Here is a 288,358-nt window from a genome sequence, read left to right as displayed (position 1 = left end):
TCTTGGCTCATGCCCAGCTTTCATCCCTGAGAACATCCAAGCCCTTTGCTGCTGGACTGATCTCGATGACTTCTACCAATCTTGCTTATATCTGGGATTTCTCTGAACCAGGTACAGCACTTTGCAATTGGAGTTGTTCAATTTCAGGAAGCTCTCATTGGCCACTTCTTGAGTTTTTCCAGGTCCCCATGGAAGTGATCCTGTCCATCTTTTGTGACAGTTGTACTGCTCAGCTTCAGGCCATCTGCAAACATGATGAAGGTGAACTTGATCTCGCTGTCTGTGTCACTGATGAAGATGTTGAAGAGCACTGGTCCCAAGACAGGGCCCTGAGGGACACAACTCATTGCTGGCCTCCACCTAGACATAAAGCCATTGATCACAACTCTCTCAAATGAATGAGCTGGCATTCATTCAACCAATTCCTTATCCACTGAATGGTCTACCCATGGAGTCCATGTGTCTTCATTTGGAGATAAGGAAATCATGTTGGACCACACCAAAGGCCTAACAGAAGACTAGATAACTGATGTCTTTTGGTCTTCTCTTACCAGCTCTTGCCATCATTCCAACACAGGCCACCAGATTGGTCAGGCATGATTTGCTCTCAGTAGAGGTGTGCTGGCTGACACATCCTTGTCTTTTATGTGCTTTAGCAGATCTTCTAGGAGGTTCTGCACCATGGTGTTCCCAGGCTTAACTGGTCTGTAGTACCCTGGATCTTCCCTTTTCCCATTTTTAAAAATGAGACTGATGTCTCCAGTTTTCCAGTCACTAAGGACTTCACCTGACCACCATGACTTTTCAAATATGATGGAGAGTGGCTAAGGAACAACACTGACCAGTTCCCTCAGGACCCTGGGATGCATCTCCTCAGGTCCCATTGACTTTTGGCTATTCAGCTTCATCAAGTGATCCTGACTGCTCTTCACTTATAGAGGGAGAGGCTTCACTCCCCCACACCTACCCAGAGGATCAGGGACTTGAGAAAAGTGGGAAGCCTGACAGTCAGTGCAGATTGAGACAAAGAACTAATTGACTACCTCAGCCTTCCTCCATATCAGTGTCACCCCCTCTTGCTTATCACAGGGGCTACACTCTCCTTTTCTTTCTGACCTATGTCCTTGTGGAATCCCTTCTGGTAATTCCTTCATCTCTTGCCAAGTCCTGTTCCAGCTTTGCCTTGGCTTTCCTGACCCCATTCCTAGACATATGAACTGTGTGTCTCTGGAGTCTCCCCAGGTCACCTGTCTCTGCTTCCCAGTGGCAGTGCATTTCTTTCTTACTCCTCAGTCTGAGGAGCAAATCCATGTCAGTTTTCTGGCCTGCCTTGCTTGATTTCTTACAACACTGGAAGAGCACTTTGGCACTCTAAGAAAAGGGGCCTTAAAGAGCTGCCAGGGTTGGTCATCACCTCTGTCCTTAGGGACAGTTTCCCAGTGCATCTTATTCACCAACTCCTTAAAGAGTTGGAAGTTTGCTCTTGCAAAATTCAGGGGTTTGACTTTGCTCCTTTCCAGGCTCACTCTCCTTAAGATCACAGATCTCGGGATCTGGGCCTGAGAGGATCTGAGAGTGAAGAAAGGGAAAAAACAAAGAAGAAATGTTTGGTGACCTTATCTGAGCCTGAAAATGTGGAAATGTGCAGGACAGGGGTGTGATGCTCTGGGAGGGGCAGAGTCCAGGGAATGCAGGACAGATCTCTCTCTTATCAAAGAACCAGTGCAACAAATTGTTCACAGAGGTGGAGCCACCTTTGATGTTGTGAGCAGATTACAGAGCCAGTCACACCAGTTTCCCCTGCAAAGGAAATCTGGTCACACACCTGGAAGGCTCTCCACAGCATGCCAAGAGCACTCAGCTCTGTACACTAGAATCTCTCTTTGTCCTTTGTTAAGCCCTTTGCCTTTGCTCTGTTTGCACAGCATTAAAGCACAGCATTTCCCAGGAAGAAAAGCTTTTGTCTAATATTTGTAATTTTAAAGCTGAATTTTACTTTTTTTTTAATGTATCAGCATTATCCAACATGTAGTCCAATATATAAATTGATCATGACCTAGAAAAGAACCTAAGCTTTTGTGAAATGATGCTGCAGGCAGAGAGAGAGGCCCCACAGGCCAGCACTCAAGCACTCAAACTGATTATGCACAAGTTGCACAGTTTGATACACCCCTGAGTGTACTCAGGCACTTTGAAAACTGAGCAACAACAGAGAGCCTCCCCCTCCTCTCCACTCCCTGCCTCCAACACAGGACCCTGCAGGGAAACACACTGTGTACAACTGGTATTTCCCCCAAGCAGACTCGCATCCATGGCAGTGTGAAAAAATTAATAAAGGATACAAAGTGCATTAACAAAGGCTGACATATTTCCCACAGTTAATTGACATCCCCCTTTTATTTAAAATTAATAAAAGCTTGGCCAAGCATGCAGAACTTGCACATCACAGCAAAGGAGATGTCTCACACAGCTTATCAAGTCATGTCATTGTATCAGTGAGACTGCATACCATAAGTCATGACAAATATTCCTAGTATTATGTCAGACCTGTATCCAAGATGTTGCTCTCAGCATCAGTGTAGAGGACGGTCTGACACATGCCCTGGAAATTTCCAATCTGATGGATGAACAACACAGGCTGCTAATCCAGCCTTATAACTCTAAACCCTGGTCTCCAGCTGAAGCTAGCCCCCCTCTCTCTGGTGCGTGAGGGGACTGATCACCCTTAGCTCATGGAGCCTGGCTGGTGTCTCCACACAGCTTGTGATTGACTGGGAACAGCACTGCACTGCTGCCTGTCACTGTTTCCTGCAGCCATTAATAGATTTTTCTATGGTTCAGATGTCCCACCAATATCTTACCGACCCATACATAGAGGGTGCTTACACAACCTTCTAGAAACTAAAGAAGAAACCTTGGCAGTGCTTGTGACACTCAAGTGGGATGCCAGTCCTCTTTTTTGCAGTAGTGGTGTCAGGTGACAATCCAGTGATTTGCATACACTGTAAAGCTAAGACCTCTGTGGGGTTTTCAGGAGGTCTGATGTAGAGCAGACAACTCCTAAATGAAGTTTTACTGGAAAACTCTGGGGCTTGAGGTACCATCAGTGGCATAGCCCAAGATGGGACTGGTCCAGGTAAGCAGGAGTGATCCTGTTCTTGGTGGTCTGCCCAACCAAGGCCGGGGCTGCACCCAGTTACCCACATCTGGTTGTATTTGTTAAGTGCAAGCCTTGGCTCAGGGATAACAACAGCAAGGGCTGTGCCAAGCCAGTGAAATTAGGGACCCTCATAAGTGACACTAACAACACTCCAAACCCTGGGGATTTTCACATGCTGCCCTGACCACACCTTTCTGGATGGTGATAACTGTCCTTTTGAGTAGGCAGTATGATGCAATATCTCTCAGGTAACTGTGGGAAAGTGCCTTTTCACACCTTGAAGCACATTCTGTGGGCCAGTGGTCACCCTCAGCATACTCCTCTCTAACGTCCCAAGCTCATGACAAGGAGGGAAGACATATGAAATGCATTTCTACCAGAAGAGCATCATACTGAACTCCTGCTTCTCCTCTGCATCCTTTTACTTGTGGCACTGCTGCTGGGTGAGGAAGATGAAGCTCAGAAAACGGCAGCCAAAATTACATGGAAGAGTTCTGTCTGTCTGGAAAACTTGCGGCTGTCTGACACTGGCATGCAAAGTATCCCCACAGTGATGGCCACTTACACCCAGTTACTTTGGGGAGAGCTGGTCTCTTCATAGTGATTTGTTGGTAACAATGATACATCCAAAAGGTGAATCACAGAGATTTGATGGTGTGAACATCTGGGTGGAAATTTGTGACTTCTGGCTATCCTCTGTCACCTGCCCCACTGGGTGCCACTGGAGCTCTCCCACAGCCTAGCAACTCCACCAGGTACCCTGGTGTCCAGCTGAAGCATCCTTGCTCTTTTTCTCCAAGCAGAAAATGACTCGGGAAGAAGTCCTGTGTTCATTTGGAGACTGCTCCTGCACAGTAGTTTATATGAAGCAATTACATTGCAGCACCACACATTTCAAAGTAAACTCCTTTGTGTAACCAGCTCTGAAAAGAGAAAAGAGCTTCTCACATCTCAGCCGAGAATTGTACCTGCACTTCTGAGCTACTAACTCTTTTCATTTAGGCTGTGGTGAATTGGCTCCTTTACCAAGCCCCACTTTGATTTTCAGTTTCTAGTCTCTACACAGGGGCTGAATCAAAGTAACTTAAACTGTGGCTTTGATTCCTGTTCCCAGAACTGGCTTAAGATGTATTTTCACGGGCTTCCTGCTATTTGTTATCATCTGCTTGCTGGGGATTCATACCTGCCTGGTAGAGCTGGTGGACCTGGATGTGTGTGTATGTCTGGGCTTTGATGTTCACAGCTTCCCAAGACAGCATTGAAACACAAGGACTTCTGATCAAGAATAATGGTGAGAGCTGATGAATTAACATTATGCCTTGAAATGTTCCCATTCTGTTCTCCAGGATAACACGCTCAGTATTCTGGTTTAGCAGTATTTACCTGTACTCTGATCCAGTTGTTTGCCTCACACTTTGTAATTACCTTGATAGGGCTATTTGGTTGTTTCTGGCAATGATGTAATCTTTGCATGTACTGCTTGCTTACACAGTTTGCTGTACTGAAGGGTTTTGGAGTACTTCCTCTGGTGATTTTATTTCACTGGCTCTTTAGAAAAAGCTGTAGCTATTTTCTCATCTAGCCCAGAACTTTTTTCTCAGGGAAGAATATGAGCTCAGCTGACTTCCTCCCATTATAACAGGTTCTCATTGTACAACTGGAGTTGAGACAGATTTATTAAATCTACACTTGCTACAAAATAGGCTGGATCTTCAGCTGTGCTCATGCACTATTTAGTCTGAAAAAGTGACAGGACAAAGGTTTAAACAAACCTTTAGGATCCTCTTCAGCCATTTTATTTCCCAGAGGTCATGGTGTTTTTGTTGTAGCCCATGTGTAATGTTTCATCAGTTTAACCAAAGAGGCAAGGTTGGTCTGAGATGAATAAACGGTGTGTCTTGAAGCATAATAGGCCCATTCCCACTCCTCCAGGGTGTATGAGGGTGACTGCAGTCAGGTAAGGCCCTTTGTGCTGATCTGGTGGTGGAAGGGGGGCCTAGGCAGGGGTAGGACAGGTTTGGTTAAAATCTGATGCCATGGATAGGGGATAGGAGGAAGATGCAAGCATTTAACTATGGGCCTGTCTCTGCCAGAGGAGTTCATAGTTGGAGGCTCTGTGAAGTAAGTGGGTTACTGGAAAGCGTCTAAGGTAACATTTTCTCCCCATTCTGCCATTTGCTTGCTAGATGACCTTCCTCAGATCAACCACCTACTCAATGCTATTGGGTGCAGTGTCTGTGCAATGGATTTAAAACTATCTACCTCCAAAATGCCTTTGAGATCCACCAGTGGGAAGTGATACCTAAAGCATCACTTGCGCCTCTTGCCTGAATCTTGATTTCTTTCTTTTCAGCAGTTAAAAAAAATCATGGGATGAGACAGAGAGGGTTCCCTTCCTCTCCAGCTATCCCACAGTCATGTGGCTTGGGCTTAATGCTGGGGTGTGGGAGAGGAAGGGTTTGACTCCCTGGGGCTGTGGAGCAGCTGTGCTGACTGACCAAGTCTGAACAACCCTTGCTGCTACATTGGAGGAGTCCCCTCCTCCTGTGTTTACTCAGCGCTTGTGCTATCCTCATCATCCTCATTGTGAGCTGGCAGAAACAAGTCTCCCTGTGCCCCAATTCCTGCAGGGCAAAAGTTCAGTGTCCTCCCACAAGTGGCTGCTGAAGGCAGGTGTGTGGGAAGGTGTGTGGGGGTTTTTTGCACAAAGCCAGCTGTGATGAGCACCCAGGGCAAGGGCCACCAGCTCTGCTGGGAGAGACAGACCTCTAGCAAGGGGATGGGAACAGAGACCCAGGAACCTGTGAACCACACCTTGAACCTGGCTCTGGGACTGCAAATCAAAGCCATGATAAATTGGGTGCAGCTTCTGTGTTCAGCTGAGCCCTCTAATCTTTGAATTGCCAAAGGCTTTGAGGGATCATAATGTTAGTAAAGCTTACCAAAGGCAGGTTGCTCCAGCCTCTTCTTGTCGTCAGCAGGTGTGGAGACACTGTGTGTGGTGTAGGTAGCAGGGATGTCTCTGGTTCCCTTTTCAGAGGGGTGCTCTCTGATGAACTGTAGAGGCAGCTTTCTGATCCTGTCTTTCATCAAAATGGCTCCATGGGAACCAAAAGCTCACCTGGTGGCTTTTTTTTTTTTTAATTTTTTTTTTTTTTTTAGCTTTTAGAAAGATTAACACAGATTTATGTTTGAGAAAGCAGGCTAGTTCCAATCTAAAGTGCAGGACAATTCCCTCCAGTTCCCAGGAGGGTAACATCATAATCCATTATTAGCTGTGCCAGTTACAGTTATTTCCTTCCACATTCCTTTCAGGTGTCAGACTAGAATGCAATTGCTTTTCTTCCTAAGAGCACTATTTTTAAATCTGAAGAATTGAATGTTATTAATATAGTAGGTGTTGTACTGTGCAGCCCATTCTATAATGGGGTGTTTATAGCACCAATGCTCTTACCCAGTCCATTTGTAATCAGAAGTAATAGCACCACTTCACCACTTGCTCCGCTTGAAGATGCTGCAATAAATTCCAATGAGAGCCATAGCTTGGCTGCAGCTGGTGACTGATATAGAAGCTTTGTGCATTTTTACTTCTTTAATGTTTATAGCTCTTTTACATTATATGAATATTGCCAGTCCTGAGGATTCAGCTGTTATGAGTCAAGCCTCAAGAACTAATGAGATTTTACAAAACGTGTTCATTTGAAGTGTTTTATGGGCCTTCAAATGTTTCAGGCTTTGTGCCATGCTGTCAGGCTTCTCTCACTTTCCTACCGCAAGCTTGCTTTAAGAAAAGAAAAGGAAAGCTGGGATCATCATATGATCATCTGATTCCAACAGCTGGCCCCTACCAACATCACCTGGTATCACAAAACTGAAGATAATGCTGTAAGAGCAGTCAGCACAGTCAAACGCACCCTCATCTGTGTGATGGGCCAACACGACTCAGCTAAAACAATGTCACCTCAAGCGTATACACCCCTGGTTTTCTGTGGGAACAAAAACTTTCAACTCCAGGTGTTGTGAACTCCCCACGTGGAAGGAGGAAGGAAGGTTTGTTTTGGAGAAGTGCAGCAGAAGCCACCAGCCAGCATGGGCTGAGCAGGCCAGAGCACATCCATGTGCCATCCTTGCCTTTTGGCAAGAAACATTCAGCAGCACAGAACCCTCACCCACACGTTCACTGCCACTGCCTGCTCCACTGGTGCAAGTGTCTGTGAGGCTGCAACATGATGTGGGCAAGGGAATCAATTCAGGTTAAAAATGACCATGCTTCTCCCTGCCCCTCTCCCAGTCTCCCAGTTTTAGAGCATTACTTTACACCTGGATCAGTTTCCTATTCCTGCTTGATGGTTGGCACTACAGCAGTGGCAATGCCACCTCTGAAGAGGCAGTGGGGATGCAGAGTGATCCAAGTGGGAGGCATCACTGAGTACCAAAGAGCTTTCTTAGGATTGATCACAGACCAAAGGGTGCATGTGCATAGGAAACAGAAAGAAAGGAGAAAAATCAGAGAAGGGATGGTGTGTTGTTTCTAGCGGAAGTAAGGAAGAAACTAAGATTTGGGAGTGGTGTTTTATGGAAGGACAGGCTTGGCCTTCTCACACTGCCCAGGGAGAAATGACTTTTAGAGAGCTATTTAGTAAGTGAGGAAAACTGCACCTAAGAAATGCCTTTCCCAGGCATCAGTTCCTCTTAAAACTCAAACATAGACCCAGATTTGGTTTGGGACTTCACTGAAATGAAGGACAACTGCAAATGGAATTACTCTGTATTTTGCACATTTTTCAGCACGGGGGTGCAGGACTGCTTGGATCAAGACAGGTGGTCTTAGGAGCAACTACTCAGAGAATAGTTAACAAAAGGATGCTGCTCATGGGAAGGAGTGTGGGAGGGGGCAGCAGCATCCTCTTCTGCCCTTGCTCAGGTAGGCTCCCTGTCTTAGTGCCAGTGGTCATCAGTTTCTCTCTGATACCTCTAGAGTTCATGAAGCTGACATTTACATATGTTTAAAATTCTGGCTATTTTTCATTCTTTTTCTAAACTACCAATGGCGATTGTCTCTACTTTACACTGCACTTCTCCTAACTCTGTACTCTGTAATCTCCTCAGGCTAATGTTCTCAAATGATAAGCTTTTCTATTCCTCTTGCACTCATCTTCTTTCTTTCTGTTCCTCCCTTATTCCCATCTTCTTCTTTTCTTATGCCCTTACTGATTAGCCCTTCCCTTCCTTCTCATTTCTATTCTGATGAGCTTTTTCTGATTCAAAAACTGGATTTCTAAACAAAACACAACCAAGCAGAAAAGCCAAGATTAACAATTCTGCTACAAGTGTACTTTTCTGGGTGAGATCTATGAGCATGTGCAAGAACTCTCATCATTACCTTGGTACATATTTGTAAGACATAGTATTACCTTCCCCCAGACTCATCTCCTTTATCTTTTAAAAATGCTCCCTAGTGACAGAGACTATATTATCCTATCAGTTTGTGCAATTTCTAGCACATATGATCACTCCTACAATATAAATGCTGTATAATCATCAAAATAATAGATAAAGCACTCATTGCCTGCAGTCTTAGGATGTCTGGAGTTGTATACTTCCTAAGCATCTCTCTCTGTGATCATCCACCTACCTAGCTCTAAGGAGCTTGGAGGATCCTCCAGAGGTGACAAGGTGCTCTTCCCCTCACACCACACATGAGCAACAGCGATGTGACAAAAGACACAAAACACGTCCCTACAGTCCTCAGAACCAACATCTGCTGAACCCTGTACTATGCTTTGATGTTTGGTCCCCCTCCTTTCCTCACGGTGGTGGGAAGCAGGACATAACTCCAGTGGAAGCAAAGCCTCTGTGGGCCAGGTGGTTTCATGAGACCCCTTGAATACAGCTGTGGAACTTGGTGGACTGTAAAGGAGAAAATGAAATGGGAATCAATGCAAAGTCCACCTCTGTTTGCTGACATCCTTTATTTCTTTTTTAAATAATGCTCTGATACACTTTCCCTGGGGAGATCTGGAGGGAATCACCATCTCCACAGGAACTCATGGAAGAAATGAAGCAGCTGGCGGCTGATATTTATTGCTGTATATCAGCTTGGAAACCTTGACTAAAACACTGCATAAATCCCAATTTCTCTGAGTTATTTTCATCTTCCCTCTTTTTGTTCAATGAAATAATTAATACTTCAAGGAAAAAAATAACCCCAAACATCTGGGAGTTCATTTCACACAGGACAGAGAGCGCTGGAGCATAACTAGTGGTAAAATGGAAGTGCTGTTGGACACAAGTTTATTCCTGTTCTTATTTTAGCTGAACCAGTTCATCCTTCCCAACAAACAGGTGATAAGGCAGAGTGTTTATAGCGAGTATCCCGTGTGGCACAGCTGTACAATAGATTAGGTAATGCCACTGACTCACTGCAGAGTTATTGGGCCACCTCATTCCTTCCTCTCTCAGGGCTACAGACTTCACCATGTACACACTGATGGGCTTTGCACACACTAATCAAGCCTCAGAGCTTTTCTGTTAGGTTAGGTGTAATTGTAGGCATTTTTCAGATAAAGGGAACTACAGAACAAATCTTCCTGCCAGAGATATCGAGTTGTTTTCTGTTTTTTTTTCTCCTAGGGGTGCTTAAAACCCCCTTCCAAAGAACAAAGCCCTCACAGGTTTATGCAGAAATTATTTGGTATCTCCATGCCTAGGGCATTCCTGCCCAAAACTTTGATACTTGCACTGGATAGTGGGCACCTAGATTCAAAACAAGTCAAAATAAATGAGGTTTCAGTAATCCTGCTGTAGACAAGAGCTACACACCTAAAGGGCCATTGTATTAACACCCACGTGTTGGACTTCCTTTGATGGATTTGGAGAGTTGTTCTTCATTCTGGTTTAATGCAAGAGGCTTTTTATGGATGTTCTGACCTACCCAGATGGTCAAGTCCACGATGGCTTTTAGGGACCCAGCATGACACCTTCTCTGCACAATTGCTAAAACAACATGATCACAGAGTATGTGGCCTAGCATGAGGAAGAAGAAGACTGGATGCTCTCTTTCAGTGGATATATCCCAGGCATCAGGAGCTTTTTTTCCAAGCCTGTGTTCTCAGCTGGGCTGGATGCATAGGAGCCTCAGTCAGCCATGATTTTTTATTTCCCTGTGGTTCAGATTGAAGGAACTTGCTTTCATATTATTTTACGTCATCCCTAGTCACAACAGAGACCATGGTGAATGAGCCAGGAAGGGGATAAAAATCTATGAGTTGCTACCCAAATGGTCTTTTAGCACTCATTCCAAATGCCCTCAGATGAGACCTTCATAGATAACATCAAAACTTAGATAAGTTTTTTTACTCTAAATACGAATCAGTTGAAATCATGGGAAAAGAATTGTTCACTGATTTCAGTCTTACCAGGATTTGAAGTTGCAACAGGGGGACTAACTGTTGTTCACTAAAGCCAGTGGAAAGGACTGTAAATAACTTGAGCTTGTGGTTTGGCTTCTGGTCTCACTACTGCTTTGGAACTGGCTATAGCAGTTGCTGTTTACCCTGTCCCCATCAGCTGATCTGTTGTGCCTCCCTGCAGCCTCCTGAGTTGCACCAGCCCAACTGTTTGTGTAACCATGCAGTAAACTGCCTTAGGAAATAGCCCAGTGCAGGGATGTTCCCCGGCACAGCTCACTGCCTGGCTGCACAAACAGCTGTGCCAGCCCCACAGACAGGTGTCACAGGGTCCAGGGCAAGGAAGGAGAAAGAGCTGCTCAACACTACTACCAACAAAATGTCCCCCTTGGAAGATTGGTGGTGATACCAGGATGGTGATGCAAAGGAACTAAACTGCATCAGCAGGTTCTCTCAAGAGGGTCTTTGCTTGAGCCATTTCACTTGTGTTTGCTTTAGCATTTGGAGACTTCATCAGAGTAACCAAGCTCACTAACCTGGCAGATACTAGGCAGGCTAGGTAAAAAGGAGGCTAGTTTTCTACTGGGCTGTTAGATGGCTTAGTTGTCTTGTGTAATATCAACCTCAGTGATCAGATCCTTGATGCTTGTCACTTACACAAGGACATGCAGTTGTATCCATGGCTGTACTTATGCTTGATGAAAACAATCCATGTTTATAATGGAAATACCAGAGAGACAAGTCAAGAATGTGGTGACTAATCATATTCCTTCAGCATTACTATATTGGTATTTTGTTTATTGAGCTCTTCCACTCTAGTTCAAGATTCAACACACATGCTAATTCCCTGGCCTTTTCCAGGACATCTGCCTCATGGAGGACATCTGCAGAGATGGCTTTGTACATCCTCCACTTTTTAATCCAAAGCTTTTATTAAGATGGACATAACTATACCATGCAATACTCCCAGCAGTTTCACTTCTATATCATTAAAAAGCAGAGTAGTCAGGGGTGTGCTTTTTTCCTAGTTTCTCCCTTTAAATTCCAAGTTTGAGCCTGCAAAAATATTTACAGCTGTATTATATAAACTAACTAAAAACAATGTTTAAAATGAAACTGCTCCCACAACTTTATGGAGAACAGAAGTGGAAATGGCCATGTGGTAATAAACAGGCTACCTGACAAGGTTTATTCTTTAACTCCTTGCTTAAGCTTATGTTCTCAAATGCCTGAGTCCTTTGATATATGTACATGTGCTGGGTTAATCACCACACCCAAGTCCAGGTTCCCCTGTGAGTACATAGCCTAGGAGTAGATCAGTGAGTAAGGAGCCCTCTCAAGCAGGCACTGCCAGTATTTCCACGTGCTTCACAGCACAGAACACACCATAAACAAAGCCTCATTTTCTAGGGTAAACAAGACAAAATTCTGATTTTTAAAAAAGGGAAAGGAAATGTCTGGACATTAGCAAGTTTTCCTTCTTGCAACAATCCACCAGGAAAACAAAAGAGAGTGAGAGATTTTATGTTACTGCAGTGTTGCATTTCTTGTGCATAGCCGTGATGGTTTCCTAGCCTGTGATCGTAATGGCATGATGAGATATTTATAACATGCTAGGAAAACTGTTTCCTTTTTAAAGCCCATCACAGTGGCATAATAACAAGCCTTGAAATCTGTCTTTCCTATATCCCCAAATCACTTGATGGAAATGATTTTTATGTGCTGACTGTTGGTGTGCATATTAAAGCCATTTCTAAGGAAAAGCCGTAAAACATACACCCGTGTGCTGCTCTCTGCACACATGACTGCACAACCAGATTAGGCCACATGGCAGTAAAAGTGCTCCTGCCTGGTTGAACAAGAGCTCCTGCAATTGTTACCGCAAGTGAAGCCATGCTGGTACCAGAGCAAGGGCGGGAACAGCTCGAGTGCAGATAAGCCTTTACAGTAAATCAGCCATAACATGGTTTGGCTCCACGCCCAAGTAATAACTAACCAGTTTTATGTTAATTATTTGCTATCCTTCTACGTATAGTAACAGTTACAAGCTTTACTAAGCATAAATGACTGCAGTGGGTAGTTGGCTTCATAAAGTCTCTACTTCTTTGACATACTGCACCACTTTTTAACTGACATTTGTGAATAATTCTAGTTCTTTCCGTTTGCTCTGGCTTCTTTCTTGCAGCTTCTCATGAAGTAATAGAGGCAGTTATACATTTGGATATTTAATTTTGTAGTTTCTGTGCATTTTATACAGTAACTCACCCTCACACACTGACTGCAAAGAGTCATTCCTTCTTGAGCACTCCAGTAAATCTGCCTCACTCAGAATATATTCCGATATCTGGAACACAAACACCAAGCAGATGGGTTGCAAACCACAGAGCCCCTCTCTATCCTTCTCTATCCATTTCGATTAAAAGTATCCAGTCCCCAAATCACAATGCAACACTCCATTGGGAAAGCCAACCCAGTTCTTTGTGGGAGTGATTGAAAAACTGGTCCAGCTTTGAAAAGTCAGCAAATTATTTACCCCCAGGGTTACTTTTTTAAGCTGATAGATCGAAAGGACACCTGCAGCAGCACTGTCAGGGACAGAGACAAATGTCAGAGAAGCAAATACCTGCAGTTATCAGTGCCTTTAGTGGAGTCGTGGTCTGACACCATTTCCATCACAGAAAAATCACAGTAGGAACCCACTGGCTATGATGTATGATCACTCCCACACAATTCCACCAAGGGACTCTCTGTCCCCTTCAAAATCTCAACCACAAAAGTCCTTTATGGGGACCCAAGTGCATAAATTTCTCTGAAGTGCTCGCAGACGTGTTGCTTTAGGTCTTCCCTGCTCAGTCTCCACCAGTAAGAATTTTGATTCTCCATCATGACTTGGTGTACATCTGGAAGGGTTGTGTAATTCTACACTAGAGGTATGCCAGTAACCCCTGCAAGTGGGGCACACCAAAGGCTTCAGCCTGAAGTACAATATTGCTGGCATGGCTTTTGGGTCACTGCAGGTTTTTGTGGATGAAAGTAAAATGCTACTGAATCCCAAATACATACTCCTCCTAATAGTGGATATAAACCTTGCACAAGGTGGACAGCTAACAAGAAACCAAGACAGAAGAGCATTAGGCCAAGGGACATAAGTTTTATTAAATCTGCAGCCTCCCCTGGGAGGTAATTTGTGCAGCCATTAATTAAAGTAAACACTATTGGAATTTCACAAATAAATGATTCTCCCTTACCTGAGTGGAACACACACTCCTTCAATGATATAGCTACAGTGCAGGAAAATATAAAAATATCAAGTTTTAATTTAAAAAAAATGTTATTAATGGAAGGCAAAGATTCCAGATTACTCCAGAAAGTGCTGCTCTTGATAATGATGGGCAGAGCTCATTGTGGAAAAATGAAGTTGAGCAATTCAGAGGACATAAAAGTTGAATGGAAAAGGCTATGAGTCAGGCTGGCAGCTTGATTAATAAAGTGATGTGCTAACAAATATTAGCACATATGTGTGCCCACCGAGGTGCTGAAGAGTTTGAATTGCAGAGTGGTAGTTGACAACTTTGCTGCTGCTACCACAACGTACTTGTTTCCCTGTGAGCCTGGGCTCCCTATTAACGGCAGACACTGCTGTAGTATTAGAACACCAGCAGAACTGGAACAGAACAGGACTCTGGAGCAATTATTCTACAAAAACCTTTGGTTGTTTCTCTTTGGAGAAACATGGAGCAGTGGTGAATGCTCCAAGTTCTTAGAAGTTTCAATGACAGAGCAGCTCTCAGGTTATGAAAATGAATCTCCTGGTACACCAGTGGCAGATGAGCACTGAGGCACACCAAATACACTTGAAAAATTGCTGTGTCCTGACCCCACCAGCCACTTAGTCATGAACTTTAACAACTGCATACCAGAGCCTTTCAGCAAACTACATCACAAGAAGAAACAGGAGAGAGAATTGAGCACATGTTGTGCTCTGGAAAGGGCAACACCATGATCTAGAACTTGTATTACCCTACAAATGAAATGAAGACATTGTAAAAAGAAAAAAATAGGAAGAGTGTTTGGAAAGAGCCCAGTTCTTGCAGCCTTCACTTTTCTGAATGTTTTTATTTGCTTTATTCTATTTACAGCCTCTAGTTCTCCAATATGCGTGTCCAATAATGTTTCACCTTAGAGCTTCCCAGCTCTCAAATGCTGGAGGCAGGCACTGGCTGCTGCCCAGCTGGCCTCTGCCCTAGTTACACTCAGTAACGCAGTGAGGGCTGTAGTATCAGTCCTTTTCAGGGCTAAACCATGCCATGGACTTTTGATCATTAAAGGAAATGAACTTGGGATGACATAAAGAAAAGTAAATAAGACTTGTGTACAAGGACATTAAGATTACAAAGCAGCAGTCTCAAAGGTTGGAAGATGCAGAGTGCAGAGCCGCTGCTTCAGTGATGTTCTTTCGCAGGAGTTTAAATGACAGCAAGAGGTGTGAGGCAATAAAGAATAAAATCCCGAGTATTTGGCTTTCAAGGAAATTCACAAAAAACACTGTCTCAACAGCCAACACTTACACATGTCTTCTGAGAAAGAATTCTTTTTTATGAGAAAGTAATCATCCTCTGCACTGCTGAGCTAATGATGTTATAAAATAAGTCCAACAAGCCCAAGTCCCACAGTGACACTACACAACAGACAAGAAAAAAGGGAATCCAAACAAACTACTGGTGACCAAAAAACAACTCGAAGCAGATCACCAGCAATAAATTGTAACATGACATTGAAGCTGAGCTCATCTTACAAAGAGCAAAGAGTAGAGAGAGAATTGCTAAGGGCAGATGGCAGTGCCTTTCCTGGTGATATAAACACAGATGAATGCGTATCACTTCTGAGTACTGTATATGGCTCTGCCTGTCTCAACAGCATAAATAACTGGGAAGAACTTTTAACACATTTCTAGGCATTGAGTTCTAATTGTTCTGTGGTATACAACCATTGGTTGCATCTAATTATTTTTAACATGGCTATGGCTTCAAATATTCCACATTACAGAAATTATGAAGTTCAGCTGGAAGTGGTTTACCTGCCAAGATCTGAATTTCATGTTATCCTGCAGTAGCTGGTGGCAAAACAAACCTACTGCAGCATAACAAGAGGTTACGTCCTTTACACGGTTATATTTAATCTCTCCTGATGCTTATCTGAGTTGTAGCTAAGTACAAGGAAAAACAATTCTACATTAAAATTCTTGTAAGTACAAAGAGCAATGGCAACAGCCATAAGCATAATGCATAACTCTTGCATCTGCCTGTCCAAGGAACCAAGGATTTTTTTTATGTTTTACATGCATTTTATTCTTTGTTCAAATATTTTTCACAAAAGTTGTGTGGGAAAGTCCATAAAAATTAGGAAATCTGCGTCTTTATAAGAAGTGCTGGAAGAAATGTAAGCTTGATCATACTAAACATATGATCACATGCATAAAATTAACAAACTAAAAACTACAATGTATATTCCTTCTCTTATATAACTTCCTTAAAATTCCTCTTGGGATATCTGTAGCCGTAAGATCTAAAAAAAATTCAGACTGTAGAGTGACTTGTCAAAAAAGTATGTCCACACCATTACGCATTCATTTTTCTATACTATTTATGGGTACATTTGTTTGTAAACCTTTTAAAATGTTCTTTCCACTTCTTGTGATTTACTTACACCACTTCATGCTTCTGTTGCACAAAGCTGACATATCCAGATGGCAAATATAAACATCAAAAGATGGACTGCCACTCAAAGACATGTGGGAAACATTTGCCAAAGCTAAATATGATCTTAAAAGAATTTCAATATTAGTGTAAAAGTTCTTCTGAACATGCCATTAATAGTTGTGCAATAGATCTAGCTGACACATTGGAGGTGGTGAGCTGCACTCAAATACTTTGCTACTCACAAAATGGCACTTACTTCAGGATTGTTCCATACTCAGGAAATAATACAGTAAATCAAACTAACAAATTGCACAAACTGTGCTTTAAAAAGCAGTACATATTAAATAATACAAAAGAAACATGCACATGTGCATGGGCGAAGGAAGAGTCTACAGGACTCAGCTTTTTTGCTGAATAAATATTTGAGAGTTTTACAGTTCTTCAGAATTTCATTTTATGTAATCAGATAACTGCAACTACAAATTCAACTGGAGGACTGACATTTTTACATTACAGTGACATGTTTGTTGCTACAAACAGTAATATATACACAACAAATCAGTACAGAGGGAAAATGCTTTCCATCATACTTGGCTTTGTCTTGTGATCAGAATAAGAAACTATGTGTGTGATTTTTTTTTTTTTTACAAGTACTATTAGCCTCCTTTATATACTGGCAGGAGTAGGAGGGGTTCTGCTAAAATTCATTACACATTTTATCTTGGCTGTAATAAGAGAAGGCGTCCATTGGGCACTGGACAATTCAAAGAGCCAAGGACAAAAGAAAGAGTTCACTCATAGTGGACAATCAGTTCAAACTCTGACACACTTTCCAAGCAGAAAATGTATTATAAGTAGAATATTTTACAATGTTTTCTCAGACAGAGAAGTCCAAAAAGTTTATTAATCCCTTACACCAGCCACAAGAGACATAGATCTTTAGGGTGACTGGTCCTTGCCTCTGACAGCACTTCTGCAAGTCATATGGTTGCATGTGAATCACACTTTTTTTGGAGACTTGACTGCATGCAAACTCCCAGTGTAACACTGGGACTACTCATGAAGACCATGCCTTCCGGTGCTTTGGCCCAAGTCTAAATATAGGCACTCTTAAGGTGTTTTTTATCCCCAACATAACCTATGATTTGTTGCCAGCGTGCAAGAAATTCTATTTCTTTTTATTCCTAAATCATGGTAAAAGCAATGGATTTTGAAGGTCTGTAGTTGAGCTAATGAGTCTATCTTGAGCACATCTGCATGGCTCCATTCTGCAAAGGAGATCTGTGACATCAGTAAGCCCTAGTAACTGCACTGCTGTTGTAGTAGTGTCCTCTCTGCCATGCTTGTCTATGCTGCAAGACTGAATTATGGATAACCATCGTGTCCTATACAAGCCCACAATGCCATGCTACAATTTTTTTGTGTTAATTTGTGCCCTCAGCAGATAGTTTTCTGGAAAAAAACACTGAATCCACTAGTGTAGTTGCCACATACATCATCTTCTTTAATCAGAAAGCACAGAGGAATTGCAGGTGCTGATCAAGGAACATGAGCCATTGAGACCACTCCAAATGCAGTTTCATGAGAGACTGGCTCCAGCAACCACGTGGGTCAAGTTCCTGCCCTATGACCTCCAGTTACTCACTCCTGGTGTTACACCACAGCTCAGCACCTCTGCTCCTGCGTCAGAAGTTATGTACCTTGAGCCACAGCCCAGTTTACAGTCTAGTTCTGCAGAGATTGATTTCACAGACCCACCTGAGGAGATGATGAATTTCAGCACAAAGGAAAAGCAGTCAGCCAGGTCTGGAGCATGGTAGCCACTGTTTGAAAGAGCTTCACTACCAAAGTCAAAGTACTGGGGAGTCTTCTCCCCAATCAGGTTCATGATTCAATTAAACCAGACTTAACAGCTGAAAGAAGTCCCACTCCCTCTCCTGCCTGCCAGCCATGCTTTCTGCAAGCTCTTTGCTACAGATGTGCATCAAACCATAAATAATCCAGAGCAGAAAGCTAAACTTATCTATAACTCAATGGTTTTTTGCAGGCCTAGTTTTCTGCTGTCTGGACCCTCTGATCTGACTGCCTATGGCTCCAAAAAACACCAGAGACAGCACAAGGGATGTGTTAGAAACACAGAAAGGGGAGCAGGCGGGGAAGGGCTTTCAAAGACAGCTTGGCATTATGTTGGCTTAGTCAGGTTTGGTCATTATCAAATGCCATCTCCACAATGAGGTGCCATCCAGACTACCCACAAGTTACACAAGTCACCTTGCAACACCCCTGCAAAAGCTGGGATACCTCAGCACAAGAAATATTCATGTGGTCACTCCCTTGTTCTTGTTATTTTCAAGGGGTTTCTTATTGAGCAATGCAACCAACTTCCTCTTTTGGTATCTCAGAAGAGATTTTCTTTTGGGATTTTGGGACTGCACTGTTCCTTCAGAATTATTTTGTGAAGGGAGATGAATTTAGATTCACATTATTTTCAAGAAATTATTTCAGTTTCAGTATATCTTACCTACTTCAGTTGCAGAGCCTTCAATGAGCACAGCACAGAGAGTGAATGATGTCAGCAGTAATAATGAGCACATATGGGAATCCCATAAAAACTTCAATCATCATCATTAACATTTCATTTTCTGCGGTGCAACTCCTACTCCGATGTACCACAATTTGCTGTAGCAGACTGCAATGCCCAGTCCTGATAAATATGAAGAGCAGGAAATTCACGAGGAAGAAAGTAATCACTAAGCTGGAACTGCCACAGTTGTTTACTGTTTTGATTTTTTTTTATTGCTGTGTGAGTGTCTTTCAAGTCAGGGGTGACTCTGAAGTAGAAAAAAGGTAGACTCAAGCATGTAGACAGATGATACCTAGTTTCCCTGGTTTCTGGCTTCATTGCTCATTTATAAGTTTGTGTGCTCACAAACCATGTTGCAACTTCTGGTTTTAGTACTGTTTTGCCCAATTTACTATCTTATTCAAGTGAACGTTAAAGGAAAGTAATAAAACCCACCAGGCTGCAACACCAACGGATTCTGGTAAATGCGGTGGAGGGTTTTCTTATTGCAGCTTGACATTCAGTAAGAAACACAAACTTTAGGTAGGGACCATTTGGAAATGGATCATGAATGTAAATTTGTGAAAACAGTAAAAGAGGGAACTTCTAAAACATATGAACTCATGATGTCAATAATACATAATCTAAGTGATGACTTCCCAGATGGAGATTTTATAGGAAAATTATAGTGAAAGCTAACAATATTAAGTTCTTTATAAAGTGGTTCATTAACTGAAAAGAGGCTTCTTTCTTGGACCAATTGCCTTAGAAATGTTGGCCTTAGAGGTCCTGTTGTCCTTGCTAAAATAGCATAGTGCAAACCAAACTACTTTATACAGTTTTAAATCAATTTTGCAATCAAGAATTCTGTTTATAAGCTCTTTGAACTCAATTTCACTGCAAAGTTAACCTGAGTTGTAAGTTATTCCAGTTATAACTGGAATTCTTTCTACACAAAAAATATGAAACCCAAGCCTGTGGTTGCTTTTGATTTGAGCAGCTAGTTCAACAGGAGAATAAAGGCTGATACTGAAGTATCTGCCTTGTCAGCTACTCTGTACTATGAGGACATTTTTCCACCACTTGAATGGTATTACTCTGCCAATGCCTTCCCATTCCTCCTTCCTTATTGCCAGAGGCCTCCTGCTCATGCCTGCCACAGAAGGAATAGCACCGCCAGCCTGTGGTACCACTATGAACAGTGGCATTTAAGGCTGGCAGAAATCCTGGGGCATGGCTTTATGGTGTGAAGATTTTTAAGGGGTAGAACCTACTTTTAGTGCTCCTCTTTTAACATGCTTCCTCAGTCCTGCCTTCCTCTGCCCCTGCATTGCTCATTTCAGCTAATCCAATATTTTTAGAGTCCTGAAAGAGATATGTTTCCAAAGAACAGCTCGGTGCCTCCCAGTGTGGCACAGAACACCTCTCCAGCACAACGAGGGCTGCAACATGGGCATGGCAGTGGGCATGCAGGCTCAGAAAGCTCAAAACACTATTTTTACAAAACACATGGCATTGTGAAGCTCTGACAACTACAGGAGACACAAGGGAAGGTATAAAGATACACTCCAGGGGCAGAGGCTGCAAATGCCCCTTCATAAACTAGCAAGAGGCTTGAGACAGCTACTGCAAGAGCACATAGAACACTTCTAAATCTCCCCCAAAATGTGGCCAGTGCTCAGGGAGTTATTGGGAAGGGCTAGTTATAATTTTCCTGACAAAAAACCCTACTTGAATCCCCATGACACACTCCTTCGAAATACAGTCACTTTCATCTTTCATCAAAAAGGATGCAACACAGGAACCAAAATGTCCAGTGGCAATCATAGTTGTCCTGTAGCAGGTAGTTTGAGGAAGAACAGAGTGGGACAGGAAATAGTTATTACTAGTTGGCTCTAAAGTGTAGAAAACTTTCTTCATAATTCGCAGGAATTTTGGTTTACTGCTCTTAGTTTAAGAGATGCTATACAAAAGAAAGGGGGAATTATTCCAAAGGGTTGAATGCTTTCAAAGGTAGAAGAGCACATTTATCTAAAACAACAGTGGGAGTCCAAGAAGAATAATTCAGATCAAGCAAGAAAGCAGTGGCTCCCCTAAGGATTTATCTGTAAATCTTCATTCCAGAGTGGAAGAATCCACTCAATCTGAGCACACCCTCCAACCTCAAGCGGGAAGGCAAAGCTCCCACTGAGATGGTTGAAAGAGCTTCTCCCCACCACTTCCACACTGCTCAGTTTTCCTGCTTCAGGGGCAACTCAGTCTGCTCCTCTGCAGCTACAGAACTGCCACAAATCCAAGGCTTGCTATAAAGGAAAATCAAAATTCAGGTTAACTGTGTGCTTCTCTTTCTGCTCAAAACTAACAGAAACAGTTCTTCAGATACATAAACAACAAGAAGAAAGAGAAAGAAAATACTGTCTCACTGATAAGAGAAGTGAATTTGTCACTGACAATGCTGAAAAGATAGAGGTTCTCAACACTTTCTTCACTTCTGTCTGCACCAGCACTGCTGGGCCCCCAGCTATGGAGACAAAAAATCCAGGCTGATGCATCCATAAGGGCATCACCAGCAAAGATCCAGAAGTCATTATCCCACTCTGCTCAGTGCTTATCAGGCCACACTGGAATTCTGTGTTCAGTTTTGGTCCCTGATTTGCAGAAAAGATGTGGACAGGCTGGAGGAGGTCCAGAGAAGAGCTACAAAGATGATCAAATGACTGGGAAGCCTGTGACAGGGGGGAAGGCTGAAAGAACTGGGTTTGTTCAGCCTTGAGAAAAGAAGGCTTAGGGGAGACCTCCTCATCATGTCCCACTGTTTGATGGGTGGTTACAGAGAAGATGGAGACTCCCTTCTTACAAGGAGTCACATGAAAAAAACCAGGGGGCATTGGGTACAAGTTACTTCTGGGGAATTACAGCTACTCACACAAAAAAAACCTTTTCACAATGAGAACAATCATTGGAATAATCTCCCCAGGAAGTGGTGGATTCCTCAATACAGTACATTCCTGGGATTTGACTGCCAGTGTGCTGGGCCATCTTACCTAGACTGTGCTTTTACCAAGAAAGGTTGGATGTGTTCCTTGAGGTCAGTTCTTTCCAATCTGTATTCTATGATTGTATAATTTAAAATCATGGCCAGCATATGCATGTGGCCCAGCTGTGAACTGTAGTGGTTCAGCAGGACCCTGGAGAAAGGAAAACTGAATGAGGCAGGAACATTCTCCATGTCTCTTATTGCGAGCCAAAGACTTTTTTTATACAAAAGTCTTGAGAACCCTACACCAGAAGGAGGTAAGTGACATGACCTGTGATACTTACTCTAAATTATGCATGTATCATAGCACCCAAGGATATCATGAAATCTATTATGATGAACATTATATGCTGAAAGGTTTGCAACTTAAAAGGCTGTTTTTCATTATCCACTGAGGGTGAATTTAGCCCTAAACAAAATATACAGGAAAACACAGTTGTTAATGTGATAGGAATTATTACTGTGTAATAATTTATGGGTGTTGTTTGTTGACTTTGCTATTGGGAAATTCACTGTCTAAATATATAGGCTTGATTTTTAAAAGGGAAAATCAGGCTTTCCTAATAGATGGTTGGAAGATAAAATACACAGATGGAGGAAAAAAAAAATCCCAAACCCCTCAAAATGAGCCACTTCACACTCTAACCAACAAGTCAAGGAAGGTGATTCTGCCCCTCTACTCCACTCCTCTGAGATCCCACCTAGAGTACAGCATCCAGCTCTGGGTCCCCCCAGCACAAGAAAGATGTAGGCCTTTAGAAGCTAGTTCAGAGGTGGCTCATAAACATGACTGGTGGGCTGGAGCACCTCTGCTGTGAGGACAGGATGTAAGAGTTGCCTTCCAGCACCTCAAGGGGGCCTAAAAAGAGGCTGGAGAGGGACTCTTGCCCAGGGTATGTAGTGACAGGCCAAGGGGGAATGGCTTTAAACTGAAAGACCGTAGGTTTACATTGGATACTAAGAAGAAATTCTTTACTGTGAAGGTGATGAGACACTGGCACAGGCTGCCCAGAGAAGTTGTGGATGCCCCATCCCTGGAAGTGTTCAAGGCCAGGCTGCATGGAACTCTGAGCAACCAAGTCTGCTGTGTTCCTGCCCACAGTAGGGGGATTGGAACGAGATGATCTTTAAGGTCCATTCCAACCCAAACCATTACATGATTCTAAGAAATGTATTTCAATATTTTAGAAGTTACTGGAGGAAAAAAAAAGAATAAAAGGACTGTAAGCAGATCAAAAGGACTCTTATGTAAAACAGAAAGGAGCATGTGCAGTGGAATCAGGCTGTCATGGACACAATATTTTTAAAGAGAAGGAAAGGTGTTTCAAGAAGCTAGATCTATCTGTCTGGTTCTAAAGGGCTAATAAGTCTTGAGAAAAATGGATATGCAGCTTGTTGGTTTTAAAATCTTTTACTAATCTCTCTCACAGGCAAAAATGGCAGAGATTAAATATACTGAGTAACACAAGTGAACATCGTAGTGCTCTGCAGGATTAGATTAAGGAGGAAAACCGAGGAATTCACAGTGAGATGAATAATGCTGCCAAAAAAAAAGAAAATAAAAAAAGAAAAAAAAAGAATAATAAAAAGGAAAAAAAAAAAAAAGAGCTGTGGTCAGGGAGCAAAAGAAGGAAATGTGACCACACCTATAACCACCATAGCTGCCCTGAGAGGTTTCTTACCTGAAGGTTGATCATGCTTCTGTGAGGAGCAAATCCAGGGCCTAAGTTGTGATAACAGCACAGTTCAGACTCAAAACAAGAAGGAGCTGTCAGATCTCAGGTGGTGCCTGGTCTTCATTTTTAAGTAAGTCAACTTTTCCTAATGGCTTAACGTCAAAAGTATGTTTGAAGGAGGAATTTCAATGAGGAAAGCTGGCAGTCCTGCCCAGGTTCCATTGATTCAGTAGAATTGGCTGCACTCCTTGTGGGACAAGTGCTCCCTTAATTTTAGACAAGTCTACTTCAAATATAATTAGACAGGAGGCTTTTTTTCCCCCCTTTTTTGGCCTACATGCTGAGTGAGATGCATTACTTGTAATCATTATATACTAGTTTATTGATCGTGGCTTTTCAGTATTCACTGTAGATAGGCTTGTTTGAACAGAACTTTCAAGGGACATGTCTGGTTAACAAACAATTACCAACTGAAGGTAAAGAAACAAGCACAGGGATTTTGTCAGAAATGTGCAGGGTATTTTGCCAAAAGGTAAAAGGGCTTTTCTCTTGAATCTGGTGCTTTTTAAAAAGATTTTCCCGAAGTCCATTTAATGACATTTTAGGAGTGGTTTTTCATCTCTTCTTCCTATATTTCAGTATTTGAAAATATTGAACAATTGGAAATTATTCTCAGGAATTGCCTATATGGAAAACCTCTGAGAACCCACGCAATGGATTACACTGGCTCATTACTTATAATATAGGTTACCATTAAAATGTATTCCAGTTATTAGGAAAGCTGGAAGTGAGTCAATTATTTGAATAAACAAACAAAGGCTTGGTTGCCCCGTAGTTTAGTGCATCCCTGAGACGTCTGTAGGCTCCTTTCCCACGCCTCCTGTCTCATTCCTAAACTAGCAGAGGCTGTTGTGCAAGGCAACCTGGCAACTCCTAATTGAACAGGTAGCTCAGCACACTCCTCAGAAGCAATTTCTGCACACTGTCCATTTCTGCACATCTGCTGCAGGTACAGGGCATCAACTGCATCTTGTGTGTCACAGGAGGAAGAACAGGTCTAGCAGCTCAGGGAAAAAGAAGGAATGTTACTGTCGTCCCTCCAAAGGGGCCCTGTGCTCTGGTTGCTTGGACAAGCTGAAATGCAGCAGTTTGGTGTGTCAGACACTAGAAGAAGGTGAGAAGACGGGAGAAGGTGCCGGTTTTTTGCTTTACCCAAAGACTGGAGTAGTTTTTTTGTGTCTAAAAGACATACGAAACAGTGATAACTCAAGCAAAAGAAGTAACTCAGCCTCACAACTGACAGTGTAGTTCCCAGCCTTGTTAGGAAGCAGTATCCCTACATGCAAAATCTTAGGTAATTGAATGAGGATAAACAATACACAAAAGAAACAAATTCCAAACATCCATTGGGACAAAGTATGCGTATTTCAATTCCTTAAGAATGAAAGTCTGTATTTTCTTAAACAGATGTTTCCTGTTTCCATTAAGGTCTCAGACTGGGCATTCCAAACCATGCAAAGATGTTGGCCAACAGGTTTACATTTACCCTGGGAATCAAGGTAAGATTCATGGCACTGCTGCTTATTAAAGCTCTCATTTTATTGTGCTCGGCTTTTGCAAGTTATGACACAGTAAATACATTTGTGTCACTTAGCAACCTCAGTTGTTTCAAAAGGAATGTCTTTTGTTCTTGGAAATCTATTATAAATGCAGATTACAAACCAATTATTGAGGAATCTAAACTTGTCTTATTTGGATGGTATTCTGGCCTTTTCCCATTCTGCATTTGAAGTGTGCACAGGAAATTAATTCACTTTTCACAAGCATCCTTCATTGACACTATTGTTATGAAGAGAAGCTTTGCATATTTAACAAATATGGCAGAAGTTTCTGTGGAAAATAAAGGATGTGAGAAACGCCTGGAGAAGAAAGGACTGGATAGGGCCTCCTAGTCACTGGGTTCACTCAGTTCAAAGGTGTCTTACTGTTTTGTAAACAACACTATAAATACTTTAACACTGTGATGCAACGCCACAGAGTCTCTATCATGAATTTATCAACCTGATTCATTTCTACACACGCCAAAGTCTGAGATCACAGATCATGCAGCTCCAGCAAAAGGGTTTGGAATGTAAATACCTGCATAAATGAAGTATTATTTATAATTTTCACATTGACTGGGTTACAGGGCCTCCATAACAAATTAGAACACGTGCATGATCCTGAACACATACATGTAGTGAAAGGACTGAGATTACACTGAATTGAAGACTTCAAAGGATTTAAGATTTTTTTCTCTTTGCCTTTAATAGGTTAAAAGCTCAGAATTCACACCCAGTTGCCCTTTTGTCAGGATCAGTATAAAAGGCAAAATATATAAATTGACCTTTATATTCTGAAATTAAAATCCTCAGGAAACACAATAAAATTATAACAAAATTTTATAGATGGACACATAATTAATATAATTAACGCTTGTTTATGAAATTCAGAATTTGTCCTCTGCTAGGAATATCTGAAAGACAAGTATTACTAAAAGTATCTTAAAGACTGTTTTCTAAACATTTGAACAGATAAATTGAGAGTGCAAGTGAACAATAATCATAAAAAGGGACAGGTAATTTTTCTCAACTCTAATGTCTTGCTAACAGAATGACTTGGATGACAAGTTGCTGTGAGAATTTTGGCAAGCAGTAGAGAGGCAGACCATACACAGAAGTGCATCTGGGAAAAAAAACAAAACAAAACAAAACCAAACCAAACCAAAAAAAAAAACCAATAGCACCAATGGTCACGATCAAATTTCTGCTCAGAAAAGTACTGTCAGAGTTCAGAAAAAATTTTGTCAACAGTTTTGTAACTCTTTTATAACTTCTCTTTTAAGAAGAACCTCCTTCTATCCTTAGTGTCTTATGCTTTGGGTTTTGGGGATTTTTTTTAAAATTGCAATTACTGTGGTAAACTGCTGAAGTAAAAGCAGTGCTGCAGAGCTCATCTCCAGTGGTAGAAGACCAAGTATGATAATCAGGCTGATTCTCCTAATTTTAAAGAGAATACAGTGAGTAAGCTATAGCTTACTCAGGGCTTGGCCAAATAACCTGATAGTTACACATGACGAGGCCTCAGCTTCTTTGGGGCTGACCTGGCCACCAACCCTGCCACCACAACCCTCACAAACTCTGCATCAGGCCATCTATGACAGCCCCTTTATTGCAAAACCCACTGTTGAAGTTGTTCTCATTTCTATGGAGAGGCACTAGCAAACAGCTGCCTGTTCATGAACTGCTGTAGCATTTCTGCCAGGAACATCCCGTAATGGCTGCAGACAGTTTAGATCTCCCCTAGCACGGGCTGGGGTTTAATCCCAGAAAGGTCTCTGGGTACTGACAGACTGAGGTCCATTCCACAGATTTGATTATGATGTAAATTAATATTGAGCTCTCTTTGGTACAGTTTTCCCACATAAACAAATCTTTGAGGGAGAACTGCAGATACAGAATATACTTGTCTTCTCCAGCATTTTAGCTCTTCTTTCATCATCCAGTGAAAAGAGCAGACAGTACCAAAGTAATGGCTGAGGTTCCCAATTCCTCTAGGAGGACATAATCTCTAACACCCTTCTCCTGAAGGTCCACAAATCTCATTTTGTTCAGCTGGTATATCTATTAATCCTGATCAGTTAGCATTCAGTGTAAACATTTGCAGTATGTTTAGTCCTAAAACCCTCAGCAGATACTCAGTCCATTGTCAATCAGTCATCACTAAAATTTTGCATTTAAAGAGATCTGAGGACATCAGGATTCTGCTAATGACTGTGCTCTGAGCTCCCTATCTGTGGCACTGATCAGCACGATCCTGCAAGCTTTCCCCAGCACTGCCGTTGGTTAGGGATGCAATGAAGCACGATTTGCGATTATCATTCCCAGGCTCATGAAAGCCCCAGGTGTAGATGTAATCACAAGCAGCACTGAGCTTTTGCTGGCATAGCTTATTTTGCCTTTGTGGGAGAAGAAAAGGCTGGAATAAGCTGTACTGGTTTATTGCAGTTTTGCTTGTACAGAATACCAGATTACCTACTCAGAAGTGATCTGAATATAGATCTCCCATGGAGCTGAAGTAGATCCATCCACTGCATCTATGTAGGCCAGCTTCTATTGCTTTTGAATAGGTACTGCATAAATAAGGAATAAAGGTGAAAGCATTTTCTTAAAAATATTTGAGGGTGTGCGGGGGGCAACAAAATCTCACTTTTCATCATCTGTAGAAAAATGTGATCTGAGTTTCAATTGACAGTTACCAAAAAGGCACTGAAAATAAGAAAATATCGGTACTTTAAGTACGCACATGAATACATAATGTGCAATTAGGTAGCACAATTTATGGCCAGCTCATATAACTCCAATCTAGCAATGGGCTTGGACACCTAGGCTGGAGTGACCAGTAGCATGGGCAGATAGCAGGCGCGTTCACAAACACGGGCATTTTTGATGCACAGGGTCTCTCGCTCTGTACAGCAAGTGGAAGTAGCTCAGAAGAACATGAGGACAAACAGACCAAAGGACATGCCCTCTCCTTTGCCAACCGCTTACTGATTAATCAAGGGCACAATGGTAAGAGCAGCTACGTGTGTGAGCAACTTACACTTTACAAGCTGTTCCCAGCGGAGGCGACCGCATGGCCCGTCACGTGAATAAGCGTGTTCTGGACTATGTCCCCAGAGTTCCAACACCCAGAAAACCTTATTTAATGCCCATCACAGAAATTTTAGCACTTGCTTGAATGATGCAGTGACAGGAACAAGGGAAGGAATGGGACTGGGACATGAAGAGACAGGGCAGAGCGTTGGCGCAGGCGACGAAGTAAACCGCAGGCCGAGAGAAACCCCGACAAAACACCTGCACAGAGTTGCTTCACGCCTGCTAATTCTAGTGATGCACAATAAGGCTCCTAAGGCATTTCTATGTCAAGGAATTAAACCCCAAACCAACGCTCTGCCGGGTGTGGGCCCACAGCGGGCACGGCAGTCAGGGCGAACACGACCGCCGAGCGCGAACCAAGCGGTCAGAGCCGGGCGCTGCGGTACGAACGCGCCGCGACCCGCACACGGAACCTTGCGGGAGCCTGCGCTGGGCGACGGGGATCCAACGGCGCGGCCGCTCCCGCAGAGGCCGGCGCGGGCCGGTCGCGCTCCGCCGGGAAGCGCCAGCTCAGCTCCCGCTTCCAGGCGCGCGGCGCCGCGGGACAGCCGCACGCGCGCAACCGCCGGGCGCTCACGGGGGCACCGGCGCCCCGCGGGCCGTTAACGGCGGGGCGGGAGCGGCAGCGGCCGAGCCGGCACCGGGCGGCCCCGCGGCGGTCACCGGGCGCCGCTCGCCCCCCACGCCGCCCCCCGCGCCCCCTACAAGCGTTCGCCTCGAGCCGACGGAGCGCCGCGAGACCGTCGGCCGCGCCGCCCGCCCCGCCCCCTCCTGCCAATCACCGCGGCCCCGCCCCCGAGACCCGAGGTGCGGGGTTTGAAAGCGGGCCGGTCCACGCGGCGCGTAGACCGGGGGGGGAAGGAGACGGTAACGGGAAGCGTCGCGCTCGGTGGTCGCGGGGCGGGCTCGCCCGGCCGGCGGCGCCCGCCCGCGGAAGCCGTCCCCGCGCTGTTGGTCGAGCCCTGCCCGAGCCGGACGCCGGCCCGAGGAGCGGGCGGCGAGCGGTCGGTACGGAGGGCCGCCCCCCTCCCCCCCCGGCCGGCGCAGTGGGAGGCGCCCGGGCGCGCGCGTCACCCATTGTTTACAAACCAACGCCAGCGGGCCGAGCTCCAGCCGCGACCGCAGCGCCGGAGCCGCGTGTGCTCGCGCGCGCGCGGGGCGGCGGGCGGGCGGCGGCCCCGGTCCCGCTGCGGCGGCTGCGGCACGGCGGGGACCCGGCAGAGATGCCGTGCCGCCCGGGCGAGCGCTTCCTGCTGCTGGAGCGCCCGGTCGCCGTGGGACAGGCGGGCTCCAAGGAGGTGGACGCGCTGGTGGCCAAGCTGGGCGAGGTGCTGCAGCTGAGCGCCCAGCGGGCGCCGCCGCCGCCCCGCGCCCCCAAGCACCTGGGGCCGGGCAGCGCCCGCGACCGCGCCGCCCCCTACTCGCCGCGGTGCTGCAGCGGCGGCGGGGCCGGGGCCGGGCTGCTGGGACCGGCCCCGCCGCAAGCTCACTCGCAACACGTCGAGCCTCCGCGGCCGGACCGGAGCGGCCAGCAGCGGGTGACCAAGCAGCTGTGCGGACGGGGCTGGCTGCGGAGCGCCGCCCGCCGGAGGAAGCAGCCTCCGCCGGGGCCGGGCGACGGGCCGGCGGAGGAGGAGGACCCGCACCGGCTCCTGCAGCAGCTCATCCTTTCCGGCAACCTCATCAAAGAAGCCGTCCGGCGGCTGCAGCTGGCGGCGGCGGCGGCGGCGGCAGCGGCATCCGCGGCCTCCAGCGGCAGCGCCTCGGCGGGGAGCGGCGGCGCGGACGGCGAGGCGGCGGCGGCGCAGCCCCTGCAGTAGCCGGCGGGGAGGAGCGGCGGCCGTGACCGGGGCGAAGGAGCGCTCCCGGGCGGGCTGCGGGAGCGCGGTGCGGGCTCCGCCAGGATGTAAGTGTGTCCCGGCGGCGGGGCCCCCGGGCCGGTGCCGCTGGAGGCGGGGAGGGTGCCCGAAGCCCGCCGCCCCAAGGTCACCCGCGGCGCACACCCCGTGGAGCCCCGAGCCGGCGAGGCCGCGCACGCCGCCCGCCCCGAGCTGTTGTTGTGCCCCCGTCCCTCCTCTGCCTTCCCCGGGAGCTCCTCCTTCTCCTCCCCCCGCCGGGGCAGCCCGGCCGGGGCCGCGGACCCCCCCGCCGCCGGTCCCCCGCTGCCGCGGAGCTCCTCCGTCTCCCAGGAGCCATTTGCAATAATCCTCGCTGACCCCGGCGGGAGGTGTTTCCTTTCCCCTCCCGGGCTGGTTTGGTTTTTTTGTTGGGGGTTTATTTGTTGTTATTTTAACGTTTATTGTTATTATTTCTCGTTGTGACTGTATGAAGCAGTTTTAAAAAAATGTGAATATCAAAGCTGTAAGGCAGCTGGACTTACGACAAATGAGTGAATGGAGCCTGAGATGCATTGTTCACATAAGGTAGCCGACACAAGTTTTTTTTCTACCAAAAAGAAAAACCCTGAATCCACCCTTCCCCGACAAACTCAATGGCTCAAGTACAAGATGCAGCTGTTGATTTTAAATATATGCACTTCGTACCGGAGCGTTTGAAATGTGTTCCTGATTTACAGGACTTACTGTCTTAATTAACCTGTCTGTATTGAATAAACGTGGTCTTGTTTTTATTTTTGGGTCTGTGTCTCATTGTTAAGGGGAAATGAATTCTGGTTCGTGAGAACAAAACTGTGTAGGCACGTTCCCCCTTGATCTTCTTTCAGTTGTAAGATCTCCATTTTGCAAGCAAAAAAAAAAAAAAAAAAATCCCCACAACAATCCGCATAGTGTGATGCAGTGGGACACCGGTTATTAATGCACGGAGATGCAACTGAGCCCCTTTGTTTGCCAGCAGTGTTCATTCGTAAGCCGTGAGACGCCCCTTCGAGCAGCCGAGAATAACGTGGCCATTGGAATTTATAAGTCAAATCATACTGAAACAAAAATCAGGTATTTTGTACTGGGGAAGGAACGTGGCTTGTGTTGGTCACTTGTTCAGGTTGTTTTGGGTTGATTTTTTTTTTCTCTGAGGATAGGAGGGGGGGAAAAGACTCAAGAGGTCTAGGCAGCAATCAGAAAATTTTTAAAAATCTGTAAGCCAGAATTTTATAATTCGATGCTGGTCATTAAGTTCCAATACCTATTTTGGATAGCTTCATTTGTAAAATCCTATGTTGGGTTTTTAGGAGTCATTGAGCTTCAAGATCAGAACTGAACACATCAGACAGACTGGAGCTTAACAATCTCCCAACCCCCACTCAATTTGAGGTAAAAGCTGCTCCTTTGAAGAAGGTAGCAATCCCACATGAAAGAAAATGGAAGATGTTTGCCTTTGTCCAAGAGAGCAATTTGAGCAGCTACGTTTACTTGTGTGATTAGTTCTTTCATGAATACGTTAAATCCACAAAATATTTTCGATTTCTTTTTCTGTCACAGCTGCTAGTAGAAACTGATGCTGAAGGTTTTTAAGATGTCTCACTGATTTCCTCCTGCATTAGGACCAGTATGTGATGTTATTATTAGCTTTATCTTGACTAATTTATAAGTTGAATGCAGTTTTCCATATCAAAGCATGTAAAATGCAAAAAAAGGAAGTTCAGTGCATTTTAGAACCTCCTTAATTACTAACATCTGAAGTCCTTTTTCTCATAACTTGGGCTGCTTTTGTGGCATTTTGCACAACTTGGAAAAGATTCAGATCTGCCATTAGTTCTTACTGTCTAATACAATGATGTGCTGTGTAGGTTATCCTTCAAATGAATTTTTATTTGCAATTTTCTTCTTTCTTTCTTTCTCCAGGAAAAAAAAAAAAAGGTTCAATGGCAGATACAAAGAATATAACCACTAGCCACAACTGAAGAACTACTTATTCTTGTATTTATCCTTTAGATGCTCAGGGAGGTAGGAATTTGCTGTGCAGATGCTGAATTTGAACCTTGGGATGAGTAGTTTAATTACTGAAAAAGCTGGAGGAAACAAGCTAAAAGCTGGGCATAGCTGGTGGAGCTTGAATAGTTAACAATGGTTAAAAGTATATGGGTGGGGGTCAGCTGCAATTCTGAAGGCTGGCAGGTTTGACTTGAACTTTTTACCACTGATAATTATGCATCGATTTTGCATCTCCTTTCCCTCCCCCCCTTCCTCCTCCCCAAACCCTAGCCCCTGTATACTAATGAGAACAGCTAACTTTACAAGTGTCCTTTGTAGTCATTGAAAGCCTTGAGACATTCCTTTCAAGGATTTTACTAGAATAACACTTTTCAATAAAGTGGCAGTTGAAGTGAGGCGTAGAAAAGATGCTAATAAATTTCACTGTGACTGGCTGGTTTTTAAGCTTCCTAAATTACTTCTAAAATAGCTTTTACTTTCTCCTTTGTGCAAGGCTGGGAGATGTATATATGAACAGGGTTATAGTAAGTTAAAGTGTTTTGCAGCATGTATGATGATTCAGTAAAAGGAATTTTGACCCTTGTTTCAGATAACTTGCTACTTTACATCTTCCGTATAAATCTTTGTCATCAAAATATGTAACATGTCTCTCCTTCATAAGGGAACAGATCCTACATGGCTTATTTTGGTTTTGGAAGACACATTTTAAGAGATGTTGGACCAATTGAAGTATTGCCAGAAGGTTTCCATTGATCCATTGCAAATTCGCCTTTTCTTTGCCTTGTGCTACACTATGCAAGCATACAAACTGTGATATGAAAGGGAGAAGTTGTGCTTCTTCATCATCTGCTTTGTTTCCCAAACAAGATAAAAAGTGTTGACCTGGAAAATAATAATTTTTCTAAGTTTTATATATCTGTGTTTCAGAGGTGGGGTTTCTTTAGTATATGAAGTCTACGCCAGTCCTCAAATACCAGTTGTTGGTTTCTAGAGAAGCAAAATGGAAATACATTTGGCCTTCACAGTATGCTTATGACTTTCTTCATTCATAAGTGAAAATATAAATTCACTTACTGGTTTAAATTTGGAATAAAATTATGTTTCCTTGATAGGCATTTAAACCTTGATAGGTTTTAACTTTTGGGGTTTTTTTTCCCCCGTACTGTGAAGAAAAAAAATTGTTCAAACCAGATTTTTGCAGTGGGTAACACGAGCTGTAGAACCAAAGCTAAACCATTTAGATTTTTGTAACATTTCAATGCATTGGGGAAAAAATTAATTTCATTATATCTACAGGAGACTATACGTTTTGAGGGTAAACCTGATTTTAAATGATGTTTAAATGCACTGAAGGCTCACAACCTCATCTTTCAATGTGCCTCTCTGTGGTGTTGTGCTAGCATGGCACTGGGCTGCCACAGATTTTTTATCCATAGTCTACATTGCTGCTTAACTCCTCCTGAGTTTTCTCTATATGACTGGACAACTGTTTTCCTGACTGCCCAAAACTCAGCTTTGCATCCTAGTTATATCTTGTTCTTTGTACTCCCATGTTCCCTGAGCTCTTAGAAGTAACTCAATCGAGCCAGAATTCTGGCAGAATGATTTTTGTCTGCTATTTCCCTTGAGTGACCCATCTCTGTTGTAGCTCACTATTGTGTATTGTACTAGCACTTAGAATCTACTGTAAAAATTGTGTTGGCATGGTACTTGGCATGATAAACATGGTGGGAAAGTAGGGACTCCACCCGAAGTGCTGAAAATGAGGTTTAAAAAAAGCCTTTCAAGCAAATAGCAAGCACATCTCATGGAAAGCATAAGTGAGAAGAAGGATGTATGCTGGTTAATGCACAGTTTAAGTTCTGGTCAGCTGGGGTCAGTTCCAGTGTTGGTGACTTCTCCTCCATCTCCAAATAAAAAACATTTCTCATTCTCTCCTAGTCCCTGGCCCCATGATTTTTGTCTCTTCACCCGGCATTCCCTGCCATAGCCAGGCCATCTTTTCAGCTTGTCGTTGAAGTATTTCACTTGTCTTTTGTCCATGTCATATTACTCTTCCCAAATATTAAGTAGCTTTGTCCTCTTCAGTTGCCTTTTGGTGGGTGCTTTTGATGTGCTTGTTCACTTGACTTTCAAATATTTTTGCTCAGTCACTTCTTGGAGGGCACAATCTGGTTAACTCCTTACAAACCTTACAGTGTGAGTTGGAGGGCAGGTTACAAGTGTCCTTCATTTTCAGTTTGTGCAGCATAGGGCAGAAATCAGAGAAATCTTGGCTGCAATGAAATAAACAGATGAAGTTAACAGAAAAATTATTTTCAGCTTCTATGGGAATTTCCTCCTGATCTGGTTTTTTTGTTACTGTTGTTTGGTTTGGTTTCTTGTTTTCTATATTTTTTTTAGAAGTAGCTGGGAAATACCACATAAAGTGGCTCAATGACTACATAAATTCTTTGGGGGGGGACACAAAAATGACATCAGCAAACTCATTACCTGAGTCAATGAGTTTGGTTCGCTTTTTCTCTTCTAAAACTTACGTTTTAGCTGTGTGACTAACCTCAGTCACCTTTGTCAAAGCTGCAGAATTGTCATTAACAATTTCCTTGGCAAAAGGCAGCTGCTGGAAAAGAATTGGTGTCCATAGAGAGAGGAAGGCTGCAGTGTGCCCAAGTTGCATTAGTAAACACTGTAAACTCCACAGCAGAGGAAGCTACAGGAAATCAGGCACCATAAATTCAGAGGCGTGCAGCATTAGCTGTTCCTTATGCAATATCCTGTATTTAAATTGTATTATTTTTACCTCACATTACATAATATGGTGGTGTCTGGTGGAGTAATACAGCCAGCTAAGGGTGTTCTTCATCACTGCAGGCATTAGGTAGGATATAAGCAATCAAAAGAAATTGTAAAAAACACCTTGTCTCTGTGTCCTCCTTGTAATTACTGACTTGGCAGGATTTCATTCATGAGGAGGTGCTAAGGATAGGCTGTAAGCTCCTGAGTTATATGAGGAAGTTTAATTATGTTCAGTTCCAACCCCAAGTATGTATTTTATAGCAGCAACAATTTTAAAGCTGGGGGAAAAAAATCCTTCTGGAACTTTGAGCTTGGAAGCCAAGTGGTAAATTCGAGAATAAATGGACCTACTTTCATTTCCCTCCCATGTAGATACTTCAGTTCTTTTCCAAGAAACTTCACTGCTCCCTGGCACACTGTGGGGCTTGTATCATCAGCTGCTCCTCAGGAGATGATCTCTGATTGATTTTACAGTCCAGGGAAGTTGTAGTCTTCCAGCTCAACAGGATCACTTTCAGGAGCAGTGCTGACTTAGAAACATTTTTTGTTTGGTGGTAAGGGATGAAACAGCACCAGGATAAGAAGGTTTTAATTAGAGGAAATGGATCCTGGCTGGCTTAATAGTAAATATTTACTGCTCTAAGCATTTTACCATAAGAGATTTGGGCTTATTTTACTCGCATCACAACAATTGTCCTAGTTTTGAGGCTTAAATCTACAGAAGCATGCACTGGCAGTTAAAGTGCAAATTTGGGTTATTAGTTTTGTTAAATCCACATTGCAGTGCCTTTTCTTGTATACAAGACTAACTCAGTGTTCCAGAGGAAACCACACAGGGTTGAAGCAGGTCACTGGATGCATGTACATACATCCCCAGCTTCTCCTGCAAAATGGAAGATGAGGGGGATACCTAACCCTTTCCTGTTGTCAGCAGGCAGCACTGGCAGTTGCTCTTCTGGCAGTGCCTATCTGTCAGTGCATGGCTGTGTCCCACTGGTGTGATATCTCATCTCTACATTGTTTTGGAAGGTAAAAAACTAGACATTTATGTTTTCCATCTTGCTGTTCTGCTTTGTTGTTTGTTTTCACCAGGCTGCCTTGACAGCTGCTTTCCTCCAATGCCTCTGATGCAAACTTCCTCAGCTGCTGTCAGCTCTACCTGAACTGTGGCTGGATTCTGGATCACAGGACACAGAAAACTTATTCCCATAAAAAAGGAGTAAGTTGGTCTGGAGCATGCCAGACCGGTAGCAAGATGGAAATAAGAAGCATAAATTTCCACATCTGCATTTGTATAGATCTGTTCTCCTGTTCTTCTCCCACTTTTTTTTTTTTTTTTTTTTTTTTTTTTTTTTCCCTCCTCCTTTTAAGAGAGGCCACAGATGTCAAGAATCTCTAGAAATCAAGCTGCCTACCTCACTAGGGGTTAGAAGTGATCCATGGTCTCTATGTTCACTTTTCCCCTTGTTTTCCTGGAGAGCCTTTCACAACACATTTGGTTTGTGCTGATCCTGTTCTCCAATCTGCAGTGAAACAAAGATGCTTTGGGGCTAAAGAGCAAACCTGCTCAGCCTGGGTGCTTTGCATGTGCACACACAACATGGATCAGATGTGACTTGCTGAAACAGTACTTGTGTTCAGGGTCAAATGTGCAGATGTTTTATTGACACTAAGAATAAATATAGACTTATACAAAGGACATGTACTATTAATTAGATTTAAAACTAAATTTTTAGGAAAAAATATAGTAAAATCTATGGAAGAATATAGTTATGCTTTTTGTGGTGTTGTTAAAGTTAACGCAAATGTTTTAGTGTAATATTACTTATGTCGTGCATGTATCTTGCCTTTATAGCTGCTTCTGAACAGGCCTTTTCTTAGAGAAAGCAGATCAAACCCTGCCAGAACTACCAAATTATTGTAAGAAATAGAATTTCAAATGGATTTTGGTTTACCTGCTTCTTCCTAAACAAAACAAAAATCCTTATTGTAAGGTATATATCAATGCTGGATAACTCTTTGAAGAATGTCTTCATGCAGGAGTGGCTTAAGTTTGCAGCCAGCATAATACAGATCTGCCTCATTGCAATGGCTTTAGCTTATCTATTATTAAAAGTCTCAATTATTTTGGCTTCAGTAACTTTAAATGTGGTTGCAGAGACATAGAAGCTGAAATTGTCTGATCCAGGAGGCACTATTTTAAAGTTCATAAACTTTAGAAAGTTTTAAATTGGAGAGAGGAAGTTAACTTGAATGGTAAGACTAAATAGAGTACTGATTTTTCCTGGTTGATTTCAACTTTGCAATTCATTCAGTTTATTTGAGCTCTTATGAATTGGCAGAGGAGATTAATAAATTGACACCAAATGTGATCTGTTGTAAGTGATAGTAATAGAATTAAAAAATGGTTTGAGTTGGGCCTTTAAGATCAATCAGTTCCAACTCTCCTGCCATGGGCAGGGATGCTTTCCACTAGACCAGACGGTTCAAAGCCCCATCAAACCTGGACTTGAACGTTTTTGGGCATGGGGCATCCACAGCTTCCCTGGGTAACCTGCTCCAGTGCCTCAGCACCCTTACAGCAAAGAAAAAGCCATTCCCCCCTTGTGCTGTCATTACATACCCTACAAAAGTCCCCTCTAGTACTCCAGGTCTCAGGAGAACAGAGCAGAGGGGTAGAATCACCTCCTACATAAGTAAACCTTTAAAACTGTAGGGATTGTCATACTGGATAAGATCTGAGCTCTGGGTAGCTCAATATCTTGGATTGCCAGTCAGCTGCTTCATATCACCTGCTGTGTGGTGGAATAGCCCCCAGCAGCCCCTGTCCTGGTATCTGGCAGTTTGGCTCCTTCCTGCTTAGAGTCCCTTCTATGCTGTTGGATTTTGGAGCTTTAGCCATGGTTACAGTTGATTTTCCTGGTAGCTCTGCATGTTGTTACGCATGTTCCAGTGCTTTCCGAGCCAGGAGAGCTGCCCTGCTGTATGGCCTCTGTCTGCTCAGGTTCAAAGCTGCCTTCTGTGGATGGTGGTGGGAGGGTGATCAACATGGTCAGGGAGCAAGGTTCTCCCTGTGAGAAGCAGAGGGGCTGGCCAGCCCATCAGGCCTGACTGCTTTGACTTCTGTGTTTAATGCTGAGGGCTGATGATCAAAGAGCAGGAATGGATATTTCCTGTGGAAGCTGCCTCTGGAGAGGGATGTGGGATTGCAAGTCAGGCTCTACAAAAAAACTCCTCAGGACATGTTGGAGCTGACAAGGAAGATAAACAGAAGATGAGAAAACGCTGCATAGATGTGATATTTGAACCAACATGAAGATGGGAACAACTCTGGGAAAAAATGCTTTTAGATACTCTAGATCAAAGGATCTACACTGAAACTCAAAAGGGTACATAAGCTTCAATTTCCCTTACTAACTCCTAGAGAAAGAGATTACTGACACTTTGACAGCAGATTATGGAGCCCCATCATGAGAGGAAGGATTGTTAGAGACCCATGTGGAGAACTGTAGGTAGAAACAAACTTCCTGATGGGAAAAAGCAGTTGCATGGCAGAGAAAACTAAGACAGGCTTGAATAGCTATCCCTGACTACATACAAGAGGGTGAGGAAATGTGGACACTGTGGGCAGCACTGACTGTTCCTTCTGTTCTGGTGTGCTGTTGGCCTGGGTCTTGCTGGGGTTTTACCCTTTTCCTGTCACTGATTGACTCTGGGATTGTGGGTTTGCAGGACAGATGGCAGGACAAAGTTTGGGGGCTTGCCCTGCATCAGTACTCCTCAACACGCCAGCACCTGAGATCTGAATCTTTTGTCTAATGCTCCACTTAGAAGTCTCAGCCTCTGTGGGGAAGTGGGAGAAGTACAGCACTGCCCAGTCTGATTTCTATGGTTGTGGCTATAAAAAACCTGTGTGGTTATTGACTCCTTGGTTGCTGCAAAGTGATTTTGAAAGTACTGGAGTTGTATCAGCTACACCTTCCTCTTCAACTTGCCTTTTACTTTTTTTCTTTGTTTAAGTTAGTTAGTTGCTACTGCACTTCTACCCATATGACAGTGAATGAAATTAAGTATAAGTAATATCTATAGGCTTGCTGTTCTTTTGACTGTACATTCAGCAATGATGACAAAATTTTGTTGGTACCAAAGACTTCAGCACTTATGTTATCATTTATAGCTCACAGCTGAAATTCATGCCCCTGGATGTTCCTGACATCAACAGCTTCCCTTGAATAACTGCTGTTACTCAGTTGTTAACACTGTATTTGGTGATGTCTCTAGGGCACAGCAAAGCTGATTATATAATTTACCACATTCTTATGTCCTGGATATAAGGATAAACCTCTTTTCCATGAAGACAGCCACATATTGGAACAGGTTGCCCAGAGGTTGTAGTCTCTCTCCTTAGTAGGTTTGATTAGACTGGAGAAAACACAGAGTAACATGGTCTGAGTTCAGAGCTGTCCCTGCTTTGAACAGGTTTCTGGACTTGAGATCTCTTGAGAGATGCTTTTGACTTGAACTATCCTATGATCCCACAAAATTGGCAAATTTGCTTTCAGCAAAATATTTTTCTAGTGCAGTACGTGGAATTCACCCAGCATTTCCCTAAATCTCAACTAGGAATAAGGAACCCATGCTATGTGAGTGTAGTCCTTAGCAAGCATGTAATTTCAAGGCTTTTCCTCCTGTAGGTTCATGCATCCTGACTGGTACTCTCATTTAGGGTCCTGTGTTTGAAAAGACCATTCTCCTCAGTTTTTTCTATGTCTAGATTCTGGTATTTCTCACTGAAATCTGTGAGGCTTCAAAAGCAATAGCATCCTTTCCCCAGGCACTGATCGCTCATCTACGACAAGGAGGACATCACTGCTCAGCTGATACTGCTTAGGCAGACACATGCATTTTCTTCTCCAGCAGTAAAAAAGAGAGACAAAAAGGACAGAAAGGATGGCAGATGTCATCTTTGTGGTTTGGGCATTCTTACTTTCCTCCATGGCTCATACCTGGATCATTTGGATCATACCTTTGGACTCAAGAGGAAGCAAACCACTACAATGTTCATGTGTGCCCAAGGGCAAGGGTTGTTCCTAAGAGGTCAAGAAAAAAGCCTTTTCCTGGATTTGAAGGACCCCAGCCCCCAGTGTTTTTAGGACTGTGTTCATAGTGGCAGCTCTTGTCTCAGTAAACCCAGTGTTTTGGGACTTGACAAGAGCTGACACCACCCTCTTTATCAGGAAGCAGTTTCCTGTGTACCAGTGATTTCTCAGAAATTGTTCTAGGTTGGTGCCTGTGTGGGTGTTTCAGATCACTGTGCCTGGACAACAAAATACCTCCAATTTTGGTTGTTCAAGATGAAAATTGAATGTGAGGTCAAGTTTCTCTTTAATATATAATTAAATTCACATCCTTTGCTTCAGATAAGCCATGAGCCTGAGACCACCTTTCAGACCTTTCTGTCTGCCCTGTACATCTCTGCTCCCCAGTATATACTTCCTATTTTTCTTTTGGCATGGGCATTAGGACATTCAGAAGAAAGCCCACATGTATGATCTTACCAGGGCATGGCCAGCCCAGGCAGTTGGCATCTGTCCAGATCTCCTGGAGCTTTCACTTTAATCTCCAACAGGAAGGACAAGTTGTTCAGTTTTTCTGAATGACAGCATCTCTAAATCTTGCCCGGAATATTGGTTGGTTAACTTCCACAGGGATGGGTTCTTCAAAGTCAAACCAAACTCCCCCAAGGTTTCAGTTATATAAGGTCAAATGTTAAGAAAAAACAGTGAGGATATGTGTGACACTGTGGTATTTCTTAGCAGAGTCAGACATTTGTAACAGATGCATGCTCCCAGAGAGTGTATAATTCCAACGCATCTCCAAGAGCCAACTCTGAGGAACTAACCATTCTTTCCCAAATAAATATCAAAAATAGGGAATGATGGATGGTTTAATCAGGTCCATTGCATAATTTACTCTGGGGTAGATAGTTCACATTTTTTCCAAATGTGTCTCTATATAAGGGCTTTTCTTGATCCTTAATTCTTCTCCTCACTCTTAGCTGAAATGCCATTATTCTCTGTTGCTCTCTGTGGGCGGCGTGACCAGACCCTCACATGGGAGTGCAGGCAGAAGCACTGCTGCCTGCTCTGAACCACCACAGTCCTCTCTCTTGCCTCCATCCCTGCCTTTCAGAAACTAGAAGAGCTTGTTTAGATTTTTTTAAACAAAACCGCTGAACTGTCTCCTGTAATACCCTATTATCCTGTCCTGCTGCAATGTACTGCTTTTGATTTTTGCTTGGCTGGTTTGCTAGCAAACCCCTTTTACATGTATATGTACGGCACTGGTGTGCCAAGAGGCGAGCAGAGATATGTCTATCCTGCTACGTGTTTGGCAAAAACAAACCAATCCTTTTATCACCAAACGAGATGTCATAATAGCCCCCCTCTGGCCTCTCCTTCAGCAAAATAAGGCTCTTAAAAAAAAAAAAAAAAAAAAAAAAGGCATGTCTCCAGCCCGTCCTGTTAGAGTTAACGAGGAGCACTCGGTGGCAGTCAGCGGTGCAGGGCCCGTTCCGTTCCGTGGTGAGTCAGCACGGGGGACGCGCCGCTCCGGGCTGGGCGCGGCGGCCGCGCTGTGTCGCGCCTCGGCGGGGATTCACGCCTCGCCTGAGCTGGGCACCTCCTGCGCGGTTATCCTCGCACCTCCCTCAAGTGCAAAGTAGAGGGAGAGCGCTTACAAACTCCGTCTTTGAGCGTGGGGATTCAGGATCTGTGCCAGCAGCTCGTGTCAGCTTTGAGCCTCCGTTTTCCTGTGTCGTGGGGCTCTGACGGGGCAGATGAGTGCTTCCCATTAGATACTCACAGAGACCAAATATAGACGCTCCATTACTGCAGCATGCTTAGCTGACGGTAATGATAGGGCTCTGCTTACTAGTTCAGTTACATACTGGCATTCTGGCCTCTTTGCATGCTTTATTTATCAGGTATTAATTGCAACTTCCACTTATCACCCCCAGCCTAAATCACTGTCTGTTGCAGCGGTCAGATATTTACTTATTTTTGCTTTTATTATTAGCATGAGAAAACTCAATTACAGGCGAGCAGGCACGCATACACAAACACACAGTAGTAGGTCTGTGCTGATGTTCTTAAAGATACACATCTGCTGATACTAAAAATAGCTCCTTGTCAGCAGCTTGGTAATTTTAGGCTCAATGAGAATTCATCCCCATGGTAACTGTACAGTTGTTGAATCATTTATTATTTGAGCTTCAAAATCACAACAGTGCTGGCAATTTTCATCCTCCGAACATTTTTAAGGACCTTTTGCAGTGTTGCAATACTCCTTGCTCCACACTATCAATATTTATCAAGTAAACAGCTGTAGCCCTTGAACTGACTACCTGCTTCTCCTTGGACATAGTCGGGCTGGGATACTTGATAGCAGGATGACAGTTTAAATGGGTTTCACTTTTGTGATAACAGCAGCCCCGTGATGTGGCTGTTTGGCCAGGGATGATACACACGAAGCCCTGCAAATTCCCAACTGGCAAAATGAAACTTTAAAGTGTCAACCTAAGCCTTGGTCTTTGTCTCGAGAGCCAGAAAACAAGATATCTCAGGTCTCTGTGTTGCAAGAGGTTTTGTAGATAAGAGGCTGTTAGTTTTTAACCTCTCAGATAGACGCCATTGACCCCAAGCCGGTGGGGGGACACACTGCCTGGCTTTGTGGAGATAAAAGCTGTTTGCACTTTCCCTTGCTTGCAGATAATGCTCATTAGCCATCTTGTCCTAAACCCAAGAGAAGTCAGACCACTAGGCCAGCAAAGAGTAAGGTAAAACTCAGGTTCCCTGAGACCAGGGTGCTGCTCAGCCTCTGCTGTCACGGAGTCTCCAGAGAGTGGGACCAGGGTAAGCTCTGCAGGGTGGGGCAGGAGGTACAGAGTGAGCACTGTCAGGTTTGAAACGACAGAAATCACTCAGCAGCAGAAACACTTCCATAGCACACAAACTGCAGTGAAATGGGGTGCCAGAGACTGATTTGAGGATGGTCTAAATCACAGACACCAGCTCTCTTACCAGCTGCAGGCGTGACCCTGTTGCTGGCCATTAGATTTACTGGAGTGCACAGTACAGAGACAGCTGATACGTTTTAGGTAAAAGAGGTTCAGTCCCTTTTAGTTTGACAAACTGGGATCTGAAAGGCTGACCCAGAAACACAGACGCTATTCCCAGGTGCCAGCAACTGTAACGTGATACACTTAACAGAGCTGATTCTCCTGGGTTAAAACATTGTAGCTGTTACACATTGTCACGACTGATGCTGTATTTTTAGATCAAATGCACTTTGTGTGAGCTTTTAAGAAGCTCTTGGACAAGGTAATCTGCAAGGTGCTTTGAAATTGTCTTTTGTCTTATTAGTTCAGTTGAGTTGAGCACGACAAAATAAGAATGTGCAGGCACCTTTTACAGCTGCTGTGCAGCTGCCTTCTACTTTAAGCAGCTTTCTGTAAATCTGTCAGTACCCAAAGTGTGTTGTGCATCACCCTGGCAGGATTTGTCAGGTGATCCTGGTGTGCACTGCAGGGAGAGCCAGTGTCTGCCATCAAGGAAAGCTCAGTTTGCCCTCCAGTGCAAGTGTATGATCACCACTGATGTCAGTTCAAGTCACCTACATGCCAAGAGACAGTACGTGGTTTTCTCACAGACAGACAGGAGCAGGAAAAGCGGCCCATCCACAAACCAGCCCCCAGCTCTGAAGTTGTCTCCTGGAGAAGCGGTAGCTGTTCTTTATTCTTTATTCTTCACTTTCTTTATTCTTTACTTTCTTTATTTATTCTTGCATCTGGTTCCTCAGTCTGCTCATTTAGTTAAGCCAGAAATGTCCTTCCTTCCACTTGGTTCAGCTGCTGTACATTTATCCCAGAGCAGATACAGAGAGAGATTTGGAAGACACTGGCTTTTTGTATTTCCACCTACCAGGCTCCATCTTCTCAGGTTGGGAAGTGCTCTCTGTGGCCATAGCCTCAGTTGGTGGAGCCATGCCAGGTCTCACTGTGCCTCGGACAGACATGTCAATAGCAGAATTACTTGCTTGTAGCAACAAAAAAGCTGGTCACAGCTCATAGGTTTCATAATGAGTTGGGAGGTGAAGAAAATCACCTGCACAATAGGCCAGAAGTGGAATTTATTCTCAAACCCTTTGTGACCAAGACCTTGGTTTCAAGAAGTTTTTCCCACTTGCCACATTGCTAGGTGGGTGGTTTGATTCAGCCCAGCAGGGTGCTGCCCATGCTCCCAGCTTTTCCCAACATTGTTTTCCTCTTTTTTCCTGACAAAGGATGAAGATCTGAACAATGACTTCAAATATGCTGTTGCTGCCCTGAGGTGTACAGCTAAGCAAAGCCCAGCACCCAGTTTTACACTGTCACTATTTATTTATTATTTAGCTCATACCTTTTTGATCCTGCTTGGGGAACAGTAGGGGGAAGAGCAACAGTGATGCTGTGTGATGTTCCAGCGGCATTGCAAACCAAGGACGCCCACAGGCCGTGAGCTCCCCGGGTGGCTGTAACCTGCACAGCCACCACCCAGGTGCCTGCACTGTCAGAATCCTTCACCAGGCACCAGCGATGCTGCTACTGAACCTGCTGCTACTGAACCTGCAGAGCAGCTGCAGTTGGTGACCACACGTGGAAAGGAGACCCAGCCTGTCTGAGATTTCGAGTTCAGGTTGGGCTTGAAACTTTGGGTACAGTCTCCTTGAACATCGGCTGCTTTTTAACCTGAAGTCAGAAAGAAATAATGAACGTGTCATGCCATTCTATACTATTTTTGCAGTCACTGTCAGAGAAAGAATCATGTGTTAAAGCTCCTGTCTCAACTCTACTTTACTCGTTTTCCCATCTGGTTATAACTGTATTTCAGGGATGGCTCACAAGCTGTGGGGTGCTCTAGTAATGTCACTCTGTCACTTTGTACTTACTTTATGATAGCTTATAAGTGACATTTTTCCCCATGTAATATCCCTTCCCACTTCACCTGAAGGCAGACTTGCATAGGCTGAAACTTTTTAATATATGGGCTGCTTTGTTCTGTGTTTGGTCTGAATCTTGCACTCCAAGTTACACATCAGTCTCCTAAAACACGCAGGCGAAGCGCTGCTGTGCACTTTTTCATGTGGTGAGCACATGCCAGCCGCTGCTGCTGCCTGCAGAAAGCCGGGACTGCTGGGGCTCTTGCAGCACAGACACCTTCCTCTGTAACCTGATGCTGGCTTTCATGTAGGGGCTAAGACTGGAAGCTAAGCTAAGCCAAGCCACGGGTGATCCTTTGTTTTCTTGAAGCCAGAGGAGCAGATGGAGGAACACACGGACAGCACGGACAGAGCCAGCAGCCTCTGGATTGCAGCAGCCCATGCAACTGGCCTGGTGCATGGAAGAACACAAAATACGGGATTTGGTGGTAAAGATCTCAGAGCAAGCACTCACAAAATCCCATTCTGCTGCTGATGCTTCTTTATCCAATGATGGATAGATTCTGTCTGCAGGCACCAATGTGTAGCAGCTCTCTAAAAAGCAAACCAGGCTTGCTGATTAAGTAGGCCATCTTTAATTTTCTCTGCACTCATTTCTGTACATTCTCATTTCATTCCTGTGCTATTATGGTGGGCTCTTGCTGCTAAGTGCACTTAAATGTGACTGCAGCCGTGTGAGAGAGGACTCTCCTCTGTCCCTTTCTCCCTTTTGTCCCTCCTCATCAAGGATCTCACTGCAGCTGAGTTCATACAGCCTCAGCTCCTGCCCAAACCTCCCAAACACCAGTAGCAATCCACAGCAGGGCCTCAGCACTCCCCCTCCAGGCTCCTCGAGTGTGGTGAGCCCAGGTCCATTCTTTCATTACCAGTCAGGCTCACAAATCAGCATGAGGTTAGTCATTAATTGCTTGGTTAGACAAGGCTTGTAGCTTTTGAGGTCCAAACCACTCCTGCATTTAATTTCTCTTCTGTGGTGCAATAAGACTGGGTGGGATAAGCTTCTTCCCCCTACTTGCCCATCACAGGAAATCTTGACTGAGTGTAGGATGATTTGATGTGCTTGTGCTGTCATCAGGGTGAGAGCCTCCAGCTGGCCTGCCCTGAATTCCCCCTAGGTCTCCTCAGGCTGTTTCATTGCCTGTGATCCTATGAAGCTCTAGTGACAGACCTGTGCTGTTGATGGCGCTCCTTGGTTCTGCACTACTCATTCCTGACTCGGCCCTGGGGGCTCCCTTTTGTGTGCAGCCACCACTGTTGATTCCAGCTCCAAACCGTGTTCACTAATAGCCAACTATAGAGCAGTTAAAGATCTCCTTGCTTCTCTATGCCCAAGAATGCCATAGACCCTCAGGGCTATGCCCAGGACCCAAGGTGGCACAGGGCTGGGTGCAAGCATGGCAGGTGAGGAAGAAAGGGGTTGCTCTCATAATATGAAATCACGGCTCCAGGGTATGATTAGGGGCATAGCTTGTAGGCAGAAGTGATATCTTTCATTAACTGAAGAGATAAAGTTGAAAAAACACCAAAGTTTGGGTGTGAGATGGTATGATATTTCTGTGTTTCAGACAGTTTGTCATAGGCAATGAGAGCCAGTGAGGGTAGGGCTTCCTGGAGTGCATGTGAGCTCCTTGCTCAGCTGTGGCCACTCAATCTGTCATCTCCCTCGAGCCCAGCCAGGCTTCACAAACCAAGCAGGGCAAAGGTGGCAATGGTGGGTGAAAGCAAACCCATCTTGCTTACACTCTGACTGCCCAGACTTGTTTGCCAAGTAGGCCATCTGTGACCTAAGGTGTGTAAAAGGATCACTTGGCTCCTTTCTGGGTGAGGATACAAGAGAGCACAGCTGTTTACATGTCCATTCAAGTGATTGACGATTAAACAACAACAAAACAAAGAGTTTGTGTGGCTCCACGAGCTGACCGTGCCTGTCAGCACGTGCTGAAATAACCAGTTGTTTTGAGAGGGTGGCAAGGCCAGCAAACACAGGCTCCTTCCCTGAGTACAGCACCAGAAAGTGACACAGTCTGGATGGGAGATGCTGGGGAGTGGACCATTCGTGCCCTTTGTTGTCCTCTCTCCTGGGGCACCACTCTGACAATTTGCATAGGATGGTTGGTGCTTTGGGTCTCCTTTCATTCCTTCCCTCTCAGTGAGGGACACAGCCCAACTCTACCCTATTCTCTGCTCCAGAGAGGCCAAGGAGGTGACTCTGGGAAAAGCAGAACAGAGCAAAGGAGGGAGTATAGAAAAAGAGAATACAAACACATGAGCAATAGATTCACATCTCAAGTTCAATCAATACTCTTAACCTCAAGAAAGGAAGTTATATTGTGGAATTGGACTTTCAGCTTTACTGATGGAGTGTCAGGCTTTCTTGCTTAAATAAATAAAATTGCCTCTAGCTGAGAACCTGCCTAACTGAGATAATGGAGATATTAAGAGATAGTAAAGCCGTGAGACTTGCCAACTAATTTTGCAAAAAGAAAACAGATCATACACAGGTCCCTGTTTTGCAGGAAACTTCTCTAGTCTTTTTTCTTAACCATACACATATTATAACAGGGAAATAGTGTTCTATCCAGCTTCAGCTTAAATGATATTTAATGTTGCAATGAATTTAAAGAGACATATTGAGAAGGAATATAAAGGATTCAGTTCTGAAAATACAGAATCCAAAAATTCCCAGAGATGAGGAAGCTTGTGAAAAATAGCAAAATATATATGATCTGAGTTGGGGACTAAGATGTACAGCTAACTTTATAATATCTGAGGTCAGGGTCCTATGAAAAAAGCAGTATCATCACAAAGACAAACACCTGAAGAGGACAGCTTGTCCACATCTGTGCCTGACAGTGGGACCAGTTTTACCAGTGCCATTTCTGATAAGTGCTTGGCCAGCCAGTCCCAAAAGATTACCAGGGTGGAGATTGTACAGCCTTCCCAGGCAGTTCAGATCAGTATTTATCTACTACTGGGAAGAGAAGGTTTGTTCTGAACCCTTAATCCCTGTCTGTAACTCCATCCCTCGCTCCTGGGAAGAATTTATTCCTTCTTTCTTCATAGCCACATTTTTTAATATACTGTTTTCATACTTCTCCCCAGCCTCCTTTCATCAAACTAAGCAATGCTAATGCTTGCAGCAGGTCTGGGGGAGCTGTTTTCACATTGCCTCTCTTCACTCCACAGTTTTTGAGCAAATTGTTGGGTATAAGTTTTTGCTGAAGTTTTACAGTTGGACCGTAGAGAATACTTGGAAAAATACAAAGGCCTCCCAAACAAGAAGTCCACTTGTGCAATCCAACATGAAGTTTGCTTTTGCAAAAGTATTTAATTATTTTTGCATTCAGTTTGTGATCTACACTTCCAAACCTTTTCTGGCCTAGTGCCTCCCATTCCCTCATTGTCTCTATTTGCACACTTCCTGCACAGTTAATAGGCAAAAATTCTATTCCCTCATCACTGCCCTAGTGCCTTATATAGGCTAATTTTCCTTATGCATAACAACTAAATTGTACTTGTGCTACATAATTAAAGGCAGAACCATTTTCTCAGAAGGAAAAATTGGAAATACAATTTAAAAGTATTTTGCATCAATTAATCATGTTCAACGTACTCATATTTAAAGAACAGTGATGTAAGAAAAAAGGCCCTGTCAAATATGTTAGACTGTAACACTGTGATGCTTCCCAGAATAAAATATAAATCTAGATTACTATGGCTATAGTGAGTAGAGGAGGGTTGCACCAATGAAAGAGAAGGGCAAAGGGCAAAGAAGGATTAAAAAGGGTGGGGGAAGATTGAGGGTTTTTTAATTAGATACTAGAAATGAGATTATCACTTGCCTTGTCTGGATGACTTTTTCTACTTTGTCAACCCACCATTCTTGTTTTTTCATCCCTTTTACTTACTTTCAGGGATACCAAGGCACTGTTCTAGATTTGGGTTGATGGTAACTAAAAACTCCTGCAGCACCACCTACCTAAAGTGCTCGCATTCCTGAGCTCTGCAATATTTATTTTGAATGTGCCTAAGAACCTATCCAATCTGCCAACTTTTAGCCTCATACATCTCTTTAGTTCAGGGTTTCCTTCTCCCTTTACTTCAGCACAAATGAGGATTATAATTGCCATGGAAAGGTGTAGTGATCTACTCTTGTGCCTGAAGCCCAATCTCAGGGCAGGCAGTGAGAGCAGGGGCTGCTAAAAGACAGCCGTTATTTAAGAGCATGTACAGCATCTGATTTCTCTGGGAAGAGTGACAAGTGTGGTGCTGGGTTACTTGCTACAGTCCAGAGAGACCAAGCTCAAGCTATCAGCTCTGACCCTCTCTTAAAGCAGACAAGGCACTGGGTCTTAACTACAGGTCACATTACTTTTCTTGCATAGAAGACAGTCAAACAACAAGAAGGGTGCAGAGAGCATGAAGTGGAAATACAAAAATAGGAGCACAGGAGAGAGGTTAACTGCATTTCTCATTTTCTGAGTATGCACTGTGATCAAAGTTTGAAAATGACTACTCTTGTAATCTTTTTAAAATTTAAATACTTGAGTGCATAGGAAAAGCATACAAGAGAAGAATCAGAGACAAAGCATTTAACATCCCACACATATTTTTACAAAGTTACAGCATTTTTTTCTTAGATAATATCATTTTACATTCCTAATTATTTCTGCTCTGCATAAAATATGCCTGCATATAAGGTTTACAGTGGCTTATTTTGCAGAGATTAGACAAATACATACAAGACAAAAGATTTTTTTATTAAAATATCAAATGCAAAATTAGAGGTTGTAAAACACATTAAAAAAGGCAGTTTTAAACTGTATGCAAAATTATGTAAAAAAGTTTTTTTGCTATTTCAAAGAATGAGAGATCAGACTTTGTAGGTTCAGGCTGAACTATTTTTGTGTTAAGAGCAGCTTAATACTTTCTTTGTCAAGCGGAAACACCTTCAAGGACTTGCATGATTTTAGCACCTGTGCTCTCAGTGAAGGGCTTAGTGGTCTGTGTGCACTTGTCTGAAAATTGTGTATGAACTTTAAAACAGTAACAGATGCATCTGGTCACTTCCAGAGCTCTGGTAGTTTTTCTCTTGAGCACAATTGGCTTGAGAAGCAGTAAAGCTGGAAACATAAAATCTCCATCCAGGATCACTGTGTTTGTTCAAAACATCAGAAAGGGTAGAGGAATCTGCATGAAAGAGTTGGGCAGGTCACTGAACATCTTGATAAAAGCAAATATTAATTTCTTGATTTCCTAAATTAAAAACCTTTACAGAATAACCAAAAGCTTTAGTTTTCACCTTACACACACACACACACTGTTTAAATGACATTTCTACTAAAGTTAAGAGTGCTTCACTAAGAGAATACCAGATTTTATTCACTATTACATGACCTTTGGAGCTGAAGCTTTTCAATCAAGTCCAACACGGCAATGCCATTACTATCTCTCAGTGCCTGCTTTGGCCACTTCTGCCTTCCTGTCTCTGGGCCAACGCAGGTACTAGCACTGCTAAGCTGTAAATTGGCTGAAAACAGACAAAGACAAACCCCATGAGTTTTTCCAGCTGGATCAGCTTCCTGATCTAGTCACTGGATGGCAACACAATAAATGGATGGGAAATGATTTAGCATAGTTTAGACCAGAAGTCTAGTAACCAGCTAATTATGGCTCTGTCAGTGCAGGGGTGGGATTTAGCTTTATCAAACCAGCTATAGGCCAGCTTGTTAGACAACAAGCTGCGATGGTCACTTTTACACATGCAAAAGTAGCACACTTGGAGCAGATGACAAAGAAGTGATCCTGCAGGTAAAGATTTTGACCAGAAGTAGATTACACTCTGGGCTAAATTGTCTGTGACAAAAACAGAAGAATTAGAAAAACCAGAGTTTTGTTGCTATTTTTCAGAGGAGAAGGAATAGAGGAAAGGGGTATAAAAGAAATCTAATCACTTCTTTGACTATGTATTTTTTCAAAGACTAGAGATTACAGAAGCATTTTTTGCAAATACATTTCTACATCTTCCTGCAAGACTACAACATGGTAAGTCACATGGTCCATCAATGAATACATTGTTTTGCAGTTCAGCTTGCATTTTTCTGCACAAATGCTTTCTGGGTGACTTCACCCTTTGACTGTTCCTATATGCAAGATCAAGTAAACCAAATTTGAAAGGCTGAAGTGGCCTAATCAGAAAACTCACAAAAGCAAGAAAGTAGCTGCCATTGTACAAACTACTTCACTACTGCAATTTTACATCAGTGTGAAGCTTAGACATTGGATTAGGAAGTTACCTAAGAAAGTGGCTCATTCAACCCCTCATCTTACTGCATCATCTCCACACTTTGCTCCATAGAGAAAACTGGCTCTCAGTACTGATAATAAAGCTTGAAGAGCATGCGTTTGAAGCCCTGGGAAACATGCAAAGCAGCAGCCCTTAAGATGACTGGAGTAGTTAAAATCCTTTACATTATGGCTTTCATAAGGTTTTGCATATTGCGGTGTGACATTCTGGACACAGTGAAGTGTAGCCACCTTCTCAGGGCAGCAAATTTCAAATTATGTTGAGTATGGTGGTTATCTGAATAAAACACTATGATACCCCCAAACCCTATCTCTTGGGGTTTGTTATCCTTACCTTCACTAAGGAAGTCTAACTGCTGGGGCCTTTAAATGCAAATCCATTCTTTGGACACTGTCCTGGTCGCATCATTTGTGTGTACAAGTCCATCCTCTGCTGCGTACTACAAACACAAGTTAAGATAGAAGCAATGAGAAGCCAAACTAGTGCAGAAGAGAGCAGCAGCTGGCTACGTAGCCTTTCTTAATGTGCTGGGCAGATATCAAAGTTCAGGCTGCAGAATTAGGCATTCATAATGCTCCCACCACCATGGCATTATGTGCCAATTCAACAACAGAAAACAACACTGGGGTAAATCAGCTTTCCCTAACAGCACAACACATGGGTACACACAGGATCTTGTTGAAGACCACTGTCTCCAGACTGGCAACCTCAACTGACTGATCTCAAGCGAGTATCCCTGGAGACAAACGCCTTCTACACAGGCATACATGCCCAAAAGTTCGCTACCAAATAGATTTGCATGGACCACTTAGCCCTGAAGTTGTCCTAATACTAAAGGATGTCACTGGCTTCTCCTACTTACTTTATAATTTTATGAAAGTAAAAAAATATTAGAAAATCACTCCTCCAAGAGCTTGCTCAAAGCTACCTCGATAATTTTGCTTTATTTCCTGAGCATGACATCAAGCACCTAATCATTTCCATCACCATTTCAATTCTATTCCTTAGACTTGGGATAATCTCTCCAAACCACACTAGAGAGGTAGCTCCCCGACAACCTCCACTTCTGTTCTCCCAGCTCAAGACTATGAAAATATCATGAGAAAAATGTTATTGGGCTCTATCAGTCTTCTCTTGGTGTCCTTACATCGGCGTTTCAATCTTTAGCTAAGCTGGTATTCATGAAGACCAAGTTTAGCCCAAAGGCTACTGTCGCAAGATGCCTTGTGGAGGAGGCCTCCCTCCATCTGAGTCCTACAGTGCTGGCCTGTATTCTGTCTCTCTAAATTAAAGCTCATCATCTTGAGTGCCTCTGTAGTTTCCAAGTCCAGTTGGCACACTTGCCCCCAGGCATATGTTCTCACCACTTTTCAGTCTTGCCCTCACCGAGTTCCCATTATTTGCAAAGCCCTGAGCCATCTTTATGCAGCGGCATATGGAAGGGAATAGTTTCATCACAGCAGGTAACAAGTAAATCCAGCAGACCAGCCATTCCTGGACACAATGTATAGATATTTATAGCCTCCCTTCAGAGAAACCTCTCCAAGGTGTTTCAGGAAGTAAATGAAACTGGCTGAGGTTTAACACTGCTGCTTCTAGAAGGAACAGCTATCCATGTCTAGAAAGATAGTTGCTCTTCCTTTTCTATAGGAAGTGCTTTTAATGCTCATTTACCCCCACAACTGCGTTCCCAGGTACCTTTGTGACAACATCTTCACTGGTGGTTCCACTAGATAGCAGAGATAGTCTGGTGCTAAGGACAACACTTGTAATCATTTTTGTCAATTTTGAGCCTACTGTGTTGAAAAAACAGCGGTAGGTAAGACTATGCTGTAGAGTAGCATCTTCAAACAAACTTATAACAACACTTCTCACTAATCATTTCCTGCATGCCCTTTGTTACATTAGTAGTCATACTAATCCTTAAAAAACCTACTACCACAGTCAATACAACTTTGTACTACTCAGATTCTCCAACATAAGACCCAGGGGTCAGCTTATTTTCAGCTTCATTACTGTTGTAAGTCTTCCCCAACCAGTGCACCATTCAGCTTTGGAACTTATAGCCATCCCATTCTGTCTCCAACATTTTTTTTTAAATGTAGCTATAGAATAAGGATATGAATCCATGGCAGATATGCCCATCCACAGTTTGGATGCAAGCTCCAGGTCAGTATCTGCAAAATACATCTGGAGATAGAACTCCCTACAGCTGCCAGCAAGGCAGTATTTGCTTCCATTTACTTATGTTTCATGGACTGTTTTTACACAGCATCTTTTGTGGTCACTGGCAACTGCCAGATATTAAAAGTTAGTGCCACAAAGGGACAGGCTTGTCTTATTTTAAAGTAATATTAATGCCACAATAATATAATTTATTCAGGGGTAATAAAGAAAAATCTTTTATTACACTCAAAATATTAAATCTCTAGATGTTAGAAACTTTGAGATTATTTTTCAGGTCTTTCACAGTTTTCTCAAAGGTTAAGGATGCTACCTGCTCCTACTCCCTAAGAGAAGATAACATATGGACTGTTCCCAGCCAATTCTATGTTCACCCAATCTAAGGAGTGACAACCTCCCAGAGAACAGCAGCAAGTGACTTAGAGTGGTCATGTCTCCAGATGGAAAAGAAGTCAACAGAAGACACATGAAAACATAGTGAAAAGTGTCTAGGCAGGCATACAAGATGAGTATTCCAGCCTATATTCTCTAATCAAACAAACCTCAGGAATAAATACTCACATGTTTTACATCAGGCCAGACAGAATTTCTATGGTTGTTCTTAGTAGGTATATACCACTATATAATGATGCAGTGCAAGAGCCTGAACTCTTTTTATATCCATCTAGTTCTTGAAATCAAATATGATATGAAGCATTTCCCAATGCAACCTTTTTTCCTTATGAATTGATCCTTCTTGGATCTCACCAACAGGCAGATTGGATTTTTTCCAATCAATATTTCTGAGATTGTTGTATTCTCCAAAGAATCTCAAAACACAATTTAATTTCAGAAATCAGTTTTGGGTGCGAGAACAAGTTTTCACACATTCTAAAGATTGATGTTGGCATTCATGCAGCATTTACACACTCCAAGGGATCCCAAATAGTCATCACTAAAATATTATGTGGAAACACTGAGGTTCACTGTCTCTGATTTCCCAACAAATTTTTCCATTATACATTTGCTTAACAGATACCAATATCCAGAAGGAAGCTGTGGTTTACATTACAAGTGGGTGTGAGTTGAGAGCAGTCAGCATACATAACCAAAAAGGTTTTCAGATCTCTGCCAAGTATCCAGCAGGTCCATCAAGAGAACCACAAACATACCCAGCACTATTTGCACATAGGAACAAATATGTGCATAGACACCATCTAGAGGTTTCAGTTCTCTCCCTGCAGATTTTCTATTTCTATTTTTTCCTTTGACATTTTAAAATCTGTAATCCTGATAGTTTGTTTGTGAAGCATATTAATTATTTTCTTCTTTGTGACAGATACTGACAATATCCTTTCATCAAGCTACTGATTAGCAGCTTCTACTAATTTCAGGACTGTAAAACAGGCCCTGGTTGCAGGTTAGTCTTACTTCATATCCCTTACTCTAATACTCAGAGGAGCACTAGCAGTGAAAAAGAACTTGTCAGACTCATCCATTAGTGTTGCAAGATTAAGTTATTGCCCCTCTTTTGTAAGCCTAGGAAGCTCAGCAGACCCAGAGCATCTCTGCAGCACCCCAAAATGAGAACATCTGACTGAAGCCAGCAGGAAGAACAGAAAAAGTAAATGGTGCACATTACCAAGTAGCCTTCAGAAAAACCTCAAAAAAAATTGACAGATAATCCCAGACTTCAGTGAACAGGCAATTTTTCTTTTCAGAAACTGGTAGGGATTTTCAAATACTCCTTGTGCTGGTTACAGGACATGACTATAATGTCCATATATATACAAGCTTACAGCATAATGCCTATACTTTCACTACTGGAAAGCAGCCCATGAGGAAATGCAGCTTCAATATATACCTTTTTTAGAAGTGGTTCATACAAAAATTAATAGTAAATTTTGTGGCATAGGCACCAAAGTTGAAAGTTTTAACACAGTACTTTGTTCACAAAAACTAACAAGACTTTATTAGCAAAAGTATTTACATAGCCAGAATAATTTTTCTGTTCCAAGATTAGAAGGTTTAGCCACATTTAAAGAGAGGCTGCATAACTTGACAAATAGCAGAAGCAGGAGCACTAAACCATCAGACCACTTGTTAACTAAACAGAAACATTTAGATCTCTATGACTATATAATCATGGAGGAATATCACAGATGATATTCTCAACGAGGAAGACTTTTTTAATTAAAAAGAAAAAGAAAAGCTTTCAGCTCTAAGAAGTCTTATTCCAAGATCAATGCAGCTCTATCCCTGGAATCACCCAAAGCTCCTTCAACACAGATGCCTTCCTACAATTAACCAGGTAACCTGAGTGCTGCCCAGTCTGCCTACTGAAATCAACTTCCCAGCTGGATAAGGTCATGGTAGCACAATGACAATAAGCAGGGGGAATGGATCCAGAAGCTCTGCCACAGAAGACTGCAATAGTCTGCCCTGGGTAGTGCTGGGACTTTCAACACACCCCTGTAGAAGGCTGCTTCTGAGTAAAGTGAAGCATCCAGCAATGTACCTTGGTGCCATGAATAACCTGAGATCCCTGCAAATGTTTTAAAAAAGCCACCTGCACAGATGACACAGATGCCTTCAGGCACAACAGGCAGATCTTCCCTCCCACCACTGAGCCGTGTTGTAAATAGGCAAAAGGAAAACGATACTCAAACTGATCTCTGCAGCAAGCTTGCACAATGTTGCTGTAACAATTAATCCCTCATACAAATCCAAATGTTTTACTAATTAGCAGAGGAACAATCAGAAGATGACAGTAAGAGCTACTACCTGAAAATCAAGTCAGTGAGTATATTAAGGAAACAAAAGGAAGAAGACCCCATGGGTTTCCACGGCAGCATTTTGTATGGTGGGCTGAGTAAAAACTTGGACACTGCTACCAGCAACAACATTTTAGCAAGCTTACCAGCTTCAAAGAAAGGTGGGGTTTGTTTGGTTTGGTTTTTTTATTTAAATAATTTTACTATCCTGATATCCAAATAGCTGTTGAGCAGAGCATTACCATTCTGCTGCCTTCACATACCATGGCAGTTTTACTAATTAAGACCTACAAATGAAGGGATAATGACAGCCTATGGAGGCATGCAGCAATTAGTCTTACCTGCTAATGCACTCCTCCTCTAATGAAATATAGTAGTAGTTAAAGGCATCCCTGCTGTTCTAGTCCTTGGCAAGCTACATTTATTTTGAAAGTGAATCATGAAGTGTCCCCCCAAACAATCATTCTGGTGACAAACTGGTGACATTAAGTAAAGAGTTAAGGTTACTTTGACAAGTTCATGATGGAGAGCAGCTCAACAGAAAAAAGACACATAATGAAGAGTCCCAGGTTCAGATATTTGATTTAAAACATTTGAACTCCATTTGCTGGACAGCAACTAAAAGCCACCAAGTGGCTTTTATATCCAGTGAGCCCATCACTGCAGATGTGATTTCATGCAATCCAAGCTGACATACTTAGCATAAAAATAATAATAAAATCCCAAGATTTTAAGAGCTGTGGTCCAGAGTGTTGATGTGATGCTGTTAGTACAACTTAAAGATGTTTTGTTTCTGGCTGCTGCTGTTTCTCCATCTGTGACAGAGCTCCCAGGCTAAATACACATATGGTTGTTTCCTAACCCAGTTCTGTCAAGTGATGCTGGTTAGCCAGACACAGATATATAAACAAAGCAGCTGGCGGCATCTCTGAATGCTATCACCCACCTGTACCTAGGTTTGCCAGTTTTAAAATCCCTGTAACTTAATTGTGCTTCAATAAGAATCTGAGCAATAATCAAGGTGAGAAAAGACTTGTTTCTCGCGATGATCATTACTGAGAACTGTCCATCACAGAGAACAAGTGAGACTTTCTTCTAACCTTGATTATTGCTCATATTGGTCATTTTACTTTTATACATACATATTTCTGCATGTATGCATACATAAATATTAATGCTATATGTATGTTGCACATGTATATACTTCTACAAGGTTATTAGTGCATAATGAGAAAACCCATACCTTATCCAGAGCAAGAAGAGACATAAGCAGACAGATGAGAACATTAAGACATTGCTCTATATTTCCTTGTGCAGTAAGTGTCAGAATCATACCTTCATCACATAAAAAGACCTTTTAACTCAAACCACTCCAGTGGAGAGAACTGTAAACACGGCACAACAAGGAGATAAACCCCAACTTAGCCACTATTTGACAAACACATTGTGACAACCTACACTCTCAAGCAGTACCTGTATGTCTCAAGACAAGCCCCACAAAGGTGTGAATAAACAAGTTTACTTACCCACCTTGGTTCAATAGCACAAGAATTTACCATAGGACACAGAACACAAGAACACTCTGAGTTATTTCACGTTCAAGGACTTCCTGAGCCAGGTGTGGCTTCTGTGTATTCACTAACTCAGTGAATTTCCTGCCATGGAATTTATTTAGTTTGTTTGAACCTCACCAGGTTTCAGTTTCCATATCATATTTTGGCTATGAGTCCTATAATTAAGAAACTCCTCTTTCCACTATGCTATTTAAAATACATTTTAAAAAGTAAAAAGCATAAATGTATTACTACATATATGGATTTTGAAAGACACTTTTGAGATTTTAAATACCCTACTTAAAAGTGATAAAAATAGCATTAGAACTCAATAAATACAATAAGATTCAACTTTGTTTTAAAACTGTTTACCCTGTAGCAATAGCTTTCAAGTTTGTATATAGTAAAAGTTTCTATAGGATATGTTAGCAATTGCCAAGCAGTGCAGTTATTATTTCCAATGTACATGCAGCACCTAGTACACCTAGGATTAGATGAAGGAAAACTCCTCCCTTCCATGAATCCTACTGTTCTTTCCTAAAGGCTTGGGACTAGACAGAGAAGACCACTGATTTATTGTCAGAACATGCTGCCAGATATAATTACAAGCTGAACAGTGATATCAAAGACTGACAGATCCCGAATAACTTGCTCCCCCTCCTTTTCATTAGCAGTTCACTCAAGCTATTTTAATAGCTTAGAAGGCATCCATCTCTGATAGGTACTGAAGACCAAACAATTATCTCCCTCCTTTCCACCATTTAAGCCGATTTCTGTGTGGAAGATGGAGCTGGACTAATATAAAGCAACCTGACCTTGCAAAACATAAGTTATAGAAGCTTTTGGCAGCAGCTCAAAGATGGTGATTTCCACAAATATTCACCAGTTAGATTTATGAATCATTGTCTGATCATTACCAGCTCTATATTGCTTTTCCTGGATTTACTTTTAAATGGAACACTTAGAAAGGAGTATCCTCTGTACTTTCTTGCTGCACATAGTTTAATTTTTGAACAAAACTTCAGTACCAGAAAGTTCTGAAGTTCTGACTGCTACTTCCAACGGACCCAATCTTTTTGCATTCTGGACAAAGCACAGGAACTTGCCCGAAAAGCAGTAAGAATTCAAAACAAAACATGTCCAAAACATCAGCTACAAAGAATCACTATGTCTATTGGAGTATATCTGTATGTGTAGATCAAACATCTACTCTGGATGGAAAAGACCTCAACACCAAATCTCATAGCAAAGAAACAAGCCAATTTGACTCCAGAAAATTTTCCTTGTTTAAAAGGGTAGTAATTGTAATTGGCAGAGAAGCTACGTAATAATGCTTTCCGAAAAACAGTGAACAACTGCCAGTTGTACAAGAATATAAAAAGAGTATTCTGGGACTTGGGATTAATCAGTCTGTGACCAACATACATGCCCACAGCCCAGGCAGCCAGTGATGGAACACATGTGCAATCTCACTCAGTGAGCAATCACCAGGGCTTGACATTCAGCCTGCAGTGGCCAGTCTATTCTTATCTTAAGTAAAACATGTCAGTAACCACAGACTATCACGCCTGCTATGTTTTCATGAAATATAGAACTGTTATTGAGAACCTTGTTTTATATTGCCAGTGCAAGATTGGAATTTTATTTTTCTTAATCTTACATTAACAAGGCTGAATTTGATAATATTATCATAACCATAAATCAGATATTGAAGGTACTATAGAAAATCCATTAGTGAAGGAAACATTTTAATAAAAAAACCACAACAGTCAGTTCACAGACATATAGGTAAAGTAATAAGAAAACCTTTGTTATCTTACAGGTATTGAAGAGCTCATATTGCTTAACAACTTCCTAAGTAGCTATTTGGTCCCTGCTGCAAAGATAAACTTGAGTTATTTAGCAGATTTCCTAGCAGATGAGAAATGGTTTATGGCTTAAAGGAAAAATGGCTGCTTCCAAGGCCTCTTGACTGCAGAGGGTAACAGGTATCCAGAGATTTTGTTCTGTAGCAGATAGCTAATATATCCAGAAGAATCAAAAGCCCTTTGTGAGAGGTGCTTATGAGGACAAGAAGAATATATGCCTCTATATGCTTTACATATGCATTCAGTACAATACATATTCATAGAAGTAAACAGTTTTCATCATAAAGTCAAAAGTTACTTTGTTACAAAAACAAAGAGGCAGTATTTCAGAAGTTAAGGCAGTCCCCAGTCCACCCATTCTAAAGAGGGGCCAAGGGCTTCTTTATGGACATGGGAAGGAGTACTGCACACATCAATTCCCACTGAGGGCATAACAAAGCAAACTAGTAAGTTTAAGAGGAATGTTGGGTGAAACAAAAATAAAAATATCCCATTTAAATGAGTCCCAAGGCAAAAAAACAAAACCAAACACACTAACACAACCCCCCGCCCCCCAAACATTGCTACCTGCAATACTCTAAAACTTGGAAAATTCCTAGTTATCCTGAATTTTTCTCCCTGAACAAGATACTGAACAAGCTGTTCTTGGCACCACAAGTCCTTAGCAGAGCAGACAATATCACCACAAGTCCTTAGCAGTTCTTTTGTGAGCTTTGTGCATTTGCTGGAGAGAATAAGGAAAAAAAAGACTTCTTCGTTGCGGCTTGGGTTCTCGTCTGCTTTACCTGGGATAATATGCTGTGTAGTTCATGAAGAGCTGAGCCCCAGCAGGGTAGTAGGCTGTGGAGGGCTGGAGTGTTCGTGGGTTCAGAAGCATGGATGGCTGATACAGAGCAGCTTCTGTTGGCACAACTGCAGCAGGAGCAGGAAAGGAGTAGGCAGGGGGTGAAAGGCCTGCAGGGAGCAAATGGGAAATAGATTAGGACCTCTGAAATCACAGAGCTAATCAGGACCATATGTACACAACTCCACAATACATCAAGAACCTTCACAATCTTCTCATCCTTGCTCACCACAGAAAATAAACGCAAGCCACCAATGTGAGTGTGACTATAAAGTGTTGCGCCCAGCCTCCAGTCAACAGTAAGGCAAAAAATACACAAAAAGCCACCTCTTGCTTTTTTCATTGCAGGGAATAGGGTCTCTTTCTGATATACAGGTCAGTTTTTACTTGTCTAGGCTCAGATTTTAATGAAGTCTGCCTTCAAGAACTACGAGACTTCTCCACAGAAGAAAAACAGATCTTTATCATGGAAGTTAACATTCAACAAAAGAGAGAAGACTTTCATCCTGGTATTGCTTATACATTAATTAATCAACAGCAGAGTAAGAAAACTCATGGCTTTACAGCTTGAAGTGTTAACACTAAATTTAAAAAAAGAACAAGCCAAAAGTGCACTTAGTGCTGTTTTGAAAAGATGTTAGGCCCTAAATGAATTCTCACTGATGAGAGTTCACCCACTTCTTTGCCTTCCTCTTCTCCTCCCCACTGCCAAATAAGTGAATATAAAGCTCTAGATAAAGTCAGCCTTTAATTTTGCTTTTCAGAGTTACAGCCAGCATCTCACGGTATTGTAAAATGTGGAATGATAGGCCCAAAAGGCCTTATCTGAGGAATGCATCACAGGTATTTGTAATTGGAAATGGGAACACTGACACCTGTCTGTTTCCAAAGTTTGTGACTCCAGACCAAGAACCTGTCCTAGGAGCTCTCAGAAGGTTCCAACCCATCTGGAACTGCAGGGACTGTCACACATAGGATTATCTACTGCTGACACCTGCTCAAGATACTTTCATTGAAAAAAAAAACCAAAACACTGTCACAAGGATTAGCTGAAGGTCTACTTGCACTCAAAAGAAACTACTCCCAGGAAGTTATCTGCTGTACTGGCAGCTCTGACTAGCATGTAGAGGACATTTCTTAAAAAGTACCCCACCAAAAAAATACACTTGCATAGAGATACAGAGAAAGCTACTACTTTACTGCCTTGTCATTTATGATTTTGGAAGCAAAGTATTATTTTTCCCATAGGCTCAGATTTGTGTCACAGATGCTTAGTAAATCAGTAGTAAATTACGCCCTTAAAGCCTTTCCCACATAAGTTGTGTAAAAGTCACTGTTCATCCTAGTAGCTTTGAGAATCAAAATTTAAAAGGAAATACAGATTTCCTTTTAAATCTGCAATCCGTTGAGGCAGAACCCATATGTATTTCACTCCCACAAAGCCAACCTCCATTCATATGAACAACAAAAAGCAAAGGAAGAGCTCAGTCAGTTGCAGTTCAAAAGGCAGAACATGTGATTAAGTCTCAAAGGGGAGCATAACCTATGGTTTCTCAAATTAAGTTTTGGAAGTGAAAAGGGAAGGTCTTTTAATTGAAATGTTTACTGTGATGAAAAAATGTAAGTACAAATCAGTTTAAATGCAAAACAGTTCTTTAAGGTCTAGGCAGGGCTTAGAAATTACTTTTCAGAATCATCACTTACCCCAACCAATTAAAGTTTCAGGGAGGGGGAGGGAAAATTTGCCACTAGAAAAGCAAAAGTAGTTCTTCAGTCATAAGAATTCACCACCAAAGGGAAAAATAATAATTGCAAGCTAGTGATGATTTAAGACAAAAGACCTTATTTTAACACCCCTATTTGACAATGCTTTCCAAGAACCAGGATCAGAGTCAGCAAAGCAGCTCCAATACCTACCCGCACACAGTGTAGAGCGTAGTGGCAAGACCCAAGCAAAACTTACATGGTAACTTACATGGTGGTGGGGACAAGCCATTTCGATTTAAAGTGCCCCCCATTAATACAAAGTTCATCTCTTCAGCAGAGCATTGAAAGACTTCAACATATCTGTCCTTCATAGTCTTCTTATGACACTTCTGTGCAGCCAGGAAAGCTCGATCTGCAGATTTCATCTGAATGAAAGCATCTCCTGATGGACGCCCCTACAAACAAGGCAGACAAAAAATGTTTCTGTAGATTCCATGAAGGAGCAGCATAGCAATAATTTTTGATGTTATAAGTAGTCTCTTCAGTCATAAATACATTCATCTCCAAAGTCATGTACAATCAGTCTCCCTGAGCACTCATCAGCATGTTTAAGCTCTCCTCCCCAAAGTTCTTCCCACTTGTGATAACTTCATTGTACTTATTCATGCGTTTTGATTAAGCTGCATTGCAGCTTGTTACTTCTATATCCAAAAAGAAAAAAAAAATTTACACCTTTAAGAGAGACTAATTCAGTAGTACTTTGGTGCTTTGAGACCCGCCCTTACAAATTTACTACAAATGCAGAATTAGAAAATCTAGTTCCCATTTATCACCTGGGATTTTTAAAATTCAAGCATAAATGCAGTCAATGCTCATTGCTAAAAAAATTGTTTTAAATTTTGTTTTTCAAAGACCAACATAGGCTGAGATGTTTAGTAGAGTACTAACTAGCCTAACATTTGGTATGAGCTTGCAGAAAAAAAAAAAGAGAGACATATTCATATCTGCAAATGAGTGGGATACGCCACTGGAAGGAGTTCTTTTAGTCACATGCAGCTGCTGATTTGAAGTAGCCAAAACTAGAGAAAGAGCTGAAGCTGTCTCTAACTTAAGTTCTGGGACAGTTCTTCTTGTTTTGGAGGGACAATAACTTTATCAACATCCTTTACACAGTAATTCATGATTAGAGAGTTGAAACCTGGGAACAGGGAGAAAGATAAAAATCTAGTAGTCAGGCAAAAGCAGTATTTGGGGAGAAAAAAAGTCTGATAGCTTTGCGCAGGGCAAGGGTGGCAGACAGCCCTTAGGGTTATATGCACACCAATTTCTTCATCCAGTTTCTTTCATTAGTGCTGTCGAGGGCTACTGATTTACTACTGTAAATCATTACTTGTGCTTTAATAGCTGTACTTTTCTTAGTCTCTCCCAGCACTGCACATTCATTACAGCTTTTTAGCTTTGTCTAGGTCAAGTCCCCACAGACACAGGAATGTCTTTAGACAGACACGTACTGAATAACTACAGTCCCTTCTCCATCCCCATATTCCTGAAACACAGAAGTCCTACTTCAGGACCAGAAAGTATTTTTTAGTTTTGATTGACATTAAGTCTAAGCTGAAACGATTTTAGAACTATCATTTTTATAGAGCAATAATCAGTTTGTTCTATTGAACCACTCATAGCATCTCCATAGGGTTAAAGGACTCCTCCCTCTGAAGTCACAAGAATAGGAAGATCACAAGAAAGCACTATGCTTTGTCTTAAAGATTTTGATAGAAACTGCTTCCAGAAAACAATGGCAAAGATGTAACACTTTATACACATCAATGAGCTGTTAATCTTGGTGCTTAGCTATGACTGTTTAAAGAAAGCAACAACACAGGAAACCCAAAGTTCAGTTTCTGACTTTTGACTTAGGAATTCCTGTCTCTAGAAGGGTGCAGTTACATTTGTCCTCAAATATGCTTGCGGAACATTGCTCAGCAAGACAGGGACAAACCATTCCTCTGACAGCTAACATTGCCCACACTCGTGTTTAGATGGCACTCCTCACAAGGTACAAGAGGAATCATGTGTGCTGTTGAGCAAGACCCTTCAGTTCAAGCCTCCTACAGGTCAGGATCATGGCTGCTGTTCTGGGAGCATCAATCCCTCCAAGTCTATGGCTTAACTTTCAGCACATGGGTGGGTCTGAGTGAAATAAACCACTCTACAGTAAACGCAGCAACTGGCACAGCAGGATTCAAGCCATCTATTGCCAGTATACTTTTAGAAGAGAGCTAGAGGCCCATTAATACCATTAGTGCTAATCCCAAAGGTGCTTCCCTATCGATAACGTCATCAGGACTGTATTCATATACACAAGCCTTTGGCAGAGTGGCGAGAAACGCTTTGCCTACCAACCTGGTGATTTAGTACCATGTGAACTCCATGGGTCCGAATATCTGTAGAAAACTCCCCCAGGAATTCCAGAATGTCCTCTATAGTAGCAGCATAGGGAAGACCACGCAAACGTATGCAGTCTCTGATATTGGTGGGAGGCACAAATTGTTGAGGTAACACTGGAAGAATTGGAGGTGTAGGTGTTGGGAGAGGAATGAGAGGTGTGGAAGAGTACCTGTTCAGCACCTGTGCAAAACAAAAACAGATTACAGAAGCCTCCTGACTCATTCTTCAGCTTAGGAGTAAATGTAACCCCAATGCCACCTGTTTTCACTCTGGGTAGTATTTTAAGAAACAAATGAGCTAGATACAAATATTACCTGTAAAACATCTGAATTCAAAGCACTGTGCTGTGGTTTAAGCTCAGAATCTAATACACTTCTATAGTCATTCTACAATAAATGGTCATGCTAGTGCTTTAAAAAAAAATTGGTCATTTTCTCTTGAAAAACAATTTCATTTCAGGAAATTTACTTGAATAGTTCATGCAAGTCTCAACAGAGATCTTAGAACATGAAAACTTTAAATTTACTGTATTTTTATTGTGAAACTATCCTACAACATTCTACCACCATCTACAGAGTCACAATGACACTTCTACCCAAAAATCTACCCTCTGCAAAGCTTTAGTAGAGTTTAGGAACTAGAAGCACATTTCGCTACCACACATTCCTAACTGTGCCTGCCATACTCCATTCAAGAAACATGAGGAGCGTTACCAAGTCACAGTACCTGTGACACTTACACTTTGGGACTTCTTGTTAATAATTCTAACAGCAAAAATCCTGTCTGGTGAAAAGTTCCCTGAATATTCAATTACTACTTCTGAACTCTCTCTGAGCAAGGTTAAGATTTATTCGCATTTATACAGCTATCAGAAGGTTTTACTAAACAAAGAAACATATGAGAGTACTTGAGAAAAATGCAATGATGAGTGAGCACTGCAGCTCTGCCTTTTCATCACTAATGCCACCTTTTAAATGAGGAACTGAAATCTCTACATATTGGGGAAAACAGAGCTGCATAATTTCTTGGATATAATGACATGGCTGTGATTTGCATCATATATGATACCTTTTAGAATAATGTCTGGAAATTATTTACCTCAACCGAAGCTCTACAAATCTTTTTTTGATACTTCAACAGTCCACTCAGCTCTCCTTCCTTTCCCTGACAGCCTTCCTGGTCCACCAAGCCCTGTTAAGCCAGACTCTTCAGTTTCAAAGTCCTGCCACCCTCTGCTAAGTAGCCTGTGCTTGCAGAAGATGGCAGAGATCTGCCCTTAAAGACAATTTGTAGAATTCTTCAGATACACTGGAGAGGACAAAAGGCTTTGCTTTTTTGTGTCAATGACTAAAGATAAATCTTTTAGCTCAAGATTTGATGCTAATTACTCCTTCTGAATAGATCACCATTCGACTTAGTCAAATTCAGAATATGTAGTGTAAAGCACTAGACCCACATCCACATTTTACAAAGGTATTGGAAGACAAAACCCCAAAGGTTTCTATACAATTGAGAACACCCTATACCATAAGATCTTACATTTCAAGGGAGCAAAGTCTCACAAAAATTCAGACAATACTCATTCCAGCAAGAGTTAAGACTAAGATAAAAGAAGCTTTCAAATAAAGGCTAAGTATTATTTGTTTCCTCTACTGGCAGGATAGAAGTCTGGACTGCAAAAAGCCAACATTTGAAAGGTTTGCACCTACCTGCTGAACTTCTGCTGCAGTGCTCCGAAAGAGTTCAATGTACCTTTTCCCCAGCAAATCCTTGTGCTTCTTCAGTGCATTTTGTGCATATTCCTCACAAGCAAACAAGACAAAGGCATCCCCTGTTGGCCTGCTGTCAGGGTAAGTGACAAACAGGACTCCCTCCTTTCCTCCTGTTACAGGGCAGTGCTGGCCAAAGAAAGTCAGCACTTCTTCTGTCGTTACATTGAAAGGAAGACCTCGCATCCTGACAATCACCTGGTTTTCTTTCGACAAGAACTGTGCAACCTCATTGGAAGTACCTTTAACAAGAAAAAGTACAGAGGCACTTCAGTCTAGGCAACTATATAAAATCATGAGCATAGCTAAATCCCTTCTGCAGGCAGTTTTTGAGCAGGTAGAACAATATTTGCTTCTGAAGTCAGGAAAGATGACTCTGATGAACTAGATATATTGTACAGGATGCCTCCCATTAAACTATTATAATGTTACTCCATCATTTAGAGGAGATTAATCTTTATCCAAAGGAAAAATAGGAAATACTTGCAGTGTTCAAAGCCCAAGGAAATCACAATCTGTCGATGTTTCTGTGAGCAGGACCTGTGCTACTCTGCCCCTTGTCTAACTACAGAACACCTCTGGCATACTCTGGAGCCGTAATATATGGCAACCAAGTACCCAGATCGTTGTGCTGGGGAAAAAAAAAGTTGGAAGAGCCTGTTGAAAACAGCTCAGGGATTTCCTCCTATCGTAACAGAACTGCCAAAGTATGCCAATTCTACTTTCAGTGTCTTTAGAAGACCAGTGATGCTCATAACACTACCTTATTCAAAGGTAGCTCCTAACCAAATTCCTATCTTAATATAGTCCTTTCACTTACAGCTCTCTTATTCTGCAAAGTTTGGTTGTACCAGACACACACCATTCTTCATGAATGTCACTGTGGAATGAATGGTATAACTACTACCAAACCTATCAGCTATGCTGACAGCTTAACCTCTTCCACTCTGAAGCCTCAACCTCAGATATACAGTTAGCCAATTACAAACCTTGGCCCAAATCTCTGTCTGGAAGCACCGAGGACCTTAAAGTAGTGCAGAGAAAACAGCTTATTGGTTCTTAATTCAAATTTTGTATGCTTGCAGACATGAATGGAGGAAAAGAGATCAAGAGCGTTTGAATAGCAAATTTTGCAGCCTTTCAATTACCAGCAAATATTTCAAGATCCCCCTAAATAAGCATTCCCCCTAAATCCTCCCCATTAAGTCTGAGGCAAAGATTTGATTTGAAGAAAATCAGTTCCATAAATGCCTTGTATTTACATTGTGATATCTGTGATTTGTTTTATGTGTTTAAGCCTCCACAGCAACAGCAGTTACATTGTTTTGAAAAACTACTCTGGTTTCATTTTTTCAGCAATCAATAACATTTAGATTCCCACTACCATGAAGACGACCTAACAAATTAAGTTCATATACAAGATCACTTTGCCCAATCAAATCCTGATTGACAGGCTGCTTGAAAATGGCAAGAACGTGGAAGGAGAGGCAGACAGATAAATCATGGAACATATCTTGGACTGCTGCTAGAACATATAGTAATCAATACACCAGCCAACTACTTGTTCAAAGACAGAAAAAAAAGGGCCACATTCAACAGGAGAGGTTTGCAGCCAAAAGTTAGAGATGCTGATGGAACAAACCACCCCTTTTCATCCCCTGAAAATTACCTCCTGCAATTTTAAGGAAGTCTTCACCTGTTGCTTTGTACACCTAAAAGAAAGAAAGGAACATGTGATTGGCATGTAATTTGGATTCCTTTTGAGAAGAAGATTTCAAAGCCCATCACGTCACCCACCTCTATGTATCGGTTCCCCATGTGATGCTTGTGCCTTTGTAGTGCTAGATCTCGATGCTCTTCACTTACAAACCTCACAAGAGCCTCCCCATTCCTCCTACCTTGGGCATTGAGACAGAGTGCAGCACCTCCTCTGCAAGATTTAAATCAAGAGATGAAACTCCATGACTTATGCAGCTGAAGAGCTACAAATGTACAAGTAAATTCATAGCTACTAACTTGGCAATATTTAGACCTTTGAAGAATCTTGCTATGTCCTGGTCAGATGACTGCCATGGCAATCCTCTTGCTCGAATAACAGCATTGTCATCCACAAGTTCCATCTTGCTGCTGCAGGTACAGAAAGAAGTAATAATGCAGAGACATCTGCCTCTAATATCTGCCACACACCAACCTGTCTGCTTGTCATTTGTACTCTGGGAACAGGCTTTCTGTCCCTGCTCTATTGTCTGCTGAATGGCAATGCCAAGGCAGTGAGGCCCAAGTGCCACCAACAATTGAAAGCCACTGTACAAGTCTCTCCAAGGCAAAGTCTACTTTTTTAAGTTGCCGCTTTCCAAATTCCTCTTTCCTGCTTTACTGCATTTGCTCTTTGAGCTATCATCACTTTAATCATATTCCAAATTTACTTCCCTCTCCTGACATCATTTGTGCTTCTCTGTTATCTGAAGAGGATTACTGGTATAAAAATCAAGTACTTGCTGTTCTAATCTAGCTAGGTAGAAACTGAAGTAGAACAATTAGATGCAACAGATTAGTGCTTATCATTTGTACTGTGACAGTGTATAAGAACCAGTCACAAGCCAAGTCCAAATCTGTTCAGGACTGTACTGTGCACGCACAGGACTTTGGCCTGAAGAGTCAAGCTTTAACATTGCTGGTTCAGGTCATCACTGTGCTCCTAGAGACTAATATAGCTAAAGGCTACATTGGCTGCTTAGCATGGGAATAGCTTAGCCACAGAAAGCCAGGTTTAATTGGTCATTACTGCAGTCTCTTTTGTTTTCTCAGTTCTTGAAAATGTCAAGTGCAACAAAATGCTCACAGCTACCCAGGCCTGCCTTTCTGGCTATTGAAGGAACAGCTTTTTTGCACGGAAGAGTTTAAGTGGTGTATTAAATAGGTGAAGAGCTGTTCAGTAGTAGAGGACTCCCTCATACGAAAGGGAATGGTATGCCTGGAGGGTTATGTTTCTCACTCACATTTCAATTTCTCAGATGGCCTTTCTGTAGCTGTCTGTCTCAAACTGTTCCCCCTTGCCTCCTAGTTCTGTACTTCTCGTTCTCTCAAATAAAATGTGACTCTTCCACTTCATCCCAGAGTTTTGTTAGTGAAAAGGAAAAAGCTTAGAACAAACAAGGCTGAACATAGCCCTTGAGCTAATCTCTCTGGATACTTTCTGCCAATGCTGCATTTTTTCTTACTTTTTTTGACTCAAAAGTATAAGCGTCATCTACCATTATGACAGATCCGTAATCTGAAAGAGGGAAGTGTTTGTACAAGATGGGAACATAAATAAGGTCAGTTTTTAACACCAGTATCATGTGATATTGGAGAGAAATCATTGAGAAAACCACTGAGAAAAAAAACTGTATTTACACACAGAAATAATACAGTTACATTAAAAAAAAACACAACCATCCAAGCAACAAAGCAGGCATCAAAAGCAAATAAATCTTTATGTTTAAAACATATTTGGGAATAAGAATCACCATTAGATAAGAATCATCATAAACAACAGAGTGGTAGCACAGTATTTCTGGCACAATATCTTTATAAAGTGTTTCTTCTGTATTAGAAAAAATTATGTATACGCAGTAGCTGTGTAGTAAATTGCAGGAAGAGTGCAAGAGTTAGTAACTGATAGGGTTATTTCTGAAACACTGCTTACATTCCCTGTCACAACACACTTAGTGCCCATTATAAGTACTTACTAGTAGAACACAGAACTCTCAGCAGCTAATAGGCAACACTGAAGACTAACAAGAACACAGACTTGCATCTGATCATATACTGTCTGTTTCCTTTCCCACTTGAACAATCTAATCGATTCCCACAGTAGTGGGAAGGTACATAAATATAACAGTAACAACTACCAGCAAATTAGGAAGAGAGAAGTACAGCTGATCTAAACAGTAACCTTAAACAAAAAGTGATGGGGCTTAAAACATGCGCAACAAGACGAGGGAGGAAGTACTTACCAAGGCCCACTTTCAAATTTGTAGTTCACCCTTTCTGGATCTGAAAATCGGTGATCTAAGAGATACAGCACAAGTTATTTCCTATTTTGTCAATGTACACGACAGGCAGCAAAACCAAAGAAGGAATAAAGAAAACTCATTCATTGTAATCACTTACTGTATGGTTCAGATATTAATGTTAAAATAATATTCCCCATATCTTCAACTTGAGAGGCTCCATAAGGAAATGCTGGACTGTTCTTGTCAAGATTTAAATCTTTATGCTGGAGTTAAGTCAATCATCACCAAACAGATTTCTAATTGGCTTCCTGCTAGAGCAACACACTTTCATGTTGTCCTTGTATGTTGCTTCTTAGGGGAAGATTTAATCCATCTTCCTGCTGCTCTGCCTTGGCCTGTAGTTACTGCCACCTGCCGAAGTATAAGGTCACTCCAGGAAGTGTCTGGGGACATGAGACCCCATAATAAGGACATGTATTTAATATGTCCATGAAATATGTATGCTTGACAGATACACCTCTGCATGTGGAAGAGACTGGAGTCCTGTCCTCTTTAATTAACATCCTCTTTAATCTTCAGGGGAAGATTTAGGGCAGGAGAAGAGGCAAATTATCAACTAAATGCTCCAGAAATAGAGGGATATACCACATGCTTTTTGACCAAGTAAATCCCAAACCCGAATAAGTATCGTACCACTTCAACAAAATTCATAAATGACACCTTGTTTAAACCTTGCCTATTGGAAGTTATAACACAAGTTCTGTGCTGTTGCACAGAAGCATTTTGAGAATCTGGTTAGAATCTACCAGCCGTGTTTTGTCAAGAGGCAGAACGGAGCCCCACATCCCATAGCTGCAGTCTGAAGGATTTTAGAAATGCTGCAATAGAGAGCAGGAAGCATCCTGTCCAAGGAAGTCCATAGAAAGACCAAAAAACCCCATCACATTTATAAAGGGAGGCTAATCTAAGTTGCATATACTGTCTTTTTTCAGACAACTGTAAACAGTTCACTATGGTATCTCCTGCTTTCCATCAATTTGCTCCTCTTCAACACGAGGCTACAGGACTGTAAGATTATTTACAATTCTACCCCATTATTTACGAAGCAAATTTTTAAAAAGGTATTTTCCACTGAAGACTGAAGGGTAGAATAAATAATCAAGAACAGAACAAAAAATAAGGAAATCTGGGAATAAGCATTGCACTTTTTACTTGCCTTATCAGTTTGCATCAAGACTTCAGAGCAAAAATGAGAGTTTCTTAAACAAGACCCATCCTGACATGGAGGTACAGTAACACAACACATGGAAAATGCTAAGTGCGCCAATTAATTGCCCACATGACCCCCAGACTACATTATACACATTTCAAATGCTCCAGAGCCTGAATTATGATGTTCAAAAGTTGCTTCATTGTCAAAGATAGCATTCTCCTTTTAAGTGGAAACCTGCTTTCTCCATGTAGAGATGAGCAATATTTGAGTTTTCAGATGCCTCCATGAAGTGGAGGGAACAGAACAGTTTCTGTTAGAAACAAACACCTCATACCAGCTTTGTTGTATCATCCCATCAACAGGTGAGCAAGCACCAATTTCTCTGTGAGATGAAGTCTTCCCTATTATTTGTAGGATGACTGCAAGTCAGTTCTACAAAACCGATTTTTTAAAAAATTGTTTAACAGCTGCCTTGTTGCAAGATGAAAAATAATTTGTACTGAATTAATGCATTCCTGTTCCACAGAAAGGACAGGAAAGCTGCTGTGCCAACAAAAAACACTTCAGGCTAATTTGATTTTGAAGCTTTGCTGGTTTTAAGTGTGCATTGGAATATGGAATGTGAGAGGATGATGCTTAGCCTCAGAAGAACATTTGAAGCTTAAGTGAATTATCTTACTTTAAAAACCAGAATATTTAAACCAGTGATTTCTCCCCTCCAACTGCTTGACTATAAATAGTTTGCTAGTCACTGTCCTTACCCTCCTCCACCTAGTACCTTCTTTGGGGTAAAGTACTGCAAACATTAAATAGTTTTCTTAAAAACCAAGCCAAAAATCCTGAGCAGCTCCAAAGCATGGTTTAAGAGATTATGACTATTACAACAAAAAATTTCTTCATCACAGTTTCTCTTCCTAAGCTTTAAACAAACTCAAGCTCACCTCCCCCTCTGCCCCCTGGAAAGTGGGGTTGGAAAGAAAAATAATCCACAAACAGAGTCTAACAGAGAGGGTGCCTAAGCAGGGCCACACAGATGCTTCTGGACACCTTGTGATTGAGAGCAGAGTTGTTTCTCCCTTTCCTGGCACTGTTCCCCCTGCAGCACCTAACAGCTCCACACTGGGCTTGGGCAGTTCATACAGTGAACCAGAAGCTGGTACAGGTGTTAGAACCCTGGTCTTGCCTGACCAAGTTTTATGAAGATTTTGGAAATGCGTTTCCTCTGTCAAAAGTCAAGAGAAATTGGGCAGGAGTCTCAAAAGCTATTCCAGCAAGGGACATGCATACACATGTGCTTGGCTCTTAGACTCTGCAGTCAGAACTGAAAAGACATTTCAATATTTCCTTTCTGCTGAGCCAAAGATCCCAACAAGTGATCAGCATTCAGAGACAGGAATGCAGCAGTGTGAAAGGGGTGGGAATGTGAAGAGAGGCCATCACACAAGGAAAACAAACAAGGACCTCATCCCACAATAATTTTCTTCAGTGAAATTTTTCTGAAGATACTGGCCCATGGGAAAAGTAGTTCCTGAAAATGCTCTAGTGCCAACAGAAGCTGGTACCAGTTGTAAAACACAAGGAGTCAGTTGTGCCAAACTCTAGAGAAATATAAACACAGTGGAGGGGATGAAGAAAGTCATCAACATTATTGCAGGCATAACCTCACACTTTCATCTCTGATTAGTTAGAAGCGCAGCTTTTAGGCAAGATTGGAAAAGAAAACTATTAGTTTTCTGCATATTTTAAAGAGCATGCTAAGAGAAAATTGTATTCTAATGAACAAGATGGATTACACAGAAGTAGACATCTATGGACAGAGGCACTAGAAATTACGATACTTGGGAAAAAATATAAATGAAATAGTGTATAAACCCTTTATTCTGTGAAGGCATAGGAGACCACATGTGTCTGTGCACCCATATTTAAAGGATGCCTCTCCCAAGCATTGGAGAAAGACAATTACAGGGGATAATCCAAGTTCACATTTAAAGAAGTGTTAAAAACCAGACATGGCTGTCCAAAGCTAATATATGCAGTAGCATCCACATGTATATTCTTAATGAAGCAACAAGCAAAAGATAATCCCAAACCAGGGAAAATAGGAAATAACAAACTACCTAATCTTGGTGTGCAGCTGTGGTACCACCTCCTGCAACACTCAGCGAGTTAAAGGGAGCAGGAAGGAAAGGCATTCTGTATCAAGGTGGCCTCTCTAACATGGAAGAAATTTCTAAATCACTTTCTCAGATGCATCACCACAATTTCACTCACTGCCAGTGCCCTCCAAGACTTATTCCTTCCCACTGTCTCTTCCATTTCTCTTTTAACTGCTTTCTCATTGAGCAATTAACTTAACCTGAGATGACATGAACCAGCATCGCAATTGTGCTCTGCACTGATCCTTTCCCCTTGGCTCTGTTTCTTATTTAAGTCTCTTTAGACAGAAGATTACATCTTTCCACATAATGCTTTGCACAAAGGTAATATAATATTACCCAGTTCCTGAGTACTATCACAGGAAATACAAATAGCATTATCCAAGGTTCTCAGCTAATAACCAGTTATGGGCTTTTTGCTGCCAGAGTTAAGCACTATTGCTTAAAATTGTGCTCCACATTATTGTTTCTAAGACACTCAGGTAAAAACACAAAAACAAAACAAACAATAAAACCCCAACAAATCAAGTTTCAGTACTACAATATCCAGCACATTAAACGAGCTGTTCTGGAGTGCTCCTGAGTTTCTACAGACAACACTGGCAGATACTCCTAGAAAGAAGTTATCCTCACACATCCAATTCAGAAGTGAGTGGAGCAAACCAAGTACTGGAGGAAGCAAGAGCTATTTGCCATTTAATGGCTTCTGCACACCCAATCTCGAGGCAAAGGATGAGTCTTCTGCAAACCTAATACGAATAGTCATGCAAGCTTTATTCACTCCACCCTGAAGGCACTCACAGGGTGAAAACTGGCTCAGCAAGCTTTGCAAATCAAGAAGTGTAGCAAGTACGGGAGGTACAGAGGGTGCAAGAACAACCCTGCCCCCTTTGTATGCTTACAAATTTAAAAAAAAATGTCGACAGACTCAAGTTCTTTTCTCTGCTGGAACATGATCACTTCTCTCAAGTTTTGTTACTCAAAATTTCTCATAATTGTCCTGCTGTCATTACGCTTACTCAATTCTGACAGTCTGCCAGAAAACTGTCTCATACACAAGAACTGTTTTGACACCATGAGTTAGGCAGCAGTAGCACTCAAGAGATAATTACAACTAGTCTCAGTTCTGCCTTGGTACCTTGAATTTCATAGCATTTTAAACATTTACATTTTAAACATAAACAATTTAAATATTTTAAACTTTACCTTTATCTAAATGAAATGAGTGGCTGTTTGTTGTGAAATGTATTACTCCCAATCCCTGCAAGAAGTTAAGATTTGTAAAGCTTTTACCTGAGCTCTTCAGTTCATGGTTTCATTGCTGTACAAAAATTTCAAGTAGCCTCCTGAGAGAGTAAGTCCACAAAGTACTTTCTAAAGGAAGAATAACACAGCCAGTCATTCAGTCCACTATCTCTATGCTTTTTTACAATACTGTGCTTGCCTTGTCTGAAAGAAATACATAGCCAAGCACCTATAATCCAGTGTGCTGTATACTGAAATATGTATCTGGAATTGACTGTGCAGTAGGAAGTTATCTCCCCTGACAGCTGGAAACACTAGTGTACATTCCCCATTTGCCTGCAATTTGTTCTTTAATCAAGTGACCCATCAAAACAAAAGCTTTTAAAGACTTTACCTTAAATTACTCTAGATTAATACTCAGCTTTCTTCTAACTATTTCATATTACAAAAGTTTCCTCTTACTGATCACAACCAGGTTACACACAGATAAATGGAGATGCAAGTACATAAAGGGATGTCCCCAAAAGCCATTCTACTCCTGCATCTACCAGTCCGGAAATGCAGGTCTCCTAAATATCTAGTCAGTACCTTAGCTCCATAAAACCTTCTATCCTCACTAAATGCAAATGTATCTGGCACACTATAGTTTCTGTGGCAGAAATCATAGAAGATTCATACATCCTCCTTAGTTGTGAGGCCAAGAAGCTGCTCTTTCTACAAGAATAGAAAGAGCTTGATCAGATTCTATGCACTAATCAGCAGCTTCATTTCAACCTACTGCACTTATTTCTGATTTGTTTTTGTGTCCACATCCCAGCATATCCATAGATGAAGGAAGAAAAGCTAAACAACTCTGAATGCAACTTACAGAACTAATCTTTAGATTCAGCAGGTGCTTAAACAATCTTTTTATCCTAAACATGACATACATATCCATGGTCTACAAGTGCAATTAACCTATACAGCTTCTGACACTGAGAAGATTTGGCTGATATATTTCAGCAAGGTGAGGAGAAAGAAAATTATCATATTTATCAATAAAAGAAAACCAAAAATTGTTTTGCCCTTTTTGAAATCCATATCATCTGGGCCCACACAATAATAGGGGAGAGACAGTTGATTTCAGTCATATTGCATAAACATAGCAAGTTTACAAATAAGAGCCTCAGCAGTTACAAGACAAGCCACAAAAATAAATCTAAGACCAGAAAGAAACTAGGTTTATACACCTTAAGAAGCATATCTTATCCAGAACTCAGACTCAAGCTGATTGCATTTGGATTAGCTTCCAGTAACTTGGAGAAAATATTATTGGCAACTGCCAGAACTACTCTCAGGTAGCACTGACTCTTTAGGGACTTCCTGACAGTCAGGTGACACAGGGTGGTCTGCCCCTCCTTTCCCAGCAGGCAGGGAATACACAGTCCATCAGCATGCCTTAGCTGACCAGTGACACTCCAGGTAGCTACAGGTATACAACTCCTTCCACAGTGGAAAGGCATATCCCAGACATTCACATAAGGAGAAACCAAGGGCAACTCTCTGAAACAGCTGAAGTAGCTCATTCTCTTTAATTTCTCCAGATTATGTCAAAGCATTCCCTACACAATGTATTAAGTTATGGTAAAAACTTTAAGAAGCCTCTATCATCCAGTTTCTATGCACCACAGCATTTATTTCACTTTTCTACATAAAGATTCAGAATCCTACTCCAAGTGTACTGCTTTCCTTCAGAATACAGGTCAGAATAATTTTTGCCCCTTCACTAGTAAATATTAATAATAATTATAATAATATATAAATAAAATAAAAATTAAAATAACAAAGCAGACCAGAATGGTAAAACACAAAAATCCACTCCATATATATATATATTTTATGCCCCCCAACAAGTACAAAGGCCAGGCAGCACTAGTCCTGCAGCAAAAGGCACAAAAAACTCTGAAGCCACAAACATCATCTCTTAATGGCAACCACTGCACAGACACAATAAGCAAGTCAGAGGAAAAGTTAATAAAACTAATAGCAACATCAACCACCAATAGCAAACACAAACATCTCAAATTCCTTTATTCCTCCTTAGTACCTGACTTTTGTGACCACTACTTCAATAGCTCAGTAACTCTGTGTCCAAGAATATTTTTGGGATGAGGACTGAAGCTTGCAGTAAGAGGGGAGACTGTGCCAGGGAACCACAGGAAAAAGGCACAGCCAAAACACAGCTTCAGCTTTCAAGCTCAGACTAGGAAAGAGCCAGGCAAGATGGGTTACAGACTACCTCAGACTATTCAGAAAGTAATTTTAGATATTTCAGTAGTATTTTCACTGAAAATGAAAACATACTACTGACTGCATCTTGGTGCCAGCCAAGCCTCACCCAGTGAGGTGTAGCATGTACACCACCTAGGAGACTGAATATCACATGTTCCAACAGCATCCCTGCCTTCATTTCATTCCTGTGCTAGAGATTCACTACAAGGTCACATTAAGACTAACCATCTCCTCTCCTGAAAATTAAAGTGGTCTCCCAACATTTGCTCTTGCCTAAAATAAAATGAAAATCTAACTGACGCTATGAAACTCAACACCCTAACTTTAATACTACAATTTTCAACAGCAATTTGAAAAAAAAAAAAAATGTGCTGGTTACACTAAGCTGTGAAGTTTAAAGAGAGTCAACTATAAAGATGGTAGAGAAAACATAGAGAAGTCAAGAAGAAATACAGGACTTTTTCCACTGAAGCATTTGTCCTCATATGCTTTTATCTTTATCTTTGTGAGAAAACTCAGTACAGCTCCGAGTCACTCATTAAAGTTATACCATCCCTAAACATGTGTTGCAAGCATTACTCATGCACCTCTGTCCTAAAATTCAGCCAAGACTGTAACAGCAGCAGAGACACCATTACTATTAAAAGGATACATTCTGTCATGGCTGCAACATCGAGTTTGCTAACTTCAGGTGAGCCAGGACAACACTTCTTGAACTCTTTCCGCAAGTCAAAAAAGGAGTAGAAGCATTCAGGCAGTAAAATGTTCTGTAAAAGGAACAAAGTCAGTTAGGGTGGGTTTAACCTACTTTGTGACTAGACATCAAATGTTCTAACAATATCTTTAGAATAGATAGGAAACACAAACAGTCTTTGCTACAGAGAAACTCACATAGCTCTTCTTAGCCAGGTAAGTACATTCATAAACATTTTTGCTTAAACGGCTTTCTCCTTATATTGTTTAATAAGAAAAATGTGTTTTTCCACCACCAGAGAAACATTTGCCATTATTAGTAGAGCTTCAAATCCAATATATATGTAGCAGAGCAAATGTCGCCTATTGCAACATTTATCATCAATTTTTGATTGCAATTTTAACTGTATGAAGCCAGAGGGTAGTCCAGTTTCTAGAATTAAGCAAAATTTGCAAGCCTAGCAGATATTTTAGTTTATAGAAAAGGCTGTTTTCAGAGAACAGTCACACTTCAAATATTTATTTCCAACAAATAAAAAAAAATCTGACTGTGCAGAAGAGGGTTTGACATGGTGCAGAGGTTGTCAGCCTATGCACGGCAACTGCAGGATACAAGCCAGAAGCAAGTTATGTAGCTCACTATAAGTCAGTGACACCTTCCTTGCCCCACCACTACATCTACCACGTGCTTTTCAATTTTTTGGGGAGTGGAAAGGAGAAGACATGGAGAAGTTTTGGGGGCAGCTGTTGAAACCAATGCAAACCCTTACTCCTTTAGTTAGCTCTTCACCCCAGACAGAATACTACTTATTCCTTCGGGCTGTTTGTTGCCATCAAGGCCTTTCTAGACTACACATAAAGGCTCTCGGGGATTTAACAACTAGTTAGCATTGTAGTTAGCATTAAAGCAGGCAATATAACATAGCAGCCTATGTGACAGCACATTTAGGGGCCCAAAGAAGGCAATTTAGTCTCTAAAACAAATTCTGCTTTGAGAACATAAGAGCTTATCTTAACATACAGACAGGTGTTTAGGCAAACGATACTCTTTAAAGGCTTATGAAAATATAGACGGGCTTGCCAACATTCCCTGCTCTAGTTTTAGCATGATTTTCTTCTTTAACGTGAAATGAAGTTCCATACTTCATTTATGTTCTTTTCGAATGCCTGATGCCAACTTATTCTCTAAATACCAGGAGTTGCTGGATGGCTTAAGAATGGATCTCTTAGAAATAAACATCTTCTCAAGAGCCTAGAGATTTCTGCCTATTTGGATTTTAGTGATCCCACACTCCAATCCCTGTGTTAGGATATTCATCAAAAAACTATTACAAGTGTCAAATATCTGGTTTATTTAATCTACAGGCAGCACAAAGCAAATTTCAAATGAACAATTCTTAATGAAACAACAACAGAAGATTTTGATGAAGATTTGATTTCTGTCTGTGACCCTGTGATGATACAGAAAAAGGATCCCTGACATCAAACCAACTTTAATTGTAGGATGTGCCCCTTCTTTTAGCCACATGATTTAAATGGATGACAACTTTTACTTTATTAGCCAAGAAGAAAGTCTTAAAACTCTGTTTCCACATATTCACATGTTATATGTCATGGAAGACAAGTTACATATATAAGAACTGTCCCTTCACTGTGAATAATACTCAGTTTCTCTTCTAAGCCTTAAAAGCTATCAATACTTAAAGCACAAACATATATTACAACCAAGCTCATTCGGCATCACTTTTATAACAGCACACACTTGCAGCAGTGTCCATTCAAAGTTGGGGCAGCAAATTGATGCACACAGAAGTCAGGTACAATGAGAGGAGCAGAACAGCTCAGTTCATACAATGCAATGCATGTTCATACCAAACCACAAAATGAGGTATTATTAATATTGAGCCAGTTATTTCAGAACCAGAGAGACTCACATATTGCTGCAACCCTATCACTAACGAAAAGCAGGCAGGGCTTCATAACACTGTTAGCGATTGGGCAACTCTGAAGTTATGGAAAACTCCAGACTACAGGACTAATCATCCCTCATAGCCCGCCTCAAACTACTGTTCAGCTCCTTACAAATACGAACACCGCCCTTGGAGTGCCAACTGAATACCCAAAGATTGAAAGTTGCTATAACTAGGCATGAATGCAAAATTTCAAAAAACAGTTAATGGTTAAGATGGTTAATTATTTAGCAACAATCCCAAATCCCACCTGTTAATGCTGTAGAAGCTACAAGTACTGTCAATATGCTGCTAATTTCTCAAACATTTAAGAGCATCGTCCTTCTGATTTAACTTAAAAAGGTATTTCAAGACAGGGCACTGTATATGCCTTCCACACAGACAGGCTCTTTAGCCTGATAAGCACATTACATATGAGCAATGTTTGTGCTATTGTTGTGTGGAGGTACCCTCATACTAGAGTAGTTGATTTGTTTTGCAAGAAATCATATAAAGCACATTAAGAGTCAAAGTTAAGCTACAACTACATACCTTTTTAGAAGCTTCAGGGTGTAGAACCTGCCTAATGTGCAACTGTCCATCAGTACAGAAACAGAAAGAAGTACCTACACCAATGTTCAGCTCATTGCTCACGGACTGATTAAACTGTTGGCAGGAACAAGAAAAGACATACATGTTATATTACAAGATCAGAGTAGCTCCACTTGGCAGTGTCATCAGTTGGTAACATGTTATTCCTGGGCAGCAGGAACATGGAGCTAGAATTCCTTTTCATAAAAGCCTACTCCTTCACTTAATGTAAATTTGTTTCTTACTAGCTAAACACATGCTAACTTCCATGATAAATCTTTTCACAAGGAAACCAGCCCTTTTCCCCTTGTAATGAAATATGGCTACACAGACAGACCACATCACAGAGGAGAATCCTTTTCAAGATTGGCAAGTGCACTGCAAAGAGACAAAGCTGCCTGCAGAGAGCCGAGGCAGTACTGGGGCAGAAGAGCTTTTCAGACAGGGCACTCACGCATATCAGAAAGAAGACAGGCTTCCAGCCCTACCTTCAATGGGAATCACACACATTTCCTTGTTAATCTAGAGGCTTCAGTAGCATCAACTTCCAAGGACTGATGAGCACAAACCTTAACAGGGGACACCTAAAGCTGCCTTCTTCCAACACTGATTAGGGCTCACCCTCAGCTGAGACTCACTCAGGATCCAGCATGGCAGGAAAGTAGGACAGGAAAACAGATGACCCTAACCTTCCTCGCTTGGGGTTCAGTTCCTCCCAAGGCAAATAAAGAAAAGGCAAGGAAGGAATGCCCACAAAGCTCTACACATACAGGCTTCCTGGTCCACACACGTCCTTGGTGCTCCCATACCAGGCTCCCCTGCTCTGATGGTGTGGATAAGCATATGATGATACCACCTCTACCCCACGGGAGAGCTCCCAAAGGCACTCAGCAGTTACGGTGTGTCACCTGTCTCAATGCCTGCTCCAGCGGCGGAGCCAGTGCCAGGCTCTCCACATCCACTTGGGTGATCTCCTGGCACTCAGCCGTCAGTTCTGTGTGGTCAGGCCGGACCAGCACGTCATGCAGGTGCCCCAGCTCCAGAGAAAGCAGAGGAGGGGGTGAGTCAGCTCTCCGGGCTGGAGGTCCCCACCTGCAGCACCAGCCCCTGCCCTCCACCAGAGCTTGCTCCAGCCTGGGACACCCATTACCAGCCCAGCGCCGAGACCGCCCTGCCCACATCCAGCACGGCAGGCGCCAAGGGGAGCAGCAGGTCGGGGTGCTCCCTGTCGGGTGAAAATACCTCCTTACTCCTCAGGTCGACCACTTTCCACAGGAGCTGGAGCAGCTCTCGCTCGTCTGAGCCCAACCTTGCCCCGTTGGTGCCCGCCGTAGTCACGAAGAGAATCACCAGGTAGTCGGGAGACGCCGTCATGGTGCCACCGGGCCAGTAAGAGAAGATAAAAAGGAGGAAAGGAAGAAGGGGGGAAAAGAGAAGAAGCCGGAAACTTTCCTTGCCCCAGGCGCTTCCAAGCGATACCCAAGCGGCAGAACCCCCAGCTGCAGCCTCCCTGCCCAAGGACCTGGCGTGGGGGAAGCGCACGGCTCCCCCCCCTTTCCCCACCCCCTTTTCCCCGAGGTGGGTGGTAGCCGCTCCCACACCAACTGCACCCCTGGGAAAGGCGCAATGGCTGCGAGCTTTTCTGCGCGGGGCCGCGGCACCACCTGCCCACCCCCGGCCCACGTGGTGCAGGTAACACACACCTGGCGCCGCCGCCCATTGGCCCCGGCGGGCGGGGACGTGGCAGCGCGGCGGGGGCGGCAGCCGGAGTGCGGGGCCGCGATTGCGGACGGGACGCCCAGCGCGGGGCCGCGATTGCGGACGGGTTGCGGGGGCGCGGCAGCGGAGGAGCAGCCCCGGCCCCCTGAGGAGCCTCAGCGTGCCCCGACGGCGGCTCAGACCCTGCCGGGCTCAGCTTTCCGCCGGCCAGGTGCGCTGCAACGGGATGGTGCAACTCCTCAGCAACGGGGAGGGATCGCCCGGTCCTGCCGGGACACGCCGCAGAGGGCAGTTCTGCCTGCTCCGGGGAGCTCCCCCGGATGGAAGGGCAGGGGAGATGGCCACGCCGCCCGTACGGGCCCCGGCGGGTACCCCGCTTTGGTCGGAGGCCGCGGGGTACGAGGGTGGTGCCAGAGAGCGCTGTGGCGACGTGCGTGGCGACTGCCCCCGGGAGCAGCTCCTGCCCAGGGAAACCAGGGGCTCAGGGCGGTGAAGCCTTTTCCTCTGTCGTTCTCAAGGCAAGCGGCATCGCAGCTCCTGTACAGTTCTGGCACGGCGGATCAAGTCGTGCGTTTACAGCCGGCTCGTTTGGCTGTCGCAGCCTTCCCCCCATGAGCTGGTGATTTTGGCCCTTTTGACAATCCCTCTGGTTTCACGGTGAAATCTGTATTCTAAAATCTCTGTTTTCAATGCATAATTCTCCAACGCAAATCTTTTTCATCACACAGGGTAAACAAAACTAACTTTCTGCAGGGAAAGCCTGTAATACGCTTGATTCTTTAAGACCTCAGTTGTTCATTTCCAACTTCACTGGGATGCTGCTTCTTGAAATTCTTACAAGATCACACAATTATGGAATTTACTGAGTTAGAGGGTGATGCCATTTAGGTTTTGCCTTTTTTTTTCCTCTTCTATGTTCTCTGTATTCTTCATACATATATCCGTAACTGTGTCACCTATTGTATTAGTAGCTAGTACTTTTCCATGGCCTTTCCCTAAGCAGAAAGACAAAACAAATTCCAGAGCTCCAAGCCCCAGGGGGTACAAGGCCCCAGTGATTCTGGTTCTTGGTTCTTCCTGGGAACCAAGGCCGAGAACAACTCTTTGAGATACATTCTTGTGGACAAAGTGCAACTAGTGCTGAAGGGTGGCCTCCAGAGAAGGGGCTTGACCTAGAGCAGGAATTGCATCACCACTTGTCCTCCTAATTGGTGCTTTTTATCAATTATGCTAATAAAAATGTACTTACCCCTGGAGGGGGTGAGCTTTTGTGGACATGTTTCCATAACTGCCCCTGAAGGCCTTCATTAAAGATCCTCTTCTATATTACCTCCTTACTAAAATTATCTCGACTTTCATTTCCAGGTTGGGAAAAAGGCAACAAGGAGACCCATCAAGATCATCGAGTCCAACTCCTGGCCCTGTGCAAGATACCCCAAAAATCACATCATGTGCCTGAGAGCATTGTCCAAATGCTTCTTGAACTGATGAAGGCTCGGTACTGTGACCTTGGGGTGCCTGTTCCAGTGCCCAGCAACCCTCTGTGTGAAAAACCTTTTCTTCATATCTAACAGAAACCTCTCCTAACTCAGCTTCATGTCGTTTCCTCAAGTTCTTGCACTGGTCACAAGAGATGTGTACTTGCTCCTTGTGAGGATGTTGAGGACAGTCATGAGGTCTCGCCTCTGTCTTCTCCCTTTCTTCTCAGCTGCTCCTAATAATGGTTCTCCTCAATGCCTTTCACCATTCTCATTGCCCTGCTTTGGGCATTTTCTAAGAGGTTTATATCTTTCTTATATTGCAGTGACCCAAATATCACACAATATTCGAGGTGAAGCTGCCCCATTGCAGAGCAGAGTGGGACAATCCCCTCCCTTGCCTGGCCGGTGATGCTGTAATGCCCTGGACATGGTTGGCTCTCCTGGCTGCCAGGGCACTGCTGACTCACATTCAACTTTCCACTGACCAGGACCCGCAGGTCCCTTTCTGTGGTGCTGCTCTCCAGCCTCTTGTTCTCCAGGCTGTCTGTACATCCAGGATTGCCCCATCCTAGGTGCAGAATCTGGCATTTACCTTTGTTAAACTTCATACAGTTGGGGATTACCCATCTCTCTTAATTTGTCAATGTCCCTCTGCAGGGCCTCTTTACCCTCAAAGGAGTTGACAGCTCCTCCCAGTTTGGTGTGTTTGGTCAATTTACTTAACATGTCCTTAAGTCCCATGTCCAAGTCTTTAATGAAGACATTGAAAAGAACTGGGCCAAGGATGGAGCCTTGTGGAACCCTACTAGTGACAAGTTGCCAGTCTGATGTCACCCCATTCACTGTAACTTTTTGCGTCTGACCTGTGAGCAAGCCGTTCACCCATCATGTCACCTGGTTGTTCAGCTGTGTGTTGGATGTTTCTATGAAGGTGCATGTGTTTCTTCATCACCATTCCTTATGCTGGTGCAGGTTCACAGCTTGCGCTACTGTTTATTAACACAAACACATTTGTTTGGCAGGAAGGGAGCAGATGTGTTTCACTGCTGCTGGGGCTCCTGTCAGCCACTGACTTGTCCCCATAGTGCCTGGTGTCCTCTTCCTGCCCTACTGTGGTTTGGTGCAGCCTGGTTCCCCTTGTGGGTGCTGCCACCAAATTGCAGCATGACACATGATGGCTGGAGTAATTTTCACTCTCTCTGGTCCAAGATTTCAAAATTAACATTCACTGATGGCGGAGACTGCCATTTAAGGGGTTAAAATGTCGAATTAATCCCTCCAGTTTTTAAAAGCAGTAGCTGAAATTTGCTATGTGAATCTGGTATCAGGAAACAACTAATATAATTGTGCCCTATTAGTCAGAGGTTTAGAGCACCTGGTTTTCTTTGTGCGTTTGTCTTCTGACTTTTGATGCATTGAGTAAAACATTTGTGAAGTGGAGGTCTGGGGTGTTTGTCCTCAGCAGTGGCTGCATATGATCTGTACTCAGCTTCTGAGGAGTGAGTTTGGTCCTCACACAGGGAGTTTGCTTTGTGACCTCTGCTTAGCCTGGAGCAGAAGGATTCAACGGCATAAGATTTCTTTGTGCAGTTTTCCTTTCAGGTCTTAGTTTACTGCAACTCCTTAGAAAAACATTTATACTTTAGTACAAAAATCCAGGACGTTTCTGAAATCACTTCACAGCGGAGCACGCCAAACAGAGTTCTGGCTCCGCTGGCTGCTCGTCTTTCAGTGAAACTTAATCATCTGTCCTATGCAATTTCTTTCTCAGTGCCAGCTTGGCTTTTGAGATGCAGCCCTTGTCTTTGTGAGAATGATTTTTGCATGGGCACCTGTTCCTTTACTTGTGATTTGTTCTGTTCTGGCTTATGCACTTTTTTCTTCTTTCTTCCATCTTATTGTCTCATCCTATGTCTCTCTCTGTCTAGGAGCATGAGATTCCCCAAATTATTGCTACAGCAGACTGCATTATGTATAGTAACCCCTTTAAAGGTGAAACTGTACCCCAAAAGTATTTTTAGTTCCCACTATGTCTTCTGTGTTACTGGCTAACTAACCCTGTTTTATTTATTCGTTTATGAAGCTGCTTGTCATTAATTGCTACTGTAGAGCTATTACTTTTTATTTTTCTCTTTCTTGGCTAATACATTCCCTAAAACACCTGTTTTCCAGTCACAGTTCCCATTCCACCCTCTTTCTTGCCTGCTGGCAGCATCTGGTCTGACAACATGCACCAGTTGGTCAGGTTCCTGTGTTGTGTTGCCCAGGCTCTTGGCATTTGTATACTCCCATTCCAGTTGCTTGTCCCTGGCCCTTCTGTTGTCTTGGTACTGGTTAAGCACAGTCTTTTCATGAAATGTCACCTTCCAGATGACATTGGTGTTGTTATCTACAGGAAGATACTGGGGTGCTTTGAAGCAAGGTGACCTCTCAGGGCTCCTCCCAGCACACTGTTGCTGTACTCATCTCTCTGGCAATCCTTTTGTTTCCTGCCTGCTGTCTGCCCAGCCCTTTTGCTAATCTCAATGTGAGTGTTTTTCTGTCATTTTTATATTAGTTCTGGTGATTTCCCACCGTGTGTCCTTTTGTTCCACTTACTGTAAGAGGACAGTTCTGAAACAACTACCATTCTTTTTGCCAAGGAGCTCACACCCCCACCCCGCTCCCTACACTGCAAGAGACTCATATGTCCTCTTATTTCCTCCATTTTTCTGAAGCTTCCTTCTTTCACCCATTGATCCCCTTCCTTACAAACAAACAACCTGTGACTTTGCGGTATGTCTAGACTTCTCAGTATGTCCAGATTTTTTCTGCCATTTCTGCATTTCCTGTCCTGCTCTATTCTGCTACAGAAAGGTCTTCACCCCAATACTGCCTTGCAACTGTTATCCTTTCCTGCACAGACCGTTGGCCTCTGACAAGTATCCCCACCTGTATCACTCTTCCCCAGTTTCCTTCCAGAGTATCAGCTTCTTACAACTGAAATTGGATAATCAGTTGTATCATTTTTTTAATGTATTAATATTTACCACTTTTTTTTTTTTTAATGTCTCTAAGATAACTGCTGTTCCTAACCAACTTTCATCAGTGGAGAAAATACCCCCTAAAATACCCAAATTGCTTTTTGATACTGTGCAACTGTGTGTGACATTCAAGCAGTGCTGTTCTACCTTGCAGCAAGGAATGCCTGACCAGTAAGCCCAACTATGTTCTGAAGTCAATGACACTGCACTTAGAGCTGTCTAAATTTAATCCTGCAAAGCTGATTCTGTTCACATCCAGAGCTGCAGCTGTTACCAGCAGCGAGGGAGTCACTGCAGATGAAAATGCAGGGCTGGAATTCCCCTGCCAGTTACCGAAACGACTCTCCCTGGCTGACCTGGTTGCAGTAGTGTTGCAGGCTATCCCAGCAGAGAAGTCATCTGACAGGGACTGCACTCCTCGGCACAATGGCACACAAGGCGATGCCCATGTTTGGAGAGGCTGCAAAGCTACTGCCCCACAGAAGTCTCTAAAGAGCCTCTAAACATAATCAAGCTATGCCAAGTGTCAAAAGGCATTGTGCTGCTTTAGTAAAATACATATAAAGGATTTTTTATTCTTTTCTACATAAAGATATTGTATTTTACTTTAAGAGTTTAGATCTGGTAATTCGTCATGATGAGAGAGGGGTCCACATTGGGTCAAGAATGACAGCAGGTAAATCTGCCAGCACGGCCAAGGATGCCTCTTGATTTTCAAATTGTGAAATTTTTCTTTAAAGGGATTTGTACTTTAACTACATTTGTTCAAATAGCATGAGGCAGAACCATGTTTTCAGTGAACTGAGAAAAAATTCTAGTCGATGAGTGTCCCTGCACTGCCAAAAATCACCTCTTCAGGTGTGGCAGTAGAACTGGTTGGGGAATTGCTGTGGCCTGGCTCCCCAACACGTGCTATCGGGAAAGGAACTTCCTGAACTAGTTTCACCACCGCAAATGGATATGTTGAACCACAGCCTCACTTAAAGTGATGCAACATTTTCACGTGGAGTACAACCTAGAGGACTGTTGTTCCTGGTCTAAGTAAAGGTTTGGAGTGCTGAGAGAGCAGCAAGCTCAGCTACTGAAACGAAAAAGGGGCTTGTGAAGTCCTGATACACACATAAACCAGCATATTTCATAAGCAGCTCTTTCAGACACAAGAGGCAGATAGCAAGGGATAATTATCACCGTTAAGGAAAGTGTAGGTATTTGGCTCAAGCTTCCATCTAGAGATGTAACAAATCTTTTTACAGCTTCCTCCAAAGGCACATGGTGCAGCTTTGCTGTCGCGCATAGAGCTGGTACAGAAAACTTGTATAACCAACACTGCTTGCGTAAGATTAATTCCACATCATTCTCCTGGCCACGGGCTGGCTTTGGCTTCGTGTCCCCAATACTTGTACAACTTGATTGCTGTTGCAGAAGGGCAATGGATGCTAAACAGGTGCATCTGGCGCTGCGGAAAGGTTGAAAGGAACTGTGCTACCCGAACTTAAGAGAAGCGACAAGTTCTTCAGCTGAAAAGAGTTTGTTTTAAGCACGGGAAAAGCTGCAAAGGAAAGTTCTCAGGCGGGACTGAAATTAACCAGCACCGAGCTTGTGAAAACGAGCGAAGGCAAAGGCTCAGGCCGGACTCCGGTGACGCCCAGCGGGGACAGGGGTCTGTGGAGAGCGGGGGCACCGCCCCGCTGCTCACAGCCGCGACTGCGGCCCGAGTTTTATCGGGTGAAAGGCTGGACTCGACGATCTCAGACAGAGGTTTTTTCCGGCCTAATTCATTCTGTGCCTCCGTGAGTGCTGAGGCACCGCCTGCCCTGTCTCCCCTGCCAGCGCTGAGGGCGGCGGGACCCGCCCCGGCTCGGCCCAGGCTCCGCCCCCCGCCCCGCCCTCGGCCCGGAAGCGCTCGCGCGCGCGCCGGAAGCGCGTCCCCCGCGGCCCGGCCAAGATGGCGGCGGATGCCGCCACCGAGCTGCTCTTCTTGGACACGTTCAAGCACCAGAGCGCGGAGGTAAAACGGGGTTCGGGTTCGCCTCTCTTCTCACCTTCCTTCTCCTCCTCTCTCTTCTCCTAGGTTACTGCCCGCGCCCCCTTACCCGCGCCGGGGCCTCCCGGGAATGCGGAACCCTCGCTGGGGCGGGCCCCGGCGGCGGTCGGGCAGGAGCAGCCCCGGGGGCAGGTGCCGTCAAGGGCGGGCTGCCTCCTCCTCGCCTCGCCTGACACGAAGCCTTGCTCGAGCGCTGTCCTGGCAGCCCGCGGTGCTGCTGGCAGGGGGCGGAGGGTGGTGGGAAAGGAGCGGGGATTTACAGGTGACGGGGAGTAGAGGCGAGCGGAGAACAAAGAAGATGAGCGTGCTTCGAGAAGGCGGTAATGGAAGAAGTCGACTAAAGAGCCATGCCCTGCAGCTTGTGATTGTGAGGTTCCTGATGCTCTCGTATAGTGATGATGAGGAAGGGTATTTGTGTGTTTCTGAGATATCCCTTAGATTTGTTCACTTCACACAAAATGAGTATTTCAGGCTTTTTTGGCAGTAGTAGATTGTGCAGATATTGCACTTAGAGGCTGTTGGGATCCTGAGCATCTTTGAAACTGCTGGTCTTGCACTCGATGTGCTATTCAGGGAGGAAGAATGGGAAGGGACTGTTAGGAGGAAAGTGATTGTGTACAGTAACATGAATAGAGTAGCTCGACTGTGTTCATGGATAGGCACTAGGGAAGGAAATTGGAGTATTTTGAGCACATCCTGCAATGAAATGCAACTGAAAAGTTATTCAGGAGTCTTGTAGCTGTCCGGATCAGTTAGGCCCAAATTGTTTTTAATTCCACTGTGTAAGACAATATTAGGTGGGGAATGCTATCCAGCGCTGTTCCCCTGGGCAGAAACAGTAGCCACTCTTACTTCTCCCCAAGACCCTATGTTCTCTCTTTGAGCATTTTAAATCATGTTCTTTTTAAATCATTTTCTGTCATTTGCATTCTTACCAGTGACATTGTCCAAACCTGAACCTTGTGTATTTTACATGTTTCTTGATTGCCTTCTTTATGTTATGGTAATTCTGCTTTGTGGATTATGAGTGTTGCAATGGAACTTGCAGTTCATGAAAAGTACTGTAGTGTTTTTGAATAAAATTATTTATTTGGCTTAGCTATGCAGTTTAACGGCTATTGAGCAGTTCTGATGTAGGATCTGGTTTAGTGTTCTGTAGGAAAAGTGGCTTGAATTCACTGGCTGTTTTAATGATGTTGATGCATGGCTGTCAGGGCATAATCCTGCATCTTTAAAGAGGAATTTGTCTTTTTTTGGGCGGTGCTCCTGGGGATGAAGTTCCCCAGAGCAGCCCTTCCTCCAGAAATCTGAGTCTTCTGCATGACTCAGATCTTTTTTAGAGGCACAGATGAGCTCCCACAGCCCTCACTCCATGCAGGCTGCGCTCACCCTGTTCCTGTTTGTGCATCTGTGCTTCTGTGAACCCTGCAGGACTCCTTTGGTTCCACCATCCAGATTGGAACACGTCGGTCCACAGGCCAAGATACTGTATTATGTGCTAAAAATGTCTCCATAGCTTTTGTACAAGACAGTAATACATTCCCAAAAGCATATCTTAAAAACTGTTTTTAAAACTCCACTTTGTCTGTTTCATTGCTTACTAGCTTTCTAAAAAAATTTAGTACTTGCTTTCTGCTGGTTTCATTTGCTTTCTGATTGTGGTGAAAGAGATACATTTTGACAGCAGATCAACTTTTTTTAAATTTTTTTAATTTTTTAAGCTGTGTTAAGAGATATATCAGTGGTTTGGGGTTTTTTCCTATCAGTCTACTAATTCAGCTTGCTGATTGGAAACATGATTCTGAGCTTCTGTTAAGAAATTCTTTATATGTTTACAGTTGAGCATAAAGTTACATATGTGTATTGTTTTATGAGCATATGTGTGCTAAAAATGATGGATAAATGTAATAAGATCTAATGCAGTGAATTTAGTGAGAGAAGACACCCAGCATTAATTATTTAGTAGCTGCTACGTGGAAAGTTGCTGTAAGTTTGATAACTTCCTAGTTTGCTCAAACATCTTTTTGGAGGGTGTAAGAATTCTTTATACTTGCTGTTTCTGTGGTGAACAGAAATGATCTTTGCTAAAGGTTTTCAGATGTTGCAAAATTGGAAAAATAAACATAATATAGAATTTTTGTACAGATCTAGCAAAACTGACTTGCAGTATCATTATAATTTTAATATTATATTTGAAATATGAAATTTGCTAATGTTTAGAATTACACTACACGTTCCTTGTGTCTGGAAAAAATGACCTGTTACTGTTTAAAAGATTCTTGAAAATAAAGTAAATTAAGTAAATAAGCCAGTAACACTTTCTGTGAAAAAATAGTGTTAAATATATGAAAAGTGTCGAGATTATATTAAAACTCCTGTTTTTCTTTGTAACAGTGTTTATCAGTGTTTGGCATTTTACAGAATTGAATTTTTTTATTAAGATTGCAACATGTTCCATCAGTAGAGAATACAAATACATTATGGTGTTTGTGTTTTACATTTCCTAGACTTTGCTTCTTCTTTGTTTTGTAGCAAAGTACCAATATTGATGTGGTTCGTTTTCCGTGTGTGGTTTACATAAATGAGGTCCGAGTCATTCCTCCAGGAGTGAGAGCTCACACAAGTTTGCCTGACAACAGGGCTTATGGGTAAGTGAAAGATACCAGGTATCAGATTCAGGAAAACCTGACTCTTATTTTTTTTGTTGAGCTTTTGTATCTCAATAAATCTTCCTACATAAAAATGTAAAATGTGTTTATGTGTTTGCTGTACTTCTAATTGTTTTGGGGTATTACTTAAACAGTAGAATTTTGTAGGGTTTTTTTTGCTTGCTAGTCCTGCTTACTCTGACAAGGAACTCATCTAATTTAATTTTACTTTTATTCTTTTCCTAGAGAGACATCCCCCCATTCATTTCAACTGGACTTGTTTTTCAACAATGTCAGCAAACCAAGTGCCCCTGTTTTTGATCGGCTGGGAAGGTAAGTTCTTTCAAGATTAGTGTGTGACTTCATTATCTGCCTTTTCTTCCTGAAAAGTTTTATAGTGCAGAGAATGCACTATATAGAAATAGAAAATCCTGTATCTCCCATGACTTTCACATTTGGTTTGGATTTTCCTAGTTTGTGTTCTTATTCTTTTCCTCCGATCTGTATGGAAGATCAGGGGTTTATGCTTAAAGTAAGAAAAAATTCTGTTCTTTTTAGATTTACAGAGCCCATATATATTCATGCAAAGAATTCTGTTGAAAGAAGTGATTTTTCGCTCTTATATGTATTTGTTCAGTGTTTTATTGTTGGCTTGTGTGATTAATATTGCTGTGTTTTATTTCTGTAAACATGCTTTATATTGATGAAAACTGACTTTGTATCTTTCATTTAACAGCCTTGAATATGATGAAAACACTTCAATTATTTTCAGGCCCAATGCAAAGGTAATGCAGTGCAAATTAAACCTCTTCTTTCCCTGCATATCTGTCATTTAGATGTAAATATGGTTTCATGTCGTGTTAGTACTGTGTAAGGTGTTTATTGTTTCAAACCTTATCCTAAAACCTGCCTGTAGTTTAGATACTCTTTAAATTAGTGTCTTCTTGTGTGGTTTTTTTTTTGTTTGTTTGTTTTGTTTTGTTTTGTTGTTTGTTTGTTTTTTTTGGTGGGGTTTTTTGCCAGGCTGTAGTAGATTAGGTGTCTGTCTAGTCAATGTTTATGCTGCAAGAAATTTAATGCTTTTAGAGAAAGAATATTTGTTGCAATGACTGATGTGTTTAATGTTTTCTCAGTTTTCAAAATGTGGGATAAAGAGGTATTTTAATGTTGGATTTTTCTTTTGCCTTTTATGCAGGTACTGATACAGTGATACTAGAGTAACTGTTTTGAAGTTGTCTTTAAGGGTTTTTTATTTTTCTTTGTTTTTTTAAACCCAACAGGTCAACACGGATGGATTGGTTCTTAGAGGGTGGTACAACTGTCTGACTCTGGCAATATATGGCTCAGTTGACAGGGTAATAACTCATGAGAGAGAGTCACCCCCTCCACCACCCCCTCCACCTCCACCTCCCCAGCAACAGCCTGGATTGAAAAGGAATCCAAAACATGGTGAGTCTGGGGAGAAGACAGAGATTTTTTTCATTTACAAATCAGTGTTATAGTATCCCATCAGAAAAAAAAAAATCCCCAGTTCTTCCACATTTTAGATTACAGTGACTTTCATTTTTCCTTATTACATCTTTAGTTTTATATTTTCTTCTAAATTTTTATTGAATGGTTTTAGGTAGGGTCTCATCTGGTGCTTTTATGAGTGATTTATTTGATCTGTTGCTAGTTACTTTGGAAGGTCAAAATGCGGTTTAACTTGTGTGAACTCATTACAGTGTAGATGATTGGAATATAAAAAAAAAAGGTGATTAGAAAAGTATTAATATTGTAACAAGAAAATTTCGCAGTCATATTTAACTATGCTTATCTGAGTTGTGTAAAATACGTTACAGAAGAGTGCTTGGCACTGGTTTTAGAACAGCCATAAAAAGAATCCATGGTCAAGTTTCTGATTCAATTTTGGGTTTAGATTTAAAATTAGTAGTATTGTTCAAAGTATGGCTAGAAGACTGCAAAATTCAAATGCTGTGTGTAGTAAAAAACAATTGTAAACTGTCAAAACCAGTTGAGTAAAATGTAAACTTCTATTTTAAAAGCAATTTAGGTATTACTGATAGAGGTACAATATGAGTAGTGTCAAAACCAAAATTGGCAATTACTCATGTAAGTTTTAAACAAGTATTACATAAAAAAAATCAGTAGTGTTAATAAGCTTGTTTATTGATGTAGTTCTTGCTTGCATCAAGAATTCATCAAAAATGAATTAGAATTCATTAAAATGATTAGAATTCATCAAAAAAGACTTTAGAAAGCTGCCTCATGTAATGCAGAATATAGATAAAATAAAAGCAGGGTGTTCCCCAGTCAAAAGCAGCACTGAAACCCAAAAAATTTCTGCTTTTATTACTGTGGTTTCATTAAATGGAAGTTTTTATTTTCCCGATAATACAGTTGATGGAGAGAAAGAAGACCAATTCAATGGCAGTCCTCCAAGACCACAACCCAGGGGACCAAGGACACCTCCAGGCCCTCCTCCTCCTGATGATGATGAGGATGAACCTATGCCAGTGTCAGGTAGAATGAAAAGAGACTGTGTTTTATTTGCTGCATACCACTGCTTACAGGAGGCAGAAATCTGTGTTCCTGCCCAGTGTGAAGTTTCTTGTCTTCTGTTACTTCTGCTGGACAGATTGAGTTTGAGGAAAGGGGTTTGGCGAAAAAAGAATTTGATTTTGTTAAATTGTATCTTTTTAAAAAAAGTAAATTGAGAATATTGGCTGTTGACCAATACACTGTTGAACATGCTGCTCATGTTTTACATAAGTGTTCTGTTTGCTCTGGTATCCGTTGTCCTTCCTTATTTTGCAGCATCTGCCAAGTTACCTGGTCTCTGTATTGGCTAAAGGCATCAAGAACTTTGCATGTTCATAGTCTTATTGAACTCAGTAATTGTGTTAAGTAAAATCACGTGAAGGTTTTTAGGATGCTTTTTTTTGTATCTCTGGTATATGGGATGCAGAAATTTAAAACATGTATACCGCCATTGAAGACAATAAAAATATTTCTATAAATACATTAGAAAAGAAAAAAAAAAAAAAAAAAGGAGAGCTGAGGAGAATTTCCTTTATTGGATGCAAGGGGATACATGGTGACAGAAGATGTGGAAAAGGCTGAGGTAGTTAATGACTTCTTTGCCTTTAAAAGGAAGATCAGTTACTTTCCAGGTACCCTGGGTTGGAAGACAGACATGGGGCAGAATGAACCCTTAATAATCAAGGAGGGAATGGTCAGCCCAAGTGCATGGGGCCACATGGGATCCACTCGTAGAACCAGTCCTGTTTAATATCTTTGGATTTCAGAAAAGTGCTCCTATTTCTGGAACTTTGTGTTTGTTTTTAGTGGTTGGGGAAAAAGAAGATGATGTGGACCACAGGGAGGATTACTTTGAGCCGATTTCTCCTGATCGAACATCCATTCATCAAGAAAGCCAATATTCCGATGATGGAGAAGTAGAGGAGGATCAACCAGAAGAAGGGGAAGATGATGATGATGTGGATGTTGAGGAGGAGGAGGATGAGGACGATGACGATGACGATGATGATGATGGTCACACAGTAGAGAGTATTGCTGATGAGGAAGAAGACGAGGAGGAGGAAGATGATGAAGATGAAGAAGAGGGTGAAGAGGAGGAAGAAGGTGATGGTAAGTTGTAAAGAGTTTAGAAAGAAAAATGAGGTTTATGAAATTTTGATGACAGCTCCTTCATGATGAATATGTGCAAAGGGAACCGAATATTTTTCCCTTGGTTATTGCAGCATTGTCTTATTTGTAGCCGTGACATCTCTCAAGAACAGTATTTTGCTGTGGAATATTTATTCCTTTATAGTAAAACTTTCTGTAAATAGAGGAAAATAGATACAGTATGTAGGTAAGAATGAACATTCAATCTTGTTGGGTTTTGTTTAAAAATGTAGGGAAGTGATGAAAGATTATTTCTTAAATAAAAACCAAATGAAGTTGTTTATGTAATGGAGTTAGTTGTCATCTTCTTGTATTACTTAAAGATCCCACTTATGTCAATGCAAAAATTTCAGGCTAGGAGTTTTATGATAAATGCAGTCACTGTAAGAAAATTGGACAATGTACTTGTAGTAGTGTATACTCTTATTTAAACTTTCTGCTTTATACATTCTTTTAAATGACTCCATTATCACATAAAAAACACCTGTCAGATGGGACTTTCCACTCATGTCTTGAAAGAGAGAAGGCTTTTTGTTTGTTAGTGTGTGATTGTTCTCTAGCTAATAATATTTGTGTAAAATGAATCGTTACTTTGTATTTGGAAGATATTCTCTGCAGTTATGAACTGCTTTATTCATAACTGATTTGGTAACTTAATCTTTCTCTTTTCAGGAGATGATGGCTATGAGCAGATTTCAAGTGATGAAGATGTAATTGCTGATCTGGAACGTGAAACATTTAAGTATCCAAGCTTTGATATTGAATATACTCCTGAGGATCTGGCATCTGTGCCTCCTGTGACATATGAACCTTTTGAAAAGGAGCTTGGACCGCTTTTATACTTCAGCTGCCCTTACAAGACTGTATTTGAAAATGAAGTTGCTAAAATAAAGGACCAAGAACCAGAGAAAGATAATTCAGGGGCAGTAGAAGGCTCAGTTAAATTAACTGAACTATTGGAATTATATCAAGAGGAAAGGGGTGCAAAGTGGGTCACTGCATTAGAAGAAATTCCAAGTTTAATATTAAAAGAATTGAGCTACCTGCTGGTGAAAGACACAAAGCAAGACTATATTACTCAGCTAGTAGACTGGACCCTGCAAGCTTTAAACCTTCAGGTGGCTCTCAAACAGCCCATTGCTTTGAATGTTCGGCAGCTCAAAGCTGGGACAAAATTGGTATCTTCATTAGCAGAATGTGGGACTCAAGGAATAACGGCACTCTTGCAGGCAGGAGTTATTAATGTGTTGTTTGAACTGTTGTTTGCAGATCATGTATCATCCTCCCTTAAACTTAATGCTTTTAAAGCTTTGGATAGTGTCATTAGTATGACTGAGGGAATGGAAATGTTTCTAAGAGGTGGCACAGATGTACATGAAAAAAGTGGTTATCAGAAGCTCCTGGAACTCATACTATTAGATCAGACTGTGCGAGTTGTTACAGCTGGTTCTGCAATTCTTCAGAAATGTCACTTCTACGAGATTCTGTCAGACATTAAAAAGGTGGTTGATCAGTTAGCAGAGAACACCCCTCCTCTTCCTAATCACACAGAGCCAGAACAGGACCAAGACTTGGCAGGACTTGAAAGAACCAACCAAGAATATGAAAATGATGTGGAGACTCCTATGGACATGGATCATCTTTTGGAAACTTCTAATATAAGCGAAGGAGAGATGGAAAAACTTGTTAGTCTTCTTGAAGAGATCTTCCATTTGATGGAAACTGCTCCTCATACAATGATTCAGCCTCCTGTGAAATCTTTCCCGACCATGGCACGCATTACAGGCCCTCCAGAGAGGGATGACCCTTACCCTGTCCTGTTTAGGTACAGCAGTTGCAAATTCAGTTTCTAGAGTGTATTTCCTCCAGCTTAATAGATATGTTTCAAGGGTGGCTTTTTTGAATAACACCTTGCTAGATATTTCACTTAATTCTTTTAGTCTAGATTGTGCATTTAAGGTCTGAGAGAATTTGATAAGTTGGTGTCCCTGTTATTTTGCTGGCTTTCGATCAACCTAGAGTTCACCTAGCCAGAAGTTAATGTCTCCTTGTTACTGGTAATGTGCTCACCCTTCAGTTGCATTTACAGATGGAGACAGGTTATGCTATGTGCTGTCCAGTTTGAAAATGATTGTAAATCTAGAGTGTTTCATTTGAATCTTGGAACATATCTGTGTGTATAGATAAAATAGGTCTGGAATTTCTCAATCTGCATGTTGAGGTGGCAAGATGCAAACAGGCCTCAGATTCATGAAGAAGTCATGCAGTTGTGTCTCTGTAGCTCACTTTCACAGCACAGGCAGAGGAGCTGAGGCCTGCCTGCCTTCAGTCAGTTAAAACATCTGTGGGTTCTTACTCTGTTAGCAAGTTTCTGTCTAGAAAGTATTTCTCTAAATGCTGACAGATTTTTTTGGTGGCAGTGGTCATGGCTGAATATAAGCATCTACGTGCAAGGAGTCTTCAGAAATTGCCTGCTAGATAGGCTATTATGATTGATTTTCTAGCATGTTTAAAACATTGAATCTGGCATTGATGATGATTCAGATGCAGCAAATTTAATAAAATACAGTGTCCTGTTTTGTGTGTAGATGTGGTTGAGGGTTTTTTTGTTTGAGGTTTTTACGGAGATCATAAATTTTTTACTATTTTGTGTAAATAGTATAGCAGTTACATTTTATAAAGTTTAAATTTTGTGCTATTTCACAATTAGTTATTTCTTGTAGTCCACAGAGCAATAAGTACTGAAGCTAGAAGATAGGTAGTTTTGTAAAATGTTATTGTGCAGTGTTGACAAATATTTGTAGCATTGCTGATTATTTTCCTGGTTTTGGTTTTGGTTTTTTTTTTTTTTTCAGGTATCTTCATAGTCACCATTTCTTGGAATGCATTACTTTGCTGCTGTCTCTTCCAGTGACAGGTGCACATCCAGGTGTACTTCAGGCTATCCGAGATATTTTGCGTTTCCTGGCACAGTCTCAGAAGGGTCTTCTTTTCTTTATTTCTGAGCACGAAGCAACAAACTTGTTGGTTAGAGCACTTTGTCAGTTTTCTGATCCAGACCAGGAGGAAGGTCTGCAGTCAGATGGTGCCAACGAGGATACTTTTGCCCTGTGGCTCCTGCATTCAACACAGACATTACAGTGCATTTCGGAATTGTTCTGCCACTTCCAGCGGTGCACAGCCAATGAGGAGACTGACCACTCAGATCTTCTGGGAACACTTCACAACCTTTACTTGATCACCTTTAACCCTGTGGGAAGATCTGCTGTGGCTCATGTATTCAGTCTGGAAAAAAATCTCCAAAGTCTTATTACTTTAATGGAGTACTATTCCAAAGAAGCTTTAGGGTAATGTATGCATTTATTTATTTCCTTCATTTTTTTTAAATTTTAAAATAATTATCTATTTTAAATAATTCAGTAAATATAAAATATTTTTCTGTTATACCCTGATGTTTTTATTTAAGTAGAAGCATGTAATACAAAATCAGACCTGTCATTTTTAATCAAGTACTTAATACCCCAAATCTGTGTAGGTCATTAACAAAGTTCTTGTAATATATGTAGGGCAAACTTTGGGTTATGTGAAAAAATCAGTAAGTAGGCAGTTTTCTTTCAAGCATAAAATACTGCCTGTGAAACAAGAAAAAGGCTTGACTGAGTGCATAGAGTACTGCACACTATTTTGGGGTGGGAATCTCTCAGTTCAAGTTCTTGTAGATGTTAAATACAGTCATTGTTTTCTCAGGACAGGCAGTTGTTCTACTTTAGGTAGCAGGGATTTTAAAATGATTTGTGGAACAGATGCAATTACATAAAAATATTTGCATGGATCTCATGGTTTGTTGATGCGGAAATAAATATGCATGTGTATAATGTGGCAGAAAGTGTTCACTTATAAAAGCATAGGAGAAAATTGTTTGGATTTCTTTCACTGATTATGGAGCAATCCTTGTTGAAGGTAAAAGTTCTGTAGGTAGATTTTTAGGGGTCAAATAATGAAAATCTAACCGATACCCAGTTGTATTCACTGAGATCTAAAGAAAGTCCTTGTTGTTTCAGAGATTCAAAGTCTAAGAAGTCAGTTGCTTATAATTATGCCTGCATCCTTGTTTTGCTGGTGGTACAATCTTCCAGTGATGTCCAAATGCTGGAACAGCACTCAGCACCTTTGCTGAAGCTTTGTAAAGCAGATGAAAATAACACCAAGTTGCAAGGTAAAGTATGTGTAATTGTCAACTGAATTGTTTGAATGTGTAGAAGAAATCTTTTTTATATGAATAATTGGCGCTTCACAGTTGTCTGGCTTGGATAATGAAATTACTTTTCCACTTGCATTTGATTAGTTGAATCACTGAGATAATACACAATATTTTTTTCTGTTAATGAGAGGTAAGTAGGAAATTATTTATAGTTAAATTATTTTTCAAGTAAAATAGCTATCATGAATTTTGGATAATTACAGGAAGTTTGAAATTATTCAAACTGTGTTGATAATAGGGGAGCAAATTTCTGTAAAAGTGACTAACTAGTCAGTGAGCTGAGTCTTATTTTTATTTACTATTGCTATTGTCGTGGTTTAACCTCCACTGGACACGAACTACCACACCACTGTTGCTCACTCCCATGCCTGATGAGGAGGAGAATCAGGGAAAAACAAGTAAAACTCATGGATTAAGATAAGATAAGAAGTTAAATAATTGAAAAAAGTAACAAATAATAATTCAAATAATACTAATGATAACAACAATAATAATTGTAATAAAAAGGAGGGAAGCGATAAAACCCAAGAAAACAAGTGGTGCACAGTGCAATTGCTCACCTGCTGATCAATGCCCAGCCACTCCCCAAGCAATGATCAGCCCCTTCCAGGCAATTCTCCGAGTTTTCATACTGAACATGATATCCTGTGGTACAGACTATCCCTTTAGATTGTTTGGGTCTGCTCTCCTGGCTGTGCTTCATCCCAGCTTTTTGTGCAGCTCCTCATTCACAGAGCATGAAACAACGGAAAGTCCTTGATTTAGGGTGAGCACTGTTCAGCAACAATCAAAACATCAGTGTGTTATCAATGTTATTCTCATGCTGAATCCAAGACATAGCACTGAACCATCTGCTAGGAGAAAAACAGGACAGTGGAACCAGGACAGTGACGTAGTCTGACAGGATCTTTACTAATAATAATCCTGGGATTGTTTTAAGGCACCTAGGCAGGCATAGTCCATGTTACACTGTTACTACATCTTTTGATGTCCAAACTGTCTTGGTGTGTTCCCAGCTTGTGTTGACCTAACAGGTCAGGCCTGGGACACTCAGAAAAACCCTGCTGGGGACTATTCTGACGCCTGAACATTGAAACTCTGATGTCCAAAGTTGTACTCTGCACTGGTTAACTGGCTCATATAGACATACCAATAATTTCTTCTAAAACTTAAGTGCACTGAAAGAAATCAGAATTCTTCAAAGTTTCAGTTTTAATCTCTCCTCTGTCATGCTCTTATTTTAACTCCTCACCTGATCATCAGACTGTTTCACGAGGAGCAGGGCTAGTTTATTAAACCAAATCATGCAATCAGTCTGAGTCATCAATTCATATCCACTTGATCTTCATGTTCTAATAAATATTTTCAGGAACAGTGGTTTTTAAATTTTTAAATGTCTTATCCCAGAAACGGGGAACTTTGAGGTCATTCTAGACTGAGAGATAGACTGGCAATCTGTAAGGACTTCTAGTGTGAGTGCAGTGCAGGGCAGGGATTTTGTTTGGGCACTTAATAGAAGTTTTGTACTCAGTTTGTAATTACCTATCCTGTACATTAAGGGGAATGTGTTTTAGTTCTTTTCTTTAGCTGACAGTGCCCCTTAGTGTCTTTTGTAAAAAATGTTTAATTACAGACAGTGCAGATAATTAAATGAAAATTAATTGTCTTCAGATTGACTTGAGCCAGATTTTGTCAGTGTGCATAATATATATTGTCTGTCCTGAAGTTTTATTTTTGTTGATGCTTTTCAGCTGGCTACAGCTGCACTATGTGCCCCATGAATTTCACACTTGGCTTTAGTACCTATTGTGTAAATTAAGTATGTTTTGATTGAAAAAAAGGTTTTGTGATCGTAAATTCACTGACCTAAGTGTTTTTTTTTTTTTCCCAGAGCTCAGCAAGTGGCTTGAACCCTTGAAAAATCTTAGATTTGAGATAAATTGTATTCCAAATCTCATTGAATATATCAAACAGGTCAGTAAAATATAGGTAGATGCTATCTTTTATTTATGTTCTATAAGCTTAGACTTTTTGTAGTGTGATATTTTGTCTTAGATATGTACTAACATATGGTATTCAATACTGTTATCCAAAAGAGATGTTTCTATTAAAACTTACAGTCGAGGCTGGATCTTGCGTTGTTGGATTTATTGAAACAAAATCTAAGGTAAATATATGATGCAAAGATCTAATTATTTAAATATTTTAATGCAAATGTTGATGCTCTTTTTTTGTTTGTCTTATTTATGACTGCTTACCAAAAGATGAAATAATTACATTTTGTGACATACTTACAGTGACTAAATACAGAATTTGAATACTAAGCAGCAATATACTCATACTTCCTTGTAATACAGGCTTATTAGTTTTTTTGTTTTTCTTTTTTCCTAAAAGAATATTGACAGTTTGATGACCCCAGATGGAGTTGGTCTTCCCACTGCACTTCGTGTTCTTTGCCATATTGCATGTCCACCACCTCTGGTAGAAGGTATGGCTGATGTATTTGTACAAGTTGAAGTACAAATCTTAGTTTTCTGAGTCTTCTACTTAAACCTGGCTAAAGTGCAACTGTGATTGCCCAGGAGAAATTAGAAATACAGAAATGTTATTTCTTTTCTGTACAGGTCAACAGAAAGACCTTAAATGGAATCTTGCAGTTATTCAGCTCTTCTCTTCCGAGGGAATGGACACCTTCATCCGGGTGTTACAGAAGCTGAACAGCATCCTTATTCAGCCTTGGCGACTCCATGTCAACATGGGCACCACGCTGCACAGAGTCACTACTATTTCTATGGCCCGCTGTACACTTACACTCCTTAAAACAATGCTAACAGAGCTCCTGAGGGGTGGATCCTTTGAGTTCAAGGACATGCGTGTTCCTGCAGCACTTGTTTCTTTACACATGCTCCTCTGCTCTATTCCTCTCTCAGGCCGCTTAGATAGCGATGAACAAAAAATCCAGAATGACATTGTTGATATCTTACTGACTTTTACACAAGGTGTTAATGAAAAACTTACCATTTCTGAGGAAACTTTGGCAAACAATACGTGGTCTTTAATGCTGAAGGAAGTTCTCTCTTCAATTTTGAGAATTCCTGAAGGCTTTTTCTCTGGACTTATATTGCTTTCAGAATTGTTGCCTCTTCCGCTACCCATGCAGACTACTCAGGTATAACTTGGATGTATTTAATTTTTAAAGAATTTTTATTTATTTATAACCCTTTGACCATTTCTGTAGTGGTGGAAAGAACAGATACATGAAACAATTAATTAAAGTTGTTGTAAAGCATTTGTGCTCATACAGATTCTTTGTAGATAAGTCTTTTTCAGCAGAACCAAAATGAGTATTATTAAGTTAGCAGTTGTATGTTCTTTTGTCCCTTGTGAGATGATCTAGTTTCCTGTTCTGTTACTTAAATGACTCCCTTTGAAGCTTTTAACTTAACTCTGAATGCTGAACTTGGTATATTAAGGTTGTTCTGTCTTTTGTCATGGATCTTGAATTTGTGATCTTTAGTAAGTAAGCATGAAAGTTGTGTGACAATCCATGCTCCTGAAGGAATACCTAATTTGCTGCCTCATGCTGTGTCATTTGATGATGATGAAAATGGCATTCCATATTTTTAATGAGGACAGTACTCGTACTTTGTCTTTGTTCATACATTGTGATAGAATTCAGATCTTATAAAAACTGACAGGAAGAACCCTCCTGCCCTTCTGTTCCTGCAGGTAATTGAAGCCCATGATATTGCAGTGGCACTCAACACCAGGAAGCTGTGGAGCATGCACCTCCACGTGCAGGCCAAGCTGATACAGGAGATAGTTCGATCTTTCTCCGGTTCGTCTTGCCAGCCCATTCAGCATATGTTGAGGCGGATTTGTGTGCAGCTGTGTGACCTGGCTTCACCTACTGCTCTTCTCATCATGAGGACAGTATTGGATCTAATTGTAGAAGACCTCCAAAGGTATTTCTATTTTCTCTTGCAGAGATTTCATTAATGAACTGTTAAATCCACCTTTCTTCTGTGCAGTAGATTTAGCAGAAGGAAAATACTTTCGGAGGTATTATTCATTATGGGCTGGATGCATTTTCATTTCAGTGCTATATGCTGTGTCCTGACAATGCTTAAGGTTGCCAGAGAACCTGCTCATACCTCTAAGTTTTGATGTAGACAGTTCTATGTTGTATGTTTATGGTAAGTATTTTAGGAAGATTTTCTTCAGGCTGGCCTTGCAAAGCCTCATCTCGCCTATGAAGTGCTTTTAAGGACCTGTATGACATGAAGAAGAAGAGTTAGCCAGTAAAGTTTGCTGTATGGGGATTACATATGTGTGTAGATGTTTGTAAACTGGAGGAAGTTGAATGATACAGATTCAGAGGGTTTTGAAACTCTGAGTGCACTTTCTTTAAAGCATAATTACCTACTTAGATACTGTTTGCATAACAGCATATTTATCTTATACAATTAGATGCCCTAGATTCTGTTAAATGCGTAGTAGATTAATTAATGATGACCAGAAATTCTTTAGTGAAACTTGAGCAGTTTTCAAAAAGTAAATGGAACTGTAAGGTGAAGTATGCAAACTAGGTGCATTTTTTCCAAAATGCAGAATTATATGACTGCTGTGATTGTTGTTTTTATAGTGTCTTAGATCACTTTAAAACAGCTTTTTCACAATGCACTGATACCCTTTCAGCAACACAGAAGATAAAGAGAAACAGTACTCTGGACAGACCACTCGGCTGCTCGCTTTATTGGATGCTCTGGCTTCACATAAAGCTTGTAAATTGGCTATTTTGCATCTTATCAATGGAACTACTAAAGGAGATGAAAAGTATGCAGAGGTTTTCCAGGAGCTCTTGGCTTTGATGCGATCAGCTGGTGACAATGTCACTCATCAACAGTGTTCTGAATATGTAACTTCCCTTTTGCAGTCCCTCTGTGATCAGGTATTTACTATATTTAATGCGTAATGTGTGTTGGTTATTGTAGGAGACAAATTAAATGAGGTTTTTCTTAAGTACCCTTTTTTTCACAAAATTTTAAAAGAATCAACATTGTTAAAAAGTGTGCTTGGTTGGCTACTTTGGCAGATGTCCTGCCTTCTTGTTCTTAAATGTAAATACTTTCCATTTTATGACATGTCTTCTGCATTATATACACTGTTCTGGTAGCTCATTAGAGACCAGAAACTGAATGGCACAAAGATTTCCTGTCTCATCAATTGAGAGAGGGGTGCTGTTTTTCCATATGGACCACTGACAAACCTTGACTTGTCACTGTTCACTTCTTACTAGTTAAATAAATATGTATCTATTAGTAGTCTGACTGAAACCTCTTGAAAATGTATTCCAAATATTAAGAAATGCATGCTACACTGTAAAACTCCTCCATTAAAAAGAAGTACAAGTTACTAGAGCAAGGTAAGAAATGTTAGTTAAAAATTGATTTAGAGATTGGTCCTGTAGTTTCTCGCTAATGTGTGCACGGATTTGCATGTCATTATTTGTCTCACTAGTGCATGTAGTGCTTACCCAGTTACACAAGACATTTGGATGTTGGTCAGTAGAGATAATCAGCCATTTGCATATAAACAAGATCTCTCTGTCCATACAAACTCCTTGGGAAAATCAATCTTGGTTTACTTCATGTAAAATACAGAAGTCACAGAAGGTCCTGAATGTGGTGTCGTCTTAGGTGGTGTCTGCAGTCTCTTAATTTTCACAGAACCACACAATCAAAGGATATCTCAAATTGGAAGGGACCCATAAGGATCACCAAGTCCAACTCCCTGCTCTTCTCAGGAATATCTAAAGCTAAACCATGACTAAGAGTGTCATCCTGATGCTCTCTGAATTCTGACAGGCTTGTTGCCTAATCACTTCCCTGAGGACCCTGTTCCAGTGACTGACTAACCTCTCAGTGAAGAGCCTTTTCCTAATGTCCAACCTGAATGTCCCTTGATGCGGCATCGTTCCATTTCTTTGTGTCCCATCACTGGTCACAAGAGGGAGGAGAGAACCTGCCCCTCTGCTGCTCCCCTTAAGGCACTTTTAGGTGGCTGTGAGGTCACCCCTCAGCCTTCTTTTCTCTAGGCTGAACCAGACAAGGAGCTTCAGCCTCTTTGACCAGTGTTTTGAGATAGAGGGACACACATTGACTATTTTGGCAGGAAAGTCTGTATGTTGCCTAATGATTATTTAGCTTTAATTTTAGCTCTGCTACAATATTTCAGAATTTGAAACTTTTATGTTTTAGAGATAAATAATGGTTTGTAACTCTTAACAGAACTGAACAAAAAGGATACTCTAGTATTTTGCTGGTCGGTAATAATTGAAATACTGGAATAAGATGATAAAGGGATAGTGAAAGAACCCAGTGCTTCTGACTTCATGTATGGTTTATATTTACTGCAGGCATACAGAATGCATTTTTACTATACATATAATAATCATTCTTTTAGGATATTGCACTTATTTTACCAAGTTCATCAGAAGGCTCTGTGTCTGAATTAGAGCAGCTTTCCAACTCCTTACCAAGCAAAGATCTAATGCCCTTAATTTGTGACTGTCTGATGGAAACATTAACAAATTCTGAGAGCAGTTACAGTTGTCTGCTGACATGCATCCGGACAATGATGTTCCTTACAGAGCATGACTATGGCTTCTACCACCTGAAGAGGTATGGTATTTTATGATCTCACAGACAGCTTAAAATTGTTTAAAACCGTAGTGTGAAATAATTTCCTGCATGCTTAGTAAAAAATGTTGAGGATAAGGCACCTAAGCTTTTGTTTCTCTTTGGGGCTTCAGTGTTTCATTCAGTATTTCGGTCTTCCTTCACCCTCCGAATAATTTCTGCAGTGTGCGTACGGAAGCCTTTAGTTTCAAAAAAGAGACAAAGCATGGAAACAGGTTTATACAATTTGTTTCCCCACTCCAAGGCTGGACAGTTAGAATGAGATATAGGGCTCTTGTTCTTTCTCTTTTGAGACACTCAAAGAGCTCTCATCTGGAACATTGGAGAACTGTCTGTAATTCCTCTATTTTTAGGGGATTCAGTTTGCACTTCCCCGAGTGTTCTGACCTCCAGACAATTAAGGCTTTAGAAATGGGTCATTTTTTCCAAACTATTTTTGTTAACTCCACTCACTTTGAACAGAATATGTGTAAATATAAATGTATTGGATAATATTGTTTTGACATGTGATTCTTTGTTCTGTATTTGGACCTGTTTCTATTTGCTGAAGTTGAAGTGCAGAGGCAAAAAGGTGAGGTTTATAGAGAGAAGAAGGAGCCATGTCAATACAAGGTTGTCCAAAACACTTCAAGTCGTGCTGTTGGATGCAAGAAGCCTTACAACCACCAATGAAAAAATAGCAATTTACAGATGCTGTTCTTTCTATGATCCCCTGTGTCCAGCTGTCAGCTTCAGTGCACAGCCTTGCTATTTCTGTTCATGTTGTCTTTAAAGTTTGTTTTCTGCAGTTAGGCATCATGGGATGGAGTGAAATTGTAGCTGCAAGCATGATCCTGCATCATACATAAGGTCCTTGTGCAAGCACATATTTCTGTACTTCAGTCCTTTTTCTGCTAAAGATGAAATTGTAATTTTTTGAATGTTTTGGAGGTTGTATATATAGCTGTATATGTGCTGTCTGAAATATCTGCAGACAGTACTGGTGAAAACAGGAATAGTACAGAGAAAATAATGCAGCTCCAGCTTTGTAATCAGGGTTGAATTTGGTAATTGTAGAATTTGCCAGATTTCTTTTGCATATGTGTAATTTTATTATAACCAGTTTAGATGAAATGGTCACAATGTATGTGCTAATAAAGTATTTTCCCTCTTTTTGTTTTTAAAACAGCTCTCTAAGAAAACACAGCAGTGCTCTGTACACTGTATTAAAGCGAGTAATAACTAGTTTCAGCAAAGACACAGGTGAACTGGCCTCTTCATTTTTGGATTTTATGCGACAGATTCTAAACTCTGATACACTGGTAAGTGAATATGTACTGAATGCTTAAACTCAGCTGCATTTCTCTGAAATCTGCAGTGTGAGATGTGTTCAGAAACAATTATTTCAGGAACAATTATTTGAGAAAGCAGTTGATTCTGCAGATTGCTGGGTAAGGCTTTTCAGTAGTGTTAGTGCCATCTTTAGTTTTTAATGAAATCTGTGAAGCTGGGCAGGATGTATGTTTAGTTAGTAAGAGGGTTTTTCAGTAGGAAGAATGGCATCTCATATCATACTGACTTCCTAAGTGAATAGTATGCTGTGGTATGTCAGTTTTAGATTCACAGCATCCTGTTAAGAGAGATGCTGTATTGATGTGTAGTATAGAAAGAACTATAAAATATTTGTTAATTCTGTGATACAGACCTCATCTTGTACAGGAAAGGGTTGCATTTTTCTTGATGCAGTATATAAACTTGACTGTTGAAGTGTACATAATTAAAATAATTTACATCATATGTTTTTAAATCAAGAGAACTAATTTTTCTAGATTTGCTCTGATGTGTGCTTTAATTCAAAGCGTTTTGCAGTCCAGAAGTACTGAACGTTTGTGAGTACTTATTCCCCAACTGTAAAATATTTCAGGGATGTTGTGGAGATGATGGAAGCCTTATGGAAACAGATGGATCCCATTCAGGCAGAACACTGGGTCTTACCACTGCAGAGTTAAAACATCTACTGCAGAACAAAGAAGAAACCCCAGAAAGCCTGCTTCTTGATCTGGAGAAACATGTTATGGTAAAAGATTTCAAATAATCAAGTTGACGTTGCAGTTCTTCTCTCTTAGCACATTCAAAGAGCACAGGCAGTTAATGGTGTCATGGAAGGCAGCACATACCTACAAGCAGAGGGTGTAGGGTAGTGGTGAAGCAGATTGTTGGTGTAATAAACAGTAACCCCAGTTTAGCAGTGGCTCCACGTTACTGATGACTGGTAACAAGTGGAATTAATACTTGGGCTGGATATTGTTGGAGGATGTTTTCATCAGAGGCCTGAACAATGGATACATTTTCAGTGAATTTGTGGAATCCAGTAGGATGGGGGTAGGGGTGACTAATCTGACATACAGCAAAACCTCAATCCAGAGGGACCTCAATAAATGCTTTAGGATTGATTTAGCAGAAAGTTTGTGTGGTTCATCAGGAAAAATGCAAAGGTCTGCAGTTAAAGCAGGATAATCCCCAATGCCTTGTTGCAGGCTGGGCTGAAAGGGGCCAAGTGTTTTTGTTGGTTGATAGGTTAAATGTGAGCCAGCAGTGCACAGTCACTAGAAAGAGGTGAGTGGGTGTGTTCTGAGCACATCCAGGGGCCTTGTCTCCCTGCACTGCTGCTGAGCTCTCACGTGGAGTGTTGTGTTCACCTTTGACCAGCTTTGCCTCTCACCAGTTCTGGAGAGATCTGGGGAGGCCAGAGAGGGTTCTGCCAAGGTGGTCAGGGACCTACAAGCACATGTGCTAGAGAGAGAGGAGGAGCAAGCAAACTGGGCTTGCTTAGCCTGGTGAAGAGGGCTCAGGAGCTATTTCAGAGTTTGCCACAGCTGTTTGGGAAGAGAGCAACAAAGATGATGAAATCAAACTTCTTTTGGTAATTCCAGATGTTAAATCAAAAGGCAGTGATCCCAAATTGTGGCTTCAGAGGTTCAGGTTGATATTAGCAAAAAAAAATTAATCACTGAGAGAGAAGTGAACAGTTCAGTGAGGCTGTGGGTTTTCTGTCACTGGAATTTTTTTTTAGACATGACTGGATAAAGTTATGGCTGACCTCATCTGGCTTTGATAATAGTCCTGCTTCAAGCAGTGATGGTGGGGACAGGACTACAGGACATGCAGAATTCAATGCATCCAGCTTTACTGTGGTTATAATTGCAAACTTAACTCTGATATTCAAATCTGATTCTGTGTAACTGATGGCAGCCATGCAGTAGATGGCTAATTTCATAGAGTCCATGAAACGGCTGCTCCACAGCCTATTGATCACAAATGCCTTTCAAATACTATATTCCCTCCTGTCCCTTCCCTGGCTGCCTGAATCTATTAGGTAAGAGATTAAAAGCCACAATTGTTCTGAATGAGGAACAGCAGACACAAGACATTAGAACGCTTTAACAGAGAGCTTCTTAAATAAAACCTGGGGCAGTGTCTTCCTTGAGACTGTTACAAAGGATATTGCATCATCTGGGAATGAAACCTAGAATGTGCATGTGGTGACATGGTTTGTTTAATACCACACCTAGGAGCTCTCTGCTGTTTTTTGTGTAGTCAGGTGTCTTAGTTTCACTACTTGTGCCTGGATATACTGTTGTATAGTGCCTCCCCTTTTTTTTAATGAATAAGCAAAACATTATTCCTTTTCTGAGGAGGGGAAAATATTCTGACTTGTTCTGTGCTGTCATAGGATCGTTCTAAGGAAGATGATGGGCTCGAATCCTTACTGGACAACATTGTTGGAGTAAGGCAGATGTTGGAATCAGCAGGTGATTCTTGTCCACTGAGTGACCAAGATGTTGAGCCTACTCTTTCTGCACCAGACTCTCTTCAGAATTTGTTTAATAACAGGTAAAATGGTTGAGTGTGTAATCGGTCTATCTGTGATTTATTTGCGAAAATGGAGTAATTTATGCATATGTAAATTAAGTATATTAAAAACAGGATTAAAGAGCACTGTTGTCACTACTACCCACTACCCCCACTGTATTTAAACATCATGTGAATGTCAAGGGTAAGGCAGCAAAGTTCACCCCAGGTTCTGTGGTGCTGTGTACGCTTGCAGTTGGTTGTGGCTCATAATCAAACAGGCCTTGGCATTGTTCTGTTGTAGGACTACGTACGTGTTGGCAGATGTGATGGATGACCAGCTGAAGTCCATGTGGTTCTCACCCTTTCAGGCTGAAGAAATAGACACTGACCTGGATATGGTAAAAGGCTTCATTAGCATATCTGAAGTGGATTTAAAAATGAGAGTTAATCTGAAATAGTAGTGTCAGAAATTCCTATGGCCAAATGGTTTGGTTTCCTCACCTTTCTCACTTGACCCAGATAGAGAGGTTGGCATTTGTTAAAGAGTTTATCAAACACCTTCAGATTGACTTGGAAGCCACTACAAAATTGGGATCTTATGCAGTACCCTAGGGGAATAGTTGCTGTTTGTCAGTCCCAAACTGCTTTTGCACTGCTGTTGAGGCTTTTCATCAGTTTGTATTAAATGTAGAAAAGAATGTGATGTAGTTTCTTTTCCTTGCTTGTCTTCTGTTATTGCAGTAATATCCACAAGAGCCTGTTAGCTTCATTTTTTTTTAATTTGAATATTTGCTCTAAAGTGACAAAAGTGGGAAACATGGCAGTAGTAAATGAAACTACATGCACAAAAGCTTTTCACAGTTTTTGAAACTTTTGTAAACTAAACTTTAACACTAATAGTGAAAAATACAGTAGCATTTCTGGTTTTTTAGAACTAAGGAATCAGCAGTATCTTGATTTCTTGTATGAGAAATAATCAGTTTCTGTTGACTTCATTGCCTTCATTCTTTTTTTACTCTTTTAGTTTATGTGCAGAGATAGTTATGTTTTAATTTCTTAAGCAAAACCAAAACTGTATAAAAGTGACATTAATAAATTTATAGGACTGTAGCTTATCCCACTGCAGGTCATTAAGTGATAAGACAGATGCTCGTATTTGACAGCTATGCCCTTCACTCCTTTTGTTTTTAGATCTGTCAAGTTAATTTTGCTGCAGCTCTGCTGCATATTTTATTTTGTTACTGTTGCTTTTTTTTTTTTTTTTTTTGGAGATGCTAGCAATGACTGTTTTGATTAAACACTCTCTTTGAAGGTAAAAGTTGACTTAATTGAACTGTCAGAGAAGGGCTGCAGTGACTTTGACTTGCAAGCTGAATTGGAGAGATCATTTTTGTCAGAACCATCATCTCCTGGACGCACAAAAACCACAAAAGGGTTCAAGCTTGGCAAGCACAAGCACGAGACCTTCATAACTTCAAGGTAAAAGGAGTTTAATGAATTAACAGTGTCTTCTTCAGCATTGTTTTGTATGTTGTATGTCAAATGCATGTCAAATACCTTTCAAATTGCATCTCCAATATGGAGAATACCTGACCATCAGTAGTACAGTGTTACATTAGCTAACTAAATCGTGGTTTGTCATGACAGTGGGAAATCTGAGTATATAGAGCCTGCAAAGAGAGCTCATGTTGTGCCACCACCCAGAGGAAGAGGAAGGGGAGGATTTGGACAAGGAATTCGACCACACGATATTTTCCGTCAGAGGAAACAGAACACAAGCAGGCCACCCTCCATGCATGTGGATGATTTTGTTGCTGCAGAAAGCAAAGAAGTTGTTGCTCCAGATGGGATACCACCAGCCAAAAGGCCACCAAAAGTGTCACAGAAGATTTCTTCACGTGGTGGGTTCTCAGGGAATCGTGGAGGACGAGGAGCTTTTCACAGTCAGAACAGGTTCTTTACACCACCTGCTTCAAAAGGTATGTTGGTTCCTGTATTAGAACTGGAGTAAATGCATGCTTCAATAATACTAACCCAATTTCCTAGCAGTTAATCATCCCCAGTGTGAGATCTTCCTCAAGCACTGTTGTTGCAATGAGTTGTTAAGCACCAGGAAAGATTCTCTTGAAGGTGAGAACCTCCAAAGCTGTACTATTGAAACAAGGCTGTGAATTCCCATGCTGTCTTTCTGCCTCTCTTTTACAAAAGGAATCAGCTGTTTTAGCAACTCTTGGAGTCCTTCCCTGCCTTTTGTGACATGGTAGTTCCTGAAATCAAGCACCACAGTACATCTCTAGGTTTAAATGAGGCTTTGGCATAAAAGGATGGAAGTTCTTGACAAGAATAAGATGCAATTTTCAGTGAACCTGGAGATTGTAGCCTAGAGTGTTAGATATCTTTCATACATAGACAAGATTGCATTCCTTTTACTCTCATCCCATAATTAGGCCAAGTCCTTGCAAAGAAGAGACAGAAAATACTTCTGTTTATGAAGTTATAAATACTCAGGTTTATTTCACCACAAAATCTGAAAGTATAAGAGTCTGTCTTAAAACACTAGGTTATGTGAATGCTTTTAAACTTGAGTCCTTGCCTGATAAATAGGTCTGTTCCCTTGATTCTGTGCAGAATAGAGTAACTTGTAGACTTCAAGTTGGAATTCTGCAGGTGTGTTGATACATACCTGAGTATCAGTAGCTGGTATGTTGATACATATCAGAGTATCTTTAGCTATTTGAAGTGTGTAAATATTATGTTACCAACCTGAGTATTGCAAAGATTGAAAGGAAAAAAAGCCCCAAGCCCAGTGGTGTTTGCTCAACAGTGTGTTGGTTTTTCTTTCCCTATCTAGGAAATTACAGTCGTCGTGAAGGTGCTCGAGGCTCAAGCTGGAGTGCACAGAGTACGCCCAGGGGAACCTACAATGACAGTAGAGGTGGTCAAAGCAATTTTAACAGGGGTCCACTGCCACCACTGAGACCATTAAGTTCAGCAGGTACATGGTATTCATATGGGCATCGAACTATAGAGAATTCCTTGAATTTCATTTTTGCTTTACAAATGAAACCGTGCAAGGATGCTGCAGACACCTTGAAATTCAGCAAATGTTTTAAGCATATATGAACAGTTGTCACTGAGACTGTGTCAAATACGTGCTTTCGTACGAACCGCCCTGTAACCCATAAAACTTGCTGAATTGAACACTTGATCGCAGAGTCTTAATTTTGCACTCAGACTTTTGTCATTCGATTGTCTTCGTACCTCCATGGTAACCATAGCGCAATTAAAGCAGCAGTGCTTGCCTAAGAGAAAATGAAAGTTAAAAGGAGGAAACAGACGCTGTTTGTATCTCATCCTGGTTTTGTTTCTTACGCTTTCGCAGCAGCTACTCCGCCTAGGGCTTTTTTTTTTTTTTTTTTTTCCAACTGAGTATACTTTTCTTTGCTTTAAGGCTACCGACCGAGTCCTCGCGATCGTGCTTCCAGAGGCCGTGGAGGAATTGGACCGTCTTGGACAAGTGCTAATAGTAGTAGCAGTGGTGGCTCAAGAGGGAAATTTGTTAGTGGAGGCAGTGGAAGAGGTCGTCATGTACGTTCCTTCACACGATAAAATAAGACCTAATGGTGGAACGGCCCAACCTTGTGGACTTCTGTGAAGATGACAAAGAAAGCAGCATCACTAATGGACCAATTCAGAGCTTCTGGTATCTGGAGGACGCCAAGAGAATATTTTTGTCTGAAGAAAAAGCTTTTGTTTGATACAAGACTTGAAATTTCAATAAAATTCAAGACTTTTTGTGTACAATTGTAAAATTTTTGTTCCTTTTGAAAGAATGTTTCTTTTTTTTGGTGGATTTTAGTAGACAATATTCAGTAAAGCACGTCTTTGAGCTAAGACTTGAAGGACTTCTTAAATATTCATTGTGCCAAAAGAAAGGTGCAAGTGTTTTGTGTGTGACTTATTACTGAAAGAACATTAAAAAACATGTATGTAAGGCAATTTTGGTTTTGTCTCTCAGGTTTAGAGCCATTAGCCCTTTTTTTCCTTTGTTTTTTTTGTTAGCCAGTCTGGGTTATTAATGAATGAGGTGTATCTGCCAGCAGATGAAATAGCTGATGATAGAATGACTGAAAACAATTAATCTGTCACGGAATACAAATGTAAATGTAATTTATGTAGGTTTTGATGTACATCTTGGGTAACAAGATTAGAAACTTTTAAGTCCCACACCAGGCAAAATTTGAATAAAATCTTTCTCTAGCTTCAGGGAGAATAAGTCAACATTCCATCACTTACTTTACAACTCCAGCTTATCCATTAGGAGCACAAGAGTTATTTCATTGGAAAGCAGTATATACTTTCAGTTTAAAAGCTAGATAATCATAACCTTAGAGTACCTGGAGTTAATTAGTTTGTTCTGTGCTTCTCCTCTCCATAGCTGAGGAGAGGACAGACACACAGTTACATAACCTGAGCAACCATGTAGTGAGGTATTGATGTTAAACCTTGTCTATTAAGAGTTGGAGTTTTGTTTCTGTGATTTTTGTTCCTGTGATTGCACTGAGGTACAGTGAAAAAAGAAAAACTTTGAGGAGTAGGAATTCATCAAGAAATGTCACTACTCGATTAAATTCTGAATTTATTTTCATATTGAATTCAGTGAGGTAAGGTTTTATGTGTTTGCATTCCTTTTGGCACCATAGGTTTCATAGAATTAACAGATTTCCAGTAGCCATTGCATTTTTGGCTAGGGTGGGGTGTGGTAGCCTAAAGGCCACATGCAATCTTTGTACATGAACTCCACTGTCAGACTTTGATTTTTACTTATGCTTGGTCTGTTGACATTATGGAAGTGCTATAGAGGGGTCTTACTCTGCTTAAATATGGCCCAGTTCTTCTTTTATGTGATTTTTGACTTTGGACACCTTGTCTGCCTAGACTCATGAACTTGAACACCCTAATTTAAGTGTTTCTAAAGCATGGTAATATGTTAAATTGAAATTTTACCTTTTATACTGCCTGACTAAATTAAGTAAGGTTTTCATTTGATACACTGAAGGCCCCTATTAGCTGTATTTTTTCTGCAACTGTCCCACTGCTTGGGAGTTGATTGAATAACCTATGAAGGTGGGAAAACGTCCATGAATTGACAGGGTTCACCTACAGGGAACAATATCAATTCTTAATGGGTTTTACCTTATTTAAAATAACATGGACAGATTTGGATTGGAAGCCAAACAATTTTCTGAATGGCAAAATAACAGGGAGATGTAATTTTACTAATAATTATAATGACTAAAATGGGTGGAGCTTTCACAGGCATTACTGTTATTAATGCTATTTTTTTAAGGAGCACTGCATAAATATTTTTAAAGCTGACTCATTCCTTTATACCATGTGTTTAAGGTGGTTTTATTTTTTTAGAAATTTTACTGGTTTTGAAACTAGCAGGGATATAAAAAGTTTGGTTTCTGTCAGGGAATTTGAAATGAAAGGTAAAGTGTCAAGCATGGAATGAACATGTAAATATTCAGTACTGGTTCTTCAGAGTTTAAAATACACAGCATGTCACATTAGTAATTTTCAACCTAAGAGGAATTAAAGGGTTGGTTACATTGGTGTATGAAAGCTATGTAAATTTAGTTAAACTTGAAAAAAGAAATGTATGTCATGTTTTTTGTTTTGTTTTGTTTTAATTAATGAATTAAGTTCTGTGACCCTTCAATGCAAAGTAGTTCCTTTTGTGGATAAATTCAGCATGAAATAATGCTGTTTTAAAACTCGGGTGTTATTTGGTTTGCTCTTTAAAATGGGAATGCTATCATGAGTAAATAACACTTGAAAGTGTTTGATTTTGCTTTGGATACTCTGGCTAAAAAAAACATTTTCAAGTTTTATTTCCTGACTGGAAGACCAGGAAATGGCTGCCTTTAGAGATTCCTATGCTTACTTGATGAGCAGAACAGTGGGAGGAGGGTGAGTGAGGCAGAAGAGATCTCTAGTGCAGCAGGGACAGACAAAGGCACAGTTTGTGTGTAGCTTAAGGGTGAGGCAAGTTGTTTGCATTTGTTTTTGCTGGCATAATCTTTAGCTGCTGTGCAGTCTGTAATGTGGCTGAGGGTCATATGCACATGGAGAGGTGTGGGAGATAAACAGGTTATCAGCCCAGATCCTGGGCTACTCTCTGGTTGTGCTGTGTTCGCTTCTAGCCTTTTTTTTTCTGTTGAGTAGTTCCTCCATCAGGTAAGAGAATGTGTCTAGACAGTGAAGGCAGAGGGGACTGCATGCAGCAAATTTCTGCTTGAGTGCCCCATGACCAGATTACTAATTTTTAAGCAAAGACAACAGCTCTATTGTTCCACTTTTCTTACATGTTCCCACCTGGGTTTTTGTAGTGGCCATAAAAAAAACTTGTATTGGGGGTGAGATCCCTATAGTTGATGGACAGAGAATGAATTTTTCCCTTCTTGCCCCTTCGTTGTTCTGTTGTCTGTGCAGGACTGGAGTGCTGTACTCCAGGAATTCTCAATTTTTGCCAGCACTTTGCCTTCCAAGCAGCTGCTCATCCCATTCAGAAACTGTGCTCTGTGAAGTGGGAGGGAAATCCTGGAGAAGCGGGGTAGTTTGAGTAACATCTGCTTTGTTTATTCCTCCTTCCAGGAGGGAAAGTGGAGCCTTACCTACTCCAGGGCACCAAGCCTGTAATTGCAGTGCATTTGTGACTCCTGTGCTCTACAGGCCAGTGTACCTGAATGTTGCTACTCTGTCTGATAAAGGGGGTACTCAAACTTCTGTACAGAATGAAGTGAACCAACATGTGTTATTACGGTGTAGACCCTTTATTAGTTCAACTTTTATACAAAGTGTACTTCAAAGTGATACAAAGTGTTACCATTTCTTATACACACTAGAGATTAAGATCTGTTAAGCGCTGGTTTATCCTTGTGCATATAAAGGTAGAAAATGTAAATAGACTGGCAGCGACCCATAATGCTGGAAGACAGTTCAGTGTTTACTCAGTTAATAGAAAGTTGCATAGAATTGTAGGTCTTTATAAAGGCATCTTCTACGTGGTAAAATCTCCCTGACCTACCGTACTCCATCTGACAACAGTACGGGAGAAAGGCAAGGCTAGTACTGCTCCTTGTCAATACTACCCAGCACTTGTAAGGAAAGTGGCTGTAGAGAAGCACCATGCCAGAAACATCCAAGAGGACAGCACATGGAAAACTGCATTTGCAAGGCAACCAGTTTCTATAAATTGTAGGAACTGTTTGCAACTGGGGTCTATTAATACATTACTTCATGCAAACACCTTAGAACATTTCAGATAAAACCACTTTTGAGCAGTCAAAATACATCACAATGGCAGGTATTTTGCTTGACTGTGCAATTCCCTTCCCTTCTGTGCTGACAAGAAACTCTTGTCTATGCAAGTTCCCACATACCTTACTTAACCACTTGCTCTGAGTTTTGTTTCTGAGTCTCCCAGGCTTGGTACTGTGACATTGTGTACCCACCGAACTGTGGATAAAGACTTAATCTCCTTTTAATTCTAATGCCATGTTAACTCCCTGCCACAGGCTGGCAGCTCACACTGGTGAGCTGGCTGGTGGCACATCTCTGCTTTTGGGCTGAGGGAACAGTCACACCACACTTGTTCTCTCTCTTTGCTCTCCCTCTTCCAGCTGCAAAGAGGCAGAAGCAGTAACTCAAAATACAACAATTTGCAGTTACTGGTCCACTTGGAGCAGCAATTCCACTTGTGAGGAAATGGAACTGATTAAGGTGTGATTTAGTATGAGCATAGTAATGCCAGTAATTCTGTGCTGGAATCCTCCTGTAATGCACTTTTAGCAGTGTCTCATATAATACTCAAGTATGATCATGACTAGGGAAGTAGCATTTCCAAGTGAATGTATTTAACTTATGTCAAGTCTAGTACAACATTTGGAGTCTTAGTTTTTGTGAACAGGATTAAGAGACTATTTCAAAGAAAGAAAAAAAAAATCCCTTGCTGCTGCCAACTGCTATTAAGAGCTGCATAATACATGAGACTGGAAAAGCAAGAAGTAGATGAAATACTACCATAATGGGCTATTTAATGTCAGTCTAGTCAATTTTAAAACATGATGATGATGATACTTCAGCAATGGCACCCTCTGAGGGGTTCATTAGCAGAGGAAAATCTGAAATGCAGAACGGAGGAATGGCATAAAGCTTAAAGTCATCAGAGGGACCTGATGCCGTTAGCTACTGTGTGCCTGTTTAAAATGTCTCTGGAAGGTGTTTCTGTGCCACTAAAGAAAACCCGAACTGACAGCCTTTCCCAGCAGCCAGTGGGCCCAAAGAGTTTCCACATTTCCATTCTGGAAGTTTGGATTGTCAGAGCTTGATTACACAGCAGAAAGTCCTTCCTTACCACCTAGGACATGTCTTCTCATGAAGTTTCATGTCCCTCACTTAGGGAAAAGACAGCAGACCAAAGGCTAAGTAAACATTAAATAAACCCTATTTCCAATACTAGGAGGAATTTAGTCATAAATGTGTGGGTGAAGTTTCTAAAGCAAACAAATGCAGAGATCCCATTATGGGGAATGCACAGAGCTAATAACTTGCTTTCTTCTGTGGTCAGGACAGAAAAGATCGAGTTACTGCCCTCTGACTCAGGAAAGATGATCCAGCTCATTGAGTTCTAAAGGATTTTGAAGTAATTTTCTTCTTTACATTAGGCTAAGTAGATAAAGTCACATCACAACCACACAGTTACAGTACACAGAAAAGCACTAACTGTATCTAATAGCACGAAATCTGGTGTTGCCAAAAAGCTTGACAATTGGCGTGAATGCTGCAATAATGTCACGCAGAGCACAGACACTCACAGCTTGCTTGTTTAGAGCACGAGAGTAATAGCATTCTTACTTTCTACCTATTGCTTTGATACACACACTGATGTAAGTGAACTGACCACTGAACATTTAGTGTGAATGAAGGTCTTCCCAAATTATAGCTACTGGTTTACTGTTTCAGACTATTAAATATGGCTGCTTAAGAGATGTGCTATGGCATGAATTGGTGAGATTGCTAGTGTCCCAAATACTCTCAATTACTTTGAATGTCCTTTTTTAGGGAAAAAAAACCCTGCTTTTACAGAACAGCTATTTATGTCAGTTTTTAAATACACAAGACCAGAATATGTGCACATCTGCCTCCGTGGTACTGAGCAGAAAGAAACAGCAAGTTAGAAGCATTTACTAATGCCCAAAATTCAGACAGCTCTGACCACAAATCTTCATAGTGTAGACTATGTGCTAAAGAAGACTGCTGCCTCTCTCTTTGGTTATGCTATTAGCTATAAAAGCATTGCTCTGAGTGACAGCAAGGCATGCACAGTAATGCAGTTGCTTTTCAAACTATAAAATAAACATATTTGAGTTGTTTAACCTGCATACATTTTCCTGATCCTTCAAAACTGATTTAACATATTCTGTAAATGGAAGGCCAGATATCTCTATAGTTAGTACACTGATGAGCTGAGAATATGGCTTGGTTATACCACTGAAAACAACATGAACAGGCTGTGTAAAAAGTTGGGAGAAAGTCTTTGAACAGACTTCTCATGCAGTGCTTACAGATAAATGCCTCCTTGATTTATGGGTCTGTTAAAAAATCGTATTGCAAACTTTGAATCGTAGAATCATCAAGGGTGGAAGAGACCAAGTTCAACTGTCAACCCAGAACTAGCCCAGCAACTCCTAAACCACTAAACCATTGCTCAGATCCTGACAACTCTTCAACACCTCCAGGGATGGTGATCCTATTCCAATGCCTCACCACCCTAACAGTGAAAACTTTCTTTCTAATATCTAATCTGAAACTTCCTGTCTGGGCTTAAGGCCATATCCTCTTGTCCTCTCACTGTAGACACAGAAGTAGAGACCAGTCCCCACCTGGCTAGAGCCTCCTTTCAGGGAGCTGTAGGGAGTGAAAAGGTCTCCCCTGAGCTTCCTCTTCCCTAGACTAAACAAACCCACCTCTTTCAGCTGCTCCTCACAAGCTTTCCATACCTTTCCTTAATTTGTTGCCCTTTGCTGGACACATTTCAATTTCCTTTTTAAAGTGAAGGGCCAAAACTGGACACAGCACTTGAGCTGTGGTCACACCAGTGCCAAATACAGAGGGACAATCACTGCCACACTATTTCTGATACAGGCCAGGATGCTACCGGCCTCCTTGGCAACCTCGGCACACGTTGGCTCATACTAAGCTAGTTGCCAACCAGCACAACCAAGTCCCTTTCTGCCGAAGAGCTCTTGAGCCACTCTGCCCTTGGCACTGCATGGGATTGCTGCAACACAAGTGCAGGAGCCAGCACTTTGACTTACTGAAGCTTGTGCAGTTGCTCTTGGCACATTGATCCAGTCTGTCCAGATCTGTCTGCAGAGCCTTCCTACCCTTGAGCAGATCAATGCTCCCATCCAACTTGGTGTGGTCTGCATCTTACTCAGGATGCACTCAATCCCCATGTCCAGATCATTAATAATGGTGTTAAACAGGACTGGCCCAAATACTGAGCCCTGGGGAACACCATTAGTCACCAGCTGCCAACTGGACTTAGCTCCGTACCCCATGACTCTCTAGGCCTGACAACCAGCCAACTTTTTATCCACTGGAGAGTTCACTCATCCAAGTCCCAAGTAGCCAGTTTTTCTGAGGACACTGTGGAAGATGGTGTGAAACGCTTTACTGAAGTCTCAATAGACAACATCCACAGCCTTTCTTTCATCTTCTCAGCAGCCATTTAGTCATAGGAGATCAGATCAGTCAAGCAGGACCTGCCTTTCCTAAATCTGTGTTGTCTGGGCTCGATCCCTTGGTTGTCCTGCCTATGCCATGTAATCTCTTCCAGAACCTTGGCCAGAGCTGAGGTCAGGCTGACCAGCCTGTAGTGGCCCAGATCATCCTTCCAACCATTCTTGTAGGTGGGTGTTACATGTGCTGCTGGAACTTCTCTAGTCAAGCAGGACTACTGATGATTGAAAGTGTTTTGGCAAATACTTTTGCCAGTTCCGTCATTACTCTGGGGTGGATCCCATCAGGGTCCATAGACCTGTGAGTGTTTAACTGGCAGAGCAGGTCATTAACCATCTTGTCCTGGACTGTGGGGGCTTCACTCATCTTCCCATCAACAACTTCCATCTCGGGGAGCTGGGTATCCTGAGGACAACTGATGCTGATATTGAAGACCAAGGCAAAGAAGGCATTAAGTACCTCTGCCTTTTCCTCAACCCCGTCACTACATCATCCTCTGGATTCAATTAATGGTGGAGACACTCCTTGACCCTCCTTTTGCTGTCAATGTATTTACAGAAACTTTTTTTGTTGTTGTCTTTAACTGTAGTGCCAAAGCAAGTTCCAGTTGGGTTTTGTCCCTTTTAATCTTCTTCCTACATGACCTTGTGACGTCCTTATAGTCCTCCCAAGTTACCTGACCCTAGTTCCAAAGGTGATATATTCTCTTTTTTCCGCTTACTTAAGTTCCAGCTTAAGTTCTTTGTTTAACCATGCCAGTCTTTTTCCCTGACAACTTGTCTTTCTACACAGTCTGTTTCTGAATATTTAACAACTGCTTTTTCACACAGAATTTCACATAATCACTAGGTTGGAAGAGACCTTCAAGAACATTGAGTCCAACCCAGCCCTAACATCTCAACTAAACCATGGCACTGAGTGCCACATCCAGTCTTTTTTTAAACACATCCAGGGATTGTGACTCCACCACCACTCCAGGCAAACTATTTCAATACTGTATCACCCTTTCTGTAAAAACATCCAACCTATATTTCCCTTGGTGCAGCCTAGGACTGTGTCCTCTCTTCTGTCAGTTGCCTGGAGAAAGAGACCAATCCCCACATGACCACAGCCACCTTTCAGGAGGTTGTAGAGAATGGTAAGGTCACCTCTGAGTTTCCTTTTCTCCAGGCTAAAGAACCACAGCTCCCTCAGCCATTCCTCAGAGGGTTTGTGTTCCAAGCCCCTCGCCAGCCTTGCTGCCACCTCTGGACATCCTCAAGGGTCTCAACGTCCTTCCTAAACTGAGGGGCCAGAGCTGGACACAGCACTCGAGGTGTGGCCTCACCAGTGCCCAGGACAGGGGAGGAATGACCTCCCTGCTCCTGCTGGCCACACTGTTCCTGATCCAGGCCAGGATGCCTTGGCCCTCTTGGCCACCTGGGCACACTGCTGGCTCATGTTCAGCTGCTGTCACCAGAACCCCCAGGTCCCTTTCTGCCTGGCACTGTCCAGCCACACCATCCCCAGCCTATAACACTGCAGGGGGGTTATTGTGGCCAAAATGCAGGACTCAGCACTTGGACTTATTTAACTTCATCCTATTGGACTCTGCCCATCAATCCAATCGTTCCAGATCACTTCACAGAGCCCTCCTACCTCCCAAGAGATTGACACATGCTCCCAGCTTAGTGTCATCTGCAGTTTACTAATGGAAGACTCAATATCCTCATCCATGTCATCAATAAAGATGTTGAACAGAGATGGCCCCAGCACAGACCCCTGAGGGACACCACTACTGACTGTCTGCCAGCTGGATGCAGCATCATTCCCCACCACTCTCTGTGCCTGGCCATGCAGCCAGTTCTTAACCCAGCAAAGAGTGCTCCTGTCCAAGCTGTGGGCTGCCATCTCTTAAAGCACCATCCAGCCTTCCTGGACTCCTTTGCCCTCCAGGACTGACTTCCAAGGGACTTGGACAATCAGTGTCCTAAAAAGTCCAAAGTCTGCTCACCAAAGTCCAAGGCAGAAGCCCTGCTGGTGCCCCTCCTTAATTCACCCAGAATAGAAAACCGTAACAATTCATGGTCACTCTGCCTAAGACGGCCACTGACCACCACATCATCCACCAGTCTTTCTTTGCCCACCCCCTCCTCTGTTAGGCTCATTTACTCATTGTGTTAGTTAGAAAGCTGTCTTCCACACATTCCAGAACCCACTAGGCTGCTTCCTCTCTGCTGTATTTCCAGCAGACATCTGATAAGTTGAAGTCCCCCATGAGTACAAAGGCTGGTGACTGTGACGTCAGCTGCTTGTAGAACACCAAGAACATCAGCCTGTTCCTGGCTGGGTGGTCTCTAATGGACTCCCACCATGACACCTGTCCTGCTGACCTTCCCTGTGATCCTTACCCAAAGGCACTCCACCTTGCCATCTTCATCATCAATTTCAACACAATCAAAACACTCCCTATTGTACAGTGCTATCCAACCACCTCTCCTGCTTTGCCTGTCTCTTCCAAAGAGCTTATACCCAGCCATTGCAGCACTGCCATCATGAGAGTCATCCCATCATGTTTCTGTTTCAGTGACAACATCAAAACCTTCCTGCTGAACAGTGGCTTCCAGCTCCTCCTGCTGCTGCCCACACTGCACTGGTGTAGATGCACTTTACCAGGTCAACAGTTTTGCCTGCATCACTGACCTGCCACCCTAGGTTCATCTCTAGTGATCCTCCACTTTCTGAGGTGCATTTGACTGGTATATTTGCCTCAGGGGAGCCAGCGAACGGCTCTTCCAGCCAATCTCTTCCTCAGATGCTCTAACATCCCTGAACCCTCGCACCTCCCCTTTGAGCTGTACTGCTGACAAAGCAGATCACTGATGTACTCGTGCTCACACAGGTGTTGGTTACCCTCTGATGCCAGTGCCAGGCTCTGGCACTCCCTGCAGCCTGCTTGAGCACTAACACAGATGTCTGAAGCCCAAGTGACTGTGCAAATATTCATCTCTTGTGCATATCAAGTAGCTTTAAACCCGTCACAAGAAAATTAAGGATATTCCACTTATTTATATATATTTTAAAGACATTTAAAATACCAAATGGAGTGGTCTTATGCTTAAAAGATCCTGTAGAAATACCTGATACTTTCACATATAAAAGCTTCAAAATTTTAAATAAGAAGTAGATCCATTCCCACAAACTCAAAATTATTCACCCATTGTAGATTATTCTACTACCTCAGGTTTTAGTATTAGTCTCTTAAGTGTGTATCAGCCTGGGAAATGAGAAGAAGCTCTAAAGCAACAGTCAACCTCACCTGAAGCTGTTACATAGCAGAAGAATTACAATTTAAAGTGCTTGCTTTCCACCTTTGAAATGAGACCTTCTACAGACTACAAACAAACAAAATCTTATTAATTTCTATTACTGACTTACTAATTCTACTGTTTACTTTTCTGCAAATTAAGTACATCCCAAATGGTCACATTTGCTTTTTTGTTTGAAACAGAGATACTTAAATGTTTTTTCCTTCCTGGTCTATAATAGTCTGATTTTTTCACTTTAAAAAGCTGTAGCTTTCAGTCTTGAAATATTCCTGTAAGTGATGCAGTAAAGAGAGAATAAACCAAGTCTCTCTGCCTTTTTTATAAAAACATCACCTAAAAATATGTCTTCCAATTGCTATTTTTAATGACCAGTATTCCCTCAGGAAAAAAAACCTCTGTTTGTTTTTATGGCCCAAAGGAAACAGTTGTAATTAAAACTTTAAAAGAAAACAAGTAAATCAGAAATTATATAAAGTTTCCCAATCATTCAAAGAAAGTAGTTTGCCAGAAGCCAGTATTTGAGGAAAATGCTTTTTGAGCTTAGGACTATTTAGATAACTGTAACTTCCCTAGGTTTTCTTTTTACACTCTCCAGTCGTGTCAAAGGACGGAAATTTGACTTTCTGCTTCCCTCTGTAGTGGTTAATCTACAGTCCTTCTGCAGCCCCTTCAGCAGCTCCATTAACTCCCGTTTTTCCAGCTCTGCCTGCTCCAGCTCTTGGCGGTGCTGTCTCTCCGCAGCCATCAGAGACCGCACATCTGACATCATTCGTGACATCTGACTCTGAAATGCAAATACACATTTACTGCAAGAAACAAACCCTCCTCTAATGGTGGTGCAAGGAAGTCGAGCTGGCCATGCATGTAGGGCGATGGAGTCTTAGGAATGAAAAACACCAAAATAGTATTTTGATAGCGCAACAAATGTAAGCAATTTGAGACACAATCCAGCATTCACCTTCTGGGATGGTCTTGTTCTAAAGATTCTAATATGTTTTTAAAAAAATATTTTGTTTTCATATTTTGCTTCTTACAAAGCATGGTAAGAAACAGCCAATTTACCCACTTGTTGCTTTTATTTTCTATTTAAAGAATCCAAACAAAATATGGTTGTGGTTTTGTTCAAGATACATTCTGCAAGGATTTAACATCAAATCCAGTAAAAATAAAAATGTAAGCTGTGAAGTTTTAAGAAACTTTATAAAGCTTTTAAAAACTACTGCTTTAGAAATCATTGGTCTGTGATAAAATAAACCCAGTATGAATAAAAGGATTAAGACAGCCTTGCTTGTTACTTGATGAAGTTTACAGTAAACCTTTCCAACCTTCTGACCACAGTGCAAATACCACTGCTGGCAGTAGAGCTCTGTATCAGCTCTGGACTAAGCCACTTTGGATAGCAATTATAAATGGAGCTGGATGTTTAATTACATCCAGTTTGTGTTGTATATTCTACATTTAGACACTGAAATCAGTTTCAGATTGATCTGCTGACAATGGTATGAACACACAGAACACAGATGGAGTATCCAGGTGAGCTCCAGTGGTCCTGAAGCAGATAAACTACAGGAATACAGCATCCAGCCTGCTTCTCCACAGAGCTAACCTGGTAAAGCTCTGATGGTTTTGCTTCCCATACTTAATGCCATCTTCCTCTGTACAAGACTTTATTTACAAAATAAGAAACTGCTACTGAGAAAAGCAAAAAGCTAGACTGTTAAGAGGAAAAAAAAAAAAAAAAAGATTGTATTTACCTTCAGCTCTTCAATTTCATTTTGCAGAATACTCTCTTTTTGGACCATATGCCTTCTCTGTGAATCTAACCTTGACTCCATCTCATGTTTTGCCTCCTCCACTCTGCAGATCATTTCTGACCTAAAAAGTTTATTTCTCCTTGTTAAGTCTTGTAAGCAGAGAAAAGAATGATCTTCAAAATCCAGAAAGCCTTCTTGCAGCCAAACAGACTGAACTGAATCCCATCAAGCTCTACAGGATGCCCCTGTAGAGGCATGATTTATTAATTAAAAAAAAAACCAAAACCAGTAACTGGCATAAAGAAGTGCATTGTGCCCAGGGGCACTAAAGTGCCCATGAGGAGCCTATAGAGGGACAATCAGATCATATTCCTCAAGTAATTCCATGAACTCAGGGTGTATTTATGACTTGAAGTGATTTTCTGCTGTTTGCCTACAGTATGTGCCTGCCAAGTGTTATGAAATAGAGGTAGCCAAGATAAAAAGTCTGAATCCTATAGTACTGCTAAACACGTCTGAGTGCGTGGACATGGTAGGCACTTACAGACATGGTTTAATGCTGGGCCTGGCAGTGCTGGATTAACTGCTGGAATCGATCTTAAAGCTCTTTTCCAATTTCAGCGATTCCATGGTTCTGCGCAATCTTGTCCACTTTTATCGTGGACACTACGTGACAGTATGCAGTAAACTCTTAAAACCTAGTCACTCACACAGCTCCACAGCCAAAACCAGATGGCACTACATTAACCTCTTGAGTTGAAAAACCAGCTAGCAGAATCCCTTGTGTCTCAACACATTTGAACCATATTTGAGCCTGACTTCACAGCAGTGTTCAAAAGCGCAACACTTAGGAGCTGAAACATACAAATGGGAAGGAGCATGAGGGAGGGAAAAAAAAAGTCCAACTGGGAAAAAATGAAAAGGGAAAGCTACAGAAACATGTAAGAGGAAAATAAGGATGCTGGTAAGTCATATTCGCTGACTTTTAATCTACCAGGACTTAAAAAAAATCAAAATTAGACCTTTAGTGGCTGAATCTATCTGTACCCGCCAAAATAATTACAGATTTTTATCTTCTTGATCTGTAAAATCGTATCTAAGTACCATTATTAAATAATGTGACTTTGTGTCTATAACAGGCCAATGGAAAAACTAAACTACCAACTTCAGTTTTATTAGGTTTTTTGTCATTTTAAATAGTAAGCTCGCAGTTCTGTTCAACTGCATGCAATGGTATTTTTAAGATTTATAGTAAATTGGAAAAAAACCCCCAACAACAAAAGAATCAAACAGGAAGAATTTAAAGTCTATGCTGACACATAATAAAATTCTGGCTCATTAGCATCACGTGATTAATGGACCATTTAACACATACCAGAATCCAGTGCTAGTATTTCAAAGTGCTTCATGCAGTGACAAAGCCCAGCCCAACACAGAGAGGAGAGAAACAGAAGGTTTGTACCGAAGCAGCTCCAGCTCTGTTCTCAGCTCTGCCACACAGTTGTGCTGCGTGTCCTCGGCGCTGAGGATGGTGTAGCCACAGCCATTGGGGCACTCCCGGCTCCGGTACTCGCACACCGCCAGGTGCCCGTCCAAGTTCCGCCGCTCAACCTGCACGGTGCAGCCTGAGCAAGGGACAGCAAGGCAGGACAGCCACTGACAACAACAGCATTTTGGGTCATTCCGAACAAAAACACTCCAGAAAGGAAGCTGAGGAAAGTGGTTTGTTTAGGATATGAAGTATGACAGTTACACATACGTAGCTGCTACTACAGTGCTGTTGAAAGGTCTTACTAAGACACTTATCCATTAACTGAAAATTCTGAAAGGCTGGAAGGAGGTATTTCCTGTAAAGTCTTCTACTACTGGTTTGGCATTAAATCAACTTCAGTAATGACAACCCTGATGCCAAGCTAAGACACCAGAAGCTTGCCTGTGCTACCATCATAGATTGCAATGACTGGAATTGATAAAGAATACACACGTGTAAAAAAATATTATGAAATCAAACCAAGGGAAAATCCAAAGATGTAATAAAGAGAGAGGTGGGTGAGATGGAATGTAAACTTTTTTTCCAGACAATTTGTTGATCTTGTCCATAATGTACTAGACCATAATGTAATAGACCAAGTTAAAACATTTATTTTTGAACATTTTATGAACTCATATAAAGATAGAAATATTTCCACAGAAATTCTAGGATACATCCTTTGCAGTTCTGCAGTGATTAAAAGTAAAATGTGAAGAATCAAAAATAAGCACTATATAAATTATTGCTGCATTTAACACTCTAAACTCGAAGTTTGTAGTCTTAACTTATGAAGCCAGACTTAGGAAGTTTGTGGTTTAATCTCTGAGGCTCGCTTTGTTGATACTCTCTTCAAATTAAATACACATTTGCATTTAATTTGAAGAGAATATCAACTTTTAGGAAATTGAAACAATGGAGTATTGAAACTTCCAAACAAATCACGCCAGAAAATGACACATGAGCTCTCTAGAACCGTTTTACTAATAAATATAATGATTTGTAATTGAGGTACTCAAAATACACTCCATGTATTCTTGGGAAAGAGTTCAAGACATGTGAGAGCCTTCACATGCCAAACATCAGACACCCAGTGTGGTATAAAAACAAAAATTTGTACAACATTGTAAAATACATGAACCTGTAAAGCACTACTGTTTCTGCAGGAAGCAGAACAAGTGAATCAAGCATCTGCAGAAGTCATTTACTTCTGAGTGAAATTTTAACTTCCAGCAGAGCAATTCTATTACCTTAATCATCTCATAATTAATTACAATGGCAGACTCAACTACATCCTTAATATCATTAATTAAAAATTAATTTTATCTAGGAACTTACAACATTTTAAATGAAATCAACTGGGAAATTTTAACAGTATGTTCCTTTTTAGAGGCATGTTTCTTTCTCAGGAGGTATAGCCTTGTTTTAAATAAGAGCCTCAAGATGAACATTCTAACCAGAATTCAGCTTAGAACAATTCTTATTTACAAGATACCTTTTTGTTAAAACCATGTCACAGAGTTGGCAGCTGCACATGCACTAGGCAAGTAGGTGTTTTATAAATGCATTGTGACCACTAAGTCCTCTGCAGGGGCTACTGCATTCATTCAGACATCAGAACGCACAGGCAGAATTGGAAAACAAACTCATAACTTGACAGAAAGCAAAACTAAAGCACTACTACATTTTCATACATTTTAAGTTCATCACATTCATTTTGGTTAGTTTTTGGTTAAGAAACAGCTGCTAATCATCACGACTGCCATAAAATGCTACTATATTTTATTCAAAAACACTGCTGTATAGAGCAGATCTTGCCAAAGCTTTGAATTTCTGTTAGAAAGTAAGGGCCTTTATTATAGTTCTGTTGATGGGAAGATGACAAATATAAAAGATTCAACTTATCTGAATGTTACTCACCAGCATTGGAGCAAGGTATCTGACTGTACTCACACTCCCTCTCATGCCTGTCTATAGACTCCAGAGAACAAACCATTTCACAGCCATACTCTCTGTTTCTGCAATGTAGCTGAAGACGGTTTAAATCATTTTTCATATATCTACATGCAAAGAAAAGAATTTGTTCTTAAATCTGGGAACATTATTGGAAAATTTGTGTTTTCAACTTTTGGGAAAAAAAAGCAAGATTCTAATCTCCATTGGGAAAAATTGTAACTAGCTTTATTTCTTTAAGAATTCAAGTGACTGTATCAGTAAGAAACAGCTTAAAATAAACAATGTTAATGGAAAATTCAGTCTCCAAATTTAAATGTGCAAATGAAATCCTTATTTTTGAATAATTTTTAATTGTGATCTTTCATTGGCACAGCAGATATTATCAATAACAAACATCAAGGCTACTCATTTGCCATTTAAGTTCTATGTTTTCAAACATGCCAGACTAAAGGACTACAGTGAGTATGGACAAAGCAATCTAAAAATTAAACTCTAGTGCTCTGTCTATGCTATAGTTAACTTCCAAAATGTAAAATCTCATTAATGAAAAATTACATTGTGAGTATAACAAAGTTTAATTTACTGGAGCTGGAGACTTTAAATACATAACTGTTAGTCCGAGCAAGAGTAGATGCAGATGTTAAACAGCATCTGCTGTTGAAACTGTTTTGTGCTGACACTAGCAGGAATTAACAGTTTAAAATACAATAGTTTGTTTGGAAAGGACCAACAACAACCATACGGTCCGACTGCCTGACCAGTTATAGAAGGCACTAGTGAAAACAGCCTGCTTGACATGACAAGGTGGTTCACAATAGATATTCCTATGTCTAAAGATCTTGAAAAAGAATTTGAAGGTCAGAAATTGGATTCATATCTCCAGGAATTGTTATTTACAAACCTCACGACAGCATCTAGCTAAGATTGAAAAGAAAAGAGAATAGACTGTGTAGAGACTGTCATCAAGAGTTGCTTTGCTTGCTTTCTCTAAAATAAAGTTTGGAAAAGTTTTGATGCCGTAAAGGACATTCAGAATAATATCCAGACAGGTATCTAAAATCAGCATTCAAGATATAAAAAGGTGGAGAACAAACTAAATGTTCTTTCAGTTTTGAAATCCTAACATCCTAAAAGTTAGTTAAAATAAATAGAAAATGCTAATGCTTTCATGCAAGTAGTTGGTGTCTGCCACAGGCATACTGGATAAAGACAGCCGGAGCGACAGTATTGACAGGAGATGAAGCTGTGCAAACAAAACTGAGAAATCCTAAATTCATGTAATTTCAACACACAGCAAGATTACTGGATACCTGTAGAGAGGTCGTAGCAAGGACACATCAATCACTTGTCTGTCTTCAGGGCAGTTACTGTGATGAACGAGCCACCCATGGATACAGGCAGTGCAGAAGGCGTGCTCACAGGGAGCCTGCAGTGGATCCTCTAACACATCTCGGCAGATGGAGCACAACAGCCCTTCATTAACATAGCCCACGAAGCGCTCAATATCATAACCCATGTTCTCCACACCTTCAACCTATTCAAAAGCCCCAAACACACAGAAATAAAACAAACTTGGTGCTGGACCTGTATAAGTAGATCCACAAAGAGGCCAAAAAAAGTCTAAAAACATGGAGACTTAAATGTGAATAAAGAAGTGAATATGTGAATGCAAAAAAGCACACACTTTGGAGACTTTCAGATTTTAGTGGGAACTGGAGAATTGTACCGCTGGATGCCAGAATTGCAATTTTCCATCAAGGTATTCCGAACTCTGAAAGCAAAGACTTTGGCACAGCTGAGCCATGCTTCTCCTGAATGCTGTTATTGAACTTAATCGTAGCAGCCACTGTGAAACATGCAGTTTCTACTTACATGAATTCTATGTGAAGCCAAAACATCACAGAAGTTTAAATACAAATGTTAACTTTCCATTTTAATGCCTTTCATGTAATGCCTAGAAAACTTACAAAACTGTGTTCTTACTGACAATAGCTGTGGCACTTTCAGGTAGCAGATCCTGAATTTATGAACTGCACATCACTTAAGATGTTGCTTTCATACTGAAAAGAAGATTCTCTACTCACTGTAGACCTCCATTTCAGAGGGAACAGCATGAAATCTCAACATGCCTAAAGACATACTTAATATTCAGGAAGTAAAAGAAGCCAATACTGCAGCTAACCCTGAAATCATGAAGAGCTTTTCTTTTCCTACATGATCTATTTTATAAAACTGAGAAGCTTTTGAATGGATTTGAAAGCTTTGTGAAGAAGAACTAATGGGCAGTCTGCCTTTGTCTAAATCCTATCATGAAAAACCTTGTGGAATTAGTAAGACTCCACAGAATTCCCTTAGAAGAATAAGTTTTAGGCTCCACATTGCTCCTTGACATACAAAGTTACTTTTGTAAACCCACTGAGACTCCTGAAAGATTTTCATTAGTTGTGAGGTTTTCTAAATAAAAAAGGAATAGAAAATCTTACCTTTGTAGATTTTACTACATATATGTGTAGCTTGCCCAAATACTTCAGAAACAGTTTTCTGATTAGTAAGGCATGTAATACTTCCTTCAGTTTATCTTCACTGCTTTATTATGCCTATGAGAAAAATTAGAAAGAGTGAGGCTCAGTAGTGTTTCCTAAGTTACTGAGTCCTATGTCTAACAAGCCAGCTATTGAATAGACGCTGTCCTAAGAGCACATTAAAACCAACTTTTCCAAAGCAAGCCACTGAAAACCTACAATTCAACATAGGAGAACTGACTAGATTAGAGTGAAAATAATCAGTTGCTGTTTCAGTTACTACTGATGCAGATATTTATCACAAAACTGAACATCCTGCTGATGATCAATTCTGAAGCCTTTTTTTTTTTTTTTTTGTAAGACTGAAGATAACAGAATTCAGTATTATTGAAAAGTAGCAACAGAAATCTGGTAAAATTATATTCCTCAAAAAGATTGAAGTTCCTTATCTACCTGTTCTTATCCAGTCATGACAGGCAGTTCATTTCTAAAACAAAACTATTACAGTCAAGTTTGTTGCATTAGCAAATATCACTGCTGTGATATGTAGCATAACTAGGGTTGCTCACTTAAAACATCATAAAAGATGTCATTACTTAAATCCCTTAAGTTATGCTGGAGGATTTAAACAGCACATGTAGTTTTGAAAGTATGAAATGTAAGCCTAACACTTTGATTGGGTTTGGTGGAACCTGCTCTAAAAGCAGAGGATTCTGCTTTTAGAAAACTTTCAAAGACAGATAAGAGACCAAAACTAAGCACTTTTACTGTCCTTGAGTTTCTGTTCTGGAATTGTGGATGCTGTGAGCTACATTTTGCACAAACACTGGTAGTCCCTGAGGACCAAGTTTTCAAGACACTCTTCAGCATATTTTAGCAAGTTTGAAGACTAACAGAATGCAGCAGAGAGTATTTTTATCAAATGGAGAACAAAAACTTTATTTGTCCTTAACAGAGAAATGAAGTGCAACAGCAACAACAATATATATATTATATACATATTCCTCTGTATATGAACATATATGGATGCATAAGGCTCCAGCCAAACTGGAGTTCAAATGAAGAGTGGATGGGAACTTTGAGGCAAAAAATACAATCAAGGGGGATTCTTCAACACATTTTCAAGACTCATGCTGGAGCAGCACAACATGGCACTGGAACCCTTGTGGCCATGGATCTGAGACCTATGACAACAGCTGTTACTGACATCCCAGACTTTCTCCAGTAGAAGTTTCCTGACCTGAAAAACCAGAGATGGTTTATTTTGTCAACTTCAAGAGATGGACCTTAGTCGAGAGAAAAGCAGAGGGAGAGCATCTGACGAATGTCATGCACTTTAGCAGCACAGATCACCTTACCCAGTATCTTCACCACAAAATGAGATAATTTTCAGCTTCTGCTTATCCCCAGAAACTTCTCTCTTCTCCATTTGGCCTCAAAACTTATTTTCCCAATTCTACTACAATTCACTAACACTCCTTTTTTAATTGCACCTAGAAATTACATTACTTTGTTGAGAGTTGTCAGTTGCTTAGCTCAAGCAAGTAACTTCTAAATAGAATAAGTCACTTAGAATTATAATACTGTGTGATTTAGAATGCTGTTTGCTTATATCTACCTGGTTAGCATATGTAGCTTGGATTGCTGGAAGCCTTAGGCCGAAAGCAGTGGACTTTTGCCTAGACATGCTTTTGGCTGGAACTGAGTTAATTTCCTTAGCAATTTTCCCAGTAGCTGCTGCAGAGCTGTGTTTTGCCTTTAGAATGAGAAGAATGTTGCCAACACACCAATGTTTTAGTTGTTGCTAAGTTATGTTTATCCGAAGTCTAGGACTTTATTTTAGTTTCCTATGCTCTACCGGGGAGCAGGTACACAAGTAGCACAAACCAGAAGATAAGGAGCTCATGATCATCAGCAGAAGCTGCAATCAAGAACAGTTAATAACTTTCCTGCATGGACATAGAGAGAGAATTCAATAAGCTGTTAGAAGACCCCCAGACCAAAAATCATCGCTGGACTAAAAGGGCTGTGTGAGGAGTATGGAGGGGACGGTGCATAAATTGCCAGGGTATCATTGTGCAGGGATTTCTTTGGGAAAGCAAGCACATAAACTATGACATGCTATTTGCTTTCTATTTTTTCACGTTTTATTTTTCCCTGCAGTCCTGGACAAGCAAAAATCTCCTCCAGGCTTCACAGGTATCAAGCAATTCAAGCAATTTTTTCAACAGCTGTCATCCCATGCTGTTTGCCAGGCAGATGCACATCCAAAACCAGCCTTGAGTTGTGGGCTTCACTGCTCTCAGAGATTTGTTGTGGTTCTGATAACAGGGAGAATACACGTGGGATGTAGTTCCCAACAACATCATCACGTAGGTTGCTAAATGTCTGGCACTAATCAAACCTATTCCACTGTGAAAGTCAGGACACTGAAATTAAAATAGTGACCTTAATTTTGTAATGTGCAGTAGCTTCTGATTTTTCAAAAATGCTTCTTTTCCATGTGACAAAACAAAGCATAACTTTTGAAGGGCTGGAGCGAACCACGACAGAACTACAGATGTGCGTGGCTAAAACAGCATTTTCAGAAACACTGGAGTAACAGAGTCCTACACGGGGCCCAGGGACGAGGTGACACTGAGATATGACATTTCTTTAGCCTTTAATTTCACAAAGACAAACTGTGCTTTAAATCCTGCTACACAGAAGCACTATTTTAGTGTGTTTTTTGCACTCTGACACTGTAAGCCACTTCAATCTGTCCAAAAGGGCAGATTCACCCCTTCAATGATGACTGTACAAGTGGTTTCTCAGGAACCTGATGCACCTCTCTTGGTGACCGACCTATTTTAAGACTGAATTGGGAAAAAAATAAAATTAACTTTGGCAGTTTTCTTACAGTAGCCCAAGCCTATCTATCCACAGATGAACGTAATCCTCACCTCCCTCCACCTCCTCCTTTGAATCAGCGAGAACATTTAATTTGCCCCTTTCCTGAACTGGCTCATGCAAATCACCATACAGACCATTATGCCCTGATTTGATTTGTTAGGCTAGAATTTGTTGTAAGTGGCTCAGCAAAAGCTTTAGGGACTGTGTAAGCAGGGCATGACCAGCAATAAGAAACTGCAGCCAAGGCAGAAAGGGAAGAAAGACAGAGAGGATGGCACAGAGCTACTCCATCAGCTCAGCTCCCCAGACTGGTACACTGGGGAACCTGATGAACATTTGTGTACGAGAAAAGGAACAGAGGAGGGTAAGAATAAATCAACAGCAACACTACCTTACACTGATGCAAACAACCGATTAAAAAAAACCCCAAAAACTTATGTAAACAATGCGAGACAATTTAAGGCCTCTACCAGAAGCTATATAACTACTATAGATATGTATTTTGACAAAGAACATTTTTGTACAACCCTTGCTGTCTCCTGCAAAACCTACTCAGAACAGTGCCATCCACAATCTGCCTTGCACAGACCAGAGCCCAGAGAAAGGCAAGGCAGCTGGTGAAGGGTCTGGAGCACAAGTCCTATGAGGAGCGGCTTAAGGAGCTGGGGGTGTTTAGCCTGGAGAAAAAGAGGCTCAGAGGGGACCTTATGGATCCACCTGAAAGGAGTCTGTAGCCAGGTGACGACTGGTCTCTTCTCCCAGGCGACCAGTGACAGGATGAGAGGACATCGCCTCAAGCTGTGCCGGAGATTAGGTTTCAGGCTGGACAGCAGGAATAATTTCCTCACAGAAAGGGTGGTCAGCCCTTCGAAGGGGCTTGATGATCTCAGAGGTCTTTTCCAACCTAATTAATTCTATGACCACCTTCGAGGCCGTGCAGGGCCGGCTCTGCCACCCCGAGCCAAGGCCAGGGTCAGAGGAGCTCTCTCTCTCCCCTCGGAGCTGTAGGAGGGAGAATTTTGTACAGCTAACAGGGGAAAGGCCCCGGGATACGGCCTGGAAAGGTGCTTCAGGGAGGGACAACGATCCAGGACACAGAGCACAAAGAGCTGGCCCGGAAACATCTGGAGAAGCGACCCGACACCAAGAAACAGCACCTGCGTGGCCTCGCGGAGCGACAAACACCCTTACAGGCAGCTGCACACACCCGGCTTCCTTCCCCGCACGCCGGCGATACCGCCGCCGGCCCGGCACAGGGCCCTGACAAACGCTGAGCACAAACCTCGCGCAGCATCTCCCACCCTGGGACCGGGACCGGGACCGGCCCCGCTGCCCCCGCTCGCCGCTCGCCCCCGACCGCTCGGAGCCGCAGCCCCTCTCACTCACCCCGCCCGCCGCTGCTCGCTGTCGCGCAGACGAGGTTTCCTTTACGGCCTCTCTCGCTTGACGGCGGCGCGGCGGGCAGCCGCTCCGCCATGCTGTGCGTGGCGCGGGCGCCGCGGTCCGGCACTGCGCACGCGCGTGGCAGCTCCCCCGAGGGCGGGAAGGGCCGGGCCAGGGCCCCTCCCAGCGGCACGGCCCCAGCGCACGCGCGCCTGGCGGAGAGCGGAGGCTGCGCAGGGCGCATGCGCGAGGCGGCCGTGGGGCTGCCGGGAGAGCGCGGCGGGACAATTGAGCGCAGAGGCGGGACCGGCGCCGGGATCGCAGGTACGGGAGCCGCGGGCGGGGGGGGGGACCTCGTGGAAGCGACCTTGGGAAAGACCCTAAAAGTCATCTAACTCGAACCCCTCTGCTGTGGACAGGGACATCTTTCACTAGATCAGGTTGCTTAGTCCTTCATTCAGGCTGGCCTTGAGGGGTGGGGCATCCACAAGTTCTCTGGGCAACCTGTTGCAGTGCCTCACCATCCTCAGAGTGAAGAATTTCTGCCTTACATCTAATCTAAACCCGCTCTCTCAGTTTGAAGGCATTCCCCCTTTCTCCTATCACTACCTGGTCTTGTAAAAATTCCTTATAGCTGCTTCTGATCTGAAGCGATTTTTCAGTAATGTTGATGTTCAAGGCGATGCACTCGCTGCCTTGCAATTTAACTGAGTAAAAGCTGACGCCGTGTCACGTCTCTGCAGTTGCCCACAGCCTCTCCGTCTGTGCCTCTTCAAACACTCCGGGAGCAGCCTGTTCAGTCTGGGCCGAGAAGGGCATTGTAGCTGCCTTTAGCAGAGCTCCGTGCACACCTGGTTGAGTTGGATGTGTAAAATCTTGAAACATTCTTTTAGGTGTATTTAATTTTTAATGCAGCTATTAATGTACCCTTAAGGACAAAAGTACAACCGAATTCAAGGCCTGACAAACCAGATGCACCCGTGAGACGGTTTGGGCTGTGGTTTCGTGGTGCACTGGGTTTGGTCAGGCCTGGTTGCTAATAAAAGTTAGGAGCGGTTCTTTTTGCATTGCTTACAGCTGTTTCCCTGCAACCAGACCTAATAGTAAGGCAAGTATGAGGTTCCCTGGTGTATTGGTGCTGTCTCTGAGGAGAAAAGAGCATATTTGCATACCTTTCATTTAGTTGTAGTCTGGAACTGTTCCCTGCCTTGCAACACTCTGATCTTACCTGAAAGATCTGGCATCAGTGGTTTGTTGTACACCCCTGATGTTCTATTTCTATTGTAGTAGTGTAAAGGGACAAAATACAAACATTATGGTTGTTATTTTTTTAACATATTTTTGTTATATTTTATGAAAACTTGTATTTTAAAAGACAAAGATGTATTTCTGGATGCAATATTTAATTTTAAAACTCACAAACCCATAAGGATCTTTGTAGTTGCAAGTGGGTAACACTGGTAGCAGTGAAGTTACTAAGTTATCAAGGGTAGTGTCTTCCAATGTCTTAGTAATTTTCATATCTCCTAATGAGTCTGTTTTTATGTTTTAAGAACAATGACAGCTCAATGGCCAAATGGACTTGGGAACCAGAGCACTTTAATCATGGATATGTGCAGTTTATGAATTGCACAGCTTCTCTGTTGCACAGAACCTCGAGTGCAATGGGCAGGGTTAGTGTAGCACTGCAGCCATGCATGTTCTCCTGCAGAGCCGTGGGGTGTCTGTGTTGTTTTCCCAAGCGTCACTGTGCAGTGTAGCCTTCGGTAGAGAACTTGTTCAAGTTCACATGGCACCTTATGCTGGCTGTGCTGAGCACTGGCACTTGCAGTCTGCTCCTTCAGAAGGTTCTGGATACCTTTGCAGTGTTCACAGTGGCTTTTCATGCTACAGATCCTCCTGTTACAATAACGAAGCTACTCCCTTATTGCATAGGATTAACTAAAATTCATATGTTGTCAGGTAAGCCTAACTTAGGTAAACTGCTGTAGACACAGTCAGAGGCTTCCTTCCATGTATTTTTAATAACAGCCACAGTGTAAGTGACAACAGTTGAGGCCATTTTGCCCCTGAGATTCATGTCTAGTAACAGCATCGTATATATGCTAATTGTGCAGATATGAGGGAGAGAGCAGTACTCCTGCTACCAGTCTCTGCATTTTTGCAAAGTGTTTTGGCAGTCCTCTGTCACTGCTTCAGTGCAAACCTTGAAAAGAACAGTGGTTGTGCCCCAGGAAGCCACTGGAGTGCAGAGTAGCACCAAAAAGGGTGCAGAAACCTACTGTCCGTTGCAGCAGGATGCAAACATGCTTTTCAGATGGTACAAAAGTTTGATTCTGCGATCTGTATTACGGTTTATTTTTAACCTAGTAGTTGGGGGGATCATTTAAAATAAATGTGTGTAAATGGAGCATTAAACCTGTAACTGTAGTGTAAGTTGTGCTTGCCTTCTTCATTTCAGCTGCTGTGTTATTCTGTTGGAGTTTTCTTCTTTTGTTTGATTTCTGTCTACTACTTTGAAGCATTAAGATTATAACTTGTTTTTCTATTGGTTGCAAAGTAAACTTTGTCATATTAATGGTGACATATGTTTGGGTTTGTCCTAAGGTTGCTCAGGGGAATAATGGTCTTATATTTTGACGGAAAATCTATAATACATTCTTTCCACTGTTCAAATGGACATAATATGGAGCAATAATATCCACTGTAATTCTGAGATAACTTTCTGCTGAATGTTAATCTTATTATGGTGAACCTGAATGACCAGTGTAATTGACTGTTCAGTGCAAAATGCTGGTCCCAGGTATGAGACATACCTTCAAGATTCATTGTTCATTGTGCACTAATTATGTTTCAAGTGCATAGAATAGTAAGTTTCACTTAAAATTGTCTTTCTTTTTATAAACTTTGTTAAGTAGCCCTATACTGTGCATCACCAGAGCATTTATTGCTATTTGGAACTGCATTAGTGGCTTTTAAAATGGAAATTGAGGTGTTCAGCTGCAGAATTTACTGTAGTTGATCTTAGTACTTGAACAAAGCATTGCAATGATACTGCTTTTTCTTAAATATTATTATGCTTGTGAATTAATATAGTTATTTGAAAATCTTGTATGCTCTCTTATATTTTGAAATAGTGCTTTTGTTGTCATCTATGGATATATTTTTATATTTAAAGCCTATTCTGACTACAGCTGTCTTTATCTGCTTCCTTCTTTCCTGTCCACCCTGCAGAGCAATACAGCCAAATATGAGGCGATCTGCAGCTCCAAGTCAAGTCCTAGGAAATGTGGGCAAAAAGCCAAGGTTTACACCACCAGGAAAATGTACTGCTGTTCATCTCAAGAATGAAACTAAGGAGATGGACCAAGAAATTAAGTTAAAGGAGGTAAACTGAACAGTGCACTATGAAGTATTTTGTATAATATTGTGATTAAAAGATAACATCTGAGCTTAACACAATCTCTGTTTATAATCTATTCAGAACAAATGTTGATAGCTGTGCTGTCAGTACCTTTGATCTTGCTTCTCAGGTTAGGCTTCTCTCACTGTGGAGTGGTTGCAGAAAAATGTTTTTCAAATAAATAAAATTAATCAGTATTGAGCTCAAATGCAATTCTCAGGTGTAAAGGAGGTGAGGATTGCATCTTGTCATAGGCTTTATTGGATCTTTCTTTGTAAGAGCAGTTAAAAAGCCAGGATACTTGTCATAAAGTCTCAGTATGCTGGGTTGCAGTTCTGCTGCAGAGGTACTTTCTCTGAAACCTTTAATACTGACACAGGAGAGCAGCACAGTTTTTATTTACTTATCTGCAGAAGAATTGTATTAAACTCTATTCATAAATTATTTAAACAAGTGTTTGGTATTTATTGTGTGCACACATTTTTTGTTGTGACACATGTAGTTTTGCAGAGATTTATGCATTTATGTAACAATTTGATAATGACAATGTGTCTTGAAATCTCTTCTTGTTGCTCTTTTCTCTATTTCCCTTCATCTGCATGAAGGAAATAGTATTGTGAACTTATTTGTATTTTGCAGATAGATGAGAAGGAGGGAGGTGCTTCATTGCTGTCTAAAATAAATGTTCGGAATCAAAATGAAAATTTTACACACTCGGTGGAATCAACTGGAAAAGTAAAGATAAAACCATGTTTCAGCATGGAAAAGTGTAGCAAGGCAGAAATGAAAATGCTAAATGTGCCCAAAGCTGGTAAGATGCTCTTTCTTTTTTACTACCACATATTAATATGAGAATTTTAAAGCTTATGAACGACAGACCGCATATACTAAGGGTTTTGTGAAGTACTATTATAAACGTGCAGCGGTGGCATTATTGGTGTTAAACTGGATAGAGTGAAAGAAACAAGTGTTAAACGGATTTTTTAATAAAAAAGGAAAGAACCAAGGTGTTTTGGAAGCCAGTTTATAGTGTTGCTATTCAGAAGAGCGTTACTGTCAACTCACTCTAATCTACAACTGGTGCAATACAAGAATTGTGATACCTTAGATAGTGGGAAAGTGTTGTAATCTGGAGACCTTGCTGACCTTCTGCAGAGAAAGCTAACCATTCTGAATGGATTCAGGGTTTTTTTTCAGAATTCATGAAGGTTTCTTTTCTTCAGTGTCTCCAGTGGGCACTTAAATGTTTAATCCAACTTTAGCCACAGAGCAGAGCTGGCTTTGCTTATTTGTGGGTGTGCACTTCATGTGCCCTGGTAATGGATGCCTACAAAAAACTGGGGTAGTAAGCACTGTAAAGGCATTAAAGTGTCTGAACTATAGCAAGTGCATTTGGGTGGACCTGAACAACATTGTGAGGGTGAGTGTCTTAATTTCCCAGTGTTGGTGTGCCCTGACCACAGGTGCAGCACAGTTCTGTGTTGTGTGAATGCAAGTGTATGACCTCAGGGGCCGAGTACATCTTGAAAGCCTGGCACTTGAACTGGGTTACCAACATTGATGGATGAAAATCACTCCTTTTGGAGCCAGCTCAGGCATTTTAAACACCTGTCTAACAGTTATTTCACTGTTGTTTCTTCATAATTAATTACACTGATAATCATGGTTTAAGGTTCATTTAATTAATAATACTTTGTGTAGTGAGTAAAGTTTTAAAATTTATTTAAAGCCTATCCTGACTTTTCAGGGCCACTTATCACCTTGAATTACTGGAAGGCTTTAACAGTCGTAGTTAATTTTGTTTGTTATAAGACCTCTTAAATCTTGAAGCCTCATTGCAGCAAAACTGACATAGCTCTGTGTCCCAAGGTCCAGCCAGTAGTGAGGCTAATTCCCAAAAGGGGACTATGCCCAATAAGCACACATATGTCCTGTATACACATACACGACTGGTGACACAGGCCAACATGGAGATGGAACACAGCACTCAGGCAAGCACAAGCAGTGGACACATCCCCTCCCTTCTCTGACTCCTTGAGGTGAAAGCCTGTTTGTGGACAAACATACGAATACTCATGTATGTATATGTAAATACACATGCACACAGAGAATTTAGATCCCTCCAGTAACTGACCTGATGCACTCAGTCTGATCAGTAGCTGGCTCCTTGATCTGTTGGACACCCCAGTTGGACACCCCATGTTGGCACATGAGCCACACAGGCCACAGCTCCCAGTCCAGCTGCTGGTATGCAGAGCTGCAGTCTCACAGGTAAAAGAACACTGTAGGTCCCACCAGGAACTTGTCTGAGCCACTTGGTCTACTTAGTGGTGAGTTCCTGGATTCAGTGATCTTCCAGCTGCCTTGTGCCCAAGGGGTGCACACATAGAAACATTTCTGGCTGGTAGCTGAACTTACCAGGAGCCAACCCCCAAGATACTCTGGTCTCTTGAGTAACTTGCACAGACTTCTTGGTCCCTTCAGTAGTCCAGTCTCAGGCCCTCTGGTTTCTCCAATATCTGGCCCACACTCACGGCTGCTCCAGTATTTGCCTTCCAAGCCTCTTACCCTACTTGCCATCTAGTCCACATTGGTGTTTGTTAGCAATCTCACACAATACAACCAGTCAGTGTACTTGGTCTCTGGCCTCTCTGATGGCTGACATAGCCAGTACCTGAGCTCTATAACCTGTGTGTGGTCCGACTCCAGCTCCCACCTGGGAAAATATTTAGAAATGTAGTTTAGTAGGAAGATGGGACTTGGTCTGGCGATAGGATGCAGTGTGTTGCTGAGGAAGATTATTTACCTTCATCTGTTTAAAAGTAGCTGCCTTTCTCCTTTTATTGTTATGTGATTGTTCCTGCCTAAACCATCTCTGTCTGTCCCTTTTGCATATCTCTGTAGTTTTTGATTCTTTTTTTCTCCATCAAAGCCCTTTCTATCTGGAGATTGCACAAATGCCAGGCCTGGTAGACAGCAACCCCCTCCATTCTGTAAGATGCTTTGGAGAGCCTTTCCCATTGACCCTTTTTTCTGGGTTTCAGTCCCAGAAAATAGGAATGTGATTGCCCTGATAGGGTGCTTCCTCTGGCATGGTATGTGACCCCAGAGTGTATGCTCTCTATGTGGCAGAGCTAATGTGAGGAAATTCAGCTTCCTTGTATGTCTTTAAGTTTACAGCTTTCATGTTTATCTGCTGCATGCTGAAGCTTCCAGTTGAAGCTTACACTTGAAGAAAATTTTCAGTATCTATGGGACATGTTGTTTGAGGGGTCATGCTTCTCTATAGGTACATCAGCAATACCCTATAGGTACAAAATTTGTATCTGCTAGTTCTGCTTAGCAGTGCACTTGAAAGATAAATAACGGATTTAATTCCAAAATAATCTGGGAAATCAGCAGTCATCCAGCAAAAAAAATGTTATGAGGTGGATAACATGAATTCTTTTCTGTGTCATGAATTCTGGGTGCAGCTGGTGTGGGTCCTCTGTGATGATTTCAGAAAAATAACCAGAAAGTTTTGGAGTGAAACTGGGTGAGCTGCTTCTGTTGATGTGCTGCTGCCTTTCTGAACAAGGCATTTTGTATCAAAGCCCTTTCTATGTCTACGGAATGAGGCTAACCCTGCAAGCCTTGGAAAAGCTGTCATGAAATGTGGTATAAAAGAAGGAAGTCTAATGTCAGTGTTAGTTATGGTTTTCAGGTTCACTAGTGATGCAAGCACTGTAGTGAGAAAACCATCCTGTATTGAGTCTTCCTTAAATTTTAAGTAATTTCTTAATAATTTAGATTTTCCAAGACAGTTTCTGCCCTCTACATCACTTTTGTCTGCTATTCATTACAGCTAGTATAGGGATTACATTGATTTTGCAAATCGTAACCTTCTTTGTAGTGTGAAGTTAAATAGTTTTGTCAAAGCTGGCTTTGGTATGAAATTCAGAAGTAATGGAAAACAGTTGTGAAAGCCAGAGTCAGTTGGGAGTTTTTATTATTATTAATATTGCAATGGAATTATATTTGACTATCAGTCTCTGGAGCCTCAGGCTTCTCTGTTAAAGGGGCATTAAAATAATTTTAAGATTGAAAAAGTCTGTGTATATGTATTATTTTGGTTTACTGTCTCCATATCATTTAATGCAGATGACAAAGAGTTTGGTAGTTGTAACACTCAAAGCTGCTGTTTGGGTTTCCAGTGCAGCAGTGGAATGTGTAAATAAATACCCCAAGTTCCACTGAAATTCTTTTGAAACACCTGTGAACCATTGGACAACTGCACTGTTCACAGATCTAATCTTTATGAAACCCAGCCCTGAAAATGCTGTGCATTCTTTAAAAAAAACCAAAAACTCAGTTATCTGACACATGGTGTCCATTTCTTGGAGCAGACAAGTAAAGATTTTATTAGATGGAATCAATCTAAAAATTGTAGCATATCTGGCTTAAAAAAAGACTTGTTTTTCTAAGCTTCTTTTAAAAAACCCTTTTCCCTAAAATGCCATTAATAAAAGTGAAATGCAAAGGACTTGGAAATTCTGTGAGATGAGGTATTTTCAGAGATATTTAATAATTGAAGTTGAATGAAACCTACATATGTGTTGTAATTTTTGGAGTGTTTGAACTGTAAGATATTGAACATGTTCCTTGGACAGTTTACAACTTGTGATTATAAGTTCTGAATACTGGAAAATAATGTTACATGTTTCTTTAAGAATTGGCATTTGTTTGCTTTTAAGAGGAATGAACATGGCAATCTCTTTGGTACATTTGTTTTGTATTCAGAACATAATACTTGTCCACACAATGGATCTTTGGGACAAAGGCAATTTATTTGACATTGTCACTAATACTTTTTCTCCCGTGCCTCTAAAGAATTCAGCTAAGTGTGCATGCTCTTTAAAAATGAAAAATATTTAAACATTCCTAATTTAAATATTAAACATTTAAACTATTTAGCAGTAACTGAAAACAAAAGCATAAATGTGTTTGGAAGGATATGATTGCACCTCTCAAGTGCTTGTTTTATAGTTGTTCTCATGACATTCTGAGTTCTATTAGCAATAACAAGAAAACACAAATAATTTGCATTTGAAGAAACAATGGACAGACAGATCCCTAAACTACACTAAGTATTTCCTCAGTGTTGCTAGTGAGTGGGATTGGCAAGAACTGAGGTTTTCACCCAGTTTAAGGATTTAATATATGTTTTATTTATATAAAGCATATATAATTAATTAAAAGTTTATTATCTAAGTTTACAGCTTGCTTTCTGTTGGTACTTGTAATCTAGGAGAATGTTGCTGTGTTTTGCTCTTTGGGTTTACTATTTTGTGTGTGAGAAAGAACAGCTCTTTCACCTGAACACTTAGATGCAATATTCCAGTTGGACTGAGATTTCATTATTTGAACTGGATGTAGGTGAACAGAAAAAATGGATAAAGAGTTTTATTCTGTTACAGCTCACCTCCTGTTTGGCTGGTTTTTGGTTCAAGAGTATCTTGTCTCTCATCCATCACTAACATCTGCTAATCCATCTTCTAAGAGGAACTTTGCCAGAAGTCATGGTCAGATAGTATCTTTAAGCTAACAGTGAGGACAAATTGTAGCTGTATTTCATAATGGGGTTATAATGTGCTCACCCTAAGTCTCTAAATAGATGTTTCTGAATATCTTTCATGCTGATGATATCAACTGTACTTACTATTTGCATATAGTTTTGAATATATTTTCTCTATCTTTTCTGGAATGCTAATGTTTACTGACTACATTTGTAAGGTTTGGATGCTTTACATACTTAAGCATTAATCATTTTTCATAATGTGGTTCCTTCAGCTTTCTAGAATGTTGTTACAGGTCTGTCTAATACCTCTTATCACTTGATATGAATAAAATCCTTCTAACCAATTAATGTGAATGTTAAGAGAAAACCCAGTGTTCATTTATGACAATAGCAATCAATTGCCTGTCACTTTTAATCAGAGGATTAAAAAAAAATATTTTCAGGACTTCCATTTTGCACAGTTTCAGTCTACCTGCTTACTTATGGTTTCTGGGAACAGAACTAAAAACATTCATACCTAGCATCTCATAATGAAGCAGATCACTCCTAGAATTACTTTGATATCTGCAAAAGTGCAAGTATTAATTTAATTTCTGTTGTTGCACTTCTCAGATGAGCTACAAAAGATATTTGAGTCAGTCTGTTTTCGTGGTGGAGCTGCATGTGTAGCTGCAGTTCTGTGTGTTCTTTAAAAGTTGTTTATAAACAACTGGCAAAGCTGTTAAATCTTTGGGTAAATGATACTCCATAATCATCTGTAGCTCTTAATAATTACCAAGCACACTGGATGCCTGAGTGTAAGTTATTTATTACTGCATTGTTTGCGAGTAAGATTTTACAAGTCTATAAATTTTGTTGTAATTTCTTATTCAAAATAGTATCAAATGACTTTGATAGATCTTTATGATTTAAAATGTTCTTCTCCCTGCAATGTTCTAGAAGAATCATTTATAATAGTAAATAGATAACTTTATAGACAAATTTATTCTCAATTCAGGATAGTTTCTTTACTGTTGAGGTGTCATCTGTGCCTGTTTGATCAGTCCATCTCAAGGGATGGGGACTGGTTAATAAAACTGGATTGATGTAAATACATCATAAGGTAAATTGCCTGTATCTGATTGGATGCTGGTTCCAGAAGTGTCACAGTGGGTCTTGTGTTTTCTGGTCTGTAGCTTTGGGATTCTTTGACATCTCCTCAGGACAGCACCTTTTACTTGGTGCTCTTCCTTGGGGTGTGAAATGATGTTTTCCACTCTGCTGCTGTCTAAAGGGCCTTCCCTAGTGTTTCCCCAGCACTGTGCACACTCGGTGTTCCCCTGGGCTGTTGTCACATTCCCAACTGTGTTTATTCATCTTGAATTTGGGCTGCCCCCCGCTGAGTGCTGAGATACACGGTGCTAGTAGAATTCGAAGCCAAGAGTGAGATGGAAATAAGGAACTTAACAGCAGCTTCACCACCAAAGGCAGCATCTCATATAATGTTTAGCAACTCTTTTCCTGGATGGGGCAGCCATCTGCAGTGCTGCTGTAAAACAAATCCAGACTTGCATAATTCTAGTGGGATATTTCCACAGTTAGTACAACCTAATTTATAATTTGGTATGATCATATCTTGCTGTCATATGAATAACCAGGCTTTATGTAATTATAGATGATATAACCAGGATATTCACACATAGGAGAAAAGAGCAGTGAGTTGGCAGAGAAATGTACTTTTCATCTGCCCCAGTTAAATGTGCTTTGCATTTGAGCTAATGAAGATAATGAAGGAGAGAGGAAGGAAACCAGAAATCAGAAGAGTATTACATGATCAGACAATAAAGAAAAAGAATTATATTAGATGTAAGATATTCAGCATTTCCCAAAGAAGTTGGAGGGATTAAACTGGAAGTTTCACAATAGTAACTTGTCTATTAAATGGAACTCTGGCTGCTTCTTTACAATGAAAATTATGATTTGTCATGTTCTTTTGAGCAGTGATATATCCTTTACTGAAGAAAGCTGTGTTCCATGTAAAGATGATAGACTTTCATGCATTTTTTTTGAAAAGGTATTAAGTTACTGAAAATTAAAATTTATAAGCAAACAAGCAGAAAGACTTAAATACTCATGCAGAAAGAGAGGTCTACTTGGAAACTGCAGATAAAAAGCAAACACCCCTTTCCAAGGACTGGCACGGAATGTGTTGGGAAATGAACTTACTATTCCAATATATTTATTACAGTTTAGCTCCCTAGAGTTGCATGGAAGCACACAGCATATAGTCTGCAATATACAGAAAAAAGAAATTGTCTTATACTGTAACTTCAAAAATGAGGAACTTGGAAAATACCCTGCATAGAGATTATCGTGAAGCATTCAGGTTTATCAGTAATAATTCTTTCTATTCCCTCATTCATTCTGAGGTGAACTGTACACATAGTTTCTTCTTACTTCTGTTTTGATTTTCAAAATCTCTCGTCAGGCTATGTGAATGTAAGAAGGGCTAAAGAGAAATACATGGCTATTCATACTTTCTGACATGTTTTTATTTTCCTTTCCCTCACTCTTCGTAAAGTCCTAGTTTGGAGTGTGGGGGCTGGCTAGTGTGTATATTCCCAGCTCTCCTGTCTCCAAAAGATAAGAAGGTGGACTTAGGGGAAGATGAGGGAATGCAGCTATCAGAAATGCCTTACTGAAGGGAACTGGGAAGTTTTCTTGAGCTGTCATGAGTATTACGACAGACTAGGCCTGGATGCCTTCAAAGCTAGTTGTCAAATCTTTCTGTGACTGTGCTTGTTGTTTGGATCCCCTTTGTTACCATGTCAGCCTAACTTGAGTCCAGTCCTACCTTTTAACTTTGGGCCTTAAGTTTTTCCTGAAACAGCAGGCTTGTCACAATATGACTTTCCTTGAGCCAACAAGGTAATGATAAGATGGTTATCTGACTGTTTTCAAAATATCCACTGAGCAACATTAGAAGAAGGGAGAAAGCTGTTTCTCTGTCAAATGCAGGGAATAGTGCATAGGGTAGGATTTTCAGGATAGTATGTAAAAGCACAATGTCCAAAATTTTAATCTCTCTATTAACAAAACAGGAGACTTTGAGAAACTTGGCTTCTCTTACACTATTTCTTTTCCTAGGGGCTATCTTGCTAGTGAAGATGTGAGAAAATTTAGGGAAAATATCCTGGGAAAATCATACTTTCAAACTTTTCTTGTGGGAAATACTAAAGGTGAGAAGGCTTTCAGAAAGCTGTGAAAGCAGGCCCCAGAAACAGAGCAGAAGAATTTAGAATTAGCTCTAACTGCACAGGTTGAAAGCAGGCTAAGTTACAATAGTACAGCAAGCAAGGACATGAAACAATAGTTTGAGTCTTAGGTTTGGCTAGAATAGGTCTTAAGTCTGCAGAAAAATATGCTTAGCAAGATAGTAGAAAGTTTTAAGCTTAATAATGGAATATTGTTTCTTGTTAATAGAAAGCATACAAGCAAGCATTGTTCGAAGCAGGTGTACGTGTGCTTTCAGTGATTGGCTAGAACAACTGTCTGTAAGCTTTAGCAATATGCTGTTGGCTAGAAAGTTTTCAAAATGCCCTGTAACAAAGAAATCTTTGGCTGCTGCCGGCAGACGTGAGCTGTTGCCATCTTTCAATTGCCTGAAACCCTGTTATGAGACTGATGCCACAATAAAGGCTCGAGGAATGTCTAGCAGAAGTCCTATCTCGTTTGTGCTCAAACCTCCAACACATTTCTGTATTTCTCAGCTGCTGCTGATTAGTCATCAAAAAGCTTGTTGGAAGAGAGGATCAGAGAAGGTATAAGCATATATTAGGGATGGACGTCCTTCTTAATTTGTAAATAATGGGGCTCTTAGCTTTTCTAGTTTTTCAGGACACAACTTTATAAAGTGAAGAGCTATTTCATGGAGCTGTATAGTCATATAGTATTTTAGAGTCCTGTAGCTTTAAGCCAAACTTAGTTTGAAGGATGGTTACTGATCTGAACGTGTGGGTGTTAGAATGTCACACTGAGATGAAGATAAATTCTTTAAAATTTGGCATTGAGGGCATTCTTATTGGCTAATTCATATATTCCCCATTTCAGTGGGATAAATGTTGAGAGAATGCCTTATATCAGCAGAGGGGACAGAACTGTGTTTATCTTTTATGCTTGGAATTTTAGCTGCTAAGAGCTCTGGAGCAGGCTAGAACCCTTATTCTTGCAGCAGTTTCAATAACTGTTAGAGGTTGGAAGTTAATGCATGCTAGATGCTGATCACAAAAATAGATGCGGGACAAAGAAAAGAGGTAAAGCTTTGCCTTATTTGTCTCACCTTCCATGCAGGACAGAGGTTTAGAAATAATTGTGCAGTGCTCTGAGAGGTCCAGGTACAGCAACAATAAGAACAATGAAGTATAAAACTGATGGTGAAAGTGCTGATGAAGATGGGGGAAAAAAAATCAAGTGACATGGGAAAGCCATTTGAAACACAAATGGTCTAAAAGTATTATTTCTAAAGGGTCTAGTGTGAATGTATTTAAGCACTGTAGCTCCCAAGTGAAGTTGTATTACAACTTTTGGTTCACAAAACTTTGTCATCTTCAACTGTCTCCTCAGTGAATAATGCCTGCACCCCTTAGCTTTAGACACCACCCATGAAACAACTGTCTCTGTGAAAAACCTTCCAAGTTGCAAGTTTTCTTACCCACCCTTTGCTCAGCAGGCTCTTAAAGACAGGCAGATCGAATGACTTGGCACTGTCTTGCTGTCATGTCAGTACAGAGGACTATATGATGACCTAATGGAAGTTTTGCAGCCCTTCCTACCTATAGACACTCTCATCTTATGCAGCTGCCAAATACATTTGCAAGGGTGAGCAACTGCCTTGATACTTGCCAAATGTTTCCACTGCCATAATAGCCCAGTATATTCAGTGACGTGTAACATACCCCATCCTAGCTGCTGAATCCTTCTACATTTTTTGTAAGCACAGAGATACCAGGGTTCCATTTTAGCTTTGATTCATATCTTGCAATCATCCTCTTGTTCTTGAGGATTTTTTCAGGCTCCTAAGTGATTGCAAATGCTAACCCCAGGTCTCTGCAGAGCTGGTTTGCTTGCATATTACCAAATAAGAAAAGAAGCCCTTCAGACTTATCCTGGGGCTACCACTTTGTGGGCAGAGCACCTTCACAGTCTGTTGATTTGATATTTTTTTGCACTAGAAGGTTCCAGCCTGAATCACTTAAACTTGTGTCATTCCTTTCAACATTCTTGTTTGCTCTCTGTTCCAAATGGCATCTTTCAAGACACATTCTTTCTTAGGGCATCCTCAGTTTTCTGAGATGTCTTTTTCCCTCTGTCTCCTGTACCTCATAGTGACTCTTTTTTTAGGTCTGTCATGGAGAGATTCTTTCTCAGTTCTGTCTGACAAAAGATCCTCCCTCTCCCTTCAAATTGCTCCCCTGATTTAAGACATTCTCCTTTTCAGGGTGTTCTGTCTTAAAATGTGTCTAAATTTACATGAGCCAATTGATGCAGTTAGTGGCTGTGATACAAACCTATCACTTGTAAAATTTGTGGCCATTGAGCTTTTTCAGTAATTCATAGGAATTTGGCTACTTTAATTCCTGACTGTATTATAGGTGTGATTAATTCATCTCAATAGTTCTCCAGGATGCACTGTTTGTCTCATTTTCTGGTATTCTAGACTTTTTCACAGCAAAGCCAGGAGGTATGGAAGGCAGTGAAGTGATGTAAGGGGTGCATGTACGTTTATTTCCTTCAGTGGTGAGCAGAATTTCTCTCCTGCTACCTGTGGTTTGCTGTCCCCTCAGCTGTGGTAATACAAGTCTTTAAGAATATGGTTTGCAATTCACCCCACAGTGATCAAGACAGAGTCTGAAGAAGCTTTTTCAATATATTTCTTTCTGTGAGTTATTTGTCCTGTGGCATATTGGATTAGGGAACTGCTGGTGATTAAAACTAATGCAGCTCAGAAAAAAAATGATTAATATGAGTTGTCCAGATTTGTGAGTGCTCATATCAGCACAGTGAAGGGGCAGGAACATGACACGGTTGAGGGGAGGAAGAAATTACAGTTTTGACAATGTCCCACATCTATGTTGACTTAAGCCAATTATTAAATTTGTATTAAATTCTTATGCTTGCAAAATAAATAGATTATTCTGTGGTTAGATCATCTTGCTGAACTGGCTGTGTGCACTGTGTTGCGTAAGTGCAAGTGTTGGTGGAAGGTGTAGGATGAAGGGTGGATTGTGGCAACATCTTTGGTTTTTGTAATTGTCTTGGAACTACACCTATTGTTTTAGGTTGAAGATTTCTAAATGTGTCATTAATATTCAGGCTTTTCACATTCTCTGATTTTTCATCCAAGTACTGATATGACCTTAGGCTGATGAGCAGAGCTATTTTAAAAAGGGAAAAAAAAAAGTAAGTAAAAATCTTGGTTGGCAGCCAGCTTCGTTTTTTACAAGGGTTATTTTACCCTCATGCAGAACAATATGTAATTCAGGCATTTAATCAGGCATTTGCTCAAAAGAAAACTTTACAGCAGTATTTTGCCATAATTGCATTAGTGTGGAAACTTAGTCTCTCTAGCAACATTAAGCACTAAGGTAACAGTATAACACAAGTTTTGTAAGTCTGATATTGGGAGTTGCTGCATCTGGTAGCCCATTATAGAGGAGACTGCTGCAGCTCTTTGTGGCCAGGACCACAAGGGTGTATCCTCAAGAGGCATGTATGCACTCTATACGTGTATATAGAGCCAGACATCAAAAAGTTCAGCACTCACTCAAACACAAGCAGATTCCAATAGCCTCAATCCTTTCCATTCACTGGCTGACTGTGAAGAAAGCTTGTTTGTGGCAAATGCTTATGTATACAATAAGGATCCTCCGGCAAGTGGCCTTAAATTCTTACTCTGCTCAGTTCCTGGTCCGTGGATCTCCTGGTCTCCCAGCTGATGCACAAACACACACTGGATCTCTCTGGCAGCTGGTCTGACCAGTGGCCTGTCCCCAAGCGTCCTGGTGTCCTTCTAGTACCCAAATCTCAGACCTGGTCTCTGCAGTATCTGGCCCAGACTCATTGTCGCTTGGCTCCCAAGCCTTCTGCATGGCTAGTCTGGCCTGGAGTTTCCCCGAGGTCACACAGTGACACAGGTATCCGTGTGCCTGGGCTCCGGCCTCTGCCTTCTGGTGCCTCAAGCACCCTGGGCCCCCGTGACCTGTGGTGGGACAAACTCCAGCTGCTGGCATCTGTGTTTCTGTACACGGTCACACCGAATGGAGACTTTCCCTCACCCAGGAAAACAGTTACAAACGTAGTTTAACAAGGAGATAGGACAATCTACCCTGCTCAGGCTCAGGGCATGGCTGAACAACCGTAGTGGGCAGCCACCTGTTGACATGCACCTGGCCCCTGTTAGTCCTTTTCCTCCCCCCAGTGTCCTCCTATGCTTGTTCCTTCCCAAACCACTTTCATGCTTCACTATTCCTTGTCTTGCCTTCAGTTCTTCCTCTAAATATCCTGTACTGCCTTCTGCAATCCCAAAATACTCTATCTGGCATCTCACAATGAGTCCCATACCCAGTTGGCAGTAACGCTCTCCTTGAATTTGTTAGGTGGTCTAGAGAGAGCCTCTCCTGTGGACTCTGTGTCTCTCTCGCCCCTGGGGCTTGGGAGCAGCTGGACTGAGGGCTTGGTTTCTTTCATTTGGATTATTGGCGTTCCTCTGCCCCACACTGTTCATTTGTGCTCTTTGTGTCTGTGGGGAGGAGCATTTAATCACTGACTTATTTTTGTCTCTAAAATGTCAAGAGTCCGGGTGGGCACTGCACAACTGCTTCAACAGTGGAGAGTATAGCACAGGCTCGCCTGTGACTCCTCAGTGCTGATGCTGCCAGTCTCAACTATGTGAAGTACGTCCAATTTTTTTTCAGTTCCTGAAGAACAACTAAGAACATAAACTAAAAAACCCCAAAACTCTAACCACCAGCTTTATATTCTTAATAGTAGTAAAGTGCAAAGTGAGGGGAAATACGAAAGGATTAGGTGTTTATAAGTAATGGTTTTCATACAGTGCTTCTAACCACAAGAGAATTTTGTTTCTCAAATTTAAGTATAACAGGCTTCAGACTATAAAATGCTTTATTTAGTCTTGGCTTGAAAGCAATGCCAGTGAAGTGGATGGGTCACAATTCTGTTAGGTGGTACTGACTAGCCAAGTCTTAGAAATGGTTCCAAAGTTCTTGTTATTCTAAATGCTAATTGATTTTTAGCAGTTAAAAGTCTCCCTTTGTTTAGAGTGAATTTCATGTTTTGAATGCGGCTTGTGTCTGCTTTGGGTTTTTTCCCCTTAGAGCAAACAAGTTTATACCTAGATCTTTATAGCCTTAGGATATTTCAAGCTATAATTATTTCTCTTTCCTTCCCCCTGCTTCTAGGCTCCCCTGTTTTCAAGGCTGGACATGTTAAGCTTAGGAAGCTGTTGCCACTATCTGAAGTGGTGTTTGTTTCCACCCTCCGGACTCTTTCAGTAGAGTATGTCATTTTTCAAACTAGTTTTTGCTTTTTGTGCTTGAGAACACCTTTCCTTCTTTGCTGGGTTTTCTCTTTCTCCGATTTGTTGCTTTAGTTCAGACCACAGAAATTTAAAGCCTTGCATGCGTTTTTATGTGAAGAAGGCTGGCTTTAAGGTGATACGTTGTTCAGCAAGCATTAGAAATGGAGGCACATCTTGTTAATAAAAATCAGATTTTTTTTTTTTATCCTGAAAAATTGCCTGGATAAATATAATAAAAGTCACTTGTTTGCTGGTGGGTATTACGAAAACCCCAATATCCACACGCCGTAATGCAGTCGGCAAACCCGTCACGACCGCGGGCAGCCCCAGCCCTTGCGCTGCCGCCTCGCGGCCCCGGCCGGGGGGCGATGCCGGGGCTCGGCCGGGAGCCGCCTCGGGGCCGGCGCTCGGGGCCCGCTCGCAGCGAGGCGTTCGTGCCGGAGCTCGGCCGGGGAGCGCAGCGGGCTCTTTAAGAAGCCCCCGTGCCGGTGGCTGCTGCCGGCTGCCAAATGCGGGAGAAGCCGAGCTTTGCGGCGAAGGCCGAGCGTAACCAGCCGGCTGGGGGAGATGCCGCCCCGCAGTGACTGACAGCAGGACCAGCTCTATGCAAATGGCGCCGGGGGCTCTGCCGGGGCTCTCGCCACAAGCGCCGCCGCCTCTCGCCTCCCGCTCCCCGTAACGCGCCCTGCCTCGCTCAAAGCAATTGTTGCTTTTTTGGGGGGGACGTCGTTACACGTAAAATCATCTCCAGCACGGTTTCAGTTTGAGATTGTGTGAGGGAGCTGGGAGATGTGTCAGAGCTTGTTACTCCAGCTAAATTAGGTAATTTTTAGCTGGGTAATGTGCTAATCTTTAAACCTTTATGTTTTTAAATCCTGCATATGTCTGGTCTCTTCATACAAAAGTGTATTTTGCTTGTTTCTTCTCGCCTTCTTCAGTCTGAAGCCTTATGTAGGTCAGGCTTGGCTTAAGCAGATTTCCTGAACCTGCGTCAGCTTAAGCTGAAGGAATTTTAATAAACCCTCCCTTGTAGGCGTGGGCCTAAATGAGACTAGCCTAGTTAAGCCTGATCTTTTTCTGTTTGTGAAAAAGAGCTGAGCAGAGCTAGGGACTGCATGGTGGCTCCAGGAACGGCTTCCTTAATTCAAAGCTAACAATGGTTGGGAAGGCCAGATCTTCTAATTTTACCTTATCTGAAAAGCTCGATTTGCTAAAACTCGTGAAGCCGTATGTTAAAATTCTCGAGGAACATACCAATAAGCATTCTGTAATAGTGGAAAAAAACAAATGCTGGGATATTATAGCTGATAACTACAATGCCATCGGAGTAGATCGCCCTCCTCGTACTGCACAGGGCCTGCGCACGCTGTACAAGAGGCTCAAAGAATATGCCAAACAGGAGCTATTGCAGCAAAAGGAGACTCACTCAGATTGTAAAAGCAGCATTTCCGAGCCAACCAAGAAAGTTGTGGAGATGATTCCACAGATTTCCAATGTGTGTTTAAGAGACAGGAGCGGTGTTCAAAGGTGAGACAATTCTTTTTATTTTGTTACTGAATGAAAATTATGGCGCCTCCTATCTACTTTATAAGGCTTTTGCTTGTGCTCAGGCACCTAAAGGAAGTGTTTATCAGAGAAAATTCCCAAATGGGAAACAATGACAAAAATAATACTGCTTTTGTTTTATGAGAAGCTTTATGTTGACTTAGCATTGCATTAATTTTTTCAGCTCTTTCAAAGCTTGTTTCAGAGTCTTTGTCATACTCTGGAAAGTGAGGGTTAAGAGAGAATCAAAGAGAAATAGTAGCTCCAACCTCTACCCCTCCCCTACCTTTTAATAGGCAGATTATTCAAACACTGGCAAAGTGATGGCTATTCTCCTCCATTTAAGGTAATACTGCAGTCATTTTGCAACATATGGAACTGTTACCAGTTTATACAGGATTTTTAGTAAAGTTAGTTCACAGAGCTAAGAAGCATTATTCACCTTTTTTCTCTCATTTACTTTGTTGTTCGCATGTTATGTTTTAGCTAATCCCAACCCTTTAAAGAAAAAAAAAATTGATTCTCCACACTGCAGTGCCTTTGTGAGTGCAAATGTTTTTTTAAATTGTACTTTTCTTGCATTGACAGTGGTTCCCTGAAGCTGAAGCAAAGCTAATTGCAGTCTAAACTCCAAGCAGCTCTGTGTTGTATGTGAGGTAGTTTAAATACAGAGAGAAACTGAGAGGTACAGCACTAGAAGTTTTCTTTTTTTTCTTTTTTTTTTTTTTTTTGCAAGGTTTCTTTTTTTTACTGCTCAGTAAAGTGAGACACACTGTCTAGATTTGAGCCAGACATAATACAGGCAGGCACTGTGCAGGCTTTCTCTCACAGCTGGCTAATGCCCCTCATATCTGACTTGCAACACTCTGCTGGTTCTGTATTGGTCCTTGAGGGATCAAAAAATGCCTGGTTCGAATTTTGGTTCCTCCAGATACAAAAATTAAGCTAGGGAGTGGGGGAGGGAAGTCGAATAACTCCCCAGCAACCTTGAGAAAGCTCTGATTTTTCTTACTTTCCCAAGCAGATTAATGGGAAGTGAACTTTCCGTATTTTAATCAGATACGCTGATAGCGAGTGCAGCAGCGTAACACTCTAAGAAAAGCTGGCATGCGCACACTCGCTGAATTGGATTCATGGTGCCACTGGTTGAACTGAATGGTAACAATTGTCTAAATCCCAACATGCCAGATGCTCTAAAAATATTCTGTTGTGGGTTCTTTGCGTAAAGAAGTCTAAAGCAACTGGACTGGGCTGCTGCTCCTGGTGAATGCCCCTGGAGGAACCATTCCAAAGAATTCTCTGGAACAGAATGAGGCTTTTAATTGCGCTAATAAAGGTTGCAGTGTCTTGACTACCAACTTTTGTAAGGAGGGGGGGGGAAAAAAGCCAGTGTGAGAACTTTTAGTTTTAGTCGGCTTATAAAAAGCACTGACGCTTTTAGTGAATGATTAAGAGCTAATGATCTCCATAGTTTGTCTCCTGTAATTTAAACATTTTTTGCAGTTTTTTATGGGTCTGGGAACACTGACTTGCTTACTGCTTACCCAAAATGGTTGTTCCTAGGAACAGTCACTACACTGTGCTGAAGCAAAAGAACATAATTTAAAAGATTATTTTTTCCCTGCCCAAATATGTAATTATTTGATAGTTCTCTGGGTTGCATTTTACCCTAATTTTTTAAACCCAGTGTTGGGTTTTAACTCACCAGGATATGACTTAGGTTTTGGAGGAGAGAAATATGACTTATAACGAGCCCAAATCCTTAATCTCACCTTTAAGCAATTTCTACCTTGCTGTGATTAAACAAAACCTGGTGAATCATGGGTGCCTGCAGGGTTATAAACACCATGCCCCAATTGTGGTAACTGTTGTTTGTCTTTCTTTCAGTCAAGTTGTCAGAAACAACATTAGTAACCACCATACAGGCAGCTCTTTTGTTTCTCAATTCCTTCTTTCTCTCTTTGCTGTCTAATTGTTTTCCTCTTAAGAGGCTGACTAAGGAAAAAAACAATAAGCCTCATCAGAGTTACCTGAAGATCTGGTGATTTTTTTAGTTCTCTGTGGATTACACTATGAAGAGCTGAATTTTTTTTTCACTGTTTGGAGGCTCTAGTCTATGCTACACCAAATCTTACCTTTTTTTTTCTATTTAACCTCTTACTTTCTCTTTCTGCTCTCTCTCTGTTTCCTTTTGTCAGAATGACCTGCTTCTCCTGCTGGTTGTTTCCACTTTTCTCAGGCTAGAAGCTGGCCAGGAGCCAGCAAATAAGGAGAGAAGCTTTATTAGAAGCTGTGGTTGTGAAGAGGGGGAAAACTCAGAATTACACTCAGCGCTGGGGAAAACAAGTGAAAATTTGTGTGCAGGATAATGCTTCCGATGCTGAGAGGACTAAAACAATATAAGAAATAAGCACGTAGGAAAAAGTGTGGCTTTGTGGCATGAGGTAGAAGGGAGTAAGGTGATATAATTGATACTCTATAGGCAGCTCAGGTAACAGTCAATAGAATTAAGATTATCTTGGGTTTTTCTTCAGGGGATTAATGAAAGGTCAATTTTCAATACCTGCTTCAGATGGACGGTGGTTTTAAAAGAATCTCCAGTTTAAATAGTTTGTACAGTTGACAGGCTTTATTTTTGGAAAATATATTGCTGTGACCCTGATGAGCCTTTTTGCAACTGAGTACTGAGAAGCTTTCATGCTTTTATTATAGAAAATGCATTTTCATATTAATGGATGGCAGGCTAAGTCAGGGTCCTTCAGAAATTGCAACTATGATTGTTTACTTCTTTTAAACCAAGAGTTTTGAAGACCATAGGAGATCCAGAAATTATGATCATGCCACCTTTTTATTAAGGAGTTAGTGCATTTATATAAGAACAGGATGTATAAAAATTACATTTTTTCTTTGCTTCTGGGAATTTGAACTCACATCTCTTACTAACCATGATTGTGTTCTAATAATCAGATAGTTTCTCAGTGTGTGGTTTGCAAGGCTCTGATGGCATTTTTGGGTCTAGAAAAACTCCACTGCTCACCCACAAATTTAAGATGCTAACTCAAGTCCTCCAGGACTGGGGGGCAGCTGTGAGTGTTATGTTCATCATGGGTCCACTTGCTGCCTTTAACTGCTTGCAGCGGTTTTTGAAACATTCAGAAATGTCTTGAGTCTGCAGCCACCAGTTATAGCCTCTGTTTTAGACAGTCCTAGCCATGAGGGTGCACTGACTTGGCTGTCAATCCCAAGTTAATATATTCGTGTTCCCATGTAACTCTATACTGCCTTCCCAGTCATGCTGCAAGTATTCTTTGTCGATCTGTACAGTAATAGATCAAGAAGCTGATCTGGCTTAAAAAAGCATTACCTGAATAAAGGAGTGATGTGCAGAAGTATAGGGTTTCAAACACAACTGATGGTAGACAAGTGTCAGGAACAGCTTGGGCCATTATTATCATCAAAGCCAGTGCAATGTCAAATCATGATTTGAGATGCTGCTGACTCAGGGATTTACACAAAGACAGATGAGTCAAGTGGGTGTTGTTCTTTGAAAAAGAAATGCACAGAAATGCAGGCTGTTCTTAATGGAAGCATTTCTGTATCTTGAAGCTGCAGAAGAAATATTAAGATCAGGAATTCAAAGAGAAGGAGCAAGATTACCTTGGTTCCCGAATCTACTGGCAAGGGTTGTCTTTTAGGCTCTGGTTTCTTTTCCCAAGGCTCTTTGTGTAATTTTATTTAGTGATTATTTTACATTGAAAAAAACCCTAAATACTTGGGTGCATGAATCAGAAACAGGGAGCACATTAAGACAGGGAGAAAAATAAGTTTGGGAGATGGAAATGTTTCTGCCATAGTCCACCCCATCTAAGTTAATGTCTTTTTAAAATCACCTTTTATGTTATATAAACCTTTTCCTGTTACTTGCATGGCTGTTACTTGCTGCTTTTTTTTAATGTTTTCATTTGTCATTTATAGCCCTTCTTGCTTCTTCAGTGTCAGAGGGTCCTACCAGATGAGCTCTCTGTTGGCTGTACTGCCTTTAGAGTGATAAGGTCTGAGTAAAACAGGGCTGTGTGGTGGAAAGAGAGAGGGGCACAAGTGGTGTTCACGTAATGAAATGGAGTCCTGAGCATAGATAGCAGAGTAGTATTCAAATGAAGCTTTGGTTACTTACAACTATGCCTTTAAAATAGTTTTTAATGGATTATTTAAATATGATTTTGTGTGTTCTAGTGCTAGTATCGATAAAGAAACAATTGCTGGTACCAGTTCACCACAGGCAATGTTGGATCACCATCCTGCGACAGTTATGATGGACTTGCAGTCAGAAGAGGATGTCAAACCTCCTCCTTCTCTGATTATAGACTCACAGCAAAATGAGAAATTAGATCAAGAGGAGGAACACCAGCTGGTGCATATTATGGAAAGGTCTCCTTCAACATCAGTGTCTTCAGTTGATATGAGAGTGATGATGTCTCCTTCCCCTGTACCAAGAAGAGATGAGTTTTTTAGGCTTGAGGTTGGAGAACGTTTTAGACCGATGTGTGGTTATGACCCACAGATGTTACAAATGCTGAAAGAGGAGCATCAAATAATATTAGAAAACCAAAGAAAAATTGGTCTTTATGTCCAAGAAAAAAGGGATGGTTTGAAAAGAAAGCAGCAACTGGAAGAGGAACTGTTGCGGACAAAAATCAAAGTAGAGAAGCTGAAGGCAATACGACTACGCCGTGACCTGCCAGAATACAGCAGTATCTAAATATTTCATTACTTCTGTCATATTCTTTGAAATACTTAATAATAAATGCAAGATTGTTTCTTATGTTAATATGGATGGATCAAAATCTGGGCTTGAGACATGAAAGCGCATACTGTTTAAGTACCTTAGAAAAATACCTCGTGTGGGTTTGAATGCACCAACTCTTCTGGTCTAAAGTATAATCAAATCCACATGTTTAGATTGATAAAAATCCAAACTTTAAAAATATTTCCACTTATCTCTAGAGTTGTGATGAGCTAATGGAAATTTAACTCAGCGCTTATTAAAAATTTTGGTCATATGCATTATTTTTTCAAATAATCACCTTTAATATCTTAATGAAGTTGCAGGTAAATAAATGCGTATAAGAAGGAGAAAGAAGAGGCTATGTTTAAATGTTTTATTCAAGTTGGTAAATCTTATTACAGTAGGGACATTTTGCTGATATGTCAGCATGGAAGGCAAAATTACTGGATTGTTATATTTTTTTATTGTTCAGTAGGCAGTTGAATAAATGTAGATCTTTTTAAAAGTTAATACTTTTTAATTTTTTCCAGTGGAGAAGTGTTTCCATAGGATGCTATCAAAATAGAGACAGTGAATGCAACACTTGGTTTTTAAAACTGCATGCATATGTAAATTGTGTGTACAGTTACCATGATTGTGTATTCAGTTATAGTGATTATACTGGTGATCAACCACATAAATATCTACTTTGCTCATTTGCATGCATAATTACTACAGTGCATGTGCAACCAAGACAGTTGCAGGTGCCTTCGATCAATATCACTATGACTATAAGCTACTGAAATAAAATAGTTTCTGTATGTAAGTAACATGTGACTTGAAATCAACAGAGAATTGTGTTATTCTGGGTCTCTTTTATAGATGCTGTTGTTCTGATCTTTCGATTAGTTTCAAATAAAAAGCCCCAAATGAAAACAAAATTGATTTTTCTGTCTGTCCTGGTAGCAGCTGTTTCCTCTCTAGTTATGATCAACATTTGTTACTGGAAGAAAAATATGTGGAAAATATCAGTCCTAGATGATTAATTTCTTCATAATTCTTAGTCTCCTGCCTGTTGTGAATGGATCCACAACTGCCTTAGACCTCTGGCTCCTTATTCCCTGTAACAATGCTTTCCCCTTCCTCTAACCTTTACAGCAAGAAAAGGAAATGAAGGACAGCATCAAGGAAAAAGAGAGAACAAAGGAAATGTAATTCCTTTGGTGCCTCCCATCTCAGAGGGCCCCAACAAGAGAATGAACAACAGCAATAGGAAGGAGACTCTTTCTTCCTCACTCCTGTCGCCGCTATTTTCCCAAATTTGCTTCTTTCTCCACTCCTACAAACCTCTGCATGCAAACATGGGGCACTGGTCTGCATCAGCAGACTCACAATGAGGTAAGCCTCACACCTCCTTGTTGGTCTTCTGAGTAAATCAGGTACCACAGGGTACTTGCTGAAAACTGAGGCCTGGAAGCATGTAAGTGTAGTTGAGGAGCTTAAAGAATTGTAGTTAAGTTAAGTTTTGTGACAGAATAATCTTGACTGTCACTGCCCAGGATCACTTTAACAGGTTTCTGGTAGGTAAAGTAAGGGAAGCAAGTCTTTTGTTTACAAACTGAGGAAAAATACAGAACAGTGAAAACAGGTGTTGACAATGTGGAGTTCCTCAATACTTTCTCAGTTGTTTTCTTGAGAAGAGAGTGCTGTAAGTGTTTTGGGAATTTTTGTGTGTACTGAAAATGATGGTGTCTGGACACGTGGCCTTTGTTCCAGTACAGTCCTTGTCTTTCAGCTGTGTTTCTTAGTTCAAGGACATAGATCTGTTTTTGTGTAGCTGGAAACGCTTCAAGGAGATACTCACTTGCGTTTACAAGGATCAAAATACTGGCTTTAATAAATAAATATAGATTTTATTTGTTCTGCTTCTCAGAAAAGGAAAACAGCACAAAATTATATGCCCTTATCTTGTAATTTGGAAATGTATGATCTTATCCTTTCAGTTGAAAGTCAGAATTCTGGTTTCCAGTGGTAAGGAATTAATTTATAGTTTCTGTTCTTACATATTATGCAAATGAACAAATTTCATATAGTTCAGAAAATAATTCCCATATGGCTCATTGTCTTGCAGTGGTTTTGAATTATAGGTACTCTTAACACTGGCCACCAAAATGCTCTGGAGACTTAAAGATTTTTTTTTGATGCTAGATGAAGAGGTGATTCCCAGGGTTTCTACTGGCGTGTTTTTATTTTGAGGGCTAGAACTAGAGGAATTTCCAAGACTATAAGCTTTTGAAAGCTTACAGTCTTTTCTGAACTGGCAGGCAAAGTAGTTGCAAAAATAGGACTCTGTGTAGAGCAAAGTCTCCCTTGTGTTATTGATGTTGGCAGGGGAAGGATGCAAATAACTAAAGAAATAAGATACACTGACCCCTTATAGTTGGTGTTCTTCCATGTTCCGTTCTTCTGACTTTGTGTCGCTTTTTAGTGGAAAACCTTTATCTGCAAGCAGCATGTCTAGTTTGAAGATCTCATGCTTCTCATTTGCTGCGTTCTCAGTTTTGTTTCTTTTGACTTTTGGAGAACTTGGGAAAGGGGGAGACATCTGTTGAGTGTGTGCCCGTGGAGTTTGCTCCTTTCTTTACTAGTGAGATGATTATTTCCTTTCACTAGAGAAGTGTTTCCTCTTTCAGTGTCGTTGTATTGCTCTCTCCGTGCAGTGTGGTGCTGACTATGTATTATACCTCTCTGTGGTGGTGGATTTGCATTTCTTTCTCACTCCACATCTGCTTTACAGTATCGGGTTATCTCTCTGAGTCAGACTTCTCACTTCTCCGTGCTTGTTCCTGGTTTTTTTCCATGTTTTCCTAATGTTGGGTACATGCACCACAGCTGTGGCGGGTCCTTCTGGACCATGAAGTGCTATGAATTTTTACTGTTCCAGCAAACGATACTGTGCTAGCATGTGTGAAAGGGATGGTAGGGAGCCCTTCCCTCCTTCACCCTCATTCTTATCCTCTTACTCCCTTTGCTACATCTGGCAGTGCCATTCCATGTCTGCATGTTTATAATGTACAGAGTACAAGCAGAGTAATTTTAGGCAAGGACAAATTTCTACCATATGTTCACGTCCTTCTACCAAGATAACTGCAGTAAGCAGGCTGTAGGAGTAACTTAATTCCAAACATCTAATGGATTTATGTTTAGAATTAGAATAAAAAACTGTACCTATGATAGCTTGGTGATAATTGTGATAGCATCTTGAGTAATTTCGTCTATCCAAGTAACTGGCTAGCAATCAGTCTATAATTTCATTGCTGCTACCTAATTATTTTGATTGTTTTGTTCCTGCTTCCCCCTGTAAGCTTTTGATTCCTTTGAAATGCTTGCCTTAGATGAGAATTCTTATCAGGTAAAAATGGTAAGAGAATACTCCAAGACTGAGAGAGATTGCTTGTAGCTAATTGTACTTGTCATACCCTTGTTTTCCACTTAACGAGCTTAAATTTATTTCTGTCATTTATATTTCTACAGATTTTCTGACTTGGGATTTTTTCCCCCTATACAATGAAAATGTGTAAACTTGTGTTTGCATACTGTCTTCTTTGGGCAAACTTGTGCTCATCGTATTCCCAGTAGTCAAAGCCATTAAGTTCCTTATAATTAAATTATAGTTATTTCTGAGTGGGAGGAAGAAACAAGAAATTGTGCTACCCAGGCTGCCTGGCTAAGCTGACAGTTAAAATTTCCTATGTCTTTTTTAAAAATGCATTAGGGTGCTTCCATGTCAATTTTAACTTCAGTAAAATAATAAAATGGTTACTCTAGAAGATGATACAAAAGTTGTTTTCCTAAGATACTGATTACTTTTCCATTTTGCCTATGAAAATAAAAAGAAGCCTCTAAAAAGAACACTTCCAGGATTAAAGTGCACCAAATATAGCTTCTTTGTGTGTTCCAATAAGTAAGGGCATTATTCTGTTTTCAATATCCAGGTCTTAAATCATTTGAGAAGTCTTACTGCCTGTGTTTTAGAGTAAAAAAACAAAGGTGCTGTTTACAGTAGTTAAAATAATGTCTGTTAGCTGTCTGTATAACACAGGACTAAATTTCAGTCATTCTGTGACCTCTGTTTCTATGTTTTATCTCTGCTAAAGCCCAAAGTATTTGCCTTGGTGTCAACCTGTGTGTAGCGATGTTTGCTCTTAAACGGCATCCAGTTTCTCTGGGTAAAGTTTTTTCTCCGTACTAAAGATGCAGTTTCCTGAAGTTCCATTGAATGCTAACTAACAAAATGTGAATTCTTCTTGGTAAAACCTACAGTTGTCCAGTGGTAAAACAGTTGAAAACCTTGCATTTGATTTGGTTATGTGAGGAGGTAGATGAGGGTCAGAGAACCCGAGGAAAGCGCAGCCATTCCCCACTGCCCCTGCTGTTCTTCCATGCTATGGGATTTTCACACTGTTTTATCTTAGTGATTACACAGAATGATTTATTTATGCGTCCAAATATCTCTTCAGTATAACACCTTATGTGACTCTGCATTACTCACACAAGAAGAATATAATACAATTTTAACTGAATACTTAATCAGCAGTCACTTCACATAATTTATGATTTCTATTTACTCTTTAACAAAACCGCAGACTTGGACAATGCTAGTAATTTCTTTTGGATTTTACATATGCAATTATATATATTTTTTAAAAAGAAGTCATTGTTTCTCGGACATTTACTTTTGGCTCTTGATTTTCATTTATAGTTAGGCACAATAGTTAGCATAATTTCACATAAATATAATGAAAAAATAATTCCGCTGGCTTACATTGCCCTTCAGGACCCAGGTTGGTTAAGGCTCAGCTATTTAGTTCACAGTATTCTGTGTGTTGCAATTTGCTTGCTTTGTATGTTGTTGTAAGGGCCTTGTCTCTATTGCTAATACTTTCTCAAAAAATATGCATTTTCTAAGTTTGGAAATAAGTAAACCAATCTATAAATTACTGTTTTCTAAATTTTTTTCTAGCTTTCATCTAACAGAAGCAACTCAACAAAGTGTTTATCTAGTTTGGGGATTGGAAGAAGGGATGTTGGACTGTCTGTGGTTAGTTGCTACAATATTGTTTGTGTCCTGCATTGCATCAGATAAAAAACTTGCATTAGCGTTGAGTTGTATTGTTATTAATCATTGAGTATGTAATGTGAAAGAAATAGTTGATCATAACTCAGCAGCATTTTACAGATAAATTTTACATAGGCCACTTGTTAATGCTATCATTTTTTGAAGTCAAAACGTTTATTATGTGTGTAGGTAATAGAGACACAGGACTAAAACCAGTATGTTACCATTGCTATTGCCCTGTTCTCTACTGTAATATGACATTTGTTTTGGACTGTGCTGTAAGCCACCCCCAAACAAAATTGACCTGTGGGCTCTGCAGGTTTCACCCAAGTAATGTTTACATTGCTTTGCATTGTAAGGAGGCTTTGGCAGTAGGTTGTCCATGACAAGATGACCTTTAGTAGCATTAACTGTCAGTTTGGCCAGGCTGCTTTATGGTGTGTTACCTCCTCTCAGGCTATAATGTTTGTGTTCTGTGTATGTGCTTGTGGATGACTTGTCTTTTTCCTGTGAAACAAATTGCAGGGCGAAAACTGTGTTTAGCATATATTGAATTTTTATCATCTTTCCTTTGTAGTGTTCCAGTTTCCCTGGGCTTTTGAAAATGTACTTGAAACTTGGCATCAAGCTGGTCTTTGGCCATTCCTATAAAACCTCACTCAAGTTTGTCTTAATTTGTAAGTCATTAACAAACACAGAAGGTGGTCATTTTCAAAACAAGTTTGTTACACTTTGGATGTAGTCCATAGCAACTGATTCTTAGGAAAGCCTGTCCTGCCTGAGCACTTTGCACTCTTGAGAGTGGATCAGAGAGTTCTCAACTGTGAGCACCTTGAATGAAAGCAAGAAAATGTGTCTGCAGTTTTGCCAGTAATGGGACAGAGAGCCTCAGTGAGGAAGCCACTGTTTTGAGATCCAGAGGGTGGCAGATGACAACAAGGATCTCAAGCACACGTGGCCTTCTTTTGGAGCAGTAAGGATTTCAGGCAGATGTTGGACTGTCCAGCTGGATGGGTAATGGCCAAGTTCTTTTGCAAAAAGTCCATCAGTAGCCTGGAAAATACGTGTGGTAGCTCTGTGATTCAGAGTACTGCATAGTGTGTTGCAGAAGAGGACTGGACTAAGTTCATTTAGGGAATTTAGCCTTTGCTGGCTGTTAAAATTATTTCTGCTAGGTAAAATCTATTCTGTTATGTAACTGTATGTGCTAATTTGCTGTACTTGAGTTTTGAAAATGCACAATTCCTAAGTGAACTTCTGAGATGGCACTGAAGATGTTTTTCAGCCATGCAGAACTTAAATATACTTGGAGAGTTTAAGATACTTAAGCTCTGAAGATCTAGTTGGCATGTCTAAAGCTTGTTTTCAGAGGACATAGACATAAATTTAATCTTTTTCTAAACCTCATCCTTCTCTCATGAGTGTGCCCATGCCTGTATGTTCGTAGGCACACACGTACCCAATGAGATACACAGAGGGGCAGTTGATAAGAAGAGCTGCACGTGCTGCAGAGGCTTTCCAGTGATGCCAAGGGTCAAAGCAGTCCTTTGGGAATAGCAAGTAGAGCTGGTCTGCTGATGGAAAGCTGCCACATTTCCATGTCTTCTAGCATTTCCTTATATAAGTGGTCAGCTTGGGACCAAAAATAGGCAGGGTTGACATAAAGTAAGCTCTGTTAAAGGCATCATGAATTTAAGTCTTCCTGCATGGAATCATCTTATTAATTTGCATTGGACTTTGTATGCAATTTAAGTTGTATTCAGTTTTCTTACATTCAGAGCCAGCAAAGGCAGCACAGTAAACACCTTGTACCTCCACAATGATGAATTTCTTCTCTTTCCTCCTTAATTTTCCCTGTTCTGTTTTGCTTTCCTAGTAAGAATTACAACTAAAGCTCTAGGTTTTTGTGTTTGGGCCATAAATATTACTTTTCTGCTTGGACTGCTGAATGGATTACATTTATGTAAATCAAAGTTATGTAACTTGATTTGGAAAGATTACTTTTTCCTTTTCCAAATATTTCGTCAGCCACTCTGCAAGTAATCATTGCTGCATAACACATGAAAATTCTAAAAAATATGACTCATCCTTTGTGTGCCTCTTCCCAGGGTAATGTCATAAATTTTAAACAGTCCTGTTTAAATAATTTAGGACAGAAATATGTCGTGTTTCATGCTTGTGACAGTGGGCATAAATTTTATTGATTACAGGACTCTTTACTATAATCCAGGGAAATCAAAGATGGCCATTAACAAACACAAATAGGACATTAAAAGTTTTTTTTTTACTTCTAGTATGTGCTAAAACAGATGTTAATATGAAGGACATGTAATCTTAATAAATCCCTTTCTGCCTGCTTGCTTTTTTGTTACAGATCTAAATGTTTGCATTTTAAAAATAGAGATTTTTTTTACAGTACAAAAATAGCTTTTTTTTTCCCTAAAAAAAATGACAGGAGTATTAAGAAATGCTTAAGAGAATGCCAAACCACGTATTTTCAAAGAATTGCATATGAGTTTAGCTGAGTACTTTCCTTTCATATTTAAACACAAAAGGATGAAGACATATATCTGCAAACTGCTTCCAGAAATTACTGCTTTTTGAGAAAACTACAATTAGCCTGTGATTGTGTAATAGTCTATTAACTTTTTTTAATATAATGTGGGGATTTTTGTTGTTAAAATACTTGGAATATTTTCATATCACATTTACACTATAATTTATTGCAATAACATTCAATATTTGCAGAACCCAAGAATAAATTTTGCTTTCGGGTATGGCTTCTGCATTTATTTTTTGAAGTAAAAACCCCTTTATTTGACAAATTAATCAAAACAACTTTCCGTGTGGATGGCAACATTAAGAAGTATAGTAAACAGTCGATTTGGATGGCATTTGACTGGTTCCAATGTTTTACTGAGCTGATCTGGCTCACTGCACCGAATGATGCCTGCAGCCTTTCAGAATTCTCAATGATGCTGCTTTTTCCTTTGATAATAGAACTTGCACATCTATTTCTGTGGACCTGACAGAAGCTTTCAGCTTAGTTCATTAAATTTTTACAGTGAAAGCTGGAGTCAGTTGGATTTTTAGACAGCTGAGGGTTTAGGAAGAATAGTTTTCTGCCATGGAGCTGTAATTTTGAAAGTGTGTGCTCTCCGTCCTCCCTCCTCTACAGCTCAACATTATCCTTAAGAGGTAAATGTTGCATTGAATGGTGATGAGAGGATTGTTCCTACATGTTTGAATTAAATATGTCTGCCTGCTCTGTTATTGTATATAGAAGGTTCCTATTTGAAAATAAAGGTTATATACTGAAGTGTTCAAAAACTTGCAAATAGCACAACCTGAACCACTTTTCACGTTCTGTGGGGTATAGTCATTTAGTACATGATTAAGGATTGTATTTCTGTAGGCTTCCTTGCCTGTTCACGGAATGGACTTTGTCAACTCAGTGAGTCACTATTCAGTATTTTCTTTCCACCTCTTTGTTCAGTAATAGAGCTACGCCTTGTTCTCAGCACATTTTTCGAACTATTTTGAATTAATTAGCTATTTTTTTTTTCCTCTGGTGCTCATTGTGATAGTATCTGAGTGCCTGTGAGATGTAATTACATTTCACAACATCCTTGTGAGACAAAAAGTTGGTGTAATCTCCACTTTCTAGGAGATAAAGTGCGAGTTGAGGCAGAGAGAATAACACCAAAAAGCCCTTCTTTTATGGAAGGTGCAGACTGAATCATGGAGGACTGCATTGTCTCAGTGCTTTAGGATACTGTGCAGTTAATCTTTCCCAACCACAACTTCCAGTTACACCCATGAATGTTCACTATTAATACAAATGAGACTGAATCACAAGTCAGGCGCTCAGACAAGTGTTTATTGCTGAAAGTTGGGGTTAAATAACTTTCTTTACATCACAGAGAAACTCCAGAAGACAGGCAAGTAAAGTCCAGTTCTTAAGGGCATTATTCAGCTTATCTAACCACAAGATTGGACTGTCTGTCCTTGCAGCGTTGTCCATCCCACACCTTTTGCAATTTACAATAAAGCAGTGCAGGGATGGCAGAGGCAGCAGCAGCCTTTTTTCCTGCCACATTTCCTGCTTTTCCAGCAGTTCAGTTCTCTGCACTGAATGAGCAAGAGGTCCCATGGCAGTGTAGTGCAGCATGTTGTCTCTAAAGACTTTATCCTAAATGTATATGCACAGTGGGGCAGATCAGGCCACTGGAGCACCGTACTTCTGACATTTTCAAACCTTAGAACTATTCACTTGATGAAAGATGGGTCATAGGCGTGGTGGGCAGGTGGGTGGCTTAGTTTTGTACTACAAGATTGTTAATCTTTTGGGTTTTGGAGCAAATTAACATTTCTAAAAATACTGTTCCATATAATTTGATATTTTCAATCTGTGTAAGACAGGGTTGAAAACCTTATCTTTCCCCTTTAAAGTAATAAAGCAAATTACTGCAGTAAGACGTCACTAAAGTCATTGGGCACCATTAGTGTCAAGGCATGCAGTGTTTTGCCCTGTGAGTTTTGCACAAGTTTGCTGACAGCAAAGAAATTGAAAGACCGAAATTTTTTTGTGTTGAAGAGCAGAAGGTACTGGAGGGACTTGAGGGAAAGTGATACAATGATTCAAGCTTTTGCTCCTGCTTTGCCTATGTGGACTTGTCCACTAGAAGATATTTGTCTGATTCTGGGCCTTTGGCTGGTCCTAAACTCAGAATTGATTTGGGTTTATCTTGTAGGGAATGGTTTGTGAAATGGATCTGGTTCAGGAGCTTAATTAGCTCCATCTATTATGTTGCACCTAAATCTTCCATTGCAGCTCTCTTCACCTGTAGAGCAGCTACCAAACCTGAATGTGTAAAATGTTACAGAACAGTGTAATAATTACAGTATTTTAAAGCTGACTACCTTTAAGACCACCATGGTAGTCTTAAAAATTTAATTAGGGAAAAAGTTGAAGGATGTCGAAAATGGGCCCTGGGAAATGGGAAATGGTTTACGAGGACATTGTGTTTAAGTGAGTGTCATTTGTGTCTTTGTGCTGTCAGTGCCTTTCTGTGCTCAACTGCTTGCCATTTTTCATGTAGCAATACCATGTTGTCTTGAGTTGGTTTCTTCTCATGTCATTTTCCACGTCTATTTTCCCTGTCATTGCCTAATCAGCTCCTGTTCTCATTTTTTCCTCCCAAGTTGTCCTGTTATTTCCCTCAGTGTTTTCCAGCTGTACATTTTCATTGTGAATCTTGCATTTTGAGAGTCAGAGATGAGAGCCAGTAAGGGTTTTTTCACACCACCTCCTACTCAGAAAATTCCAACTCTCTGTCTGTCCTTGACTCCTACACTGGACCCCGGTCCTGGTCTGCCTGAGTGGTTCTCCCCAACCATCGTCCTAACATATCCTGTTGTCTTATACTCTTTTACTCCCTGCCTGGTTTCTAGCCTTTCCCTGCATGCTCTTCTTCCAGCTCAGACTTCCAGTCTTTTTATCCAATTGCCAATTTTCTACTGGTTCAACATCAACATTGTCCTTTCAGCAAAAGTCTTTCTTGAAGGGCTTCATCTTCAAAGTTGCTTTTCCTTGTAGCTGGTCTTCTGCCATTCTTACCTGTTTGGTGCCAGGAGAGGGTAAGATGGTCTGAAGGAGAGGGCTATGTCAAAATTCCCTGCTGGAATTGTGGAAGAAACTCAACTTTGGTCTGAGCAGTGAAAGCTGCAACTGCAGAGAAACCTTGGCCTCAGTTAGAGCATGTCCAGTGTGTAATCCTCAAGAAATTAAACTGTAGAGACTGTGCCAACTGCATTTATTTCTAAGAGCTTTTAGCTTTCAGGAATGGTAAAAGTTTTACCTTTGCAAAAAAAAACAAAACCCACAACCCCAAAAAACCAAACCCAATAGTGTTATCTCCTCTGCAGATTTTTCCAGAGTATTGAGTTAGTAGAGCTTCTACAAGGAGTAAGAGTTCATTGTGGCTAAGACTGGATTAATCTGTGATATTTTTTTCTTATAAATAGTGATTTTTCTTTAACTGCCAGTTTTTATGGACATTGTGCATGTGTGTGAATATGTGTACTTAAACTGAGTCAGTAGCATGGAAAATGTACTATGGACTCATGAAGGCCTGGCAAAGTCATTAGCTTTATCAAATCAAATCTACTGACGGAATTCCCCGTAGTATTAAATGGTCAGGAATTTAGCAGCTAGTCTGACTGGCATTTTAGATTGTTAAGAGACTTTGAAACAGAAGTTTAAAAATTTTTTTATCATTTACATTTTTGTTTAAAAATAAGTTTGGATTTAGAACAATGATGTGTTTCCCAAAGGAAATAGTCCTGCTTGAAATATCAGTCTTTAGGTGAGTTTGTTGTCTATGCTTCATACATGCAAAATGAATTACAAATACATTTTATCTTGGAAAGAGAGATACAAAGCGCCGTGTTGTAATCAAATGACTCTGAAATGTAATCCCAACTGTCATTGATTCCTGTAGGCTTAGGATAAGCCAGCTTCACTCTTACTGTTTGCATTCCTCCTGAAATCTCACAGAAGTGCCATGGGAAGAGTTATTACGTATTTTTCCATTTTGGAGGCACACTGATATACATTTACATGTTAGCATAGTATTAAGTGTATGATTAGACTGAAATAGCTTTGCAAGTGAAAGATAATGCTATCTGACCGCATAGTTCTTTAAATATTCCTGTTATATCTTAGGAGTGTGTGACATATAGATCTTTCGTAGGCACCTAGACATTTAACTGCCATGTAAATGTCTGTTCTCATAATGTTATGAATTTATTTCATTAAGGAACTTTTCAATTACTTCCTCTGCTCAGAAGAAAGAGATGGTGCCAGCTCCATGGAGCAGACTGATGGCACCTGAGCAGAGTCACTGCAGAGGCTGCAGCAGAGCACTGGCATTGAGTTTGGGCTGTGATTCATTCAAAGCCCCAGTCTCCTTTTACTGCAGTTCAGACTTTCTATTTGCCTCCCTCTATTTCCTAATTGTTCCTTAGTGCTATAGAGTGCAACTTGAATCAAACTTGAATCTCTAAGCTGTAATTTTTTTGCATTGTGATAGTACTTTTTATTGAGAAGATTCAGAGCAATTGAGGAAAAGACAGCTCATACCTGTCGTTTCACACACGCTTATGTCGTGGAAGTTCAGGTGTGAAGATGATGGGGTAACACAGGACCCGTGGTTTAAAAATCACCCCAACCTAACAGTAGCTGCTACAAAAAAATGGGCAGCCTCCCAGTCTCCTTGGTGCAAACTGCACATAGCCCTTCCCTTTATTGGCTGTAGCTGGTAATGGGATTCGTTGAGCTGGCTTTCCTGCAGCTGGTGGATGAGAAGCAGAGCAGGAGAGGGAAGGAAAGGTGAGCTCATGGGCTTTGGCAGCAGCCTGCAGTTGGATGGGGTTAAGCCATCCGTGAAAGCACCCCCAGGCCACGGTGCCAGTGCCCGGTCACTGGAGCGTGCGTGTGCTGGCGGTGCTGCAGCCCACAGTGCCCTGAACGTGAACGCTGGAGTTACCTGGGGGAGTCTTTCATAATGCAGCTGCTTTCTTGCTGCAGTGGGAGTCACCTAACACACTTAATCGATGCGTTTTCTCTAAATCCTGCTCATCAGAAACTGGTTAAACTAGTTTGCCATTGGAATGCTTCCCGTCCTCTCTCCTGGATCCCATCCCGATTTCTGTAAATCATCACCTTCCTGAGGCTGCTGAAACTTTTCCTCGTATCAGCAATGCTATGGTTTAGATCTTGAAAGCTAAGCCCTTGTTTTCTCAACCACAGAGAGAAAGCTTTATTTGTGGAGGCTTTTCAAAGCCTTGTTAGCCATGTCTTTGAAGTTCCCAAGCCCTTCCTTTGGGAGGAGAGCCATGCCTCTTGCTACTGTTTCTTCATGGTTAAGCAAACCTCGCTGCCAGGCTGGGCTTTTCACTGCTTGGGAGAGAAATGAGTGGGCATGATTTCCTGATGTTTCTCATACCACAGTGTATGCATGGTGGCTGTTACTTATTATTTTCACTCCAAACTGATTAACAGAAGAGCTCAGAAGGTACAATTGCTGTTTGTCTTCCAGGGCCTCAGCAAATCCAGCTCTATTTCAGATACTGTCTGTGGTCTCTGAGCAGCAAGGGGTTTCTGTTGAAGCCACTGATCACTGTACCCCTATATCGAACACTGAACTTAGTTCCTGTGCATAACGTACCATTCTCATTTCAATTCCTGAAAAGCTCATGACACTGTATTTATCGAATTTGAATATTCTGCTATTGCACTGGAATAATCTTTAAAGTTAAATAGGTGTGAATCTGAATACAAACAAAACCGATAAGATAAAAAGGTTGACTGCAAGTACCTAATCAGCATTGTTGGTGAACAGGTTTAGGTTTTCTATGCAAGGAAGTTATATGGAAGATAATTTTGAGAAGATGTAATTATTTTTAGATAAAAATGGTTAATTAAAACACCTTACACTTTTATCTGAAATTATACTGCAGTTATTGGAAAAAGGAAGATAATTTATGTATCGTAGAAACAAATTGTTATTGAATATTTCTGTAAACAGAAGTTACGGTAATTCAGAAAACAAATTGAGGGAAGAAATATGAACATTGCAGAGGCTATAATTTTTCATTTTCCCCGTAGGAACATGGTAGTATTGCATGGAATATTGGTGCCCAATTTGCTTCTTACTGGGAACAGGTTACTTTGGAAATCTGTTTCAGCAAAAGTCACTATTACAAAAGGCAATCATTTTTCCAGCTTTGTTTCCAAATTATTTGTTTTCTAATTATTTTAAATGAAGCAGGGATAAGACAAAGTTTGAACACTTGTTATTGACTTGAAATTTAAGCTACTGGTGATTCAGATAATACCATCCAGGATGCCCTGAGTAAAAGAGCAATGACCATAAAAAGGATCTCAGGGGTCACCAAACTCCTGTGGGAGGTCAGTGAAGGAGACAAAGAGGTGATCATTTGTTTATGGATGGCCATCCTTCAAGAGAGAAGAAAATTCTGCAGTGAACTCTCCAGTTCTTGCAGTAATAGTTTAAAATCTTAATAGAAGGAAAGTTGTTGTTGATTATACTAAGACAATCAGTTTGAAAAACAAAAAGAAAACCATCTTGTATTATCTGTTGAATCAATTTACAATAAGAAGCTCAATATAGAATAAAATTAATCTTTTGCAAGGTACAGGTTTCCTCTCTCCCTCTCTCTCTTTCACTTGTCTGAATCTTACCACTTGTGATTGTTGAAGATCTAGTAGAGACTTTAAACTCTTATATAGATCTGCAAGGATTTTTTTGTTACTGTCTAGTTCATTTACCAAGATTCATCTACAAAGAATTCCCTACATTTCAAAAAGGATTACTCTGTTCCATATTCTTATCCTTCTGTGAAATGCCAGTTCTCAGTGGCTGTTCTGTTAATTCCTTGGAGATGGGTACACATCTGCTGCATGAAACTGCAGATGTTGGCTAATGCACTGAAGAAACATCTACTTGTGGAAAATCCTGTCTGCTTTAGGCATTGCATTAGCATAGAGTTCTATGCAGAAAACACAACTTTTGGAGTGTTTTGGAACGCAAATTCAGCTCGATAAATACGTCATTTTTCATTTAGATAATACCTTTTTAGTAAACACTAGTCTGAAAAATTGCATTTATTTTAGGGGTGTAACTTCTGAGTATTTTGCAGTTTTAAGAATATGCAGAACTTGATGTAGAAGTGGTAAAGCTGCTCCTTTCTCAGACTATTACTGTGAGCAAGAATTTCCTCTTGATGCTTCTCCTTTAAATACGAGCACAATTGCAAATTTTGGAAAGGTTAGTCTGTGGCATAAGCGCTTTTCTGTAACAGATTTGTATAGTGTTGAATCCCAGATGGAATCAATGGAGCAAACCAATTTAAGCTTTTAACCAGCATGCAAGGGTATTTTAATGAAAATTAGTCTGCTTCTCCTTTTGAAGCTGTGCATGTGCTGAAAAGGAATGCTACAGATACTGCTTTAGGTAATGCTGGTGACTTTTCTACCATTACTTGTCTCAGATAGCTAACTCTTGAAAGCATGTGTTTGTTCTTAATCGATGTTATAATCAACTGCTATCTGTTCTATTATCAGTTCTTAACCTTATTAACCTAAATATTTAACCTAAATATTAACCTAAATATTTACATCCACAACACTTGTAACTGGGTAGCTACTAACAAATCTAAATCAGTCTAAGCTCTAACTGTGTTTGAGTTGGTGCATACTCAAGAGATGGTCTGTTTCAAGGTTTGCACAATTACTTGTTTTTGAAGGCTGCAAGGAAAGGAGCTGAAATTATATATTTGTATTGTTACAGTTTTGGTTATTCTCCCACTTAGTACAGATGACTTCAGCTCCAGATCTGCTTCCTGGACTCTTTTGTTCCCTTTTCTGAGTTCTGTGTTCCTGTCCTTGCTTTCAGAACATTGCCCAGCACCATCTCACAAGGAGCCTGTTTTCATTTTCTCCTGTGGTCATTTCCCTTCAGCTTTTTTTTCAGTCTTTTATTCTTTTTCCATTCTTATTGTCTTGTATGTATGTCAAATTAGGAGGTCACTAATGCAGCAGGTAATCTGATTTCCCATACTTTCTGAAGCAGTGTAATGTTTCATTTTGGTGTTTTTTTCAGGATGAATGCTTATGTGGTGTTCTGTCTCATTCCAAACATAAGGACAGGAAATTTACCACTTTGTTTATATAAGATGAAATGTGTGGATTGTCCTTGATTTTTTTGAAATGCAAAAGACTGTACAATTTATCAGGAGAACCTGAGATATTCTTTGTTATTTTATTTCCCTTTTAGATGCACTGTGTTTGCCAACATCAGGGACTGCAAAGGAAGAAGCAGCTCAGGAAGCACCTGACTGCCTTGTGAAATATTTCAGTGTCGTGTGGTGTAAGGCATCAAAGAAAAAGCACAAGAAGTGGGAAGGCGATGCTATTCTTATTACAAAAGGAAAGTCAGTAATATTGAAAGATATGGAAGGCAAAGACATTGGCAGAGGTACTGTAGATTTGCATACTTGCTCAAGGGAACACCTGGCAAATCATCACTGTGCTTTGAATTAACAGAGACCCGGCTCTTTAGATATTTTGGTTCTTCATACCAATGTTGACCACAGGATGAAAAAACAGTAGAGATTTTGGGTTTGCTTTTGGTTTGTCTATTTTCTTGGGGTGGGGAGAAAGACTGCAAGAAAGCTTTATATTTATTACATATAAGGCAGATGCCTGGGGGAGGCTGGAGCAGTCTGAATAACATAATTCACAGAAACACCAAATGCTAGTCCAAAGAGGGGATCTGGAAATCAACGCCTGTACTAATTCAGCAGATGAGAGATGAGTGGTTGATTTTGGCTGTTCACATAATGCAGAAGTGAAGGAGTTAAAATTTGGGGAAAAGATACAGTCAGGTTTCTTGTCAGCAGTAAGGCAATCAGGAATTTCAGAGGTTGGATCTCTACTTTTCAGCCAGTCAAACAGCTAAAAATATTATCTTTGTTGGAAAGACAGGCAAACAGCAACATTTTCCAGCCCAGCCAAAGTCAACTGTGTAGCAATTTTTAGTCTTGTAGTTTTAGCAGCAGCTGCTGCTGTAAGACATAGTTTGGGTTGATATCAGAGTTAAAAATAAGACTTGCAAAGCATAGGCTGCTGTCAACTTGAAGCAGTAATTTCTTACTGAAAGCAAAGCAAGAATTAACTTTGCTAATGGAACCAAAGATATTCTGTAAGGGATTAGGATTGGACAATGTTTCTGCGAAGCATAATTTGATTTATTTTAGGTCAGAGATGGCTGCTGTGTTCTTTTGTTACAATCATGACATTGTGAGCCTTGTTAGGACCAGGCAGTTTTGATTTGCAAATCAGTCTGTGACTTAGAAGTTAATTTGAATTTATTTATAGCAAAGTAATATATGTACAGACTTGCTTGTTTTTGGAAAAGGCAGAGTGAAAGAGAGTAATGCCTGGAATGCATCAGCCACCACCCTGTTGTTCTTGTGTTTTTTTCAAGTCCTGTCTTCTTGAATTAGCAGCAAACACAATAGAAAAATGAACATTGTGATTTTCTCTGGTAAAAGTTTTTTTTACCGTGGTGGATGGTGTCAGAGAGCACAATACCAGTGTCATTAGTGCTAACTTGCACATTCAGAGCTGCTTTTAAGTCTTACTGATTCTAAGAAAATAACAAATAGACCAATTTAAGCAATGTGAGTTTTAAATTTCAGCAATTATTTAGCTCACCGAGTGGGAAGGAAAGGCCCAGTTGTGGTGCTTGCCTCCAAAATTGCATATAATACTGGGAAGTTTATAGTGAATGTGTATGAGCCCTCGGGATTATTATTTTTAAATGGGAAGAAAAAGGCAAAGGAAGAATTCTTTTTTTTTTGCTTAGGCTTACCAGGGCTGGATCAAGGATGGCACAAGGGAACATAAAATCAGCACAGATTATAGCTCATTTTTGAGGCTGCAGAATATCTGTCTGTTCTCCCCTGCAATGTCCTAATTCCTTAATAATGCATTGCAAAGAATTTAGGACGTGCTCTCCTGTAAATTGCTGTATGTTAAAGAAACGGTTATTTCTGGCAGCTGCATAAACAGTTGAGCTTTGTAGTTTTGCTTTCTGCCTTTCCAGTTTCCATCTGCCCTTAAAGCCCATCCTGTCTTAAAATTAGACTCTTTAGACCCAAATCTACACAGGGATACACCTGTATTCGGTATGTTCAGCCTGAAGCTCTGTAGAGGTAATAACAGAAAACAAAAATGCAGAGCAAAGGAGACCATAAATGCCCTCCCTAAGCATCTTATTTAGGAGAACGCCTGTATTTTTTTGTGTTCAGGCATCTTCAGCTCTTTCCTTAAAGCTAGTGTTCCTTCAAAAGCCAAACAAAGTTTGCTGTGTGCTTTCTAAATACTTTCAGACAGGAAGAAAAGTATTTCCCTTTCCCTTCTGGCCAGACTATTTTTCAGCACTTGCTTAGGCTGTGAAACACCTCAGTAACTTTTTCCTCTTAAAAGAATTCAAATGCAGACCTTCACCTTCCAATCTTTCACATTCCTAGAAGCAGCAGACCTGAGCTTTGCAAACAGCTTCCAGGAGTCCTTATATATGGTGTTTATTGGATAAAATAATGTGCCTTGGGAGGCCTTGCTTCTTTCTTCACAGCTGAGTGATTTAACTGCTGGTCTACACAATCATGCCTTTTTTTTTTTTTTTTTTTTTTTTTTTTTTTTTTTTTTTTTTTTTTTTTTGTCTGACTGTGGATCCAAGCCTGTTTGTCCAAATTTACACAAATTCAACAAAGAATTCTGAAATAGAGATGTGGCTTTGACCTCCCTGAGTTAAAAAAATAAATTATATATGTCCTCTGTTTCTTATGTGAGAGCTTCAGCCAGTAGAATGCTATTTAAAAGAAGGAAACCCCACTCTTTCCTACACTGTTGTCTTAAAAGGAAGTGGCAGCTGTAGCTGTATTTTGTAATGAGACCATGAGACCAGTAGTATTTGTGGCTGCACTGAGTATGCCTCACCTGACCAAGCCCAACAACTGTTGAACTTACTCATAAATCTTGGCAATAACCAGAGCATGTTCCAGAATATATGTAAAAGCAAAGATTTCAGATGCATCAGAATCTTTTAAGTGTAAAAAAAACTAATTTAGAATGACGTTAAAAGTAGAATACATTGTTTAGATCAACAGCAAGAGGGATTAGGAGACTTTTTTGGGGGCATGAAAGAAAGGGAAAAGGATGTAGGATGGTTATTAAACTGCTGGATTTTATATGGGGCCAAGTTTTAAAAGTTCTCTTGGACAGTTGTTCAACATTCAGTAGACTTGATTGGTGATGAGGATGACTGAGTCTTTGCCCATATACTCTGCTATCTAATTCTGATTATTAGCACTCACATGTCACTCTGTTAAGGAAGGAAAGGCTTTGTGTAACCATTAAATGTTTCAGAATCAGTTACTTTTTCACGGTTTTCCCTTCCTGCAGAGTACTGGTGTTAATGAAGTAGTACTTGCTGTGTTGTCCTAATTATTTCATTCTTATGTTCTTTTAGGTACTGGATATAAAACTAAAGAGCTAGACAGTCTTGATGAAGGTCAAACACTGATGGTTGGCGGAAAAGAAATTGAAGTGATGGGTGTAATTTCAGCAGATGATTTCAGCAGTGGCAGGTGTTTTCAGGCTGGAATAGGCTCTCATGACACAGATCCAACTGCATTATCTCAAACTAACACAAAACCATTCTGTAAACCATTCAAAAATGTCTGTCAACCCAGTACTAAAGACAATATGCTTAAAGATTCTCAAAGCTGCAAACCTCGCCACGATCCAAATGCTTCAAGTAAGACTGAAATTTTTAAGTTTCTTTAAACATCCTCTGACTCTTAAAAGATATCGAATGTGTAACCAAAATTTTCATGTTCCTTAATGTATTACTGAAGTATTTCTGGCATACAGTACTGGTGTCTAACCATATTAGGATTTTGTCATATGTGTTTCTAACAAGTAAAATTCTCTGCACTGCATAAAGTTTTTCAGAGTTTTTACAGATGGCTGAGGAAACACATTAGAGTAGTTTCTGAGAGTTTTGCCAAGGAAAATGAGTTTATTGATCATAGAAACAATCTGACACATACTAAAAGTTCTAGATGAGTTCCAGCTTCCCACTGGGATCAGTGAAATACAGCCATAATGTGGCAGCACAGTGGTTGCAGTGGAGGATCAGTAATAGACAAGTTGTCTTATTATTATCCTTTGTCTAATTACTGTCATTATTGTCTAATGCCTGATCCTTCACAGCCAGTGAGTGTAACTACTGTACTCAAACTCAACCAGATCTGTTTTGGAATAAATGTTTGGGTTTATAGTGCTAGAAGTACTCTGTGCTGAAGAGCCATGAGAGTTTACATATTCTATAGGAACAAGCTGGTTAAGCAGTTGTGTAAGAGGAACCCTATAAACGTTTGATAGCTGCAGTAAGTGGTGTTGATTATCTAAGCAGAACTATTCTTTTGTCTACAAACCTTTTAGGAGCTATATTCTGTTGCCAATTCTATCTTTCAGATGGAAGATAAGAATGAGCCTAAAAAAATGTTGCTAAGCAGAGCAATGCTTATTTAAAAAAAATACAACTTTTTTCTACATTCTTGCTATAATACCTGCATCCAAGTTCTTACCTCATATCCTGATTCTATGGGACTTTCTGAAGCTGTTACCTGGCTGCTATGTAAATAATCAATGAAATCATAATAAAGTGGTAATTAGTGAACATCATTTTGAAGAACATCCTTATTAACACCAGCTTCTGGTCTTAATTTAATTTGATTATATTTTATCTAAGAATGTTCCTTCCTGAGATTACGAGATGATGCTGCATTAGCATTCTAACTGAAAATCTGACCCAAAAAAGCCAATATATTCAGCACACAAGTTAACTTCTTTGCTGTTTCTGCACTAGTTTGTGAAAAAAGTAACAGTTTATTTTAGTTGTTTTCTGTGACTTCTGGTGAATTTAAATACCTCCTATCAGATTTCAACACATCAATAGGTTGGACTTTCTCAGTCTTTAGGTTTGCTTACACAGGAGAATCACATTATTTAATGCCTGATTGCATGACCTCTTGCAGAAGTTACTGAGATACTTTACAAGACCAGGACCAGTCAGACTGAGCAGTCAGAGGTTTTCATGTTGAAGTCTATGATTATAGTTGATTAAAATCCAGCTTCTATAGAATGGAAAGCCAGCAGAACAAAGCACGGTGACAAAGACGTAAAACTACGTTTTCCACATACAATTTCTAAGCTTTTAGTCCAGTGTCTGTCCAAGCCTTGTTTCTTTCTCATTTTCATCCTATTTTTTTGTCAGAAAAGTTAACTTTTTGTCACCACTGGCTCTTAAATATATACACATGCAATTTGATTTAATCCATCAGAACTCAACCCTTTGTCAGTAGGAAACAAAATCTCCCTGATTGATATAAGTCTTCAACCAATCTATTCCCATGAATAAATTATCAGTATAGATCTAGTGACATAAAAATACCAGAAGCCGTAAATTACTTTCTCATTCTGTCCTCTGACAATACAGTTTTTCAGTGAAGGTATGTAGCAGCAGCAGAACCAACCCAGTATGGACATTGTCTAGCAAAATTATAATGTTTGTAAACAATTATGGCAAGCAAAACTATTATTCAGATGTTGCTCAATACTTCATTCTCTCTTTGCCTCTATATGTCTTCAAACCTGTCAACTTCTTTTATTCATGCAATGTGGCAGTCTTTGTCGGCTCGCACTCAATCCTTCCTTATTTTTCTTTAGCAAATCAGTGGCTTTTATCTCTTTCTTGGGCAGAGAAGTCTTTCTGGGCTACTGCGAGAATATTGCCTTGAAATGTAGTATTTAGTTTTTATGTCATTGCATATGGTTTTTTTCTTAGACTTTCAATTCAAAAGTATTTTGGAACTTCTTCTAATTTAACTCAATGAATTCAAAGTCATCAAGCGACTTTTATTTGGTAGGCAGTTTACCTTATCAGAAAAAAACACTTCATATTTCTCAGTTTGTCACTTTTACCTTTGAGAAAAATACAAACTATTTGGAAAACCTCTTTAAAAGAATGTTTTTGTATAGAAGACAATCTAGGTACTTATAAATGCCTTCTCAGTCTGAGAATGGTCAATATATTAAATAGTATTTTTAACAGTAATTGACTTTAACAGGTTTTGCCAACAGACTAAAACTAATGCTTTTGTGTAATACTTGATTATGCTTTGAACTTCAAGATTCTCTAGTTATGCCACGACCAAATGCAAGTCATCAGTGGATGTTCAATAAGGCTGGTTTACCTGTGGTGGATGTAGTTGTAGATCCTTACATTGCAAGTAATCTCCGCCCACATCAGAAGGAAGGAGTTATATTTCTATATGAATCTGTAATGGGAATGAGGTAAGGTCATAGTTATCCTTTTGGCTTTTAATGCTTATAATATTTTCATGCTGATGTTGGAAATGTGACATCTTGGGAAGTATTGAGCAATTGTTCAGTTAATTAATACTAGTAATTTTCTCCCAAAAGAGGCTGCACAAGTTTTTTCTGACCTAAATGTAGCATCACACTTGCCATGAGTTTGCCAGATGTCATGAGAAGCTAGTGCACCCAAAGGCCTGTCATTTCTACATACCAAATTTTGTGAACACAGATATAGTCAAAGCCATGCTGAAGAACCCTGCCTTCTGGGATTTGTATTTCATATAATTCAAAATTATTCATGTAATTTATAATTCAGGCATTTCGCATAAAAAAGATGTTATTTCAACTTGTTTAAAAAGATACAGCATTGTTTTCAGAAGTGTTTTCTTGAGTCACAGATTCCTTAAGGTATTTGATAATAATTCTAGCTCTAAAAGCAGATTTAAACTTTAGTTTCAGAGGATTATAAGTTACTGTAGAAAATGAGAATTTTCATTCTAAGATATTCTAGTACAACTGAATAAAAACCTACAGTAGACATAAATAGGTTGTTTATACTTCAGAAAACAAGCACAGAAGCAAATCCCTAAAGCAGGTGTGAGTAGTTATAAATATGTCTTTTAAAATGTTACCAGCGCCTCATTGCATCTTGCAGAGTTAGTGGCAGATTTGGAGCAATTCTTGCTGATGAGATGGGCTTAGGAAAAACCCTGCAGTGCATTGCCCTTGTCTGGACCCTGCTGCGTCAAGGGCCCTATGGATGCAAACCTGTACTAAAACGAGCACTAGTAGTCACCCCTGGGAGTCTGGTGAAAAACTGGAAAAAAGAATTTCAGAAATGGTTGGGAAGTGAAAGGATCAAAGTCTTTACAGTTGATCAGGTAAGATTTATTTCCAAAAAGGGATTAGGTCATTATTGGCTCAGATTATAGGAATGAACATTTTTTTTCTCTCTTTTATTTTTTTTTTTTTAAACTAGAGACCAATATCTGTTAATATTTATTTGTAGTACTTTATTTCTTCTTCAGATAGTTGTCCATATGGATATTTTGCTGTCAGTCACCAGGTCATATCCCAGACTCACATGTAGCATAGTAGTCTGTCCTACCTTTCTTTTGGTTTCACCTGTGAAGTTCTAAAAGGTGTCATGCTCCTCCCTGTGCCTCTTCAGTTTAAGGAGTTTTCTCCTTCCCACACCATCCCTGCTTTTCATACCAAAGCATCTACCTTGTACTTTGTTTCTGTGGTAGTTGCTTTTGTTCTGTACTGAAAACTTCTGATTTATTTTGGCTGCCTATTTTGGGGTACTTCAGAAGGTTATTCCCTTTACTGTCACTGTTAAGAGTTAGATCTCTGTCAGGATGATTTAAAGTCTCATGAGTTACCCAGCCTGGAGTCTCAGTGTTAGGCAATGAGACTATCTTTCATCTCTGCAAGAATTCAGAACAAGTACAAATCTTATTAAGAGGCAGGATGATGCTGATCCCTGTCCTCTCCTATAGTGAAGCTGTTCCTGCTGGTATTAACATTCACAAGTTCCAGACAAGTGGAGAGCTTGTGAGACCACCATTGGTGCTTCCAACAAAGATAAAGATATTTAGTTTCCAAAAAATTTTTTTTAATCTAATGATTCTGTATAGGTAGACTGACAAAACAAATTCTGCTTCATTCCAAAAGTTATCCAATTCTTACATCAGCCAGATTTGCTTTTAGTTTCTTGCATTATCTTTATTGGAAGAATGAATATTTCAGGTGAAGCAGAAGTTTTCAATGGAAGTTTACATCTTGTAGACTGTACAAAATTTTGTAACAATAATTATTTCTTTAAAGTCAACTCATTATTGCCAAACACTTGAAACTGCTGATCTTCCACTGAAGACAATGCATGTGTAATAGGTGCATTTTGCATCATTTGCTTTTCTTAGTAACTTGTTTCAGTTTATGGAAATGAAGCAAACTGACTTGTCAGGAACCGTAATATAGTATAGGTTAGGATGGGAGATATGAAATGTCCTAAAATAAATGGGTACAAGTTATATCCATAATATAACATGGCAACATTTTAACCTAAAAGGCTAGTTAGAGATAATTAAACATTTTCTTGCAGTTTTTATGAATAATGTTGGGAGGAGAAAGCCTGAATTTGCTGAGTTATTGAGATTTGATGCCCCAAAATGACAGTAGCTTTCATTTTCTTTAAATTTAAATAACTTTAAAACTCTTACTCATCTCATTGGACCTATTTGATTAGGGACACTCAACAGCTTTAATGACTGCATTCCCAAATACCACAGAATGCATTGTCATGCAAAAGGAAGACACAATATGACTTGCCTGGTATATAATGAGGTATTTCAAAATAATTTACTGTCTATTTTCTCTGGAAAAACAGCAATTACCATGCTGTTATTTCTTCAGTATAACTTAAAAGGAAGAGCTTGTCTCAAGCATATTTTTCTGTTCTTTTGAATAAGGAATGCATTCAAAGAACTGGTAGACGTTTTAAAATGTTTTCCTCACTTTCAGGCTGAAACACCACAAACTGATCCTAACCCTTCAGCCTTCAGCAACAGACTTTTTAATAAACCAGGATATTACTGCTTTTAAAATGTGATTAGAGTTTAATTATGTTGAAATGCAAATGCCATGTAGAGAACATTGCTTTCAAAATGAAGGCATCCCCACAAAGATCGTTTTTAGGTCTTGTTAGTTTCTATTATAAGCATTTGTGATGTGTTTGAGAGAATAATTCCTTTATCTGTCTGTAGAGTATCGCTTCTTACTGGAGTTGTTTTGATTTGGTTTTTAAGTCAAAATATCTAGAAAAATAATTAATTACAGGTCTGCATTTCTTTATGATTCAGCATTTTTGAATTTACACTTTACCAGCTATATTGAATTTAAACTAGCACAAAGAAAGGTCTGTTTAAAGAGGAAGTCTGGGACATTACAGACCTCTGATACTGATTGACAGCTGCTCCATATGTGGCTCCAGGCAACTCACTTAAACCTGTCAAGTCACTTTGGGTAATTGTTAAAATTAGGCTATAATATAGACGTATCTTGCAGCCAATTAAGAGTATGAATTAATTACTTGAAATTAGCTTGTAAATTTATTTTAATTTTTCATCCATCATCCACTACTGTTGTTACAGTAGGAAATACAAATACATTATAATTGAAATACAGTAAGAAATACAAATACATTATATTTGACTGCAGGAGGCTTGTATGCAACTCTCTCTTTTTTTTTTTTTTTTTTTTTTTTTTTTTTTTTTTTTTTTTTTAAGGAGTTCAAACTGTCTTGTGCACTTGATATTTTTCTGGGGGAGGGATATTGGTGGCTGTTCCCCAGTGCCTCAGCACTTTTCCCAGCTCAGCTCACAGCCTGAAAGTGTGGGAAAATAAAATGGTTTCTGAACCCTGGGCATCTTCTGATATTGACCATGCCAGGAGAAGCTCAAGAGGTGTTGCCTCTGTCTTCAAGGCTGCAATGTGGAGCCTGTATACTGGGCTGGGACAACACTGGGTCTTCCCTCCAGGCTCCTCTGTGTCTCTGGTCCTGTGTTGGGAAGTTTTCTGCTCCTGTTATGAAAATGGCAGTAAAAATACAAGAAGAAAACAGGTCGTTAACTACAGTCCTGGAAACAACAGGAAAGCTCAAGTCCAGTCCCACCACGAAAAATGGGTGCCTGGTCCTTACTACTCCTTGCTACCTTTGATGTGCTGGGCCTCATTGTGAGCAGCATGTGGGGGACTGATCTGCTGCATGGTACTTTGTGAGATTAATGTGCTGGATTCATCCTGTAGATTCATCTGAATCACCTGCTCGGAGGCTCTAAAGAGTGTGATAATTAAGTGGTGCTGCTTTTACAATGTATTACACCATCTGGCTTCAGACTTACTTGTCTGTGTTTGGTAACTGATCTTGTTTGGAAATAAAAATACCTCCTAAAGCTCTAGACTGATTTGCTTTCACAATTAAAGAGGTTCTTCAGCTTGTCAGCTGCATCCGTAGTCTCCTTAGTTAGGGAACACTGTTCGGACATAGGAAGAAGCATTCAGGAAATTAGCATCTGGAGCCAAGTGGAAAGGTAAGTAGATTTTTCCAGTTTTATACATAATTGCAAGACAGGTAAACAATCCTAGTACATTTACAAGTCTGCACAGAAATGTAGCTGTTTCTAGGAAATTTTTTCTGGAGGAAGATCTCTGTCCCATTACAGTGAATATTTAGCGCGTACATTTCCTTAAATAGACATGAAAATTCTTGGTGTCTTTTGAAGGAAAAGGGCTTGAGGGGTATGTAAGAGGTATATAAGGTTGCAGTCATTTTCTGACTGGCAATACAGGGATTAGAAATCTACCAGTAGACAGACATGTTTTCTGGGGCTGGTTATGGACTCTTATTTTCTGAGTCTCAGGGTGACCTTACCTGTTGGCCAACCCATCAGTGTTAAAGGGCTAGTAACAAAGTTAATTATGGAATAATCATTAAATACCCCATTGAGAGGGGCCTCAAGAATCATGTGGTCCAACCTTTCTTGGCAAAAGCACCATCTAGATAAGATGGCCTAGCACGGTGTCCAGCCAAATCTCCACTGCTCCTCTGGGGAGATTATTCTGATGGCTGGTGGTTCTCATTGTGAAACATTTTCCTCGTGCAATTGGAAGTCCCTCAGGAATAACCTTGTCCCCATTATGCCTTAGTTTTTTCCATGTGGCTTCTTGTAAAAAGGGAGTCTCCGTCTTCATTTTAAATAGTGGAATATAGTGAGCAGGTCTCCCCTAAGCCTTCTTTTCTCAAGGCTGAACAAACCCAGTTCTCTCAGCCTTTCCCCCTGTCACAAGCTCCCCAGTCTGTCACTCTTCTCTGGACCTTTTCCAGTCTGTCCACATCTTTTCCGCACAGCAGGGACCAAAACTGAGCACAGTATTCCAGTATGGCCTGATAGCACTGAGCAGACTGGGATAATGACTTCTGGATCTCTGCAGGTGCTGCCCTTGTGATCCAGACCAGCTTCCCGTTGGCTTTCTTTGCCAGCACAGCACTGTTTGCTCATATTGATCTGATTGTCACTTCAGGGACCCCCAGATCCCTTTCCACAGAGATGCTCCACACCTGGGTAGATCCCAGCCTGTGCTGCACACCTGGGTTATGCTTTTCCAGGTGCAAAGACTTTACCCTTGCCCTTGCTGGACTTCATCAGATCTTGTTAGCCACTCTCCAGCCTATCCAAATCTTCCTGCAGGGTGGCTCTCTCTTCCAAAGTGTTCATTTTTCATCTCAGTTTGGTATCACTGGGAAGCTTCATCATGGTACACTTGCTCCCATCTTCCCAGTTACTTATGAGGATATTAAACAGCACTGGGCCAACATCAGTCCTTGGGGGATCCACTCTGCCACGCTGCCCATTTGGAAAGGAGCCATTTACCAGCACCCTCTGGCTGCTGCCTCTCAGCCAGTTCCCACCACCACACACACAGCACTCAGCCACACCACAGCCCATCTGTTTCTCCAGAGGGAGGCTGTGGGAAGCTATACTGAAAGCCTTGGAGAAATCCAGGAGGCAATATCCTCCACCCACCCCACATCAACCAAGCAGCATACTTTGTCACAGAGGGTGACCAGGTTTGTCAAGCTCAGTTTGTCCTTGGTGCGTTCCTGTTGGCTTTTCCCAATGCTTCATCTGACGTGTGATAACTCCCATGAAGATTTGTTCCATAACTTAAAAGTTCCTCCTTAAACCCTGCTTGTAGATGGGGATGGTCCTCTGGGATATCCCCTGCTCTCCTTTGACTTCTCCAAAAGTTATGCAGAGTGGCCTTGCAGTGATGTCAGTCAGCTCTCTTAATATCCCTGGGCAATGCCAGGGCCCATTAATCCATAGGGGTCAAGCTCCTGTAATAGCTCACCCCCACTCTTCCTTCACTAACACTGGTGAGTCTGTATTTGCAGAATCCTGGATTTTTGTTCCTGGGGCTGGGGACCCAGCAGTGCTAGTGAAGACAGAGGTGAAGATGCTGTGACTAATTCACCTCTCCTGTTTATTGGTGACCCAATATTTTCCTTCTTTTTCTGCTTGTTTTTTACATACTTGAAGAACTGTTTCTTGCAGTTTTCAGCATCTTTGGCTAAATTAATTTCTAGCTGAGCTTTTGCTTCTCTGCAGGCCCTGGCAATGCCCTTGTAGATCTCAACAAGTATTTATCCACATTTCCATCACTGGTATACTTTTGATTTTGACTCAGAACCTTTCAGTTAAGCAAAAAGGTCTTGCTCCACCTGTTTCCCTTATCTTTAAAAGGGATGAACTATTTTCATGCTTCCAGAAGAGCATCCTTGAAAAACTACTGGTACTTGGGAGTTCCTTTGGCCTCCATAAAAGCTCCCTGCAGAATCCTTCCCACCTGAGCTCTGAGCAAGTTGTTCTACTATCTGATACATTGAACCAATTCAATAGGTTAAATATTATCAATACAATATCATAATTCAGTAATATAAAATTCAATTAAAACTACAAAGGAAATTCTGGTAGAATGTGGTAACTTTCTACTGGACATTACCAGGCTGAGATCCAAAGCGAGTGTACAAGGAGCTACCTGTGGCCCTTCATTATCTTGGCTTTAGTTATTAATTTGAAGCTTACCCTCATCCCGGCAGTAAGAAGCTATTATAGAAACTCTGTGCTTTTCACCTTCATGGTAATGTGTCTCAGAGGATTTGAAGGCTTAAAAGAACAATAAATTTTCTTTTAATGAGGTGGTAAAATTCTGAATTGCTGTATCAGATCTTTTTTGCAAATTAGAAAAGAATCAATAATCCGAACTCATGAAGGAGATAGTAAATATCCTGTGTCATGTGAGAAGAAATTTCTGTACTTACTGTGTTTTTAAGGAATGCAATGATTTTTAAGGATGTGATCTCCAATGAAGTAGTTGTATGATATATTTTTCTTTATGCCTGCAGGACCACAAAGTAGAAGAATTCATCGGTTCTCCACTTTATTCAGTTATGATAATCAGTTATGAGATGCTGTTGCGATCTTTGGATCAAATTCAGGCTGTAGAATTTAACCTCCTAATCTGTGATGAAGGACATCGTCTGAAAAATAGCACAATTAAGACAACTACAGCCCTTACTAGTCTGTCTTGTGAGAGGAGAATTATCCTTACTGGTTAGTACCTACAGTTACTTTTAATATTTTTTTATGTTGATAGTGCTAAGTTGGGGTAAAAGAAAAAGATATTCTTAGTACAGCATGAAATCAGGTGGAATTTTTGCGATGGGTATTACATGAAGTAATCTCAGGCCTTGTAAAAACAGGTTATTTCCAATTTTTTTTTTTACATAAAGGCAAAATTTGTCTGTCTTCAGGGAGCCTTGGATCTTTTGTAAGGGAATTGGGACTCTGCATACAGTCAATGTTTTCATTTGTAGTTATTTAATAATATTGATTTAGAACTTGACTTTTTAAATTCCTTTGTCAGAACAATTATATCTGCAGTCTGTTTAGTTAGGAGTACAGTATCTTGTTATTCATGGTAAAATTTTATATCAACTCAGGACTCTGAATATATTCACATTGAAATATGATGCACATCTGTTTCCAAGATACATTCCCAATTATTAAACCCTGCATTCAATGTACTTCCATCAGTTTAAAGAAAAAAAGTAACCAGTTGCAGAATGGTTTTTTTTCTCCTTCAAGGTACTCCAATCCAAAATGACTTGCAAGAATTTTATGCATTAATAGAGTTTGTGAATCCAGGAATACTTGGGTCTTTATCCACGTATAGAAAGATATATGAAGAACCAATTGTCAGATCTAGAGAACCTTCAGCAACAGAGGTACTTGGTTAAAAAATTCAGTTATAGAAGAAAATTCCTAGTAAAGTGAAATATGCATTCTATGGGGTAAAGTGAAGCTTGGGACTACTAATAGTAGCTGAAGTTTTCACCTTCCTGTTTGACATAAAGTCACTTGTTTTCCAAAGGGAGCAGAAGGGGAACACACATGTTAAAATCACCTCATTTCAGCTGCCTATTAATTATCAGGCAGTAATTGTGCTTCCAGCTCCTGAATTCCCCAAAAGGCCATGTGCATTGCTATGTGATGATACTTTATTCATTATTAACTTCTCTACAGTACTGCAAGGTCTGCATGCTTTTACTACATCTTGAGAAATTCTAGAATATAATTCAAGCCTCGGATGTCATCTGGGACATTATTTTCCTTTGTTTAAGACTTTAGAAACCAGATCCCTAGAACTAATAGAACTAATGCAGTGGTCCTAATTGGAGAAGAATTGGTCATTACAGTCCCATGTCAGAAAGCGGTATCATACTTTCAAAAGGTTATTTAAATACCTAATTAAAATAATGCAGAACACTGTTCTGATGAAATGCAGGATTATAATTAATTTTGTACTTTGTTCTTTTAGGAGGAAAAGGAATTAGGAGAAAAAAGAGCAGCAGAACTCACACGCCTCACTGGACTCTTTATTTTAAGAAGAACACAGGAGGTTATAAACAAATTTCTGCCCCCCAAAACGGAGAGCATAATCTTCTGCCGACCAACAGTGCTGCAACTTGATTTGTATCGAAAACTGCTTAGTTCTCGTGTTATTACATCCTGTCTACAAGGCAGGCTGGAAAATAGTCCACACCTAATATGTATAGGAGCTTTGAAAAAGCTTTGCAATCATCCATGTCTTCTGTTTAAAGCTATAAAGGTATCTGTTTTCATGGGGGTGTGTGCTTGCAATTAGTCATTTCTGCAGACACAGGACACAGGTCGTTAAAACTGTGTTATCAATATGCATGTTGCTTAAGGTCATTTCCATACTCTCAAATATGACTTGCTCTAGGAAGTCTGCTTTCAAAAACACAAGTCTTAGGAAATCTGAATGTACTCAGGAAAGGTTTCTCACCAGTTTCCTATTACCTTATGCCATTTTCTCTTTCTTAATGTATTTTCCATCTTAACCTTGTCTCTGAATATTTGTAAAAAATATGTATAAATGTGAATTTTTCAAGTAACCCTGTTAACTAGAGATTACTAGTCTAGATTACTAGTATGTACTTTGTCTGCTCTTTTCTCTGAAACCTCTCTGTCCACATGTGATAATTTTACTTTTTCAAGCTTAATGACATTGGGAGCTGCAAGCTCAAAATGTCAGTGGTACTAGATGTCTCCATTACCACTTCTCCTGGGATTGTACATAAAGAAATGTTCTAATTCCTATAGGCAAATAGTATCATAGTTAGAACTTGGTAATAGTAACTTCTATGGCCACTAGATGAAGTCCAGGTTAGGTGGGTGGAAATGTAAATCTTTCTTAAAAGACATACTTCATTACTTTGGTGGAATATCCACAGTGCAGTATCCATGTAACTTTCAATGCTGCCAGGTAAAATTCATTGCCTTTACTTCACAGTATAAGCATTAGAAACTTTTCATATGCAAAAACATAAACCTTTATTAAATATAGAGATGGAAAGGATTGTATGTGCAAGTCATTTATTGTCATTGTGGTTTTGGCATTTGAGTGGTCTGGCTTTTTCCTCCCAGTGAAACATTGGTTTTTCTAAGTACAGCAAAATATTAGCTGTATTTCTGCTACGTTATTGGTTTTGCTTGCTAGCTTTTCTTAATTTCCAGTAGTATAATTGAATCTTAATGACAGTATTTTCCTAAATAGTATCAATGATTGGGAAGTTTCATAATAAAATATTATGGGATTTAGAAAGAATAAATAGTGTATTGATTTCCTCCTCATTCGCAAGGTTTAGATGTATCTTTACTGTGGAAATACATTTGTGTGGTTGTTTAAATACAGAAGTTGTACACAGTTTTCATTTTTAAGTATTTCAACTTTCTACTTAGCTGCAAACAATGTCTTAGATTAGAGAGTGTAAACTAAAATAAACACTATAAGTATTTTAAAACTTTGCTTTCAGTCCCGTGTTGGGAGGATGTAATGCTCATGCTCACATAATACATTGCTCTGTGGGAGCTTTTTATGCCTCCTTTTGTCTTTGTGATAAAAATATAGCAGTTGTAAAAAAAATTATTTTAGTGGGTATATGGAATTTTAATCCTTTTATTTTCAATAGGAAAAAAGCTGTGATCCTATGTCTGAGGAATATGATGAGTCCAGCCTCTATGAAGGTGTAATAGATGTCTTCCCACAGGATTATACTTCAGACACTTTCTCTGAAACTGATTCAGGAAAATTGCAGGTGCTGGTGAAGTTGTTAGCAGCAATCCATGAGCTCAACTCTTCTGAAAGGCAAGTGTGAAAGAAAGGTAGGAGGGAGGTAATAGGAGTGACTTTCTGCATATTGATTTGCCTTTCAAATGCACAGGCGTGTAACATTCAAAATAAAGGTATTGCAGCTGTTTGCAAGGGTGCCAAATTAATTTAAGCATTGTAGTCTTGGCTTTGTTGTTAAATTGTGAAACTAGAATTTGCAACTGACATAATTTTTAAGGTTGTGCTTCATATTTTTTTCCAGATAGTGGTACTTGTGTTTTTTACACCACAAAGTGAGATGTTTTGCTACAACCCTTGTGCTGCACCCTGTACTTGCAGAGGCTTTCCGATACTTTGTATCTCCATGAAAAATATGTTAATGTATTAAATTGCACTGAAATATTTTTATTACTAGATTGTAAGTTATTTCCTCTTAATCACACTTAACTGCTCTCTGCTTGCTGCCTTTTCGAAAGTTCAGGGCCAGGGCAACCATTTTCAACAGATGAACTTGCCCAGCAACTGTTTATTTCCCCTGTGGTAAATGCTACTGGCATGTAAGAAAACTTCTGTTTGTCATGGGGTAATAGGATGCACATGATTAATTTCTGTGCAATTACTCATTTGTGGGAATCACATATGACCTGGTGTCCCAGGATAATTTTTTATGGACTCATGCCTTAAAGCCCAACTATTCCAAAAGTGTTTAACTTTTAACTTTTATTTCAACTGATGTTTAAATAGGACACAGTGTAATTTAGTAGTGGGAAGAAACAGCAGATCTCTTGACACTGATGTAATGGAATATGAAGATACTTTCTTTTTACAAATCAGAAGGTTCAGCCTGGTGCTGGAGTTTATATACTTAGACAGCTGTATATCTAAATGTACTGGCCTTATTTTGTGTAGGTCAGTGAAACCAGGGATGTCAATAAAACCCATATTTCTCTGTAGCAGTACTTTAGGAGCTGCTGAGTTGAGGCATTACTTTATGCCTTAAAGTTTTTTTGCATTAATTCAGTGCAGCTCATGCTTATTTTTCTTTGGTTTCTCTGCTTTCATTGGTACTAAATAGTTTTTTCAATATACAGACTCAATTTCCAGTCCTAATCTGAAGTTTATATTCTGTTTTTGAATGCAGACAAAGCTGTGAATGTTGTGTTGATTGACAAAAAAATAAGTCTTGCAAAGTCATAACAGACAAGTAATGGATGCAGTTCAGTTGTAAAGTGTAATAATAAAAATATTCTAAAACACTTCTAAAACATTAATATTTTCATCTTCCCCTGAAATTATTTGTCTAGTTCTTCAGAACTTGTTTTTAATCAAAATTATATATATAAAAAAGTATCATTATTTTCAAAAAATAATGAAATATATTACATTTAGTTTAGATTACAAAAGACCTCCAAATGAGATCTGGCAGAAAATGCCCTGTTCTTTTATCTGTGGCTTAAATTCAAAAGATATTTGTCTACTTAGTAGAATCATCCTTAATATTTGGGAGGATAGGAGTGCTAGGTTTTCAGACCTTTAAACGTAATTAGTCGAAATTTCAGAGAAAATAGACCATCATAGCTTGGACCATTACTGTAAGGAATCAGACTGATTTTGCTTTCTAAAAAACCCCAGTGTCAATCTTTCACTAGTCTTCATCCAAGTTCTTTTCAGCCATAAAATGTAGGAAAGAATCTCTGCTTTCCTACTTGACTTCCATTATGATTTTTTGTTAGAATTTTATGAGGTTTTCTGTAGAAATTCATAGTTGTTTTTTCAGTAAGTGGAGTTATATATGTATTATTTATTAGCTCCTACAACATCCTCTGCAAATGCTGTCTTAACAACAGTTATTTTGTATAAACAGAGATTAAAAATAAAAAGGTCTGTCTTTGTGATTAGTTCTGAATGCCTGCAATCTGTGCATTATGCCAAATTCTGTTGCAGAAGGAGACATTAATTATTTAATACTTGAATGCTTGACACTAGGTATAAGGCATCTAGATCTAGTATATGCTTCTGATTAATTGGAAATGTTTTATTTCATAGAAAGTAAAGCTAACCCTGGGTTGATGTGTGATTTTTCACTCTTAATTTTATTTTCTTCGATGTCCTCAGTAATTTGTTATTGGACTTTAATTTTACTGAGGTCTAGGATGATGACTTTGTTTTACTCTTTGGCAGAGTTGTGTTGGTGTCCAATTACACGCAGACATTAAACGTATTACAAGATGTGTGCAAACATTATGGATACCCCTATACAAGACTTGATGGACATACTCCTGTCTCCCAGAGACAACATATTGTTGATACTTTCAATAGTAAATTCAGCTCAGCTTTTATCTTTTTGCTGAGTTCAAAGGCTGGTGGAGTGGGACTGAACCTGGTTGGAGCATCTCATTTGATCCTATATGATATTGACTGGAATCCAGCTACAGATATTCAGGTCTGGTAACAAACTGTGTACATGTCGGTTGGGACAGGCATCAAATGAATTCTTGACTGATTTTGAATTGCCTGGCTTTACATGTCTTATTGCTGCCAATTACCACATTGTATCAGGACAAGTACAACAATGAGGAAAAACTCTTTCTGAGTAGAAAAGAGGAAATATTTCCCTGTTGTATTATATATATTGGGATCAGTAGAAGCCTTCTTGCAGTAAAAAATTAAAAGATTAAATTCTAGTTTCTTTGGAGGAGTGAGTCATGCCTCTTCTTTGTCTCTTGATGTCTTTTTATCTGGAGAGTTGCTGTGTTTCTAAAAAGAAAAGGAAAATGGGATTAGATCGCATAGCAAATGTTGCTGTTGATTTGCAATCCCCGAGAAAAAGGGAGAGACTGATCAGAATTGCAAGAATGAAAAAAATCACATGGCAGTGATGCCAAAAGAAAGAAAAGGAAGCCAATGCTGTGCTATTCTTATAAAGGCACTTTGCCTCAAGGGATTATTTAGTTGGCATAAGAGTCCTCTGTTAAAATAGTCCTTAAAAATAACAATTAAAAAAGTCTTTTTATGAACTCAGTAAGAAGCTTTCTATTGTAGAGTAATGCTGTGTCCTTAATACCTGAAATAAGCCTTGATTCTTGAACCTTGCTCCTCTTCCCAGGGTGAATTAGTACCCTCATGTGGTCACTTGTCTTGTTGCTTGAAAATGTCTTCTAAGTCAGACAAAATTGCTACAGGTTGCCAGAGACTGAGAACCCTATTGTGTGTGTTTGAGGATGTAGGTGTAAGCCATACATTTTCAAAGAAAAAGATTATATAGCAATACTCAGTTTTACATTTTGTTTGTTTAAGAAATAAAGGATATGCAAACAATAATTTTCAGAATTTCAATAGAAATGTAAAAGTCACTTTTAAAGATGTATTGTGGCAAAAAAACAATTTTGGAGATGGAGGAGAATGATCAGTATTCCTGAAATATAAAATAGTTGTCAATGCTTGGAAAACAAATATGAAGAGGGGATTTCTTTCATGAAAAAAATTGAAACACCTACTTTCCTACTTTAGTGTACAGAAAGGAAGAGAAGCATAAATAGCAGAAAGTAAATTGTATTTTCAAAACTGTTTACAATTAATACCAGAAAATTTACACAAACAGTCATAGAGAGCTATTGGGAAATGAGTTATCCAGAGACAACATCTCTTTGAGTAAGTGAGCAGAATTGGTAATTTGGTCAGTGAAGGCTACAAGCTTTAGTAAAGTATCCTTGTATAGCAGGTTGTTGATGCTCTTCATCTTCTTGCTTTCCTCAGGCAATGGCTAGAGTGTGGAGAGATGGTCAAAAACATACTGTCCATATCTACAGGCTGCTAACCACAGGTCAGAGATGGTGCTCAACTTACTCAGATATTGACATTTTGTCTATAAAAGAAAAAGGGGATATTTTTGGAAATAATTTGTTCTTCAGAAATATATATTATTTATTCTTTAAAAATATATATATTTGTTCTAAGTTCAGTTAAGGTGGAGGCATCAAACTTACTCACTTGCCTTTGTTTTGTTTTTTCTTAAATAACTGAAAATAGTGATTTAGCAATTCCTATGTGTATTGTTATCAAGAAATGGATTTAACTTCTTTGTAAATACTGGTCAAAAATTATCCCAATTTATCTGTATTTCTTTTCAATACAGGCTCAATAGAAGAAAAGATTTATCAAAGACAGATCAGCAAACAAGACCTTTCTGGGGCTGTTGTAGATCTTTCCAAGACATCTGAACACACACATTTTTCTGTTGAGGAGCTTAAAAATCTCTTTACTCTACATGAAGATTCCAGCTGTGTTACTCATGACTTGCTTGAGTGTGACTGCATGGGAAAGATTGACCATCAAAGTGAGTTTGTTTTTCATTATCTCTGACCACTGCTGAGGAATCCGTTCTTAATATATAGTCTGTCTCTGGAGAAAACTTTGATGCTCAGTAAAAGAGGATTGAAATAATAAGGTTCATTATGGAACCTTGCACATACTGGCTGATTTATCTAATCCATAGGAGTCCTTCATGAAAGGAGGGGGAGGAAGATTAGTTCCTTGCAGTAACAACCAGTTCATTTATCATTCAAGTAGCAAATATTCACATCTATGCTTTCTGTAGGAACCTGTCTCCTGTTCTTTTGGGATATCAAAGTTGTTTTCATACCTTGCTGTGTACAGGTATATAGGTTTAAGTTGGAAACAGGATTAAAAGAAAGAAATGATCATAAGTTATTTTTGCATCTTATCCATTTTAGTTTTTATAGTTCATCTAGTTTCTTACAGGAAAGAGTATCTATTGCCTTGGTATGTTTCTGTTTTGGGGCATGAAATACCCATGTACACTATTTACGGGAGTGATAGTGTGGTACCAATACTGATGTCTTCTAAATGCACACAGAAACCTCAATTAAAAGAATTCAGGAGATGGGCACAAGAGTCTGTGTTCTCAATAAACAAGAGCAGGAAAAGAAGTAATGCAAACCCAATACTTTTTTGCTTGATGGTTTGCATGTTCCCAGGTAATATGTTAGACTTGTACTTCTCTGTCATCTCATTCTACCCAAAACGGGGAGGACTTGGCTAGTGATAGCCCAGGGTTTCTGTAGCCATAAGAATTTGATTATCTCCTTTATTTTTACTCCTTATGCTGATTAAATCATCTTTGTATCTTTCTTTAATGACTAAAAAATTAGATCTTCTGTTTCTGCATAAGGGCGTTTCTAAATCTACCATACTCCACTTAGGTACTATTACAGGATCTGTGTGGGATAGGCACCTTTTGTGTTAAATGTTAGCCACATTTTCCCAGTGTATGCAGTGAGGCAGATGTGGCTCCTGGGTTGCAGAAATCCAGAGAAATTTTGTGTTGCTACTGTGATGAGCACTGGTGCTTGTAATTTTTATTTAGCTGCTTGCAATTGTCTTGACATCTTGACTTCTTGTCTTATGCTTTGAACACACTTTGCTTTCATCAGTTCATTCACAGCATTGTTGGGGCCTCTTGAGTTCTGTGACTTTTTCAAGGGTAGTTTCTGGTCCCAGTGGACAAAACCTTTTGGCAGTAAATCAAGGAAAAGCCTGAAGGTCATTATTAGACTTAAGTGGTGGTAATGATAGATGAGGGAGGGGAAGGTTTGACTTCCTAGAGAGCAGAGGACAAGCTACCTCATTGTCTCCCTAATCAAAATGTTCTGAGTCATGGGCTGTGTGATCACCCCAGAATGCAGCAACCACAAAGAGAGGTCTCTTTACCTTTCCTGGGAACAGAAAACTCTCAAATTACTTGTTGTGGTTTTGAAAACAAACCAAGTGAGAGGCTCTAAGTCAGAAATAAAATTTAATGAGAAGAAAAGGAAAATAGAATAAAATAAAATAAAATAAATACAAAAAGAAAAACCACTGACAGAGTCAGAATACAACCTGATCAGGGTGATGGAAACAGTTCAGACGAGGTGGTCTTCCTGAAACAGAAATCTTGTAGAAAGGTCTGGTAGCTCCAGTCCTCTGGGAATCCAGTGGGTGAGGGCTGCTTCTACTGTCCCAAATCCCAGCTTATATCCAGGTGAGAATGCTTGGCTCTTCCCCATGGGCGGAGCATCTCACAATGGGATGATGAGTCATGGAAGAGGGCCTTGATGGCCCATTAAAGAGAGAGATAACTCCCTCTGGGAGTTATCTCTGAGTCATGCAGAATGATAGGTGATAGGTGATAGAATACATCCTAAACTACAACCCAGGACATTACTGCATCAAGGAACCAGATTCCAGGTTACTGGGGATAGATTCTGCTGCACAGAAAAGCCAAGAACTTTCAATGTCTCCTCCATTTCTAGCAAGTATGATTCAAAAGACAAACTAAAGAGGAGACAAACAATATAATGACAAGTCTCACAACTACTCCTGTTGTCCATTCACACTAGGGTGATCTTTAGAAAACAGGGGTCTCAAAAGGAGGAAATTTCCTGTGCATGGAGGTAGGTTGCTTGCTCTTCTGCTGGCCTTCACATCAGCTACAAAGCTATAAACCTGTTGTTTTTCCTGATCATAGTGTAGTTTAGGAGTTAGGAAGGCAGAATCTGTAAATGCATCTATTCTAAATTTTCTTCTGGCCAGTAAAAAAATATATTTCAAATCTACTTCAAACATCGTATGTCAATCAAAAGGAAAGTTTTGTGTTTATGAGTCTTTATGGGCTCTCAGAAACTTAAAAAGACCAGGAATAGTCTGAGTCATGCTGCTCATATCACTGGTCTTCCCTAATGAGCACATAATACTGCTATAAAAATATTTGATGACGAGTTTTAAACCAGTAACAGTAATGATGCAATTTTTTTCTATACAAAATTATTTCTTCATTTATCCCAGCATCAGATGAATCGTAAAGCCATCAATGTGTGACTTGCACTGCAATGACCTGATACTATTCCTGATACTATTTGGGGCTTTAGGATCCTCTCTTAAAAGAGAATTAATCTCACTGCAATACTCTTTTCCTTACTGCAATATACAGTATTGTGTATATTGAACAACTTGGCATAATCTGGATGTACAGACTGTACAGATCTAGTGTGCTGAGTCAATGAAACAGCTACTCAAATTATTCTTAGCTGGCTGGAGTGATTCCTCTGGGAAGAAATTGAACCTAGCATGAATTTTCCTAAAACATTCATCTAGATTCAGGTTGACTTAAAGAATGAGAGCAGGCCAAATGTCACAGAATTAGGAAGACAGAGGAAAGGAAATTGACAGATGTTTCCTTTCCCATCCATGTGTAAAAGGATTTGTCTTTATGCTAGCTTATGGTAATTTTGATAAACTCAGTCACTGAGCAAGAAACAGCCTTCCCTTTCTTACTGTGGATATATGTTTGGATTTCGTTGGTACAGAATGATTATATGTGCTGTTCTATTTTCCCTCGTTTGTTATCACCAACAGTCTTATTGATTCAGACTGAAATTTTCTGTCTTAGTTTTCTCTGATTAGACTACTGCATCATTTTTTCCAGATACTTCCTCAGAAAAGCCTCCCATATCTAGAAGCTGCCAGCTTGAACAAAACCATGGGAAGCCTAATTCAAAGAAACCACTTTCCATGTCACAGTTGATGCAATGGAAGCATTTCTCTGGGCAACATCAGACTCTTGCTGATCCTTTCCTTGAAAGGATAAAAGAGAATGTTTCTTTCATTTTCCAGAATGTAACCAATCCTACTTCCCCACCCAATAAAACTTGAATGTCTTTTTCTGCATCCTCCTTGTCATAGGCCTTGTAAACAATGGATGTGCAGTTACCTATTGTTCATTTTGCCCAGTTCTGTTTTGTATTTCTCATGAGGTTTCTGGATAAATGTGATTCCTGGTGTTTATACAAAGTTACAGTTATTACTAAGTTAATCATACTTCCTGTAATTATAACACAGATCTTTAAAATTAACTTTGCTTTTCAGTATTCTATTCCTTCGATATAATAATTAATAAGATTGTTTTTATGCACACTCCTACTGTAAGTCTGCTTTGGTTTATAGTTTTCATTTGATCATAATGATTTATTGCTTATAAAGCTGGCAACTCTTCAGCCAAATTTTATAAATAAGGCAATGCTATATACATGTATATGCTGTTAACAAGACTCTGGTTGGATTTTTGTTATAACAATGTTCTGTGTCTGTATAAATGCAGCTTTATTACAAGGTAGATGATTTTTTCCATTGAATTTACAATTTAATGAAATTCAGAGCAATAGTCACTAATGTCCAAAAATCTGAGGGCATGGCTTGATACTGTGTAAAAATATTCTAAAATTCTCCCATTGCTTTTGCTTGGGAAAATAAACTTTATCTCTCAGACATGCATAGTGCAGGATTATCTTAATTTTGTTAACTCCTTCTAAGGATTTATGTTGCCAGACTGAAGTACTGAGCATTTTTATGGTAAATTTTTAATTACTGTATTGCCCTTCTTTGAAGACACAAACACTGAAAATCAAATTGTAGCTTTTAAGTGAAGTACTTGGAAATGACCACAAGAGCAGAAGAATGGATAATTTTCAGAAATACTGCAAACTTACAGAATTTGAAAGACCTTGAGTAAGAAGAGGACTCCATTGTCATAATCCTGCATTGTGTCACATGATGATATTTGGTGTATGTGGCAACAGACCCTAATTGCCCAACCAAATTTCAGAAATGTTTAAAATTATTCTCTGTGTTATTGTTAGTACTGCCTCTTTCCCCAGACTGGCATTGAATTCACAGCCCATCCTAACCCATCATCAGACATTCTCCTTGCATTTTGATGCACTTTTGGAACTTGAAAGCCATGTGCACTGACCACTGTTTGCCATCCGTATTTATTTCAGAGGGGTTTTTGTTTCATTTGACTCTAATGGATGACACCAGGAAGTAATGAAGACTGAAATGAGAGAATGACTAAATATCTTTCTGGCATGCATATTGTGTTCTTGGTCATAAATAGAAGTATATTAATAATAACATTATTAAGTAAATAATTAACATTTTAGGCTGGTTGCTAAAGAGCTCATTCTTCACCCTGTGAGTGGTGGTGTGGTGGCCATGCTTATCCAACTGCTGTGGTGCCCATTTGCTGTCATGCAAAGTTCACACAGCTTATTTCTCTTAGCAAGGACAAGGTTTGTAGCTCTGTAACTCAAGGTGGAGATTCTAGGCACTCTAGATGGTTATATAATGATGGTTATTGTAATTAATAACTATCTGAGACTGATTATGCATAGATCTGTGCTGCCCATAAATCTCTGTAAGTTCACTCCTGTCCCTGTCTGTAGGAGCACATGCTGGCCTTTTCTGCTGATGCTGTCACACGAGGTAATGCTTCAAGATCAAGAAGGCCAAAACAGCCCACACAAACACACTCAATGCCAGTCACAGCTTCAGCATGATTCTCTGTCTGTGCCCAGCTATGCCAAGCTGCCCCAAATCTCTGGCAGAGGAAGCTGCAAGGTGATGCTCAGGGGGACAGCTCCTACAGCATCCACTCTACCAGCCAAGTGTGTCTCCCTCTTCACCTGTCACAGCTTCAAGGCATGATGGAAATAGGCATGTGCTTCTTGGTTGTGTAGGTAAGACAATACTATCCAAGCAACAGGCTGCACATGGCATTATGCATGATGCAGATTGAAAATCTGATTCAGAAATTTTATTTTTCCTGGAAAATTATGTTTCTCACTGGAAGAATACATTGTGGAGAATATAGAAAGCATGAATACAGACTGATTTACTGTGCTATCTGTGATTCTCTCACAGTAGTCTGCAACAGCCTTCATAATGAGACCAGCCCATCCTGCTTATGTTTTATCATAGTATAATAATCAATGTTTCCATACAGACTGCAGCAAGTGGACATATGAATTTCTTCACCCTTAGGAAAGAGATGTTTCCTAGGAAAAGTCCCTGTGGTGAATTTACCCTGATCTAACTGGTAAGGTATATTGGAGATTTCGAGTCTCCAGCTATCACACATTGCCACTTCTCTTAACAATTGTGAAAACCTAGAGAATAGATGGCTGGTGCTGAAAGACAAATATCAGGAGGACCTGATACTTGGTATAGCAGATGGTCTCAGATGCAGGTTCTGGATTCCTTGCCAGTGATGCCAGCTCTAGAACCCTTGTGGTTTAGTTGCATGGTGTCACAAATTAGTGTCTTAGATCAAAGACTTGCTCTGCAGAAAAGGGGGAGGCAATAAATGTTGAAGTAATGACAGTGTTCTAGTGCAATGCTTGAAATATCAGGTGTTAATTAATGTGCTTGGTTGCCTTTTCCAGTTTTTGAAGGATGTAAGCATTCATCCACCAAATGGTAGTTCTTATGGACACATGTCAAGGAGCAAGGCAAGTCTGCCTAACAACAGGTCTCAAATGCTGCCTCTTCATTGCAGATACTACAGGTCTGGCAGTATTGCACAGTGGTAAGCAGCATATTATTTCAACAACTACTGAGCAAAAATTGCCAATATTTGACATTTATTAGTGCTTGGGAACAGTATAGAGTTATGCCTGGGGCCGCAGGTGGTGAGTGCAGTGCCAGCTAAACATCTCAGTGCCTTTTATAGGTGTGAGATGTTGAGGGTTATCAGGTCAGGGTGTGCTCCATCTGAGCTGAGAGTGTTTTAGGGCACTCCCTGGAATAACACTGATTTGAGCTGGTTTTCACCAGTGGCTCAGAGAGGAGTGCTCACCCTGTCAGAAGAGAGATCAGGAAGACACACGCTTTAGGGAATGGCCTGCTAATCTTAGAATGGCTGCTGCAGGTCTCTGAGTTACACTGGGCAGGGAGGCCTGTCAGCCAGTCCTCAGATACTGCAATCAATATTGTGTTTGGTCCTTGCCAGGTCTTAGATGGGAGGAGGGGATTTTGGAGAATTCCAATTACTTCTGGTACAGGGCATGCTGCCAGAGAGACAAGTGTACTGCGTGTTCCTGCCTGAGACCAACCCTGATTTTAAAAAGCAGAAGGAGTGGTGTTTTATTTATTTCTGTATACTGCAGCAAAGTTTTTTTTAATGGGTTTCATATGACTGTTTTTGTTGATTCAGCTTTTAACCATCTTGGCATGAGTTTTCTTGTCACTGAGATGGTGACCCTTAATCATTATTCACTGAAAGAATAGTAAGCTGAATTGTAACTCCATTGACGTGGGTGTCATACAGGTTTGTATGGCAACTGCCATAGATAACTTGCACTCTGACAAGAAGTTGACATCAAGTCTGGTAAAGGGTCTGCCTTTTTCAGAGGTCATAAAGTTCTTTCATGTGTCATCTGGTACAGAGAGGTGCCAAATGGTGACTGAATGATTCTGTAATGGAAAAAAAACCTCATGGGAAGTTCTTAAAATGCCAAATATGGAACAAGCTTTGACAACTGCTTGGGTTTCCCATCAGGAATTTGGAAAGACATGCTTTATCCCTTGCAGGCAAGTAACACACAGAAGGAAAGTAGTTCTTTCATGTGCTTTCCATTGAATGAAAAATTGACGTAAATTACAGTTGTTTATGTGTGGCTTAAATAAATTATGTGTTTGTGGCTAGAAGATCTGGGAAGGCTATAAAGAACAATGAGAGAAACCACTTTGGGCTTTATGGACTAACTGAAGAATAAGCTGAATTGAAAATAGTTTTTAATAAGGCCTTGTGTGCTTTTCCTTGGTACAATAGCAAGACTGCTTTTGTAGGCATAGGTACTCACAGGACCTAAAATGTATGCTGCAGTGTTCCACTCCTGCGAGGTGGTACGTGTTTGCACAAACAGCACCAGGCAGGGCCAGATAAGTAATCCTGAACACTGCAACCAGCTTGTGAGTATTGTGCTAGAAATTTCCCTTCATGGGTACATTGGTTGCTGCTGCCTTTCTCCTGGCTTTTCATCAACGTGTGGAAATATAAGCTGATTTGAAGGAACTTTGTCTAAAAGCCTCTGTGGCTGTTGCTGCTTACAGCCTTTTTTTCTTTCTCAGCCTTGATGTCAGCCTGAGTTCTCCCTGTACTCCTTTGTTTGCTTAGTTTGATTTACACCCACTTAACAACATATGCTCTTCATTCTCCTCTAATTAATTTCCTTCCAAGTAGGCAAAATGTCAGTCACTGTGACAAAAGCCTGGGCCCCTGTGAGCTAGCTTTTTGGGTATTTTCGGTCAGTTAGTCACAGATCTTTTCCTTCTGTTCATGTATCACTACCTTGGCCAGGTTTTAGTTTTCTAGAGTGGGAGTTATGACATGTAATAGTGAGTTCCTTCTTGACCCTTGACTTTTCAAGGTTCCTTTTGAGGGATAGATATATTCAACAATAGAAATGCAATCTGAAGTTTCTTCCCTCCACCTGGAACATGTTGCCTTTGACAGGGTTTTCATCGTGTAGGTGGTTTGGGAAGACAGGTCTCCGCGGCCTCATTGAGTCAACAGAGAGTTCTGTGCATGAATCAAGGCTTATCCAAAACCTTGCAGAACCAATATCTAAATTCAATTGCCAAAGCAATGAGTTAAGATGAACCTATGTGTGTTATTCATGCTAATATCACATTTGGTGTATGTATTACAAATGTAGAAGGGTTTAACATTACTTTCTAATGCTAAAGCTGGCCAGAACCTCCTACTATACGCCACTTCCCTCTTTCCTTTGCTACTGTGAAACTTCTCCTCTTTTTTCCTCTTCAGTTTTGTGCTCTCAGGCTGATTTATTTATGTTTGTGTTGCATCAAAACCATCAGCAAAAATATCTGATCTGTTCCTAAGACTGGGTAGGAGAAAACACTTTGTTTTGTCCTTATTTCAGAACTGGAAACCTTCTGCTGAAATGCCTTCTTGCCTTCATATTTTGGATAATGACTTAAAATAGAGGTGGGAAAAAATAGGAGGAAAAAGCATGGCTTCTGCACTAGCATGTTTTTCACTGTTCCCTTTAGTTTCTGCACCAGTTTATAAATATTTGCAAAAAAACAGGCAGTAGAAATATTCTTTCTTTTGAACAGCTAAAATGTCCCCTGATTTCTTCAACACTAGGCTTTTATGGGACTCAGAATTGCAGTGTTATCAATTTGAGCAAGCTGCATTCCTTCAGAGTTTTTACCAGTGATCAGGCCTTGAATGCCCCACATCTCACAGAGTGACTAAATGCAGTCTAACCAGAGTTGTTTCAAGAGATTCTTTCTGCAATTCTTGATTCCAGTTGCTCTCTGGGCAGGGCACAGTGCTGCAGCTGACAGCAAAGAACTGTCTCATCCTTATCCTAAATCGGCCATCTCATCCACCTCCAGGAGGAGGAAAAAAGAACCACTCACTGCAGTAACACCATAGACAAGGTATGGGATAGGGAAACTGGTGAGATGAGGATTGTCATGGAGAGAGAAAAGGAAGTGGAGGGGACTTAGGAATGCAAGGAGATGATAAAAGAGAGGACCAAGACTGGGCAAACAAAGGCTTAAATGGTGACGTGCTGACTGAGCAGGGTGTGTGGGGATGAAAGGTAAAAAAAAAATAAATTGAGATTGGAACCAGATAACACCACTAAACAGTAAGAAGAATTGATTTTGGTGAAAGAAGTGAGAGTGTTTGATTCCTGGTCTCACATTTTGCTTTCAGTAAGTGTTCACTGTGGTTGATTAACCTTGGTTGGAGACCAGGTGCCCAGCAAAGCTGCTCTATCACTGCTCTCCTCAGCTGGACAGGGGTGTGAAAATATGACAAAAGGCTCACGGGTTGAGACAGGGAGACAAGGGTTGAGACAAGGACAGAGAGAAATCACTCACTGATTGCCATCATGGGCAAAACAGACTTGACATGCGGAAATCAATTGAATTTATTGCTCATCAAATTCCAAACAAGATAATGAGAAACCTTAAAACAACTTCCTACACCCTCACTTCTCTTGGGCTCAGCTTCACACCCAGTTTTCTCTCCCTTCTCCCTCCCAGCAGTGCGAGGGGACAGGGAATGGGGGTTGCAGTCAGTTCATCACAGGTTGTCATGCCACTGCTTCCTCTTCAGAGACAGAACTGTTGACATTCGGCTCTTTTTTCAGTATGGGGTCTCTCCCACGGGAGACAGTCCTCCACAAACTGCTCCAGTGTGAGTCCTTTCCATAGGCTGCAGTTCTTCACAAACTGCTTCAGAGTGGGTCCATTCCATGGAGTACAGTCCTTCAGGAACAGGCTGCTCAAGTGTTGGTCCTCTGCAGGGTCACAAGTCCTGCCAGCAAACCTGCTCCACATGGGCTGCTCTCACCATGGGGCCACAGGTCCTGCCAGGGGCCTGCTCCAAGGTGGGTTTTCCATGTGGTCACAGCCTCCTTCAGGTATCCACCTGCTCTGACACAGGGTCCTTCAGAGACTGCAGATGGATGTCTGCTCTACTATGGACCTCCATGCTCTGCACCATGGGTTCCAGGGGAACCTCAGCTTTGGCACCTGGAACACCTCCTCCTCATCCTCTCTGCCAGTGTTTCTCTCACATGCTCTCACTCCTCTCCTCCAGCTGCTGTTCCACATTTCCAGACCCTTTCTTTCTGCCTCCCCATTAAACACATTTCCCCGGAGGAGTCACCACCATTCCTGGGTGACTAAGTCTTGGCCAGCCGTGGGTCTGTCCTGGAGCTGGCTGGCATTGGCTCTATTGGACATGGAGGAAGCTTTAAGCAGCTCCTCACAGAAGCCACACCTGGAGCACCTCTGCTGCCAAAATCTTTCTACTCAAACCCAATACACCAGTGGAGTCACTGGCAAAGCAATTGTTTCCTCTCAGCTCATGTCTGTAAGCTTTGACAGTCATTGACTTCTTTGCTATTGATTTGTGAATCACTGGAATTTTAAAAGTATAATCCAGATGAAAAAGTTTGCCACCTTCATTGCAGCATGACCTCTTAGAGGACACAGATACTGTTTTGCAAGCTGTGGACGTTCAGGATTAGTGTTGCCTTGTGGACATTTAATGACCTTGTACATATGCATCAGAGTGCAATCTTGTGTGAACACATATTCTATTTCTTTGCTTCATCCAGCTAAGAGGATGGATAGCAACCTGGGAATAAATTGTGTTGCAGCTGATGTGAATGGAATTTGTTTCTACATGTGGAATAGAATGGAACGGAATATTTTCTACATATACAGAAATCTGATATAAATTCATAGTGGTCATTCTAAATTAGTCAATGTCTTGGTCACCTCAATATATGAAATATATTAGAGAACATCCAATGGAGGGCAATAAAGATGGTGAAGAGCCATGAGGGGAAGCTGAATGAGGAGCAGCTGAGGTCACTTGGTCTGTTCAGCCTGGAGGAGACTGAGGGGAGACCTCATTGCAGTCTGCAACTCCCTCATGAGGGGAAGTGGAGGGGCAGGCACTGATCTCTCTGTTGACCAGTGAGAGGACCCAAGGGAATGGCCTGAATTTGTCTCAGGGGAGGTAAGATTTACCCAGAGGGTGCTTGGGCACTGGAACAGGCTCCTCAGGAAAGTGGTCACAGCACCAAGCCTGACAGAGTTCAAAAAGCGTTTGGAAAACACGCTCAGGCACACGGTGTGACTCTTGGGGATGGTTCTGTGCAGGGCCAGGAGTTGGACTCCCTGATCTTGATGCTCACTTCCAACTCAGCTTGTTCTGTGATCCTGTGACTTTTAATTGCTGTCTTTAGTATCTATGCTCCACCTCATAAATGCAGTTAGGAACTCTTCATCAGATGGCAGTGATATGAAGATAAATTAGTCAAATTCCGTGCAACACTTGGCAGTATATGGGAGAAATCAGTAATCCAGCCTGAGGTTTAGGGAGAAGGAGGATCTGAACTCTTTTCAGAGGTGCACAAAAAAAGAGTAGGAGGAGACAGCTATTGACTGTAGAATAAGAAAATCTGAAATCTGACTGGAAATAATAATAATAATAAGAATAAGAATAACAACAACCACCTCACAACAAAAGAGATTAACATTGAAAGAGGCATCCCAGAATTCTATGGAAGCTCTGTCTTTAGCAGTTTTTAAGACCAGACTGAAACAAAATCCCAAGTAATGTGATCTAATATTGAAGTTGGTCCTTTTCTCAGTAGAAGGTTAAACCAGACGACCTCCTAAGGCTCCTTCCAATGTAAGTGATCTCCTGGACTGTATTAGGAATATGGAGAAAGTACAGATCTGCAAGGCATGTGCCTATTGTCAAGGGCTTCTTGGGGTCTAAAACCTGGGGTAGATGTAGAACAAAAGAATCTGCTCAGGAGCAGTGAGGTTTTGAAACCTGATATGACGAAAGAGTTCAGGAATCCTGCTTTGTGGAGGAAAACTCAATATGACCGGGATGAAATCAGCAGCCTGAAAAGAGTTGTGAGGTCTTTTGCTAACTGCGTGTTGGCAGCTTCCAGAAGCCAGAGTTAACCAAGGAGCCTGTGGCATGCAGATGAACAGTGGAAGATTGCCTAAAGCCGGGAGCCACTTGAAGCGCCAGCTTTCATCAAGATGCTTTTAGCAATACTCTACTCTTTGTCTAGCCATTGACAAACTGTTGTTTTGTGTAGCTGTACAATAAAAAAAAAGCTTAACTCAAAAGCAATAATCATCTCTGAATCTTCTCCCAAAGGCATTGCAAGGTTTAATGGTCTGAGCAGCTGTTGAAGAATCTGCTGAAGTAAAAAATCTCACCTTTGATTTGAAAGATGAACACAGGCCAGAAATTACCTTGATGGTCTCAGACACCAATAGATACTTAGAAGGGAAGAACATGTTAGGGATGAAAATATTGCTGAACTTGACATGCCTATGAAAACACTTGTTTGGAAAATAATTTCTGCTTTCCTCTACTTTGGCATGCGAGCAACTTCAGGAAAGAGGTTTCCAAGAAAAATCTTACTCACCAGCATTCACCTTGAACATACATCATCAAGAAGACATGAAATTTCCCCCAGGACACAGCTTATTTAGTTCTGGGCTGAGATGTGCCTGTAAAAGTTATCCTCAGACAATTTCTTTTCCTCTCCCTAGGAGAATTGCAGAGGTATCACAGTGCGGAAAAGACCACAGGTATAGCAGGAGAGCAATAAGAGCAAAGATTTGGCCCACCTTCAAGCTGTTTTTTGTTTAATTGGCTAGGCAGTAAAAGCCAAGCCCTAGGTTGTGAAGGAGTGCCATAAGCCAAGTTCTCTCCACCAATCTCATCCCCCCTCCTGCACAGCAGCAGCTCTGGAAGCGAGAAGGTGCATTGCTTGCCTTTAGAGCCTCACAGCACTCAAAGTTCTCTCCCCTGTTGCTCTCTCATCTAACATTTGTCAAGGCCTATGCCCGTCAGCATACAAGCTGATGTAGGTGGTGCCTGGTGGCATAAATGCAAGCAAAACACTTGTTAAAAAGCAATTAGGATTGCTTGATGCTGTGCTTTTGTCCAGCTTTGGCCACAGCAGTTGTTCTAGCTGCAAATGCAAAACTATTGCTGGGTAAGAGAAGTGTAAGGGTGTAGGTGTCTGGTTTCAGCCGGGGATTTACCTGGGGCGTTGGTAGTGGGGAATTAAGGTGATTTGAGGCCACCTCCTTCTTGAGGTCTGGTTTCAGTTTCTCTCCTGTTGTTCCAGTCCTTGCAGATACCACGCACCTGGGGTAGGCACAGCTTGTTTTGAACTGTGTTCCCGCAGGCTGGATGCAGTTGCCTGGCTGGCTGCCCAGGTGTGCTGGGCTGGTTTTGGGAGAGCTGAGGCATCATGCAGCAGAGAGGGACTGTGTGCTGCTCCCTGTCTGCAGGTCTGCACTGCAGCCCCATTCCTGGACCTGAAACTCAATTGTGAGGGTACTCAAGAACTGGAACAATCTGCCTGGGAAAGGGATGGAGTGGCTCTTGGGGACTTGATTGTTGCTGCACTTGGCAGTGCCAGATTAATAGTTCAAATTTATGATCTTGGAGGTCTTTCCAACCTAAACAATTCTATTATTTTATTACTGTGGCCCTGCTGGTCCTCCTGCTCCACCCTTTTATATCAGAGATGCCTCTGCTCCTGCCCTTCCATAGAACGTGTTAGATTAAACTGGTTGGTGCATCCACAGGAGGCAATGCCAACACGCCAATAAGGTGTGGGAGTCCTGTCAGCAGCAGCTCTGCTGGGCTCGCTTTTCATTTCGGATTTTTTAATTTTTTTTTTTTTTTTTTTTTTTTAGAGAGACTTCAGCAAAGGCAGAAACCGAGGTTTCCTGCCAGGGTGACCTGAGGGTGGCAGCAGCTGCTCACGGTCCGTCGGTGCCAGCGCTGCGAGCGAGGAGGCTGCGGAGCCTGGCCGGGGAGCGCCGGGTGATGGAGATCTGAGCCGGCCACTCGGAAAGGTGACAAAAGATCAGTCATGCATCGGGAGGCCTGTTACCAGGAAGGTGACTTTGCTGCAAAGCTGACTTTGTGTGAATCTGATCGCTCCTTCCAGGCAGCAGTAAATCACAGTCTCTCTGTTTCTGCATTAAAATCAGTGATGTCTCGGTCTGGTAACCGGCTCAGTCCTGAGTTCTGATGGGATCACACCTCCCTGGCTGGAATAGTCCAGCCGTGCAGGTTGATAACTGATGGGAATGACCAGAGTCTGTGAATCAAAACTGCAGCCGACACCTGACCATGGGCACCTGACAGCTCCAGGAAACAAGTGCAGACACGGTGGGTTACAGAAGCAAAGGAATTTGGGTGTGTAAGTACTGCCCTAGTCCTGCTGTAGGCACTGAAAACCTCAGAGTCCTGAAACCACTTTGTGGCTGCAGACTGAGCTGTGAGACATCTGAATGCACTAAACACCTACCCCAACCAATAAATTCCCTCAGGATAATCTCAGGTCGGTGTTTAGTTGTCGAAGACTTGGTACCATGATTAAAATGCCCTTGTGTCTTTCCTTTCTCCTCATGCTGTAGGCATTTGTGGACCCCAGCTGAGGTACTCAGCTCTCCCCAGGTATTGCAGAGTATGCCTGGGCACTCAGCTTGGGGCTGTGATTTCTGAACATGGGGAGAGCGCTGAAAAGCTTGATGCTATAATACTGAGTTTCAGAGCATTTGTGTCTCTGCACATCTGGCTGATGCTGGCATCCTTCTTCAAGGTTTGGTTAGAAGCCAAGAGGTAAAAGTAAAAAATGACTGCATAGAACTGCTCTATTCCATTCATTTCCAGGGTCAGCAGAAGTCAGTAGGATCTTGTAAGCGATTTAAGCCTGAGCACTTCTATAAATTACAATGTCTTGTAATAGTTTGAAGAAGTTGTTCCATCACGACATCATAACCTTCAAACCTTCCCTTAGTGGTGGTTAAGACCATGGAAGGTCCCAACTCTATCCATTACCAAATTTGGCCACTTTGCATCATTCTATCAGGATCCAGGATCTTGGAGTTTCATTTGAGAGGGTCAGAGTCCCGTGGGACATAATTAATTCTTACTGCATTACAGTTAGGCAATAAAATCTTGAGACCACACACAAAATTTCTTTCAGGATACACTTCTCCTGAAATCCTTGGGTAAGAATGGAGCAGAAGAGGATCAGTGCTTCAAGTCTGGCCATTTGGTTTTTTGCTGAATCATGAGTGTGCCCAGAGTCAGTTCAAGAAAGCCTGGCATTCTCCATCAGCTTTTTTCCCCGTTACCTGTGCACCGTAGGAGTGCTGGGCTGCAAATAGAATAGATTTCAAGATATGGGTGGCTGACCTGCTGTGGAAGATGTCCGAAACTACTATGTCTTGCTTGTTTAGTCTCTTCAGATATGACCACTTTATTCCACTTCCAGGTGCTCACCATGTGGTCAGTACACGTCCCACCAAGACACATCTTCCACAGCAGCCAAGCCAAAACCGACTGGGTTGATTCCAGGGTGATGACATCTGAAGTGCATTTGTAAGAACTGAGGAAGTATCACCTGAGAAAGGTCATGAGGAAAAGTCTGGTAAAATGTGAGGAAACCTTCTCTTGCATTACTGATAACTGCCTGTCAAAGTAGTGCTGTTTCCCTGCAGTGTGCTGGGCAGATAACTTCTGCTGACCAGAACTCCCTTGCAGAAGTTGTTCATTATTAGCCAAAGCTATGTGCTGCTCTGCTTTCCCAAACCCTTGAGAACCTGCTGAGCTGCCTGGAGCTGAGACTGATGAGAGCTTGTGTTTGAATTAGTACAACTTTTAGACAGTCTCTGCCAATGAGGCTGATGCACAGACTAGTTTAATGAAAAGTTAAAAAATTAATTACCCAATGTGCAGCCCCTGGCTGCTACCCGCAGCTGTCAACAGCAGGTCCTGTTTGGTGTGGCTGAGGGTGGTTGTGCTGCCAGGGAGGCAGGAGCTGTGTCTGGACCCACTACAGGCTTCTGCTGAGCCCTGCAGAACATCTGCAGTAGGAACTCTTTCTCTCTCCTTTGTACTTTCTTACAAGGAAATAGGTCAGGAAGCAAAAGATCAGGAGCTGGGAAGGAGAAGAAATTTCAGAGAGAAAATGTTCCTCTTAGACTAGAAATTTTGCATTCTCAGTGCTGAGCTGTTTTGACACTCTCCAGTTCCCTCTCAGGCTGTGGGAGCCCCCCTCCTGCTTGCTATGGCCAGCAAGGAGCTGCACCCAGGTCAGGGTATGGAGACCCACCAGCCCTGAGCATCCCAGAGTAAGGCAGGGTAGGAAGGGTAATGGCTTCCTTTCAGTCAGACAATATTCAAAGTAATTTCTCCCCCCTCCTCCAGTTTCCCACATGGTTTGTCAGGCCGGAAAACATATGGACCTTTGTCCTTAGGGAGTCTGATTGAAAGAATTCAGTATGGGATTTGCAGTGAACAACAGTTGTGCTGGTGAGTTGTGCTGAAAAGGAACTCTGATCTTGCACTGCCTTGGAGCAAGGGCAGCAGTCCTTTGTCCCCAGCCCAGCTCCTGAGGACTATCCCAGTGGACCTGTGGCTGTGGCAGTGGACTGGGGGGCTGTGTGGGGATGCTGCTGGTGTGACCTCAGCCCAGGGGCAGCGGCTGCTGCTTTCTGACATCCCACTGTGAAAACCCACCCCAGTATCTTCCCACTCCCACCTCGAGTTTGCCACCTAATGCTGCTGTGAGTGGTTGGACTTGGGAAAGAACTTTCCTCAATTTTTTGGTTGAATATCCTCAATAAAGGGTATCTCCGCCTTTTTTAGGAGGGGAGAGATGCATTTGTGGTGCTGGAAATGTGTGTGAGAGGAGTCCTGCAGAGAAGATGATGTTATAGCTACTGATGTGATGCGCCACTCAGAGAAGACAAGTCTGATGAGGAACCATGCCAATCTCCTAAGTGGGTAGTGCAGTGCTGCCTGGAGGGAGGAGTGCCAGCATTTCCCAGATCCCTTTGACATGCCTCCCATCACCAGAGAAGAGTTCAGTGACAGTAAAATGCATTTTATTATGTTTAAATTAAAAACTTAAAAAAACAGATTTCTAGAATTTAAAAAACTATTTACAAGTGTTAGAACAGAAGCATCAATTTATAACCAGTGGTAATATGGGTGAGGACGCCTGATACACCCCTTTATGCACTCTGGGCTCACAGAATTAATCTGCAGCTGTTAAAGTTGTCCCAGTCTATCAGGTGCAATTTCATGGTGCAGTATGTGATGCCAGGCAGGAGCCTTAATCTTGAATATTCTGTGTCTGTATTTTTATTTTCTAGAGATCCATTGGTTATATTCCGTGGGGTTTCTGGTAATGTAACATGTTGAAAATTAACTAATTACTATTGAAATTTCTGCTCCTCATGTTAATTAATTTCAGCAAAGAACATGTAAACTGACCTCCTGTAGTTGGGGCAGCACTGCAGGTGGATGTGCACTCCAATGTAAAGCAGTTACTGGAGGTGAATCAACAGCATTGGAGGCAGAGTCTCCTGCTTTGTCTCAAGTGTAAACACTGGAGACAGATACTCTTCTCCTCAGACTTCAGGATGGCTGAGATGCCTCTCTCTGCTAACTTTGCTTAACTAATACTTTCTAGTAAAAGTTGTATTTTAAAAACACAAGGTTATAGACATTCTGAAGTAGCACTTTAAAAACCTGTTGATGCCAAGTCAGGCAGAAGGATTTAATGTAATATTGCAGGAAGTGGTGGGATGTGACATTGCCCTTACTAGTGCAAGTGAGAAGCTGCAGTGGTGGAAGCTCCAGTGGTGATGGAATATGGAGCTTGAGGACTTCTCTCACATAGATGGCATATGTCAGAGTGACAAAAATCCATGGAAGTTGTGAATTGCCCTGCATCCTGGATGAGCATGTCTCCAGTTTATCAGCACTCAGTGCTATACCAACTCACTGACACAAATTTAGTGGTTTAGGTGCCTTCCAAAGAGGCCAGTCATCTCTGGGATTCCTTGTCATTTGCTGTAGTGGAGACAGAGCTGAGGCCGGAGTGTGTGGCTTCATCAGCCTTTTGGAAGAATGGAAGAGTTGCTAATTAACTACATATTTTAGTATCAGACCTTCTCTTCCTGCCTGCTGTGACTGTCTGTTGGTCATGCTGTGTGTCCAGACGCTGACTGTGTCTCAGAGAAAGCACTGAGGTAGGTAAGGTTTCCTTTAAAGCCCTCTGAGCTCATGAGAGTGAGATAGTGCATTCCCATGTGGTTAAGTTATACACTTACAAGCTCCAGCTAGAAGTGTTAGCATAACAGCCTTGGGTTGCTAGGAGGTGCTGTGTGGGGATTAATTAATCAGGATGGTTGTGCCTTCTGTTTGCCATCATTGCTGATACAGAAGAGAGGTTTTCAAAGCCAAAAGCTGTGATGGACTCTTGTCAGGCTGACAGATTTGCATATAGAAACACACATTAAGGCAGTTGTGGCAAACGTTAGTCATTGCAAAACACTGCACAGGGAAAAATCTAAACTGTGAGGCCCACAAGAGGCTCTGTCTGCTCCAGGCTGCTCCTCTGTCCACATTGTTACAGGCAGCAGCAACACTGAAACAGCTGAGACTGCTGTACCAAAAGACTTTCCTGTTGCACTAAGGGGTTAAAAAGGCTGATATTTAGCTCACAGATTTTTGGTCTGGTTTTGAAGCAACATCCTAAGCTTTCTTAGTACACAAGAAAGAGATTTGGCTTGCCCCTTGTAAGAGCAGGGGATGCTACCTCAAGTTGCTGGTTGAGCTTCCCAGATGGTCACTTTCTGATGTAATTCCACCCATATGGTTTAAGGCAATAGATGGGAAGGAGATGGGATAACAGTAAGTCAGCAGACAAAACAGAAAATCCATGAAGAGAGTGATAAAACCTAATGGAGCTTGGAGCAGTCTCCTCAACTGGACACTGATAGATGCCCAAAGCTCCAAACTGTAGTACACACAAAACAGTCTTGATCACACACACAGAGAGGACTGAATCCACACAGCTCTTAAATGATTTTAGACACTAAATTCATTGGACAAGCAAGCTTGCTGCTAGTTGTCTCCAAGCATCCATTCCCTGGGAGGTACTGTGCAAACAAAAATATTTAGTTTCCCCTCAGCTGAAGTTAGGTATTTGCTCAGCTCTTTAAGAGGGGTGTAAAAGGAGGGCAAGCGAAGTGTTCAGACTCCAAAAGTCCTTTGCAAGTGACCCTACATGAGGAACTTCAAGACAACTGGCCCCAAGGGTCCCGTATTCAATAGGTCCCTAACCAGGGTGGAGTGCTCCAATTCTCTAATGCTTCTCAGAACTGATGCCTGCTAAGGGCTGTGTGAGACTGGGGTTCAGAGTTCCCCCACCACGATTGTCTGGTGACTGAAGAGCTAAGTGAGTGCAATCACAGCAGCATGTCCAGCACTTGTTGGGAGTGTCAGAACGGGAGGAGGTTGGATCCAAAAAGGAACGTTTGAACTCTTCTGCTGCAGTGTAGGGGAAGCATTGGGGCTTAGCCTTAATAGAACAACCCACAAAATCACACCTAATGCCTGTGTGCACCCTGCTCTGTTATCTTTGTCACTCAGCCATGAAAAGAGGGACCTGCATTGAAGTTAAGGCAACCTTTTGTTTAATAGTCTGTTCCTTTCACCATTCTTCCATAGGGGAGCTCCATATTCTGGGGGAATTCAGCTCTGCAGTTTCCTCTTCTCAGGAGCATGCTTGACCCCCTGGTTCACAGAAGAATTGCAGCTGACCAAGAGCAGCTGTATGCCAAAACTCACACACTGGGCTGATAACCTTCAGGGAAACAGTCTACTATATAAAAGCAGGAATGTGGTGTAGTGGTCAAAAGATTGAGTTTGGAAGGGAGGAGTTGAACTTCCTCTCTGGGGCCTGTGTAATTTCTTTGAGGCACAGTGCAGCGGCAGCTTGGGATGTACATGGCTCCGAGTCCCTTCCAGGGAAATAGAGGAATACCTACTGCTTTCCCTTTCCTGCATGAGTGCTGAGTCCACAAAGCTGCTATTAAAACCCTGCTGGAATTAATTTCAGGACAGAAATGACTACTGTTTAGGATGGGTTTTTTTGTTTGCTTTTTCTTTTGCTAAATGGATATTGCTGAATACTTTAGGTGTGTGCTAGCAGTCCCTAAGGGACCAGGCTGTCAAGACAGTGACCAGCCTGTGATTCTCAGCAGAAGAGTTATGATAATCTTGGCCACAGCAGTGGCACCCAAGGGCACACATAGGGCAGAATTTTAAGCACCTGAGAACATTGTTAAGGCAAAATCCTATGTGCCTATAACCCCTTGGGTGTACTGTCATTCTAGTGGGGCTTGGTATCTTGTTTTGCTAGAGTTCATCACCCAAGTCACCACTTGTACTGCATTTCAGCACTCATGCACACATTTTTCTCCCTTGCACCATTGCTGGACATGAGGAAAAATGCAGTCATTGCCTTTTCTCTACTCACAGTAATGTACAGATTACAAGTGCTGGATGTGACCATAGTAATGTTCCTTCCTATACGCTGCACACTTCCTCAACAACCTCAGTGCAGAACAGTCCCTGCCTAAAGCTGAGGGGGTAAGGCTGAGCAGGTTTTGTTTTGTTCCCTCCAAGCGGTTGGAGCCCAGGCACTGCAGGATCATTTCCCAGCTGCTGCTCTCATTGCTCTGCACTGGAGTGGCAGAGTGTTGCTCCTGTGATAAGCTGTTTCTCAGGCTGCAATGACACTCTCTGCTATTTATAATGAACAGGGTTACTGGAACACTTGGAGACAGCAGCCACAGACCTGCCGAGCAGGACTGGAGCTACAGTAAATTACGCTGTGGAGTCACACGTGCACTTCCAGGAAAAGAAGGTCATGCTGATGCCAGAATAACACATCTCCCCAGAGGTGCTGGCACCTCACTGTGGCTTCTAGCAAAATGTTTACATGAGAGAGTTGTTACTGTACGAGCCTCTATTTCATACCTGTGGTTACCAACAACCCCTGGGCTTGTTTGCGTGTGCCCACCTGTGCTAGCAGACATCAGCTGCCATACCAGGGTCATAGCAAAGCTGGGGCTTGTGGAACTCTGCTCAGTGCTGCTGCTGAGGTCTATTAGCCACTGCTAATTGTGGCTTTTAATGCAGATAGTTGCAAACTGGGTTTTGTTTTTTTTTTTTTTTTTTTTGCTTTGTACGTCTTTGGTAGTGATGGTAGCTCCGATTCTGCAAGTTATTTAGGTTCCTTCTACTGAAATCTGTGGGGACATAATGTCTAAATTTAATTTTTCAGAAGGTGGGACTGTTCTGCTTGCTGCAATTCAAATACGGAGAAGGATCCCTATAAATATTTCATGGCCTTAGGGACAAACTGTGATGTGGCTGCAAAACTAGGCACACATACATCTCCACAAGAAAAATCACATTGCAGCATCAATGCAGAAACTGTGCTCCTAACCTGTCAGTAGTTACAGCTGACAAATGCAGAAAGACAAAATATAGTTAATGTTTTACAAATAGGCTTTGCACCAGGATAGGTTTTCGGCTTCCAATATGTTTTGAAATGAAGCAGAAATTACATGCCTATCTGCCCTCAGATTTTCCTTGTTAACATTAATCAAGCACACCTGACTCACTCACAGATGAATTTGATTAGGATCATGTATACTCTTAGGAACTAAAAATAATGAATCACGACGAGAGTGTACGTGCTGTTACAGCCAACATTGCTGCTTGGTGCCTGCTGCAGCAATGAGCTACTGGAAAGCTCCTAGAACTGGGTTCCAAACCACTGGCAACGGGAGGTGGTAAATGGCACACATGAAATAATGCAAGACCACAGAAAATGGAAAGCTATAAAGTGCACAGCTATTTAAATGTCTATATAATTGGTTGGAATTCTTTATTTTCTCACATAGGAAAAGTTAGACTGGAAACTTGACTATGTCTACATGAATACACAAATTTTTTGCATATGTTCCAGCCTCTGGCCCACAGTTGTAGCTTTTAGATCTGTGAGCTCACTTAGATGTCTCATTTTATAATGCCAGCAGATTCTTCTGCTTGTCTTTTAGCGCTATGGAAGAAAGATGCCTTCCAAAAAACCACCCCAAACCCAAAAAAACTACGCACAGTAGTATAGCTCTGTGTGTAAATCTCATTTTAGAGATTCAATGCTGCATGTGTAAATTCATGCAAATCCCATGTGCTCAAGCATGATGATTCAGAAGCAGCCAGGGGATGTAACATTCCACTGTAAAAATGTTTGTTGATAAAAAGACAATCACAGAAAAGTGTTTCTGTTGTGACATTTTATTGATACTCCACATAATTTAATCTAACCTTCTGTCATCCTCCTTTTTTTCTTCTTTTGCAGTTAGTTTTATTGTGCAGTAATTCTTTTTACACTCATCTCACCAGTGAGGTCCATGAGGACTGTCTGTGTGATAAAAGAGTATGTAATGTCTGTTATCTCTGTTATCATGACAGCTGCCTGGGCCTTTGGCAGTTCTGCAATCTACTTAATCATTTACCTAAGTGCCAGAAAATGCCTGTAAGAGGAAAAGTAGACATATGAAAAAGGAATAATACAGAAAGAAACATCTGCATTGAGATAATTTGTCATTTTTGGAAGGGCTTTGGAGAATGATGCATGCATTTAATATAGTGTCATGCTCATGACACTATGGCTCTTTTATTCTATTTGCAGGCTTTATCTGGCCTGTACTGAGTTTTTATCATGTTTATAAGATCCCCGCTTTGTGCTCTGGCTGCAGGGCCCTCCCTGGCCCTTCCCAGTTCTTGCATTGGGTGAGGAGGGACTACTCTCCAAAATATTCCACACTAAGCAATGCTTAGTTTGCAGCAGGTGCCTTTTTCCTTAGCTGTTTGCTTTTTTTCTTCTGCCATCTCCCATTTGCCAAGCAAGCCCTGGGGCTCCCTGTGCTGTCACTGCTTTCCAATGTCCCTCATGTTGCTGCAGACCCAGCTGCAGGGTGACTTCTCCCCAAGCCTCCTCAGTCACAAGGGCATCCTGTGCCTTCAGGTCCTCCAAACCATGTTTTAAGAGCTGGTTTTCAGGAGCAAGAAATGCCCCTATCCCAATATGTGCCATGACCAGGGAAGATAACTGTGCTGCAAAGGAGCAGAGGGATGCCCAGGCAGTGAGCACCAGTAAAAGAGTTCCATATTGATTCAGATCCCTGCCAGGGAGTTGCAGTTACCTTGAATTCTCTTTGTGATAGCAGCAACAGAAAAACTCCCTCACTCCCACGGCTTGCTGGTTTATGGAACAGTGGAATGGCCTTGGAGTTAGGTCATGGCAATTATCAAGATATTAGGAGAATATACAAAGCAAGGAAAGTTTGAAAAGCATAAACACATTTCATGCAAGGTTTTTATGGATATTTTCAAGGGTAGATGTGCCAAAATGTTTCCACTGGAAACTTTATATAAAATTATAGATGTAAAGGGTTTCTGCAATCCTGGCTTCTCTCTCCCCTCTCCTGAGAGCTGTTGTAGCTCATGACAAATCTGTTCTGTGTACTGGGAGCATCAGCAGCTGGAATTTATTATCTGTTAGTCTTAGTCTTTATGTAGCTCATTTTAGAGACTCCACTGGTAATGACAGCTCTTGCCCTTTTACCTTCAGGACAGCTTGGAGTTCATCTCTTAGGGCCAGAAATCACTCTAGCGTCAAGTTTTTAACAAGAAGAAAAATAACCATTTAGTACAGTATCAGACCAACTTTTGGCATTCCTTAAATTCCTTCAAAGGACAGTCAGAGGGACAGATGCGTCATTGCAGCTCTGGGCTCTCTTTCACCCTTGCTCTGTAATTGCGTGATGCTCTTAAAACCTTCCCTTTGCTTTTTCACTCCTCCTTGCCCATCTAAAGATTTTACCCCAGAGTTTTTCTGATGCCTCATGGACTAATAGTTACCTTTTAACCTCAGGGCTTCCTAAAAAAATCCTGTCTTTTTTTTTAAGTGGTGAGGTGCCTTGGAGGTGTAACTACCCCTGTCTGCCCACTGGAGTTCTGAGCTGGTTTCCTGTTTTGGTGGCCATGCAGTGGAAGGTAGCTTCCTCTGAGGGAAGGAGTTTGGGGATCTGGAAGTTCAGGAAATGCATGTCCCAGGGCTTCTGATAAGGTGGATTGTGGGACATTTGTTTTGATTACACATTTACCATAATGTCAAGCTCTACTGGATGGAGGGTTTTCCTGGTGGCTATTTGCCTTCCCAAGAAGGTGGGAAGGGTATATTTTCTCTGCTTGCTTGGCTCACAAGAACTATTTCCATGAAAAGGCTGACACAAATTGGATCCATACATAGTAGCCAGAAGGGCTGCAGTGATGGTGTCAGTCCTGTTCTGCCAACACGTGCTGTATGTCAGAGTTCTTAGAATAAACAAGGTTTATTCAAAAGAGATTAAAGCTGTCAGCTACAGCCCGTGACAGTCAACAAGGTGCCCTTTCCGTCCTCATGTTCCACTGAGTGTTGGACTCACTCTGCCTCCTGATGGCTGAGTGTGTCCTCTTGAGGGGAACAGCATCCTGAGGTCCTCATACCCCAGGTGTTTTAGACCCAGGAAGCCTCTCGGCTCATGAGTATCTCTGTGTGGAATCTCCTTCCAGATGGGAGGGGATGCACATCCATGCCTTGGCCCCGGGAAGTTTCCAGCCTAAACTGCCTGTGGGAGAGCAGTGAGGTGGCACTGTCAGAGGGACCCACTGTCATGGGGATCCCCCCTTGCCAAGCAGTTCTTTCCAGCCCTTTTTTCTACTGATGCCAAGGATGTCTGTTTAAAGAGCCAATGAATCTGCCACAGGAATCTATTGTATTGGGATTACATGTGCTATTAATAAAAATTGCCTTCAACTTCTAAATTGAGGCACTTAAAACCCACAATGAATGCATTCCACAGTAACGAAAAAAAACCCCCAACTTTTTCGTTGAAATTTAAATAGAGCCATGAACTTTTGTATCATGCATGCTATTTTAAAGCTGTAAATCTATTCCATTTTTTCCATTGTGGTTGTTTTTATGTTTCATTGTGCTCTTACATAGGAAAGTCTTTGGACTTTTAATAGAAAAGATTTTATGTTTCCAGGCACAGGTTTTTGTGCCTAGCTCAACAGGCTTGGTAAGAAACTATTTTTCTGACACTCATTTTTATATGGTACAAGATTTGAGAAAGGAATTAAAGAAAGTATTAAAGTACAAGGGGATCAAGAAGTTAATGTTAACTTCTGGAAACTTAGATTAGAGTGTTCTAAACATTTCTTTTAAATAATAATGATAACAACAACAACAACAACAACAACAACAACAATAATAATAATAATAATAATGATGATGATGATGATGGACAAAATCTAAATAGTGGCAAGCTGTTCTTTTTTGTGATTTCTGTTTCTGAGAAATCCAGGCATGACTCAGACTAACAGACTATCTGAGGCCAAATGTATTGTTACAAATATGGCCTGAAACTGGATGATAAATTCTACAGGTAATGTAGTCCTAAAAGGCAAGAAGTTATTTAGAATTTTGCTAGAAAATGTATTCAACTCTGCTTCCCCACCAAAAAATGAAGGGAAATGAATGGAGGAGCTATGAAGGAGAATTTATCTGCAGTTTTCATTCTTCCATATCTTTCTGTCTGCTGTCCTTTGTACCTAAAAGATCCCTATGAGATCACAGAGCTATTTCATTTTCTGTTAGTTTGCATAAAAGTAATTGACTATTCTGCATATACTTGATGCTTGTTGTGATGTTGATTTGCTCTGGCCATTGCTTTCCTGTTGACCAGTGCTCTCTCTTTGTTTCTTTCTGTTCCCCATGCCTCTAGTTTAATAATGAGGTTGATAGTTGCCTGGGACAATGGCTATTCTTTTGATATATGTTTGTACAGTGCTTGGCACAATGCAGCTTGGTCTCTGACTGTATGTCAACCAATAATGATGTTGTTTCCAATTGTTTCCAGCTTTGTAACTATTTCAGAAGTCCTCTTTTAAACAGTTAGAAGCAAATCATTATTTAAACAGTATTTTCTGCATCAGTTATGATTTCTTTAAATAATTTAAGTGCTTTTTCCAATACTCCTCACAAGCACTGTGTTATGCCTTTGTCATTTTACTGATTTAGAGCCAAAGACCTAATGATAGAGAGATCTGCTCCAGATGTCTGAATACAACTGTGCAATAAAATAAAACTGAAAACCAAGTGCTGCTGCTCTGAAGGGAGTGCCTTGCTAATGAGAGGCAGCATGAGGACTACAACAGGGGCCTTCTAATACCTGGTGTATGCCGTCGGTGTCAGCCATAATTAATCTTCAGCATTATTCCCTTGGAGTATTTACCTGTCTTGTAATACTTAAGGGATGCCCTTTTTAAGCACAGGAAATGACACAAACAGCAGAGATGTCAGCCCACTGTCAATAACAAACAACCCTGAGCAGGGAAATCCATGATGCGCTGGTTCGTCACTGTGTGTGAGCTCTGTTGTTATTGTCGAGTTAATCTCTTTCTATTTCCAAAGTGGAAATCAGGATCTACTTCTGTATAAAGCCTCTAATCCTTGATCCCAGCTAAACATAACAACAATCTATTTATATATTGGGCTATCCCCAATTAAACCAAAAAAAAAAAAAAAAAAGTATAACCTAGTTCAGCTGTTGGGTAACACCAAGTATTAGCAGTGGTTATTTATATCGTTAAGATGTTTTAGATTTGGTGCATTAAATAAAAGCTTATACTGAGCTTTTTTATGTTTACTGTCACAACCACATTGGTTTGGATATGTAACAATGTGATGATGATCCCCCAAATTTTCTGGGCTGGCCTGGCTCAGCTGCAACCTCCTGCATGTTCCCAGTCAGGCAGGACCTGGCTTGCCTGAGCCCTGCAAGACACAGTGCCTGTGGCAGCCGTGACTGTTTTCATGAAGCTTTGAATTTGGCAGCTCCTTCCCTCCACTGCTGCTGGCAAGGTGACAGCAAGCAGGAGGGTCTGTTCAACCTGCTCAGGAATTTCTCCATGTATGTTGGTGTTTGATAAATCACTTTTCCCTGAAATGCATATGGGAGAGTTTGTGTATTTAAACAGGTGGGTTTTGGGAACTTGCTGCTCCATTTGCAGGAAAGTATACACTCCACAAGTGCATCATGGAAAGACAATAACTATAGTAGTGACGCACACTTTAAATAAATAAAAAGGTCACTACCAGGTGATTTGTACAGCTCTAACATAATTAGTAATTAATATTAGAGACAGTGCATTGCATTTGACTCTGCAAGACACTATATCTTTCTTTCTTGTGTCTGAGGTTAGGTTTATTCTGTCTTCTGCATTGCTCCAGTGTGCACAGAGCTGGTGTGCCTGTCAGTCTTCACACATTACTATGACTGTCACTGGATTTAATTTGGGGGGGGAAAAATATATATATATATATATAAAGTATGTGATTGCTACTTCCATTACTTCTAGATCAAGCCAGGACCAGGATAAAGCAGCTCCCTTAGTACTGGGTGCTGAACTGGTGAAGAGACATCTTCAGCAGGGACCAGTGATACATGCAGCTGCCACTGAGAAAACAGTGGTATGGTCTAGAGGTGAAATTAGAGTGGTAAAGCCAACAGCAGAGTGTTTTAGAATATATTAAAGGTATGGAGCAACCCATTAAATAGCTCACTTCTCACATGTTGTCTGTTCAGTATCTGCCCTTTCACTTCCATGACTTTTTATTGCACTTTTCTAAAATTCAGGAACTTTTCTCCTCACTGAGCAAAATGTTTTCCTCACTGAGCAAAAGTGTTCTTCATATATGGAAAAAAAAAAAATCCAAAAACCAGCAGCGTGAAAGCCAGACACCCTTCACAGAAAGTTGCTCTTTGTGTCTGATGCCTCCAAAACCTGACTGCTTCCTGGGTGAGAGAGCAGTAACCTTGTCTTGTCTCAACTCTCATCACTGATAAAATGCTGTTGATGAAGGCTGTCCTCATCTCCACATCCTCATCCCTACTTTATCCCAGTTTCACAGACTTTCAGCCTCAAATTGATTGAATGTGCAGGTTCCCTTTTCTATTGAATTTGGACACGCCCACACGTGACTTTGTACATTTGCTCTGCAGCCCCTGATGTGAGCAGAGCAGTTGATGATCACTCCAGGTCAAGCTTTAAGGGTTTTGGAGTCAGCCAGTGCAAGGGCACCCATAGGGAAACTTCTAGTTTATCAGGAGGCTGAGGAAATACCTCCCCTGCCTGTATGCTAGGTGAAAAGGGACTATCACATTAGTGATAGCTGAGGAGCAGTTTGGAAGGCTGAAGTGGTGCAGCACTTAGGTACCTCCTAGTTCCTTTGGGCTCAGAAGGCTTGGTGCCTTGGTGTAGTCCCATGACTGTAAGCAATAAGAGGCTGGGAACTGGGAGTCTAAGGGCCTCCAAAGACAGCACTTTCCTGGGATCCTGGCAATGTAAAAAGTGTGAATGACACTCTGCAGATTATATACTATCTGCAAATTAGGGACACTTCTTGAACCTACATGGTCTCAAGAATTCTATTCTACAAGTAGGATGTCTCTCTGATATTCTGTCTCTTGATCTCTTTCTCTCATCAGTTTTTTGTTTTTGTTTTTTTTTTTTTTTTTTTTTTTTTTTTTTTAGGTAGGAGGTTAATGAGTGTCCTCGTTTAGGGCAAATTTGGAATGGAACCTCTGAAGGGGTCCCTCTAAAATTCAAGTGGCCCTTCTCCCAACCTGTTTGGGACATAAACCTCCTTTGAGAGAAGTGAAAAAACCTGTTTATTTAACAAGAAAAGCATTCACAAACATGAGAAAATTAATAATATGAAACAATGGAACCTCTCATAGTTCTGAAGAGATGGCAAATTCAGAAAGATCCCTTTTGTGGTTCAGAGTCCTTTCTGTGGGTGTGTCCTCAGCTTTCTCTCAGTGTCTCCAGGTGTTGGGTTTAGTGTCCTGGCCTTGGTGCATCTTGGGAGGCCCCTGGACAATAGTCCTGGTGTTCCCTGACTGAAATACAGCTCAACAGTTCCAAAATAACCTTCTGGCCTCAGCTAATGAGAGAAAAACCAGAGAAAACATCAAGGGAAAACTCTCCATCTATCTACAGCTATCCATCTAACTCAGAGAGCACTGCTTGTCTACGTTTTGAATACAGCCTCGAAAAAAGTTTGACCATTTTTCCTTCTTCCCCTTTCACTCTCAGATTTAGTTTTAAAGGTGCAGAATTTATTTCTGGGATAAGCAGTAGAATACAATTAATCAACAAATTATACACTTCAGCATCTTAAAGTCACCCCAGGACAGCAAGTTAACAAGCTACATGCAACATAATCAGAAAATAATCTAGTGGTGATGTTGAAGGCCTCCAATGAGGCAAGCAAAGACAGCAGACAGAGTCCATGGTAGTGAAGGCAGTGAATACCTTCTGTTCTCTGTGAGAAGTGTGAGCATCCAGCACAGGTGGTGTGCAGAATTGTTAACCAGAAATGGGCAGGTATATGGGGCACTGAGTCTTCATCCCCTGGATGAAGTGGAACATGTGGACTTTTACTGCTCTTTTGCCTTTCCATAACTGGGATATGTTCTTAAATCTCAATTATGCTTGACTGACTAAATTTAAGGGTGGCTTCTGATACATACCAGTGTGAGAGAAGAAAAAGGTATTTCATAGGAGCAGATATTTGAAGATGTTCAGGTATGCATCTGACAAAGTTTTTCCATGTGATCCTCTAACAAAAGAACATTTTGTACCCTAAGAGTGCTCTCATATTAGCTTCATCTTTTCCATAAGCTGTGAGTGAGGGATAGCAAAGGAGGCAGCCCAGTGCCAAATCCTACCTTAGCTGCTCTGCTCTCCTTGCTGAAGGAGCCCATTTCCCTCCACTGAGATGAAGCCCCTTTCCCTGCATTGAGATGAATTTCTCTTCTGCATACCCTACTAACAAGGCAAAGAGCTACTGGAGGCAGTGTTATATTGGCCAGGAGTGGTAATGTATTTGTCAGCAGCAGAGTCTTGGGTCAGAAGTCAACCAGGAGTGGGCTTGTAACTAGGAGACCAAAATATTTTCTCTGCTTTTTGCAATGGGATGTGTCTGTATTGTTCCCCCTTGCTTCTCTCTTTGCTCACTCTGATATGTTTTATCATCCTAGTTCATGTTTGTGGTCGTACTTTACAGCATGACAGAATTGTTTAAAATCTGTCAGACCAGGGCTGCAGAGAGAGGGCACAGTGCAGTGGGAGGGACAGTGGGGCCATGTGGCTGCCTCACTTGCTCAGCTCCAAATGTGAGCTCATAGAACTGAGATTTGTAGAACATCAACAATCAGATCTAGTTTATAAGTCATGCTAGAAATACATCCCTTGAGCTTGTGACTTTGAATTAGCTATTTTGCTTTTAGCTTTGAAAACTGCCAGCCTGGCCGTTGGTAAAACTTCCAGTAACACAGAGGATCTGTGAAAAACAGGGCTTAATCTACTTCCACAGGCTCAAAAAATCAGAACTTTTTCCTACTAGTTTCTCACATTTTGTGCTTCATGGGAACAATGCATGTTAGACACCCAGTTCAGAGCAGCTCACCTGAGAAATAGGCTTGACTCACAAGTGACACATTTTCTTTTCTAGTCACTTACATCTTTTTATCAGTAGCGTGCGCAGTGAGGTGATGAGAAAAAGTCCTCCCTTATTCGTAGGAAATTTTAGTGTACAAAATGCTCAGCATGTATTAAATGATGTGTTAATTGCTGTGAAGGAGGAAAAATATGACAGAGACCTTGCAGAGTCCACTGCTGAGAAAGATGGTGGTGTCCCACACGTTATCACAGAGAGGCACATTTTGCAGAGACGTGATTTGCACTGGAGCACAATGCAGTGAAATTACTGGAAGTTCTGCTAGTCATCAAGATGGTTGATTAGAATTATTAATGATGTCTTTTTTATTCTATGCCCAGCTCCTCTGTTTACTGCCTGCTTTCAAAGTGAATAAATGTGATTAGAACAAGCGAAAGAAAGCAAAAGACAAACTAGCAGTTGCTGTAGGAGGTCACTCAGCAGCTTGAGCATCATCATACGTGTGATATGTGTGTCCTAGCAAAAGTGCTCAGGACAATCGTGCTGTAGCTCTGCCATGCCGTTCTGGCTGCTACAGAGTGCAAGAGCCTTCAGTGGCAAGGAACTGGCTTCACAGCATAAGATTGAAGCTGACAGCATTGTAACTGCTGCTGTTTGATGGAGTATTTCCCTAAAACCATGCTGGCTGTGATCTCCCTTTTTCAGGGGGCTGGCTGGATGGAGCAGGACATGTCTCCAGTGAAGAACAGGTAGCATGCGCTGGCTTGCAGAAGCAGGGCAGAAAACTCCACAAGCCATGTTTCTATATGAATGAGGCTCTGAAGAAACAGCAGTTGGTGCATGGTCACTGTGGAGGGCAGCAGAAGTAATTCCTCCCCAGAAATGTCTCAGCAGATGCTGGGAAAAAAACCCTGTTGCCATCCATGGTGAACATGGCACATGTAGGGTTTCTCCTATGTTACAGACAAGTTGCTTGTGTATTTATGCACCTTCTGTACTAGAGGAGGAAAGTCCTAACCATGTGCAATGATTAAATCTTAAACCTTGTCTTGTTGCCCACCTGAAAAGGACATCAGTAAAAACCATCATAAAAATTAGCCTTTAGGCCATTAGGGATTTCTTAATTTCACTTGAGTGCCAGTACATCCTTCAGCCAGTGCAGTTCAAAACCAGCATTAGTGCAGAGAGACTCATTTCCCCATCCCTCTGTTGTCAGTGGGGAGAAAGGCATCTCCATGATTCATGCAACCTGTATTAGATAAATCACCCTGGAGCTACTTGGTTAACCCTGTCTGCTTCTCTCTGGGAAACAAGGCAGGCAGTTTAAATGAGGTGAAATGAATCCTACCTGCAGGGCTCAGTGATCAGCTGACCTGCCGTGAAGACAGTACAACAGAAATGAAGAATTAGGTCTTCAAAAAGAAAATAAACAACATATCTTCTGTTATATGTTCATTATCACATCTTACATTTTGGAAAGTGGAAAGTACATGATGAATGACGTAAGGGTAAAGCCATGTAAATAAAAGAGGTGCTGTTGTTCAGTTAAATAGACATTATTTATGCCTGACTGTGTGGAGCATCTTGCTCAAAGGCATTTTGTATGGCTCCAATCCGCTAAAGCCTGACACTGGAGAGTGTGTGTTTTGCTGATAAACATGAGCCCAGGAGCCAGAAAATCCAAACAAGGCAGTGAATCACTGAGCAATCACATGAAGCATCACTTTACTAGGTGCTAGTGTGGCAAGCAGGCAGCTGAGCGCTGAACCAGGGACGTTGGGTGGACGATACTGTAAACGGGGAGGGATGAGAGCTCCCTCCAAGAAGACCATATTTAGCTGTGGTTTTGTTCCTGCTAGTTGACTGCACAATAAAGAGAGCTGGGGAAGGATATGACACCCAGACATCACACCCCAGCTGTGACCCGATGTTTTGGAGGAAGAGCTGGTTTAGCCACTGCCATGTGTTTTGTGTGACGTGTGTTTTTGCATGTCACTTTTCTCCTGGTGCAAAGATGTGTAGCAGACCTTGTGTGACCTGGACAATGTGACCAAGCAATCTCAGCTCTGCCTCAATCGTGTGCCACCACTCTTCCTCAAGGAGGGCACCAAGGGGAAGTTGGGGTACTGAAGACACCCACAACCCTGCCCAGCCTCCCAGGGCTCCTCTACCTTCTCTGGGACCCTGTGTCAGCCCCAACCCAGCAATGGGACCTCACTCAGACAATGAGTCCGAATTTTTTTTTGATGATGCAAAACAGAAGGTGTTTGTCAAGCCAAGGTGTGTCAGAGAGCTCAGTGGTGCTCTCTTCCCATCCCAGGCTGGCTTGTTGTGTAGGTAAATGCTATGAGGACCTGAAAGTGAAGATCTGGCCGCAATCTGGAATATTTTTAAAGTAGATTTGCTTCTATTGGCAGGGTTTTGATGGCTTCTTTTGTATTTGTATGCCTGAGTATTGGTAACTGTTGGCTGCACTCAGGGTAAGTCTTGGACACCACAGTGAAGAAGAAATTGCATTTGAAGCAAAATACCTTTTTTTCTGGATTTCTCTTCAACAGGTCTGAAGATCAGAACAAGATCATTGTTCTGCTGAAGTTTCTAACCTATGATTTGCTGTTGCAGCAGTTGCCTATTCCTAAATTACCATCTTCACTTAGTGATATAAAATCAAGATATAAAATTCTGTGAATCCTGCAAAGCTTTGCAGCTTTGTAGCTGCAAAGGACACAGAGGCTCCTGAACCTGATTGTGCTGGGGTCTGTGGCATACTATAAAGATCCCAGCTGCAAAAAATCTTCTGTACTGGTGCCATTCATCTAAAGGTTTTTTTAGCTCAGTATTTGAGGAACATTTATGGCTAGCTCACATCCTACTATTATTAGTATATTATGACTTTTTAAGATTTGCATTGAAAAGCACATTTATTTATGTCATATATGACTTAATCCTGTTCCCTGAACAATTATCAGCAGAATTCGTTAACGTCATTGTGTGAATGAGTGGGAAATAGGCAGCCCTTTTGCTGAGTAACTTACTGAAATAATCCAGTTTTGCCATTTACTCTTTATCATTGCTCCTTTTTTCTCCCCTCAAAGCTGACAGTTGTTTTAATTTCTTTTCAGTTAACTAGACTAAAAGGTAACTTGTATTTTATTATGAACCAAACTGCAGCGCTTCCCCTGGCTGTTAATTTCTCCTTTTCTGCTGAGTCTTCCACTGTGCTGGCTTAATGCATTAGTGGGGAAAATACCTTTGGACACCAGTTATAGTCAACAAAGCTCTTCAGTGCACAGATATAGAACGCACATTCCTTTTGGTACATCAGAATCCAGATTATCTCCAAGTAATAGACTAATAAGGGGTTCTCCAATGAGTCAGCTGATTAAAGGCAATCCTATTCCCTGAGAGCTCTAATGTTGGCTTTTACAGCTAACTTGTGCACGAGTGCAGATCAGTGCTTCTTCCCTGTCCTTGTGCTCATCACCAATAGGCCATGTTCTGCTTTCAGTGCCCAGTTAAAGAGTTATAAAAATGCTGCTGTGATGTGGAAGAAAAGAAGATGGTGGAAAAAATTCAGTACTCCCTGGAAGCAACCCTAGGGACAGGGTCTACCAAATCTACTCCACTAAAAAGAGCAATGGGTATTTTTCAGATTGGATGCTAGCACTTTCAGGTGCTTCTGATTGTTTCCTTTAATTGAATCAAGCTTTTATTATTCCTTAATTTCTCAGTGTCTTTCTCTGCCCTGTCTTCCTCTTCTTAAGACCCTCAGTAATTTACCTCAGGCACATAATCCTTCATTTCCCTCATACATCCAGTCTCAGAGTGTTTGATCCCTTGTACCTTTTCAGTCAGTGTGAAACTCCATACTGTTCATTGGGTGTGAATTGGGATAGGCAAAGGCAAAGCTGTGCACATAAGTTGGTGTAAATAAGCCAATGGTCCCATTGCTGTGGGCCCAGTGCAGCTTCATCCCACATCTATTTTTGCCTTTTGTTCTACATTTGCTCACCAAGCTGCTTGTGGCCGCCTGTGCAGTAGGAATGAATGGGACAATTGAGCAGCTTCCCTAGGGCATGCAGTTACTGTGGGCACTCCCAGTGTGTCCAGCACCATCCCAGCCCAGCACCCAAATTAATTTCTGTCCATAGCTGCTGTTGTTGGTAGGGTGGAGAATAGCCAAGGGCCTTCCAGCACCGTCAGATGTGAGAAGCAGAGCAAAATGTGAAATACCACAGTGGTCTGGAGGAGAGTAAGAGGGCAGACATCATTCATTGCCTGTACTATTGGGAACAAAGTCTACTAAGTTAGGCTTTCTGAGGAAAAAGATGAAGGTGAACTTCTCTGCTGGATGCATAGGGAGAGAGTGCACTTTCAAACATGCTGCATTCAGTTTTCACTGAAAGAAGTCTGAATTTTGTTTTTCCTCCTTTTTTATTTTTTTCCTCCTTTGAATTTCCCTCCCACTCCAAGATGATTTATGTCCTCCTTGTGGGCAACCTTTACACCAGGAGGCTTGAGGAACTACTTTTGCCATCATATACATAAATTCAAACTGGCTAATTAAGTGTCAGCTAAAAAGCACTGCCTTTATATCCAACGGAAAATTTCTGCCTAATTGCTCTGGGCATCACCTGGTCTAATTGTAATTGGCTGGGGAAGGATTGCAGAGCTGCTACTCTGCAATGTTTACTTCATCCTGGCTACAGAGAGAATTCCTTTAAGATGTGATTAACGAAACACAGAGTGGATAAGATGGAAGAAAAACAATGCCTCTGAATTTTCATATTGCACCAGGCAGTTACGTTCAAGCACTCGTGTGCTTTGCGACAGCACTGGCCTTATGGTTTGTCTCTTCTTGTGCTTGTGTCTTGGGCAGGCACAAGACTTGCAGTAGTGTTGGCCAGCAGAGTGCAAAAGGGCTGAACAGACCAGGACTGCATCAGTCTCCATCAATCTATGGGATTGTTTTTGTCCCTGAGAAGGACCCAGTTCATATATTCAGTAATCCACCTGCTGTTAATCCCTTGTAAGTCAGTACCTGAAGGCTAAAAAGGCTGCTCCTCTCCCCAGCTTTAAAAGCAAGTAAGAGTTTCTCTCACAGATTGAGTGAAGTTCACGAGTGCTGATGGCATTCCCTGAGGACCAGCAACACTTCCTCCTGTGAATGTGTAGTGCAGAGTGGGACCTGGAGAGTTAATTGTCCAGCTGGAAAACCAGGCTCAGAAAAGACAGTACAAAGGAAAACACATGTGCAAGTTCCCCAAGTATGAGTGCGTCATGCCATGTTGGGACAACCCTTCTGGATGACTTTATGGAAGAGATATATTGTATGGTCCTGGAGAGACATACTTTGTCTGCCTTGAATTTTATGGAGAAGATATGAAAGATGACATCTAGCCATTCCTAATCTAACAGTAACTACAACTAAACACAAAGGCTTTTCTGACTTTGGTTTATTTCTTCTGTCTGCACTTTCTGCTGTGATATATGTTAAACATTTGGGTGAGACATTGGAGCCTGCAGTTCTGCTGCAATCACTCTGACCATAAATCTCTCCAGTCCTGCAGAGAACAGGTTTTGCTTTTTTACTCAGTGGTGACAAATTACAGACAACTTACAGAGAGCTATGCAGACCTGAGGGGCAGAGCATAGTACTCCAACCACCCATTCACTTTCATGGTATCCAGCATGTTTCAAAAAATTGAGCAACTTCATTGAGTGTACTGACAGGAAAAGTTTTTTTGCAAAATACTGTCCATGCCGCAAACCTTTCTGGAGAGAGGAGTTACATTTTGTGCAGTAAGTGTTACAAGTCCCTCTGTACAACCTACACAGAGGGTTGTGGCACTTCGTGGTCTTTGGGATTATCACTCAGCAGCAGATGCCCAGAGCCTGATGTGTATGAGACAGGTAAGATGAAGATGCAGGACCTGGGGCCAGTTCAGCTGCTGCCAAGCACTGAAATACAGCTGAGGGAAAATCAGGGCATATTTTTGCTAATTTCTACCCTTGGTAGATCTGCATAATTTCCATGTACATTGATGAGTACCTATTACTTTGTGAAAAGCTATTGGCTTTTAAAAATTGAGAATGGCTCAAGGGGTCCCTGAAAATCCTCATGAGAGACACAGGAATGCAATAAAGCCAAAGGGGAAACAAAGCAAGGAGATTTCAATTGCAGTGCTAAAAAAGGATGTTTTCTGCACATCAGTGTTCCCTTCAATAAAGACACATTGTCAGTTAAAGATTTGCTTGCCTGTAGCATGGAAAAAATTTATTTCCCTTGTTTTAAGCCAAAGTTGTTCAGACTTTCTAGGATAAGAACTTGTCCTCTTAGATTCAGGGACCAGGAGGTTGTAAATGTAAATGTAAATATAAAATGCAAATATGTAAATATAAAATAAAGCTCTAGGACCTCATTGTATTTAATCCAGAGTCTGGATAATTGGGAGCTGACTACAGGGTTTATGTATACATATATAAAAGTTGTGGTAGCCCTAGCAAGTAGTTCTGAAACAGTTTCTTACTCTTCCTTTGTTAATGAAGAAGTATGTTTTTACAAGTTTTAATAGGTTTGGATTCTTTTCCTTCTGGCTAAATTTCTTCTGCCAATCAGCTATAAAAATGTAAGGACCAGACCCTGGGTTTGTGGCACGTGCATGATACAGCGATTGTTCCTGTGCACAGCATCAACACTGTGTGACCTTGTGCAGACTTTGTGTGTTCTGATGCATCTTTGCCAACATCCAGCTGCAGTAACACTGAATTCATAGTTGGATGTCTTTTCAAGCCCTTGGTAGTAATATATTGAAGCAGAAGAGAGAGAGAGATGGTTATGCAGTTCAGGAGACTGGGTACAGTCATTGGGAGGCTGACAGAGAATAATGGGTTTGTAAATATTGGAGCTTTAAAAACAAAGAAACAAACAAAACCCCGACAAAACTCATAGAATAATATTCCTACTTCTAAAAAATTTCAAAATAGTATTTAGATATTTTATTCCAGAGAAATGTTTTGTCAAGCAGGGGGTTAGGTGTGTTTTGCAGAGAGAGAACAGATGCATAATATATTTACAGAATTTCATGCACTAAAAAAACTTAGGTAAATTTTAAATCATCATTAATTTCGATAACATTAATTTTGAATTAAAAGCTGTCTGAGGCAAAATGCCATGTATTATTTATTTTTGTTCCACTTTCCTGTTTTCATAATGCAAGAACCAAAAGTGTTTATTTTACTGGCAATATTAAAACAAGCACATGATTTTGAGTAAGTCTTTTGAGACTGTTTGTAAGTTTTTTCTCTTCTGCATGTCTGCTTCCTCCCAGCTGGGGGCTGGCTGTTGTATGGAAAGGCCAGCCACGTCACGGAAAAGCCCTGTCTCTGATCAGATGGGCTTAATATAAACCAGGTTCGCTGAGAGAGAATTAAAGAGGCAGCCCCAAAGCAGGAGAGGATTTACTTCAGCAGAGCTGCTCAGTGTGTCACAGCCCACCAAGAGAGGAGCAGTGGGAGCAAAGGACTGGACTGGCTGCAGAAGCCTGGAACAAGTAAGACTGGGTTTGGACCCAGACTGTTCCTGGAGGTGCTGGAGATCCAGGCGGCTAAATGCAGTATGGGGTAGCAAAACTAGTTTGAACTTGGAGCACAGTGTGTGACAGGGGCTCGTTTGGCTTTTTTTTTTTTTTTTTTTTTTTTTTAATGAGGGGTGACAATTTGTTAGAAGCTAAGTTGTAAAATGTTTGTGTTTGTGATGGGTTTGGGAGTGACGGCTTGTTGCAGGTTGTGAGTTACTCTTTGTTGTTTGACTGAATCAGATCTGGCTTTTTTCATCTGGTCTTTTCAATGGGGAAACTGAAAGGAAAAAGTGCATTTTAGAACTTAGCCACGGTAAATATTTAATTTTGTTTGTGAAGCAGCCTTTGCTTAGTGCATGATTTCTTCTTTAGATGTATTTCTTGCTGACAAAGTTACTGTAACCAGGACCATGCAAACAATCTCAGTTTGCCCCAAAGTACTGAACATCACATAGAAATTATTGTGTACGCTGTAATAAGTTCAGACAGTGCTTTTTCTATATATTTGTCCTAGGTCCTGCTGGGAATTTATTCACAGAAGTTTGCAGACAGTTTTGTATGAAGAAGAATATAAATTTGTATGTGTTGCTTTACCATACTTTCATATTGTTTGTCACATATTATTGACGTTTGAAAGTGGTTGGGTGAATTTTATGGACAATTATTCTATTTACTGATGTGGAGAAGAGAGCCAAGAAACATCAAATATAGGGCAAAAAAGAAAAATGTCTAAATAATGGTCACTTTGGGAGCTGGAATGCATCAAAGTAACTTTCCTAAAAATGGTAGCTATTGGTCCGTGAGAAGAACATCACTTTTCTCTGCCTCCAAGCAAGGCAAAATAGAGTCTACTGAGTAAAATGTAATTAAGAACTATGCTTATGTAAGAAGAGTGAACTTACCTAATTAATCGTGCAGTAATGAAGTTATTGATTTAATATCTATAAATAAATGAGCCTTTTCTCCTAGTTATATCTCCTGTAGAGGCTATAACTTGTACCTCCTCAGAAAAGCTGGATCTCACTACGTCTTTCCTCCTACCAGCCAAAAAGTCGCTGTCTGAGGCAGAATCGTTCTTTGTTTATCTGGCCACAGACAAAACCCAAATCCACCCCATCACAGCAAGACTTGCTTGCATGACTTTTTGTTCCAGGGTTGTCTAGGAGTGCAGTGAATTATGCCTTATTGCTTTGCCAGGAGTTTTAGCTCTTAACCGAGACGAAAGATGCTGTACACCCAGCTGCACCAGCAGTTGGAGGGAACTGAGACCAGTGTCTGTGACTGAGACCAGTGTCTCTGTTTGTCCCCAGCCAAGCCAAAAGGAGGTGAACATTGCCTGTACAGGCAGTCTCAGCAGGGATGCTGCTGCTGTATAGGACTGGTGTGGTGAGCACTGTCCCTTCCTTCTACTCCTGGGAGAGGAGACATAGAAATGCCTCCTTCTTTCCAGGAGGAGTCCTGAGCTTGTAAAGGCTAAACAAGATAGGATTTAGCAAGGAAACAGACTCTGTCTCACTAGCTAATAACTAAAAGATTTCTTTGTGCACCACCAAGTACCCAAGAGTGCAGAAAGGCTAATTTTTCTTTTCTTACATATTAGGTCCCTACAGAGGAGCAGGATGTGGCCCCTTGAAGCTAGTAAGAGAGCATTTCTAAACATTTTATGGGTAACATTTGTGATTTCCCTATTTCTCTCTAGGGGTTAAAAATGACTCTCAACAATGTTACCATGCGTCGCACCCACAACAGCAGTCTGCACCAGCAGCAGCAGCGATGGAGCATCCCTGCTGATGGAAAGAATCTGCTAGTCCAGAAAGACTCCAATGAGTACAACCCACAGAAACGATACACCATCAGCCCTGATGAATATTACAGAAGGAGCTGGTCCTCGGAGTCATCCGACTCCGTCATCTCCTCCGAGTCTGGCAGCAGCTGCTACCGGGTGGTGCTGATCGGGGAGCACGGCGTGGGGAAGTCCTCGCTAGCCAACATCTTTGCAGGGGTGCACGACAGCATTGACAGTGACTGTGAGGTGCTGGGAGGTAGGTAATCACGTCCTGGGGTGTTGGTGTTTGCTTGCAGTCTGCTCTGCCTGTAGTAATTGGCACAGAAAAAGAGAGAGGCCATTTAAACCAGAGATAACAAACATTTGGGTCTGATCATCAAGACCGATTGAACACAAGCACTTCCTTTAAGAGAACAAGAGAGCAAAATAAGATGAGTAAGATACTCTCCAACAATGATTGAAAGCCACTGAAATACAGCAATTCAGATTCCCATGCTATTTCGTTCCAAAATCCCTGTTGGAAACTGCCTCATTCCTGCCTGTGATGATGCCACACCTGAGTCTGCATGAGCTTCCATGCTGGTCCAACATTCATGTCACCACTGGCATCACAGGGCTGACTTGAGCTTTCCTTGTTGGAAAGAAAACAATTGAAGGTCCTCATGATTTACAAAAATTAAATACTTTAAAATCATATATAAAGAAAAAGTCACTTCCAAAATATTTGCCATTAGAAATCATCTCAGCCTTTCTGTATAAACATACTGGCTTCACACAGGCTGTATGGATTTTGAGTAAAAGATATATAAAATTTTGAGTAAAAACCTTGTTTAATGTTACTTGTAGAGTATGGGCTCCTCCAGGAGATAAAAAGATAAAAGTCCTTCAACAGATTAGGAAAACTCCTGTTGCCCAGCAGAAGAAAGACACAAGCTGTAGGGTTCTCATTGTTGCTTTCCCCTTGCTTTGTTTAGGATTGCAAAATGTTCTTTAATGCCAAAGATCAGACCATGCAGAAACTGAAACTGTAGTACCAAGTCCTGAGCTATATTGTGTGCAAGATGTTGATGTGGAAGGGTTGTGTTGCCACAGAAATCTGCTGTGTCTCTAAGGATACAGTCATGTTGCTTTCAGGGGACATGCAGTTTGCTGCTGGCTTTTGTTTGTTGCTATGCTGGGCTTTCTTTATCTCCCCCATATCCCTTCTGTCTCCTGCCTGTATTCCCTTGGTGTGATGGTGCCAGTGCTACCACAGAAAATTTCTGGGCTTCTCTTCCAGCCTTCAGTGGGCCATAGGCAGGACAGCTTCTTTTTTGTGTGTTTAAGTCTCCAGTTAGGGGAAGCTTTGTCCAGGATTTAGAAAAGTCCAGTATCAGGAAGATTGGACTCACATTTTCCTTCCTTGCTGGCTCAGACAGGGTACACAGAGATTTGTGCCTTTGGGAGATTTGAAATTCACTGATTTAGGTGTGCTCTGCCTCCAGCTTCTGCCATCAACTTTTTCCAAAATTCTAGCAGTTCCTCACCCTGGAGTATCTCTGATAAAAATTTTCCTAGTGCTAAACAACTGAAGTAGAGTAGGATCCTTGGACAAGCCATCAGGAAGTGCAGCTGATTTGCTCTGCACACCTCTGTCAGGCAATTTTATTTTCCTTCATGTGAAGCTGTGTGATTTCCTCTTTCCACTGCACTCCCAGCAGCATTGGTTGGGCTACAGCAGTGACAGATTTTCAAGGCTAGCTCTGAAGAGATAATTGGAAGTCTTGCTGTTGTTATCTCTCTCCTTTTTCAGTGTCAACTTTGAAAACAGCATGACATAACTAAGCACTCACTTTTGGTGTGTTTTATATTTTACAGAAGTTCCTTAGGACTGACCAAGGTGCAAATCATGACTATTTAGGCATAGTATTTTCAACGAGTGTGATTATGCATTTGTAGCTTCTCTATATTTAATGCAGTTCAGAAGGCATCTTCTGGATTTTCTCCCCTGTTATGCATGGAGCTTATTCTCACACAGATGCTCGATCACTTAAAGAAACTATTTACTTTAGCTTTACAAACTGGAAATTTTCTTACATGAGGGAATAGTTTCAGGGTACCCAGCTCACAGAGGAGCATAGCTGCTTTTATGGAGAGGCTTTGCTACTGTCTGTAAGATGAAGCTAACTCATGAACACAAGTCTTATACTCTTGGGACCTCAAGGGAAACCACTCCTAGTGTTTAGCTCTGTCTTTTTAGTTTTGACATTTTAAGCATGGGCTCCATTTGACTTTATTTTAAATGGGTAATATTTTTGGCTTATTCTTTTGCTGGGATGTAGATCCCTAGCTTTGCAGACAGGCTCTGATTAAAATTTAGGGGGAAGTTCACTTTATCATTGCACAGCAGAAGTCTTATGAGGCACAGGTTAGACACAGCCCTATCTACAAGTGTGGTTGGGACAGATCTTTTAAATGCTGCAGTACCTTAAGGCTGGCTTTTTTTTCACTGACCACTGGTGTGAGATAGAAATGGGTCCAAACCTCTTGCTACTCATCCTAATGTGCCCAGCTTTGGGGAGAAGAAGAAAGATTGGTATTTGAAGCAGATTTCACAGCAAAGGTTGATCAAAATTCAGAGTGGCAATAGCCCCCTTAAATCTAGGCAGAATTTTGCCACATGGCATGATAAGCCAGGTATGAATTTTTATGGCTGCAGTACAAAATAACTGACCTGTGCTTTTAAAATTTTTCTGTTGTCATCAAAGGTGATGTGGGAAACTCTGTAATGGGAGAGAGTGTGCAGCAGAAGCCTTAGTCTCTCTCAAACCAAAGAGCTGCTGTCTCACAGCACCCTGTCCTCCTCACTTGGTAGGCTGTTCACTTTATTGCTCTCAGCAGCAGTGACTGTTCACCCGTAAATTGTCCATGCTAAAGCGAAAGCAAATATTTTCCATTACTCAGCCTCGCTGGACTCTGCTGCTCCCATGGGGCAAATGTTCAGCCTTTGGTTATTTCTTCCACTGGCTCTATTTTCTCTCTCCCACATAAGATAGAGAGACTATCAGCCAAAATAATGAACATTTTGTTTCCTGATCTTTCAGCCTCTTTCATCTATCATGGAAAGTAAGGCAACCAATAATGAGCAGAGCACAGATCCAGTGCTGATGGAAATGAGGAAAGAACTGGATGTGAGCCGGCCTAAAATTCGGCTCAATAACTCTGTGAACAAATCCCCCACATTCAACAACTTGGGATTTTGTAATGTATATAATGACACAAAATAATATATCACCAACCTTTCTGCTTTTTTTTCCAGAAGACACATATGAGAGAGCTCTGATGGTGGATGGGGAAAGTGCGACTGTTATACTGCTCGACATGTGGGATAATAAGGTACTTTCATTTGTTCTAATCAAATGAAAGAAGCTGTATATGAATAACTGCTAATATAAAAAGTCAGTTTCATTTGGGGAAAAAAATAGCTGTTTCCATACAGCAGAATGAGAGAAGATATAGGATTAACCCTACCCCACAGCAAGGCAAACATGCCTAATGGCTCTGCACTGTGAGCCTGAGAAGTGCAAGTCCTCATTTTTTTAATGATAAAACAAAACATTCAAGCTTTCTTTCCAGACTGTGTTCATTCCAGCCTAAAGCCAGAACAATAAATTATCTGGGGCAAGTTTTACCCTCCTTTGTGGTGAAGTATTCATACCATCACCACATTGGAATTACTTGTAGTATAACTGTGATTCAAACCATACATACCCATTACAGTTTATAGCAGGAATGCATTTGTATTCTCTAATGTTTTACTTTCTAAGTAAAATCTGCTCAGGCCATAACGATGTCTGACCTTTTAATCTGAACAGCGTGAGGGGGAATGGATTCGAGACCACTGCATGCAGGTGGGAGATGCCTATTTGATCGTCTACTCCATCACAGACCGGGCAAGCTTTGAGAAGGCCTCTGAACTCAGGATACAGCTCCGCAGGGCACGCCAGAAGGAAGATATCCCCATTATTCTGGTTGGCAACAAAAGTGACCTTGTCAGGTGCCGTGAAGTTTCGGTGGCAGGTGAGGAAATGATGAACATAAACCTGAGATAAACATTAAAAGTAATCTAGTAGCTGCAGGACAAACTGCAGTGCTCTGGCTGAGGGAGTACGCTGTGATCAGGACTGGGCAATAAAAGAGTAATAAAATAAAAGAGGACTGGAACAGAGGGCAGAGGACTGGGAAGGGTCTGCCAGGTCCTTAAGCCTTCCTTGGTAATACTGTTACATGTCAGATAAAACCTTTTCTATATTTATTAAGTACCATCATAAATTCTACCATCATAAAGAAGGGATTTCTTCCCTTCCAGCTCCTGGTATAAGACCACTGCAATATGTCATTTCTCTGGTAGCTGGAAACCCTTTGGAATCCCACTGCATATTTATGCATAACAAGTTTAACCCCCTTTATTCTGCTGCCAAAAATTCTCTTCTTTATAACCAGTTCTCTGTCCTCCTTGATGAATTAGAATTCCCTCTCAATCTTTGTTTTGCTAGTCTGGGCAGGAACTGTGCAGCCTTTCTGAAGAGGTCTCCTCACTGCCTTGCTTTGGGATGCTAAATCAGCCTTCCTTATCTGCACACAAATGAATAACCACTAAGCCCATAAATAGGAATAGACTGTTGGGAACACTGCTGCTGGCTCTTGACTTCTGCAGTCAATAAAATCTCCTCATGGAGGGTCTTCCCTAAGGCTAAGGTGACACACCATAATGTGTGTGTCACACAGAGCCATGCATTAGATGTTCTTGTCTTGGCCCATCAGAACGATGGGGTCTTCTGTTCAGCATTTCCTTCTCTCTGCAGCTGTTCTGCTCTTCTGTTTCTCAGTTGAGCTAGACTTTTCTTCCTTTCTCTGTGGATGTGTGCAGTTCCTCTGGCTCGTGTCACAGCTGCCCCAAGTGAAGACCTTGAACTGGGGGGTTCATAGGGAGCCTAGGGTTGCCTTCTCATTCCTCTTTGCCCAGCTGGAAAGTTCTTTAGAAAGATGGCGGGTGAATCCACATCACTTCAGTGGCCCTGGCAATGAATTCACAGCAAGCCAGCAGACAATAAATTGGCTTGTATGTGGAAGATACCTGTCAGGTTTAGCTTAGGCTCATGTAGTTGAGAACTATGCTTTCAGATGTACCCCTAAAGCCATAGACCTTTATTAAGGGTTATGTACATGCATCTGTTCTCACTGAAACTGCCACTGTTCCAAGACTCTGGTCTACACCCACGGCCCATGAAGGAAGAAAGTGCCCTGCCTCCAGTGCTGTGCTGTATGCCTGGAGAGTGCCACCATCACCCTTCAGTGCACCTTGGGGGAGTCTTCATCGAAGATGGCCTGGTGGCGTTGAGGCACTGCTGGCCCCCAGCCATCAGTGTCTCAGCTCAAGTCCATCATTCTGTGTCATTCACAGCCAGCAGCGAGGGCTGGGCTTTACTGGGAGGGGATTTACCCTCCCCTACCACTTCCTCTGGGAAGCAGCTGTGGCACAGGGCAGATGGATCCTGAGCTATCAGGCAGCATCAGGTGATTAAAGACTTATCTGTGCCTATATGAGGCTTGAGGAATTCCCTGCTGGCTCTGCCTCCCCCGCACGTGGCAGCTTGTCCCTGCTCCCCGCTCTCCCTGGGCCTTGTGGCCCCATGTAACGTGTCCACCTTGTGATTTTGCAGAGGGGCGAGCCTGTGCTGTGGTGTTTGACTGCAAGTTCATAGAGACCTCAGCAGCTGTGCAGCACAACGTGAAGGAGCTGTTCGAGGGCATCGTGCGGCAGGTCCGCCTCCGCAGGGACAGCAAGGAGAAGAACGAGAAGCGGCTGGCACTACAGAAACGGAGAGAGAGCATCCCCAAGAAAGCCAGGAGGTTCTGGGGCAAAATAGTTGCCAAGAACAACAAGAACATGGCCTTCAAACTCAAGTCCAAGTCTTGCCATGACCTATCAGTACTTTAAGAACACTGGACTCTGCCAGAGCTTGTGGCATTTTGTGGACATTATCTAACTTTGTCATAGGACAATCAATCAATCTATATTAGATTGGGCTATCAGTGACTTAGGTTCACAGTTGTGATGATATGTGCTGGCATAAGAACAGCACCGTGCATGGAAATATATCTTCCTTTTTTTTTTTTTTTTTTTTTTTTTTTTTTTTTTTTTTTTTTTTTTTGTCAGTAGTTTTAAAAGGAAAGTATAGACCAGAATGACCCAAAATTATGCCAGGGACTGTTCTGGAATACACCTGCTCTTTCTCCTCTCACCTTTGGATAATAGTGTAAGAACCTCAAATGCCGTAACTTGGGAAGTGAATACTACTGTCTTTACTCTTTCTCATTGTTATTAAGGTTTTTAAAACTGTGTAAAGAGTTGAGGAACTGACTGGAGATTGGTCCCTTGTCAGTTGGCTGGTCAGGCTTGAGCACCCATAGCTGAAAAAAAAATGCGTTTTTGTAGATTAACCACAAAGACACCTGTTCGGTATTTTTTCTTTGTTTTGAGGATTAGTTTCAGTGAGCTTACACATCTCTTACTTTGAAAATATTTAAAGGAAAAATCCCTTAGTCAAACAATTTTTCCTCTCATGTTTTCATATTATGGGACTGTTTAAAAATCATAGTGAAATTAAAAGTGCAAGTTGTATCAAAGTGCATCAAGTGCAGGATGCCAAACCTTTAAAAATCACCTGAGCTTTTTTTATGCCACCACATGAACTTCTTGTATCCCTCCTTGGCCTTTCTCTATGCCAGAGCTATGCTGTATTTATTGTTGTGCAAAATAACAAGCATTTTAATGTCGAGGGGAAATGTATTTATTACCAATTTTCTTAAGATAATAATGTTAATTTTATTACTATTTTCTATCTAATATCTTTTTTCAGATATGCAAGTTTTTACTTACATGCCTTGTAATAAAATAAATAAAATATATGACTGCCTTTGAGCCTCAGTGGAAAATCCCTAAGAATGTTTTCAAGCAGAGAAAAGGTTGTGCATGCTGGGCAAGTTTGCTGCTTGAGAAGTATGGTGAGGATTCCTGTGTTCCTCTCTGAACACAGGCTGCATAGCAATGTAGGATGTCAAGGCAGAAAGCAGCAGGAGCCTCAAAGAAGAGTCACAATATCCCTCACATAAAAATGGAGTTGTGGTGACTGAATTAAAAATAAATCACCCCTAGCAGAGGTGTTTGGCCTTTAGCCTGGGAACACTTTAGAAATGTAGATGAGTACTGTTACTCCACTTTTGGAGATGAAGAGAACTGAAATGATATGTTCAGGGACAGAAAGCAGGTACCTGGCATGGTGTGCCCTACTCCTCACTTTTACTGTTGGGCATAGTTGTGCTATTTTCTTCTTGACTGTGCTGGTCAGAGGTACAGTCATTACATTTTTTGGCCACGTGTCTCAGAAAAGCCAAATCTCCAACCTGGCAGCTCATCTTCCCAGATGAGGAAGGCAAACCCATGTAACATTAATAAGGTGAAATTTGTATTATCCATTTTGGGCTGCACAGTTTTCGTGTACCAAATGCTCTGGACAGGAATGAGCATGCTGAGTGTTTGCCCACAATTTCCTCTGCTGAGGAGATGATTTCTAGCAGTTCTCTAGGGGTAAAACATCCCATTGCAGAATGACTCAATGCTTGTGTGGTATTAAGATCTCCCTGGAAGGAAATTTCTGATCTAGAATAAAGTGTTGACAAGAACAGGAAAAAAACAAAACCCTTTTGAAATGAGCACAGGCAAGATCCATGTCGCTGGATTTTGGATGAACGCTTTTGAGCTGTCAGCATGCGATCTAAGGTCAACCCAGAGCAGTCTAGATAATTTAGCTTTCAGAACTTTAAAACTCTCAGACCCTTTCCCCCATTCAAAAATGAAAACAAAATTGCACAAATTAATTTTTAAGATTATATTTACAAACTGAAAGTATAGTTGTACAAAACCAGCACATTTCCTTAGTCTATTCTATATCTGTCTAGCTACAAATCTAAACCAAGCAGGTTTTGAAGAAATGCAAAATGTCCATGCTGATCACACAGCCCTTAGGAATAAAAGCCATCCATGTTCATAACATCATTATGATATAAGGATATATTGATGGTATGAGAAAAATTTGGAATTGCCCAGTAAGTTTTCATATCCTTGCTCATTTCCTTTCCCTCCTTCCAGGATAACAGAATTTATTTCTAAAACACATGATTTTTCAAAGAAAGAAATCAGTGAGCTAGGCCCATTCCCCCAAGATGTCACAAAGAGCTGTGCAGTGGGCGTGGCATGTCACCCGAATTTTCTTGTTCACAGCAAGCAGACATCACTGCAGTTCTATCTTCTGCGGCTGCTGCTGGTCTCTGAACAGCACAGTACTGACTTTGGACTAAAACAATTTAAACATGTGTCTCCACCTTTCACGTCCTAGTCAACATCTCACCAGCCCTTTTGGCTCACTCTGCAGCTCCATGCTTGCCATGGGTTTTCAGGCAGAGCATGGGGGAAGCTGTAGGGTGAAAATCCACAAGCAGCAGCATCTCCTCCATGGGGCTGTAGCTCAGACACCAGCAGGGTGTGTTATTTCTGACCTGTGGGTGTGGAGTGAGAGAGCTGGTGCTGAGCATCTACACTTTGCACATTTTGAGGCTTTTCTTGTTTTGAACCTGGTCTTGTCTGGTCCTGTGGATTGAAGTGGGACTGGGACTGCAGTGCCTGTGATGCACTCCTGAAGGGCACTGTGAGTTCCACCTGAAGGGACGCAAATTATATGCTCTGATTTTAATGGATACAGCAAGCTGAATGTGGAGGAAGGGCTGGGGCTTTCCCTTGCAGCTCATGAGATTAATCTGAGTCATGGTTTTAGTCAGATTACCAAATACAGCAACTCTTACTATGTATAAAAGCTAGTGTACCTGGAATGATTTATTAATACTAATTTACTCTGGAATGCTGATATTTCAAGTCTTTAATATCTTAAACAGTCCCTCTGTTCATCTCAGATATGAGTATCCAAAACTGTGGCATGGATCAATCAGTGATTCTAATCACTGTTCTGCTGTTTATTAAGTCAGGGCTACAATGACAGATCCTAATGTGATAATTACAATGCTGGACCCGGAGATTTGGCAGTGGCTGTGGAATACGTGAGTCACAGCACTGAGCACACCAAGGCCAAAATGGCAAAACTCACAGAGTCCAAATAAAATAAAAGAAAATAAGTAAAGAAAAAAGAAGCCTAAGAACACACAAAATGCCAATTATAGTGAAATAGCCGTTATAAAAAGCTCTCTTCAAGAAGATAGATCAGATTTGTAAGAGGAATTTCAGAGCATATCCAGCTCTGTAATCTTTAGTTGTGACAGATGAACTGCATGAAGAAAAGTTTACTCATGCTCTGGGAGAAAATACGCTCATTAGTTATTATGGCACTATGTGGATTCCCATGGTGCTACAGGATTTTGGATTTGGGAGAATTGTTGATAAAATTTAGTCAAGTAAAAGAAAGATATTTTCAATGAAATCAATAGATATGCTGTTGATTTGACCCTCACATATACAAGCCTTTCAACATCAACCCCATGGAAAGCTATAAACACCTGAGTTCTCTCTCTTGTGATTTTTGGGGTTCAGATACAAATGGGAAAAAGGGCCCTTGCAGCAGCAGTACTGGTGAAGATAACAGGATTTACTGAAGGCAGCTGCAGAGGAAGGAAGCAGTCGGGTTCTGTGTCTTTATAATCTGCTACAACTCTTCTTTCTCCCTGGGAAGGCTCTTTAGAGAAAGCTGTAGCATGCAGAGAAGAGACAATGTACTGGTGAGATCCTTGGACTAATAAACTATTGACTCTCCAAAAGTGAACCTGCAACTCAGTTCTTGTGGCATCTCTGAAGACTGTACAGCTGAATGCATCATGTAAATCATTCTTGTGTCTGACTCACAAGCACAGGAGGTATGTGCTGGTGTGAGCTCTGAGACTGGTCCACCTCTGCCACCCTTTCCTGGACTAACTCATTGCTCAGTTAGGAGGGAAAATGCTCTGGGATGAGGTGGTGTTCAACACACTGTAGGTTTATCAGATGTGACTTCCAATTGCATTAAATATTATTTAATGAGGTCTATCTGCCTTGCCTGCAGTCCCCACCAATTCTGGTTCACTGGGGTAGCACAGGACAGAGAGGGCAGGACAAAGCAATTTATTTTGTGTTTTTTTTTTTACTTGCAGGACCCATGCAACAGTAGGTTTGCAGTAGCACCCAAGACACACTTGGCATCTTGTTTTAAAATCTTGCTAAAATGTCACATTTTTGGTCATACACTGCCAGCACTTTTAAACATGGCAGACTCTGTGGGAGGTTTATAGAGTGACTTCTATTTCTTTAAATGTAACCCCCTGAAGTTAAAAAAGGGGAACACCATGTTATTCTCTTCACTATGCTCCAGAAAGCTGTGGAGAAGCCTTGTTTCTGCCATTACCTCCAGAAGGAACCATGGGCCTGAGGTAGGGATGCAATGCAGGGTAAGGATGGCTGCAGGAAAAAGGGTGAATCCCAGTATATGGCATGACCAGAGAGCCCATGACATTAGTGTGCAATCTGACAACTTCCCACCTGCTCCTCCTGGTACTGTCACTTCAGAAATCTCCCACACATGCTGCAGCAAGCCCCACTCTTCCCTCAGTGACCACCTCACACAGGGGCCTGCAATACCTCTGCATTTATTTTCTGTAACCACAAATGTGAAATCACCAAGGTAATGGGGGTTTTTTTGCCTAGAGCCACTGAAATTCAGTGTCCAAATTACTTGTGATTTTAGCAATTTTGCTGCAACAGTTTCCCTGCTGTCAGACAGTGGAGACAACACACCCATGGGAGAGCACACAGGTCCTGCCTGCCTCATTCTGCAGTGCTACCTGCAATATGGTTAATAATTTGCTGGGAAAATTAATTAGTGTAACACATTTTCTCCAAGACTTGAAATTTATGTGTGAGTCATTTTAAAACGAAATTACTTTCTAAGTAGGAGTTGTTTCTGATACTCTGAGTGTGTGCAGTCGAAAGCCTCCTGATAGACACAGGTTGCCTGGAGCAAAACTTTGACTGGTCTTCGGACCAACAGGAGAAAGGCAAGTGGGAACTTTCAGTGAGAAAATTCAGACTGTCACATGGATACTGATGTCACATCACACTGAAGGATGCCTGACTTCAGCTTCTGCATCTGTACTAACTGCATGCAAGGACTAGCCTTTCTTCCCCACCTAGTGGATGTGGCAAACCTGGGACACCCCGTGTCCCCCCAGGATCTGGCACTGCCCAGCTGAGGTGTGGTGAGCAGTGGGAGAGCACAGGGGCAATGGGAAGGCACTGGGCTGGTAGCCCTCCTGTGCTGGGATGAGGGGGAGCTTGTGGCTGCTCTTCTGGAGGGAGGACCTTTGCACCCATTCTCTGATGCTGTGTGTTTCACTGAATTGCTTACTGGTCTGACTTCCCCTGAGTTCAGAATGGACTGCAGGAATTTTGACATGGCCAGGCTACCATTTTTGTGTCCACCTGTGGCTTTCAGTAACATGTGTGTATTTCTACAATCCACAGCTTTGCTCTTACATTGTTCAGGATGTATTCCCTCTCTACACACCTTGAATCCCTGAGCAGTGCCCAGTGGGATGCTCTCAAGCTTTGCTGCCACAATGCCATTTTAGTTGCTTTTTAACTTTATTCTCAGTGTTCTGTGCTTTAAGGTCTTCCTCCTCATCTTGGTGCAATCTTGTGTCATGAATGGCTGCATTTCCTTCTCCTCACCTTACTCCAATAAGAAGTAAGCCACTGAGCTGGAATGCTTCCTTAACACCCATAATAGGATTTTTGCCAGCAGTAGTATTTGGAAATTTCCCAGCCCAACCAGGATGTGTAGCACATGGACTTCGACTGAAGCTCCACTGGTAATTCTGCTGTGGCTGGGATGGTGTGCCCAGCTGACAAAGCCTGGGAACAGAGGTTGCCAGGGCAGCTTGGCAAAGCAAATTGATATTCCTTGGTTTGTGGACTTCAGACTGCGCCTGGGTAATTATCTAAAAAAGTCTAAGGACCCAGAGAGAAGAAATGTCCTACTACTTTGGACTCGTGATTCTTCCAGCTCTGTGCTGTCTCTGAAAGCAGCAATAGGAGGTGCTGTTTGGAATATCACCTAAAGGACCTAGTCAGCAGCATTTTTTCACTCACTTTCCTCCCTAGCTTTGTGAAACTGAAATCATGTGCCATTTCCTCCTCAGCCTTCTCCTCTCCACACTGAAAAGTCCAAAACCTGTTAGTATTTCCCTTAAAGTAGCTGCTCCACTCACTCAACTGTATCTGTTGCCCTTCACTGTTCTTATTAAAGAACTCTGCAAGAGAGAGTGAGAGAGGCCACAGTTCATTCTGCTTTAGATGCTAAGTTTTAGAGAGTGATAAAACATAATTCTCTTTCCTGTGTTAGAGAGTGATAAAACATAATTTTCTTTCCTGCTTTCAGTCCACTTTTTGACTAAGTCCCATGTTTATTGACATGTTTGGCAGCTGTTAGACACCATATTCAGACCACAGTAAACTGTGACTGCTCCCCTGCCATCTTTCTAACCCCTCAGTCTTATGAGATCCTTCATCACCAAAAGTAGTTTTTATGTAAACTATGCTCCATTTAAATACATTGCACATCTCTTTCATGCAATATTTTGAATGCCACTAATTTGTAATGCACAGCTATATTTAATTATGGATTTAAATACATATATTTGGTTACAAGTTACAACTTCTATAGGCTGAGTACAAAAAGACTTTTCTTCATAAATATTATTACATTACGACCTTCTTGTATATAAGTATCTTATATGGAAACTCAAGAAGATGTGACAAGTTGGTAAAAGGCCTCTCTGTCATCCCTGACAGTGTTTGGGATTGCATCATGCAATGAGGAGGAAGACAGCTGCCTGTAGCAACTATGCTTGCAGATTTTTGCTCAAGTAGTCTGGCTGGTGTTACTCACACTAACGGCATTCTGACGACCAGACAGTGTCCTTCTACTGAATACAAAAGCACAAGGTGCCAAAAAAGGATCCGTTGTTTTGCTTGTGAGTAAGAAGTTGTGAGATCCTCCTACATGAGAAGGAAATATATCATAGTTTCACCTGGTTCATCTGCCACTTCCTTTCAGGTGTGCTCTTATCTCCCATGGGTGGGGGCCTGTACTTTAGCACACACAGAAACAAGATTTTATTGACAATAAGCACAGACTTTTCTCTAAACTGCTCAGAACTGGAGGTATGTTGGATGAAGAAAAATAAAATTTTTGTGCAAGTATTATTTTCAGTTTAGTTCAGAAAGGCAACTTCTTGAATAACTTGTGGTCCGGATAACCAAAAGCCATTAAAAATATCTGCATTCCATGTGACAGCATGTAGATCCTCTAGTTGACTCCCATTTTCCCTGAAAAAGTAATTTCATGAATAGAATTTGGTTGGAAAGAGATCCCTCTGAGCTTACAGCAACTTCAGTGTTAAGGATGACGTCTTAATTTTAGTTATAATCCCTTCCTTGACTTCAGATCCTATTATAGACAGTCTGCTTAACAAATGCATCTCTTCATTCTCTCTTCATGCTGAGAGCAGTACGGCCTTCTTTTCTGCCAAATGTGGCTGAAAGATGTCGTTTTGAGTTCCAGTGCAGGACTCAGTGCTGCCTGCTGTGTTTTGGGAAGCACATTCCTCAGGAGGAAGTAGGTGACCTCCAGCCCTGCCAGCTGCATGTGGAGCACGGTCCATTTGCTCTGCAAGGACATGAGGATGAAAATTAACATGGGCTCTGCCATGAGAAGGGTGAGAACTTGTAGACTGGAAGGGTACAGACAAACCTTGTTTATGGTCCAGCTCCGCATCTGAAGGCCACTGCTTTTACAGTTTCTTGCAGTATTTCACTGGTGTAGTGACTGAGAATTTCTATTTAAATTGGAGAAGCAAATGACCAGAGTGCTTCAGATCCATAAAAAGATTTAAATACTTTTCCCTGGAAAGCAAGATTTGCTATGAGTGCCACAGGGACTGTGAGGAACATCTGCATCCCTGCTGGATGGCACCTGCTGCAGTGCTGAAGTACAAGCTATCAGTGACAACTCTGGTTTCCGGAGGGAAAATCCTTGTTCCTGGTCCACCTGTGGGTGGTTACAACACTCCAGAGTGTTGTATGTTACAAGGTAGAGGAAATCCTTCTGCAGAACTGCAGCCTCAGACAACGTGCAGGCTCTGCCACTGTGCAATTATAGCAGTGATTCTGTCTATCTTTGGCAAAATCTTTGCCAACATTTACTGCAATACAAGTGAATAAAAAAATCTCTTCCCCTTCTAATTAAAAAACTAATTTAGCATGATGGCAAGTGAATGCATGTAAGACATAAAGTTATATAGTGTTGAGATTTTGACCTTGAAACACGAAATCAAAAATTGTCTTCAGAAGTTACATTGTTGCCTATATGCAATATATATTTGAAGCAGTTCCAGAAGTATTAACCACATATACAGAAAAAAATACCATATGCATTATGTATTTAAATCAGTTTCAGAAATATTAACCACATTTACAGAAATAAAATAACCTTGGTCAAATGTTTACACGTACGCCAAAATCTATTGTGAGAACCAGTCTAGCTAAAGAAAATTAAACTACTTTAGTTAAGAAAGTACTGCAGTGTTTCTCCTGTGCAGATCTCCAGACTTGCATGGATTTTGGCACAGCAGAAGCCTTCCAGCACAGCAGCTCTGAACATCCCCTGGAAGACCACGTAGCACTGTGGCCCTGCTCTGTCCCCATGGGCTGTGTCAGTAGCTCTAATGCAGCTCTCTCCATCACAATCTTTGCTATTTTGCAAAGATTGCATCAAAAGTTATCATTCTTTGCATCAAGAGTTATTAGCAAACCCATGAAGCCAGTGGTTCTGCCCAGCTGGTCTGACAACAGCCCCCTGCCTCTAACAGCTTGCTCAGGAAACTCTCGTGCCAGACCACTCAGATGCCACTCTGGCAGTCACACCCCCTGCACCACCACAGGCTTTCAGTGCTGGCACCGACCCCCTTCACAGCTCCAGTGACCCAGGCTGCACCCCTGACTCCCTGCACATCCCACTCCCATGCAGCCAGACCAGATTTCCTCAGCAGCTTGATTGCAGGTCTCCCAGAGCAGCATCTCAGAGCTCTGATTCCTTAAAGTGATTTAATAGTGGAACAACAACAGAATAACAGAGCTGTCCAGGGTCAGAGGGACCCTGAAAAAAAGGAAACTCTGGGCTTTTATACCCTGACAGTCCAAGTGGGTGTTACTCTGGGTTCTTCCTTGCTGGGTCCTCAACTCCTGCTGGCTCTGAGTCTGAGTGCCTGATCACCTGGTTGGTGCCAAAGGTCCCCTGGCCTGAGATACTTGCACTGAATGTATTCCTCAACAGGCTCATCTAGAAGCTGACCCCTGAAGCAAAAGTCACCTTCAGGGGTCCCCCAAGGGCATGAAAATATATTTCTGGAAGACCTCTGATAAAATATTAGATTTTTTTTCAGATTAGGTAAAAATTAGTAGCAAAAATTCAGAACAGTGCTACAGTTACCATTACACAAGTATAATGGAATTGTTCTAAAGATATGAAGCATTTGTATTATGCATATGAGATAAAGAGCAAACATGTAAAAAAATATCTTTATTATTTATAACAGACAATAAAGATATGCTATTTAAACAGGATTTGTTTAACTTTTATATAACATTCCTTTATACTTGTGCTTACTCAGCAAATTACTTTTCTTTCTGTAGGCAACCTAGAAATATCTACATAAAAATATGGACACAGAACTTCATAGTAGCAAAAAGCAAAGAAAAACAAACCTAAATCTATAAAAACTGACATTCACTCTTAAAGAGCAGCAGGAAGTCTGCAAACCTAGCATATTTAAAAGAGGACTCCATAAACGGCAAAAAATAAGAAACAAAACGGTAATGAAGAAAAGAATTTGTTTCTCTCATTCTCACCAAGCTGAATTCAGCAAAAGCTTGCAGAGACATGAAGTTACCAATTCCAAGAGTAATTAATACTTTGTAGGAATTTACTGTGAAAATTCCATTGCAGTTGAACTATACACACACAATTTCAGCTTTTATTTTCACCTGAAATGCTATGCCATTGTCAAAACCTGCTACTTCTCTCAAGGCTGTATTTAAACACAACCAGAATCTCGAATGCATTATTAGGCTTGTGCATCTGTCTTTCTTTCTGAATTAAAACAATTAGCATTTTTTATGAAAAGAAAATTAAATTTTTAATAAAAAAGATACTTTTAAACCAAAACTTCAGTTAAAGAGAGAATGAATAAAGGAGTCAATGTCTGGCTAAGGTAATCTTGCAGTTAGTTGAGATCATCGCAGCTGAGTCTTAATGGGAGCACCCTCCCTCCAGCAAAGCTGGCTGGGGTGAGCAAGGTGCACACCAGTATCCACCAGGGTGCAGTGGGTGGGGCTGGGAATGCCTGTCCCCCTACACCACCACCATAAGGGCAAATGCGATGGACACACCTCTTAAATACAGGATATAATTTTAAAAATTAGACACTTTTTTTATAACCAAAAGATGCAAACAGATTAAAACTCCAGGTCCATCTGAGGGCTGAAAAGATGGTTAAGGGACTGGAGCACCTTTCTTAAAACTCTTAACAGAGTTGAGCCTGTTCAGCACAAGAAGAGACACCTGAGAAGGGACCTCACTTACGTCTATCAGCCTCTGAAGGGAGGGGGTCAAGAGGAGGGAGCCAGGCTCTCCTTGGTGGCATTAAGCTATAGGACAAGAGGCAATGGGCAAAAACTGATGCACAGGGAGTTCCACCTCAACATGAGGAAGAACTTCTTCACTGTGTGAGTGACCAAGCATTGGAACAGATTGACCAGAGACATTGTAGAGTCTCTCTCATTGTTGGTGAGCAGGGAGGTTGGACCAGATAACCCACTGTGATCTGGTCCTTTCAGCCTTACCACTTCTGTGATTCCATGATTCTAAGAGAAATCAGCAATGAACTATGAAACACAAAAATCTAAGGACTGAAGTAAAAGTAAAATGTTTTAAAAATATATAGGAATGTAGCTAAACATATTTTGGGCAGCGAAGGGCAAAAACCCCTCCAGTTTTATTAAAAGAGAGTACCACAGGTACCACAAAGAGCAATATCCCACCCTTATCCCATCTCTCATCTCTGCGGTCTAGTTACAGTGGATTGCATGAATATCAAAGACACTGGACATGCATTGCTTCTCTTTCTGCATTAGCTGCTCATTGTCCTGTTTAACTTACCAGCAAGTCATTCATAAAAACTTACTACCAGAACTACTGTTTCATGAACATAACTCAAAGTCTTGAGACTGATAACAGGCTCTTTATGCTTTAGATTAGTTAGAAATAGGAGATAAATATCTCTGTAGTTCCAAACAGCTCAGTAATTAATTTGAAAAGTACATAGGAAGTTCAGACAGAGTTGTATTTTTATTTTTGAAGCACACTGTGTTGAAACAGTCTTGTTTTTTGTTTGATAGCTTCTACAAATTTATGAGTATGTGAGAAAGTTTCTGTTCTCCAAAAAACTCTCTCTAATCTCCATAACTGTAATGAAACATTAAGGGTCACACAGCAAAAGGTGAATAAAAAGATATTTATTCATTCATTCATTCATTCATTCATTCATTCATTTATTCATTTATTCATTCACATTTTGAGACCTTTTTAAGACCATCATGGTATTTTGGGGCCTGAATTATTGTTTTTGAATTCCTGGAACTGATGGCAGCACCACTTTTCTGGAGAGGAGATGGTTTTTCTTATAGATCTTGCAGAATTTGATTAATCCAAGTCTACAAAATACTTGAACTCCTATATTGCATTATATAAATGTAACTGTATTATTAACCAGTAATTGATGTAACTTATTCAATATCCCATGACCTGTTGTGTCCACTCAGCACGTAGACAAGACTTTAAGACCAAGAAGTTCAGGCATGAAATATTCTTCATCAGGCTGGCTTTGGTTTTATAGATGTGCTACAAAGTGTGTTGATCTCCCTTTGGACTGGGAGGAGAATCCAATTGGCAGCACTGAGGTTGCTGGGAGCTGGGACTTGTTTGCTCAGCCCTGCCCTGCTGTACCTGTGCTGGTGATATGCCGGGGCAGTACCTACAGGAAGGAAATGCAAGCCTGAGAGCAGACATGAGATGCTGCTCTGACTCAAGAACAACGCCCTGCTGGAGTCAAGGGTAAAAGGAAGTGGCTTTGTGCTTCCGTCTCTAAGTGAAAAAACCTTTGACTTCCTCTTTGGGCTCCTCAAGAGGAAGTCTGTCCTGTTGTCTCTGAGCATGAAACTAACCCCTGAGCATGAAACAAATCCCTGAATGCACAGCATTTAGTTTTATCTTTGCTGGGCTTGGATCATTGAGGTCGAGGATGGATATTGGTACCAGCAGCCAAGGCCAGCACTACAGCACCTCTTCTCATGGGCACTGTTAAAGGTACTGGTTCATTCTCTGGCTGCACTGACCTTGAGATGCAAAAAAGCAGAGATATTTCTGAACTGATGAATTTACCCTGCTGACTGTCCTTATAACTTGAAAGGTAACGAGACTGATGCACACTTGAAGTTTTAAGGTGACAGATGATGGAGGGCATTAGGTCATGGAGTTCCCATAAGTGTCAAGCAGAGGTGTATGTCCAGGGAGGCATTTCCATGTAAGTCACAAGGGAGATGGAAAAAGAGCTAAAATGGTTGCACTGTAATCTTTGGAAGTACAAAAGTGAACATGAAGTACATACACTGATAGCCCGATACTACAGTTATTTAGTCACTGAAATGAAAATCCCACAGAAACTCCCTTGAGGTCCTAGCTTGAGTATGGTGTGCCAACAAAAGCTGGTCATCCATCACTGGCAGAAGTTAAAATTGTGTGGTATTTTTGACATTTTCTATTCTAAGCACAGGAATTAGTTCTTTAAATAGTATTCCTTGTAGGTGATGGCAACACAAAATGTACACCCTCCTCTCTGGCAGACCGTAGGCCTCATCCTCTAACAGCTTGCCCATCTGACCTAGGTCTTGATTACCAAAGTAGGTAATTGAAATAAGTGCAATTATTTATGCTTGGCTTGGGCTCTAATGAATGTAGAATTCCTTCCAATAGCTAAAGGTCAGTCTCAGGTTAATCAGGTTTATCAGGTGAGCCATGTAATTTGTCTCTGGAGTGAACTTGCCAAAACCCTAGGAGGTTTGACTCCAATTTTGTCACTTCTTTGGAAGTTTGTAATACTTTCAGCGGAAGGCATAGCTGCAACCAGAGCTCATGGTCTTGCTGAGATGAATGATAACACAACTGATTGCGTCAATTTTTCCAGCAGGAATCATATTTAGGGCCACCTGGAAGCTCCTCTGAAACCAATGTGCTAAAATGAACGCCACATTTGATATTTAGACATTAAGAACTTTTGTTGCATGTTAAAATCAGTGTGAATATTTAGTCCTTTGCTATTTGTTCCTACCTTTGTTAAAGGCTTCAAGAAAGCTAATTCAGTGTTAGAAATGCAGATATTATTTAGGGAAACATACTCTGGGAACTCAATTACCAGTAAGAATTCTTGATGAGCTGATATCTTAGGTTGCAATGCAAGACATAACCAAAAGTATGTATTCTATTACCACCTGTTAAAACCAGGAGGGGCAGTGTTCTTTTTCTCCTCCATGACCCATCCTCCCCAAAGGGGGATATCTTCTGTTAATGGGCCATTGAGGCTCACTGCATGACTGATAAAATGACATCATCCCATTGAGAGATGCTCCACTCAGGGGGAGGAGCCAAGCATTCCTACCTGGATAAAACCTGAGAGCCAGAACACCAGAGCAGCCTGTTTCCACTGGATATCCAGGGGAAGACTGGACTCATCTCACCACTATTGGACCTTCAGAGGAAAACTACAACCTTCTACAAGATCATCTCTGCTCCAACTGAACCGCATCTGTCACTCCAGGAGGACTTAAATAGACTGCTACCAACATCCTGATCAATAGGGTGTCAGGTTGTATTCTGACTCTGTCAGTGTTTTCTTTTTTGTTTGATTGGTTGTTTTGTGTGTGTGTGTGGGTTGTTTGTTTGTTTGTTTTTACTACTACATTTAAATTTTAATTTTCCTAGTAAAGAGCTGGTATTCCTATTCCCATATCTTTGCCTGAGAGCCCCTTAATTTCAAAATTATAATATTTTGGAGGGAGAGGGTTTATATTCTCCATTTCAAGGGAGGCTCCTGCCTTCCTTAGGAGACACTTGTCTTTCCAGATCAGGACAGATGAAGTTTGCTGCTTTTCTTGCTATTACAGTGGCTGGTACAAGTATTCACGAGAAAGTCCTGTGCTCAAGGAAACCCTTGGTGTCTTATCAGGCTTTGAAAGTTCCACCCTGTGATGTAAAGCAGTGTCAGTATGAATATTGTCTGCATGAGGAAGAGAAGTGCTAAAACCAAGGGGAAAATGAGTCTTATTAATCCCTGCTCAAAGAGCAACTTTTTAAACTTATCCCAGGACAACAAGCTGGTTAGTTTTAAACTATAAACCTTGTTTTGTCTTCACTGATCAAGCCCTGAATTTTTGAGGTTTTTACTACCTGGCAAAAATAAATCCTGCCCTTTAGGGGAATTATCAGACTTGAGATGAGGGTGTTAGAGTGATATTCCTTCGCATTCCCGTTTTACACAGTCATGGCAGAGGGAGAGTCAGGTAAGCCTGGGCAGCAGGAACTCATTCTGTATTCACAGCTGGGAGGTTGGGAGGTAGGGACACAAAAAGCATTCATTTCCAGTCATAAGTGCTTCTTTTTGAAACACGTTTTCATTCAAAGGCCAGTTTTCCAGGTTCTGAACTGAGGACGTGGACTGCCTAGGCACCACAGATTTGTCTATATGGTCCACTGAATTTCAGGTGACTTTTTAACTCGGTTACCATAAACATATTTCATATATCATATATACAAAATGCATATTATTATACTAATTTTTAAGTAATAAATTAAGAACAAGATATAATAAGAAGTTGAAACTCTGCTGGGCTTTTTTTCCCAAGCACAGAGCAAAATTCATTCCCAAAGCTCCAAGTCTTTTTTCCTGACTCAGCTAACAGGGCCAGCAAACCCAGAAAGTGAGGAGGTGAAGCAGTGAGTTGCAGTAGTGGGGACTTCCCTTCAAGGGAATTCTAAGGACAGGGCTGATTGTGAGCTCCTGCCCCAGCTCTGGGGCTCAGATGTCTGCAGGAAAACTGTTTATCCCTACACCTGGGAGCCAGAGCTGCAGATCCTGCCCAAGATCTGAGGGGATTGTCTGGCTGTGATTTCTGGCAAGAGAAAGAGAATGAAGAGCAACTAAGTCCTGCTTCAGTTTGAAGGAGGAATTTTGGTATCTGAGCTCTGCTCCTGAGCTTATTTCTGATGTTCATGCAAGCGATTGCTATATGTAACAGTTCAGGCAGCAGAATATGTGATCACAGTGATAAACAAAGTCCTGGACACTACTTTGTTTTATCTTGCCTATTTCAGTGTCCGACAGGTGGGCACACACATCCAGACCATAGACTCCTCTAAGACTGTCTGCATTTACATACATGTGTGAATAAGAAAAGGAAGCATCAGTCTGCCAGCTTCATGGTTATTTCATGTTGTAATACTATCAAGTTTTGTAGAAAGACTAAAGATGAGGAAAGACTTGCATTTTCTTTTTAGATTTTACACTTTGTTATATATTTTGAGCTGTTCCAGTTTGGGCATGTCTATATAGGTATTGAGTTACAAATGCAAGAGGTTAAAAGTTGTTTCTTCTGCATTTATGAGGAAAAAAGTAATTTTGAAATAATGCAGTTTATAAGTCTTAATGCATATGACACCTTAAGACATCATGTTACAGGACACCAGCATCCTGAAAGAAAGGGAACATCTCCATGCTACAGTATGGAGCTCAAGTTTTAATCTTCTTTGGAGGTCTTGCATGCAGAGTAAACACAAGTAATCTCTAGAATAGGCATTGTTTATTCCAGAAGAGCCACTTGGTTCCATTATGTCATTGCTTGCAAGAAGAAAAAGGGAAACTAAAATCTATCATCTTGACCTGTGCAAGTTTAATAGCTGAGGAGTTCAACAACATTAGCTCAGCAGCAGCAAATGGAGGAATTCTCAGCAGGCCTCCTGTGCCAGTGGTGAAGAAGGCAGGACAGTGTGGTCTGCCTGTGTGCAGCAGGACAGGTCACACTGCCACGCCTGGGGACAGAGCCTGAGAGTGCCACATGTGTGAGGTAACTGCTGCAGGGGTGGGGCTGGCCAAACCCTTCAAGAAGATCCTGTGAGAGTGAAGGTGGCCATGTGCTGTTCATTAGTCAGATGTGCTGCTGATTCAGTTTTCTTCTGCTTTGAGAGTAGCCACACCTACCAATAAATGCAACCAGCTTAGGAGATGTCTGTCCAAGCTCTGGTGAGCTGCAAGGTGGCACCACTGTCATTGCAAGCCAAGAATGAGGTACCATGTATGTGTAAAGGGCTGCTGGAGGTGGTGGCTAGGCTGAGACACAGCAGTGGCTAGGGGAATTACATCAATATAATGGTCATGGAGTACTCTGAGGACAGCCAAACACAGAAGCTGGACATATATGGCAGCATCAACAGAGAAGGACTACACCCTTCAGTGGGGTGAAAGTTGTATGTGAACTTCCCTGAGAAAGAACAGAGCCCACGACTTCCAGTAGGTGGGCAGTTCATAATGACTGCTGCAAGGAAGGAAGCAAGCACAAGTGTCTCTGCTTCTAAGACACTGTAGGGGAACCTTTTTAGGTACCTCTCCTAAATCTGTTTAGGTACCTCCTCACATCTATTTCTGCAACCTCAGACAGGAGAACTGATCCAACTGAGAATTAAGATTAGCAGGTCAAACCTGAGGTGCATGTTCTGGGAACAGGAATGATATAGGCCAAGTTTTCATCATCCAAGGCACAGCACACATAGGGCAGTCAAAAAGCCAAATCTCCTAGACAGGAGAACAGGGCCAAACAAATGGTGTAGCTTCACTGACTCTGGCCATCAAGCAGTAGTACCATGAACTACTGGATGCCTCTGCCTGCCCTCTTTTGTGCAGAGCTTGCTAAATAGTCAGTGCCATGCTTTGGTCCTACCCCAACACGTGCCTACATGGTTTACCTCCTTATGCCCTTTAACATGATGTCTCTTGTTTTGGATGATTGCTCACAAAAAGATGCCCACCTACTTTTCTTGGTTTGTGCTTTTCTGTCTAGGTACCCTCTCCCCCAGAGAATTCAGCACAATTCTCACACCATTGTATAAAGACAAATTATCTCAACATGAACTGGTGTATAAAGAATAGAAAGAGCAAAGATACCAAAAGAGAGTGAAAGATGTCAAAGAAAGGTTTGAAGAATACCTTAAATGGAAGGACTATGTGATCCTTTAACACTTAATATATTCTCAAGATTATGAGAACTACAGAGATTTGGCTGAATAACTTCAGACTGAATTGTTTGTGTAGAAGGGTAAAATGTTTCAGAAAGAATTTTTAGGAAAATAGAACTGTCAGGAAAAAAAGCAAAATGTTGATGGGGATGCATGTACTTATTTTGAAGTGCAGGGTAAAATAGCAATGATAGCAGTGTTGGTAATTATACCATGATGAGAATCCACAGTCCTCACAGAGAAAAGAGGGAAAAGTACAGAACTACAGTGAACTTGGAAAAAGCAGACTTCTAAAAAATAACATTATCGATAAGAAGAATTTCATAAGAAATAAATCAAAGAAAAGCATTAGCAGGAATGACGAGGTCTCTCTATAAATAGAGTGAATGACATATGTCCCAATGCAAAAGTAGTATAAGGAAGGCTAGTAAGAACAAAGTAAATCAGAGCTAAACTTTGCTAAATCAGAGCTCATGAGTATTCTCAGTCTCACAAAGAAGCTCAGACAATTATGAGTAGGTTACACCACTAAACTGAGTATATAGAGTAAGCAAATACAGACAAAATCTGAATTCTGTCAGTGCAGCTATCAGTGCAATGAAGATAATACAAAAATACATTATAAGTGCATTGGTAAGAGGTACATTATTTGGGAGATACTTTTTGTAGGAACCTTTCCTCAGCAGCATTGTAGAGTCTCATCTGGGAGGATATGGGGGCAGAAGTCATCAGCAAAGGTGGAGTGACTGAGCAGTGTTCAGAGGCTATCCACGTGAATGAGCAGATGCTGAAAGTGCCATAGTGGATTAGCTATGGAAACTAAGACTTGTCATTATTTGCATTCTTTACAATCTGGGAGGTTGCAGGTATAGGTGATTCTGCCTCATGAGAAGGGAAGTAATTAGGTCAATAGAAACTTAAGTTTGTTTTCAGCATTACTTTTCTATGCTTCTTTTTCCTCCAGTGGTACTATCTAATTTTGACACACATTAATTATGTTGTGAAATTATCATACTCTAATAGATCCATAAAAGAAATGTTTTCTAAACAAACAGAAAGGGAAAGAAGCTGAGGTCAGGTAGGTCCAGCTGGTTTGGTAAGTGGAAGAGGTATATGGGGAAATATCAGCTGAGTTGAAACCAGGAGTAAAAGTAAAAAGACAAAAAGAAAAAAATTAAAAAGGAATGAGGGAGAAATGACAAAACTGATAAATGAGAAGGGTGAAAAGGATGTGACTAATGTTATAGAGTTGTTTCTGGAAAAACTGACTCGTTGAACAATGATTCACACAATAAACACCTGGACGTTTGCCTTTTTTTTGCTGGATTTACTCAGAGAAACAGCTGGCTCAGGGGCCGTCTCACTGCTGAGTTTCTTCTTGTGTTTTTATCTGGGCACCATGTTATGACTGTTGTAAAGCCTTTAAGTGCTTCTGGACTTTGTAATGCATTTGACATGGGAGATTTTTTTTTTTTTCCTGTGCGGTTGCAACCTGTAAGCAGCTGCTCTGTGCCTGGGAAACTCTTTCAGCCAGAGAAAGGTACTGGGTATGACAGGCTCACCTCTGACTTTAAATAATGGGGACATTCAATTAGGCATACTAGGTACCTTATATTTGTGTATTTGTACTTCAAGTAATACACTGCACTTCCTAGTAATTGAACTTCCCAGCAGAGACACTGGGACTTGAAAGACAAACGCTTGGCTTGTTTATAGGGATTGCACTTCTGACATCATGACTTGAGTTACTCTGCACTTGTCATGTGAAGGAGGACTAAAAATGTCATTAGGAATTTGTGTATGTGAATTTGGTTCTGCTGCATGAAGTCTCACTGTTTTAAAACTACTACTTCATGCTGCAAGTACTGCTCATTCATATCCAACTAGTACACAGTTAATCTACATGTAGGTCACTTAAAATCAACATATTTCCGGAAAGTTCATTTCCCTCTCCTTATTATATTTATTTAGAAATCATCAGTAATGAATTTTAGTGCTTTATTCAAAACTGGTTTGGAGCCGTGCTCTGAAGATAACTCACTTTTAGCAGAGACCTTTGAGAAAGTCTGAATCATTCTGAGTGCATGAGCAAATGGACAACACTTGTGTCTTAAAGCATGCTGAAAGCATAGCCTAGAGGTTTTTTCCCGGAGAAACAAACACTGATTTCTAGGGAAATGTGTGATCTGAAACACAAACAGAAGGCCTTTTCCCAGAACTGTACACCTTAGAGTTACAACCAATTCTAAACACTTCTTTCTTTAGATGCAAAATTCAGAAAATAATGTGCTGCAAAAATAATATAACAGTGCTCCAGAGCAATCTGACAGACTGAGGAAATTGAAAGCAGAAGTCAGAACCTGGATGAAAAGTAACATTTCTCAAGACAATAAAATGAGCCTGTCCAAAACTTCTGAAATAAGCGTGATAAAAAAAAAGTGAGATACAAAAAGCATAACATTTCAAGAACAATATTTTTTTTAAAAATGTATGTTTTTTTCCAAATATATTTCATTTATTATTTGTTTTACCATTGTCCTTTACAGCCCAATTGATTTCGGTTGCTTCTACTGCAAGTGTCATAATTCAGAGACTAGTGGGGACTAGTTCCCTTGGAAGGCTGCAAACATAAACAGACATGAAAGATGGCACACAAGGGAAAGGAATGATTGCATCCATTATGAGATAAGTATCTGGAAAAGAGCAGACAGACTCATTTGCCCAAAGTTACCCAAAGTAAATTTTCAGCAGAGTTGAGACAGAATTGGAACTTTCCAACATGAGAACTGATGAATTATTTTCATAACTTGGCTGGGTCCTTCCCGTGAAAGGATCTGCTGTGAAAACAAGCCACCTTTATGTCCAAATTCTTGTCTTCTGAATGTGAATTATTCCTGTGACTAGGCAAGTAGCAAACACAGTCTCCACACAAGGCCCATGCCTTCTCCTGTCCACCTCCTGTCTCTTACAGAAAGGCTATCTTTCCCCTGTGGCTCCAGCCCTGCCCTGCCTGTTCTTTTCTCACAGCTCGACTGAAAAAAAATTGAATCAGAAAGAAAATCACAAAGGACACAAAAATACTGAAGACTAAATTATCTTGGAGCTACCTAGCTTCCTTAAAGGGTTGCTGTTTCATACCACACCTAGTCATTAGAATCAATAATTGCCCATGCAGTTAATGTTTGAGCTGCTGGATCTCTGAGGGCAAGTCTGAGGAACTATAAACTGGATAAGCACAGACAGACATCACCAACCTGTGCAAAGGTGATTCCTACAATTGAAAGAAAGAAGCATTTTTAGAGTAAAATCAGCTTTTCATGTTACAGGTAAGGGATGATTTAACTGACATTTCGCAGAAAGATTTTAAAAGCTGAAGCAGGGGTTTTGCTAAAGGATTTTCAGGCGGTGTTAGGAACTCAGCTGTCCCTGTAAAATGGATGACTGCTGTGCTAAGGCTTAGTCTGGTTTGTGTTTGATTTGGATCAATTTCCTCTGTTTTCTCTTTGCCGAATTTGAACATCTGAAATCAATCAACTAAAGAAAATAATATTTTTTTTCCATGGAACCAAATAGTTGTGATTGTTACTGATCTTTAATCTCCGGGAATATTCTTTGTTCTCTGAATGTTTATTGTTGAAAGTCACTGGAATATTTGTATGATGGTTATCCTAGAGATTTCTCTTCAGTCATGGGAAGCGTGAGGGATTATTAGGGATATAGCACTGAGATGAAGCTAAGAAATGAAAGAGAAAATATGGCTTCGGTCCTCATTCAGATCTCAAGCTGCTTTTAGTTAAGCTGATGCTATTCTAATCCTGAAACTGCCTGTTACTGAAAGTTTTATATGAATCTATATATACTGGAACTCTATTCTGAGTGACAGAGGAGTGTGGATTTTGGGGTTTCGGTCCTTGGCAGTGAGACAGTTCATGAGACTTGGTAACAGTTTCCACCCAAAAATAAATGTTCAAGGACTGATCAAGACTTGCAATAGGAACCATAAATGGCATGACATTAGTAAATTATATTTATGTTCAAAGAGAAGAGAACCTCAAAGGCACTTGTCATGCAAACTGTGAAATGGCTGCATTTCCACCGTTGCATTTGGTAGTCAGATCTGGACAGGAGAACCTGGCCATGACACAGCCACATTTAGCAATTAATTTTCCAGCGTTTTCTGTCCTCAAAAATAAGGCTGGATGTGTCCCTGAAACTTTCTCCTCTCCCTAGTAGTTCCTGCTTCTTCTCTTTTCCCTGAATCCAGACCATGGTACCCCAGACCAGCCCATACAGTTTTTCCTTCCTTTTGATGGCTTCCCCTGGTACCTTTATCTTCCTGGTGTTCCTCCACCGCTGGCTGGCAGAGAAACCTCCAAGCCATGCCTCCTCCAGGGGGGCAGAGAAAACCCTGCAGGGAGCCCCTGGGCACAGACAGCAGCCTTACAGGATGGAGGGGGAACACCTTGGGAACTCTGTCCCACTTCCACCCCAAATTAATAAGGAATGAGTTTTTTGAAGTTCCCACATGGCTACAAAGTGCAGCTGAAACTGGCCAATATATTCAGAAGAGAGCGGCAGGAGGGGAGGGGAGAGGGTGTACAGACAGAGGAACAGAAAGAATTTTCATTGACTGTATAACCGGAATATCAGCAACAGTTCTGGTTCAAAGTGTCCTTCCAGGAGGTTCAAAGTGTCTCCTCCTTCTCTCTGCCCTGCCTGTGCCATCTCCTCTGGCTTCAGGAAGTCTGTGAAGAACCCACTAAGGAGGTATCACAGCCAAACATCTACAGAGTCTCAATTTCAGCCCTTTTCTCCTGACAAATTTAATGATTTTCCTGATCACTTCTGGTTTCAAAAGCATGTCGTATTATTTTCTTCCAGTACCCACACAGTTATCTCCAGCCCAAGGAAAGAGCCCAGTACTTTCAAAGGGTGTAATTACACACACAGTATAACCCAGCTGAGAATAGGATTTGGAAGATAAAGTCCTGTGGCATGCCCTAGAATGAGTGCTGGAGAGAGCTGCAGTGTGGATAGCAGTTTCTACATTTACAGATCCCCTTATTGTTCGGCCATAGAGGAAAGAAAAGAAAATATGATGGGAAGCACAAGCAGGAAAGTATCTGGAGGGAGCTGTGCCTCTATACTGTGTTCTCCCCATTGGGGCCTCCATGGGACAGAGCTGTGGAAGGATTCCTGTAGCTGTGAGCCATATAATATGAAGCACCACTGAAGATGGCAACACAATACGGCAGCTTCACCTCTTTCCAGAACCAGCCTCATCCCCTTGTTTAAAATCTAAGAGGAAGTGAGAAAGTAGAATTGCATTTTGAGGAAGCCATCTAGTTTTCAGGAGGATGTAGCATAAATTGTGAACCTGTGTGCTCAACAGTTTTTTGAAATTTGAGCAGTGAGTGCTCCTTGGACTTGGAAATTTTGTTTCCAGTAGTCATATTGTTTTAGGCTTTCTTTGCCTCTGCAATCTGTAGGAAACAGTTGTTTTTTGAACCAGAAGACAGACATCACCTCGGGATGGTCTCTGCAAGAATTCTGTCCTGTTATAGCATTTCTTGTGAACACTTCTTTGCTTTCAGTAAAGCAGAAATGAAAGTGGGTTTGTGGTATAGGATCATTGTAACAACATGATTGCACGGCTTGAACTTTTATGCCGGGTTCAATCTTTGACAACTCTTTGGAGGCTCTCACATGTTGCGTCTCTTGCACCATTAGGCACAACCTGATGGGCACAGCCTTTCTTGGCAGCCCAGGTGTACCACTGGTCTCATCTTTTGTGGGCAGAGCTGCACCTGCTCCTTTGGGGCATGCTCCTCAGCTCTCTCCCTGCAGCTTCAGGAAAATTCAGCTGTTGCCACAGTTTGCAAATAGACCGGCCCAACCCTATGGGGCTAAAGTGACTGTCATTTCTTTGCAGGAGCTGAAGCACAGCATATTCCAGTATGCTTAAGCGGTGTGGACTTCAATTTCTGCTTCTTCTTCACTCGGTGAGTCACAGGTTTCCCTTTGTTTATCTGTGAGCAAGCGGCAAAGGCTGCCTGTGAGCCTCTGAGCTCTAATCCATGGGGCGTGCCAGCCCTGCAGGCTGGCAGTGCTACCAGCAGAGTGGCTGGAACTCTGGGCGTGGGAGTGTGTCCCCAGCACACACATGTGACCCCACAGCAAGTTAAGAAGGCATCTCAGTCATTAGGACAAAAAACTTCAAAAAACTTAGAAGGCACCAATTTACTTGTTTTGCCTCTTCTACATCCTCTTTAGATAACACTGTTTGCAATACATGAATTTCATGCTAGAAAAGATTTAAACATACTGCAACAAATCACCAAGGAGTGAAAATATCAGTATTATGTGTTCTGCATTATAATCCATACACGGTAGAATACATTTAATATGCTGACATATTAAATGTATTCTAAGACATATAATGGCTCATAGTTTAAACTGTGCATATTAATTGCATATCCTCATTATTTGGTTCCTGTGAATCCCTTTTCAGAGGATTTTCTGAAACTCGGCTCTATTAATTATGGTCTTTATGTATTAAATTCAATAGAATAGATTTACTGATGTTTGTAAAGGCTACAGCAGTGGTGACTTCTACTTCACAATTGAAATCATTGGAAAAATTGAATAAATGCATCAAATTAAAATTCAGTTAAAAACACCTCAGTATATGGAGACATTGAGGGGTGCCACAGTGAGCACCTCATTTTCCCTTCCCATTTCACAAGCTGCTGTTTGTGGCAGTGCTGCCCCCCCTCCCCAATGAAGCCACTCTGCAGACATTATAGTATCTTCAGAAGAGATGCCAATGGATTTGAACCAAGAGGTAAAGCCTCTTTCCCCTTCAAGCTCCAGAACAGTGTTTCATGCTGTAGAAACATGTTTGGAAATATTTATGGTTCACATAAAGTAATTTTAATCAACAGAAGTGATATCGTTTACTTGCTTCATAGGCTGCACTTTGAACTTCTGATTTTATAACATCAGCCTTTGTTCTTCCATGGAAGGGAACATGATAAAGCAAAATCTCTCCACAAAATGGCCCCAGGAAAAGCCTCCAGGAGCCAGGCTGTGCCAACTTGTGTGACGTGGGAATAACCATAGTGGGACAGATTCAGGGTCCGGACATCTGGTCCCTGACTGAGGCCAGCAGTCAGTATTTTGCAAAAATATTAAAAAGTAGCTGCAAAGTGCATTTTTCTTGGGTGCATAACTATCAGATTGCATTTGTTGATATTCTTCTGCTGACACTAGTGTTCATTAGATTCCTTCTCTTTTCTTCCCCAGCTCTATGCTTTTCCTGTTATCAAAAGGAGTCACAAAGCCTTGTAGGCGAGTGGGAAAGCATCTCTGACTATTATTAAAAACAGTATGGAATTATTGAAGAACCCCTTGTGACACACACACACACAGAGCAGTGCTTTAGGGTGAATTGTGCTGAACTTAGCTATGTTTTTGTCATAGGCAGAATTAAGCTTTCCCTTGGTAATACGCAGATTGTGCTTTTCTGTGAGAAATTGAATAGCTGTCCCAGCAGCAGTAGGATCAATTCCAGAGGAAAACTCATGCAGCAGAGAACACACACTCAACTCTGTGGTGTGATGGACAGGGTGGAAATGGTACTCTAAATCTGTAAAGCAAAACAAATTAAAATTTACTATGGAAGAAAAGAAACTTCACCTGTGCAGCCAAATAATGTAACCCTAATTCGGACAGGCAGATCCTCAGTGTTGTTAAGGTAGGTGGTGAAGAGAGGGAATTTGGAAAAGCTTGGTCTTGTCTTTGAAGAAACAGGTAGATTATCTGAACCACAGTGTGAATTGTCTTGTGTGCAGGCCCTGCCCTGAGAGGCTAATTTTTGCTTTGGTGTTTTTGTTTGGAAGCAAGAACAACCCTGAAACGTCAGGGCAGGAGTGTGGAGGTCTTTGGGCACTGGGGAGTGTGTGGTTATAAAACTCCTAAAAATCTGGCAGAAATAAACATGATGTTGACATTGCTAGCCATTAGGAGGAAAACAGAGGCTGAGATGGATTTGTGTGACATTTTTACCATCAGGTAAAAGCCAAAGATCTGAAAGAAGTTTACTCTCTCTGTGGTTTGATTTCACATGCAAGTGATGTGAGGACACAGGACTCAAGTGGCTTGCCCAGATGGCTGTGGCACTGAGGGGGATAGTGTAGGTACCCAGAGAGGGCCACCTCATTCCCATAGAAAAAAGATTTGATTTACTGGGGAAATTATGAAGGGTGTAGCCACAGCTCCTCCCCATCTCCAGGTCTGATGTTCAGTTTCCAGACACTTGTTTTCACAGGGCTTTGTGGCTCCTGGACTGGTCATGGATAGTCCTGCTGGGGACATGGGAGATCCAGCAATGGTTTTATTAATTCCCTTTTTCTCTCAGTCTACAGTCTATATTTTCTTACTCTGTTTGCTCTTGAAGGTAGATCCAATCTCATTTAATTATGTAGTGGTCAGAAAAGGGCACAAGGTTTTGTTCTCAAATAAATTAATAAATTGCACTGTTTTAAAGTTATATATGCTAAAGAACCTGGAGATGTTCAGTGCAAACCTGGATGAGTCTCTGCCATTATACTATAGCAAAATAGCTTGCAGGAGGCCCCGTAGTGGGGAGCTGCTGTTTGTGTGTGATGACAGCAGATATCCCTCAGCTGTTTTCCCTCTCTTTCTGTCTCACAGGCTCTGTGGCTTAATCTGGAGGGCCTGAGTGTCAGTGGGCCTCTGAAGGCCATGAACTTCTCTGTTCAAGAAGGAGGGGGTCCACGCATCCTTCACCAGGTAATCAAGTGTCTCGTGTTATCCACTCTGGTCAAAAACCCCATAGCCTGCACACAGACACCACATTGTCTCTGTGCTGCTGGGAAGAACAGTCTCCCAAGAAGATCTGAAATTAGTTTTTAATTCCTCTCTCTGGGAATTCAAGACTCTTCATGCAAAGAGCAAGAGACAATCCCATCTCAAACACATGTTTTAAGAGGATATCCTAAGACAGGGATTAATAAAATCAGCATTCCTGGAGATTTTCTTTCCATGCAACTTGTGTCATCATTTTCCTCTGACTCTGAGGTTTTCCTCTCAAAGCCATAACCACAGAAGGACAGATCCAGCTCCGAGGCAAATGGAGGATGTGTGTCATTTTTTTCCATTCCCATGCTCAGACAAATCCTGTCATAAGCAGACGTTTGCTTTGGAAACAAACTGCAGTTGGGATTTCTTGCAGCATTCAGGAGATAATGCGAAAACCCCTCTGTTGAGGATCAGAAAGGAGCAGACTTGTTTGAACAGACTCTTGGAGTATCGTTCTCCCAGCCAAACACATTGTTGGCAATAGATTTTCAAAGTCACAAAAACATGAAATTATTTTTATTATGGTGAAAATGCTGAAAAAAATGACATTTTCCCCCTCTGTTATTTTGCCTTTGTAGTTCACACTTGAGCCACCTGCTGTGAGTTTCAGAACGTCTGGTGAAAAAGCTGGAATTATTGACATTGAACCGAAGACGGGCATCCTGTATATCAATGGGTCTCTGGACTGGGAGACCAAAAAATCCCACAAGCTGCAGGTAAAAAATTCAGTGAAAAATAGGAAGGGAGAAGTATTCACATTCACCTTCTTCTGGTAAACCTGATACGAAGGGAGACCTGTTGAAATTTTGAATCCTTTACTTTGCCTATGTTTACAGGCAGTTTTTCATTTTTAATATCAAGATTTTCTGGAAGACATACAGTTTTGTTACTCTCAAAGAGTGAACAGGAAAATGCTCCTTAGCAGAAGAAGACTATGTTGAGAAAACAAATATTGTGATGCCAACACCAACTCTTTAACTCTCCTAATATGTGGAGAGTAGTAAAGTAAAATCTAGCCCCATGAATGAGCTTCTCTTGTTATCCCTAAAGGCTGACATGGTGAATTTCATGTCTGGAGTGGAAAAATAAAAGATTGTAATAGTTTAGAAAGCTTATAATTTACATGATGACAAGCTGAGATTAACTCAGTTGGTTAGAGCATGGTGCTAATAATGCCAAGGTTTGATCCCTGTATGGGCAGTACACTTCAGGGTTGGACTTGATGACCCTTGTGGGTCACTTCCAACTTGGAGTATTCTGTGAAAGAGTGTGAATAAAAGACATTTATGCAGAGAGGCAAGATCTAATCTCTGTCAGATAACAGCAGAAAGCTGTTTGGTGGATGTTGGACTCTTAGAGAAGAAAAAGCTTTGTGTGCTTGTCCTGCTATTTTACCCTTTTCATGAGGATCTCACTAGTGTAAACACTGTTGAGAATGGAGCAGTCAATAGGCAGTCTTGGGTCTCAGTATAGCCTTGTCCTCTTAAACCATGTCAAAAATGGTGTCGTCTTTTTCTAAGGCAATAGCAGCTGAGAAAGAGATGATCATGAGAAGATCAGTAGCTGAACAAACCAAGTACATGATGATTTTTTAGCCAGCCTTAGCAGTCTTTCTAAAGACTAGTACTTCAGGTTTCATGGTTTCACATTATCAGCTCTTAAAGCACTCTTGGGTTGGAATAGAGAGGACAATTTTCTAGCCCCAGAAGTTAATAACCCTAACCATGTGAATCATTTATAGACAAGAAGTGATGACAGAACAAAGAAATAGTGATTGGTTAGGCGTAAATAATTGTGATTCTTTTCTATTATGTGCAAACAAAATAAAGTGTGACAGATATAATATATATTTGGTGCTTTAAAGTTAAAGAAGACTGGAAAATAAGTCAAATCGTTGGGGAAAAAGGTAATTAGAATTAAGAACTAATTTTTCTTTACTAACCCTTTTATCAGGCTATTTATCTGATTAATATTTATATTAGCAATTAGTTATAAATGCTATATCATGTTGAATTTTCTCTTTGTTTGCTAGAAAGTATACATTGCTGTTTAAAGAAAAACATGAATTCTAAGCTGTGCAAAAATACAAGTAGTCTGCTGAAACTGGGAGTGGGAAATTGTCCTCTGAAAGGTGTCATCAGAAGCAGGAGTGGGTTATTTTGTTTTGTTGGCATCATATACTGTGGCAAATTTTTGTCAGGGAGCTACAGTGACAAATTTGTCCTTGTATGTGGAGCTACACAGTGATGGCTCTCACCAGATTTGCATCACATTAAGAGTGATCTAGCATCTAACATCCTGATATTAATTTATGCTTTTTAGCTTATCTGCATGAATATATTTCTTTACTGTTCCTTCTTTTTTCAAATCAGGTGGAAAGTCTGGATGAAAGTGGAAACGTTGTTAAAGGTCCATATGCTGTTACAATATATGTGGAGGATATCAATGACAACCCACCAGAATTTAACCAGACAAAGTACTTTGGAGTAGTGAGGCAGAACTCTCGTCCAGGTAATTTCCACCATAATTAAATATTATCATTAATAGGAAGGTGGGTAAATTAAGCAGGAAGGTAAATTGATTGCTGTATGAGCTGGAAAAGATCAGTTTTTCTTCCCACAGGACTGTACAAAATAAGGATGAAAGCCTCTATAATATAATGAAAGGGAAAAGAGTTGACCACCATGTAGTCTAAAGGGATGAGTGCAATCAGAAATATTTTTTAGTACTTATTCTTTGCAAGTATCCCTAAACAGGCAAATATTGCTGCTCTCTCTATTGCTCTGACAAAAAACCCAAACAAACCCCTTATGCTAGAAGGGGTTTAAAATTTAAAGGCTACCAAACACTACACAGAAAGAGAATGCTAGGACTATCTGAATCTTTATATATCAGTGAAAGGAAGTGCCAGGGTAGATATGGGGTATGTGCTTACCATGACTCACGCTTCTCAGAACACGGGCTGAACCTTAACCTTTAGAAGAGAGTCTTAGATTATGGATTGCAATGATCCATACCAAGAGTCATCCAAGTATCAAAGAGCAATTTGAGACTTACATCTTGGAAATGAAACAAAGGACTCATACAGCTGTTATTGCTGTGACTGTGGACTCAAGAAGAAATTTTTGCTAAAGAATATGCATATAAACCTCCATGGGGTCAGAAGATCATTCTGAAACATATTACTGTATTCTTAACTGCATCCAAGTCAGAAAGATTTTGAATGTTGCACTGGTGCTTAAAAGGTAAAAGTTGAGTTACATTACTGTGTATTTTTTTTTTCACTGTATGATTGTTCTTTTATTATATCCGTGTCTCAGGCCATATGCCACTTTTGTCAAGGTTCTTCGGGTTTAACTGATTTGTGCAAGAACTGCAAAGTGTCCTTAAGGAGAGATCCCAGGGAGCTGAATTCTGGGTTCAGCACTCTTGTGTGATAGATAGCTCTCTGCTGATATGACTCTGTCACATTCTTCATCAACTGGTCACCCCACCTATTGTGATCCTACTAAGTGGAGCTGGTGGAGGGTTGACCTGTGGGATGGCATACAGCAGTGTGACCTCTCCACGTGGCTTCTCATGAGAGATGCACTGTGGAACAATGGTAGCTCCCCCATAAGTAGCTTTCCTGGTTTGAGAGCTCTGCTTGAATGGATTATGTGTTGAGGTTCAGCCTCCTCTCCTACCACTGTTTCTTCTCCAATCCAAACAGGCAAGCCCTTCATGTATGTCCACGCCACTGATGGTGATGATCCTACAACTCCCCATGCACAGCTGTCATACAGCATTCTCCATCATTTTCCCAAACCATATGAAGAAATGCTTTTCAAGATTGATAATGTAACTGGAGCAATCTCACCAAGCAGGACAGGTATGTAAAAAGATTCTTGTTTGCAAAGAGCAAGCATGAGTTCTGGAGTGTGCATAGGAACAAAACAACACAGGTCTGATGCTACATTCTGTAGCATAAATAATAAATTTAATCAGTGGGACCCAATCCACTAAATCCCTCCTTTTGGGGAACTTGTTTTTTTGTCCCACCAAGTTCAACGGAAGCTAGCAGAAATGGAGATTGAGATCTAAAAGAAGAGAGATAGATGCTCTGGCCTTCAGGACTACACTGTTATATCCTGGAATTAATTCTCTGCCTTGAAATCTAGAAACCCAAAAGCAGTAATGTGAAAAATGCAGAGATCCCAACTAAATTACAACGATTTATAAACACTCATCTATTCTTCTGGGCTGAACAAGTGCCTAAATGAAATGGGAGCTGTTCAGTGATGCCTCTGCACAAAATGAGACCATCATTGTGTCTGATTCCATCCACATGATGCTTTGCTGCATCATTCAGAGAACTCAAAGGAAGTGACTTGCTGAGGTTTGTCCCAAAGGACCATCTAAGGGATAATTCTGAAGTAGCTAAAGAACCACAGTGCATGTAGGAGGCAATGAGCAGATGAACAACCCCCACAGCCTCTGTGTCATTTCTCTTGACTCTCTGCTCTCTCTCTAGGCTCTTATTACTTAGATCCCCAAAAGCAGGACACCTTCACACTTGTTGTCTCTGTGAGGGACATGGCAGGGAAGACCGTAAATGCTTTCACCAGCAGTGTTGATGTGATCATCACTGTGATGGAGAGCCTGTGGAAAGCTCCCGCCATCATCTACATCAAAGAAAACTCAACCGAGGTCCACCCTGTCAACATCAGCAAGGTAGGGTCCTTGACCACACTCCCTGAACTTCTCCTTGCACCACACAATTTTTTCCTCACCACTGACTGTGAGGGTGTCCCCACTGCATCCAACACCAGGTTTTTCAGAAGGACTTTGGCACCTTCCAGTTATTTTTTTAATACGGCATCCTTTGGAAATGATTGTTAGTGGAGGTTTCATTGACTTTTTGTTAACATGAAAGTTAATAGTTTGAAGGTGACAGAGATACAGTCAATACAAACACTAGACTGACTGGACTTTGCCTTTCAGTTTGGAAGCAAAATCCAGTCATGGGTCCTCCAGGCTTTGAGCAAACCAAGAGTGTTTTGGAGCCTATTTGGAGGTTAGCTTCTTCCACCTGCAGAAGAGCAGGTTGGGGACCAGCTCCACAACAGCCCTGCTGTGGGCAGTCTCCCCCACTCAGGGGAAACCTGCAGTGACCAGTTTTGTATCATGCAGCACAACTGCTACATCAAAAGCACCTAGAAAGGACTGAAACACTCTTCTTCACATCCTGCATTCTCACAATGTTCCTCTTTTCACAGTTCAAGCACAAAATATTTTGCTGATAACCGCAGACCAATAGCAGTGCATACATCAGTACATATTAACTAACAGGCTAAGAGCCTTTCAGAAATATTTGACTTTGAAAAATGCCTTGGCAATGACAACCCCAATGCTGTCATCCCCTAAACATGGCAGGATTCCATGGATCCTGTTCACAAGAGTAACTGGCTTGGTGCTATTCCCCCTGGTCTCAGTGACAGCCCAAGGAAGTCCAGAATGAAAACAGGTGGAAGGAAGACTAACATGTAAGCGTGCACCCATTTTGGGGTCACATGTATATAAATTTCGTGTGGTAGCCAAAGGCATGTTGAGTCTACCTAGGGGAAAATGAAATGCAGTTGCTGCTATATAGAACATAAACGTTAACTCTGGCTCCATTAATTTGCCAGTCTGTGTGCCTAATTTAATTTTAAACGTGCAGCACCCCAGAAAAGAGCCTTCCTTATGTGCTTTGATGGATGTAAACAGTGTGCATGCACCTATTCACAGATAGGTGCAGGTATTTGTTTTCACAGAATCATAAAATATGCTGTATTAGAAGAGATCCATCAGGATCATGGATTCAACTCCTGGCCCTGTGCAGGACACCCCAAGAGCCACACCATGTGCCTGAGGGCATTGTCCAATGTTTCCTAGACTTGTGAAGGCTTGGTGCTGTGATCAGTTCCCTGGGGAGCCTGTTCCAGAGCTCAGCAACTCTCTTGTGTGAAAAAACTTTATCAAGGTCATTCTGCAGAGTCTTTCTGTCCTTGAGGGAGTTGACAGCTCCTCCTAATTTAGTGTTGTTTTGTTTTTCCACTTCTCTGAATCACATAAAATGAAACAACAGGCAGGAATAAAGAGTGTAAGGAGACAGAAATAATTAGTATCAAGATATTCAAATGCAAATAACTCTTTTTCTGCTAACTCTTTTTCTGCTTCCTCATAATCACTATTTATCTCCATATCACAAAACCCTTTTATAAAAAAGTAAGTGTTGTAGCCCAGCGGGACAGATGGAGAAACTGAGGAAAAGTGGCATCACCACACAATTCAGAGAGCAGAGGTGGATTATCAGTCTGATTTTCTGCAGTTCATCCCACGAGCCTACCAAACTCTTAATTTTTTTTGGTTTATGAAGCTAGCAGGAATGTGATTGTTTCTGTTTGTGGTCCAGAAATAATCCCTGTTAAATCTCAGCCTACACATCTGGCTTCCTATCTGGCATTTCTTAAATTTTTTTTTTCAGGTGCAGTCAAATGAACCAGGTGTAATTTATGAACTTTTTGAAAAAGAAAAGCTGCCAAGGCTCCCATTTTCCATCAGTGAGAATGGGGATATTTATGTGACTGAACCTTTGGACAGGGAAGCAAAAGATACCGTAAGTAAAGACATAAAACTTCACTGATGGCAGAGATCACAGCAGGAAGCCAATTATTGGTGTGGGAGGGAATATGAGAAAGCTCAATAAAAAGGAAGGGGGACGAGGAAGGGGAAAATAGATAGAAGCTTTGTTTCGTCAAATTTGTTTGGAAATTATATGGAATATATGTGATCTACCTACTATACTGTAAACAGTCTTCAGGTTCTTACTCTAGAGTGGGTCTGGCAGTAGCAATCACTGCCCACAGCATATGTGCAATGTGCAACATGGACCAGCTGTGGCAAGGCTGTAGGTGCACAAGTAAGAGGTAGGTGATGGGAAGTGTGGAGTGCAGGAGATCTGGAGGTTTCAGATCTACTTCAGACCTTGAGGACCACAGATTTTAAAATCTTTGGAGGACTCAGGCCTCAGAAACTAAGGGGTGATGGAAGAGTTCTGATTTAAACAGAGACAAAATACAGAACACACTCATTTTGTATTCCCATAGTCACGTACTAAAATGCAAAATATGGTCACAGTGGACATTCAAGCCATCTAATTGTTACATTTTTGTTGCAGTATACATTCTTTGCGGTGACAAAAGATAACAAGGGAGAACTGGTGGACAAGCCTTTGCAAATTCATGTTATTGTGGAAGACATCAATGACAATCCCCCTGTGTGCCAGCAGAACCCCACCGTAATTGAAGTTCAAGAAAATGAAATGGCAGGTAAGAAAAGAACTTCTGTTAATTTATATACTCATTGTAATTCTCTTGTGTCCAGCTGTGTGTTAATGAAGGTAGAAATTCTGATCCCAAAGATTGAAACTTGGCTATCCCAGGGGAATATTTTCCTGTGCCAATATCCCTCCTGTTTTCCCTTCAGTAATTCTTGTTGAAAGTATTTAAGAACCTGAGAAGGACACACTCAAAACATCTACTTTAAAAATGCTGTTTTATTTAAAATATAACACTACATTTTACCACAACCACAGATTTGGTTAACTACTTAGACTGTGTAGAGAAAAATACCTATATTATTGCCAATACAGGAAATGCTGTTCTTAAAATGATATGAGTCCATTTTCCCTCATCCAGCTGCTCCTCCAACATAATGCCTTTGACCATTACCAAAATCTGTCCCATGTCATGACATTAGTGATTTGGTTTCAGGACTGAAGAGTCTGCTGTTACAATCTTTTAGACTGCCCTGACCCCAAACCACTATGTTGACATGCTAAAGGAAAAACTCCCAGAAGGGAAATGACTGTGTCCACTGAAGTGTTTTCCATGCAGGTTTATTTTTACTGACCTTCAACTCTTTGCATTTGTGTCACTGTTGTCACTGTGTACTTCTGTGGAGAAACAGGACCACTGCATTATCTGTCTGACTCTACTCTGCTACAGGAAGTAATATTGGTGCTGTGTTTGCTACGGACATGGATAAGAAGGACACCCTTAACTCTCGTCTGCAGTTCCAAATCCAAAGTCAGGAACCTCGATTTTCCTCAAAGAATCTCTTCTACATCCAGCAAGACACTGGGGATTTGCTATTAAGTGGCAGTTCCTTGAGCAAGCGGGATTCAGCCAAGTATTTCTTGAAGGTCCTGGTGACAGATTCAAGTATGTAACGCCTGCTGGTGTACATTGGAATAACTCTGTTCACTGGCATGACTTGTGCTCGCTGTCTAAGGGATGTGGGGAGACAAGGAGGATTTGCTGAACAGGCAGTAGCACTGAGAGCTGTTTTGCTCTGGCATGGTGCTTGCCTGCACTTTTCTTGAGATGCAGGGAGATTAACCATGTTTCATAATGCAAGCAGGGAAGGGAACCAGCTCTAGGACAGAATGTGGCTAAATTGAGAAGCTTGTTAACAAGTACTTCAGGAAGAGATTTCTTTCCACAGGAGGAAAAAATGAAGAGATCATGATTGTGGTTTTCCCCCAGATCTTTCAAAGGGACTTAACTGAAAAAAAATTAAAGAAATTAAAAACAGCTGCTCAGAGAGTCCAGAAAATATTTTAAAACATTAAGAGAAAGTTAAGCTGAAATTAAACTTCAAAAATAATCTTGTCCTTTATGTAAATTGTCAGGAGTCTTTTGTGATCACTGAATGGAAAGGAAATCAAACTCCATACCAAAGCTTAAAGCTTTGTGCTGGAGTCCCTATGGTCAGACAAAACTTGTGCATGTAAAGAAAGTAGAGTGACATGTCTGTATATGAAATTACATCATTTTGGCAGATAATGGAAAGCCTTCCAGAGCGAGAAGCTGGTGATTTGTTTTGGATGCTTATTTGAATTCCATCCAAACTATGTTTTTTAGAATTTTCCTTAATTTTCAGCTCATGAAGTATGTTCGTAAAACACTAAAATCAATCTATATATGGATATATTATGATTTTAAAATCACAACCTGCCATTGCTATGGGTGCCCCTGGTCAGGTAGTAATTAGATTTACATGGATGTGAAGTTTGTCTGGCTATAACAAAACTGAAGATGCTGCCTGATGACTAAGAGGACATGGGAGCATTCACAATCCAGGACTTTCTTTTTGACATGGAAAAGTTATACGGAGATGGCTAACATAATTCATAGCTATCATCATCCTGGTAAACAGATACAGGTTTACAAAGTGATGGAAAGGAAACAGGATGGGACAGTGCTGAAGAAATTGGGAAGATCAATGGCAAGATAGAGAGGGAGATTGTCATTGACTAAGAGATATCTGAGATAAGTGCTTCTTTCAACTTTGTGCTTAGATTGGGCAATCTGGCAGTGTTCACTTTTGCTCACAGTGAACCCTTCTGAAAGAAAGTTATTTTCAGCAGAGAGGCTGGTGTAACGTTGTTTGTCTCTTTCCATGCAGAATTTGAAACAATCTGTGATGTGGAAGTACACGTCATCGACATCAATGATCAAATTCCCATCTTTGAAAAACCAGATGTGAGTATTTTTATCACCAATACATGCGAGTATTTTGGATGTTCCAATAACTTTTGACCCGTGTTTGAGCGTACCTTCAATGTCTATAGAATATCAGTGAGAAACTAGTCATTTACAAAACAAGTAACAGTGTGACCCATTAGTAAAAATAAAGGCAAAATATTGCTGTGAGTCTGTACATAAGCTCTATCTGGACAGTGAGCAATAGGACAGACTAACACCTAATTATGTAATTTAAGGTAATTTTCTCAGTGGAAAACAATGTGTGCCGAAAGAAATTATTCTATTAAAGCAGTTTATTCCAGAAATGCATGATCTGAAGGGAAAAGCGTAAGAAAAGGCTCTAAAATTAATCCAAGAGCTAAATGGAAAAAAGCTGACATCTCCCAAAGTACCTTTCCAAACACAGTGTACCCAAAACAGCCAGAAGGTGAATGGGAATCAAAAGCCCTATGTGACCTGGCCAGAAACAGTGGTCCAGTGGTCCGTGCCCAAACACATACCTGGTTCCAGGATGAGTGTCTTGCCTTTTCTCTGGTGGAGGTTCTGGCATCTGGCAGAGACCTGCAGACATTTTGTGACTTCTTCCTGATGGTCCAAGCCTCCTGGCAGACACTGGAATGGCTGAAATATGTACTCTGGTGTGTCCCAGCTACCACCATTCCTGTAGGGTGGTGGGCTCAGGAGAGCTGTCTGACATATCAGGTATAATTCTCCTTCCAGGGAAGCTGTGTTGGTTTTTAGGCAGACTGCTTTGCCCAGCTCTCTGTTGATGGCAATTGCAGCACAGTCTCATGCAGACAAGATGCCTTGGCATGTTTTACACCATCTTACCTCAAGGTCTCAGTCCAAGACCTGGTCTCAAGGTGAGGCTTCTGGGCAAGGGCCCACATTAAAGAGTCAGAAGAGCTGGGATGCCAATATGGCAACAGCCTATGGTGCATGAAACAATAAAATATTTAACAGTGAGTGGCCAGGGTGCTCACAGGGTATGGAGAAGCTGTACTATTCCTGTTGCATGATCATGGGCTGGTTTTGACAGGGGAGCTAAAGATTTGGGACTGGTGCTGTACTAGTGGCACTGACATAGATCCCATCACCCATCACCCATTATACGATAAATGAGTGACTGAAAAACTTCCCTTCTTCATGTGGGTGCTGTGGGTTAAAATACATCCATGCGTGAGGGTCACAAGCCTGTGGTTGTGCAGAAGTTTTTATCCACAAATGGTGCTTGGTATGTCATGTTTCACTGACACCTCTCTCTCTTCAGTATGCCAATGTGACTGTGGCAGAAAATATCCCAGTAGGAACTGTGATATTAGAAATTCAAGCTACTGATGGAGATGAGCCTGGCACAGGGAGCTCCCTCATCATTTACCAAGTGAAGGAAGGCGATCCAAACAACACGTTGATCATAGAGACAGACGCTGAAACAAACCGAGGGTATATCAAGATTAACAAGGTGAATAGATGGATTTTATTCTTCTCCTTTAATGCTACTTATTTGTCATACACAGTTACTGCCCTGATAATGATTTGTGGGGAGGCTGAGGACTGGTGGTGGGTGGGGACACCCTAAGCATGCTGCAAACCTCAGGAGGCTCCACTTTTGGACTCAGGCTCTGTGCAGTGCTCACTCACACATATCCACCTCTCCTGCCTTTGCTGTGCCCTTACCACTGCCATCGCCAGCAGCTCCCTCCACTGGTTCTGCTGCTGGCTGCTTCTCCAGAAGACAGGTTCTGGCTAATGAATAGGTCTTTATGCACCATAAAGACAAGAAGATGACATTATTTGAGTGATTTTGCAGCAGCATTACTGGACAAGAGAAAGCCAGCTAAGGCTTCCATGGGCTGTGGTGATAGTGGTGGGCTGTGATGGGGCAGATCCTCCTCCCTGCAGTTGCTCTGGCCATTAGTGGCCTTTGCAAAGTAAGGTGCAAGTGTAGCTGGCGTGTCTTGGTGTCGGCATGGAGAAACTATTTGTTCCTGATGAGGGAAACATTAACTGTGACCAAGCCAAGGACAGCATGTGCTGCAAGCAGGTGATACAGCCCATATGCCGAACGCTGGAGACAGGAATAAAAGGAACGCTTTTTGCTGCATACATGAATTTTAATAGCAAAATTGCTCTCTCTTTGAAATTAGCCGTCTCTCTTAGACATTAGCCATAGAAGGTGCTTGGACTACGGGTCCAGAAAACCTATCACTCATTTCCCCGGGGGTGCCATGTTGTGTGCATCCAGCTCATGCGCTGCCAACAGCCCAAGCACAGGAGAGGCAGTGTTTGGAGGACCATCTTCAGCATCAGCCTCATCCTCATTTTTTTGTAAGGAGGCAGTTTGAGAAACTGTGGTGTAACAACCCTCGCAAGACTTTCGGCACCCGAAGGTCATTTGAGGCCTTCTCGTACAGAGCTATAAATGCTATTTCTATAAACAGGATTGCTATTACACTTAGTTGGGCAGGCAGCAACGTTATCAGAAAATTCAGTTGCTGAGGAGACCTCTAAACAGGCATATAGTTTCATTTAAATTGACCATTCCCAGGGTCATTTTCTCCTGACAGCTCTCTCCTATTTTGCTTGTATTTGGGATGCAATCTCCCCCTTGAGAGGAGGGGTACTTTTGAGTTTCCCATTGGAACTTCCTACAGCAGCAGAGCCATTGCTTCAAGAATCTTTTTTTTTTTTTTTTCTAATTCTTCCAGGCTCTTGATTTTGAAACCATGCCTGTGTACAACCTGGTGATCAATGCCACAAACCCTGAGCCACTGGTGTCAAGTGTGCAGTACAACTCAAGCTCTCTTACCAGGTTTAAAGTTTTTGTAACAAACGTGGATGAGCCGCCTGTTTTCCTGAATCCAGTTTACAAAACAGAAGTGTCTGAAGACATTCCTGTCAATACCTTGCTCATGACGGTGGAGGCCTATGATCCTGAAGGGGATTCTGTACGGTAAAAAAGTGATTTTGATTAATTAATTGAATTATGAGTTTCAAAAATTGCTCTAAAGGCGGTGCAAGGAAAATATGCCCAATGCTTGGAAAAAAGCTGGTTTTACAGAAGTCTTATCTCCTAGTAGAAGGAGGACATGTGGTGGGGTGTGGGTCAGTGACCCATCTGCAGCAGACTGCTGGGTAGTGCTTTTCTGACCAGATTTCTCTCTGTGCTGTGACAAGCATCAGCCTTGAAGCTGGAAACCACAAGAGAAGCAGGCTAATTTATATCTCCAGGGAAAAGGTAGAGCTGGACTGAGAACAACAAGGTTCCATGTCCATAATGCCTTTATCAAAAAAAGAAGCATATACTGTGTACTGAACCAGTAGGAGAGTAGCTGCTTTTCATGTCATGCAGAAAACCACCAAAATACACAACCTCAACTTTTTCTCCATCAAAATGCACAACCTCAAGTCTACAATTGAAAAATAATTCATTTTCTTTCCTAGCTGTCAGTGATGACACACCTCTTTCTATTGTGGCTGGAACGCTCTGTGCAAGACAACTCCTGTGCTGTGTTGCATGGTGTAAATGTAGTTTACACAGTAGAGTCAGATAGAAGAATTATTTGTGACTTTTGCTGTGCAATTCCCAGCTGGAATGGTGAACAGATCAACTCAAAATAAACAGTTTTTGAAATTTAACTAAAATTTAGCAAAACACCAAGTGGTTAATGGAGTTGCATAATGTGACTCTTAGGCCTCTCGTGGATTCTTATTCCCAGAGATTTCTCATCTGGCTTTCTACTTGTTCCTAACTTTTGGGAACTTATCATGTTTGGCCTTCTGTCAAACTAGTTTGAAAGGGAGCCACATAGTCCAGAAGCTCTGGGGGATGATGACAGAGACAAATGACAGGAATTCAGATATACACAAACCACATTTCTGCTAAAAATAGGTTAAAGGGCATAAAATAAAAAGTATAAAAAGTAGATGTACAAGTATGCTGTTTCTACTGTAAAGGGTACTGAAAGAGCAAAAACATTGAATGAGAAGGTCGGGTCACTTCTACTCAAGCAAGTGCCTGTGCTTTAACTGGGTCATATGTTCATGGTTAAATTTGTATAAGTACCCAGGGACCTTGGTGATTTTTTAAACAATGATATAAATGCAATTACATGGTGATGTTTAAAGCACTCTGTTCCAAGGCTGCCCAGTGGTAGTTACAGGCTGCTCCAGACTGGCAGAAGATAATAACCACAGCTCACCTTAGAGTCCTGGTCCCTTCTCAGTCCACAATAGGGTGCCTGGCTGCACTGGCCCCTCTGTCTCCCAGCCCTTGGCTTGTGCCCCCATCAAAATCAAGATGTGCGAGGTGTAATGGGGTGAGACAGACATGAGGTTTGGATAAATCACACTTCTGGACTAAAAACTCATTGCCATCCTAGGTTCCTCATTTAGAAGGAAAGTGGAATTGCAAGTGGAATGCACAGACTGCAGTGGCAATGGCATTTCCGTAGTTCTGCTCTCACTCTTATTCGGAACGATTTTGGCCTTTCTTTCTCTGTCTGAGTGTCCTGGTTGCCTGTAGTACTGTAACTCTTCCAAGAACCCTCTCTTTGAGTACCACTATAATCAAGCTTCTTGCATAAAATCAACAAAGAAGTATTTGCTTTGCTGGAATTTTTTCCCAGTTTGGAATGGTATATGTTATTTTTTTCCCCCTATTTCTTTCCAAAGATACTCCTTGGAAGGCGATGTGAGACAATGGCTGAGAATTGATTCAGCCACTGGGAAGGTATACACTGCTTCACCTTTGGATCGAGAAAAAGAACAAATATACTCTGTAGACGTTGTTGTATCAGAGCAAAGTAAGTGATGAAACAACTAAGCATACACACAGAGAAATCCCCTGTCCTTTCTCTTTTGTGAGGAATTATACCTACCCTGACTAAACCCATGAAAAGTACTGGAACATGTAATCTTCGATATACATCCTGTGGTGTATCATTAAAAGTATATATTTCTTAAGAATTTAAATTTCCTGCAGAAATCTTGATGCTGTAGATAAAAAGGATTAAAATCACTTTCAAGAAATTGGGCATGGTCTTACACTTGCTTGAAACACATAGCATATAGAGAAGACTCAAATTTTTTCACTGTTTTTGGTATTAATATTTTCTGCCCCTTTTTTCTCTACAGCTATAAAGATTTTAGTCTTTTCCTAGGTATAGTTAGGCATCCTGAAATCATACCTGGAGAGTAGTTTGTAACCTTCTACAGAATTTCATTTTATTATAACTAAAACTAATACTCTATCAAGTCTGAAATACATTACGACTTCTAGCTCCAGCATTAAAATCTTTCAGTTTTGGCTTGCATTTCCTGCATATAGAAGAGGGGTGGGAAACTCCAGGCATTTCATGCTTAAGAGTGCTCCAAAGAGCACTGAAGTCACAAGAGTCACCTTGGATGTGACTGCTTGCCAGACATGATGGGTATGATAGATTGCCAGATATGATCTGCCTTCTTTCCTTTGTTGGTGTTCTGTAGTTAGCAAGAGCTAGTGGTAAATAAACCATGCTCACTAAATAGTAGTGGCAGCTGCCACAAATCCCTCAGGACCTCCTGAGACCTTCTTTCTGCAACCTTCAGACAGAACACTGCCTCTCTGATGGTGTATCTCTGTGATAGCTGCAAATGCAACAGCCCAGAGTGTGAATCCAAGATGTGCATGTAACGTTGCATTCTGTTAAACTCGACAGATAATGCAGCTCAGAAATCCAAAGCGTACGTGATTCTACACTTACGTGATGTGAATGACAACCCTCCACAAATAGCTACGGATTATCCTACTTTCTTCTGCTACCCAGTCAGTGGAGGAGAGAGAACTCTTATTCAAGCTACTGATGCTGATGAGCAGTTTTTTTATTCAAAATTTACTTTTACCCTAGCGGATGAGATGAATGCAAGAAATAATTGGGAAATCTCAAAATTCAATGGTAAGATAATACAGCCATTTCTTAAAATGATATGGGACTCACTTGGTACTCTGGTAAATATGAAGAATTACAGAATTTGTTTTCACTCTTATTATTGCATAACGAGCGTTCCATGTAGAAAATAATTGGGTTGTTGAGAACACCAGGGTCACTAATTATTTTTTGCAAGAGGTGAAACCTAGTATGTCATGAACTATAATTTCATTAGTATTTTTGAGAGGAGAAGCATGTAAGTATGAATTATATGTGTTAAATGAACACAAATCACTACAGAAAAAGAAATAGAGTAGTTTGCAATCTATACATTTCTGACATTTCATGTGCAAAAGGAAGTCCTGCCTCACAAAGTGAATGGAGCTTTTTGAGGGGGACAGTAAGCGCATGAATAAGTGCTTGGCTGATAGAGACTGTCTGAATTAATAAAACATGTTTGATGAATTGTACCACTAGAGAAAGCTGGGTTGCCACAAATTTGAAGTTATGAAAGAGTAAATAATAATTTAAAATTCAGGACTTGGAGTAAAGAGTCAGCTCTTGCAGTGAAGGGAGTTCATGTGTAGTTTTCCAAAGGTTTTTTGCTGGGATCAGTATAACTCAATACATATGGATGTGCAATGAGGAGGCAAAATTTACTCATCATAAGTTATTTGAGTAGGAACCAAGCATGAAGAATTTCAGAACATTCTTCCAAGACTGAGTTGATTGGACAATGAAATTGATGGGTGCCAGTGAGCCCTGGACTCCCAAATTCAGTTTTGACATTGTGGGTGCTGAGCTGGCTGTTATGAGTCAGGAAGGAGACCTGTAAGCAGCTCCATGGAAATGTGAGATCAATTTATCAGCAGTATTCAGAAAAGCTGATCAAATATTGAGTATTAACAAGAAACAACCATAGAAGTCCCTGAGCTGAAAATGTATAAAGGATAAGAGGACATTAGGAGAAAATAAAAGACATGCTTGCTTTTTCACTGTACTCTTCATTTATTCTGGAGACAAGATACTTATATCAACAGACCTTTGATCTGATTCCAGTGGCTATTATGACTTTTTCCAGTTTTTAAAGATTCTTAGATGTGACAGTGTAAGTTCACTAGAAGGATGGTTTGTCCTACATTTCCTTGGGAACAATTTAATCTGGTTATGATGTCTATGACTACAGGGGACTATTGCTGGTCTAGATGGGATGCTATCAGTGTAGCACTACCCAAGACCAGATTTGGCCTGGTGTAGAAATTAGGAGATTTTATAGTCATATTATGCTGAAGGCCAGACTAGGCTTCTAGATAGTCCATTTTTACTTAGTGTCTGCAAAGCAATCAGATCTTGGAAGACACAGAAGAATGCAGAAATTACTATCATGTGCAAAGCAGCCTTAAAAAAAGAGAACACTTGCAGCTGGTATAAATATAGAACTAACTTTCTTTCTAGTGCTGACATGAATGTGCCATTTTCTCCTTGCAGCTACTCATGCTTACCTGTCCCCAAAACATGCTAACTTTGAAGAGAAGACGTATGAAGTTCCAATAATACTTAATGACAATGGAAATCCATCTTTGGAAAACAAAGTGCATCATAAAGGTATTCTATGCCCAGAACTATTAGCTTCAAGACACAGTTAGACTTATAAATAACCAAATGTGACTAATAAACTTCTCAATAACCTCATGGCATTTCCTTTTGCAGTAAGCATCTGCAAGTGTTCCAGTGAAAATTCGTGTTTTATTGAAATAGACCGTGAGCACTCCTGGCCAACTGCTGGGCAGGCAATTGGGATTCTACTGGCAGTCCTGATTGTCATTGGTAAGTCACTTCTTGGTTGATTTGAAGCCAGATCTCTGAGATATGATGGTGTTGCTGCATTTCTGATGCTAATTCACTTGCTGGGTGAAGATTTGTCATGCATGTTGCAGAATGAGTGGAAGATCCCATGATTGTGTATGACGATGGCTACAAACTTCTAAGTTTTTGGTTGTATAAAAAATATCCAACGGCACAACAACCAGCTAGGGCAGAAAAACTGCTGAACTTGTAGCATATTGTTATTTCATTGCTACTTACTGCCCTTTCCTGTCAGCAAGGGGATTTGAGTTCTGTCTTGGGCATCCAGATTATAGTGAAAATAGTGAAGCTTTCTACTTACGTTATCTGTACTCATAATTATCATTTTAGTAACCTATTTCAGCTTCACAAGTTTACATCTTTCATATTCATTTTGACATTGATAAAGAGAAAATTAATTTATATACAGTGTAGCAAGCTCATTGTGATTTAAAAAATCAAACTATACATTATATATAAATATAATAAAAGAGGGATTGCATCTCAAGACAAATACGACAAATCCCTGCTCAGAGGGAGGGGGGCTAAAATAGACGCTTTGCCATCTGGTCAGATCCTAGAGGAAATGTTTTCCTTTGGGGGAAGGCCATTGAGCCCCAAGGCATCTGATCCTGCCCAGCAATGCCTTGGGTCTGTGCTCTTGGTCCCATGCTGCACAGTCTTTCCTCAAAGCTGTTTGCTTCTGTTCAAGAGGTAAAGAAAGCACTGTGGATATTACAGTGCAGTGTCATGGCCCTTGCTGGAACATCTTTTCAGAAAGTTTACTCTTCCCTTTACAGACAAGCACTCTCTGTTTTTCAGGTGCCATTTTAGCGGGTGTGTTTTTTCACATGAAACACAAAGAGAAAAATGAAAAGAGCAATCCCAAAGATGCAAAAGATAATGCTGAGCTCAACAAACTGGCTTAAAGACTGTTTCATCAAGAGACAAAACCGCCATTTGGGTTGTGAAAGAATGAACTCTGAAGCTTCTAAAGTCCAGAGGTGGGCTATCACAAACAGGATAAAAGCATGCAAAAGTAGACTCCAAGGGGTTTGTCCTCACTTTTGTATGTAATACTACTTAGTCACAAAACATAGAACAGATGTAACCTTCAGCAGCACCTTCAGCTGAGCTCCTTCAGGGATACATGAGACCAGTCTTCCTCTGACAGCCAAAGCAAATATGGACTTTACAGAGGACTACATTTTGTCAACCTGCACATATTTTTCTCCTTCCAACTCAGTAAGTCACTGAAGAGCAGATGGGAGAATAAAGTCCTACATTTGAAGATACCCCATGAAGCTGTAGGAATTTCTCTGACTCTCAGCAAAGGAGATCCCAAATTTATTGCAACCTGTAATCTGGCCTGGGTCATGCCTGCTTGCCTTATGCTGAATTAGTACTATCAATGTGACATTTCAATTTTTCTTTTTTGATATCCCAAAGAGTAAGACCAGTTTGTGAAGCACCATGGCCTTTCATTACTCTTTCTAAGTTAAAAAACCCTATACCTAGTCATGTGGATAATATGCTGGTTTGTCATACTGCTGCAAATGTTTCTCTTGCCCCCTACACATAAGATAAGAATAAAAATATTCCTTAAAGATTTTAGTTCTTGCTTATTTTATAAAATAGATAAAAAACGAGAGCGTGCATGAGAGCAAACCATTGCTGCTTGGTTCTCTATTGTATTTAATCCTTACTTTCACATAATACAGATTAAAAATGGCTCTTAGGCCAGAGTGATGTGTGTTAGGAAAGATGGGACAGGAAGGGCTTATGGATGTGATTGTCTGGTAAGAAATACTGGAGATATAAAATCTGTGAGTGAAATAGAAATGAAGGCCAGCTTTGAGATGTAGGCATGGCAGGCAGGAAGACAGTGATTAACTGGAGATAGGTTGAAGGACAGAAAACAAAAGCACCCAAGAATGCAGTCCATCTCCACCCTGCCAAGGCATCAAGGAAAAAGTAGATAAGAAGAGTAGTGTTTAGAGTTCAGAACATAGGATGATATGGTAATTT

At 41.1% G+C, this 288,358-nt stretch overlaps 8 protein-coding genes across 11 annotated transcripts; 6 read left to right on the top strand and 2 right to left on the bottom strand.

Annotated features, from left to right (window-relative positions):
- Positions 1 to 29,107: 29,107 nt before the first annotated feature.
- FRAT2 (FRAT regulator of WNT signaling pathway 2) lies at positions 29,108 to 30,870 on the top strand. The gene has a single exon (XM_066333610.1). The coding sequence runs from the start codon at positions 29,465 to 29,467 to the stop codon at positions 30,059 to 30,061; it is 597 nt and encodes a 198-aa protein (XP_066189707.1). The 5' UTR covers positions 29,108 to 29,464; the 3' UTR covers positions 30,062 to 30,870.
- Positions 30,871 to 59,494: 28,624 nt separating this feature from the next.
- ESRP1 (epithelial splicing regulatory protein 1) lies at positions 59,495 to 82,064 on the bottom strand. Of its 2 annotated transcripts, none has more exons than XM_066333597.1 (13): positions 81,754 to 82,064; positions 81,420 to 81,548; positions 80,473 to 80,586; positions 77,931 to 78,045; positions 70,551 to 70,649; positions 70,394 to 70,448; positions 68,412 to 68,522; positions 68,193 to 68,325; positions 68,065 to 68,107; positions 66,336 to 66,637; positions 64,582 to 64,806; positions 62,447 to 62,633; positions 59,495 to 60,581 (listed from the first exon to the last, which is right to left on the bottom strand). In XM_066333597.1, exons 1-13 carry the CDS (start codon positions 81,883 to 81,885, stop codon positions 60,409 to 60,411), a joined length of 1,818 nt encoding a protein of 605 aa, XP_066189694.1. In that variant the 5' UTR covers positions 81,886 to 82,064; the 3' UTR covers positions 59,495 to 60,408. The 2 variants fall into 2 exon arrangements, with proteins under 2 accessions (XP_066189694.1, XP_066189685.1); XM_066333588.1 differs by having other exon boundaries at positions 62,435 to 62,633; positions 81,754 to 82,063.
- Positions 82,065 to 88,648: 6,584 nt separating this feature from the next.
- VIRMA (vir like m6A methyltransferase associated) lies at positions 88,649 to 113,911 on the top strand. Of its 2 annotated transcripts, none has more exons than XM_066333551.1 (24): positions 88,649 to 88,742; positions 91,311 to 91,426; positions 91,673 to 91,759; positions 92,163 to 92,211; positions 92,707 to 92,875; positions 93,827 to 93,949; positions 94,775 to 95,077; positions 95,789 to 96,941; positions 97,972 to 98,463; positions 99,253 to 99,332; positions 101,269 to 101,351; positions 101,772 to 101,865; positions 102,002 to 102,546; positions 103,107 to 103,342; positions 104,076 to 104,328; positions 105,843 to 106,060; positions 107,247 to 107,379; positions 107,982 to 108,134; positions 109,791 to 109,951; positions 110,214 to 110,310; positions 111,225 to 111,391; positions 111,560 to 111,891; positions 112,764 to 112,907; positions 113,364 to 113,911. In XM_066333551.1, the coding sequence occupies exons 1-24, from the start codon at positions 88,680 to 88,682 to the stop codon at positions 113,519 to 113,521; spliced, it is 5,409 nt and encodes a 1,802-aa protein (XP_066189648.1). In that variant the 5' UTR covers positions 88,649 to 88,679; the 3' UTR covers positions 113,522 to 113,911. The 2 variants fall into 2 exon arrangements, with proteins under 2 accessions (XP_066189648.1, XP_066189639.1); XM_066333542.1 differs by having other exon boundaries at positions 99,178 to 99,332.
- Positions 113,912 to 116,732: 2,821 nt separating this feature from the next.
- LOC136370240 (RING finger protein 151-like) lies at positions 116,733 to 136,200 on the bottom strand. 2 transcript variants are annotated; one of them, XM_066333564.1, is made up of 7 exons: positions 136,071 to 136,200; positions 131,754 to 131,867; positions 130,581 to 130,804; positions 129,235 to 129,374; positions 127,249 to 127,411; positions 125,787 to 125,907; positions 116,733 to 124,816 (listed from the first exon to the last, which is right to left on the bottom strand). In XM_066333564.1, the coding sequence occupies exons 3-7, from the start codon at positions 130,784 to 130,786 to the stop codon at positions 124,583 to 124,585; spliced, it is 864 nt and encodes a 287-aa protein (XP_066189661.1). In that variant the 5' UTR covers positions 130,787 to 130,804; positions 131,754 to 131,867; positions 136,071 to 136,200; the 3' UTR covers positions 116,733 to 124,582. The 2 variants fall into 2 exon arrangements, with proteins under 2 accessions (XP_066189661.1, XP_066189670.1); XM_066333573.1 differs by lacking the exon at positions 136,071 to 136,200 and adding an exon at positions 133,151 to 133,503.
- A 124-nt stretch (positions 136,201 to 136,324) lies between these two features.
- On the top strand, positions 136,325 to 200,651 carry RAD54B (RAD54 homolog B). Its single transcript, XM_066333532.1, has 15 exons — positions 136,325 to 136,391; positions 139,302 to 139,455; positions 140,110 to 140,281; positions 175,894 to 176,094; positions 179,155 to 179,442; positions 181,883 to 182,045; positions 182,725 to 182,950; positions 189,040 to 189,247; positions 189,782 to 189,921; positions 190,515 to 190,805; positions 192,190 to 192,365; positions 194,511 to 194,772; positions 196,086 to 196,152; positions 196,465 to 196,665; positions 199,813 to 200,651. The coding sequence occupies exons 2-15, from the start codon at positions 139,318 to 139,320 to the stop codon at positions 200,037 to 200,039; spliced, it is 2,760 nt and encodes a 919-aa protein (XP_066189629.1). The 5' UTR covers positions 136,325 to 136,391; positions 139,302 to 139,317; the 3' UTR covers positions 200,040 to 200,651.
- On the top strand, positions 154,330 to 160,857 carry FSBP (fibrinogen silencer binding protein). The gene is made up of 2 exons (XM_066333522.1): positions 154,330 to 155,129; positions 159,381 to 160,857. The coding sequence occupies exons 1-2, from the start codon at positions 154,759 to 154,761 to the stop codon at positions 159,904 to 159,906; spliced, it is 897 nt and encodes a 298-aa protein (XP_066189619.1). The 5' UTR covers positions 154,330 to 154,758; the 3' UTR covers positions 159,907 to 160,857.
- Positions 200,652 to 234,612: 33,961 nt separating the features above from the next.
- On the top strand, positions 234,613 to 243,551 carry GEM (GTP binding protein overexpressed in skeletal muscle). Its single transcript, XM_066333509.1, has 5 exons — positions 234,613 to 234,774; positions 236,501 to 236,843; positions 239,886 to 239,962; positions 240,442 to 240,646; positions 242,290 to 243,551. Exons 2-5 carry the CDS (start codon positions 236,510 to 236,512, stop codon positions 242,565 to 242,567), a joined length of 894 nt encoding a protein of 297 aa, XP_066189606.1. The 5' UTR covers positions 234,613 to 234,774; positions 236,501 to 236,509; the 3' UTR covers positions 242,568 to 243,551.
- Positions 243,552 to 268,859: 25,308 nt separating this feature from the next.
- CDH17 (cadherin 17) lies at positions 268,860 to 287,937 on the top strand. The gene is made up of 16 exons (XM_066333500.1): positions 268,860 to 268,935; positions 269,583 to 269,720; positions 271,377 to 271,515; positions 272,717 to 272,875; positions 273,518 to 273,717; positions 275,513 to 275,644; positions 276,206 to 276,356; positions 277,035 to 277,250; positions 278,497 to 278,573; positions 279,847 to 280,038; positions 281,285 to 281,529; positions 283,251 to 283,381; positions 284,276 to 284,512; positions 285,974 to 286,090; positions 286,196 to 286,312; positions 287,153 to 287,937. The coding sequence occupies exons 1-16, from the start codon at positions 268,888 to 268,890 to the stop codon at positions 287,257 to 287,259; spliced, it is 2,406 nt and encodes an 801-aa protein (XP_066189597.1). The 5' UTR covers positions 268,860 to 268,887; the 3' UTR covers positions 287,260 to 287,937.
- Positions 287,938 to 288,358: the final 421 nt, after the last annotated feature.

This window comes from Sylvia atricapilla, chromosome 1 (genome assembly GCF_009819655.1).
Source record: "Sylvia atricapilla isolate bSylAtr1 chromosome 1, bSylAtr1.pri, whole genome shotgun sequence".
In the NCBI taxonomy this organism is placed as follows: domain Eukaryota; kingdom Metazoa; phylum Chordata; class Aves; order Passeriformes; family Sylviidae; genus Sylvia; species Sylvia atricapilla.
This window is presented reverse-complemented; position numbering and strand designations above follow the sequence as displayed.

Coding starts and splice junctions, on each gene's coding strand:
- GEM (XM_066333509.1), top strand. CDS start 236,510: ATGACTCTCAACAATGTTACCATGCGTCGCACCCACAACAGCAGTCTG. Junction 236,844..239,885: donor TGACTGTGAGGTGCTGGGAG/GTAGGTAATCAC, acceptor TTTTTTTTCCAG/AAGACACATATGAGAGAGCT. Junction 240,647..242,289: donor CCGTGAAGTTTCGGTGGCAG/GTGAGGAAATGA, acceptor GTGATTTTGCAG/AGGGGCGAGCCTGTGCTGTG.
- ESRP1 (XM_066333588.1), bottom strand. CDS start 81,885: ATGACGGCGTCTCCCGACTACCTGGTGATTCTCTTCGTGACTACGGCG. Junction 68,108..68,192: donor TGGGGAACCGATACATAGAG/GTGGGTGACGTG, acceptor TCTTTCTTTTAG/GTGTACAAAGCAACAGGTGA. Junction 64,807..66,335: donor CTGCAGCAGAAGTTCAGCAG/GTAGGTGCAAAC, acceptor TGTTTTGCACAG/GTGCTGAACAGGTACTCTTC.
- FSBP (XM_066333522.1), top strand. CDS start 154,759: ATGGTTGGGAAGGCCAGATCTTCTAATTTTACCTTATCTGAAAAGCTC. Junction 155,130..159,380: donor GACAGGAGCGGTGTTCAAAG/GTGAGACAATTC, acceptor TGTGTGTTCTAG/TGCTAGTATCGATAAAGAAA.
- CDH17 (XM_066333500.1), top strand. CDS start 268,888: ATGAACTTCTCTGTTCAAGAAGGAGGGGGTCCACGCATCCTTCACCAG. Junction 284,513..285,973: donor GGAAATCTCAAAATTCAATG/GTAAGATAATAC, acceptor TTCTCCTTGCAG/CTACTCATGCTTACCTGTCC. Junction 286,091..286,195: donor AAACAAAGTGCATCATAAAG/GTATTCTATGCC, acceptor TTCCTTTTGCAG/TAAGCATCTGCAAGTGTTCC.
- FRAT2 (XM_066333610.1), top strand. CDS start 29,465: ATGCCGTGCCGCCCGGGCGAGCGCTTCCTGCTGCTGGAGCGCCCGGTC.
- RAD54B (XM_066333532.1), top strand. CDS start 139,318: ATGAGGCGATCTGCAGCTCCAAGTCAAGTCCTAGGAAATGTGGGCAAA. Junction 176,095..179,154: donor AGGCAAAGACATTGGCAGAG/GTACTGTAGATT, acceptor ATGTTCTTTTAG/GTACTGGATATAAAACTAAA. Junction 189,922..190,514: donor GAGAACCTTCAGCAACAGAG/GTACTTGGTTAA, acceptor TTGTTCTTTTAG/GAGGAAAAGGAATTAGGAGA.
- LOC136370240 (XM_066333564.1), bottom strand. CDS start 130,786: ATGGGTTATGATATTGAGCGCTTCGTGGGCTATGTTAATGAAGGGCTG. Junction 129,375..130,580: donor TTGCTACGACCTCTCTACAG/GTATCCAGTAAT, acceptor CTTTGCATGTAG/ATATATGAAAAATGATTTAA. Junction 127,412..129,234: donor GATACCTTGCTCCAATGCTG/GTGAGTAACATT, acceptor TCCCTTGCTCAG/GCTGCACCGTGCAGGTTGAG.
- VIRMA (XM_066333542.1), top strand. CDS start 88,680: ATGGCGGCGGATGCCGCCACCGAGCTGCTCTTCTTGGACACGTTCAAG. Junction 91,427..91,672: donor CCTGACAACAGGGCTTATGG/GTAAGTGAAAGA, acceptor TTCTTTTCCTAG/AGAGACATCCCCCCATTCAT. Junction 96,942..97,971: donor CCTTACCCTGTCCTGTTTAG/GTACAGCAGTTG, acceptor TTTTTTTTTCAG/GTATCTTCATAGTCACCATT.